General features: G+C 41.4%; 5 protein-coding genes, 2 long non-coding RNA genes, 1 other non-coding gene and 1 pseudogene across 30 annotated transcripts; 6 read left to right on the plus strand and 3 right to left on the minus strand.

Annotated features, from left to right (window-relative positions):
• Window positions 1–8196: 8196 nt before the first annotated feature.
• PEX13 (peroxisomal biogenesis factor 13) lies at window positions 8197–38192 on the minus strand. The gene is made up of 4 exons (XM_055242739.2): window positions 37863–38192; window positions 25493–26187; window positions 11616–11741; window positions 8197–8984 (listed from the first exon to the last, which is right to left on the minus strand). The coding sequence occupies exons 1-4, from the start codon at window positions 37952–37954 to the stop codon at window positions 8686–8688; spliced, it is 1212 nt and encodes a 403-aa protein (XP_055098714.1). The 5' UTR covers window positions 37955–38192; the 3' UTR covers window positions 8197–8685.
• Window positions 37152–108301, plus strand: PUS10 (pseudouridine synthase 10). Of its 19 annotated transcripts, XM_063617960.1 has the most exons (20): window positions 38500–38564; window positions 40030–40152; window positions 42224–42411; window positions 43594–43734; window positions 46484–46738; window positions 48950–49036; window positions 74503–74537; window positions 78451–78562; window positions 80606–80667; window positions 80992–81037; window positions 83202–83266; window positions 84542–84627; window positions 85565–85690; window positions 90996–91052; window positions 91920–91996; window positions 92090–92145; window positions 92980–93097; window positions 98250–98392; window positions 101328–101427; window positions 104014–108301. In XM_063617960.1, exons 4-20 carry the CDS (start codon window positions 43609–43611, stop codon window positions 104050–104052), a joined length of 1590 nt encoding a protein of 529 aa, XP_063474030.1. In that variant the 5' UTR covers window positions 38500–38564; window positions 40030–40152; window positions 42224–42411; window positions 43594–43608; the 3' UTR covers window positions 104053–108301. The 19 variants fall into 19 exon arrangements, with proteins under 19 accessions (XP_055098705.1, XP_063474025.1, XP_063474018.1 ...); XM_063617957.1 differs by lacking the exons at window positions 38500–38564; window positions 42224–42411 and adding an exon at window positions 37301–37706; XM_055242731.2 differs by lacking the exons at window positions 38500–38564; window positions 42224–42411 and adding an exon at window positions 38272–38476.
• LOC129462620 (small ribosomal subunit protein eS12-like) lies at window positions 107855–108301 on the plus strand. Its single transcript, XM_063617972.1, has one exon. It carries the CDS (start codon window positions 107855–107857, stop codon window positions 108176–108178), a length of 324 nt encoding a protein of 107 aa, XP_063474042.1. The 3' UTR covers window positions 108179–108301.
• Window positions 108225–110637, plus strand: LOC129463026 (non-POU domain-containing octamer-binding protein-like; annotated as a pseudogene).
• Window positions 110638–115641: 5004 nt separating this feature from the next.
• On the minus strand, window positions 115642–164369 carry REL (REL proto-oncogene, NF-kB subunit). 4 transcript variants are annotated; one of them, XM_055242727.2, is made up of 11 exons: window positions 163952–164350; window positions 153977–154119; window positions 151246–151394; window positions 144733–144824; window positions 128699–128839; window positions 127330–127434; window positions 127022–127234; window positions 125701–125769; window positions 125332–125427; window positions 125168–125236; window positions 115642–124050 (listed from the first exon to the last, which is right to left on the minus strand). In XM_055242727.2, the coding sequence occupies exons 1-11, from the start codon at window positions 163959–163961 to the stop codon at window positions 123278–123280; spliced, it is 1860 nt and encodes a 619-aa protein (XP_055098702.1). In that variant the 5' UTR covers window positions 163962–164350; the 3' UTR covers window positions 115642–123277. The 4 variants fall into 4 exon arrangements, with proteins under 4 accessions (XP_055098702.1, XP_063474016.1, XP_055098703.1 ...); XM_063617946.1 differs by having other exon boundaries at window positions 153977–157611; window positions 163420–164311; XM_055242728.2 differs by lacking the exon at window positions 125332–125427 and having other exon boundaries at window positions 163952–164369.
• Window positions 134134–134273, minus strand: LOC129463396 (U4 spliceosomal RNA). The gene has a single exon (XR_008651165.1). It is a non-coding gene; the product is annotated as a U4 spliceosomal RNA (small nuclear RNA).
• An 11928-nt stretch (window positions 164370–176297) lies between the features above and the next one.
• Window positions 176298–189233, plus strand: LOC134732490 (uncharacterized). Of its 2 annotated transcripts, none has more exons than XR_010115725.1 (2): window positions 176298–176827; window positions 188883–189233. It is a non-coding gene; the product is annotated as an uncharacterized lncRNA (long non-coding RNA). The 2 variants fall into 2 exon arrangements; XR_010115724.1 differs by lacking the exon at window positions 176298–176827 and adding an exon at window positions 181366–182527.
• Window positions 189234–210893: 21660 nt separating this feature from the next.
• Window positions 210894–211582, plus strand: LOC129461518 (U1 small nuclear ribonucleoprotein C-like). Its single transcript, XM_063617971.1, has one exon. The coding sequence runs from the start codon at window positions 210950–210952 to the stop codon at window positions 211430–211432; it is 483 nt and encodes a 160-aa protein (XP_063474041.1). The 5' UTR covers window positions 210894–210949; the 3' UTR covers window positions 211433–211582.
• A 22375-nt stretch (window positions 211583–233957) lies between these two features.
• On the plus strand, window positions 233958–235963 carry LOC134732494 (uncharacterized). The gene is made up of 2 exons (XR_010115730.1): window positions 233958–234419; window positions 235015–235963. It is a non-coding gene; the product is annotated as an uncharacterized lncRNA (long non-coding RNA).
• The last annotated feature ends 14942 nt before the right edge of the window (window positions 235964–250905 follow it).

Consider the following 250905-nt stretch of genomic DNA (forward strand, 5'->3'; position numbering starts at 1 on the left):
TACCCTTTTTAATATTTAATAAAATAATTTCCTTAAAAATTGTATCAAGTAAGAATACAAAGGTTTAATATCAGAAAAATCAATGTCATTTACCATATTACTAAAGGTGAGAAACTAAAAACCATCTAGATAAATGAATATTTCTTTTATATTTTATTTCCTTGAGACAGGGTCTCGTTCTGTCATCCAGGCTGAAGTGCAGTGGTGCGATCACGGTTCACTGCATCCTCAACTTCCTGGGCTCAAGCAATCCTCTCCTCAGCCTCCCAAGTAGCTGGGACTACAGGCGCGTGCCACACAGGTACGTGCCACCATGCCTGGTTAATTTTATTTTTTGTAGAGATGGGGTTTCACCACATTGCCCAGGCGGGTCTAGAACTCCTGAGCTGAAATTATCTGCTTGCCTTGGCCTCCCAAAGTTCTGGGATTACATGTGTGAGCCATTGCACCTGGCCCCGCTAATGCAGATTTAAATTAGCTATAAAAGAGAAAAGCTTTTGGCCGGGCACGGTGGCTCATGCCTGTAATCCCAGCACTTTGAGAGGCCGAGGTGGGTGGATCACAAGGTCAGGAGATTGAGACCATCCTGGCTAACACCGTGAAACTGTCTCTACTAAAAAATACAAAAAATTAGCCAGATGTAGTGGTGGGCGCCTGTAGTCCCAGCTACTCGGGAGGCTGAGGCAGGAGAATGGCATGAACCCGGGAGGCGGAGCTTGTAGTGAGCCAAGATTGCACCACTGCACTCCAGCCTGGGTGACAGTGCGAGACTCATCTCAAAAACAAAAAGGAGAGAGAGAGAGAAAAGAAAAGCTTTCGATAAAGACTGGCATAAAACTCACAGCAAACATCACGAGTTAATAGAGCAACTTTAGAATCTAAAGCAGAAATAAGATTAAAAAAAACCCTGCTACCACAGTTAGTGTTAAATATAGACTGACAACTTGGCCAAATCAACAAAAGAGAAGTATAAGGACTGTGAGGGAAGGACATGCCAGGCGCAATGGCTCACACCTGTAATCTCAGCACTTTGGGAGGCTGAGGTGGGAAGATCATTTGAGGTCAGGAGTTCGAGACCAGCCTGGCCAACATGGTGAAACCCCATCTCAACTAAAAAAATACAAAACTTAGCCAAACATGGTGGCGCTCGCCTGTAGTCCCAGCTACTTGGGAGGCTGAAGCAGGAGAATCGCTTGAAGCTGTGAGGCAGAGGTTGCAGTGAGCCAAGATCATGCCACTGCACCCCATCCTGGGAGACAGAGCGAGATTCTGTCTCAAAAAAATAAAAAAGACAATGTTGTACTGGGAAAGAAACTGACACATACCAACAAAACAGAGAGCCCCAGTTTCATGCTTATAGAACTTGGAATGTAATGAAATGAGATGATACGGATTATGTAGTAGATGGTGTTAGAAAAACTGACTGCAATCCTACTTGGCATGTTCTGCAGATATTCACTCGGAAAACCCAAAAGAATATAACTTGGCACCAAGGTCACTTAGGTTGGCAGAAAGATATAGCACACTAAACAACTGGCATGTAGAGGAGGCATCCTCCTTAGGTAAGCCTCATGTGTGATAGGGAGCACTATCTTGTAAAAAACCCTCAAGGTAGGTTCCAGGTCCCTACAACTAGGAACAAGCTTGGTTACCGGTTTCATATCCTACTTAGACGAATCAACATTTGTGTTTTGTCTTTTTACAGTTAAAACAAACAAAAAAGGCTGCCTGGTAAAGAGTTGACTTTCCATATTTATCTTAACTTTGTAGGTTACCAAGGAAACAGTGCTAAACAGAAAGTAAACCCAATATCACTTTTCCCCAGAGCAAGGGGTTTTGTTAACCTTTTCCTTTTAATGACTAGATGGAGAAAAAGTTGAATTCATACCTCATACTATATCCAAAAATTAATTTCAATTAAATTTAAGACCTAAATGTAAATGGTAAAACTATAAAACTGATAGAAGAACAAGACCTATGGCTGAGTGCGGTGGCTCACACCTGTAATCCCAGCACTTTGGGAGGCCAAGGTGGGCAGATCATCTGAGGTCAGGAGTTCAAGACCAGTCTGGCCAACATGGCGAAATCCTGTCTCTACTAAAAATACACAAAAATTTAGCTGGGTGTGGTGGCACATGCCTGTAGTTCCAGCTACTCAGGAGGCTGAGGCAGGAGAATCGCTTGAACCCGGGAGGTGGAGGTTACAGTGAGCCAAGATTGTGCCATTGCACTCCAGCCTGGGCAACGAGAGGGAAACTCCATCTCAAAAACAAAACAAAACAAAAGAAAGACATAAAAAACATAAACCATTGGGGGGATTTCTATTATATGAAAAACAACAAAGACAAGAATGAACAAATGGCAAGTTATTTCCAACATCTGAACTTGACAAGAAAATAGTATCTACATATAAAGAATTTCTTGGCTGGGAGCAGTGGCTCACACCTGTAATCCCACCACTTCGGGGGCACAGAAGCAGGCAGATCTCTTGAGCTCACGAGTTTGAGACCAGCTTAGGCAACATGGAGAAATCCCATCTCTACAAAAAAACACAAAAATTAGCCAAGTGTGGTGGTACGCGCCTTTAGTCCCAGCTACTTGGGAGGCTGAGGTGGGAGGATGGTTTGAACTCAGGAGGTACAGGTTGCAGTGAGGTGAGATCACACCACTGCACTCCAGCCTGGGTGAGAGAGCCAGACCTTGTCTCAAAAAAAAAAAAAAAAAAAATATATATATATATACACACACACACACACACATACACATATGTGTATATATATACACACATGCACACACTGTATATACTATACTGTAATCAGCAAGAAAGAAAAACTTAATAGAAAAGAGACAAATTGTAAGTACAGACCATCCACAGAATGGAAAATTGGAATGACTAAAAAGCAAATACTCACCTTCATCAGTAATCAGGTAATGCAGATTAAGAAAAAATACAATTTTATACACGTCAGATTAGCAAAAATCAGAAAATATCAAGTGCTACTGAAAATGAAGAGAAAATGAAACCCTCAGGTCTTGCTTATGGAAAGGAAAACTGGGACAACCATTACTGAGAACGATCCAGCATGAATTAAATATGCATATACTTCAAACCCCAGCCTTTCTACTCTAGGACATATATAGCAAAGAAATGAAAGGGCAGGTTTCCTGAAAGGGCAGGTTTCCTGAAAGGGCATTCTTCCTTCATAGGAAGACATGTACAAGCTTGCAGAAGTGGAAATGGCTGGGAAAAATATAAGTATTTGTGATTAGAGGAAAAGACAAGCTTTGGTATATGAATACAATAGAATAATATGCACCGGTCAAAAGCACATTATAGGCCAGGCGTGGTGGCTCACGCTTGTAATCGCAGCACTTTGGGAGGCCGAGGCAGGCGGATCACAAGGTCAGGAGATTGAGGCCATCCTGGCTAACACAGTGAAACCCAGTCTCTACTAAAAATACAAAAAATTAGCTGGGCGTGCTGGTGGGCACCTGTAGTCCCAGCTACTCGGGAGGCTGAGGCAGGAGAATGGCGTGAACCCGGGAGGCAGAGCTTGCAGTGAGTTGAGATCACGTCACTGCACTCCAGCCTGGGCGACAGAGTGAGATGCTGTCTCAAAAAAAAAAAAAAAAAAAAAAAGCACATTATATAAGTAATATGGATAGGTCTTAAAAACCTAATATTTTATGAAAGTTAGGAGAATAAAATTTATGCCACAATATCATTTATGTAAAAAATTTAAACATATGAATATTATATGGTTTTCAAGAAACTATATCCAAAACATGAGAGATGGCTTGGAAGGACAAATATTAAATAGGGAGCGTAGAGTATGAAATTGCAGGAGGGAGATGAATAAAAACTCTTAAGGTAGAACAGAACACAAGCACAGTTCTATTTTTTGAGATGGAGTTTTGCTCGTCACCCAGGCTGGAGTGCAATGGCACGATCTTGGCTCACTGCAACCTCTGCCTCCCAGGTTAAGCGATTCTCCTGTCTCAGCCTCCAGAGTAGCTGGGATTACAGGCACTCGCCACTATGCCTGGCTAATTTTTGTATTTTTAGGAGAGATGGGGTTTCACCATGTTGGCCAGGCTGGTCTTGAACTTCTGACCTCAGGTGACCCGCTCACCGCAGCCTCCCAAAGTGCTGGGATTACAGGGTGAGCCAACACACCCACCTCTCTCTCTCTCTCTCTCTATATATATATATATATATATAAATTTTTTTTTTGGAGATAGAGTCTCGCTGTGTTGCCCAAGCTGGAGTGCAGTGCTACAATCTTGGCTCCCAGGTTTAAGCAATTCTCCTGCCTCAGCCTCCCGAGTAGCTGGGACTAGAGGTGTGTGCCACCATGCCTGGCTAATTTTTTATATTTTTAGTAGAGACAGCGTTCCACCGTGTTGCCCAGGCTGGTCTCGAACTCCTGATCTCAGGTGATCCACCTGCCTCGGCCTCCCAAAGTGCTAGGATTACAGGCGTGAGCCACCGCACCCGGCCCCTGTATTTTTTAAAAAGCATTTTCAGGCCCAGCGCGGTGGTTCGTGACGGTAATCCCAGCACTTGGGGAGGCTGAGGCGGGCAGATCACCTGAGGTCAGAAGTTCAAGACCAGACTGGCCAATGTGGTGAAACCACGACTCTACTAAAAATACAAAAATTAGCTGGGCATGGTGGCAGGTGTCTGTAATCCCAGCTACTGGGTAAGCTGAAGCAGGAGAATCACTTGAACCCAGGAGTTGGGGGTTGCAGTGAGCCAAGATCTCGCCACTGCACTCCAGCCTGGGTGATAAGAGCAAAACCCTGTCTCAAAAAAAAAAAATTAAAATTAACGTAAAAAAAAAAGCACTTTCATGTGAGGCAGGTGTAGCAGCTATGTCTATTGTTATAAATTAGGAAACTGAAAAATAAATAATGGGACTTAAATCTTACAGTAAGCAGTGATGTCTAAACTAGAATCTAGATCCCCCAAAATCTAAGGATGAAGTCTTTTTATTTAACACACCTGTAGGTAATTCTATATAAATGTATTTTTTTGTTTGTTTTGTTTTTTTCTTTTTAGATGGAGTCTTGCTCTGTCGCACAGACTGGAGTGCAGTGGCGCGATCTCAGCTCACTGCAATCTCTGCCTCCCGGGTTCAAGCAATTTTCCTGCCTCAGCCTCCTGAGTAGCTGGGACTACAGGCACCCACAGCCACATCTGGCTAATTTTTGTATTTTTAGCAGAGACGGAGTTTCTTCATATTGGCCAGGCTGGTCTCGAACTCCTGACCTTGTGATCCACCCACCTTGGCCTCCCAAAGTGCTGGGATTATAGGTGTAAGCTACCACGCCTGGCCTATTTTTCTTTAAATCACAAAGAAATAGAACAGATAGGTTTGCAGTAGGTGATATATATACAATAATGTTACAGAGAGACCTCATATTAATTCTAATCCTGCAAAAGCGTTAACAATTTATCTTAAAAAAAAGTCAATCAAGTTTAACATATTTTTATTTCTCCAGTGAAAGTAACTTCACAACCTACTAAAAATAAAAATTTAACTGCACTCAGTTTCTGTTCATTTTTCTATTAAAGAAAGGACAAGATAAAGGATAGCTGTGTTCAAGTAAATGTGTAATTATGACACACAGACAGAATCAAGTACGTACATAAAATGTTAAAACATGAAAATGTATAGTTCTCTTACCATTTCCTTTCTGAACTCATAAAATATAATCAGAAAAATTAAAAGAAACATGTTTTATTATTGTAAACTTGTATTTTATTTAGTTAAAAATGTTTTGGTGTGTTAGTAATTTCTGTAAAGTAGCACTCCTTAAATAAGTTCCTAAAAATAATATTGGAGCCTTGAACATTTAATCTCAGCTAAAAAAATTATTCTAAAACTGTCATGATAAAAAAGGCCACAAAATTTCTCTTTATTCTAGTCCTGAATTCCTTCTCCAGAATTTTAATACAAAAGGAATTTTCAGGCACACAGTCACCAGATAATGCATACTGTAATTTAGCAGACTTAACCAAACAATAAACACCCTTACAAAAGTGTCACTGTTTTATCACTTTGTGCTGTACTCTTCTCCCTATACATCTTTAATAGTGGTCACTTCTACTTTACTTCTAGCATTCAATTTAGACATCTCAACCCCAAATTTAATAATTTGTTTTGAGAACAAAATTTCTATAAATTATCTGACAAATCAAAGTAGAACCTTTAATTGTAGAACACAAATGCAAAATAATATACAAGAAACCTTATCTCTTCAACTTCAAGGCTAATACCTGGGTGTTGGAAAATTGGCCAAAGATAAATAAATTTTACTATGAAGTATTTATTTTTCTGCACTGGGTCAAGATTTCTATTTTAAATGACATGTTACTTATGATACTGTCATTTCAAAAAAGGGCTTTCCAAGAAGCCTTTAGTAAAGTTCTTCTATGCTGGGTATGTACTTGGTTCCTGTATGTTTTAATCTGAACTATTCAAGAATTACTTATTTGTTGAACATAGTCTGTTAGAAAAAAATACTAAATTGCCGGGTGCAGTGGCTCACACCTGTAATCCCAACACTTTGGGAGGCCGAAGCAGGCTCATCACGAGGTCAGGAGATGGAGACCATCCTGGATAACATGGTGAAACCCCGTCTCTACTAAAAATACAAAAAAAATTAGCTGGGCCTGGTGGCGAGCACCTGTAGTCCCAGCTACTCGGGAGGCTGAGGCAGGAGAATGGCGTGAACCTTGGAGGCCGAGCTTGCAGTGAGCCGAGATCGCGCCACTGGACTCCAGCCTGGGCCACAGAGCGAGACTCTGTTTCAAAAAAAAAAAAAAAAGAAAAAATACGAAATCACAATTTTTATCAAACAGTTCAAAGTTTTCAACAATATGTATAAATGTATTCTTATACACCTGTATTACTGATAGTATTACTCTGTAGTATGTTCATAGCAAGTATATGAAGTTTCCAATTTTCTGGGGAAATATTCAGTGTACTGAAAGTTAACTGCATTTAAAATCATTATAAACCAAAAAACACGTCAAATAGCATTATCGTATTATTATTATTATTATTTTTGTTTTGAGACAGAGTCTTGCTCTGTCCCCTAGGCTGGAGTGCAGTGGCGTGATCTCAGCTCCCTGCAACCTCTGCCTCCTGGGTTCAAGTGATTCTCTTGCCTCAGCCTTCTGAGTAGCTGGGACTACTGGTGCATGCCACTGCATCCAGCTAATTTTTGTATTTTTAGTAGAGACAGGGTTTCACCGTGTTGGCCAGGCTGGTCTCAAACTTCTGACCACAGGTGATCCGCCCGCCTTGGCCTCCCAAAGTGCTGAGATTACAGGTGTGAGGATTATCATATTCTAAATGGCAATTGAGCACTAAGACTATAAATAAGTCTCAGTAGTAAAAATTAAACCTAAAAGAAAAATGTATCCAATGTGACACATTTTCAATATTTACAGAGCATCCTAAATATGGAATTTAAAAAATTACACAAGGTAGAGGCAAAAAATCTATGAAAAGATTAAAAATTACTATTATAACTGATTATATCATTAAGTGCAAACTCAAAAGAACTCAAGTATTTGTTGTAGGAAAAGAAAGTATACCTTTCATATACTTCTGATTCACCCAGTATGAAAACTAGTCATATTTTAAAGGAATAAATAATTTTTTTTTTTTGAGATGGAGTTTCGCTTTTGTTGCCCAGGCTGAAGTGCAATGGCGAGATCTCCGGGTCAGTGTAACGTCCGCCTCCCAGGTTCAAGTGATTCTCCTGCCTCAGCCTCCGAGTAGCTGGGATTACAGGCATGTGCCACCACACCTGGCTAATTTTGTATTTTTAGTAAAGATGGGCGTTCTCCATGTTGGTCAGGGTGGTCTCGAACTCCCAACCTCAGGTGATCCACCCGCCTTGGCCTCCCAAAGTGCTGGGATTACAGGCGTGAGCCACCACACCTGGCTTGAAGAGATAAATAATTAAGTGATCCTTAGAAGAAATGGAACAGTTTGTAAGAAAGATAAATTTCAGACCTTTTGCTAGGAGGGAAAACTATTAGGGCTACATACTCTATCATTCTAGAACCATTTCCTTCAGAATGCTTCTGGGTGACCTTTTCAAGATAAATTTTTAAAAATACAGTAAAAGATAGTAGTGTCAGTTGTTTGTGGGTGAAAATATAAACCCAACACTGGATATAATACAGATCAGAAAATTTTATTATTGAGATTACTTAAGGTTGTAAAAAAAAAAAAAAATTTACCTTTTGCCTGTTCTCATACTGATATGTTATCACTCTATTTCTAAGGATTCCAAGTCAATTAATGTAGAACTTTTAAAAATATTAATGATCCCTACTGTACCAAACTGTCCATGCTATAGTTCATCAATCTTACTCTTCCAATAAACCTAGAGATTTACATAAGATGAAAATGACAGTAGTCTCCATAATCTTAAAATCTAGGTGAAACAAATGTCCTTATGGTCCAATAATGTGTATAATAAAATGTAACCAGGTCACCAGATCAACATACTAGTGTGTAACTTTAATAATTTCTAGCAGCAAAACACCTGGAATAGCCAGTAACAAATGTTTTCATTGGATTGTACATTCATTTCTTTGTGAGAAATAATTTTAAAAAGTACTCTAAAGTATTGTTCAACTGCAGGCAAACATGAAAGATATCAAAGATCTTGCTTTTCTCCATCTTTCCCAGTGGAATCAGGTGCAACTGGAACCTTATTAGTTTCAACAAAAACAGATTCAAAGGCAGCTTCCTGTTCATCCAAAGAATCAGCAACCGTGGCTCCTTTAGTTAGTGTTGGGTTGGTAAAAGAGTGTTGCTGCTTGGAAATTTTACTTGATTCCACCGTTTTCCTACCTTTTCTTTTACCAAGAATTTTGACATAATTCGCAGGTATGAGTCCTGTTGTTTGGCCATCAAGGCTAGCCAGAAGCCAACCACGCACTTTGGGTTGTTGTTCTGATGGAAAAAAAAAGAGTCTTGTAATTACAATATACTTTGGAGGTCCAACAGAATATTAATGGTAAAATATCATATTCAGGAAAATCTGTTATGCTTACATAGTAAATAACAAATAGTACATGCATATATATTTAAAATCAAATGCTGAGTAGGCTTAACAGCTCTAGGATCCATTCTTCTATTTTTATTTTATACTTACTAAATATTTCCTTCCACCTTGAAGAACATAAAGTTTATCATCAGTTGGTCCATTCATAGAGTAAGGAGATTTAGTTCTCTCAAAACTGAAAACTAACATCAATGTCTTTCGTATTTTAAATTGGAGTCTAAAAAATGAGTATCTCATTCCTTCTCAACTGGCTAAGTTAGGAATAAGTATAGAAAAGATATACCTTTATGCACTCAGCTTTCTTAGCCTACTTTTGGCAAAAATATAAAATTCGTTTCATGCGATTGTGATAAACAATCCTGAAGATAGTAAATATTAATTTTAATCCAAGATGGGCAAAAAATTGAAGACCTCTGTTATTTCTAGCCATATGATAAATAAAGGCAATACTCTAAGCTTAAAGAAAGATTATTTAATGTACTCAATTTTCTATGGTATTTTCCTATTTTATCTATATCTTTAAAAAGCTGCTTAACTGTTACAATTTTAGTTCAACATTATAATTTAGACACAATATAAGACTTTTTAATGTTTAATGCTCTAAATAACAGGAAAAAACAAATTTACCACGTCTATGACCGATTTTGTTCCAAATGCCCAAACATGCTTTCCTTGAGCAACGGAGGAAAGCCAAGAAGCAAGCTAGTGTTAAGAGGCACTATTCATTGAAGAATAATGAAATATAAAATTTTTCTGAAGTGTTATGTAACTGAAAGAAACCACATGACCTCTAATTAAAATTATCTGTGTTGTTCCTGTCTCTAACAACAAATCTTTAAAAAATCATTCATTTGAAATCCAAAATAGTAAATTGCTATTTTCCCTATAAGAAAAATACGAATAGGCCCAGTGTGGTGGTACACATCTGTAATTCCAGCACTTTGGGAGGCTGAGTCGGGCAGATCACAAGGTCATGAGTTCGAGCCCAGCCTGACCAACATGGTGAAAGCCTGTCTCTACTAAAAATACAAAAACTAGCTGGGTGTGGAGGCAAGTGCCTGTAGTCCCAGCTACTCAGGAGGCTGAGGCAGGAGAATCACTTGAACCCGGGAGGCGGAGGTTGCAGTGAGCAGAGATCGTGCCACTGCACTCCAGCCTGAGCAACAGAGCGAGACTCTGTCTCAAAAAAAAAAAAAGAAAGAAAGAAAGAAAAATACGAATAGAATACCTAAAAGTCTGGAGGTTTGTTTTTTATTTTTTTCTTGAGACAAGGTTACACTACGTTGCCCAGGCTGGAGTGCAGTGGTGCTATTCCACAGGTGTGATTACAGTGTACTACAGCCTCAAACTCCTGGCCTCAAGTGATCCTCCTGCCTCAGCCCCTTGAGTAGGTGGGACTACAGGTGCACACCACTGCACCTCGCTTAAGTCTAGGTTTTTTGTAAAAGGGATGAGGCAAAGATTTAGTAATCTCATCCAAAATTTTCAATTATTTACATAGTAATGATTTGAACATTGAAGGTATTTCTTCCCTGCATAGAATGACTAAAACCAAAAAAAAAAGGGTGAAGTTTCCATTAACAGATCCTTCCATGAAAAAACATCCAGAGTTGTTAAAAGCACAAGGTCTCAAGTTAGACAAACCTAGATTCATAGTCCAGTTCTATTGCACCTTTGCTTTGTGATACTGGACAATTTACTTATTCTGAGTCTCAGTTTCTTCAAGTGTAAAACAAGGACAGGGTAATAATAGTACCACCTCACAGTATTATTCTAAGGCTTAAATGAAATATGTAAAATATAGTACCTTGTACATAGTAAGTACTCAATAAATAACGTTATTGTTATTAGTACCTTTATCAACAAAACATCACTTTTTGCAATAAACTTGAATCCCCATAAATACACATATTTAAAAAAATCCACAAAAATCCTGATAATCATTACTCAGGAAGGGTGGAGGAAAAGGCCATTTTGCCTAGAGTCATTAAAAAGTATCAGTGACTTGGTCCAAAAATAAACCTGAGATGCGTATAAATTTCTTGCTGGGGTTCTATAATACTTCACGACAATATTTCCTAAACTACTCATGATGAAATTTCTGAGGTAAACACTACTGAATAAAGAAGCAACACCAGTCCCAGTAATCAAGGACTAACAGCAATGCTTAGATGATGTTAGATAATTCCTTTGCTTTATTAGATTTGTTATGTTTAGTTACTGACATCACATTTTTGTGTGGGGATTAACAGTTTGAAATTCAAGTATTTTGAGTTTAGAAAAGCCTATATAAACAAAGCCTTTCCTTATCTCAGTGAAATACTATTAGAATAACTCTGCTGGGGCATTTCTTCCTGACTCCTCCAGATTTGGAAGCTCTAAATTGACATGAAAAAGAAGTTCTAGTAACTATCTCTAAGTTAACTAACAACGAACAAGATCCTTTGTTGTAATTTTTAATACTGCATTTATGAATATCAAAATTTACAGATAATTCCAACTTATTCATAATTTATTACCTTTGAGAGCTAAGTTCAGCATATCACCAGCCCGGAAAGAAATTTCTTCTTCAGATACGGCAGCAAAATCATATTCTGCTCTGGCAACTACATGGTCATCCTCACCACTTGCCCAGTTGATGCTGTCTATAAGCCAAATTAAAATTAGGTTAATAAAATTTACAAAAGAAAAATGCAGGTATTTCAATGGCTATGGTTTGCAAACTGCATAAATTTGCCAAGAGAAAAGTCCTCCCCTCCCAAGTAAAATCTATAATGAATACTATGTTAAATCAACAGTAGATCCACTAAAGATACCTATTATGAACTTCTTCCTTTCTTTAAGCTCCAACTTCCCGCTCCCTTACCATAAGCCAGGGGTTGGCAAATTTTTTCTGAAAAGGGTCAGATAGTTAGTATTTTAGACTTTGAAAGCCAAGAGGCAAAACAGGATATTGGGCAATTACTTTTATAAAAAGAGGAAACAAAATTTCCATAAATTTATTGACAAGATTAAAAATATAATAACCATGTTTCTTTTTTGTAATACAGGTCTATTTGGAAGTTACTTAGAAGAATGAAATATTTTGGGGGAAGGATATTTCACTTAATTGGAAATCAATTATAAATATTCATTTGCTAATTCTAATTTGTAATAAAATTTGAGGTACTGCATTTTTGAAAATGCCTTTTCACACAGATAGGTAACGTCAAATCCTAATATGAGTCTATGAGTATGTGGTTTTAATTGAGCATAGTTATTAGCTGGGAGAGTAGTAGGCCAGAATATAATTCTGTTAAATTCTTCTCTTGATATTTGCCTTTTACCATGTTATTATGTTGCAGATTAATCACTTCCAAATGAAGATTAAGTGGAAGTTCCTCAACTGCATAGTTAAATGGATGTTGAAATATGGAAATTTCCTTTGTGCTTGCATGGAGGTCCAAAAAACGCTCTAGCATTGTATTAATGACTTAAGCTTGGAAAATGTATCTGCTGCCAACTTGCGTGGGAATGGAGATACTGCTTGTGTTAACTTCTGACAGTCTGAGAGATACAAAGCAGTGTGACATTACCTGTGAGTCAAACTATATTAGGCGTTGTCAAAACTTTACTCCAGCATGTTTTGCATATAAGCACTGTTCTGCTTTGTGGTTTCAGTTTGAATTACTTAAGAATATAGGCCAGGCACTGTGGTTCACACCTGTAATCTCAGCACTTTGAGAGGCCAAGGCGGGTGGATCACCTGAGGTCGGGAGTTTGAGATCAGCCTGACCGACATGGAGAAACCCCATCACTACTAAAAATACAAAATTAGCCGGGCATGGTGGCGCATGCCTGTAATCTCAGTACTTTGAGAGGCTGAGACAGGGGAAATTGCATGAGTCCAGGAGTTCAAGACCAACCTGGGCAGCATAGGGAAACCTTGTTTCTACAAAAAAATAAACAAAATTAGGCAGATGTGGTGGCACGAACCTGTAGCCTCAGCTTGAATCGCTTGAACCTGGGAGGCAGAGGTTGCAGTGAGCCAAGACTGCAGTACTGCACTCCAGCCTGGGCAACTGAGAGAGGCCTTGTCTCAAAAAGAAAACAACAACAAAGAATATAACTAAGTCTGGGCTGGACATGGTGGTTCATGCCTATAATCTCACTCAGCACTTTGGGAGGCTGAGGCAGGATTGCTTGAGGCCAGGAGTTCAAGACCAGACTGAGCAACACAGTGGGATCTCGTCTCCACAATAAATAAATAAATTGGCCAGGTGTGGTGATGTGTACTTCTAGTACTAGCTACTTGGGAAGCTGAGGTGGGAGAATCATGTGAGCCCAAGAGTGAGGTTGCAGTGACCTATGATCATGCTACTGCACTCCGGCCTGGCTGACAAAGCAAGACCCTGTCTCCAAAAAGAACTCAGAATTTAACTAAGTCTGCAGTAAAAGGTGATTTCCAAAGCTGAATGGGTTTAATAACAATAGCTGAAAAGGAGTTCTGTTCAGAAAAATTTCATTCTTGGCCTCAATCTCAAAAAAAATAAAATAAAACTTAAGCCTTGTTCTGCCATTGAATTGCCATGCGGTAGGGCAAGTCGGGATCTTCAGCTTCTGTATCTGACAAAAATTCACAAAACTGACAATGATTATGTCACAAGAGTGAATAAACTTTACCTTGACACTACTAGTTCAATAACACATGATAAATTCAAATATTTTCTGCAGTGTGGCTGCTGATGAATAATACAATGAATAACCATAAACAAAAAAACTATTTTCAAAAGCTTTGTAACTTTTGTCCAACTAGGCCTTTTCCTGCTCCACCTATAATTTTCACCATTATCAGGTGCAACACATCTTAGCAGATTCAGGTTGTACAGAATCAGTGTTTTCACCTTCTTTGAAAATGTTCTTGTCTGTAGTTGAACCATGACTATTCACAGAGGCTAATTCTTCAGTCATTTCCAATTCATCATTGACTTCTCAAACAACTAAGCAGTACTGTCTTTTTTTTTTTTTTTTTTCAGTAGAGACGGGGTTTCACCACGTTAGCCAGGATGGTCTTGATCTCCTGACCTCATGATCCGCCCGCCTCGGCCTCCCAAAGTGCTAGGATTACAGACATGAGCCACCAAGCCTGGCCTATCTTTGTTTTATGCTACTTTAACAGAATACTATAGACTGGGTAATTTGTAAACAATGAAAGTTTATTTGCTCACAGTTCTGGGGGCTAGGAAATCCGAGATCAAGGGGCATTTGGTAAGGGCCTTCTTGTTGTGTCATAACATGGCAGGAGGCATCACATGGCAAAAGAGTGCACATGAGAGAGTAAGAGGGCCGAACTAGCTTGTATAACAAACTCATTCTCAAGATAATGAACTCACTCCCATGATGACAACATTTGGCCAACGGATTTAGCAAGTATTAATATCCATTGGGTCATGATGAGCCAAGGAAAAGCATTCAAATCATTTGTCTTATTTTAAGTTGGCCATGTTGTTCAAAATGCCGTCAACTCTTCAAGAAACTGTTCTCACTGAGAAGCTAATAATCTTAAACAAGTTTACTTTCTCTGGACATATTTTTTTTGGTTGTTGCAATTACCACGAGTAAACAGGTTTCCTTGCTTGGGTAACATATGAACCTCTCAGTAACTTATTTTGGTTGCAGCCTCATTTTATTTTATTTTTCTTTTGATGAGGAAATTCTGCTGTGATGAGAATTCCATTTTAAATTTTCTAATTTTTTTGACTGTTGATTTTCTGTGATGAGTGCTCAATCTGGTAAACGTTGATGTGTAGTATAGCCATTTAACATAGCTATAGTGTCACTGTATAATAGTTTTTTTACCATCTAATTCAATAACAAAATAATTCATACTATACTGTGTCTTGAAAATATGACACTCAAAGTACACTTTTTTCTTGTGTGCCATGTATGCATTCATAATTTAAAAAAACCCACTGTAGTATAACAATGTATGTATTACTCATCATGCTATCAAGTTATAACTAAGTTACTGAAATTTGTAGTGGGCAGAGCAAAAGTGAAGCCATCGGAATTTCACACATAGTCTCTGTGCAAACTATTCAATTCCACTGTTACAGTGGAAAAGCAGCCATAACAATATGTATGGAAATAAGTGTGGCTGTGCTCCAATACAACTTTATTAATGAAATTTGAATTCTATATAATTTTCACATCACAAATTATTTCAATTTTTAAAACATTCTTTTAATTTTCCAACAACTGAAAAGTATAAAAACCATTTTTAGCTTGTGAGCTGTACAAAAATAGGAGCAGGCCAGATCTTGCCCACAGGCCATGGTTTGCCAACCCCTGCTCTAAGAGCTAAAGTAATAGGACCTCAATTTTGCTTCTCCTCAAAAATCTCTTTGTATCATTACCGATTTCCTCTCCTTTTGACTCAGATAAAAAACTGTCCTTCCTTTTCACCTGCCAGGTTCCGTAAGATCACACCCTCTCTTACTTCCTATAGTAGCTTCTTCATCATTTAACTCCTATCTTTCCCTTATTTATAACTGCTCCTTCTCTACTGACTCCTTTCTTTTAGCCTAAAAACATTCTCAGATCTCCTCACTTCTGAAAAGACAAAGCAAAACAAAAAACTGACAATCTCCCACCACAACAACTTGATCACTCAATTTGGCCATTCTTTTCCTCCCTCCTTCCATTCACTGCTAATCTTTTCTTTTTTCACATCTTCTGACTTTATTTACCCTTCATCCTCTGCTACAGTTTCTGTCTTCTCCACTGTACCAAAACTACTTGCTGGAGCTTGATGACTTCCAGTTGCCAGATCTAATAATCTTTTCTCAGTTCTTGATCTTATTGTAGAACCTTACATCATTCATCATCCTTCCACTCTTCCTCCATAATGCAGCAATATGGTTCTACTTCTGTTCTTCCTGATTTCCATCTTACTCTGTCTTCTTTTCTGTCTTTCTATGATAGTAGTATCATTCACTTGTATTAGTTCTTCCATTTATTTATTTTGAGACGGGGTCTTACTGTGTCACCCAAACTGGAGTACAGTGGTACAATCTCAGCTCACTTCAGGCTCAACCTCCAAGGCTCAAGCCACCCTCCCATCTCAGCCTCCCAAGTAACTAGGACTATAAGCACGCACCACCACACCCGGATAATTTTTGTAATTGTTGTAGAGACAGGTTTTCCCTATGCTGCACAGGCTGGCCTTAAACTTCTGGGCTCAAGTGATTTGCGAGGCTTAAGCGATCTGCAGGCCTCATCCTCCCAGTGTTGGGATCACAGGGGTGAGTAATCCCAATCTGACTCTATCTCAGGACCCATGTCACTGCCATGCTGAGCCAAGCCACCATCATTTCTCACTTGAATTAAGGTAATGGCCGCTTGACTCTCCTGATTGGTTTCTTCTGCCCTAGCTCTACCTACAAACCATTCTTAGCAAAAAGGTATATATACATATATATATATGTATATATTTATATTTATATTTAATACTTTAAGTTCTAGGGTACATGTGCACAATGTGCCGGTTACAGAGGTATACATGTATCATGTTGGTTTGCTGCACCCATCAACTCGTCATTTACATTAGGTATTTCTCCTAATGCTATCCCTCTCCAAGCCCCTCCACCCCCTGACAGGCCCCGGTGTGTGATACTCCCTGCCCTGTGTCCATGTGTTCTCATTGTTCCACTCCCACCTATGAGTGAGAACATGTGGTGTTTGGTTTTCTGTCCTTGTGACAGTTTGCTGAGAATGATGGTTTCCAGCTTCATCCACGTCCCTGCAAAGGACATGAACTCATCTTTTTTTATGCCTGCATAGTATTCCATGGTGTATATGTGCCACATTTTCTTAATCCAGTCTATCATTGATGGACATGTGGGCTGGTTCCAAGTCTTTGCTATTGTGAACAGTGCCACAATAAACATATGTGTGCATGTGTCTTTATAGTAGCACGATTTATAATCCTTTGGATATATACCCAGTAATGGGATCACTGGGTCAAACGGTATTTCTAGTTCTAGATCCTTGAGGAATCGCCACACTGTCTTCCACAATGGTTGAACTAATTTACACTCCCACCAACAGTGTAAAAGCATTCCTATTTCTCCACATCTTCTCCAGCATCTGTTGTTTCCTGACTTCTTAATGATCATTCTAACTGGCATGAGATGGTATCTCATTGTGGTTTTGATTTGCATTTCTCTGATGACCAGTGATGATGAGCATTTTTTCATGTCTGTTGGCTGCATAAATGTCTTCTTTTGAGAATTATCTGTTCATATCTTTTGCCTACTTTTTGATGGGTTTTTTCTTGTAAATTTGTTTAAGTTCTTTGTAGGTTCTGGACGTTAGCCCTTTGTCAGATGGGTACATTGCAAACATTTTCTCCCATTCTGTAGGTTGCCTGTTCACTCTGATGATAGTTTCTTTTGCTGTGCAGAAGCTCTTTAGTTTAATTAGATCCCATTTGTCTATTCTGGCTTTTGTTGTCATTGTTTTTGGTGTTTTAGTCATGAAGTCTTTGCCCATTCCTATGTCCTGAAGGTGTTGCTTAGGTTTTCTTCTTGGGTTTTTATGGTGTTAAGTCTTACATTTAAGTTTTTAATCCATCTTGAGTTAATTTTTGTATACAGTGTAAGGAAGGAATCCAGTTTCAGCTTTCTACATATGGCTAGCCAGTTTTCCCAACACCATTTATTAAACAGGGAATCCTTTCCCCATTTCTTGTTTTTGTCAGGTTTGTCAAAGATCAGATGGTTGTAGATGTGGTGTTATTTCTGAAGCCTCTGTTCTGTTCCATTGGTCTACATATCTGTGTTGGTACAAGTACCATGCTGTTTTGGTTACTGTAGCCTTGTAGTATAGTTTGAAGTCAGGTAGCATGATGCCTCCAGCTTTGTTCTTTTTGCTTAGGATTGTCTTGGTTATGTGGGCTCTTTCTTGGTTCCATATGAACTTTAAAGTAGTTTTTTCCAATTCTGTGAAGAAAGTCAGTGGTAGCTTGATGGGGATAGCATTGAATCTATATATTACCTTGGGCAGTATTGCCATTTTCACGATATTGATTCTTCCTATCCATGAGCATGGAATGTTCTTCCATTTGTTTGTGTCCTTTTTTATTTCATTGAGCAGTGGTTTGTAGTTCTCCTTGAAGAGGTCCTTCACATCCCTTGTAAGTTCAATTCCTAGGTATTTTATTCTCTTTGTACTAATTGTGAATGGGAGTTCACTCATGATTTAGCTATTACTGGTGTATAGGAATGCTTGTGATTTTTGCACATTGATTTTGTATTCTGACACTTTGCTGAAGTTGCTTATCAGCTTAAGGAGATTTGGGGCTGACACGATGGGGTTTTCTAAATATACAACCATGTCATCTGCAAACAGAGACAATTTGAGTTCCTCTTTTCCTAATTTAATACTCTTTATTTCTTTCTCTTGCCTGACTGCCCTAGCCAGAACTTCTAACACCATGTTGAATAGGAGTGGTGACAGAGGGCATCCTTGTCTTGTGCCAGTTTTCAAAGGGAATGCTTCCACTGTTTGCCCATTCAGTATGATATTGGCTGTGGGTTTGTCATAAATATCTCTTATTATTTTGAGATACGTTCCATCAATACCTAGTTTATTGAGAGTTTGTAGCATGAAAGACTGTTCAATTTTGTTGAAGGCCTTTTCTGCATCTATTGAGATAATCATTTGGTTTTTGTCTTTGGTTCTGTTTATGTGATGGATTACGTTTATTGATTTGCGTATGTTGAACCAGCCTTGCATCTCAGGGATGAAGCCAACTTGATCATGGTGGATAAGCTTTTTGACGTGCTGCTGGATTCAGTTGGGCAATATTTTATTGAGGATTTTTGCATCGATGTTCATCAGGGATACTGGCCTACAATTCTTTGGTGTGTGTGTTTCTCTGCCAGGCTTTGGTATCAGGATGATGCTGGCCTCATAAAATGAGTTAGGGAGGATTCCCTCTTTTTCTATTGATTGGAATAGTTTCAGAACGAATGGTACCAGCTCCTCTTTCTACCTCTGGCGGAATTTGGCTGTGAATCTGTCTGGTCCTGGACTTTTTTTGGTTGGTAGGTTATTAATTATTGCTTCAATTTCAGAACCTGTTATTGGTCTATTCAGAGATTCAACTTCTTCCTGGTTTAGTCTTGGGAGGGTGTATGTGTCCAGGAATTTATCCATTTCTTCTAGATTTTCTAGTTTACTTACGTAGAGGTGTTTATAGTATTCTCTGATGGTAGTTTGTATTTCTGTGGGATCGGTGGTGATACCCCTTTTATCATTTTTTATTGCATCTATTTGATTCTTCTCTCTTTTCTTCATTAGTCTTGCTAGCAGTCTATTTTGTTGATCTTTTCAAAAAACCAGCTCCTGGATTCATTGATTTTTTGAAGGGTTTTTTGTGTCTCTATCTCCTTCAGTTTTGCTCTGATCTTAGTTATTTCTTGCCTTCTGCTAGCTTTTGAATTTGTTTGCTCTTGCTTCTCTAGTTCTTTTAATTGTGATGTTAGGGTGTTGATTTTAGATCTTTCCTGCTTCTTGTGGGCATTTAGTGCTATAAATTTTCCTTTACACACTGCTTTAAATGTGTCCCAGAGATTCTGGTATGTTGTGTCTTTGTTTTCCTTGGTTTGAAAAAACATATTTCTGCCTTCATTTTGTTATTTACCCAATAGTCATTCAGTAACAGGTTGTTCAGTCTCTATGTAGTTGTGTGGTTTTGAGTGAGTTTATTAATCCTGAGTTCTAGTTTGATCGCACTGTGGTCTGAGAGGCAGTTTGTTGTGATTTCTGTTCTTTTACATTTGCTGAGGAGTGTTTTACTTCCAATTATGTGGTCAATTTTAGAATATGTGAGATGTGGTGCTGAGAAGAATGTATACTCTGTTGATTTGGGGTGTAGAGTTCTGTAGATGTCTATTAGGTCTGCTTGGTCCAGAGGTGAGTTCAAGTCCTGGATATCCTTGTTAAACTTCTGTCTCATTGATCTAATATTGACAGTGGGGTGTTAAAGTCTCCCATTATGATTGTGTGGGAGTCTAAGTCTCTTTGTAAGTCTCTAAGGACTTACTTTATGAATCTGGGTGTTCCTGTATTGGATGCATATATATTTAGGACAGTTAGCTCTCCTTGTTGAATTGATCCCTTTACCATTACGTAATGGCCTTGTCTCTTTTGATTTTTGTTTAGTCTGTTTTATCAGAGACTAGGATTGCAACTCCTGCTTTTTTTTGCTTTGCATTTGCTTGGTAGATCTTCCTCCATCCCTTTATTTTGAGCCTATGTGTGTCTTTGAACAAGAGATGGGTCTCCTGAATACAGCATACCCATGGGTCTTGACTCTTTATCCAATTTGCCAGTCTGTGTCTTTTAATTGGGGCATTTAGCCCATTTACATTTAAGGTTAACATTGTTATGTGTGAATCTGATCCTGTCATTATGATGTTAACTGGTTATTTTGCCCGTTAATTGATGCAGTTTCTTCATAGTGTTGATGGTCTTTACAATTTGGCATGTTTTTGCAGTGGCTGGTACCAGTTGTTCCTTTCCATGTTTAGTGCTTCCTTCAGGAGCTTTTGTAAGGCAGGCCTGGTGGTGACAAAATCTCTAAGCATTTGCTTGTCTGTAAAGGACTTTATTTCTCCTTCACTTATGAAGCTTAGTTTGGCTGGATATGAGATTCTGGGTTGAAAATTATTTTAAGAATGTTGAATATTGGCCCCCATTGTCTTCTGGCTTGTAGGGTTTCTGCTGAGAGCTGCTGTTAGTCTGATGGGCTTCCCTTTTTGGGCAATCTGGCCTTTCTCCCCGGCTGCCCTTAACATTTTTTCCCTCATTTCAGCCTTGGTGAATCGGACAATTAACGTGTCTTGGGGTTGCTCTTCTCGAGGAGTATCTTCGTGGTGTTCTCTGTATTTCCTGAATTTGAATGTTGGCCTGCCTTGCTAGTTAGGGAAGTTCTCCTGGATAATATCCTGAAGAGTGTTTTCTAACTTGGTTTCATTCTCCCCATCACTTTCCGGTACATCAATCAAACATAGATTTGGTCTTTTCACATAGTCCCATATTTCTTGGAGGCTTTGTTCATTTCTTCTCACTCTTTTTTCTCTAATCTTGTATTCTCGTTTTATTTCATTAATTTGATCTTCAATCACTGATATCCTTTCTTCCACTTGATCGAATAGGCTTTTTTTTTTTTTTTTTTAAGATGGAGTTTCGCTCTTGTTGCCCAGGCTGGAGTACGATGGCGCGATCTTGGCTCATTGCAACCTCCGCTTACCGGGTTCAAGCGATTCTCCTGCCTCAGCCTCCCTAGTAGCTGGGATTACAGGCATGTGCCAACACGCCTGGCTAATTTTGTATTTTTAGTAGAGATGGGGTTTCTCCATGTTGGTCAGGCTGGTCTCAAACTCTCAACCTCAGGCGATCTGCCCACCTTGGCCCCATGAAGTGCTGGGATTACACGCGTGAGCCACTGTGCCTGGCCACTGAATCAGCTATTGAAGCTTGTGTGTGCATCACGAAGTTCTTGTGCTGTGGCTTTTAGCTCCATCAGGTCATTTAAGGTCTTCTCTACACTGTTTATTCTGGTTAGCCATTCATCTAACCTTTTTTCAAGGTTTTTAGCTTCTTTGCGATGGGTTAGAACATGCTCCTTTAGCTCGGAGACATTTGTTATTACCGATCGTTGGAAGCCTACTTCTGTCAACTTGTCAAACTCATTCTCCATCCAGTTTTGTCCCCTTGCTGGCGAGGAGCTGCGATTCTTTGGAGAAGAGGCACTCTGGTTTTTGGAATTTTCAGCTTTTCTGCTCTGGTTTCTCCCCATCTTTGTAGTTTTATCTATCTTTGGTCTTTGATGTTGGCGACCTACAAATGGGGTTTTGGTATGGATGTCCTTTTTGTTGATGTTGATGCTATTCCTTTCTGTTGTTAGTTTTCCTTCTAACAGTCAGGCCCCTCAGCTGCAGGTCTGTTGGAGTTTGCTGGAGGTCCACTCTAGACCCTGTTTGCCTGGGTACCACCAGCAGAGGCTGTAGAACAGCAAATATTGCTGCCTGATCCTTCCTCTGGAAGCTTTGTCCCAGAAGGGCACCCACCTGTTTGAGGTGTCTGTTGGCCCCTACTGGGAGGTGTCTCCCAGTCAGGATACACAGGGTCAGGGACCTGCTTGAGGAAGCAGTCTGTGTTCTCGGAGCTCGAACACCGTGCTTGGAGAACCACTGCTCTCTTCAGAGCTGTCAGACAGGGACGTTTAAGTCTGCAGAAGCTGTCTGCTGCCTTTTGTTCAGCTATGCCCCGCCCACAGAGATGGAATCTAGAGAGGCAACAGTTCTTGCTGAGCTGCAGTGGGCTTTGCCCAGTTCGAGCTTCCCGGCTGCTTTGTTTACACTGTGAGCTACTCAAGCCTCAGCAATGGCAGACGCTGCCCCCGCCCCATCAAGCTGCAGTGTTGCTGGTTGATCTCAGACTGCTGCGCTAGCAGTGAGCAAGGCTCCGTGGGTGTGGGACCTGCTGAGCCAGGCATAGGAGGGAATCTCCTGGTCTGCCAGTTGCGAAGACCATGGGAAAAGCGTGGTATTTGGGCAGGAGTGTACCGTTCCTCCAGGTACAGTCACTCATGGCTTTCCTTGGCTAGGAAAGGGAAATCCCCTGACCCCTTGCACTTCCTGGGTGAAGCGATGCCCTGCCCTGCTTCAGCTCGTCCTCTGTGGGCTGTACCCACTATCCAACCAGTCCCAATGAGATGAACTAGGTACCTCAGTTGGAGATGCAGATATCACCAACCTTCTGCGTCGATCTCGCTGGGAGCTGCAGACCAGAGCTGTTCCTATTTGGCTATCTTGGAAACGACTGCCCGCAAAAAGGTATTCTTTTTAAAACCTAAGTCGGCTGGGTGCAGTGGCTCATGCCTGTAATCCTAACACTTTGGGAGGCTGAGGTGGGCAGACTGTCTGAGCTCAGGAGTTTGAGACCAGCCTGGGCAACACAGTGAAAACCCGTCTCTACTAAAATACAAAAAAGTAGCCGGATGTGGTGGCCTACACCTGTAGTCCCAGCTACTCGGGAAGCTGAGGCAGGAGAATTGCTTTAACCCAGGAGGTGGGTGGAGGTTGCAGTGAGCTGAGATCCCACCACTGCACTCCAGCCTGGGTGATAGAGCAAGACTCTGTCTCCTGAAAAAACCAAAACCAAAACCAAAACCAAAACCAAAAAAAAACCTAAGTCCGGACATATTACTCCTTTGCTCACAAATCTCCAATGGCTTCCCATTTTGGAATAAAGGCCAATGTTCTTACACATGTCTACAACTTATACCATCTACTCCCTTCATCTCCTGCCACTAACACTTTGCTCCAATCACACTGGCCTCCTTCCTGTTCCCATGATATGCCACTTACATACCTCTGCATTTTTGCTGTTCCCTATGCCTCAAAACACTCTTCCTTCAAAGAGCTGTAGGACTTATTCCCTTAACTCCTTCAGGGAGGCGTTCCCTGACTATATGTAGCACTGCAACCCCTGTTCCTCCTCCTGACACTCCTAATATTCTTCCCAGTTTTTTTCCCCTATAGCACTTACCAGTACCTTCTGGCTTACTATGTATTTTACTTATTTATTTACTATTTCTCCCTATTTGGTTGCCACAAAGGCAGAGAATTTTTTTTTTTTTTTGAGACGGAGTCTCGTTCTGTTGCCCAGGCTGGAGTGCAGTGGCGCAATCTCGGCTCACTGCAAGCTTCGCCTCCCAGGTTCACGCCATTCTCCTGCCTCAGCCTCTCCAAGTAGCTGGGACTACAGGTGCCTGCCACCACGCCTGGCTAATTTTTTGTATTTTTAGTAGAGACGGGGTTTCACCATGGTCTCGATCTCCTGACCTTGTGATCCGCCCGCCTCGGCCTCCCAAAGTGCTGGGATTACAAGCGTGAGGCACCGCACCTGGCCGAGATTTTTAGAATATATTTTATTCATTGCTATATCCCTAGCTCTGAGAATTCTCTGGTATGTAGTTGGCACCCAACAAATATTTATTGAGTTAATGAATAAAACATTATCCTTCTAATAACCCAAATTTAAAGGTCTAGGGCATTTTGATTTCTACTTTGCCTTTATATACCTCATTTAGTCAGTAACTACATCCACTGAATCTATTATATGAATCCTGCTTCTCACACACTCTATTTTGGGTCTTCATTATCTCTCAGTCTAATGCAAAAGTATCATAACTGATGCCCCCAAATTAATAAATATCTATTAAGTACCTTCTATGTGTCAAGCAGGTTAGACAGTAGGAATACAAAGGTGAACACAACCCAAATCCTTTATGAACTTTACCATCTAATTACAACATGCTTTGACTTCTACTGATTTATCTTAAACCCTTCAGACTGACTTTTGTTTACATGTATATCACAGTCTGCTTAAAAACAAAAACAAACATAAACTACCGAAAAACCCTCCATTCCTTATGTAAAGATTAAGTCTCATAATGCCAATTAAGAGCTTCTACTACTAGCTTTCAACCTAATTTCTCAGCATTATTTCTTACTATCCAATGCAATACTATAGGACAACCACCAAACAAATCTCATATTTTCTGCCTATATACTTTTGTTCAAGCTGGTCTATCAGCTTGACAGTTTTTGTTTCTTTATCTAACTTTTGAAAGGTTGCCTAGCTTTCAAAAATCTAACTTAGATGCCATTTCTTCCTGGATACCACAGTAAAAAATGCTAGCTTCTCTTTTCTAAAGTGAGCTAATACTCTCTACTAGTTGAGAGAATATAGCTTAACATTCAACTAGTCCTGGTTTTGTTTATAGTTCTGCCTTATTAAAGATGTGACCCTGGGTAAGTGAGTGCTCTGGATCTCAGTTTTATCACTTGCAAAATGAGGATAATTCCTATTTCTTTGGGTTGTTGAAATAATTAAATGAGATAAAACACACAAAATACCTAGCACAGTGTCTTGCATATTAAAAAAGGGTTCAAGAAACCTTATGTCTCTCCTCCAATTGTCATATTTATCACACTTTCTGCCTCATTACAATTACCTGTATATGTGTCTTAAACCACCTCCCTTCCAATAAATTTTAGAAAGATAGGAATTATGCCCTATGTATCTTTGTATCCTCCACAGCACCAATTTCAGTACCTTGTAAACAGTAAGGTAATGTGCACTGTTAAATTGAACTAATAATAAACTAATCAGCAAACCTATTTTTGCTATATATTCCTCTGCTAGTTTTGAAGCTCTTAACTGAAAATATAACTGGAAACAGTAAATACAAATCAATATAAAGAAAACTAACCAATCTATTCTTGAAATTTGAGATTGTTATATGGTATCTGAACATGTTCCCTTACAGTTCTCTTACCTGTTACTTCATCACTGTGAGTAGACAATAGTTTCCAAATGAGGTAAGGACCACCAAGGATAACAGCAAAGAACAAGAATATTGGCCAAGATTTTGCTGAGGTAGCTGCTCGGTCCTCAGCACCAAGGCATGCCACAGTTCCTTCACTCTCCGCCCAGAGGTCTTCATTCTCAGAGCCTCTTCTTAAACCTAACATCCGCTGTAACCGTCTGTAAAGATACCGTATAGTCCTAACTAATGCAAAAGCTGAAAACACTTTTGTAAAGTGTATTTTCAATCGGGAAAAGTGATTTGCTACATCCAATACAGCCCTGAAACTGTTATAGACAGCTGAAAAGGTAGCATCCATCATCATACTGACAGAGGCAAAAGCATGCACAATACTTTCAATGGACTGAAATGCACCCCTGCTGCTTTCTTCAGCTTGCTGAACAAATCTACTGGGTGGAAGATCATCTACACGGAGGCGGTTGTAGCCCAGCCCATTATATCCATAAGTATAAGGACTATAGCCTCCATAAAATGAATTTCCATAGGCACCATATCCAGAAGAAAATGAACTGTAAGCAGGTCTAAAAGTGTTCACACTGCTACTTCCTGTCTGCTGTGATGGCCTTGGAAGAATAGGTGGGGGCACTCTGGTAAGTGCTGGTTGTCCAGGTCTTGTCATTAAAGTAGGACCCAAATCAGCAGATCTAAAACCAAAAAAGATTCAAAACATTTATTTAAGCATACAATAAATTCAATTCAAAGTAAGTATTAAACACCTCCTATATACCTGGTGCTATGACAAATTCTACTGAAGATTGATTAATTGATTTAGAGACAGGGTCTCACTCTGTTGCCCAGGCTGGAGTGTAGTAGCACAATCAAAAGCTCACTGTAGCCTCAACCTCCCAGGCTCAAGTGATCCTCCCACCGCAGCCTCCTGAGCAGCTGGGACTACAGGTGCATGCCACCACACCTGGCTAATTTTTTATATTTTTTGTAGAGATAGGGTTTCGCCATGTTGCCCAGGCTGGTCTCAAACTCCTGGGCTCAAACGATCCACCTGCCTTGGTTTCCTAAAGTGCTGGGATTACAGGTGTGAGCCACTGTACCCAGGCATCACTTTAAAGTTTAAAAGTTAATAGTTTTTAGTATACTCACAGAGGTGTTTAACTATCACCATGTCTAATTCAGAAGATTTTCATCACCTCAAAAAAGAAACCCCATATTCATTAGCAGCTATTCCCCATTTCCTGCCCACCCCTCCACCCATCTTTGGCAACCACGAATCTACTTTCTGTCCCTAGGTTTGTCTATTCTAGACATTTCATATATAGTTAATTCTTGTTATTTAAGACAGTTATATTCTGTAAAGTTGCTGTGAACTCTCAACCAGCAGATACCAAATTACTGCTTCTTTCATCAACCAATCAATACATATACTTATTTTATATGTGTTTCTGTTTAAAGTCACTTTATTCCAGGTATATTGTTAACTCATTAACAACTCATGGCCAACAGCACAACAGCTCATGCCTGAATGAAGCTTATCTAACACCTGTATTTTCTCTGTAAGGCACACTACAGCCTTCCTGTGCTTAGGAACACTAGAGATCACTTCAGCACTATGCTTGGGGGCCATTTTAGACAGCAAAATCACCATTAAAAAATCTGAAAAAACCTGGCACTAAACAGACTTTGATAAGGACAACTATTTACAGCATGACAGCTGAAATAAGAAACCAGAGTGTTGCTCTTTTGTCTGTCAGTTGTCCCTCAGTTGTCAGCTGAGGGACAACTCAGATTTTTACTTGATCTACGTTTGTCCTCAAATGACTGTGAAAGTGCCAGGAATATTGATTTTGAGATTACAAATAAATTTTAGTGAGCAGACCATTTTGAAAATACAGAATCCACAAATAGTGAGGATCTATGGTAAATGGACTCATACAATATGTAGTATTTTGTGACTGGCTTCTTTCACTTAGCATAATGTTTCCAGGGTTTATCCATTTTATAGCATGTATCAGCACAGGCAGCCCTTGGTATCTGTGGGGGAGTGGTTTCAAAATCTCCTTCAGATACCAAAATCCATGAATGCTCAAGTTCCTAATATAAAATAGTATAGTATTTGCATATAACCTATGCACATCCTCCTGTATGCTTAAAATCATCTCTAGATTATAGTATCTAATACACTGTAAATGTTATGTAATTAGTTATACTGTAGTGTTTAGGAAATAATGACAAGGAAAAAAGTGGTACATGTTCAGTACAGATGCATTTTTTTTTTCTGAATACTTTTTTTTTTTTTTTTAAGAGACAGGGTCTCACTCTATTGTCCAGGCTAGAGTGTTGTGGCACAATCATGCTCACTGAAGCCTCCAACTCCTGGCCTCAAGTGATCCTCCCACCTCGGCTTCCCAAAATGTCAGGATTACAGGTGTTAGCCAACACATCTGGCCTATTTTCTGAATATTTTTGATCCACAGTTGGTTGATCAGGTGTGGAAGGCCAACTGTATTTCATTCATTTTTATTGCCAAATTATATTTATTCACACATCAGTTGATGTATATTGGGGCTGTTTTTACTTCTTGGCTATTACAAATAATGCTGCAATGACCATTTATGTACAAGTTTTTGTATGGACATGTTTGCTGGGTTATATGGAAACTCTACAGTTAGCCTTTTGAGGAAGTGCCAGATTGTGTTCCAAAGCAACTGCACCATTTTACATTCTCGCCAACGTATGAGGGTTTCCAGTTTCTCCACATCCTTGGCCACGTCTGCTCTTATATTTTTCATTAAAGCTATCCTAGTGGGCGTGAGGTAGTATTTCACTGTGGTTTTAATTTGCATTTTCTTGACGGCCAACGATGTTGAGCATATTTTCATGTGCTTATTGGTTGCTTTACAATCTTATTTGGAAAAATATCTATTCAGATACTTTGCCCACTTTTAAGTTCGCCTTCTTTTTTTTTTGGAGACAGGGTCTCCCTCTGTCATTGAGGTTGGAGTGCAGTGGCGCAAACACGGCTCAAGTGATCCTTCTGCCTCAGCTTCCTATGTAGGTGAGACCACCACTCCCGGCTAACTTTTTGGTGGAGATGAGGGTCCCACTTTGTTGCCCAGGCTGGTCTCAAATACCTGGGTTCAAGCAATCCTTCCACTTCTGCCTCTCAAAGTGCTGGGATTACAGGCATGAGCCACTGCACTTGGCTTAGCCTTTTTATCACTGCTTTTTAAATTATTGTGCTACATGAGTCAAAAATACCTTTAAAAATTTTTTTTTGAACAAAAATTCAATTAAGGCTCACACACTGCATTTGGTTGTTTTGTTTCCTTTCTTTTCTAAACTAGAACAATCCCATTTTTTCAAATATCCCTGACCTTCTAAAGAGTCAACCCAGTTTTTTTCTAGAAATGTCCTACTCCCAGCCCAGGCATGGTGGCTCATGCCTGCAATCCCAGCACTTTGGCAGGTTGAGGCAGGCGGATCCCCTGAGGTTAGGAGTTCGAGACCAGCCTGGCCAACATGGTGAAATCCCATCTCTACTAAAAATATAAAAATTAGCCGGACGTGGTGGTGGGCGCCTGTAGTCCCAGCTACTCCGGAGGCTGAGGGAGGAGAATCGCTTGAACCCCGGAGGTGGAGCTTGCAGTGAGCTGAGATTATGCCACTGCCCTCCAGTCTGGGTGACAGAGTGAGACTCTGTCCCAAAAAAAAAAAAAAAAAAAAAAAAAAAGAAAGAAATGTCCTACCCCAGATTTGTGTTTCCTCAAAGTGTTGTTTAACTTGGACTCTTATTTCGCCTCCTATTAAATTAAGATTGCATTTAACGGTTTGATTGGAATCAGGTTCAATATTTTTTAGCAAGAATAATTCATAAGTGATATTGTTTACTTCACACAGTATTACTTTAGGAGGCATATTTGTGAAGCTAAGTTTGATTAGTTGGTTAAGGAGGTGACTATTAGATCTTTCCATTAAAATGTATCTTTCCCTTTGTAATTAGTATATAATCTATGGGATGACAGTTTGGTACCACAAATATTCTATTCCTCAGCAACTGTTCATTTGACAGTTTAGCATCCATTCATCATCCTTGCCTGAAACAAATATTAGATGTGGAACTGCAAAATGGTAATTTTCTAATCCAGGCTAAAGTTTTAATTTAGACTTGTATCATAATATTATAAACAAGCTACTAGAACTTTGTTTTTCTTTCTTTTACTGGATCTGATATTTAAAAATGGAACAAAACTTAAAAGGAGCCAGTGAACGACCAGATAGTGCAGTGCATTCAGGCTTTGATGAAACAGTTCTGCTCCAAAGTATAAGCAATAATAGAGCAAACAGAGAGACAAACAAACAGACGTTATCTAGATTTAACACAAGACAGACTTAAGGAAGAGAAACTAAACAGAAATGTAAAATGGTAAGGAAGGCTGAAGCTACGGGCCTACTCAATTCTGGTTCTGTAATCAGGCAGCGACAGCCAAGAGGCAGGCTTCCATGAACTAACAAAAACAAAAAGTGCTCCATTAAAATGGAACCAGTTCATTGCTTGAGGCCGGGAGTGAGGATGTGCCACCTTGGCTCCTACAAAGAGATTATAAAATTTGCTGATGATAGTTTAATATTTTGAGAAAGTTACAGAACTAAGAGAGGGAGAGGACTGTGATAAGGCCTCCAGCCCAGGAAATGAAACAACTGACCGACTTGATCTGTGATATCCTTAATCTAACTCACTGTTTTTGTGTTTGTTTTTTTTTTTTTTTGAGACAGGGTCTCGCTCTGTCACCCAAGCTGGAGTTCAGTGGTGCAATCATGGCTCACTGCAACCTCAAACTCCTAGGCTCAAGCGATCCCTCCCATCTCAGCTTCCCAAGTAGCTGGGACTACAGGTGTGCACCACCATGCCTACCAATTTTTTTTTTTTTTGGTATTTTTTGTAGAAATGTGTTCTCGCTACATCTTGAGAGGCTGGTTTCCAACCCCTGGGCTCAAGCAATCCTCCTGCCTTGGCCTCCCAAAGAGCTAAGATTACAGGTGTGAGCCACCATGCCCAGTCTGACCCACTGTTTTTATACCTGATTCTTACCTAAGTTGTAGGTAGAGGGAACAGGTAGATGCAACAGGAAACCTATTAGATAGAGGGGAACATGGAAGAGGCAAAGGAGAGAAGACAGAACTCCAAAATTACTACTCAAAATGACCATCTCAAAAATGCCACACACGTGAAGAAATAAAAACACTAAGAAGCCAATAAAAATCAGCAAGTATAAAACCCAATTAAAAAAACTAATTTATATAACAGCTCAGCAATGATTTTAGATATGTTAAAAATTATCAGAGAGAGAAATGAAATAATATCTGTGAAATAAAAATTGAAATTAAATAAAAACATTTAAATATTTTAAAAATTCCATTAGAAATCTTAGAAAAGGTGTGGTGGCTCACGATCTCGGCTCACTGCAAGCTCCACCTCCCGGGTTCACACCATTCTCCGGCCTCAGCCTCCTGAGTAGTTGGGACTACAGGTGCCCACCACCACGCCCGGCTAATTTTTTGTATTTTCAGTAGAGATGGGGTTTCACCATGTTAGCCAGGATGGTCTCGATCTCCTGACCTCGTGATCCGCCCGCCTCAGCCTCCCAAAGTGCTGGGATTACAGGCGTGAGCCACTGCACCCGGCCTCAATGACTGGTTTAATACCAGATTAGACACAGTGAAAGAAAAATATCAGTGAACTAGGAAAGAGATGGGAAGAAAATACCCAGAATGAAGCATAAGAAACAGAAGGATAAATACAGAAAAGAGAGTAAGATACAGGGAGTATAGTAACATATGGGGTATATATGCAAGTTGAGTTAAAGGAGTAAAGTGCCAATAGATAGAAACCATATTTAAAGAAATAACGGCTTAAAGTTTTCGGGAATTAATGAGAGGCATCAAAATCAGATTCAAGTATCCCTATGAATTCCACCCAGGATAATACAAAGAAGACCACACTGAGGCCTAACAAAGCAAATTGCTGAAAACTAAAACAGAGAAAAAATATTGAAAGCAGCCAGATGGAGAGTGGGGTAAGATTCTTTTTAAAGGAGCAAAGAATAAGACAGAGATGGGGAGGGAGTGGTGGCTCATGCCTGTAATCCCAGCACTTTGGCAGACCTAGGTGGGAAGATCACTTGAGCCCTGGAGTTCAAGATCAGCCCTGGCAACATGGCAAAAACCCATCCCTACAAAAAATACAAAAATTAGCTGGGCGTTGTGGCATGTACCTGTGGTCCCAGCCACTCGGGAGGCTGAGGTGGGAGGACTGATTGAGCCCTGGGAGGCGGAAGCTGCAGTGAGGTGTGATTGAGCCCTCTCAGGGCTCAAGCACTCCAGCCTGGTGGCAGAGTGAAACTTCTTTCAAAACAAACAAACAAACCAAACAAAAGACAGAGATGGCCAAAAAGTCAGAGAGCTGACCAAAAAAAAAAAAAAAAAAAGGAAGTCAGGAAAAACTTAGGTCCCTTGACGACAATGTTGAGAAGGCAGATCTCTAGACTTCTTGCTAACTAAACAATAAATGTCTTAATAGTCCAAATCACAGTAAGTCAGATACTGTTACTTATAGCAGACACTATTCCCGATATAATGCTTAACAGAAGAAGAGATAGTAAAGACTAGTGTTCAAACAAAACTTAAAATAATATTTAAAGGTATAATTGGTGAGAATTTTCCTGAATTAAAAAAAGAAATGAATCCTCAGACTGAATACTATGGGTACTAAGCAGGAAGAAAAAAAGTGTGTGTGTGTGTGTGTGTGTGTGTGTGTGTGTGTGTCTGTATATTCCTACCTGGACACAATATAATAAAGCTAGAGGACCAAACATATCAAGGCTACTAAGGACAAGGCAGTCTGCCTATAAAGAAATGAATTAGGCCAGGTGAGGTGGCTCACGCCTGTAATCCCAGCATTTTGGGAGGCTGAGGTGAGAGGATTGCTTGAGCCCAGGAGTTCGAGACCAGCCTGGGCAACAAGGCAAAACCCCATCTCTACTAAAAGTATAAAAATTAGTTGGGCATGGTGGCATGCACCTGTAGTCCCAGCTACTCAGGAGGCTGAGGCAGGAGGACCACTTAATCCCAGGATGTAGAAGCTGCAGTGAGCCATGACTGCACCACTGCACTCCAGCCTGGGTGGCAGAGTGAGACACTGTCTAAAAAAAAAAAAAAACATTAGACTCAACAGAAAAATTTATCTAGCTATAAAACTTTGATACAAAACCAGAATAGTACAAAGAAAGAAAATTTCAATTTCACCTGGGAACATGTATGCAACAATCTTACAATATTAGAATAGAATTCTTTTTCTTTTTGGAGACAAGGACTTGCTATGTCACCCAGGCTGGAGTGCAGTGGTATGATGACAGCTCACTGCAGCCTTGAACTCCTGGACTCAAAGGGATTCTCCCACCTCAGCCTCCCTAGTAGCTAAGACTACAGGCACACACCACTATACCTGGCCAATCTTAAAATTTTTTATAGAGACAGAGTCTTGCTATGTTGCTCAGGGTAGTCTTGAACTTCCGGCCTCAAGCAATCCTCCTGCCCTGGCCTTCCAAAATGCTGGGATTACAAATGTGAACCACTCCAACTGGCCTAGAATAGAATTTGGAACTATGTATCAGAAAAAAATCATGACTAATCCGAGCTCAGTGAGAAACGCGAGGATGGTTCAACAATAGAAGGTTAATTGATACAATAAACAACATTTTCTCTAATCTTGTCTGCTCACTTTATTTCATCAATTTGATCTTCAATTACTGATATCCTTTCTTTCACTTGATCGATCGGCTATTGAAGCATGTGCGTGCATCACGAAGTTCTTGTGCCATGGTTTTCAGCTCCATCAGGTCATTTAAGGTCTTCTCTACACTGTTTATTCTAGTTAGCCATTCATCTAACCTTTTTTCAAGGTTTTTAGCTTTTTTGCGATGGGTTAGAACATGCTCCTTTAGCTCGGAGAAGTTTGTTATTGCCAACCTTCTGAAGCCTACTTCTGTCAACTCGTCAAAGTCATTCTCTGTCCAGCTTTGTTCCGTTGCTGGCAAGGAGCTGCGATCCTTTGGAGGAGATGAGGTGCTCTGATTTTTAGAATTTTCAGCTTTTCTGCTCTGGTTTCTCCCCATCTTTGTGGTTTTATCTACCTTTGGTCTTTAATGTTGGTAACCTACAAATGGGGTTTTGGTGTGGATGTCCTTTTGTTGATGTTGAAGCTATTCCTTTCTGTTTATTAGTTTTCCTTCTAACAGTCACGTCCCTCAGCTGCAGGTCTGCTGGAGTTTGCTGGAGGTCCACTACAGACCCTGTTTGCCTGGTATCACCAGCAGAGGCTACAGAACAGCAAATATTGCTGCCTGATCCTTCCTCTGGAAGCTTTGTCCCAGAGGGACACCTGCCTGTTTCAGTTGTCTGTCGGCCTCTACTGGGAGGTGTTTCCCAGTCAGGTTACACGGGGGTCAGGGACCCACTTGAGGAGGCTGTCTGTACTCAGAGCTCAAATACAGTGCTGGGAGAACACTGCTCTCTTCAGAGCTGTCAGACAGGGACGTTTAAGTCCACAGAAGTTTCTGCTGCCTTTTGTTCAGCTATGCCCTGCCCACAGAGGTGAAGTCTATAGAGGCAGTAGGCCTTGCTGAGCTGCAGTGGGCTCCTCCCAGTTCCAGCTTCCCAGCTGCTCTGTTTACCTACTTAAGCCTCAGCAATGGCAGACGCCCCTCCCCCTGCCAGGCTGCTACCTTGCAGGTTGATCTCAGACTGCTGTGCTAGCAGTGAGCAAGGCTCCGTTGGCATGGGACTCGCCAACCCAGGCATGGGAGAGAATCTCCTGGTCTGCTGGTTGCTAAGAACATGGGAAAAGCCCAGTATTTGGGTGGAAGTGTCCTGTTTTTCCAGGTATAGTTTGTCACGGCATCCCTTGGTTAGGAAAGGGAAATCCCCCGATCCCTTGTGCTTCCCAGGTGAGGTGATGCCCCGCCTTGCTTCGGCTCACCCTCCATGGGGTGCTCCCAGTGTCCAACCAGTCCCAATGAGATGAACCAGGTACCTCAGTTGGAAATGCAGAAATCACCCAGGGAGATGCATCAATCACGCTGGGAGCTGCAGACCAGAGCTGTTCCTATTCCCACATTTTCATATTGAAGCAAAAATACATACAATGGTCTCAAGAGATGCAGAAAAGGCATTCATAAAATTTAATATTTCTTCATGATAAAAATCTGAGCAAGGTAAGGGCTGGGTGTAGTGGCTCACACCTGTAATCCCAGCACTTTGGGAGGCCTAGGCAGGTAGATCACCTGAGGTCAGGAGTTCGAGACCAGCCTGGCCAACACAGTGAAACCCCATCTCTACTAAAAATACAAAAATTAGCTGGGCGGAGTGGCACGCGCCTGTAGTCTCAACTGTCTGGGAGACTGAGGCAGGAGAATCACTTGAACCCAGGAGGTAGAGGTTGCCATGAGCCGAGATTGCGTCTCTGCACTCCAGCCTGGGAGACACAGTGAGACTCCATCTCAAACAAAAATAATAATAAAATAAAAATAAAATAAAATAAATCTGAGCAAGGTAGAGAGAGAGAATTTTGACAAGATATCTATCAAAAACAAAAAGCAAACTTCACATTTAACAGTAAAACTTCAGAAGCACTCCAATGGAAGTCAGGACCAATACAAGGATGCTAGCTTATCGGTAAATGACAGAACTGGCTACACAGAACTAAAGAGAATTTCAACCAAACCATCAGAACTAATTAAGAGTTTGAGATTATGCTGTACATAATATTTACATTAAAAAAATCAATAGCATTCTGCCATACCAGTTAATAACCAACTGGAAAATGTAAAAGGAAAAAAGAAAGCCCATTTGCAACTACTACAGCAAAAATAATCTAGGAATAAAAAATAAAATATGGACAAAAATTTCATGGAGATAATTATAAGTTTTTTGCTGTTGTTGTTTGAGATGGAGTCTCCCTCAGTTGCCCAGGCTGCAGTGCAGTGGCGTGATCTTGGCTCACTGCAAGCTCTGCCTCGTGGGTTCACGCCATTCTCCTGCCTCAGCCTCCTGATTAGCTGGGACTACAGGCGCCCGCCACCACACCCAGCTAATTTTTTTTTGTATTTTTAGTAGAGACGGGGTTTCACCGAGTTAGCCAGGATGATTTCGATCTCCTGACCTCGTGATCTGCCCGCCTCAGCCTCCCAAAGTGGATAATTATAAGATATTTAAGGCAAAAAGATAAAATTCTCACCAATTGTAGCTTATACAATATTCATGGAATAAAAACTTACTTGATCCATAAATTCAGCTCAGTTCCAATAAAAATCCCAGTAAGTCTTCTTATAAAGGACTAAGTGTAACGAGGGTAATTACAAAGAACAGCAATGTGTGGAAACTCTTGATATACTACATATCAAGACTTACAAAATTCTGTAATTAAGATAGTGTGGTGCTAGTAGAAAGTCACAAAGTGCCCAAAACAGAAGTACATATTTAGGAAACCTTGATATGACATAGATAGGATTATAAACTAAGAACAGACTACTCAATAAATGGTGCTGGGACAATCAGTTACCTATATGGAAAAAAAATTAGATTTTTATACAAAGTCAGTTCCATGTCGATTAAATATGTAAATGAGAAAACCACAAGATTTAAAAGAAAACATACAGAAAAACTGTCCTGATCTAGGTAGACAGGATTTCTTAACCAAGACAAAAAGCATAAACAATAAAATATGACAATTTTGGCTATATTAAAATCAAAAACATCTGTATAAAAAATTGAACATAAATATAAAGAAGAAAAGCCACACAGTGAAAGACATCAGCAAAATGTAGTAGCAAAAAAGGATTAGTTTAACAATACTCTTACAAATTGGTAAGCAAAGATAAAGCCAATAGAAAATTGGGCAACAGAAAAAACAAAAACATACAAAAAATAATACATAAATAGAAACATGTAATTAGATATAAAATGTATATTATTGTTACATTGTTAAGTTTTAGATATAAAATACATATAATAGCACAAACCTAAGTACTAAAATATAAAAACATTACTGGGTGTGCGAAACACCAAATAAGGACAATAGTCACCACTACAAAGAAGAATGGGAGAGTTTGTCTTCTATTTTGAAAAACTCGACATAAATCTGGCAAATGTTAACATTGTTTAAAGTTGGGTAGTGAATACACAGGTATTATCTTACTCCCTACTGGTCTCTGTGTTTAAAATATTTCATGATAAAGTGGGAAAACGGTTAATTTTACATAAAAAGAACTTTAACAGATGCAAAAAATAAAACCTCTCTCATTCGACAAGCAGTCTAAATGGGGAAAAAAGAACCCACTCACAAAAAAGGTAGCAGATAATGTCACCGTGGCTTACCAACCTAATTAAACTCATTACTTGTTATGTATATATCCTTATTAAACTAAGTAGTTACTGTGTTAAAGCATTTTAGTGTTTAAATAAAAGATTTCAGAACACAGCAGAAATACATTCCAATACGTTGGGGTTTTTACGCTTAGGAAAACCTACAACAGTAGGTGATTTGACATTTGAATCACACCTATCTGAATTAAGATGTCTAGCACTACCAAACAAAAGCCACACGAGGCCACGAAACACTCCCAACTCTGCATGTTTTAGCCTTTTTAAAGTCCTAGAAACCAACTGATACTGATTAAAAACCAAACAAAAAAACTACAGGCCTCAGAAAAAATACACTATTTTGCACACAAAGGCCATCCATAGGCCTCAGATCTAGAACTCTTGCTTTAAAGTTGCTTCTCCAATCTCGATCCAAAACATTGGCTGAGTTATGCTGGAAAAGAATGCGAAGGGTACGGGGCTTGAGTTCCAGTTGCGTAAAACCGTTCGGGCTTTCAGCAACTTCTCGAGAGGTTAACACCTTTAAGGAGAGACTTTGCTCCCTGTCGATGCCGTGGCTGAACAAATGCCTCTCTCAACTGCTACAGACCAAAGTCTACGCTTTAAAGATAGAGAAGCCGTTCTGTCAAAGTGAAAACAGAAGCGGTAGGAAGCCGCCCCCCTTTCTTTCAAGCACAGAGATCCAGAAAGACGCCCAGGAGCTCCCGAAAAAAACGTTGCTGATTAGAGCTGCCGGGTCAGAAACAGCTGTGAGACACTGAAGTCTGCACTGGTAAGCGCCCCAGCTCCACCTCGGCCCCTACCCCCAAGGTTGGGGATTGGTTAAAGGGGGGAAGGGAATACCTCCCCTAACAACCTCTTCAACTGCCTCCTGCCAAGTCCCCGCTCGGGCCCACCAAACTCACAGCCTGAAGAATCCCACACTCACTGGAAAGTGGGGCCCGGTCCTGGTCCCGGTCCGGCTCCCAGAATTCGGCGGGTCTCCCAGGGTTTTGGGGGAGGTGGCGGCTGGGACGCCATCTCCTCCGCCTCCGCTCGGCTCCCGCTCTTAGCCCGGACTGTCCAGGCCGGCGTAGACCAGCACCTCGAGCGCAAGGCACAACGGGCAGAACACCGAGCCGTCCACCCCGCCCACCCCTGCAGTCAGGACAAGGCTTGAGTTACTTTGCCAGCTGAATCCATACAGCGGGAGGATGCCACTAATTTGTAGGAAGAAACGCGGTCTTTGTATTTGCCCCAGAAAGAGCTCCCGTTCTAAACCCCAGGGTAAAGGCTCATCGATATTTCTGGTAGCGGCTACGACTCCCTAGACATCGGAGTCCCACCGAGGCTTTTCTGGGAGTGGACCAGTGGGGCTGGGAGTAAAGCCCCACGCACTCCTTCGCTCGCGGGGGAGGTGGGGTGAGGTGGCAAACCAGGCAGTTTTTCGGATTTCTCTACAAACAAGAAGGAAGAAGCTCACTTAGTCCTAGCGAGAGTGGGCTGGTACTTTCGTTCTAAAGCCCACGTTTCCTCGGGGAACAGAATTGCTAGACGCAATAGGTGCGTTGTGTTTAGTCTTCCCTGTTCTCTTCGAGGGCCGGAAGGGGTTAAATCTCAGGCTCCGGCGTCTGGGGAGAAGGTGAGGCGGGTAGGTAAGAGGTGAAGGAGTGCAGACTGGGTGCAAAAGAGGTGTGGCAGGAGAGAGGTCGTTTTTCTCCTGCTGGAGCGGCTTTGTTAGCAAAGGAAGAGTGAGTGGGAAGTTTGTTGCACCTGACCGAATGGGGAAGGGCTAGCTTGGCCAAAACTGAGGCTTGAGGCTAGATCTCGGCATGAACTTTTCGAGTTCACAGTAGATTCCATAGCTTAATGTTTCAGAAGCCCAGTGAAGTGTGATCACCTCTTTCTCCGTAAATCCACACCCCCAGCCCCACGCCGCGTTACGAATGACACCCTTCGGTAGGGAAATGAGTTTTAAAAGATCTTAGGATACGAGACTCAGTCTGGTCATTTCGGTAGTTTTTCTTACACCCTGCCCCTTTCCTCATTTTCGATGACTGGCTTTTGTAATCGTCCAAGAGGCGAAAATAAAGTCCTTCCTCTCATCCAGTAAGCCAGAGACTGGGTTAGTTGTCCTTGGTTTGGGGAGGACGGATTCAGTCCTCCTAGGGAGCCTGACACATGAAAGGCGGCTTTGTAGCAACTTGTTACAGAGTTATTTCTATAAAACAAACACATAAACGAAAAGCAAACATCTTGAGGGTAACCAACACTGGAAAACTTAACATTGTGGAATGCCTTTCTCAGGGCTTGCTTTCAAACATAATAAATCTAATATGGACAACTGATTTCTGATCTCTTATGAAATCCTGGCATTTCATTACCTCACGATGAAAAAACCAAATTTAAGGCGTAACATATTTTCTCCTTTTAATGTTAACATTCTTGAGAAGTTGATAGACTGTTGGTAGGTAAAAATGATGTTGAGAGGTTTGTAAATTCATAGCTCGTTTATTAACACACATTCAGAAGAGGTCTTTTTGGAGTCTATTTTTAGACTTCTGCAAATTACTCAGGGCTGGAAGTTTTGTAATTCTCATCAATCAGGTTTGGGAACTTCTCAGAGCCAGGAGATTGTAATATGTCATTTATTCACTTTGCATGATACCTTTGTTCTTGTGAACTTACTGGAAAAATAAACATTGTCTTATAGCCATGGAAAATAAAATAAATTTTAATATAGCTATTTAAGTATCGAGGGAAATCTTCATTAAGTGTCCTTTTAAGTTGCTTATTGATTTATTGGAAGAGGGTGTATTTGTGACTCTTTGTGAGTTAAATGTTACTTCTGAATTAACTAAAATTCTTGACCTTAACTGATGGAGAAAAAATAACTTAGAATAACAGGTGAAACAGAAACAGTTTCTCTGTGTATGTAGTCAGAGATGCACTGTAAATGCTTATATTCAGCCCTTCATAGCATCCAATCTCTTCTCTGCATCGAAGTAGATTAAATGGACTGGGAAAAGGGATACAGATCACTAGTAAATAGTAATGACTTGACCTTGACCACACAGATCTTATTTATTTATTTATTTATTTATTTATTTATTGAGATGGAGTCTCGCTCTGTTGCCCAGACTGGAGTACAGTGGCGTGATCTTGGCTCTCTGCAACCTCTGCCTCCTGGGTTCGGGTGATTCTCCTGCCTCAGCCTCCCTCAGTAGCTGGGACTACAGGTGCGTGCCACCACGCCTGGCTGATTTTTTGTATTTTTAGTAGAGATGGGATTTCATCGTGTTAGCCAGGATGGTCTCGATCTCCTGACCTCATTATCCTCCTGCCTCAGCCTCCCAAAGTGCTGGGCTTACTGCAACCTCTGCCTACTGGGTTCAAGTGATTCTCCTGCCTCAGCCTCCCGAGTAGCAGGGATTACAGGTGTGCACCTCCACACCTGGCTAATTTTTGTATTTTAGTAGAGATGGAGTTTTACCATGTTGGCCAGGCTGATCTTGAACTCCAGACCTCAAGTGATACGCCTGCCTCGGCCTCCCAAAGTGCTGGGATTACAGGCGTGAGCCACTGGGCCTGGCCAGATCTTCATTATTTAGAAGCTGTTTTCCACATATTCTGTTTTCTTTCTTGAAAATACCCTGGAGCCCAAATTTACTTAGGCAACCCTAACTATGCGTTTCTCAATTCTGGTGTTTCAAAGTTGTCACCTTGTCAGCTTGTATGGTGTGTACATACAAGCCTGATTTTCTTCCCCCTGCTGACTCACATATTCCCCTGAATTAGAATTCAGCCAGAAGCAATCTGTTTTTAGTGGTCTTGGCTGCTGAACTGACTTTTATGGTGAAGAGTTCTATGTAACTATATACCTATCTTCCTCATTATTTTGTGCAAGAATCTTGGTAAGTGGCCCCAAACATTTAGCAACTTGCAAGTAAGTAGGAAGTTTTAGAGGTTTGGAAAATGCAGACTAGAAGAATCACATCTTTATACTAAGCTGTTGGGAAGAGCTTCACCCTTCCACAAATTTTAAGCAAGTTCATTTGAATTATGAAACTGCACAAATTAAAAGATGCCACTGTCTTTCATCTGTATGACCACAGTTATAGCATGCCATAAGATTGCCATGCAATGATTATTTTCTAAAATATGGGCACTTGATCATTTTGAGGTAATATGAACTGTTTCACTAATTAGAAGATCTAGTTTTGCGAACAAATTAAGTTGTTTGAATTTTTAGTACCCCCTCCTTCCTGGTAACAGGAGACAGATTTGCCTTCATTCTCTATATAGTATTTTTTTGTGAGTTTATTTAAATTGCAAAAATTGGCAATTTAAGCAAACAGTTGCTCTCAAATATTTTGTACTTAATTTGTTTTTGTTGGAGGTTTTTTTGTTTGTTTGTTTGTTTTTTTGAGACAGAGTTTCACTCTTATTGCCCAGGCTGGAGTGAAGTGGCACGATCTCAGCTCACTGCAACATCCGCCTCCCGGGGTTCAAGTGATTCTCTTGTTTCAGCCTCCTGAGTGGCTGGGATTACAGGTGCATGCCAACACGCCTGGCTAATAGTTTTTTGTATTTTTAGTAGAGATGGGGTTTTACCACGTTGGCCAGGTTGGTCTCAAACTCCTGACGTCAGGTGATCCGCCTGCCTCGGCTTCCCAAAGTGCTGGGATTACAGGTGTGAGCCACTGTGCCTGGCCTTTTGTTGGAGGTTTTACTCCTGAAGGGGGCAGAGTTTTATTTTGTTAACAGGTGGTTGCCATTTAGTCATAAAATCAAAGTAAAGTTGATATCTTTGGACCTGCTGATCAACTTTGTTGTTGTTGTTTGTTTGTATTTTTGAGAGAGCGTCTCACTCTGTTCTCCAGGCTGGAGTGCAGACACCAGCCACCACACCCAACTAATTTTTGTGTTTTTAGTAGAGACAAGGTTTCACCATGTTGGTCAGGCTGGTCTCGAACTCCTGACCTCAAGTGGTCTGCCCACCTCAGCCTCCCAAAGTTCTGGGATTACAGATGTGAGCCACTGCACCTGGCCTCAATTTGTTTTAAATAGTTGGCTGCTAAACTATCATTAAGGGTAGTCAAGTATTATATAAGGTAGACTGATAAGATTTTTTTGTCTAGTCTGAATGCCAAGGCCCTTAGCCACCTAGAGGTTCTCTGAAAATCACTGACATGAGGCAAATTGATTAATGGGAGAAAAGGCATACACGTTTATGTAATGTGTATACACAGGAGCCTTCAGAATGAAGACATAATGATAACAGGGGAAATTGTCCATTTTTATGCTTAGGTTCATCAAAGTATGGACAGCACGTAGAAATATGATGGAACAAAAAGGGTAATCAACGGAGTGGGGAAACCCAGCAAGCCTGTCTAGGTTCTTCTTGGCCTCTCAGAGCATGCATTCCTTCCTTCTGGGTGTGGGGCAGGACCTGCCGTGGAATGGGGAGTCTTATGACCTACAGTCAGACAAGAGAGGTTAGATAATTTCTTCGTCTCTTTTTTTTTTTCGCTATTTCTTTTTAGAGACAAGGTCTTGCTCTGTCACCCAGGTTGGAGTACGGTGGCATGATCTTGATTCACTACAACCTCTACCTCTTGGGCTCAAGTGATCCTCCCACCTCAGTCTTCTGAGTAGCTGGGAATACAAGTATGTACCACCATGCCCAGCTAATTTTTCAATTTTTTTGTAGAGACAGGGTCTTGTGGGTTGTTGCCCAGGCTGGTCTCAAACTCCTGGCCTCAAGCGATCCTCCTACCTCAGCTCCACAACCACGAAGTGGTGGGAGTATAGATGTGAGGCACTGCACCTTGCCTTGTTTTTCATGGTCAGTTTTTACTCAGAAAGGTAGAGGGAAAATTTGAGTAATAGGCATATATATATATATATATTTTTTTTTTTTTTTTGTATTTTTAGTAGAGACAGGTTTTCACCATGTTAGCTAGGCTGGTCTCAAACTCCTGACCCCAGGTGATCCACCCACCTCGGCCTCCCAAAATGCTGGGATTACAGGCATGAGTCACTGTGCCTGACCAAATTTGAGTAATATTTTTAGATTTTATGGCTGGCTTTGGGGAAAGGGGGTTCTGGTTTCTATGACTCACCTTGAGGAAGAGAGACTGTAGTTTTTTTATGGCTAGTCTGGGGAAGAATGAGCCAGGAGGGCAGAAGGTCAGAGAAAAACTTTTGCTTCCGAGGCTGCTGCTGAGGCCTTCGTTTTGGGGTATGGCTTTCTGAGCCCCACTACCAGCAAACTCATTTTTAATTTCTTACGGGAAAAGTTTAATCAATTAACTTTGACAATACTGAATGGTACCGGTACAGGGTGACCTGTACCTCTGTTTTCATTACCCTCCTCAGAAGCAACCATTCTTGATTATTTTTATTTCTTTTGATCAACTTAGTTATACTGATGTATTTTATCATAATCCAGAATGCTACACTAAATTCCTTAGCAATTAGAAACCTTTACTGGATCCATCTTATGAACTTCCTTAAAGTTTGTATTTTATAATATGTGTGTAATGAAAGGGGCTTGGTTAGAGAGTACACAATAGTGTTTTTCAAATGAAAGCTAGTTTTTATCCCTAAACATGATGACTTGTCTGTGACAGTAAAATGCAGAAGCTGCTCATTAGTTTTACTTTTTTTCTTTCTAGTTGTAATTATTCAGTATGTTCCCACTGACTGAGGAAAACAAGCATGTGGCCCGGTTGTTGCTCAATACTGGTACTTGTCCAAGATGTATCTTCAGATTCTGTGGTGTGGATTTTCATGCACCTTACAAACTTCCATACAAGGTATTTTCTCTTTTTTTTTTTTTCAAGTTAAGAGAAGTTTCTCTGTATTTTACAATGAATGCCTGTACTTTTGAGGGCAGGTATCTATTCATAACTCTTTTTTAAATTAAAAAACTATAATAAAATGAGTGATATTCATAATTTTGGAATAGTCTCAGAAATGTAAGTTCCTTCTTAAGTGATTATATCTAGCTATCTAACATTTAGTGTAATGGGATCTTTGTGGAGGAACTCCCTGGTGCGTTTTAACATTTGTATAGATGTTTCCTAAAGGATATCTAAACAGAATATCACAAAATATTGCTTCCTCCCAGGAGGGGCTAATATTCCTTACATGTCCTACTAAGTGGAAGCATTGTGGGTATGGTTGCCTTTTTCTGTTTTTCCCATTTTCTATATTACCAGTTGTATTTATAAATAGGTATTTGGAATCCTCTAGAAATAAATGCTTATCATCATTATTACTGTTATTAATGACAAAAGTAATATACAGAGATCTTTGACATTTATGGTAATATACAGAGAGCTTTGACGTTTAATATAACACTTTTTTGCATAAGATATGTAACATTTATGAAATGTTTGATTCTAAAAGTGATATTCTTTTTAGAGGCAGATAGTAAGAACACATATGTAAATATATACATTATAAACAGTATGTATACAACATATACACACACAGTTTCTTGCAATTTAAAAAATTGTCCAGGAGTTAGTAGTATCAGTTATTTTTAAAGTGTTATTAGTTGTTTCTATTATTTTGGCAATAATAATACACAATATACAATTATCATTACTATATGTCAAGCTCTCATATAATTCTCATAATAACTGATTAGGTAAGTACATACTGTGATTGTCTCTATTTTCAGATGAAGAAACTGAGATACAGAGAGGTTAAGCAACCTGCCCAAAGTTACACAGCTATTAAGTGAGCAATCTAGGATTTGAACAATCTGACTGAATTCAAAACCTAGGATTTGGAACTAGAAGACATGGATTTGAATCCCAGTTCCACCACTTTCCAGCTTCAGTTTACTCCTCTGTAAATGGGAATGATCATAATACCCACTTCACAGGACTTTAAGGGACAATACCTAATAAAGTACGTGGAAACACTTTGAAAACCAGAAATTGGCTGGGCGCGGTGGCTCACGCCTGTAATCCCAGCACTTTGGGAGGCCGAGGCGGGTGGATCATGAGGTCAGGGGTTCAAGACCAGCCTGGCCAAGAATGATGAAACCCTGTCTCTACTAAAGATACAAAAATTAGCTGGGTGCCATGGCAGATGCCTGTGATCCCAGCTACTTGGGAGGCTGAGGCAGGAGAATTGCTTGAACCCAGGGGTGGGGAGTGCGGATGTTGCAGTGAGCCAAGATCGTGTCACTGCACTCTAGCCTGGGCGACAGTGTGAGACTCCGTCTGAAAATTAAAAAAACAAAAACAAAAAACCAGAAATGGTACTTGTGCTGTGATGATTTAAATATGTGTATATTCATTTATACACAATATGACTATAAAGTAATAAGACTGGTTTTGTGTAACCCTGCTTTCACATTTTTTTCAGACACACTGTAACCTATTATCTATTATATGTTATTAGATTTTTAATTTATATTATATTAAGAGACTGAGTGTTATCAACTTTTGTTTGTTCATTTTATGTAAAGAAATATACAAGAATATTTGGACAGCTTTTTGGAAATGTTCTTAAATTTTGATCTGTTCTATTCATGTAATTATGTATGTACATGCACATCTGTATATGCACTATGTTATACCTATATTATAGATCTTAGGTAACAACAAACATATTTGTGTGAGTCAAAATGTACCTGTATATGTATGTATGTATATTTCTCTGTTAAAGCAGGAGAGCTAATTTCTCAATAAAATGGATTTAAATTTGTTTGAGTGAAAGATTTTTTCCCTTTAGAGTCAGTAAATTGTCATCTGAATGAATTTGAAAAATATACTTTTTCAACAATGGCATAATAAAACATGTCTAAATAAAACAGAGGAAAATCCTCTGAGTATTTAGATGAGAGGAATATCTGAATGAGAGAAATATGAGAATGGTTTCAAAGAAATGCAGGTTTTTAAATTCTAATACAAGACAAATTAGGCAAACTAGAATATAGTAGAGCATGTCTTTCAATTAGTATATGGAAATGTTTTGTAATCATGTGCTAACTTTCAGCATTGTCAGCATTTGTGTACCTTTCTTAGTAAATTTTCTCCAAATTATTTTTACTTATTAGACTACCCTAATGATCAGATTTCATATTAAATAAATATTGTACTTGTGAGCTTTTAGTGATTGTGAGGTTATTAAATAACCTAGCAAGGATGGAAATTCAGTTTGTATTTTTATATGTTAATCATTAGAACTGAAGTTTGTTTTTACTTGAAATTAGCAATGAATGACTCTCACAACAGAACTACAAATTAATAAATTTGTATTGGAGCCTTTCTCCCTCAGATTTATGACTTTTGCTTCACTGATACATGGAACTCTTTTGAAAAAGTATTCACACATATATAATAGAGATAGGTAATTCTCTTTTAAATTCCACAAAAGCCAATGCTGGCTAATAAAATAACTGGATTGCTTCAGAACTGATATGTCAACATTGTAAAATTTGTGATATGTCCTAATTTTCACTGGTATTTTCTTGTTTCATCTTACCTAGAAAGTCTTAAGGACATTGTCAGTGGGTCATTACTTTTTCTTTCATTAACTTTCCAGGAGTTGCTCAATGAACTACAGAAATTTCTGGAAACTGAAAAAGATGAATTAATTTTGGAAGTTATGAATCCACCTCCCAAGAAAATTCGACTGCAAGAACTGGAAGATAGTATTGATAATCTAAGTCAAAATGGAGAGGGAAGGATCTCTGTTAGTCAAGATGGAAGCATTGCTTCCAAGAACTCAAATTTAAATGTATGTAATGTATGCCTAGGAATTCTTCAAGAATTCTGTGAGAGAGATTTCATTAAAAAGGTAAATAACCTGTTTTTCATTATAGGTGCAGTTATGTAGAGATTTTCAGTCTTAAAACCAATAATTCTTTTCTTTCCTTTTTTCGAGACAAGGCAATTCTTTTTTGGGTCTCATTCTATTGCCTAGGCTGAAGTGCAGTGGTACAATCACAGCTGACTGCAGCCTCCAACTCCTGGGGCTCAAGCAATCCTCCTACATCAGCCTTCTGAGTAGCTAGGACTACAGGCATGCACCACCATGCCCACCTAATTTTTTTTCTTTTTTTTGAGATGGAGTTTTGCTCTTGTTGTCCAGGCTGTAGTGCAATGGCGCGATCTCGGCTCATCGCAGCCTCCGCTTCCCAGGTTCAAGCAATTGTCCTGCCTTAGCCTCCGGAGTAGCTGGGATTACAGGCATGCGCCACCACGCCTGGCTAATTTTGTATTTTTAGTAGAGACAGGTTTTCTCCATATTGGTCAGGTTGGTCTCGAACTCCTGACCTCAGATGATTCACCTGCCTTGGCCTCCCAAAGTGCTGGGATTACAGACATGAGCCACTGTGCCTGGCCCTAATTTTTTAATCTTTTCTTAGAGGCAGGATCTCCCTATGTTACTGTGCTGGTCTTGAACTCCTGGCCTCAAATCATCCTCCTGCCTTGGCCTCCAAAGTACTGGGATTACAGGTGTGAGTCACTTTACCCGGCCAAGGCCAAGAATTCTTTTTTTTTTTTTTTTTTTTTTGGAGACGGAGTCTTGCTCTGTTGCCCAGGCTGGAGCACAGTGGCGCAATCTCAGCTCACTGTAAGCTCCACCTCCTGGGTTCATGCCGTTCTCCTACCTCAGCCTCCTGAGTAGCTGAGACTACAGGCCCCCGCCACCATGCCCAGCTAATTTTCTGTATTTTCAATAGAGACGGCGTTTCACCGTGTTAGCCAGAATGGTCTTGATCTCTTGACCTCGTGATCCGCCCGCCTTGGCCCAAAGTGATGGGATTACAGGCATGAGCCACTGTGCCCAGCCAAATTCTCTTTTTTTTCTGTTTTTTTTTTTTTTTTTTTTTTTTTTTTTGAGACAGAGTTTCGCTATTGTCACCCAGGCTGGAGTGCAGTGGTGTGATCTCAGCTCACTACAACCTCCACCTCCCAGGTTCAAATGATTCTCTTGCCTCAGCCTCCTGAGTAGCTGGGATTACAGGCATGTGCCACCACGCCCAGCTAATTTTTGTGTTTTTAGTAGAGACGGGGGTTTCACCATGTTGGCCAGTCTGGTTTCGAACTCCTGACCTCAGGTGATCTGCCTGACTTGGCCTCCTTTGAACTCCTGACCTCAGGTGATCCACCTGACTTGGCCTCCCAAAGTGTTGGGATTATAGGCATGAGCCACCACGCCCGACCTGGTTTTTGTTTTTGTTTTTTTGAGACAGGGTCCCACTCTGTCACCCAGGCTGGAGTGCAGTGGCATGATATCGGCTCATTGCAACCTCCACCTCTGGGCTCAAGTGATCCTCATGCCTTAGCCTCCCAAGTAGCTGGGACTACAGGCGCATGCCACCATGCCCAGGTCCAAGAATTTTTATATTGAAAGGAACACTGCCATTCATTTCAACTTGTTTCACACAATTGGATCATTAAAATATTTTCATTTTTTTTAAAAAAAAACCAAAAGCCTACTCTTCTCAAATTACTTTTTAATTGACATATCTGAAAATTAATAAAATGTGTATTCATGTATTTCAGTCATAAGTGCTATTTAATTGAAGAAAAATACAGCAGTTTGTTTTCATTTTGCTGTTTAACATAACTAAGTTACAGAAAAGTTCATTTCTAGTCGTACTTATTATTGTCCTGAAAAGACTAGTGGTACAGCCTTGTAGAAGGTAAATGATTGAATGTGGGATTGCCTTTTGTTTGTTTTTTCTGTCAGGAGTGCTATATTTGGGTTTATTTTGTTTGAAAGTTAGGGGGTGACCTCATAGAAAGCTATTTTGACACTTAACAGTTTATTCTGAAGATGTTACTCCTGGCTGTTTTGGTTCCTTGTGGTATTAGTCTTCAGGGTCATAGTTAGGCAATATTTAATCTCAAGATATTTGTGAGTGTTCCACTGTCAAATGTGAAAGTTTGGAAGTTTTGCCATGTCATCTCCTGGACCAGAAATTCATGTTATTAAGATTAGAGTAAGTAATATTTTCAGCAATTCCTGGGAATTTACATAATTGTAATGCTTTTTTAGGTGTGCCAAAAGGTTGAGGCCTCTGGGTTTGAATTCACCAGCTTGGTATTTTCAGTCTCCTTCCCACCACAGCTATCTGTAAGAGAGGTAAGGTCATTTGATGCATAAAACTATATGTGAAGTGCATGCTAGGAATTTCTCAAAAAATGGGAATGTAGAAATATTCCTTACTCTATTATATTTTTTACATTTTGTGTACTTATTGAATGATTGAAGCAATTTATAGCTGCTTAATAAATACTTGTTGAGTGACTGAATGACAAAAGGAATTAGTTTTGTCCTAACAAAGCAAGTTAGTTTGTCCTAGGACTGCCATCTTCTTTAAAGTCCCTCAATCAGTTGCAGACATTCATTATTAGCTCCATGTGAGGCACGATGGTCAGAGAAAGAGATTTGACTAGGTTTCCAGAGATCTTTTGAGGTGGATATGTGCATTTTAGAATAGTCCTAGAATAGGGTCATTTCAATTATGATGAGCCTTCTTCCCTCTGGAGTAAAATATAAAAAGATGGCGTATCTTCCAGTCAATGATAAAAGGGAGAGAAATGGCCTCATTTTTTAAAACTGTTTTCTTTTCTTTTCTTTTTTTTTTTTTGAGGCGAGGTCTCGCTCTTTCTCCCAGCCCGGAGTGCAGTGGCGCAATCTCGGCTCACTGCAAGCTCCGCCTCCCGGGTTCACGCCATTCTCTTGCCTCAGCCCCCCGAGTAGCCGGGACTACAGGCGTCCGCCAGTGCGCCCGGCTAATTTTTTGTATTTTTAGTAGAGACGGGGTTTCACCGTGTTAACCAGGATGGTCTTGATCTCCTGACCTCGTGATCTGCCCGCCTCGGTCTCCCAAAGTTCTGGGATTACAGGCGTGAGCCACTGCGCCCAACCAAAACTGTTTTCTTTGTTAAGTGAAAAAAAAAGTCATTGCTGTAATATTCTTATGTGTCAAAACTGACATGAAAACATAAAGCTTTGCTAATACTGTTAAATGAAGTATAGTGAGAAATGAGAAACTTCTGTAATCTCAAATTCCAACCATGGGTTCTAAGCATATTTGTTTATATTTATGAGATGTCTTTCCCCTAAGAAGCCTGCAGTATCAACAGAACATTACATCGTAAACCCTCACTTTCTTTGGGTGAGCCTGTTTATTAGCCCCAAATAAGCTGAAGATTGTTGAAGCTGGATAGAATGATATAGAAGAGCCAGGAAATGAAAAAGGGTAGAATGATTTTATATAGTATCTGTGTTGCTGACAAGATAACTGAGCAAATGGAAGAATAAAGGGGATGATGATGATGATATAACTGGGCTTATAAACACTTAGAGTAATTTTCTAGTCAATCATCAAAGCATTTCTCCCTGATGTGTCATCTTCTGGTCCAATTTTGGTAGAGAGAAACAGACTTCCAAAAGCTGAGTGACTGTCACTTTAGTGAGAGTTTTGAGAAACAAATAGGAATAAGAAGTATATTTTCTGAATGTGGTTATATATCTTACCACCAAACCCTTCCTCTCAAAGCTTATGTTTATATATTTCCCTAACCCTCAGAACCTGTGAATCAAAGTTTATATTTTTACATTAAGATTCATATTATCCATTTTATCACTTATTTGATGATTTTAACAATATTAGCTTAATGTTACTATTTATAAGGTATTTATGTTCCATATTAGAAAGAGAAGATACTGTTTTTTTTGTTTGTTTGTTTTGAGAGGGAGTTTCGTTCTTGTTGCCCAGGCTGGAATACAATGGCACCATCTCGGCTCACTGCAACCTCTGCCTCCCGGGTTCAAGCGATTCTTCTGCCTTAGCCTCTCAAGTAGCTGGGCTTACAGGCATGCGTCACCAAGCCCAGCTAATTTTTTTTTGTATTTTTAGTAGAGACGGGGTTTCTCCACGTTGGTCAGGCTGGTCTCGGACACCCGACCTCAGGTGATTCGCCCACCTCGGCCTCCCAAAGTGCTGGGATTACAGGCATGAGCCACCGTGCCCTGCCAGAAGATAACTGTTTTTAAAAATAGAATTATTCTGCTTAAACTCTACTTTTTATAACTAATTTTAGCCAGACAACTATTTAGCAGAAATATGTGACTGTTCTGATTATTGAAGAATTAATATGTTTCCATAGTTTAGTGTGCTATGTTTTATTGTTTTATTTGTAGTAATAACTAATATATTTTAATCTATTCATTTCCTAAGAATAAAAATTCAAGAAATTACAGTTTTATATGCAGTATACTCTTTTCACATCCCAGGTTTCTTCAGAAAATTATGTTTATGGTTCACTTCGTGATTTTCTGTTATTATGTTACTTTTTCTCTTTTTTTTTTTTTTTTTTTTGAGACAGAGTCTCTCTCTGTCACCCAGGCTGGAGTGCAGTGGCACGATCTCAGCTCACTGCAAGCTCCGCCTCCCGGGTTCATGCCATTCTCCTGCCTCAGCATCGCGAGTAGCAGGGACTACAGGTGCCCGCCACCATGCCCGGCTAATTTTTTGTAGTTTTTATTAGAGATGGGGTTTCACCGTGTTAGCCAGGATGGTCTTGATCTTCTGACCTCATGATCTGCCTGCCTTGGCCTCCCAAAGTGCTGGAATTACAGGCGTGAGCCACCACGCTTGGCCATATGTTACTTTCTTTTATTGCCATCTTTTATTACTTCTTTGGAGTTGAGATATGCTGTGCAAGCCAGGTTGGATAGAAATTGCTTTTTAAACCACTTATTTGTTACACATCTCAATTTAAGCTAGTTACACATAACTTCAGAATATTCTGCATTTTGAATATAAATTCTGTGATTTCTCTAGTGCCATGTTCTACATTGTGGCTTTCAACTTAGACCTTATCTCTACCTTAGAACTTCTTTGTCTGTTTGTAGAACAAACGTCAATATACTATCCATAAAATTGATTGATGTCAATTATCTCATAATTCACACCAGAATATACAATTGAGTCCATTGGAATGATTTGATTTTTTCCACTTCTAAGAAGTAGATTATCACAGATCTATTTAAAGCAAACAATACTTTATCAATATGGTGGTATTTATTATATTCCTGCTTACAAAATAAACAAAGGGTGGCCTCAAGTAAAGTTTTTTTAAAAATTAAATGGCCAGTCGCAGTAACTCATGCCTGTAATCCCAGCACTTTGGGAGGCTGAGGTGGGAGGATCTCTTGAGTCAGTTCAAGACCAGCCTGGGCAACACAGTGAGACTCTGTCTCTACAAAAAAATTAAAAAATTAGCTGGGTGTGGTGATGCATATCTGTAGTCCCAGCTACCCTGGAGGCCAAGGAGGGAGGATTGCTTGGGCCTGGGGAGTTGAAGCTGCAGTGAGCCATGATCACACCACTGTACTCTAGCCTGGGTGACAGAGCGAGGCCCTGTCTCAAAAAAAAAAAAAAAAAATTAAGCAATAAAATTTGCATTAACGCATCTATGTTCCTGGTTCTACCAATCCCTTTCTGATGATAGCAATTTTTTTTTCTGTTTTTTTTTTTGTTTTTTTTTTTTTGAGATGGAGTCTCGCTCTGTCGCCCAGGCTAGAGTGCAGTGGCGCAATCTCGGCTCACTGCAGCCTCCGTCTACCAAGTTCAAGCAATTTTCCTGCCGCGGCCTCATGAGTAGCTGGGATTACAGGCATATGCCACCACACCCAGCTAATTTTTGTATTTTTAGTAGAGACGCGGTTTCACCATGTTGGTCAGGCTGGTCTCGAACTCCTGATTGCAAGTGATCTGCCTGCCTCGGCCTCCCAAAGTTCTGGGATCACAGGTGTGAGCCACCACTCCCGGCCCCAATAGTTTTTATTTATCATCATTATAAAAGCATTAATTTAAAAGCTTAGAAAGAAAAGTCTATATTTTTGTTCACAGTTAGTATAATAATCATTTTCCACTGAGTTCGGGAGAATATGGAAGCAGGATGGAGTATATCCCCTAAATGTGTTTTCTTAGAAGGAACTAGCTAATCAATCAGAACAGCTTTAAACTTAATACTGCTAAAGAGGAGAAGCATAAGCAGATTAACTGGTGAAACAGTGTTACAGTAAGACGTTGTAAGTAGAATAAATAAAGGCAGTATTCAGGGATTCACAAGAGAACAATATGGAAAGTTGTGGGACATAATGCTTAGAGTCTCCAAAGTCTATATTGGCATACAACATTTTAATAATAAATTTGAGATCATAAGAGAGTAATAAATACCTTACGACTGTCATGGTGACTTTCTGGGTTTGGTCTTACCATTTGAATGTAATAATGGAAGGATAATTCCTTCTTATAAGGCTCAGATTTGTTAAGAGGAAAGATGTAATAGTGTGATATGGCAAGAAATTATGTACCTGCACTGAGATTTGAGATCCTGAGAGTGATCTCACGATGGTACCTGTGGTCCCAGCTCCTGTGGAGACTGAGGTGGGAGGATCACTGTAGCCCAGGAGGCGGAGGTTGCAGTGAGCTGAGATTGCACCACTGCGCTCCCACTCCAGCCTGGAACAAAGTAAGATCCTGTCACAAAAAACAAAACAAAACAAAATAGGATAGATAGAGTAGTAGAAGTATACTGTATAATATCTGGCCAAGGGGAGGGTTGATTAATTACAGATACAAAATAGTCACAAAGGCTAATGAATACAGTAGTGTGAGGGACTCCCAGTGTCTCGGCACATGATGGAAATCACGTTTAACTAAAAGTGTGTTATCTGACAACTTTTGGATTGGAACTATTTCTTTTCCTAAAGTAGTGGTTATCTAACATGCATGAGACCCACTTGGAGAGTTTCCCAGGTCCCATTCCCAGAGATGCTAATAAGTAGGTCAGGTGAGACTCATGAATTTGCATTTCTAACAAGCTCATAGGTAATGCTGATGCTATTACAACGACAACACTTTAAGAACCATTTTCCTAAAGGATGGTGGGGGAACGAATCTAGTCCTAAATGAAAAATTGATAGCCTTTTAAATTTGTATTCCTGAAGGATGGGAGGAAGAGGCATAAGTAGAATATATCCTAAACTTTTGATAAGTGGATTTCAAACACTACAAAGAAAAGGCAAAGAAAAATGGCATAGGATTCTGTGCTGGAAGATAAATTAAAAGGATTGAAAACATCAGAGAAAGTGCAATTCACATTTTAATTCAAACCAAACTATCTCAATGAATTAAAAAAAAAAGGTAGGGGTAAAATACACCTGAATAAAGAAGTAGGGATCTCTTTCTATCTCTGCCTCTGTTTTTACACAAAGGCTTGTATTTAGATATATTTATTTGACTGTTTAGTTTGGCCTATGAGCTCCTGTGTACCTATCATCCAACTTCAACAGTTAAATTTTTTGCAAACCTGGGATCAGTTTCAAAAGAAATACAGGAAAGATGAAGTCAAATTAATGCAAATGAAAGAGGATGGCTTGACTGGGTGTTGGCTCATGCCTATAATCCCAGTACTTTGGGAGGCTGAGGTGGGTGGATCACCTGAGGTCAGGAGTTCGAGACCAGCCTAGCCAACATAGTAAAATCCCGTCTCTACTAAAAATACAAAAATTAGACGAGTGTGGTGGTGTGCACCTGTAGTCCCAGCTATTCGGGAGGCTGAGGCAGGAAAATCATTTGAACCCGGGAGGCGGAGGCTGCAGTGAGCCAAGATTGTGCCACTGCACTCCAGCCTGGGGAGAGTACATCTGAAAAAAAAAGAGGTGGCTTATGGCTTATGTCTATAAGAACAGCAACCAGAAAGCTAAAGCTAATGAATAGAAGCTTTCAAGAATTGATAAGGAAGATTTGTATACTTAAAGTTATGTTTAGAGCAAGAAAAAGATGAAAAGGATGGATAGATCTGCTATTTGGAACTGATAGTATACTGCTGATGCATGATATAGAGAAAGCAGGGCTCTGAAAAATCCTGTTTTGCTTCTGTCCTTTATGTCAAGGAAAATGATCTTCCTGCCGAAAAGAGGTAGACTGGTCATTGGTAAGGGAGAATGAATGCTCCACATGGTGAAGCTTTTCAAAATGGATTCAGGTGTTTAGACCTGGGTGCATTACATTCCAGTATAGCTTCAGAAAGAACTTGCAGCTATTCTTGATTTTTGAGGGCTTTTAACCCATTTATGCTGGAGGTTGCAAATTTTTTTGGTGAAAAATCAGACCTTGGCGATGACCCAGAGCAGTAGGATATAAATATCTCCCACAAGCTTAGCGTTCTAATAATGGAACACTAGAAAAATGGGTTAAAAATAGCAGATTTTACAAATGACTGAAGACAGATAAAGGCAGTTGCAATTTTCCAAAGGGGAAGAAAGTTGGCCACAGAGGTCAGGGTAAGAGGGAGATGTGATTATAACATAATGGTAAGAGAGATGTAACGTTTATTCTGAAGATGGAGGAAGGGAGCCATGAGCCAAGGAATGCAGATGTTCTTTTGAAGCTAGAAAAGGCAAGGAAACAGATTTACTACTAACAGCCTCCAGAAGGGAACACAGCCCTGCTGGCACCTTGATTTTAACCCAGTGAGACCTGTGTCAGACCTGGGACCTAAAGATAAATTGGTGTTTTAAACCACTAAATTTGTGATAATTTGTTATAGGAGCAATAGAAAATGAATACACATTTAGAGGATTTAGTGCATTCAGAATGGTGGAACCATCTGAAACCTGGTCACAGAAGCCACTGCTGAAGGAGCTTGGGTTATTTAATTTTGAGAATAGATGATTCAGTGGGATGAGTTTGCTTTCCTTAAATATTTGAGGGGCTTCCTTATAAAAGAGGAATTAGATTGCTGCAAGGATAGAATCAAGAGCTATTAAGAATTGAGAATTATCCAGAACAGGATAGATTGTTTCCAGAGATTTCCCATCACTAGAATGTTTAAGCCAAGGCTGGAAAATACAGTTGTCCCTTGATATCTGTGGGGGTTGGTTCCAGCACCCCCGAGCCCCTCGCAGGTACCAAAATCCGCAGATGCTTAAGTTTCTCATATAAAATGGTATACTATTTGCATATAACTTACACACATCCTCTTGTATACTTTAAATCATCTCAAGATTACTTATATAATGCAATGTGGGTGCTATGTAAATAGTCGTTATGCTACATTATTTGGGGAATAATCACAGGAAAAAATCTGTACCTGTTCAGTACAGATCCTTTTTTTCCCCCTAAATGTTTTCTATCCAGGGTTGATTGAATCCATAGATGTAGGATCCACAGATACAGAGTGCCAATGTACTTGGCCAAGATACATAGAAAGTGTGCACTATATAGTTGGTTAGACTAGAGATCTTAAGCCTTTTCAACTCTAAGATTCTATATAGTTTTAAGAAAAATACTTATTACAGTGTTTATTTATTTGAGACGGGGTCTCACTCTGTCACCTAGGCCAGAGTGTGGTGGTGTGATCACAGCTCACTGCAGCCTTGATCTCTTAGGCTCAAGTGATCCTCCCACTTCACCTTCCTGAGTAACTGGGACAACAGGTGCATGCCACTATGCCCAGATAACTTATTTCTTATTTTTTTGTAGCGATGAGGGCTCCCTATGTTGCCAAGGCTGGTCTCGAACTCCTGGGCTCAAGTGATCCTCCTGGTGTGGCCTCCCAAAGTGCTAGTATTACAGGCTACTGCACCCGGCCCTATAGTGGTTATTTTATATTCATGATTGATTCCTCTAAACTTCTACATCATAATGCCACACAAAAACTATAGAATGAATGTCCCAGACATATGCTAATATTAGGCTAAATTTGTATTTATGGGAAAAGAGTATTCCATTAAGTCCTTTTAAAAGCTAAATGCTTTCAGTTTTAGTTTTTAGTTTCATCTTTACTAGTTGAGTCCAGTAGAGGGCAATATTGTACTATCAGTTTGGTTTATTGGTCTCTTCATGGGTAGGGTATGGGGAACAGTTTGCTTAGTCCATTGACTTTAAATGTATATATTGTCTTTTAAGTGTTACTTTGGATGAAACACCTGCTTATCAATATGCAACTTGATATGGTTGGAATTTTGTCAAATCAAAACTTTTTTCCTATCATTTATTATACTTTATATCTGCATACTTTGCAGTAAGTACTACAAATTATACATGACCCTAGAAAATTAGCTAAGAATAAAAGCAGTACCATTTCTATCCATCCAAGTGCTAACCAGGCCCGACCCTGCTTAGCTCTTGAGATCATGTGAGATCAGGCACATTCAGGGTGGTATGGCCACAGACAGCAGTACAATTTCTGTAGCAGCATTTTTTATTTAGGAAATTGTCTTCTTTCTTTTCTTTTTTTTTTTTAAGATGAAGTCTCACTCTGTCACCCAGACTGGAGTGCAGTGGCATGATCTGGGCTCATTGCAACCTCCGCCTCCCAGGTTCAAGCGATTCTCCTGCTTCAGCCTCCCTGAGTAGCTGGGACTACAGGTGCATGCCACCACGCCCAGCTAATTTTGTATTTTTAGTAGAGATGGGGTTTTGCCATGTTGGCCAGGCTGGTCTTGAACTCCTGACAGGTGATGTGTCCGCCTCGGCCTCGTAAAATGCTGGGATTACAAGCATGAGCCACTGCATCCGGCCTGTAATTGTCTTTTTAAATTCTGAAAAATGGATATTCAAATGGCTTTGGATTTTTACTTAAATCTGTGGATTCATAACTAATTTAGGATTATTGATCTCATTCAGAATCTGAAGAAAGCAGTGAATTCCTTTGTCCTAAAAATGCACATACTAAAAATTTTGTATGTATTTACAGAGGCCTCTTAAACTCTCAGGCCATTAGTCCTAGAATCTTTTTTAATTGGTAATTTCCCTTCTGTTATTGATTGATGTTTTTTTTCTAAAGGACTATATTTTTTCTAATTATGTTTAGCTCATAAATAGAATGTGTCAAAATTCTCAACTTTAAGTATAGAGAGCTATATATATATTGTGGGTGCAGGCATGAGCTGGCTGTCTTTGTTCCTTAACTCAGCTTTCTGATTTAGCATGTATATTTTCTGCTTTTTGTCCATTTGTGCATGGCTTCTCGATTTTTATTTTGTATGACAGGCATTCTTCCTAAATCTGTGTGTGTTCTCTGTCACCCACCATGTAAGACCAACCCAAGGTCCACTTCATTCGATAAGCCTTTTCTGAGCTTACTAAGGAGTTTTCAGAATTTGTAGCCCTATTTTTGGTTAGATTAGTTTAGAACTCCCTTCAGTTCCTATATGGTCCACTTATCCATGCAAAGCAAGTTTGATTCCTGTAAACTTCTACAGCGTAATGCCACACAAAACTATTATAGAATGAATGTCCCAGACATATGCTAATATTAGGCTAAACTTGCATTTATGGGAAAAGAGAGAGCATTCCACTAAGTCCTTTTTTTTTTTTTTTTGAGATGGAGTCTCGCTCTGTCGCCCAGGCTGGAGTGCAGTGGCGCGATCTCAGTGTATTGCAACCCCGCCTCCTGGGTTCACGCCATTCTCCTGCCTCAGCCTCCAGAGTAGCTGGGACTACAGGCGCCTGCCACCCTGCCCGGCTAACTTTTTGTATTTTTAGTAGAAACGGGGTTTCACCGTGTTAGCCAGGATGGTCTCGATCTCCTGACCTAGTGATCGGCCCACCTCGGCCTCTCAAAGTGCTGGGAGTACAGGCGTGAGCCACCGCGCCCGGCCCCGCTAAGTCCTTTTAAAAGTTAAATGCTTTTGAGTCTTAGTTCTTTTAGGGACTGCCCGTTAAGGATCTTTCAATAGACTTTTCATGAGTGGGTTGGGGAGTGTATAGTAACCTTGCTAGTTTTAGGTACACGTGTGCATTTCACAGTTTACAAAGCATTCATTCTATATCATAATACCTCTAAAGTTTAACTGTTGCATTTATGGGGAATGAGGTTTACCTTCAAATAAATGGGTAACTGTTCTCTTTGAAATGAAAATAAAATATAGAAAATTTTAAAACAGGTAGTTGTATTACATTCAAATGCATGTGGTAACTTAAACTAGGTCAACATAGTCCATTCATTAAATTTCAGCTTGAAAGAATCCTTGGAGTTATCTTTTAATGAATAGATAAAACCAAATTTGTAATTAGCATGTCAATTATATGGTCTTTAAAAATGTATATGAGAGCCCTTTAAAACTGTTTTTTTAAAACATTTAAAGCATTGCCCCTGAAAATCTGGTTTGTGTTATTGATCTGTCAATGAAGGAAGTACTTGCTAAAGAAAGGTAAATCCTCCCCACCCCATTCAAAAACATCACACATTCTGAATTAGTAGGTACTTTTAATGCATTTTCCTTTGATTTCCCTGATGCAAAAGTAGAAGTAACTTTTTTTTTTTTTTTTTGGTAAAGTCTGGTTTCTCCGATAACAAGTGTTCTAATCTATGAGCATATTTCTGAAGGATTGCAGACCCAACCTGGAGTAAACCCATTAGATACGGCCCCATCCAAGTAAGACACTGAGGAATAAAAAAGAGAAAAGGCCAGGTGCAGTGGCTTATACCTCTGTAGTCCCAGAACTTTAGGAGGCTAGGCGGGTGGATTGCTTGAGGCCAGGAGTTCAAGACTAACCTGGCCACCGTGGAGAAACCCTATCTCTACTAAAAATACAAAAATTAGCTGGCTGTGGTGGCACATGCCTGTAATTCCAGCTACTCGGGAGGGTGAGGTGTGAGAATCGCTTGAACCCAGGAATCAGAGGTTGTAGTGGGCCGAGATTATGCCACTGTACTCCAGCTTGAGCAACACAGTGAGATCCTGTTTCAAAAAAAAAAAAAAAGAGAAAAAAATATTTCATCTTTAGCACAAAGTCCTCGTAGAAATAATAAATTTCAAAAAACCTATAAATTTTTCAAAAGTAAAAATTTATTCTCAGCCCAAAGATAGAAACTGTTTTGTACTGTTCCTCTGTTTTTCATTGCTGAGAGGTAATAGTGAAGCAGCAAGGATCCTAAAAATATAGTGCATTTTAAAATAAAATAGACCTCAACCTCTTAGATAATGTTTAAATGAGGATTTCTCAAACTAATAGTACCCAAGCAAATATACTATGTAACACTTTAAAATTTTGTGATCTAATATTACTTTTAATTTCTTTTTAGTAAATTGATTTGATAATACATTGAGATATAATTCATTTTAGCAAACTTACTGTTATGCAAAAGATAACTTAGATAATTGCTTGTGAGTTTATAAAATAACCTTTAAATTTCTGAAAAGGGTTCACAAGTATTACATTTAATTTTTTTCTTTTTTAAATTATAAAAACAGCACATGCTTACTGAAAGTGCCAAACAACTCAGAAGTATGTAAAGTTAACATTAGTCTCTCTCTTTCTCTTCCTCTTTTCTACTTCCCATTTTCTGGAGTAACATTTTGGTAATCTCTTTCTAAGACCTTTTGCTATATACATATAAACGTATACCTACATGTACTGCACATAGTTTGGGTTTGTTTGCTTTAGTGAAACATACATGTTCTGAAAACTTTTTATCCTGCAACAACCATTGACAACCTTCAACTGTGTTAGAACTTACAGAGCTCACATATGCATATATGAGCTTTCCCGTACAGATGGTTAAATCAGAATTTCTTAAATTAATTCATTTATCCAGTTGAAGAATATTCAGATCAACTTCAGTTTTCAGTTTTTATTATTATAAATGAAATTTGCAATGAACATACTTGTATATGGAGTCTAGTATTTCTATATTTTTGTCTGATAAATTCTTAGAATTGGAACTGCTGAATTGATGGGAATACACATTTAGAATTGTGATAGGTATTTCCAAATTGCCCTCCTAAAAGGTGGTACCAGTTTACAGCAGTGTATTACAACCCCATGTCTTTTTCAAACCTGAAGTTATACTCTTCAATATTTTCTAACCTATATGCAAAAGTTTTCTTGTTTTAGTTCGCACTTGTAGTATTTGATTTTCAAGTGAACTTTTACATCTTTTTATATGTTTACTAGCCGTCTGGGTTTCTATTATCTGGTTATTTGGCTTTTTAAAATTGATTAGTAAGTGCTCTTTGGACATAGTGACTATTAATCTTTCATCAATTCTGTTTCTCCCAGCCTGACATTTGTCATTTACCTTTGTTTGTGGTCATTTAACAAACATAAATTTCTAATTTTATGGAACTTTTCATCTAGGAACAAATTTATCTGTACTTTTTCAATATTTGTTTTGATCTTTCAAGTATATTATAGTTTTTCCTCACACATTTATTTATTCCTATGTGTTTTTAAATGTTTTTTATTTTTGATTTTAGTTGAAATTTGAGTGGAATCTCTTTTTCCCATAAATTTTTTCCTTTGGCTATTAGGAAAGTAATGTATGCATGTTTGTAGGTGTGTGTGTTTAATGTTTGTCTTGGAACTGACTAACTTACAGGTCTCTATTATTAATCCTAGTGGTTTTTCAGTTATTATCTAGGTATGTAGTTACCTTATTTGCAAATAATGATACTTTTGTCATTTCTTTTTTACTATTTTAAAAATATATACAGTATATTTAGGTGTATCATATGTGTATATTTTAATCCTAAGTATATTGTTAGCTCTATTCTGATAGGTATGCTTTATCTAATTTTTTTTTTTTTTTTTTTTTTTGAGATGCAGTTTTGCTCTTGTTGCCAAGGCTGAAGTGCAATGACGCGATCTCGGCTGACTGCAACCTCCGCCTCCCAGGTTCAAGCGATTCTCCTGCCTCAGTTTCCTGAGTAGCTGGGATTACATGCGCTACCATGCTCAGCTAATTTTTTTGTATTTTTTAGTAGAGATGGGTTTCACCATGTTGGTCAGGCTGGTCTCAAATTCCTGACCTCAGGTGATCCACCTGCCTCAGCCTCCCAAAGTACTGGGATTACAGGCATGAGCCACCGTGCCCGGCCTATCCTTTATTTAATGAAATTTGCTTCTATTCCAAGTATAGTATGTTTTGTTAAAAATAATAAATGTGGCCGGGCGCGGTGGCTCACGCTTGTAATCCCAGCACTTTGGGAGGCCGAGGCGGGCGGATCACGAGGTCAGGAGATCGAGAACACGGTGAAACCCCGTCTCTACTAAAAATACAAAAAAATTAGCCGGGCGTGGTGGCGGGTGCCTGTGGTCCCAGCTACTCGGAGAGGCTGAGGCAGGAGAATGGCGTGAACCCGGGAGGCGGAGCTTGCAGTGAGCCGAGATTGCGCCACTGCACTCCAGCCTGGGCGACAGAGCGAGGCTCCGTCTCAAAAAAAAAAAAAAATAATAATAATAATAATAAATGGATATTTGCAATAATTATATTTTTCTCCTTTTATCTATTTTGTAGTCAAGTAAATTAATAATTTCTTTGTGTTGAATTTGTGTTGTTTTCTTGAAATAAGCATTTTTCATTCTGATTATAATAATAATTAAACTTAAGGGCTGGGTGTGGTGGCTTATGCCTGTAATCCCAGCACTTTGGGAGGCCAAGGCAGGAGGATTGCTTAAGGCCAGGAGTTTGAAACCAGCATGGTCAACATAGCGAGACCTCCATCTCTACCAAGAAAAAAGTTAGCTAGGTATGGTGGTGCATGCCTGTAGTCCTAGCTACTCGAGACTATATTTTTGTCTGATAAATTCTTAGAATTGGAAATGCTGAATTGAAGGGAATACAATTCAGCTGGCCAAGGTGGAGGATCACTTGAGCCTAGGAGTTAGAGGCTGCAGTGAGTCATGATTGCGCCACTGAGCTCCAGCCTGGGCATCAGAAAGAGACCTGTCTCAAAAAAATACATATTCGACTTAATATTTTATTTAGCATATTTACATATATAGATATTTGGTTTAGGTATTAAATCATGCAATTAGATTTTATATTAGATTATGTAAACCTTTTGAAATGAACCGTGAGGCTTTCTTATGCTTCAAAAATTTTAACAACAAAGAAATTATCTGTTTTTGTTTCTTGAAATGTTGTTAAATTCACTTATAAAATGATATTAGATGGTTATAAAGGTAGGTCTTTATTACTTTTTCAATTTATTCTATTAAAAGTTATTGTTCTATCTGGCCAGGCATGGTGGCTCACGCCTGTAATCCCAGCACTTTGGGAGGCTGAGGCAGATGGACCATTTGAGGTCAGGAGTTTGAGACCAGCCTGGCCAACATTGCAAAACCCTGCCTCTACTAAAAATACAAAAATTAGCTGGGTGTGGTGGTGTGCACCTATAATCGCAGCTGCTTGGGAGGCTGAGACACAAGAATTGCATGAACCCAGGAGGTGGAAGTTTCAGTGAGCCAAGATCGTGCCACTCCACTCCAGCTTGGGTGACAGAGCAAGACTCTGTCTCCAAAAAATAATAATAATAATAATAAAATAAATAAGTAAATCCAGGGATGGATCAAGATAAAGACAGATTTTCTGGAGAGAGGAGAGAAGTAAGTATAAGGAGTTCCTGCTGGAGTCAGGCAGTCCTGTAGTCCTGGGACCAAATGCCTGCATTGTGACTAGGAGGAAGTTAGAGGCCTCTTTATTTTTTATTATTTTTATTTTTTTAATTGAGATGGAAAAAGAAAAGTTGCTGGGCTATCTGTTTTTTCCCTCTTCTTGAGTCAAGTTTTGATTAATTAAATATTAGCTATTTAATTACCAAATAATTAATTTGTTACTTTACTTTCCTTCAAAATTGTTTGTTTCAAAGTGTGGTCTAGCAACCCCTAGAAGTCCTTGCAAGGGGTTCATGAGGTCAAAAGTATTTTTATAATTTATAATAATTTGCTTTTTTCACTCTCATTCTTTTAAGAGTATACAGTGGAGTTTTCCAGAGGCTATGTGATTACAGCAAATTGAATGTAGAGGCAGATATGAAAATCCAGGTATCTCCTAATAAGATGTATATTAAAGAGATTTGCAAAAATGTCCCACAGCATCAGTTTTCTCACTAAATTATTTTGCTTGAAAAATATATTTTTCAAGAAAAGTTATTTATGTTAACACATAATGGATTTATTACTTTGTCATTAATTTTTAATGAATTAATAAATATTTTTTAGGCCGGGCACGGTGGCTCACGCCAATAATCCCAGCACTTTGGGAGGCCAAGGCAGGCAGATCACCTGAGGTCAGGAGTTCAAGACCAGCCTGGCCAACATGGTGAAACCCCATCTCTACTAAAATACAAAAATTAGCCCGATGTGGTGGCGGGCACCTGTAATCCCAGCTACTTGGGAGGCTGAGGCAGGAGAATTGCTTGAACCTGGGAGGCAAAGGTTGCAGTGAGCCGAGATCTTGCCATTGCACTCCAGCCTGTGTGACAGAGTGAGACTCAGTCTCAAAAAAAAATAATTTAATTCATGGTTTTAATTGCTAATATGGTAAATATTGATAGCTATAACCAACATAAAAGCTACTTGAGGTTCTCGAAAACTTAAGAATGTAGGCTGGGCGTGGTGGCGCACACCTGTAATCCCAGCACTTTGCGAGGCCAAGGCAGGTGGATCACCTGAGGTCAGGAGTTTGAGACTAGCCTGGCCAACATGGCGAAACCCCATCTCTACTAAAAAAATACAAAAATTAGCCAGGCATGGTGGCGCGTGCCTGTAGTCCCAGCTACTCGGGAGGCTGAGGCAGGAGAATTGCTTGAGCCCAGGAGGCGGAGGTTGCAGTGAGACGAGATCGTGTTATTGCACTCCAGCCTGGGCAACAGAGTGAGACTCTGTCTCATAAAAAAAAGAATGTAATGGGTCCTTTAACCAAACTGTTAGAGAACCACTGATCTACATGTAACAGTTTAATTTTTTTGAAGGTGCCTGTACTAATCTTCTATAATTCTTTAAATCTTCTTTGAATAGAATAGTCTACTGTACATGTGTATATATCTGCATCTATATCTATAATTACATTTTACATGCATTTTTGGTTTTACACATTTATTGTGTGTTCATGTGTGTTTGTCAGCAGAACTGCAACTTGAATGGAAGCACTGACCTACTTGGTGTTTTGGTTCTTTCTTGTGGCTGATTTTGTCCACAGGCCAAATTTCTAGAAGTGATTTAGGTATGTGAGCTAGTGGATTTCTGATGATAGTCTTGGATGAAAGGCACAGAGTTCTGTAGCCACAGGCAGGAAGAGTTGGTGGGAGATGGGTGGTCCTCCAGGGAAGCTGCCATCACAGGTCAGCCTTATCCTCTGATGGTTGTGCTGGACTTCTTGCAACCTGTATTGTGCTCAAGGCAGGAACTCGGAGGTATCCTTAGAATGGGGCTTCACTGTACAAAGTCCTGGCCACTATGAATGTTTCAGAGAAGATGCTGGCTCTCTAAAACCAAATTCAAAGAGGGAGTACATTTGCACTTCTAAGCCACACCCGGCTGCCAACAGATGTTTGAGATCCTTGCTTCACTGAGGTTATTAACTCTAGAGTTACCTGAAATTCAGTTGCTATGTGTGTGCTCTCTCATTTTCATATGACACTAAAGAACAGTACTGAGCCATGTCTGTCTTCATTTATCTATCCCAGAGCCTTTCATTTATTGTAACTGTCCTGTCTTTTCTGATCCCCCTCCCTGCCTCTACTCCTACCCCACCCCACTTGCAGAATTTCCTCTTGTTATTTCCAATCAAATCCTTCATTGCTAAACAAACATCAGCACCTACAGTGTTGGAAGATGCGATGCAATTTCCTTAAAACTCACAACATAAAAATAGCAATTCCAGCCGGGCGCGGTGGCTCACGCTTGTAATCCCAGCACTTTGGGAGGCCGAGGCGGGCGGATCACGAGGTCAGGAGATCGAGACCATGGTGAAACCCTGTCTCTACTAAATGTATAAAAAAAAAAAAAATAAGCCGGGCGCGGTGGCGGGCGCCTGTAGTCCCAGCTACTCGGAGAGGCTGAGGCAGGAGAATGGCGTGAACCCGGGAGGCGGAGCTTGCAGTGAGCCGAGACTGCGCCACTGCACTCCAGCCTGGGCGACAGAGCAAGACTCCGTCTCAAAAAAAAAAAAAAAAAAAAAATAGCAATTCCAGGAACTAGAGTAATACAATTGTAAAACCTAATTTGGCCCCACAGATTCATTCTATCTTTGCTGATCTGTCCTTGCTTTCCCCCTCTTGACTTGTCCGAAAAGAAGATCTTCAACCTTTTCAATGCTATCTAAAAGTTCTATTGCCAAAGTAGAGAGAAAACCTAGAGTTAAATGGTCTCTTCTTATGTCTCACTTCATTTTCTTTTTTCTCAACCGTGTAGGGAAAGAAAAGAGGATTTTGATGGTTTTTAAACATGGCCGACATAAGTTTTATTTATCAGAGGAGACACCCAGATTCAGTCTGTTACATTCATTTAATCACAGGTCTGACATCCAAGGCTTTGGAGAAAAGAAGAAAGTTTTGAGATGGGGAGGTGGTGGGGGTGAGGAGATGGTGGTGGTGCAAGAGTCAACTAAGTGGTAGATCAAACAGTGGTTATAGGAAAATACTCCCCCTTCCTCTCTTACCTTCCTCTTTCTGCCACCACGCCTGAGACACAAGGTGAGGGGCAGGCCCTGGAGAGGCAGATGTTCAAGGTTATAGCATGCTGCCACAACCCTGACACATGGTGAGGCACAGGCCCTGATGGAGCAGAAGTTTAAGGCACTAGCATGCTGGGGATGGGGAGGAGGAGAAGGAGGAAATCTTAGGCAGTGGTCTGGATAGAGAGAAGGAAGAAGAATTTCTCTTGTCACTAACCTCCTTATTGAGCCCAGTTTCCAAATGGCTATTAGAGTACAAGAAAAAATTACATAAATGTTTGTATGTATGTATGCATATGTGTATGTGTGTGTGTTGGGAGAAGAGTTTGGAGCAGGGGGTACTGCTAAATGCCTCCAGCTGCCCACACAACTATTGTCATTTTTCTATTGTCATTATTCTCAGTCTATATTTATATTATCTTTGTTATTATAAATGAGTCCAAGAGAGGTATAAGATTCAAAAGAATATAGTTTGAAGGGCGTTGGTGGTGATTTAGAAACCTCAACATCACTGCCAACCAGCAAGTCCTGCTAATCTGTGTTCTCAATACTTCTTAAAGTTGCCTATACTTTATTATCACTAGCATTGCTGTGATGTATTATTTCTTGCTTGAATTACTGCTTTAGTTTACGACAAATCTTCCTTTTCTTTAATTCCCCTCTTTTTCTTCTAATTCACAATGCAACCAGAGTGGGCATTCCTGAAGACAAATATGATCATGCTACTTCATTCCTTAAAATCCTTCTGTGGGACCATATTGCCTTAAGGGGAATATCTAAACCCCTTAGTATGGGTCCAGTAGTTCTGTAATCTAAGTCCTGCTTCCTCCTTTGCATTTCCCAGCCACACATCCTCAGTTCTTTAGGGACCACTGACATAGTCCCCAGAACCTTCCCAGTGCTCTCTGGCATTTGCACCTTTGGGTTTCCTCTGTTTGGAACATACTTTCCACATTTTTTACGCTGTGAATTCTTTTTTTTTTTTTTAAGATGGAGTCTCACTCTGTTGCCCAGGCTGGAGTACAGCGGTGCAATCTCAGCTCACTGCAACTTCCACCTCCCAGGTTCAAGTGATTCTCCCGCCTCAGTCTCCCTAGTAGCTGGGATTACAGGTGCGCACCACCACACCCAGCTAATTTTTGTATTTTTAGTAGAGATGGAGTTTCACCATGTTGGCCAGGGTGGTCTCGAACTCCTGGCCTCAGGTGATCCACCCTCCTCAGCCTCCCAAAGTGCTGGGATTATAGGCTTGAGCCACCAAGCCGGCCTGCCCTGTGAATTCTAAGTAGCTGATCCTTCGAAGCTTAGATTAGGTGTCACTTCTCCTGCAAGACTGAGCCGAGGATCCTTTACATGCCCTTCCTAAGTGTATCTCTGTCTCAGTCCCCACCACTCTGTATTTTAATTATTTTCATTACTGTTACTATTAATAGCTTAATGTTTATTATCATTTTATCTTAGTTCATGGGTTTGCTCATGGGCAGAGACTGGTTTTTTATCTCTGCATTCTCAATTGCAATCTCACCACATAGGCAGCCTACCCCCTAAATAAATTGAATACCTTCCTCTTATGGTTTGAGAAACCTAGAGAGAGAAGCCACCTTGCTAGTGATCACATAAGAGAAGCAGAGCCTGCCTTTTGATCTAGTGTTTGTTTCCCTCCATCAGGAATTACAGACTCAGATGTCTATAAGAGCCAGATAGACAACAAAAATGAGAAAAGTGGGCTGGACACATTCTCTCATTTTTCTGGAAAATATGACTTTCTCACACTATACTTTCCCATGTATGATAAAGAAATATTTTAGCACAAGACATATTTTCCTCTTAAACTACCACACAAGAAAAACAATAGTATGAAAATGATGGTTATACTGCAACTTGATGAATTATAGAAGATTCAAAGATCAAATGTTTCTTTGTGCTGCTGCAAGTCTTCGCATATACATGAATGAATCACATCTCATGTTATGGTTTCAGTCTTTGGGTTCATGACCTAGCTTGGCAATCAAAACCTTCTGACCTTTCCAGTTTCATCTTTAATCGCTGAACCCCTAACCTCACTTATGAACACACATAACATACCCCAAAGTGTCCAACTTTACCGAATTGTAGTTTTGCAACACACCATTTTTAACACCTCTCTCTGTCTCTATCCTTTCTCCGTCACGTCTGCTTGAATCAACTTCAATCCCTGTTCCTACTGTCACCCACTCTCATTATTTAGTACTAGATGAACCTCTAACTCAGAAAGCTCAAACACCATTCCTGGGCGTAGACCTTCTGGTCTATGGCGTGTGTGTTAGTGTTAGCAGAGTACACAAGCACTTTAGCAAGCACTTATTCAACTGCCCCAGTTAGGACTTGCCTAACATTCTCTAATAAAGTTAAACACAGTCCAGGATTAAATTGTGTGTTTTCTGAATTTTCCAGAGGTGACATACTGCTTCTGGTATCAAATTTGATTAAACCTGATAACTTTAATGCCATTTGGTTCTGTTGGGGAGGAAAAATTTACTGGTTTACTCTAGAGAATAGATTTTTTTCCATTGACTAAGGGACAGAACATTTATCAAAATTATCTTGGTGATTTGAAAGGGAGAAATATACTTCTTTTTCCTTGCCAGAAGCAGATCCAGGGCATTATTAGCTTGTGGTAACAACTGAATAATCAAGCAATACTGACTTATTTGAGATTCAGCCTTTAAGCCCCTGCTGTGTGGTTAGTTCTGTCCAATCTGCTGGCATGCTGGAGCAGGGAGCCTGCAGAGGCTTAGGAAGGAAAAACCCTTTAACAAGTCTCAGATACTAAAGACATTTGATTTAATTTCATGTGTTACACATGGTTACCTGGTTTCCCTTGGCAACCTCCGGTTCTGCCCTACTTTATAATTAGAGGATGGCAGGATACATTGCAGACTTGATGACATCACCTGGAAGTGACTTGTAGAGAACAGAGTTTGCTTCAAAAGAAGAGACACAAAGGTCACTAAGAAAAGACAGAAGAGTCTGAGGTCCCTTAAAGAAGAGACAGATAGTTCTCTATAGCTCAGATTTCATTGAAGAGGGAGGTTTCAGAACTAGCTATAGCAAAGCAGTTTGGAAATATGATGGAATGAGATCAAGTCCTGTAAATCTTTTAAGGTATAAATCTGAATTTTATTATTTGTAAAGTACAGGTAAGGTTTCAGTTCAACAACAGTATTAATTACCATTTATTTTTATAATTTCAAGACAGAGTCTCGCTGTCGCCCAGACTGGAGTGCAGTGGCGCGATCTCGGCTCACTGCAGGCTCCGCCCCCTGGGGTTCAGGCCATTCTCCTGCCTCAGCCTCCCGAGTAGCTGGGACTACAGGCGCCCACCATCTCGCCCGGCTAATTTTTTGTATTTTTAGTAGAGACGGGGTTTCACTGTGTTAGACAGGATGGTCTCAATCTCCTGACCTCGTGATCCACCCGCCTCGGCCTCCCAAAGTGCTGGGATTACAGGCGTGAGCCACTGCGCCCGGCCTTTAATTACCATTTATTCAGTATTTGCCAGGAATATGACTTGGGTCTTTACAAACACATTAAATCCTCACAATATTCCTGCAAGGAAAGTATTAATATTTTTGTATATATAAGGACATGTGTTTATTGATCTCTTAAAGAAGGAGGCTGGGCCAGGAGAGGTGGCTCATGCCTGTCATCCCAGCACTTTGAGAGGCCAAGGTAGGTGGATCACTTAAGGTCAGGAGTTTGAGACCAGCCTGGCCAACATGGTGAAACCCTGTCTCTACTAAAAATATAAAAATTAGCTGGATGTGGTGGCGGGTGCCTGTACTCCCAGGTACTCAGGAGGCTGAGGCAGGAAAATCATTTGAAACAGGGAGGAGGAGGGTGCAGTGAGCCGAGATCGTGCCACAGGACTCCAGCCTGGGTGACAGAGTGGGACTCTGTCTCAAAAAAAAAAAAGAAAAAAAAAAAATAAAGAAAAAGAATGAGGCTGAAGGAAGGGCGGGACCAAATTAACTACAAGGTTTCAGTTTTAGGAGACCATTATTCTTTTTTTTTTTTTTGAATGCTCCCTAAGTCCCATAGGTCTCAATCATCTATTACAAAACAGTTTAATAACAATGCCTATAAATGATTACCTTTAGCCATCCATTACTCATAGTAATTTGTGTGTTATAATACTATTATACTATAATACTATACTATTATAATACTATAATACTATGATACTGTCTGGGTGCAGTGGCTCATGCCTGTAATCCCAGCACTTTGGGAGGCCAAGGCGGGTGGATCACGAGGTCAAGATACTGAGACCATCCTGGCCAACATGGTGAAACCCTGTCTCTACTAAAAATACAAAAAAAAAAATTAGCTGGGCATGGTGGCATGCACCTGTAGTCCCAGCTACTCGGGAGGCTGAGGCAGGAGGATTGCTTGAACCCAGGAGGTGGAGGTTGCAGTGAGCCAAGATCACGCCACAGCACTCCAGCCTGGGCGACAGAGTGAGACTCCGTCTCAAAAACAAACAAACAAACAAACAAAAAACAAAACAAAAACCGTGATACTATGCCCATACATTTTGAAATAAGTCTCGAATAAATGAAAGGAAAAAAGGAAGGGGTCTTGTAATACTACTACTATAAATGGTATTAGGTTGAGCTAGCAGAGTAAACTAACAAATCAGAAGGTACTGGTGAGACATTCAGGCACTGGTGTTACGGGATCCTTGGAGTATTGCTTTGCCAGCTGGAAACCTCTGTGGACAGTGGCGTCTTTGCCCGAGTTTTTCTCTGGCCCACTAGGCTCGTTCTGTCCACTCTGCCTGGCAGGCTACGCCTGGGTCCGATGCCTGCCAAGGGCAAGCCAGGCGTGGAGCAGCGATAGGTGTGTGAGTGAGCATGGGGTCCAGCCATCGCACACAGCAGGCACGCTGGCTGCAGTGGGGCAGGCAGCTCCACGCGCAGGCATGGCTCCCTGTGAAGCTGAGGCTGGACCAGACATACCATAAACAGCTTCCACAGCTGACCTCGGGGAATATGGTGGCACCTGGAAATTTGGAGACGCTAGAAACCGCAGAGCCCTAAAGAGGGTGTCACAGCCCTGGCTCAGGGAGCTCCTAGGTCTGGGTTCCCGGCCACAGCTCTTCTCTTCCTCTCTCTTCTCTCCTTCTCGTCCCCCGTGGTGAGCAAGGGGCATGTTTCAGCCCTGTTTGTTTTACAGCTCTTTTAGCCCCACCATTTGTCAGGTCCCAAGTTCCTGTCTTGCGTCCGGGAAGAATGAAGTATGCAAACAAGTAGAGGATGAGCAAGATGAAGAGGAGCTTTATGGGCGTGGTGGCACGCGCCTGTAGTCCCAGCTACTCGAGAGGCTGAGGCAGGAGAAACACTTGAACTCGGGAGGCGGAGGTTGCAGTGAGCTGATATCGCACCACTGCACTCCAGCCTGGTGACAGAGCGAGACTCCATCTCCAAAAAAAAAGGAGCTTTATCAAGTGGTAGAACAGTTCAGAGAAGACCCACGGTGGGTAGGGTAGCTCCTCTGCATAGCCAGGGTGTCCTGATAAGTGTTCAGCTCTCAGCAGAGTAGCTCCTCTCTGCAGGGAGGTCGTCCTGTCATTTCTTCAGCTCTCAGCAGAGAGGGTAGCTTTTCTCTGCAGGCAGGTCGTCTGTCATTTCTTCAGCTCTGAGCAGAGAGGAAAGCTCCTCTCTGCAGGCGGGTCGTCCTGTCATTTCTTCAGCTTTCAGCAGAGAGACCCTGCGGTGGGTAGCTCCTCTCTGCTGCTGGTTGTCCCCTCATCTCTTTGGGTCTGGCTGAGTCCAGGGCTTTACATGGGCCTCGGAAGGGAGGAAGCGTGTGCCAATTGGTCCATGGGCAGCCATGGGTAGGCCTGGAAAAAGGACCACAAGTTCCTACTTCTGTCCCGGGGACTGGCAGCCCAGCCCCCAGGCTTCAGGCCCTCCCCGGTTTGAAGGTGGGGCTTCACTGTGGACCTGCCGCTTTCTGCCCAGGAACCTGTCTGCCTCCTGCTGCTGTTCATGGCGCCCTGGCTGTTCTTGCCAAAGGGTGCCTGCAGGCCAGCACCAAACTGCCCTCAGCCCCTCCTTGGCCTCCCTCCCGTGCTTGTTGGTGCCCAAAGTCCACAGGGGGCTGAGGCAGCATGGGGCTGGAGTGTCAGCACTGCCCTGAGTGTGCACACACCTGGCTGGGCTGCGACAGTGCCCAGGCTCGGCTCCAACCTTGCTCCGAGATTGGTGCAGGCACTGGGAGCAGGGAGAGGTCAGGCAGCGGGAGCAGACACCTCCAAGCCTGTGGGGGCAACGGGGGGCCTTCCCGGGTCCCTGAAAGTGCAGAGATGCCTAGGTCCGCAGCCGCAAGTTGAGTGGGACTCCAGGGACTGCCTGCCTCTTTGCGTTTTCCCCACAGCAGAGGCCGCCCCAGCCAACCCCGTGCAAATTAACCCGACGCTGTCAGGGCTGGACCCACGAGTCCTGGCTGCGCCTTTGGCCGGGTGCTCGTGGGTTCCTGAGATGGTGACGGGGAGCGAGGCTGAGGCCGGAACGGAGTCTTTGGGCCTGAGAACAGGTCCTGGCCGGCCATGCGAGAGCAGAGGTGGCACAGTTGGCTCCCTCGGGGATGTGGAGCACAGGGGTCCCACCGCCGCCACTGCTGCTCCCACAACCCCTCCTGCCGCCACCGCCCACACCTCCCCGCTGCAGCAGGCATGATGGCAGCGGCCACTCCGGACGGTCCACACTGCCATCACTGGGAATAGGTAGTGCCCAGTTAGCGATTAATTTATTCTACTTGGCTCACGTCTGAAAGAATTAATGCAGCTAATCTTTCCAAGTGAACATCAGTCTTTAGGAGTCTATAGAGTACCCTACTGGTCATTTGAAGGAAGTCCTGTTAGTTTAGGACAGGTCTACATATGAACCACAGCATATCCATAAATTAAGCCGTGTCTTGAAGTGGATGTGAATGATAATCGTTGGCCTTTTTTTGTGACACGTAGAAGCAGACTACATATGGCATTTTATTGACTTATACAATGTTTCCGTCATGTTTACAAAATGCTGTGTGCTGTGGGGGACATATCGTTATCTTTCTTTAAGGTGAAAGCTGTGGGAGTCTAACAGGAAACAGAAATCTCAGTGTCAGTCACTTACTATGCAAAGCATTTGGCATAAATTTCTTTTCTTTTTTTTCTTTTTTTTTCTTGAAACAGAGTCTCGCTCTGTCTCCCAGGCTGGAGTGCAGTGGCGCGATCTCGGCTCACTGCAAGCTCCGCCTCCCAGGTTCACGCCATTATCCTGCCTCAGCCTCTCAACTAGCTGGGAATACAGGCGCCCGCCACCACGCCCGGCCAATTTTTTTGTATTTTTTTTTGTTTTTTAGTAGAGACGGGGTTTCACCGTGTTAGCCAGGATGGTCTCGATTTCCTGACGTCATGATCCGCCCACCTCGGCCTCCCAAAGTGCTGGGATTACAGGCGTGAGCCAGCGCGCCCGGCCGAGATTAAATGCGGGTTGGGCACGATGGCTCACGCCTGTAATCCCAGCACTTTGGGAGGCCGAAGCGGGTGGATCACTTGAGGTCAGGAGTTCGAGACCAGCCTGGCCAACACGGCGAAAACCTGTCTCTACTAAAAATACAAGTTAGCCGAGTGTGGTGGCGGGCACTTGTAATCCCAGCTGCTCAGAAGACTGAGGCAGAAGAATATCTTCAACCTGGGAAGCAGAGGTTGCAGTGAGCTGAGATCCTGCCACTACACTCCAGCTTGGGTGACAGTGAGACCCGTCTTAAAAAAAAAAAAAAAAAAAGAAAGAAAGAAAGAAAAAGAAACACTCATACCTCATTAATGAGAAATAGAAATCTGTAAGGAGGAGGGGGATATCCCGGCTGAATTCCTAGGCCACAGTAAACTAGCATTGCAAAATAAAATCTTACCTCATTTCTGATTTTAAATGAGACTGAGGTCACTGGTAAATTTTTGAATACTAACTCATCACCTAAAAAGGGGAGTTTGATTAAATAGTTAAGCACTTCAGTAATGATATTGAGACTTAATTTCACTGAACACGTTTCCCCCTTTTCTCTTTCTGGGTGTGACTAAATTGCCTACAGCATGCTGCATGGTTGCTGGTAAAACAGGAAATGGGGTAAGTAATTTAGGTAGGGAATTTTTACTGCCATTCAAATACAAGCTACCTGGTTCTTAAAGCACTTTTACTACTACAATCTCTATTTTTATAGTGCATTCACTAGCTACTAGAGAAATTAGCACAAAGAACCAATTTTTATTGTATACATTTAGGGTATCAATCTTGTTTCATTAGTTTATTTGCATAGCATATTAGTAGTTTATTAAAGCAGATTCATTTTTGGTATGTTTTAATATGAATGTAAATACATGTTTTATATGCATTAGGCACTTATGTAATATAGTTTGGGCAGTTATTTTTTAAAAATAAATTTTATTTATTATTATTATTATTTTTTTTTGAGATGGAGTCTTGCTCTGTCACCCAGGCTGGAGTGCAGTGGTGTGATCTCAGCTCACTGCAACCTCCACCTCGCTGGTTCAAGCGATTCTCCTGCCTCAGCCTCCCTAGTAACTGGGATTAGAGGAGCCTGCCACCATGCCTGGCTAATTTTTGTATTTTTAGTAGAGATGGGGTTTCACCATGTTGTCCAGGCTGGTCTCGAACTCCTGACCTCAGGTGATTCACCCGCCTCGGCCTCCCAAAGTGCTGGGATTACAGGCATGAGCCATGGCGTGCAGCCTAAAAATAAATTTTATATTGGTCTTAGAAACTAAACTATAAAACTATGTCATAAAAGATAAAAAGCAAATAACTGGTGGAACAACAGTGAGTTTACACATAGGTAAGACATAGAAAACATAGATTCACAATCCTTTATCTGAAACCCTTGGAGGCCAAAAATGTTTTGAAATATAAAATTTTTGGATTTTTAAAATGTGATATGATGTTAGAGATCATGTATATAATTTCCTTCCCCCCCAGGGTCTGGGGTGGTACTACATAATCAGACATACTAATATTTCTGCAACAAAACATATGAATATTCATAGTAAGTTTGATAAAGTCTCTAAATCACCTGCTTCAAATCAGGATTTGATTCCCAACTGAGTTTAAAAATTGTTTTTAATTCTCCAGAATATTTTGGCATTTGAAACTAAAACATACCAGTATAAAAAAGGGCCATGTGACTGTTGGCAGTACCTATGTACTCTGGAGAGAAAAATCCAGGAAGAAGCATAAATTTCTATTTTAGAATCTCATACTTGGTAAAGTGACTTATAGAAAAATAATTAATTCGGCTCTTTTGTTTGTTTTGTGTTATATATCTGCATTTTCAAAAGGGTAATAACTACATAAGGTTTGGAGATTTCGTTAGATTTTATTAAATTAGTCTCAAATGGTTTAGATTCTGGTCTAATAAAACTTGATCCTATGTTTTTAGAAATTTGCTAGCATAGTCAGAAAGCATGCTTTTTTCTAAATGTTTTCAATTTATATCCATGTTGCTAATGAGTTACTGTTTTTTTTCTTTCTTTTCTTTTTTTTTTAGATGTAGTTTCGCCCCTGTTGTCCAGGCTGGAGTGCAGTGGTGCAATCTCAGCTAATCGCAACCTCTGCCTCCCGGGTTCAAGCGATTCTCCTGCCTCAGCCTCCCAACTAGCTTGGGATTACAGGCGTGCACCACCATGCCTGGTTAATTTTTTTTGTATTTTTAGTAGACACAGGGTTTCACCATGTTGGCCAGGCTGGTCTCTTAACTCCTGACCTCAGGTGATCCACATGCCTCGGCCTCCCAAAGTGCTGGGATTACAGGCGTGAGCCACCGCTCCCAGCTTTTTATTTCTTATCAAAGGATTTTAAACTAAGTGTAGTTCTTCCAAAAGATTCTGATTGATATAGGGATAATGGAACAGAAAAAAACACAGGTCATTGGTTTTTTTCCCTCAGTGTCCCTAGTTCATTCAGGGTTGAAAAGATTGTGGAGGAATTGCTGTTAAAGAATTGATTTAGGGAATTTACAAAAAAAATTAATTGCCTTGCCTATTCTGGTTCATCTTTTCTTTAGAATGGCTGTTGTGTTGTATCTACAGCAAAAGTGATTGCAACTGACACCCTCATAAGCACTTATTTGACAGAGAAGAGAAAGAGAAGTGTAGTTACTAAGTATGAAATGGGGACTGAATTTACTTTAATGAGTACTAGTCCCTCTAAAGGACAATCAGATATATGCTAGGGACCTCTGTGAAGATATTTAGCCCAAATTGTTTTAGGAAAGTTATTAGCTGCATTTAACTTTCAGGATTGGAAATCTGGCATTTTGAGTATTATATTTGCTTTATATATAAGGATGAGGTTTCCAAGCTGTCTGTTAACCTTTTCCTCTGGCTCTATAATCTGGAGGGAAAAAATACCTGTAGTTGAAGTTTTTAAACTGGACTCAGGTGCACTAAATATATGTCAAAGACTGTGAAGGATTTAAAACACTGGTTTTCTTAAATAATGTTTTAACTCATTTTTGGGATTCGCTGTTGTAACAACACTTTGGACTTTCCAGAATCTAAACAATTTTAAAAATTGTTTCCATTCTTGTGTTTTCTGTTTCAACGTTTATTCTTTAAAATGTATTTTCATATATTATTTACTTTCAACTGTGATGCTATTTTGTGCAATATTAAATAGTTGAACTGTTAACACAATATCAGGATAGTCTTTTAAAATACCTAAAATCTTTCTGATATTCAGAGAATTAGGAACAGTTTATGAAGCTCACACAGTTAGTATTTGAATAAGTTCTTGAATGTAGAGAAATAATTTGATTATTTGTCAGATGTAGAGTTTATATGGGTATTTCATTGTTAAATCACAATCCCAAAGCATATGAAAGCTCTCTCTGTAACAAGTTGTATTCTCAGCTGGATAGAGAATGGGTAGATCAACTACTTCTTTCTTTTTTTTTTTGGATAAACTATTTCTTATTTTGCATTTTTAGAGGAATAGTGATCTGCATACTCTTTTTTTTTTTTTTTTTTGATCAACTAAATTCAGCCATTAGCTTAATTACTTTTTGTTTTTAACCTGTGGTTAGTAGTGTCTTTTGGTCTTAAATTACAATGGATGTTGCCTATAAGGAGTAATTTCTATCAGTGAAAATTGGGCATTAAAAGGGATGATGCATAAGTTGGCCCTTACATCTCTTTCATTAAAAGCAGCCCTATAAATAGCCATAAGGCTGGTTTGAAGTTTTAATTATTTGAATGACGTGGACTTGTTAGTTTGTTAGTAATATCCCAGTGTTCTCAGCAGAGTAGAGGAGTTTTAATAATACCACACCATGTTTTTCATCCCTTTTATCTCAAGTTCTTTTCTATCACAATTTTAGATTACAAACTAAAGCTATAATTTATAAAAGGGACTTCCCAAAACCTATTTATTGTCTCATGAGTATATTTTGGGGGAATGTCAAATATTTTTCAGCTATTTATCTGATAATACATTGATGAACATTTCAGAACATTGATACTTTAGGATTTAATATTTCTTCTTCAGCAGTAAAGTTTTTAAAAAAGTACAACTTTTACGTTGATTTCCCAGAAGTAAGCCCCATTTTCAACAAGAGGGGAAAAGCAAGCATTAAAATGTAGATGTGATTATTGTAATACACAGTTTTATAGTTTGTGAGCAGTAAACAATCATCTCTATCCCATCTTTCTGTCTTCTGATGTATAAATCCTGGAATCTGGCAACTCTAGCTCAGAAAAACCCATTAGTGTGCTTTTGACTTTGAAGCTTTAAAAATTGTGTTATATGCCATTAAAAAAAGTAATTCCATGATTCTACTAGAGTATAAGGTCCATGAGGTAAGGAATTTTTGTCTGCTTTGTTCTCTGCTTTCTATTTAATGTGTAGAATATTGCCTGGTACATACTAGGCACTCAATCAATATTTTAAAAATAATTGCATAAATTCTTGCCTTTAATAGAAAAAGTAAAGTTTTTCATGTCAGTGAATTAATTTTTATGTTATTCAGAAAGCAGAGTCTGTCGCTGGGAAGAGATGACATAGTTCAGCTAAAAGAAGCCTACAAATGGATAACTCACCCCCTGTTTTCAGAGGAACTGGGTGTTCCCATTGATGGAAAGGTATCGGGTCAACAGCATTGTTCATTTTATTCTCTGATTTTACTAGTTTTACTTAATTATATGGCAGGATTTTGGTTAGCCAAAAAAACTTCTTTTTAAATAATCCAGTGAAGGATTTTTAAGCTTTTAAAATGTTAAATTCTGATAGTCTTAAATTGAAGTCAAAGCATTTCTTTTTTTTTTTTTTCTCTAAGACTTCTTTATGACCGAAGACACTTATGAGGGTACCAGGTGCCCTAACTGACCTTAAAAGGTTAGAAATGAATCTTTGCCTTTAATGTATTTATAGTTCAATTGGAGGAACAGACTTGATGCAAAGCAACATATAAATAACTGCAAGCAAATATAGAGTCAACTCTGGACTATTTAATTTTGGTTTATCTGTGGCTAATCTTGTTTTCAAATGCATGGACAGAACCTATTCAACTACAATGAGTATGGGCTCAATCCTACCTTGTTGGTATCTCAAATCCCCCTGTTTACTTTTAGGCAGTAACTGCCTTTGAAAACAGAACATTTCCCTTTTCCAGAGCAGACCTTACCTCAGTCTCTGAAATGGGTTGACTTTCAGGGAAGACTCAACAGACTTCCAGGTGTGAAAACAGGAAGGTCATCTTAAATCAGATTTTAATATTATGGCCTCATTGCTTCATCATTTTGCTAGAAGGAAATTCCCTGAATATCAGATACACCCCTATTCAAATAAAATCACAAAACCATCTACTAAAGCTAAACAGTTTTTCAAGACCATTCTGAATTATGCAGTAATATTTCCTTCTGCAAGAATATGCTCTGTTCTGTAAACTGAATATTGAGAGAATAGAGAATAAAACCACTTCACAGATATCATGAAGAGGAAATGAGGTAATGAAAGTATTTTGGAAGTTAGAGAAGTCATTAATGCAAAATATTTTTACCTCAAATTTCAGTTTTGAAGCACAAATAATTTTACATGTCATATCAGTGAGAACAGAAAATAGAAAACAAAAGATGTGGGTTGAGTGAAGTTTCCCTGAATAAAAGGAATGCATTGTTCATTTTAATTATTGTATAGATTAGAATAAGGAGCAAAAAAAAAAAAGCTATTCATTATTGTGATTCTAGAGTAGCTAATTGGTCTACTAACTATCCAATGAACTCAGTAAATATAAAGACAAAATTGCAACATAGTATGGCATTTTTAGCTATTCCTCCCCCTGACCCCTCCCCCATAGGGAATTTTGTATATTCTCCATGGAGGTAAAAGTATAAAATCATGCTTTTTTGGTGTACAAGGATGTTCTTGTAGCGTTTTTTTTTTGTTACAGAAAAATTTTCTACAGCTTAAATGTCTGACAGTCCCTAGAGTTGAAAAGATTTCCATGATATAATATTAAAGCAATTTTCCAAAAGCATGTCTTAAAAAATAATACATATACATTTATATTCACAAAAATGCCTAGAAAGAAACATCAAATTGTTAATGGTTCTGCTTCAGTGGCATGGGATTGAAAAAGTATCTCGTATTTGATCATTTTATAATTTATGTGTATAATTTTTGTAATAAAACAAAAAAAATTAAGATCTGCTTTTAAAACTCAAATCCATTAAGACATTTGAGCACGTTAAAAAGAAGCTTCATATGGTTTTTAGGGATCTGAATAGTATGTTTTTTGCCTTGCTAATAATTCAAATCATAGTATTGGCAGAATAATTCTTCATTTCTCTCCGTTATTATTTATTTTCAATTCTGTAAATTCTCATTCATCTTTACACCTAATTTACACATTTGTCCAAAAAGTATACACATTTATTTTAAAACTTTTTTGGTAGGATCACTAATGACTGAGTTTTAGAAGTTAAAAAACAAAAAACAACAACAAAAAAAACTATTTCCTTTACAGCTGCCCTGATAACAAGTTGATTTGAGAGCAGTAGTATTTCCAGTTTTTCTGGTCATTCTTTTCTGAGCCAATCTCTGAGAATTAATTTCTATTTCCATTCATAAGTTGTTAGATGTTAGTTTCCTTTTGCTCATTTTTAAACTGTCTTTATAATTTTTAGAGCTTGTTTGAAGTGAGTGTGGTCTTTGCTCACCCAGAAACAGTTGAGGATTGCCACTTCCTGTAAGTTGCCATATAAACAACGTCAATGGTGTAAAATTGTTAATGCTGTTTGGTTTTCATGAAAATAGTATTGCTTCTCTTCCTAATAAGGAAGAGGAGAACTTGTTATGTCTTAGTAGGTTTAAAATGTGCCCTCAAAAAAATAAAATAAAATGTGTCCTTGAACATAGTTCCTGGGCAAACCGATATAGCTCATACAGGGACTCATTTTGTCTGCTCCTGATGTCCTGAGTTTAGCAGCCATTTTGTATGAAATATATTTGAATTATATCTACCCCAAAATAAACTCATTAACCTTCTATATTCACTTGAATTTTATTTTAGAGCTGCGATATGCCCAGATTGTTTTAAGCCAGCCAAAAACAAACAGGTAAGGAAAGGTTCCCGCTTCTTACTCTTGAGTGAGTTTTGTCTGAGCTGAATATTCAAATTTCCAACATAAAGGATATGCATCAGAAACATGGCAACTCTATTATACTAAGAATCAGTCTTTAAATGTTTCCATTTGCTACATTAATTTTTTTTTTCAACTTTTTCAACCTTCACCTCTGGCTAGGAAGTTGTAGCACACAAACATCCTCATGTTTGTGTAGTGTCTAGATTGTTCCCCTGACGATGTTAAATTTAGAATCAGTGATTCAGTGATGTTACTATTACTCATTAAATTCGTTTAGATTTTAATCCCCCAAATTACATCATCTGGGAAAATCAATGGTAAGTATCAGTAGCATTCCAAACTTTCAGCTAATATCCATTTTCCAGAAATTGATGTTTAGAATATATAATTCAAAGTAAGTTGTTTTATTTAGGACAGTCCTGAATTAACATGGCCTCTTTCTGGCTACATTTGCAAAAAGGGCATTTTTATTCAAACTCTTCTTTATCATCTTAATGTTAGCTAATCTTCATGTTAACGAACAAGTTAGTTAACATACACTCTTAGCTCGTATCATGTCAGGATAGAATTATGTGGTGTGATATTGGTCATCTTTCACGCATCAGTTTCGTAGGTGGTTTGGTACATAGACTTAGGCATTCCTACAGTTTTACTGACATTCATTTTGTTGTTGTGATTGTTAAAAAAAACATAAGCTCATTGTCAAATGTACATCTGTTGGTTGTGCCTCTTGCTTTGACTAATTGCTGGGCCTTTTAGAGCTGGGAGAAAGAAGTTTGTAACATTTGCCTAATGCCCTGTGCAGAAATAATTAGAAATGCAGACCAAGCCGAAAGCAGCACCTCCCTACTTTTCTCATATCATGGCACATCTAAAACATGCCATGTTTGTTCAGCACCCTGAGCTTAACAGGATGGAGTTGCTTCAGATTGGCAGCAACAGGCCTGGGGTTTCCACTGTCTGAGGCCCTGCCCAGCAGCCCTTCTGAACTAAAGAGATCAACATCTTGGCACAACCATAGTCCACTGCTTTGCCACGCCAGTTGGGAAGCTCTGCCCAAATAACCTGTAAGATGTATCTATATTGAAGACCTGGTTTTATTTTATTTACCCTTAAGGAAATATAATAATAGGCATCAAGTAATAGGATAAGGAGATTTTTGTTAAAGCATCATAGACACTACACCATTTGGCCAGTGGGAGTTGTAGAGTCTCAAGTATAGTTTTCTTGCCTCATGGCTGGGAGCAAATTGAATGACCTTTTGAGATTTTTTTCAAGCCTAAGATTTCATATCTTATCAAACAGGCACTTAATTTTCAGTTGTAACCCTATTGTATCTTATAGAATGCCATAGTGTTCCCTAGAATATGGTTTTGAAAAAATTATTCCTTTGGTGATAAACTGTTGAACTGCCTACACTGTAATCCTTTTCAGTCAAATGTGATTTCTCCTAACAGAAGAACTAATTGTGATTTATCGTGGTAAGCCATGTATATATGCACTAATTAGTTCTAGTATGTCTACCTTGCAGTTTGGCTTTTCTTATCTTAAAAAATCCAAGTGGAACATTTGTTGTAGATGCCCTTCTGTTCAGTACAGTGGATTTACTTACTCTGTGGCTGGCGAGTGAGACTGAGTTGCTAGATGCCAGGGCAGGCAGGCTGGCTCTGCTTTACCCCTTACCCTGGCAGCCAACTCCTAAATTACATACTGTGGCCTCTGAAGGGATATAGGAAAGAAAAGGTAGCTGAATCAATCTAAGTTCTGGTTGAAGTCAAGGGAAAAAAAATTAAATCACACTTCCTACAGTGTCATCATGTTTTGTATTTGAATTATACCATAATTTGAGAGAAGTGGGACAGTGTGGTGAAGAAGACCTGTTCTGCTAGATCTGCCTGTTATTATAGACAAAGACCAGATTGAAGAGAAGGGTTACAGAGGTGTGCCAGTTGCAGAACTGACATGAATGCTTAAGTTTTATTTATTTTCTTGAAATGCTTAAGTATTTCTCCATGTTAAGTATATGAAATGATATAATGAAATGATACAATTTCTCCAGCCATGTTCTGTGTTTCACGTCTGATGTTTTCTTGTCTGGATAATAAAATGTCTTTTCTTCTCATTTTACCCTATATAGTCTGTATTCACTAGAATGGCAGTTATGAAAGCCTTGAATAAGATAAAAGAAGAGGATTTCCTTAAGTAAGTAGAAGTTTAGAAACAAAGAAGCATCGTGAAATTTTAGAATAAAGGGAATGTTAGAGATAAGCTGGATTATCTCTGAAACAAGATGATGTATTTCAGGGGCCAGGATTGTGTCTTAGTCATTGTTATCTCTCCAACCCCTGGTGCAGTACCTGGCATATGTGGTGTTCAGTAAATGTTTGTCAAATTAGTATCAAGTCTAACGTCTTTTTTAAAAAAATACTTATTTATTTATTTATTTTTTTGAGGTGGAGTTTCACTTTTGTTGCCCAGGCTGGAGTTCAGTGGAGCAGTCTCGGCTCACTGCAACCTCTGCCTCTCAGGTTCTAGTGATTCTCCTGCCTCAGCCTCCCAAGTAGCTGGGATTATAGGCATGCACCACCACTGCCCGGCTAATTTTTTGTATTTTTAGTAGAGACAGGGTTTCGCCATGTTGGCCAGGCTGGTCTTGAACTCCTGACCTCAGGTGATCCACTCGCCTCGGCCTCCCAAAGTGCTGGGATTACAGGCGTGAGCCACCGTGCCCGGCCCAATCAAGTCTAACTTCTTGATCTTTTAGAAGAGGGTAGTGTGTCCAAAGAGGGAGTTGACTTGCCTAAGCTAGTAATAGAGTAGACCTGGAGCCAGATGTCCTGACATTCTAGCCCAGTGCTACGCCCATTACATCCTTAGTCCTGTATTTCCTAGTATCGTTCATCTCCAGAAAAGGGAGAGGAAGGCTGATGAGTTTCCTCACTTGTTAAAATATGCTAAAATAAAATAAATGCAATAAACCTTACATTTTAATTCTTGGTACTTTCATTTTATTAAATAAAATATTACTGTAAGTTTTCTTTCCAGAAGATCCTTCAATACATTTCAAACGATGATGTGATAAGGGGGGTAGAGTCAGCAGTAAACTGCACGTGACCATGGACAGCAAAATGGTTAAAAAGCCTGAAGGGGCTTCCACTTCCTATGTATGGAATTTTCCCTCAAATCTTGAGGCTATTGGAAAGTATTAGGTTGGTGCAAAAGTAATTGCAAGTTTTTCCCTAGGAAGATAAGTCCTCCCGAAGGTGAAAGGTAGCAGCAGAGCCCTTATTTACTTACTGCCACTCTCGTATGTTAAAATTGTTACTCCACAGGCCTGCAAGACCTGTATTGTTCTGAAACTAAAAGTTAGCGAGAGACTCGGGCTCTGTGTATGTCTCAGACGATGCTGATTCATCTAAGTTTTGTGATTCAATATTGTGTCTGGAAAATAGCTATAAAATTTATTTTGTTTTGCAGGCAGTTTCCTTGTCCTCCAAACTCACCAAAGGCTGTATGCGCTGTTCTTGAAATTGAATGTGCTCATGGTGCTGTTTTTGTGGCTGGTAAAATATTTGGTCTAGAATACACATACACTGTGAACGTACTCTCCTTTCTAAAAACTCAGCTGACTCCTGTTCTATTTTATTCTTATTGCTGTTATTAGATTCTAATAAGTTTACTCTCTTGAGAAGTAGAATCAATAGCCAAACTTATTTTAGGTTTTGTGGGCATTCTAAAGGATCACTTAGGAGATCAGTTATTTTAAATGCCATGCCAAAGGGAAATGACACTTCCTAGGTTTTAATAGTTTTCATCAGAGATGGCCAAGTAGAAATATGGGTAGATGCAGAGACCCAAAACTGGTTTGGAGAAAAACAGCAGGACAGAGGCTATTTTATAACATAAAAACAAACTTGAAAAAATAATTTATTATCTCCAAAATGACTAAACACTTGGCTTCCACTGGAAAGAAATTGTTCATCGACTTTCCCAAAAGGTAATCTGGCAGACAAATTTTTGTTTGAAAGTTACAACTGTTTTATAGTAATAGCTGAAGTGAAATTGCTCTTCAGCCTTGACTATAATATCCTATCCTAGGGCAATGAAAGCTACCTGCCTTACTGTAGCTTTACTCATCAGGTGTAAAAGCAAGTTTGGTTGTGTGTTTTTTTTTTTTTTATCCTTGGTACATTCATAATATTATATAACTTGTTTAGTCAGCCAATCAAATTAAGTATATTGAGCATTCCTTTCAAACTCATTTGATGTACCATTCATATATTTACCCATCTATTTTATTGTTACTTTAAACCTTTTTATTTAATTATCTACATGTCTATGTCCCAGGTCTCCAAATTGGATTGTTAGTTAGGTAAAGGATAGGCCTTGTTTTATATCGTAGCACTTAGGATATTGGCCCTTATAGTTGTTGCTTCTCTTTTTATCCTATTATGTTAATTACTCCATTCCACCCAGGCTATCTGATTATTTCTTTCTCAGGGAGATATAATAAATACTCCAGGAATCTACCACAAACTCCTTGGATAATTGATGGAGAAAGGAAGCTGGAATCTTCAGTGGAAGAATTAATTTCAGATCATCTGTTGGCAGTATTCAAAGCAGAGAGTAAGTGTTACAATCTTCATACTTTATTTATTTATTTTGAGATAGGGCCTTGCTTTGTCAACTAGGCTAGATTGCAGTAGCACGATCACAGCTCACGGCAGCTTTGACCTCCTGGGCTCAAACAATCTGCCCACCTTGGCCTCCCAAAGTCCTGGGATTATAGGCATGAGCCACCCCACCTGACCTAATCTTCATATTTTATTCTTTTTTTTTTTTTTTTTTTGAGAGAGAGGGTCTCACCCTGTCACCCAGGCTGGAGTGCAGCCTCAACCTCCCAGGCTCAAGCAACCCTCCCATTTCAGTCTCCTGAGTAGCTGGGACCACAGGTATACACCACCATGGTCGGTTATTTTTTAACATATTTTTAGAGATTGGGGGTCTCACTATGTTGCCCAGGCTGGTCTCGAACTCCTGGGCTCAAGTGATCCTCTTGCCTGGGCTTCCCAAAGTGCTGGGATTACAGGCATGAGCCACTGCACTTGGCCATATATTTAATACACTGACATTCATGAATAGATTTCTTGGGGGTGGCAGGAAAGATTTCTGTATTTTATTAATCACTACCAAGTCTGGGCCTCTTGGCCATAGGCTTCCTGTGAACAGGGATCATCGTGTTTTGGGTGCCACTGGCCTGGGCTGGATTTCAGCCAAGGCACTCGAGAATATCTGCCTGTCCTCTCTCAAGATGACTGCTCTGCCGGGTGCAGTGGTGTGTACCTGCAATCCCAGCACTCTGGGAGGCTGAGGCGGGCGAATCACTTGCAGCCAGGAATTCAAGACCAGCCTGGGCAACATGGTGAGACCCTGTATCTACTAAAAATACAAAAATTAGCTGGGCATGGTGGTGCGCACCTATAGTCCCAGCTACTTGGAAGGCTGAGGCATGAATTGCTTGAACCCAGAAGGCGGAGGTTGCAGTGAGCTGAGATCACACTATTGCACTCCAGCCTGGGCAAAAGAGTGAGACTCTGCCTAAAAAAATAAAAAATAAATTTATAAAATGACTGTTCTCTCCTACGGAAATTCAAAACAACTGATGACTACTTTAAATGAATGCATCTAAGCCCTGACCTTGGTACACTTCAGCCTTGGCCTCTTTGGGGGAATATGAGGAAATTAAAACACATCTTCCACATCCAGTGCTTCTTCGAGAGTAATCACTGACAAGTGTTTGGCTTCTCTCTTAACCTATAAAGTGTCCTGGAATAAAGTTCAGGCCTAGAGAAAGTAAATCAACAGCAGCCATTTTACAAAGACTGAATGGCAGCTGTAATGTTTTTGAATTTAGGTATTAACGAGCCCAGGTTCGTGGGATGAGTCAGTTTCCATCAGGTTTATGTTTTCCTTGTCTCAACAGGCCTGTCAGGTCGAAGGCAGCATAAAGTCTTGTGATTTCAATTGCAGGAAATTGTGTTATACGTCAGGAAAAACTGCAGGGCATGAATGATATTACTCTTTGGAATGAGGCTCCTAGCATAATTAGAAAACCTTTCTTTTTTTGAGACAGAGTCTTACTTTGTCGCCCAGGCTCTAGTGTAGTAGTGTGATCATGGCTCACTGCAGCCTTTAGCTCCTGGGCTTAAGCAATCCTCCTGCCTCAGCCTCCCAAGTAGCTGGGACTACAGGCATGTGCCACCATGCCTGGCTAATTTTTTTGTATTTTTTGTGGAGATGGAGTTTTGCCATGTTGCCAAGGCTAGTCTCAAACTCCCGAGCTCAAGCAATCCATCTGTCTTGGCCTCCCAAAGTGCTGAGATTACAGGCGTGAACCACCACGCTCAGCCAGAAAACCTTTTTTTGACAGACCAGCTAGAAATCCATCCTTCTCTCTGAAAGACCTTAAGATAAGCATGCTTTGATAATGACAAACACATGGTCTAGATGAGACATGGCTGACCCTTCCAGCTCCCTGACTTGCAAGGAGGAAAGAGAAACACTTCAAACCACATCCCTCTTATAATTTGTTGCCTATCACGTAGGTGGCCCTTCTTTAAGGGTCTTTAAGAATTGTTTACTGAATGGAAAAAAGAGTATCCCAGCACCCTAATATTTTCCAAAATCTTAGCAGTAAAGACCCTGGGCTTTGCCATGAGCTTTTGCCTACTTAATTTGGTATTTACAAAGGGATTATCACATAAGACTTATGCAAGTTATGAAGGGATGAAAATAAAGCGTTAGCACAAAAAGTTTCATTTGGATTCTTTTTGGGGCTACCTGTCACGCCAAGTGTCAGATTCCAGCCCAAGCTGAAGACCGAGAGGAGTGGGCGGATGAGTGGCGGGCAGCTGAAAGAACACTCAAGGAATCTTAGGGAGTTTTGGACATGGCTTTATTCTCTCTCTCTGGGCGAAAGCCCAGGCACGAGACATATGTACAGCATCAGCAGGGTAGTTATACCTTTTACAGACAATAGTGGCTCCGAGCCAAGCGCAAGTTCATGTGAGTGATCACCTAATGTGCCTCACGTGACGTGGTTACATAATGTGTGGGGTTGTGCACCTGTGCACCAAACCTACTGAGTCATGCTGTGCTGGAAGGCTGCCTCAGTCTACTCCTGACTAAAGCGTGGCCATTTCCCTTATACTCCACCCCCTATGCTGAGGGTGTCCTCTGGGCAGGGACACATGGCCATAGGGCAGAGCCCTGAATCCATAACTCACAACAACAATACAGAGAGCAACAGATCACCACTAGGATCCCAGCTATGTTACTTATGTCTGTTAGGGCCCAGCGTAGGCTAGAGCCTAGGGATGCCCACCATCTCTGCAGGGGGTCATCAGTAAAGCTCTTGACTATCTTAATCTCCCATGAGACCGCTTGCAGGGCTGCTATTTATGTTCTGCCGATTATCAGGGATAAAGGTACAGCACTGTGTTATGTTTACACAGGCCGTGACAGGTAGCCATCCCACAGTGGTGTTACCCCAGTGTTGCTCTGTGCACCACAGTGCCTGGGCTGGGGGTACTACATGTTCCCCCCATAGCCAGCTCTACCCATCATAAATGCTACAGGTCAGCCAGGGGGCAAGTGTGCCATGGGTCTTGCAGCATCCTTTGTCCAAGGCTTGTGCATTGTGTTCCAGGCATCAGCACACAAGGATCACTGCAGATTAGCTGAACCCCTTATAGTTCCTGATCATTCTTGCCCTTGATACTGTTTTTTAGGGAGATGAGACAAGGCATAATGTGAGTTTAAAAAACTCAACCAAGTTTTAAGCATGTATTTTCTAATACTTAAGGGAGTGGCTTCTTTACCTTTTTTGTCAGCTGCTATTTATAATCGCACACTAATAAGTTTTCAGGTTTACCCCCCAAGTTTCTCTCACTCTGCAGTCCAAGGATGTTTCCTTAATTTCAGGTTTGAAACATTTTTCTTTTTTTTTCCTTTTTTTTCTTTCTTTTTTTTTTTTTTTGAGACGGAGTCTCGCTCTGTCGCCCAGGCTGGAGTGCAATGGTGTGATCTCGGCTCACTGCAAGCTCAGCCTCCCAGGTTCATGCCATTCTCCTGCCTCAGCCTCCCAAGTAGCTGGGACTACAGGCACGCGCCACCACACCCAGCTAATTTTTTTGTATTTTTAGTAGAGACAGGTTTCACCAAGTTAGCCAGGATGGTCTCAATCTCCTGACTTCGTGATCCACCCGCCTCAGCCTCCCAAAGTGCTGGGATTACAGGTGTGAGCCACCGCGCCCAGCCTGGTTTGAAACATTTTTCTAAAAGATCAGTAAATATGCCTTCTCCTTTAGTCTGGATCAAATGCTTTTGTGGCCTTCTCAAGGGCCTAGCTTTCTACACCTCTTTCTTACTGATGGGCTGCAATTTGTGGGAAGTTTTATGGCTGACTTATGAATTTAAGATTTCTGCTCCTTCAGTAACTAGTAGACTTATTTCTTTGAGGCCTGTTCATTCCCTTCACCCCTGCCAGTCACAGGTTCTTGTTCAGTCACTGTGGACACCCTGTTTTCCTGACAGGGCTGACTGGGAGACAGGGGTGGGCAGGTGTAAGACAAATCCTACCCCCAAGGAGTCTGCATCTTCAGCTTCCCAGATGCCCTTTTTGAATTCACCATTGAACTATGGCCATCCATCTGTTGTTAGCACTACAGGTTGAGTCTGTTGACTCTTATTAGAAGATACCGATATTGCTATGGATTTATTAGTAACTTCACACTGGAGTGTAAACACAGAATGTAGAGTTTTTTGGGACTTAGTGGTTCACAGACTCCTACTTCCTGCCTGGCCTAGTTCTATATCTAAAAAAGTTGTTGTGTAAGCCCCTTGCCCTTTTTTTTTTTTTAAACCATTTTCTCCTTCCAATATTTGCAGCTTTTAGTCTGTGATGATCAACTTATCGTAGAGCATACACTGGTTTTATCATGGTTCCAGCTTTGGTTTGATGACATATATAATGAATTTGCTTTTTAGAGTCAAACCTTTTTTTCCTCCTTTTCCTTTCATGGAGTTTAATTCTTAAATAATGAATGTTTTTGCTTTGTTCTAAGGAAAGAAAGAAAGATTATCGAGTTTTCACCATAGGCTTATGGCCAGAGGGGTGGTGGGCTCTTCTTCCAAACAGGACTCTGCCTTGGCTTTCCCATGGGATGGTAGTTAAGGTTGGATTTTAACATCAGAAACACCTAGCTCTGCCATTTACTTGTGTGACCTTGGGAACATTACCTAACTTTTCTGAAGCTTGGTGTTCTTTTATTTTATACCTACTTTATAAGGTTACAATAAGGATTAAATAGTACATGGTCCAGGTGCAGTGGCTCACACCTATAATCCCGGTGCTTTGGTAGGCCAAAGCAGGAGAATAGCTTGAATTCAGGAGTTAAAGACCAGTCTGGGCAACAAAGCAAGACCTCATCTCTACAAAAATTAAAAAATTAGCCGGGTGTGCTGGTATGCACTTGTGATCCCAGCTACTTGGGAGGCTGAGACAAGAGGATTGATTGGGCCCAGGAGTTTGAGGCTGCAGTGGGCCATGATCACGCTGCTGCACTCCAGCCTGGGTGACAGAGTAAGATCTCATTTCTAAGAATAAATAAATAAATAAATAAAATTTAAATTATATATATAAAATTTTTAGTCCAATGCCTGGCATATAATAAGTTCTCAATAAATGGTGTTTACTATTAGCATTACTATTTTTAGTAGAGATTGACATTAGAGGTGGGATGATGACTCTCCCTGGGGATTCTCCTGTAGATTGTTCAAGACCTTCAATTGGGTTTCTAGCAAAGGTTGGGAATGAATATCTTAGGGCTATGATGTCTCTAATTTTTTTTTCTTTATCTGCTTTTCAAAGGTTTTAATTTTTCATCCTCTGGAAGAGAAGATGTAGATGTGAGAACATTAGGAAATGGTAAGACTGCAACAGCATCACCTGATTAGAACTAACTTTCTGATTATCATCCTTTCTAGACAGCAAGCTTAGCATAGTCACTCAGTGAAAAACAAAGTGAGCAAGGCCCAGAGCTTCTCCAAGGGAGGAAGCTTTGTGGATTATGGAGGCCCCTTTATGAATTATATGAAATACACCTTAACAGGAATCATTTCTTCAGAGGCCATCCTGATTGCATACCTATAGGTTATAAGGGACTTGTATGTGCATTAACAAAGAGGTGCTTGATTTTTTTCCAGAAGTTTGATTATTAATTTTTTCATTTAATAGCATTTCAGAAGGACCAGTACACTTTTCAGAATGTACATCTTCATTTAAAAAGTGATTCTGCTGTCTTAACCTTCATGTCTCTCATTTTACCCTATTGCATTACCAGAAAGATGATGACATTTAATCCTGAACTGTTTGAGGCTTACAGTTCCTTCCTCTCATGGAACCAAAGCTTTTCCATTTCACTAGTGGATCAGGCTAGGAGGATGGATTTCAACAGGGCATTGCTGCATGTGACAACTTTACATCAGTGTGACTAAGTTAATTAGCGGTTATTTAAACTGTGTTTTGTAATTAACACAGGCTTGTTCATGGGCCTTTGGGGAAGCAGTTATTTTCACATATTGCCTGTGCTGGGGTTTAGCAGCCCTTCTGCCCCTGCAAAAAGCCCCTTGATTCTTCTCACACATTCTTCCCTCCCTCAGATGTAGTCATGTCACTAAACTTTCAGTCCTCTAGAGCTCAACCCATTTTTCACACCTCCTAACCCTCTTGCATTAGCCCAAATGTTAACTCCATCAACACGTTTCTGTTTCATGACGGGGTGTGTGCTGCCAGGAAGGCCCTTTGCAATTGAGCTGGTGAATCCTCATAGAGTACATTTCACTTCACAAGAAATTAAGGAACTTCAGCAGGTAAACCACTTCATGACATGGAAATCGTCATGTTTCTGCAATTCTGTAACTGAGCTAGACTTGCTAATTGCTTTTCTTTTTCTGCTACTACAGAAAATTAATAACTCATCTAACAAAATCCAAGTACGTGACTTGCAGCTTGTCACAAGGTAAGAGTAGGCTCACTGGAGATGATTTCAAAAGGGACGTTTTAGTTGCAGGTCACATATCTTGATAAGGGAATTGCATCCAGAATATATAAAGAACTCTTAACAACACAACTAAAAATGGGGAAATGATTAAGTAGACATTTCTCCAAGGAGGATATAGGAATAGCCAATTAACATATGAAAAAATGCCCAACATAATTAGTCATTGGGGAAGTGCAAATCTTAACCACTTCTAGAGATTATATATGCAAGAGAAATGAAAACAAACATCCACACAAAGACTTGTACGTGAATATTCATAGTAGCATTATTCACAATAGCAAAGAAGTAGAAAACTACCCAAGTGTCTATGAATAAACAAAATGTGATATATCCATACAATGGAATATTATTTGGTAATAAAAAGGAATGAAGTACTGACACATGCTACAACCTGAGTGAGCCTTGAAAACATTATGAAATGAAAGGAACCAGTCACCAAGCACCACGTACTGTATGATTTCATTATATGAAATGTTCATAATAGGCAAATCTATAGAGATAGAAAGTCAGTTAATGGTTGTCTAGGGCTGGGGGAGAATAATAATGGGAAGTGACACTAATGGGTACAAAGTTTCTTTTTCAGGGTGATGAAAGTATTCCAAAACTAGATTGTGGTAATAGCTGTGCAACCCTGAAAACATACTAAAAATCATTGAATTGTACAGTTAAAACTGGGAAATTATATGTAAATTATATCTCATCGGAACTGTTTTTAAAGAAAGGCTAATTTGGGGCAAGGTTTGTTTGTATTTTATTTATTCAGACAAACTTTTAAAAATTGTTTTTGTTTAGAGAGGCAATAGGACATATGAAAGAAGGTGAAGAAGAAAAGACAAAGACCTACAGTGCCTTAATTTGGACAAATAAAGCAATACAGAAGAAAGACATTGAATTCCTAAATGACATAAAGGTAGTTTAAGTGTTCTTATTCTTTTTATTTCATTTTTTGTTGCCTATCAAAGATCCCATTGTCTTCTAATTTATTACTAGCAAGTCACACGGCGTGGCCAGTGGGGAAGAGCCCCACTCTGAAGACAGTTTGCCTGGGTGCAAATCCTGGATCTGCATTTCTGAGCTGTGTGACTTTGGACAAGTTACTTAACCTCTTTCTGCTTCAATTTATTCATCTATAAAATTAGTTAAAATAATTAAATGAGTTTAATTAGATAAAGCACTTAGAACAGTACCTGGCACATAGGAAACCCTTGGCAATGCCATTATTATCTTTGGTCATTTGTGAAAAATAAATATAAAATAGCACTTATCTAATAGAACTGATGCAGAGGTTAAGTACATGAATAAAACATATGACAATGTATGTAAAGCACATGCATTTTGCCACATGTGACGTTTTCCTATACCTGAGCATGTCATGGTAGAGTGCCTGTTCACGTGCATACTTCTTCCCACCTGCCCCCACCTCTTCTTATAAAAAGTTTACTTTCTTTTTTCTTTTTTTTTCTTTTTGAGACAGAGTCTTGCTCTTGTCGCCCAGGCTGGAGTGCAATGGCACAATCTCAGCTAACTGCAACCTCCGCCTCCTGGGTTCAAGCGATTCTCCTGCCTCAGCCTCCTGAGTAGCTGGGATTATAGGCACCCACCACCACACCTGGTTAATTTTTGTATTTTTAGTGGAGATGGGGTTTCGCCATGTTGGCCTGGCTGGTCTCGAGCTCCTGACCTTGTCATCCGCCTGCCCCAGCCTCCCAAAGTGCTGGGACTACAGGCATGAGCCACCGTGCCCGGCCAAAAATAGTTTACTTTCAAATGCAAGGAATGAGCATACATGGGCACAGAGATGCATATAGTTACCACATTGTTTAAATAGGCAATATTTTGCAACAACCTAGATGACCTACTAGAAGGAGCTGGTTTAATATTAATGGCTTATGTGTATAATGGACTACTACTATTCAGCCATTGAAAATTATGTGGTAGATAAATATTTATTGACACAGGAAAAGGTTTCTGGTAAGTGCTAAGGAAAAAAATAAAAGTATAGACTCTATAGAGGATGATATGTTTTGATTTAAGCCAGGGGTTCCCAACCCCCTGGTGGTACCAGCTGGTGACCTGTTAGGAATCTAGCCACACAGCAGAAAATGAGCAGCGGATGAGAGAGCAAAGCTCCATCTATATTTACAGCTGCTCCCCATCACTCACATTACCACCTGAGCTCTGTCTTCCGTTCCATCAGCGGTGGCATTAGAGTCTTATAAAAGCGTGAACCCTATTGGAAATGACACATGCGAGGGATCTAGGTTGCATGCTCCTTATGAAAATCTAATGCCTGATGATCCGTCACTGGATCTCCCATCATCCCCAGATTGGACCCTCTAGTTGCAGGAAAACAAGCTCAGGGCTCCCACTGAATCTACATTATGGTGAGCTGTAAAATTATTTCATTGTGTATTACAATGTAATAATGATAGAAATAAAGTGCACAATAAATGTAATGAGCTTGAATCATCCCAAAACCATCCCCTCCTTCCTCGGTTCATGGAAAAATTGTCTTCCCAGAAACTGGTCCCTCATGCCAAAAAGGTTGGGGACTGCTGATTTAAGCACACACAAACGCATATATATGTATATGTATACACATATAGAGGATTATGTAGAAAACAAATTGTATGGCAAAAGATTCTACAAATAGGATTTATAGTTATCATGAAAAATGTGAACACACAACAAATAAAAATAGACAAAGGATATGAACCAGTTAGCTGCAAAAAGAACAGTGGCCAAGAATCATTTGAAAAGGTTGATGTAACGATAAGACATCACTTTATTCCCCTTAGACTAATAATACCTATCAGTGGGTTGGAGTGGAGGAGAGTTCTCAGTAGAAATGTAGTGTTTCAGCCTTTTTCAAAAACAACGTGGTAATGACTGCAAAAATTTAAAATATACTGAACTGTCCTGTAGAAATAAAACTCCGGTGCATAAGAATATGTACACGGTGTTTAAGGGCTTTAAGTGGCAAAATCAACAACAAAAAGACTGGGAACAAAATCAGCGTCCCTCAATAAGGAAATGGTAGAGTAAATTGGGATGTTATACAGCTATTAAAAAAAATGAAATCAGGCCGGGCATGGTGGCTTACACCTGTAATCCCAGCACTTTAGGAGGCTGAGGTGGGTGGATCACTTGAGGCCAAGAGTTTGAGACCAGCCTGGCCTACATGGCGAAACCCCATCTCTACTGAAAATACAAAAAATTAGCCAGGTGTGGTGGCGCATGCCTGTAGTCCCAGCTACTTGGGAGGATGAGGCATGAGAATAGCTTGAACCCAGAGGTCAGAGGTTGCAGTGAGCTGAGATCGCGCCACAGCACACCAGCCTGGGGGACAGAGTGAGACTCTGTCTCAAAACAAAAGCAAAAACAAAACCCAGCATATGACCCTGTTTAATTTACATATTAGTATGTACATATGTACCTAAAAATGCTAGGAAAAAAGATGGAGGTATGTCTATATCCATGACTCATAGGAGCACTTATGACATGAGAAAAAAAGCAAAGTGCAGAATAATGTTTATAGTATGAATATTTTGGTAAAAACACACAAATCATTCACCTGCTTAAAGAAAGTCATTTATAAAATGAGGAGATGGACTAGATCTCCAGTGGCCTCTCCAGTTCTTAGATCTGTGATTCTATAGCTAAGACCCTTTGGTTTTTGGCCATACTATATAAGGTTCTTTGGATGGTGGTTATAATATAGACAGATATCTTTAAGATTGCAAAATGAATTTTTAAATTTCTTTATGCCTTTCACATGGGTTGTACAAGTCATTGAGAATGCCGTGGGAAAAATAAACTCATTAAAAAAATAGGTTCATAGTTTGAGGGTAGCCATAGAGATAATTCAGAAATAATGCTGAGGCCAGGTGCAGTGGCTCACGCCTGTAATCCCAACACTTTGGGAAGCCAAGGCAGGAGGATTGCTTGAGCCCAGGAGGTCGAGGCCACAGTGAGCCATCATTGCACCACTGCACTCCAGCCTGGGCTGAAAGATGATTTTCATAGGTACAGACTAAGTGGTGAAAGAGTCTTTTTTAATGGTCCATAGCCTAAGTAGACTGATGCAACTAGTCGATTTCAAATAATGTTTTTAGTTTTCAAATATTCCAGTTGGCATAAAAATTATAAAAACTGACTAAATTCCCCATTCTGAGAAAAAGTCATTTCAAATTTACTACTTATCCCCTCTTCAGGAGCAACTTATTTCTAAAAAACAAAAAAAAAAACAAGCATATGTGTGTGTTTGTGTGTTTCTGAAAGCTCAGCAGTATGGGAGCAGTAGAGTGCAATGTTAGAATAAATGAAGTGGTTTCCTTTTGTCAACTAAAAACAAACAAACCAAAAAAGACATGTGGCTCGTGGTATTTCCACTGACCAACTGTCTTATGGTCAAAGTACTGGGAATAACTCTAAAGGTAAAGGAAGCAGGGGAGAGGACTTGATAGATAGCTGTTAATTTAAAGGCCCGCTGTTTCTCTAAAGTGGAAGCCATGTCTTTATAGATTCCTTCACAGTTCAGCCTTGTCTTTTATTTATGTATTTTTTTTTTGTCTCTTTGACCAGAGAAAAATCAGATCTTATGGAGACAGCTTATCTCATCAGGACAAAGTGTTTCTATAATAAAATCAAAGAGTCATAAAAACCACAGAGTTAGGAGGAGCCGTTGACTCACCACTTTGGTAAAGGCAGTCACACCCTTTCAAATGTGGTCTTTGTCAGAACTTGCTCTTTTTTTCTTGGTGGAGAACTTGATAGAGGAGAGACCAGACAGAAACCTTTCTTTCTTAGCAGGCCTTCTGGCACTCAAGAACCGTGGAAATTAGGAAGAGCTGTTCCGACAAGAAAATGCAGAGGATTCAGTTCTTATGAATCTCAATTTCTGATTATGCCCAATTTTTAAAACCTGGAATTAGTTGACCTTTTACAGCATTAACCTCTATTTCTTAATTTTTATCTTGTGACATAAAAGAAAATCTCTGACTTGAACGAATTGTGAGAAAAACAAGCCTGTGTCCCTAAAAAATCTGAAATGTAAAAAGACATGCGGTATTATTAGTTGCAAGCTGGGCTAACAAACATTGAAAAGTCCCGGTTTATTATGCACATCGATTTGTAATTATTATATTGAAATGTCACCCTAAACAACATGTATTAATAACTTTTCCAGACGTATCCTTTTGTATAACCCTTTTCCTTCACCAAAAAACCCCAAAACAACTTACCCCTGACAGTAGGTATGTGGTTCTCCCTAAAACACGCAAACTCGGTGGGGTGCGGTGGCGCACACCTGTAATTCCAGCACTTTGGAGGCTGAGGAGGGCAGATCATCTGAGGTCAGGAGTTGGAGATTAGCCTGGCCGATATGGTGAAACTGCATCTCTATCAAAAAAATACAAAAATTAGCCGGGCATGGCGGCGTGTGCCTGTAATTCCGGCTACTCTGGAGGCTGAGGCAGGAGAATCGCTTGAACCCAGGATTCGGAGGTTGCAAGTGAGCCGAGATGGCGTCCCTGCACTCAAGCCCGGGCAACAGAGCGAGACTTTGTCTCAAACAAACAAACGCAAACTGCCATACACCCAAGCAATGCTGATGTCCCACCTTCTGCAACCAGCCATTGCTCACCCCAGCCTGAAATCCCCACTCTTAGGTCGCTCTGTTGGGTTAGAAAACAAAGGTAAAGAAAGGCCTTGTCCTTTAGGGCAACCCGATTAACCTAAAGGGCAGGCCAGAACTCCAGGGCCTTCACCAATTTGTTAAATATGAGAGTAAAAGAGACCTATTTACTTCAAAGCCCTCTTTAAATGGCAAGGTTACTGGGGCCCAGAAAATGAGTAATGATAGACTGGGTTATGAGAAGTCCCACAGAGTTTGAACCTAAGGGGACACAATTCATTTTACCATTAGTGTCCACCCCATGATAGGTGGAGTTCTCCAAAGGAAACATCTGTGGTGAGCTATGGATGGTGAGGGAAGGGCTAAGACAGGCTTCACTGGGTGGCAAAGCTCTGACTCCGGGACTGTGTGTCATATTCTCCCCTAGGACTTAAAGATCGACCAGAAAACACCTTTGCGCGTCCTTCACCGAAGGCCCCTGGCTGTGCGAGCTCGTGTCATTCACTCCATGGAGACACAGTATGTGGATGAGCATCACTTCCGCCTCCACTTGAAAACTCAGGCCGGCACGTATCCTTCCACCTGCTGCACTGCTGCCATCGAACCAGAACCCTGTTGGAAAAGTTCATGGTCTCCTAGAAAACTGGGTCAGCTTGGTCTGGGAGGGATTTGGGAAAGGATTATGCTAAAGAAGAATATTTTTGTTTGTTTGTTTGTTGGATGTGGTTTTTTCCCACTAAATTTTTTTTTTTTTTTTTTTTGAGGCAGAGTCTCGCTCTGTCGCCCAGGCTGGAGTGCAGTGGCGCGATCTCGGCGCACTGCAAGCTCCGCCTCCTGGGTTCACGCCATTCTCCTGCCTCAGCCTCCCAAGTAGCTGGGACTACAGGCGCCTGCCACCACGCCTGGCTAATTTTTTGTATTTTTAGTAAAGACGGGGTTTCACCGTGTTAGCCAGGATGGTCTCTATCTCCTGACCTCATGATCTGCCCACTTCGGCCTCCCAAAGTGCTGTGATTACAGGCGTGAGCCACCGCGCCTGGCCTAAATTTGTTTTTCAAAATGATTCTAAACCCTGAGGTAGCAGTCAGTTCAATGTCAGCTTTAAAGTTATGTGTGTGTATATATATATATATATATATATTATTGCAGTGTCTTACACAATGCTGAGCACATAGTACTCAGAAAATACTTTTGATGGATTCATTTGCTGTCTTGACATTTTTTGCAAGTCACGTATTTATGACCATATTTGGGTCTTTTCAACATTTCGAGTATTTGCCTCAGATGATTAAACACAGTTAGTAGATGGGAACAGCACTACTTTACATCATGATCTTTACTCGGCCACTGGCCTAGTACAGCAGAGAATATCTTTCTCTACGTGCCTTGTGAAAAACAACAAAGACAAAACGATTCAGATGACATATCATTAGTTAGCACCATTTTCAGACTGCAAAGAGCTTTGACTGTGTTACAGAAAGGTTGAGATTCAGAGTTAAAATATCTATAGTCCAAGGCTGATAATTTGTTCATAATCTAACCTGACTTGTATAATTTTTGTATCAGAACTAAGTCGCTGATTAAAATATATCAGGGAGCTCCAATAGGCTTAGCTTTAGTTTACTTTTTGAAGGTCTTCCTAGTTTTTGTTTGTTTCTTGGTTTTATATTATTCTGTGATCCAATAGCATGAAGTGACAAACTACCTTCTAACTGGTATAGAACTAATGATGTACTATTGTATGTGTGTGTGTGTATATATATATATATATATTACACACACACACTAGATATATATATGGAAAAAAAGCAAGTTTTAATCACCAAATAGCATTCTTACTATATTGCTGTAACTAGTCTGCCTGTCCTTCCCCACCAGCCTGCATTCACTTCTTCCCCTGCCCCACCCCAGGACCTGGATTTACTCAGCTAAGCCAAGTATAGGTTATCTACTCTTAAAATCTTCTAAATTTTGTAATTTGGATCAAAGGATGATCAGTTTAGACTCCAGTGGGCAGATCTTTGTATCTTTGTTGTTTGGAGCATATTTGCCTATCATGGATGGAATTTCAAATCATGTATATATTTTTAAAAGTCTTCTTACCTAATCCTGGCCTTTAGTTCTGGTGGGCCAAGGAGAAATGTCTTTTGTAAAATTTGATGTCTTTTCAATCCTATTAAAACATTTTTAGAACCAGCCATGTACATGTACTTAAGGTATTAGCCAAGAAAGACTATGTGATAAAGCTTTAGATACCACATGGTTATACACAGAAGTATATGAATTTTTCACTTAATAAATTTAATTTACATATACCTTATATATTTACCTTGATCAGTGCAGTGAGCTAGCTCATTTGACTTAAACCTTGTCCCTCTGGTTAGGAATAAGAACCTCTCTGTACGTTTTAACTGGTCATTCTGGGGCTATTTGGTTTTCTCTCCTCATCATTGCTATGCAGAAGGGGATTCTTTAAAGAAAATGAGAGAAAATGGATAACAATTGTTGGGTAGTTGTGAGTTTATCAAAAAACACAGTTACTAGATAATTATATGTCTTATGCTTTAGTCAAAACATTTGGCAAAGGTAGAGTGAGTAAAACGTTCAGAAAGTGAGGACATAATATCAGCGTATTATAATATAGATTTTTCATCATCTGGAAACAAATTTATTTCTCTATTCAAGTTCCATTAAATATTTTCTACTAAATGCTGGTTTGTAGAACAAAACATAATGCTGCATTTTTACTGAATTCTGGCAAAAACAAATCTTTTAGATAAATGTTGTCAAAGCTGCAGTACAGTCCTATGTAAGGAATGTTAATCTTAAAAACAACTTCTAGGATTAGTTATTGATTTCAAAATTTGAAATACAATTTTGAGGGAAATACAAAGTTGCCCCTTTAAAAAAGGGAGAGAGAATTAACTTAGTTCTTTTGCTAACCATGTTAGCAAACTAGACGGTAGGTCTTTGGTAATTCTTCCGAAGAGCCATCATTAAGACTAAACTAATAGTCTCATTATTCCTCCCATCCTATTGCCTCTGGGTCATGTTACAAGGAATTGCCATCATTAAGATCACTCTGTGTGTGGCTCTGTGGAAACCTACCATCTGGCAGGTGACAGTTGCCATTATTAAAAAATGGGACTAACAAGATGATAACATAGAAATTGTGGCAAAGTTGTTTTTTAATAAAAGCATTGAGCTATATAGCTAATTTTAAAAATCCACATCCAAACCTTGGCACTTGGAGATGAGCTATAAAGAAAAAAGAAAGTAATGATTTTTGGTAAGTTTGATGTAAACACATTTCCCAGGCTCTGATGTTGGCTGCCAGGCTACTAGGGACCACCTTGCCAAAGCTTATTTTTTAATACATACAAGTCAGGGTGCAGAAATAACCTTTATTTTGTAACATTTCTGCTCTTATTATTTTTGCCTGTCAAATCTTACCAAATAGTTGGTACAGCATGCTGTCTTCATTCTTTCCTTAAACAAACCCCAGCTACATTAAAGAGTTTGTACATGGAGACTTCGGGAGAACCAAGCCAAACATTGGGTCCCTGATGAATGTGACTGCAGACATTCTTGAGCTGGATGTTGAGGTAAACCATTTTATTGTGGAATGCACATTGGCAAATTGAATTCAACCAAAGTTATGCTCTTTGGCATTAAGCCATTTTAGTACCACCCACCTCCATAGGTATTTGAGAATGGTGAAAATCTCACAGTAACATTTTATTGAAGGGAGGGACTGTCTTCGGATATTTTTTTTTTTTAATATGAGGTCTCATTTATGTTCCTTGCAAATATATAGCTAATTTATTAACTATGCTTTACATGTAGTATCAAATCTAAACCCTTAAACCAAGCAAGGAAATACTCATTTCCATACCTGTTGCGTTTTATAAAGACTTTAAAGCAGCGTATTCAGAAACATGGATTCACAAGGGTAGAAAGTGAGGTGAGCCAATGGTTCTTCATAAAAGCAGTTCTATAAGGACCCCTGTGATGTGGTCCAAGTTCTCTGCTCTTACAGTCTGAATTGAAACAAGGTTAAATTCTAAAGTAATTGTAAGAATGGTTCTGTCGGGCAAGTCTCCATAAATTTTTCATTTGAGTATCAATAGGTGTTGAGTCACAAGTGGTGTTTCTTCATGACAATCTGACTAGGAATAGAGTACCTCCTCCCCTACTCTCCCCAGAATCTTAGGACTTGGGGATTTGTACTTGGGAATAATATCAAAGTTATAGAAAGAAGTGGGCATAGTTGCCCAATGTGAAAACATCTATGGTAATCAAATGATCACTGGAGTATTATTTCCTTACCAGCAATTCTCTCAAGTGCTCTGGGATTAGATTAGCTCCTGCAGTACAGCCAGTGATCATGCCCTCAAGGTTGCAGGGAGCCTCTTTAGTGAAACTATCATTTGGAGGAAGACAACTTTCTGTTAAAGAAAATCTCTACTCCATTTATCTTTTTTTTTTTTTTTTTTTTTGAGACAGGGTCTTGCACTGTCACCCAGGCTGGAATGCAGTGGTGCGATCACGGCTCACTGCAACCCTGACCTCCCGGGCTCAAGTGATCCTCCTGCCTCAGTCTCCCGAGTAGCTGGGACCACAGGCATGAACCACTATGCCTGGCTTTTTTTGTTGTTGTTGTTGTTGTTGTTGAGATGGGGTCTCACCGTGTTGCCCAGGCTTGCATTAATCTTTTTTTACCTTAATTCTCAGAACAGTTAGGAGTATCAAAGACTCACAGGCCAGTGTTTCTCAATACTGAATGCCCACTGGAATCACTTGTGGAGCTTTTTAAGCACTACAACCTGCCTCCCCTCCACACACACACACACACACACACACACACACACACACGATTGTGATCAGTCATGTTTTATTTTCAGCTTGAGAAAACACTCATTAATTTACATTTGGGTGTTTGGTATATGGCTATATTCTGAAACAGAACCAAAATACCTTCTTGAGATTTGTAAAAGACACACACACACATAGCTATTTAGGCTTTTCTAATAAATTTTTTTGAAGCCAGTACGTGAAGTGACTTGTGGATTAATGAAAAAATTTTCAGTAAATAATTTTACGTTTTAAACTTTAAATGTCAATAAAAGCCACAGATACAGTGGGTATTTTTTTTTTTTTTAACTTTCTCTTAAAGTAGATCCCCTAGCCTTTGATAGACCTGGTATGTATTTATGTGGAGACAAATAGTCTGTTTACTGTAATTTCATTCTGACTCAAAGATCAAGGTTTTGTCCTAGAAGAACAAAATAAAGGTAAGTAGAGATAGATGAACTGGATTTTAAAGAAACAGAAATTCTACAGAACTGAAGCACAAAGATCCTTAATCCTTTTCTAGTTCCAGGTCATCTTTCATAATCATTTATTTCACATTTTGTTGCTGTGTTACAACAAGACTATAGGCTTATAGACTACTTGAATATTTGTTAAATGCAAGATGAGAGAATAAAAATGATCAGAAGAATAAAAATTTCTGTGACTTCTGAAGGAAAATTGGTGGTCACTTGAATTTGTTTGTTACTTTTACCCATAAATACCCCTTTTTTTTTTTTTTTAAGATAGAGTCTCATTCTGTCGCCCAGGCTGGAGTGCTGTGGCGTGATTTCGGCTCACTGCAACCTCTGCCTCCTGGGCTCAAGCCGTTCTCCTGCCTCAGCTTCCCGAGTAGCTAGGACTACAGGCATGTGCCACCATGCTCGGCTAAATTTTGTATTTTTAGTGGAGATGGGGTTTTGCCATGTTGGCTAGGCTGGTCTTGAACTCTTGACCTTGAGTGATCTGCCCACCTTGATCATGTTGATCTATATAATTGATCGGCCTCCCAAAGTGCTGGGATTAAAGGTGTGAGCCACCATACCTGGCCCCATAAATACCATTTAAAAAATTTAAATGTATTCTCTTATCAGTCAAAAAGCACAGTTAATAACCAACTGAGTAGCCAAATACTGCTACTCAATTAATTCAGAAGACCTCGGGCCCAAGAATCCCTAGAACAGACTTGAGGGTTAATTTATGGTATTCAATAGTTCTTTTCTTCAAATGCAATTTCTTCTGTTGCATTATATTAAAACTATTAAATTTATACAGCATTACCAGCAAATGCTTACCACAACAGTAATATCTGTTTTAATGACTTCTTTTCTCCCTTCTAGTCTGTAGATGTTGACTGGCCACCTGCTCTGGATGACTAGCTTTCAAATTTGGAGACAAAGAGTATGGTTTTCCTGGCATGATGTGGACATCCATGGAGCACATGCCGTAAAATGGCTGTTTACCCACCATAGCGGTGTCTTGGAAACCATTTGGATCATGTTGATCTATATAATTGTTAATTTGTTGTAACATCTCAGGATCTATATTTGTGTATATTTTGTGTTAAATTGTTCCAAGGATGTCTTAGGATTTTTCTCATTCCCTCTTTCACCCCCACAAACCAAACTATGAATAATGAAATAATTCTCCTTAATTCTTTCATTTAGAGAGGTGCACAAACAGGACACATTCTCTGTTAACCTAAGAAGCTGTAATTTCAGCAAGATTTCCCTCCACAAGAGATATACCACCTTTAAAATCATGTTCTAATTTTTTTAAATTATCTATATAAAAGTTATATCTAGATTTATGCAGCATAATATCCTATAATATTCTAAGATTGCAAATGCAAATCTGACATTATTATTTTTCCCAGGAAGCCTCAAACAAGCTATTACCAATGAAGTACTTTTGGCTGTGATTTGTCATAAATCTTAACCGAACTATGAATAATGAAATAATTCTCATTAATACTTTCATTAAGAATTTTGACAATCTAAAATTGTCAATATATTTTTCCTGTGGAGGGAAAGTAAAACTGTAGGAACCAAGGCATGCCATGGTAGGAGCCTTTCATAAATCTTTTAAATAAGGAGAAACAAGTGCCTTTAATAACTTCAATCCCAGGGTTAAGAATTTGAAAAATTGAGATTGCTAAACAAAGATGAACTGATATTATTTCAGAATGCTTCAATGTATTATCCAATTATAAACATTTTAATAATATCTTATTAAAGTAGATAGGATATTGTCTCCATTTTATAAATGTGGAAACCAAAGACTAGAAGTTAAATGACTTATCCAAAATTGTTAGCTCCTTCTATATTGAGGACTAGAACTGAAGTGTCTTGGTCTCTAGGGTCTTTCTAATAAGCCCTATTACTGAGCACCAGTTTGTGTGAAGGGGCAGCTATGGATGCCATTTAAACTCATGTAACTGATAATTAACTTTTGGAATGTAGTTACCAAATCAAAGAGCTTACCAAAAAATAACCCAAGACTATTTAATACAATCTTATATAGTTACCATTTGTTAGTAAGTTAAACCTCAGTTGGTATTATGCAGAGGAAAAACATTAAGCTAAACCTAAAAAAAATGAATGGGTCATTAAGTTTCAGAAAGGAGCCTCATTACAATTTCAGATTTGAGTATAATTTCCATCACCCTAATTCAACTATTTGAGCTTTTTTTAAGAATACATGTGACTTGACTAGTATTAGATTACTCACCGTTTCCCATCTCTATATTAAACATAAATCACAGATACCAAGATTCACTTTAGATATGAGGAAAATGGTTTTAATGGACACAAAGGAGTCAGCCACGTTGGAACCAACATAGTTTCATACCACGTTGAAACCATGTGTTTGATATGCGAATAACAGCAAATAATTTTTTCACTATTGTCAATGCCAATGCACTGAAAGGCCCAGAAAATGAGAAAAGGATAACAAACTTTTGATAAAAAGGTAAGAATTTCTGTGTGGATGTTCCTCAGTTCCTGGGAAAATTTTGCTACAAAAGAGATTTAAATAATTTAGGAGGCAGTCTTTTGCATGGTATTTTTGGCTTAGCTTTGAATCCAGTGGACCTGTAATATGTAAGAATGAAGAATGTGCTTAGCAAACTGAAATGAGAAGACTTGTATTTCTTAAATTTCTATTCCTGAGATTATACAAAATTTCAAGCAAAGAGTAAGCATTAGCTTTAAATACTTCTTCCAAATGTTCCTAGAATTTTGAGACAAAGATTGTTAAAAATTAATGTATGTCTTTGTTTCAGGCAGAACTGGGAATACTAAGTAGTGAGAGTACTGTAGTTTCCCTTTTGCCTACATAAAAGCATTTTAAAATTAGTTTTATGATTTCTTTGTAAGCTTTATTTAAATTCAAAGTCTTTTTCATAACACTTAGAGAAAGAGCCCTTTGTACTTCTTAGTATCTCTTTGTCCCAAATATAGTCTGTGGTTTATTTTAGGAAAAACATCAACTCTGAATACCTGGAAAAGTCAAGAGAAAATAAAGTTGGTAAAATGAAAAATGTCCAAGTAAGATAACCGGTTACATTTGCAAGTTATGTGAAGTAAATTTAGAAGTTAAATTTCCATTTTGTAAGAGAAAAACATCTTACTTGGCAAATCTTTTCTTTTGGAGCTAATTATTCTTTGATTTTTAAGTCCACATAAGAGAATGAACTTTGATATCAGCTTTTCTGATTTTTTAACAAAGGCTACCCTTGTTTATTACGAAAAATATTACTTTTATGATTCTATTTTGAATTTTTAAATTTTGAAATAATTCTAAACTTACAGGAAAAGTTGCAAGAAAAGCACAAAGAACCTTTTTCCCTGAACCATGGAGCCAGTGATGCCTCATGATCTTAAAGGCTTCAGTGTGTAATTTCTACAAACAAGGACATTCTTTTACTTAACCACAACACAGTGATCAAAACCAGGAAATTAACACTGATATGTTACCATCTAACCCACGGACCCCGTTCAAGTTGCCAGTTGTCCCATCAATGTCCTTCATAGTCAAGTGCTCACATTGCATTCCGTTATGTCTCTTTAGTCTCTATCACTCTTAAAAGTTTGTCTTTCTTGACTTTAATTACTTTAACATTTTTGAATACTTCAGGTCAGTTATTTTGTAGACTGTTCCTCAAAGAACAGGGTTCTTTGGGTTTGCCTGATGTTTCATTTTTATTAGATTCAGATTGTACCTTTTTGGCAAGAACACCACAAAAAAGAGATTGTCTTCTTGCATCTTATCAGGTGTCACACAGTTTTGATTTGTCCAGTTGCTGGTTGGGGCTTTGGTCAATTGATTAGGTATTATCACTAGGCTTCTCCACTTTTATGGTTATTCTTTTTTCCCCTTTTAATTAATAAGTATCTTGTAGAGAGATCATCCAACTTTCACTCACTAGTTTTAGCATCCATTGAAGATTTTCACCTGAATCAATCAGTACCACAATGATTGCCAAATGCAGATTTTCTAATTCCATCGTTCCATTTACATTAGTTGGTTGGCATTACCCTAAAAGGTAGAGCTTTCCCTTCTCTCCAATTTATTCATTGATTTATATCGTGGACTTGTGGCTTATTTTATTTGAGAAGTTGTAAGTTGTTCATTTGGCCAGTGGCGGCCCCTTCAAGCTGGCTTCTGTGTCCTTTGGTATGTCCCCATCATTCTTGGAGCATGTTCTTACTTTCTAATACAAAAAGACATTCCATGCTCATCTTTGTATTTCCTCCGCACTAACTCTGCAAGGGGCTTTTTCTCTAAGATCTGGTCTCTTTTAGCAGAAAATCGTATTTAGAAACCAAGATCTGAGCAGTAGGTATGCTCATTGTTTGGTGCCATTGCTGTTCCCAAGCCCTCTCATGGAGGAACAAAGCTAGGGAACAGACATGAATGCATGTGCATGCACACACACACACACCCCACTCATACACACACACCTGTACATCTCTGTATCTACACATACTGAAAGCTGTAAGAGTTTATACCAGTACTTCCAATTCCAACCTTATTCTAGTTTTCACCCTTTCCAAATTTGTAATTCTCTTCTCTGACTATAAGAAATTTGGCTCCTGCTCTTTCCCTGCTGCCACCGAGTTGTATAGAGGTGGAGTCTTGGGTGCATTCAAGATTCGGCTTCACTTGTAACCCACTGCCATGGCCAAGGAAGGCAGTGCTGCTGGAGGTGTAATGGACATTAATACTGTTTTACAGGAGGTGCTGAAGACTGCCCTCATCCATGATGGCCTAGCATGTGAAATTTGCAAAGCTGCCAAAGCCTCTGACAAGTGCCAAGCCCATCTTTGTGTGCTGTGTGTGCTTGCATCCAACTGTGATGAGCCTATGTATGTCAAGTTGGTGGAGGCCCTTTGTGCTGAACACCAAATCAACCTAATTAAGGTTGATGACAAGAAACTAGAGGAATGGGTAGGCCTCTGTAAAATTGACAGAGAGGGGAAACCCCGTAAAGCGGTTGGTTGAAGTTGTGTAGTAGTTAAGAACTATGGCAAGGAGTCTCAGGCCAAGGATGTCATTGAAGAGTACTTCAAATGCAAGAAATGAACAAATAAATCTTTGGCACACACACACACACACACACACACACACACACACAAAAGAAAAAAGAAATTTGGCTCAGTCCTCCTCAAAAATAAACAATATCTATTGCTGCCTCAATTCACAGTCCCCTCCCTGCTGCCCTCAGACGTTCTCCTCAGGCTCCACACTGCAGCCCTACACTAGGCCACTACCACTGCCCCCTGTGGTAACATCTTCCTGCACTTTGTACAGAACAAGCAAATGGCTTTTGTCCTGAATTATTCAGGAAGGGAGGGAGACAGGTGGGAAAGAAGTCAGGAAGGCAGAAAATAAAAATCTTTTGATACCACAGAAATACAAAGGATCAAAAGAGACTATTAGGAACAATTATATGCCAACAAATCGGATTACCCTAGAAGTGGACAGATTTCCAGATGCATACAACCTACCAAGAATGAATCATAAACAGAAAATCTAAGCAGACCAATAAAAGCAAATAAGGGTCACCGTTACTCTGAGGAGAGGCCAGTAGGTAGAGAAGCAGTAAAACTTATAACTTGGAGCAAAACCACACTCTAGGGAAACATTATTAGCATCACCAGCAACAGCAGCAGCCATGGCTGCTGCCAATACCTGCAAATGGGAAAAAGGCCAGCAGCCAAAATGAAGGCTTGACTATTGACGATGCATTTTAAGGAAACCAGGAAAGAAGCCCTTCACCAAACGAAGCCAAATATTTGTGGGCAGTGTTCCTTCTGACATCACTGAGGAGGAAATGAGGAAACTATGAGAAATATGGGAAGGCAATTTCACAGAAAGAGAATTTAAATAAATTAACAAAAAGGAAAAATGAAAAAATGAAAAACAACGACAAAAAAGAAATATGGGAAGGCAGGTGAGGTCTTCATAAGAATAAAGGCTTTGGCTTTATGCACTTGGAAGCACGAATCCTAGTGGAGATTGCCAAAGTGGGTCTGGACAGTATGCAGCTGTGCGCACTCTGCCTGCCATAGTGCATCCCTTACAGTCTGAAACCTAACAAACTTTTGGAAGAAGCCTTTTCTTTGGCCAGGCGGAGAGGGCTTTAGTCATTGTGGATGATCAAGGAAGGCCTTCAGGGAAAGGCATGGTTGAGTTCTCAGGACAGCCAGTTGCTCAGAAAGCTCAGGACAGATGCAGTGAAGGCTTCTTCCTGTTAACCAAGTTTCCTCATCCTGTTACTGTGTAGCCCACAGGCTAATTAGGTGACAAAGAAGGATTTCCAGAGAAGCTGGTTGTAAAGAACCAGCAATTTCACAAGGAGTGAGAACAGCCACCCCAGTGTGCACAGCATGGCTTTTGAATATAAGTATGCCATGCAGTGGAGGGTACTCATTGAGATGGAGAAGCAGCAGCAGGACGAAGTGGACTGCAGTATCAAGGAGGCTCATGAGAAGCTGGAGATGGAGATGGAGGTTGCTCGCCTTCATCAATGCAAGGTCATGCTAATGAGGCAAGATTTGATGAGGTGCCAAGAAGAGCTGTGGCGGATGGAAGAGCTGAACAACCAAGAGATGCAAAAACGACAGCAACTGGAGCCCATGCGAGAGGAGTGCAGGCACTAGGAGGAAGTGATGCACTGGTAATGGCAGGAAAGATTCACTGGAACCTTCTCTGATATGAGACAGCAGGAGATACAGATGGGCCAGATGGCTGTGGGAGGTGCAATAGGCATAACGGAGGCACCATGCCCCCCGCTTCTGTGCCAGCTGGCAGCCCAGCTCCTCCAGAACCTGAACCTATGATGCTAGATTGACCCCATCAAAAACGGAATGCTTTGGCCAAGCTGCTGCAGTGGAAGGGATTGGGGCAATTGGCGGAACTCCTCCTGCATTGAACTGTGCAACTCTTGGAGCTGAATTTACTCCAAACACACGTTGCTGATACTAATAAAGTTGCAGTGTGTAGTTTCTCAAAACCTTTAAAAGGACCCTTTTTGGACTAGCCAGAATTCTACCCTAGAAAAATGTTAAGAGATTCCTCCCAATAGTTAGGTCTACCCTACCTGTACCACTCTAAGGGAGTATTTTGGAGGAAGAGGGCAAGGGAGGAGTGGTATTTAACAAATCAGTTCTGTGTGGTATATTGTTTAACTGATCAGTTCTCTGTGGTGCATTACTGAGGTCTCAAATGTGACTCTTGAAGACCTGGGGGAACCACAGTGAAATGAATCCAGTTAGAGACCCATTAATCTTAATTTTTTTTTTTTCTCCATCCTGTTTCATTTGCTTTCTTATCCATACAATCCCCAACCCCAGAGACACTGCCACATACACCACAAAACACAACCTCCTCCAATGACCTTCGCCCCACTGCTCCATTCATTCCCAGGTGAGAATTCAGGCAAATGTCCACAGAGATCACAAACAATGTACGTATAGTTCTATCTGATATATTATCCCTTCATGTCCTAAGGAAGACATTTTCTCTTAGAGACTTTCATTTCAGTATATCTTTTTTAAAAATCTTGTGTTAACTTGCCTCAATCTTTTTCTTGGATAAGGACAACCAGGAATGGCCCTTTTGTGTCTATGATGTTGCTGTTCACAACTTTCCTTGATAGGCCTAGTACAATCTTGGAAACAGGGTTGCTGTATGCTGAAGGTCTGAGAGCAGCTCTTAGCCTTGCCTATCTTAGGCAGTAGTTATGCTGTGCATATTTAATTAATGTACTATGTTTGATTTGTTGCTGATACTTTAAATTTGAAGTTTTTCTGAGAAATGGAGCAGCAATGCAGCATCAACTTGTTAAAATACATGTTAAGCCTTGAAAAAAAAAGGAGATTGAATCAGTAATCCCAGCACATTGGGAGGCCGAGGCAGGCAGATCACGAAGTCAAGAGATCGAAACCATCCTGACCAATATGTTGAAACCCCCTCTCTACTAAAAATACAAAAATTAGCTGGGCATTGTGGCATGTGCCTGTAGTCCCAGCTACTCGGGAGGCTGAGGCAAGAGAATCACTTGAACCTGGAAGACAGAGGTTGCTGTGAGCCGAGATTGCGTGACTGCACTCTAGCCTGGTGAGAGACTGAGACTCAGTCTCAAAAAAAAAAAAAAAAAAAAAAAAAAATTCCCTCATCAAAGAAAAGACCAGAACCAGACGGCTTCACTGCTGAATGCTATCGAACATTTAAAGAACTACGGCCAGACACGGTGGCTCACATCTGTAATACCAGCACTTTGGGAGGTTTAGGTGGGAGGATTGCTTAAGTGCAGGAGTTCGAGACCAGCCTGGGCAACATAGGGATAACCTGTCTCTACAAAAAATAAAAAATTAGCTGGGTGTGGTGATGCATGTCGGCGGTCCAAACTACTTGGGAGGCTAAGGTGGCAGAATTAATTCAGCCCAGGCGGTGAAGGCTGCAGTGAGCTGTGATAGTGCCATTGCACTCCAGCCTGGGCAACAGGGCAAGACCCCCATCTCAAAAAAAAGAAGAAGAACTAATACCAGCCCTTCTCAAACACTTCCAAAAAATTGAAGAGGAAGGAATGCTTCCAAACTCATTTTACAAGGCCAGCATTACCCTGACACCAAAGCCAGACAAAGACACTATTAAAGAAGAAAACTTGTCAATTAGACTGTGGCAGATATGGAAAAAAAAAAAAAAAAAAAAAGAAAAGAAAAAGCAAAAAGAAAGCTACAGGCCAATATTTCTGATGACCATAGATGCAAAAATTCTTTTTTCTTTTTTGAGACAGGGTCTCCCTCTGTTACCCAGGATGGAGTGCAGTGGTACAATCATGGCTCACTGCACCTTGACTTTTCAGACTCAGGTGATCCTTCCACCCCTGGAACTTCAGGTGCACACCATCATGCCCAGCTAATTAAAAAAAAAATAATAATAATATATATATATATATATATATTTGTAAAGGCAGGGTCCCATTATGTTGCCCAGGCTGGTCTCGAACTCCTGGGTCAAACCATCCTCAGGCCTTGACCTCCTGAAGTGCTGGGATTACAAGCGTGAGCCACGGTGCCTGGTCAAGATGCAAAAATTTTCAACGAAATACTAATAAACCAATTCAACAGCACATTGAAAACTTGATCATGGCCGGGCGCGGTGGCTCACGCTTGTAATCCCAGCACTTTGGGAGGCCAAGGCGGGCGGATCACGAGGTCAGGAGATCAAGACCACGGTGAAACCCCATCTCTACTAAAAATACAAAAAAATTAGCCAGGCGTGGTGGCGGGCGCCTGTAGTCCCAGCTACTCGGAGAGGCTGAGGCAGGAGAATGGCATGAACCCGGGAGGCGGAGCTTGCAGTGAGCCAAGATTGCGCCACTGCACTCCAGCCTGGGTGACAGGACCAAGTGAGATTTATGTCAGGGATTCACAGATGGTTCAACATATGCCAATCTATAAATATAATACACCACATTAACAGAATGAAGGACAAAAACCATATGATCAAGCATTTGACAAAATTTAACATCCTTTCATGATAAAAGCTCTCAACAAATTAGGAGTAGAAGGAGTGTACTTCAAAAGTAAAGGCCATATGTGACAAACACACAGCTAACACCATACTCAACACTGAAAAACTGAAAGCTTTTCCTCTAAGATCAGGAACAATCCAAGGACTTCCACTCTCATTTCTGTTTAACATAGTACTGGAACTGGAAGTCCTAGCCAGAGCTATTAGGCAAGAGAAAGAAGTAAAAGGCATCCAAATTGGAAAGGAAGGAGATTGTCCCTGTTTGCAGATGATGATCTTATATATAGAAAAGCTGAAAGAATCCACCAAAAAGACTGTTAGAGCTAGTAAACAAATTCAGTAAAGTTGCAGGCATATCAATATACAACAAGCAGTAGTGTTACAAAAAATAAAATACTTAGGAATAAATTTAGCCAAGAAGGTAAAAGATCTCTACACTGAAAAGTGTAAAACATTGATACAAGAAATTAAAGATACAAATAAATGGAAAGATATCCCACATTCATAGATTCGAAGACTTAATATTGCTAAAATGTCCATACTAACCAAAGTGATCTAAAGATTCAGTACAATCCCTATCAAAATTCCAATGACATTTTCCACAGAAATCGAAAAAAAATCCTAAAATTCATATGGAACTACCAAAGACCCTGAATAGCCAAAGCAATCTTGAGCAAAAAGAACAAAGCTAGAGATATCACAATACCTGATTTCAAAATTACTACAAAGCCATAGTAATCAAAACATTTTTGTACTGGCATAAAAACAGACACTTAAACCAAAAGAATAGGAAAGAGAGCCCAGGAATAAATCCATATATTTACAGCCAGCTGATTTTTTACAAACGTGTGAAGAAACATAATGGGAAAAGACAGTCCCTTTAATAAATTGTGCTGGGAAAACTGGATATCCACATGCAGAAGAATGAAGTTAGACCCTATCTCACACCATATTGAAAACTCAACTCAAAGTGACCTAAATCTAAGAACCAAAACTGTAAACTATTAGAAGAAAATGTAGAAAAAACGCTCCATGACACTGGTCTGGGCAATTATTTGAATATGACCCTAAAAGCACAGGTAACAAAAAAAAAATAAACAGACAAATGGGACTATATCAAACAAAAGCTTCTGCACTGCAAAGGAAACTATCAACAGAGTGAAGAGACAACTTATGGAATGGAATAAAATATTTATAAGCCATACATCTAATGAGGGGTTAATATCCAAAATATACAAGGAACTCCAACAACTCAATACCAAGAAAACAAACAGCCTGATTAAAAGATGGGGAAAGGACCTGAGTAGACATTTCTCGAAAGAAGACATACAATGCCCAACAGGTTTAAGACATACAAATGCTCAACATCACTTACCAGGAAAATGCAAATTTAAAACCACAGTGAGGCACCGCCTCAAAACTATTAGAATGGCTATTACCAAAAAAGATGAAAGATAACAAGTGTTGGCAAGGATACGGAGTAAAGAGAACCTTTGGCACACTGTTGGTGGGAATATAAACAGAAAACAAAATTTAAAATAGAACTACGACATGATCCAGCAATCCTACTATTTAAGTATATGTATCCCAAGGAAATAAAATCAGTATGTTGAAGAGATATCTGACTCCCATGGTCTCTGCAGCATTATTCATAATAGCCAAGATATGGCATCAACCCATGCATCTATCAATCAATAGATAAATGAAGAAAATGTGGTGTATATGTACAATGAAATATTATTGACCCATAAGAAAGGAAATTCTGTAATTTGAAACAATGTGGATGAACCTGAAGAACATTATGTTAAGTGAAATAAGTCAGGCACAGAAAGACAACTACTGCGTGATCTCACCTATATGTGGAATCTAAAATAGTTGAACTCATAGAACTAGAGTAGAATGGTTGTTACTAGAACTGGGGAGGTGAGATTGGGATAGGGGTTGCGGAGTTGGGGAGATGTTGGTCAAAGGATTTAAAATTTCAGCTTGACAGGAATAAGTTTAAGAGATCTACTGTACAACATGGTGACTATAGTTAATAACAAATATATTCTTGAAAGTTGCTAAGAGTAGATCTTAAGTGTTCTTACTACAAAATAACTATGTGAAGCAATACATGTTCATTAGCTCAGTTTAGCCATTCCACAACGTATGCATATTTCAAAACATGTTGTACAAGATAAATATTAATATATAGTTTTGCCAATTAAAGAAAAAAAGGATTTAAGAAAAGAGGAGGCCAGGCCAGCTATGGTGACTCATGCTTGTAATCCCAGCACTTTGGGAGGCCAAGGCGGGTGGATCACTTGAGCCCAGGAGTTTGAGACCAGCCTGGGTAACATGATGAAACTCTGTCTCTACAAAAAATACAAAAATTGGCCAGGCATGGTGGCATGCGCCTGTAGTCCCAGCTACTTGGGAGGCTGAGGCGGGAGGATCTCTTGAGCCCAGGAGGCAGAAGTTGCAGTGAGTTGTGATTGTGCCACTGCACTCCAGCCTTGATGACAGAGTGAGACTCTGTCTCAAAAAAGAGAAGAGACACCCTAGATCTCCATCCTTCTCTCTCTCTACCATGTGAGGATGGTGGGAAGGCAGCCATCTGCAAACCAGGAGGAGAGCCTCAGCAGAAACCGTCCTAGTACCCCTGATCTCGGACTTTCAGCCTCCAGGACTCTGAAAACAGGTTTTTGTTGGTTAAGCCAAAAAAGGAAAAAGGAAAAAAATCTTGAAAAAAGGCACTTCAGTACTCTACAAAATTATTTCAAAGGACAGTTACAAATGCAACCATATTCAGCAACAGCATTCCATAAAAAATGTCTAATGTTTCTAAGCAACTAAAACTACCTTTTCCTGTTAGGAAGATGCTATAAATATGAAGAAAATCTGATATTTTAAAAGTTAAATAGCAACAAAATTTCAGCAAGTGTTTTAGAATTTTTCCATTTATTATCAAGAAAAAAATCACTGTATACAAAGGTATTACAAATGTAATAAAATATTCTGTATAATAAACGGCATTTTGGCATTTTAAAAACAATTCCATCTTGATACTAAACTTAACATTAAATAATTGAACAGTACCTGAGAACTTTAAAAAATCACTGTCATCAGTGCCTCCAAATTCATTTCAGTCATTAAGCATATACAAATACTCAGTCAAAAAAAATAGGATTTTGGTATTCTGCTGGGATCTAGACTCATCACAGCCAAAGGTATTTTAAGTAGATACTTTCAAAACAGAAATCACTTCTAAAGGGTTCACCTGGTCAAAAACCATACATGTAAGAATGCTGGTTACCCAAAAGCTTTGTGTTTTCCTTGCCACGTCATCTTAAAGCTACCTGAACTGTGAGACAGTGACCAACATTATCAGCTAATTACCCAGTAAAAATCGAGTGTATCACCAATGAAGTCTCATTAAATTCAATTCCACAAATGGATGCTCAAATATTCCAACCTTATCTATATTTTATTACATCTTATGGAAAACTATGTTTGATTAGATAATAAAGTTTAAGAGGAAAAATGGGCAAGATGAATGTTTGATACTTTTACCAAAAATTTATATTTCGTTTACTTGCTGATTTCCCTGAAAACTCAATTTGTTGAAGAAGCAACATTCTGTACTAATTAGTGTGTATTACTATTCACACACAGGTGTTTAATGAATTTTACTTGTAATTCTTTAAATTTTTGAAAGTCCAATAGTAAACTAAAGTTGTGGAAACAAGTGATAAGAATATTAGAGGATAATAAATTCTACATATTTAAATAGATAAGTACTAGCTGGTGGTATTTTCCTAAAGCCACAGACATTTAGAATAAATAGAGTGATTACTTTTTAAAACTTTGATCTGTATTTTGTTTATTAATAGGGCATAAGTGGTTTTGTCTGTGCTTTTTGCATGCATGAAAAACATTACAGACATGATTACTTTTGAGATTCAATCTTACCCACTGTTCACTTTGTGCTTAACTAAACTCTGCTAAGATGTATTAGTTAAAATATTAATTTGACTATGTCTTAGGAAAAAAAAGGCATAAAACTAGATACAGACAACCCATACGTTTATCTCTGATTAGTCACCTATTTCTGGGCTTATAATAAATGATAAATGGCATGACATTTTCTGTTACATATGATACAAAAAGCATTCCAATTTTTCCCCTTTTATAGTCAACATCTGAAAACAAAACAGATGAGAAACTTTTCAGTGGCAACTTCATTAGCTATGAGATTCATTTTTAGGAAAAGTCAAACCACTCCCAATTCATAATCAACTTTTACAAATAAATTAAGAGTCACAAAATTTCAGAATTGAAGTCATTAAAGTTGGCCTTACCTTCATTAATCAATAGGAAATGTTTCTGGAAAAACAAGGCCAAAAGAAGGCTTTCCAAAGCTGGGCAATAACTAATTAATGCTAATGAGAAGTCCATCTCAGGTTTCTTACTAAAGAACCTAATCCATAATGATTTTTCTCACTCTGCTGTGTATTAGATAACTAGAAGGAGTATCTAAATTAAAGATTAATTAGGGACATAGGATATACAGATATTGGTTCATTAACAATATTTGATTCACACTATATAATTTACAGTGTTTCTTCTTATGTACCATTTTATTTAGTACAACACAACCTGTTAGGTAGCAGGCTGGGTATTACCTGAGTAAAAAGTCCCTATTCTTTCCATTTCTCCATGCTATTTAAAAGCATGTGGTGATCCTTTAATAAATCAATTAAAGATATAACAAATTATTTGATGCCATTAGGCAGCCTGGATCACCAATTCCAAGTCTTTTTTTTTTTGGGACAGGGTCTTGCCCAGGCTGGAGTGCAGTGGCGTAATCACTGCTCACTACAGACTCAACCTCCTGGGCTCAAGGGATCCTCCCACCTCAGCCTCCCTAATAGCTGGGGCCACAGGCACATGTCACCATGCCTGGCTTTTTTTTTTTTTTTTTTTTTGCAGAGACAGGTTTTCCTTATATTACTCAGGCTGGTCTTGAACTCCTAGGCTCAAGCAATCCCCCTACCTCGGCCTCCCAAAGTGCTGGACAGGCGTGATCTATCCACCAATGCCCTGCTCCATGTCTCTCTTAACATGGAAACCATCACGAGTTTTCTTGAAGTATTAGGTTAGACGCTGACAACCCAGCTGTTTCTGTTCACTATGGTTGTGAGAGGCCCAGTTATTTAAAAGGCCATTAAGATTGAAAATAGATTTAGAGGTGTAGGTACAGATTGGGAAGGGGCATGAAAGAAATTTCTGGGGTGTTGGAAATATCCTAAACATGGTGGTGACATGGGTGTTAACATACATAAAAATTAATTAAGCTGTACATTTAAAATTAGTCCCCTTTATGCATTTTACTCTACATGTGTTATCCTTGCAAAGAAAAAGACTGACATCTTTGAGAGCAAGAGTTTTTGTCTTATTCATCTCTGTATCATTTCCAACATGGTGCTTTGCACATTGGACATTCAAAAAATGTTATACAAGATTGACTGCATCAATACTGGAGTGTTGTGTAAGGGTTAGGCGCTGAGGCTGAGAAGTGTATGAGGGAGACCTGAGATTAAACCTGCCACATAAAGTGGAGAGAAGTAGCAAGGTCAGGGCTATGAAATAATCCCAAAAACTTTAGAATTTCTACATAATACAGTTGACACTACTATTCTCAATAGAGCTGCTTTCAGTCTCAAAGGGCTGTGGTATGTGTGCGTGTGTGTGGTAAAAAAGGGAAGCAGCAGGTCAAGGAAGAGAAGTGTATTTCACAAGACTTAAGTAATCTTGTCATTGCTGCTTTTCCTGCCAGAAAATCACCTTTCCCTTTAAAAATCATTTCCATATACATTTTAGTAATTCCTATGTCAATTTCACCCTTCCTTTTCTAATAATAGCTACTACTTATTCGGCACCAACTAGTATACTAGGGACTATGCTGGGTGCTGGAGTCCCAATGACGAAAGAGACAAACACTTAAATAAGAGGATGTCCGTAATACAGGCATGTACGAAGCTTCACCTCAACTAAGGAGGCAGGACCAACCTTCATAGAGAAGCCCAGTCTTCAAGGATGAGTGTTCTAGTTCCAGAAGAGCAGAGGCAGAGTGGGTAACATGTTAAAGGTATGGAGGCTTGAGAGAATTGTTTTTTTTTCAAGGAATGCTAACTATGTAATAAGGAATAGGGAGAACGTGGTATTTTAACTGGAACATATGGAAAAGATTATTACTGGGGAAAAAGAATGAAGGTCTTTACTAAAAAGGCAGCAGGAATGAAGAAGGGACATATGCAAGAGGAGATAAGCTCAAAAGGACTTGATGATTAAGTATGAGTGTGATGGAGAAAAAGAATACAATACTTTGAGGTTCCTAGTAAGTATCTTGGGTGGCGTGGTAAATGGTAATGCCATTATGGAAGGTAAAGAAGAGAGAGAGCCAGTTTATCAGGACATTCAGGTAGCATGAAAGAAAACTGAACCTGTGGGCTCTGATACGATCATCCAGGGGAAAAAATAGCACCAACTGAGGGGAGGGGTCAAGACTCATGGGAAATAAATCTCAGGGAGGAATCTTGTCTACCACAGAAAACCCAGAGGAGTATCCAAAGAGGGAAGTATAGGAGGTTATAAATAGGTCAAGCAGCGTGAGGACTGATAAAAAGACACTAGATTTGACAAGGCGGGCAGTCTCCGCTCATCTTTCCCAGAATATCCTAAGAAAATTGTAGGAGCTAAAGATAGAGATCGCTGGGCTAAGGAGTAACTGGGAAGGGAGAAAATGGAGGCTGGAGGCATTTCAGAAGTCAGGATGCAAACGCATCCAAGTGGTAGGAAAGGTTTTATCTGGTCTTTCCTTTTAGGCTAATGAAGACATTTATCATGTTTATACAAAGAAAGGAAGCACTAAGTGGTGATGAAAGGATAAAGTAAACACAGCCTGGCAGAGAAAGGAGGAGGGATCCAGTGCACAAGCAGAGTTCAGAAAAGTGCCTCAGAAACTAAAGCAGATGTTAAAAGAGCAGGTGAAAAGCATAAATATATGTAGAGATAGAGGAGAAACGTTACCAAATTCATTTTAAATTAAAGTCTATGGTCAAAAAATAGCACCTGAAAAATGAAAAATCCATTGGGAACATTCTAAACACAGAGGTAGCAGAACCTTAATTCTGCTTACACCGCAAAACTAGCCAACACTTATTTAGTTGTAAAAAAATATTCTAAACACAGATGTAGCAGAACCTTAATTCTACTTATACTTACTTATACTAAGTAGCCAACGCTTATTTAGTTTAAAGAAAAAAACCTATTTAGCTATTCTAACAGTCAGTGTTTAAACTGATTGGTGCTAATTAATCCAAAACTATGAGATTCTGTATTAAAAAAAAAAATCTCCCCACCTGTCCATCATTATCTAGAGACATCCTGGGTTCCTATTTTGAACAGAAAAGCAATTGTGCCTTCAGGTTTTTCTTTCTTCCTGGTAAGTTCTATTTATGTGCTTATGATTTTAAAAATGTATTTTAATTTATATTTTTAAATAAAAAATAAAAAATTACTTTTTACTTTTTTATTGAATTCTATGATTCTTGTGAGATTTCATAATGGCTGCTCATGAAAAATTTATAATACAGAAATATTTCCTTTTGAAATAATAATTTCTGAGGAATATTAATAGTACTCAGGGGTCTTTAATTCTTTTTTTTTTTTCTTCCTGAACCATCCTGAGCCCAAGTCTTATCTTGCTCTCTTCCCTATTTCCCAGTATAATTTAACCAAGAATTTTTGTTTTTATGGCATTCACACATTTCTCAATTTGACCGAAACGACTAGTTTATGTAAAGTTATGGTTTGGTTAGACATTGTGTAAGTAAAATGACAGACTGTTTCTTGCTAGGAAGATATTCAACATTTAGGGCAGGTTCTAGTTGTAAAACAAACTAGGTCTTTAATAAGTTAATTACTTAGCATAATGATAATTCCATCACAATTAAGATTACTGCCCAACTTTAATCTGTAATAATAAAATATAATGATCTAATTAACCCTTACAATGTCTTTGGGAAATAAAAGGGCAAAATAAATAATTATATATCAAATGAAAACTCCTAAAATATAACTACGTTTTGAAGCAAAGTGAAAGGTTTCTAAATGCCAGAATTACCAAAAGTCACGAAACACAAACAGCGAATAAAGTGTAATGTTACAGCTATAACAACTCAGATAAAGTATGTAGAAACAACTAGGAAACACTGAGAATTTTAAATCTGATTAAGGAGCTAGTAGAGATTACCCAGCATTCAGCTCACCATTTGAGACCAGCCAAATGAATATGTGACAAGTCTCTTTTAAAAATCTTGCACTTTGAAAACGAAATGTGTTATAATTGTTACTCAATCTGGAAGTTGCAATGAGCTTGACAATGTCAAAACATGGATTTAGAGATTCTCAATGAACCTCTAATGTTTTACCTTCAATAAAATCTCTTTTCATAAAAGGAAAAAAAAGATTACCCAAATTCTACCATCATTTTGCCACTGGGATTATTTTCCTTTCAAACAATTTGGGTGACCATTATTATTCCTGGACTTGAATGTACATGATTCTCATAAACCCAATGTCACACTAAGTAAAACTGCAAAAATCATATACATCTTAAAATTAAAGTTATTATTTCTTTCAAAAACCAAAGTTCTATTAGTAATACTTTTAATGTTCAATAAACATTTACTGATGTTTAATATAAGGTAGGCATTTTTCTACAAACTGGAGATTCAACAATAAAGCACAAAAATTTCTGTCCTTAGAAAGTTTATATTTCGGTATGGGAAAACAAACAGTAAATGAATAAATACTTAGCAAAGTCAGATCATGGTGAGTGCTATGGACATACATAAAGCACGGGGGACAGGGAATGCTGATGTATATATTCAAGGAAGACCTGCTCAGGTAACAGTGGAGTGACACCTGAAGGATGTAAAAGAGTGAACTATGCATTTTTCTGGGAGAACATTCAAGGCAAAGGGAATACCAAGTACAAAGAGTCCAAGGCAGGTGCATACTTGATGCTTTAGGAGCACTGAGGCCAAGGTGCCTGGAGCTGCATGAGGAGGTGGGATATGGTGGTACCTGAGGTAGGACAGGGAGTCTAGGCCTCCAACTTTTAAGGACTGTGACTGCTCTGAGTGAGATGAGAAGCCATTGAATGTTTTTGAGCAGGATGAATGGTATGAGTTGACTTGTTTTAAAAATAATCATTCTGGCTACTTTATGGGGAACAGACTATAGGGACACAAGGATATAAGAAGAATTTTTGTAGATGATAGCTTCAATCCAGGGAAGAGATGATGGTGGCTTGGAATAGGGCATTAATAGTAGAGGTCAAAAGAGGTGGTCAGCTTTGGATATATTGTGAAGGTAGGGTCTACTAGATTTGCTAATGGATTGGATATGGGAGCTAAAAGAAGAATCAAGGATGACTTCAGGGTTTTTGGCCTGAGCAACTAGAAGTATGGCATTGCCATTTACTGAGTTGGAGAAGACTGAAGGAGAAGCAAGTTTGGGAGGGAAGACCAAGAATTCAGTTTTGGATATGCTGAGTGTGAGCTTTAATTAGATTTCTAGATAGAGATGTCAAATAGGCAGTTTTATGAGATCACAGGGAGTGAGGACATCTAAGAAAGACGAATCGTCCAAGGAAACTTCTTCCCCTTAAAAAATATGAGTGTAAAGCTAAAATCATAAGCAACTTTAAAGGAATAGATTGAAATAGTATAAAATGTAGAAAACCTCCCATACCTTGAAAGCTCACTTCAACTGCCTTCTGCCCAACTTAACATTTTAAAGACATTTTGATATACATACAAATCTAAGCTCCAAGAAGCCTAAGAAAACCCCTTAGGGGTTACCTTGGCCCATGGGCCTCAAAAATAAGAAATTAAGTTTTTCAATGGCATAGCCATTACAAGTTTTATCTTAAATTCGCTTGAAATTTAAGAATACATTAAAACATTATAAAAAGAAATATAAAAAAGCGTGTTTTTTTTTTGAGACAGAGTCTTACTCTGTCACCCAGGCTGGAGTGCGGTGGTGTGATCTCAGCTCACTGCAACCTCCGCTTCCTGGGTTCAAGCAATTATTGTGTCTCAGCCTCCCAAGTAGCTGACAGTACAGGCACGTACCACCATGCTCAGCTAATTTTTGTATTTTTAGTAGAGATGGGGTTTCACCATGTTGGCCAGGCTGGTCTCGAATTCCTGGTCTCAAGTGATCCACCCGCCTCGGCCTCCCAAAGTGCTAGGATTACAGGTGTGAGGCCCTGCGCCTGGCCTCTGAGTTGTCTTTTTATGACAGCTTCCAATTTTGTATTCACTATGTCCAAAGTTGTATGCTTCTTCCCTGAAAAGTTTTTTGTATTCTCAAATACAGTATTATATTCTCAGTCAGTATTATATATACAGTATAAATACAGTATTATATTCCCAGTTAGACAAATACAAAATGCTGCATCTGTGTAGGTGGTATCAAGATTTAAAAGGATTTAAATCTTGTAAGTTATACTTGAAAAAATTCATATGGAAAGGAGTCACTCAATTGCTCATTTTGCATACTGCCAATACCTGAATACTGACTACCTTGAACAAAACCATGACTGTTTGGATTAGTACTGTTTGATGGTCCCGACTCATTTATCATGCTGTTATCTGCACAACTGAAGTCAGATCCCTCAAATGCATCTGATTGTGAAACAAAAACAGTAGTATTGGAATTGGTGCCTGCTGACATACTGGAAGAGGACATCTGATGGAGTTGTCTCAAGTCTCTTGGGTCTAACACTGAATTACATGAGGGGTTTTCAAGATTCATGCTCAGAAGTCTTGGATTATCGGTCTCTCCCATGCTGTCATTGCTGGTTGTCATCATATTCACAGAACAATTAGACAGCATGTTGGGATCAGAAATACCATATAAGTCTTCTGGTGGCATGGATGACGCTTCCATTCCGACTATGTCATCGGCATTGTTATAAATGCAAGTGTTAGAAGCATTTAAATCATTCCCAACAGGTATTCTCAGGAATGGTGGGATACCTTGTGAATTAGAAGGAAGTGTCCCTGTTGAAAAACTACTCAGTGGGTTTGTATTGCCTGAGCGTGGGGTGGGGTGGGCCACTGATGACCAGCTTGAAGAAGGCAGAGGTGCCATTGAGGCATGATGTGACAATCCACTTGAGATGGGCCCAGGTGAGGGATAGTAGGATTCTGCTTGACTTGAAACCCCTGTAGGCATTTCTCTCACAACTGCATCATGAGAAAACAAGCTTGGTTCTGTGGGAGGAAAAATTTATTTTACAAAATTAAAATGAACAAAATTATAAAAAGTATTTCTAAATTAAAATTGCATAAGCACACAAATATATATAAAGAAAAATGTCAAGGAAACCAATGTAACATTTCAAATAAAAAAATGTAAAAAGCACTAAAATTATTACACGAATCCAAAATGAAATTCTGTAACATATATACCATTTTACAAATACAGGTAAAATGATTTTGTCAAGTTACTTTGGCATATGTAATTTCACTCCAACTAAATATGAAAATCTAGTTTCTGAGGCTCTATAAAGGTATTTTTGAAAACTAAAAGATAAATATTAGAATTACAATTAATGGGATTCCAAATAGCCAAAATCATCTCTTACTCTTCACTTTTAGGAGAAAATGGAAGGATGGAGAAAACACTCATTAGCGATAAGAAAATACACATAACTTTTAAGATATATTACGACAGAACCCTAAGAGACTATAAAATTCACAGTCAGAAAAAATTACAGAAAAAATTAATTCTGTATTTATTTACATATTACACAAATGCTTTACAAACCAAACCAGGAAAAAGCAATGATTTAAGAATGTACGTGGGAGAAAAAAGACTTCTAATTAGCCCTTGGTTGAATTACCTAAACTAGCGATTGGCAATTTTTTTTTCTGTAAAAAGATTGTAAATATTTTAGGCTTTGTGAGCTATATACAGCCTCTGTTGGAACTATTCAACCCTGTTGCCATAGTGTTAAAAAAAAAAAAAAAGCAGTTTAGAGATAATATTTAATCAAATATTCATGGCCGTGTTCCAGTAAAATTTTATTTATAAGAACAGGTAACTAACCAAATCAGTAACATTTTTTTCATAACGCAATGTAATTAATAAAATTGCTACCATATGAACAACGTGTAATTTCTTGAACAATAAATCCCAAAAACACAATCGGTTTCTAACACAACCTTCAGAAGCCATGCTTAATTCATTCTATACTGAAAGCATGAAAAATCTGGAGAGGAAATTTTCAAAGAAGCAGTTATTCATTCCTAAAAATAGAATTCCAATATACTGTGCAAAGTACTGGTCTTTCTGATCACAAGAAATATGCTATAGGAAATAAAATACCTTTTTTGAAGTATCTTCCTTCTCCAATTGAACCGAGGAGACCAAGTCTTGGTCTCTCAGGAAAATTAACTGTTAGGATAAAGTTTTTCCATTATTAAATGTCATTTGAAAAATAACATTATCAATTAAAATCTGAAAAATTGGCCAGGCATGGTGGCTCCCACCTGTAATCCCAGCATTTTGGGAGGCCAAGGTGGGTGGATCACCTGAGGTCAGGAGTTCAAGACCATCCTGGTCAACATGGCGAAACCCTGTTTCTACTAAAAATACAAAAATTAGCCGGGTTTGGTGGCACATGCCTGTAATCTCAGCTACCCGGGAGGCTGAGGCAGAATTGTTGAACCTGGGGGGCAGAGGTTGCAGTGAGTTGAGATTGCCCTACTGCACTCCAGCCTGGGTGACAGAGAGAGAGATGCTGTCTCAAAAAAACAAACAAAAAACAAAACAAAACAAAAATAATAAAATTTGAAAAACTGAATAAAGTAAATAAAACAAAACCTATTTAAATATGAATCGATCCAAAATATTCTTACCGTGATCCTGGCACAGTTTCTGGAAAAGCAAAGTCGTCTTTTGTTTCTTTGCTTTATTGCCGTAAGTATCTGATTAGAAAGAAACCAGGAAAGCAGATAAAAAATTATAGGATTGTATCCTCTCCTTTAATAAACAAATATTTTATTCACATATAGAAAATGTTTTCAATAAATATGTATATAAGTTGGATTTAATAAGTATTGTAGAATACGTCCCAAATCAGTAGTATCAGTAGAAAAAGATATTTTTCTCTTAGTAAAAAATTGTTTAAAGTAATCCCAGCACTTTGGGAGGCTGAGGTGGGTGAATCACCTGAGGTCAGGAGTTTGAGACCAGCCTGGCCAACATGGTGAAACCCCATCTCTACTAAAAATACAAAATTAGTCGGATGTGGTGGCGCATGCCTGTAGTCTCAGCTACTTGGGAGGCTGAGACAGGAGAATTGCTTGAACCCAGGAGGCAGAAGTTGCAGTGAGCCAGGATTGCGCCACTGTACTCCAGCCTGGGCAAGACAGAGCGAGACTCCATCTCAAAAAAAAAAAACAAACAAAAAAACCCCACAAAAATTAGCCAAGCATGGTGGTGCGCACCTATAGTCCCAGGTACTCATGAGGCTGACGTGGGATGATCACCTGAGCCCAGGAGGCTGAGGCTCTGGTGAGCCACGATCATGCCACTGTACTCCAGCTTAAGTGACAAGAGACCCTGTCTCAAAAAAAACCCAAAACAGTTTAAAATATTCATCTTGTTTTCTTATCACACAAGTCAATAATGTCAACTAATACAATAAGGTTTGATAAGAAACCAATATAGAGACTACTCTCTGAGTAGTAAGTGCACAAAGACTAAAATAGACCTTCAAAAATAGAAATTTTAGTAAGCAGTTTAGATACTTTGAAATTATTCCATACTAATCAAACCTCTTCTTGAAGAAAGAGATGCAGAGACCAGCCTAGCCAACATGGTGAAACCCTGTCTCTACTAAAAATGCAAAAGTAGCCCAAGCGTGGTGGCACGTGCCTATAGTCCCAGCTACTTAGGAGGCTGAGGCAGAGGTTACAGTGAGCTAAGATTGCGCCACTGCACTCTAGCCTGGGTGACAGTGAGACTGTCTCAAAAACAAAACAAAACAAAACAAAAAACAACCCAACAAATAAAGAGATGCAAAGAGCATAAAGAAAAAAACCAACAGAAAGCTTCCAGGAAAAGAAACATAAATTATGAATATACATAACTGTACTCAAATGAATCTTACACGAAGATGTTATTAGCAGTACCACTTCAAGAAATATATAAATTATTACCAGCAAAATGTCATACCTTTTTCATCTGGCAGATATCTAAAATCCATAGATTCACTAACTTCCTGGTCAGAAGGTCTCCGCAACTGCATTTTTACTGTTACGGGTTCTGTGATAGCTTTGCAATATGGTGGAGTTTTGAAAACAATGGCTACTTGACGGTGTACATCAGCTTGTGAAAAGATGCCTTTTGCTTCCCAATCGTTCAACACAAAACGAACTTCTATGTCATCTAGTCAATAAGAAACCAAAAAAAAAAAGGGAAAACAAAGTAACTGCAACTATTAATCTAAAATTTATTCTAAATTCAATGAAATAAATAAATACCTTTCTGAACTTTGTCACAAAGTAGAAATATTTCATCTCCTCCTCTGACACTTCCACAATTCTTGTTTACACGACAAATCCTTAATTCTGCAGTATTTGGAGCACCTAAATATTTTCAAAAAAATGAGGATTTTCTATGAGGATTTTCAAAAAAATGAGTTGCTACCTTAGTAATATTTTACTTCTTTTTGCAGGGAAGAATTTGAGGAAAAACATTCACAGAATAAAAGTTTTAGTGTATAGATAAAGGACACTAAATACATTAATCACCTATATATCTGTCCACTTCCTAACTGCTTTACTTTAGACTTCGTGGCTTCATTTCTAGGTAATGATATATTCTCTAATTACATCTCCCTGCTTCTAAATTCTGATTCCGCCAATCAATCCTACGCACTGTCACCAGATTAATCTTCATAAATCATGACCACATCCCCATGGCAATACAATTTTCCCTATGGCAATACATCTCCCTATGGCAATACAACTTTCATGCTTCCTATTATCTGGCCATAAGATTATTATAATTATCCATGGCATTTAAAGCTCTACATGATAAGGATACTCTAATCTACCTTTATAGCCCTGTGTCTCTCTATCCTTCTACACATAAAACAGGTATATCATACAACATTGGTGGATGTATATATAAGTTTATGTACACACACACACACACACACACACACACACACACACACACATACACACAGTATTTTGGGGTAAAGTTTCATAATCTTTCAAAATGAGATATATCCATGTCCTTTGATCCAGCATTTGCCATGCAGTGAGCCATGACTACACCACTGCACTCCAGCCTGGGTGACAGAGTGAGACCCTGTCTCCAAAAAAAAAAAAAAACCAATAAAAATAAAAACATATACAAGAATATGTATTGCAGTAGTTTGCTAGGCCAAAAAGAAAAAATGAGAAAAGAAACAAACCAAATGTCTTGTAAGAGGGTAATTAATAAAATTATGATATAACTACATAATAAAATATGCTGCTACTGAAAAGAATAAGGTGATTGAAAGGAAAATGTCCAAGATATATGGTAAGAAGAAAGTTTTTAAAACAATCATCACTTATGATTTTAAGTTGCCAAAATTGTACTGTGTCAAAAATGATGATGATGACAATGTATTTGTGTATATATAGGAAGAAGAAACTGGTAAAATATGCACCTAAGGACAGTGATTATCTCTGGAGGATGAGATTAGAGAAGATTTCCTTTCTGTTATATATTTCTGTAATGTCTGGAAGTTTTCCTATCATGAATATATTGTTTTTCTAATTACCAAAATACTTTTAAGAATTAAACTATTGCAAAAAACAAGTTAAGACTACAAATATAAGAAAATGAAGTACTTACGGTTGTCATAAATTGGGTTCGAGACAACAGGAGGAAGAGCAGTCGTCAAATTACCATGTTCATCAGGGAGGAAAACTTGAAAACATAGTCTCACCACATTGAGGTCACAATCTTCAATATCATTCAGCTGTTTTTCAGGGACTGAATAGAAAAAAAAAAAAATTAAGAATGTAATAGTCACATAGACCTAAAGACTTGCTAGGTCCTCCTCCCTGCCCATTATAGCCAATAACCTTGAATAGCATCCAAATCTGTATGAATAAAAATAGAACAGTATACAATCTCAAGAATGCCTTTTATCATTCTTATCAAGTAGTCACTATCTAACAGTATTTGATAAATTATAGCCATGTTCAGGAAGTAACTATCCCCTCACCTGGGATTTAAAGCAAAATCCCAAGTTGACATTAATAACAAATCAAAGTTTTAAAAAATAGTTGCAGGTTTGTACACAACAAAGAATGGCATTTACCCATTCATTCAACAAATATGTATTTGGTCCAGTTGTTGTGTTAAGGACTCTGTAAATTATCTCCTAAATCTGTACAAGAATTACTTTCATCCCCATTTTACAAATGAGGAACTGAGTTTAATTCGTTTTTTTGACATGGGGGTCTCACTCTGTTGCCCAGGCTGGAGTGCAGTGATGTGATTTTGGCTCACCTCAACCTTCGCCTCCCAGGCTCAAGTGATCTTCCCATCTCAGCATCCTGAGTAGCTGGGACTACAGGCACATGCCACCACGCCCAGCTAATTTTTCTATTTTTTTGTAGAGATGGGGTTTCACTATGTCGCCCAGGGTGGTCTCAAACTCCCAGGCTCAAGTGATCCACCCACCTTGGCCTCCCAAAGTGTTGGGATTATGGGCATGAGCTACTGAGCCTGGCCTGGAACTGATTTTAAAGAGATGAATTACTTGCCCAAAGTTTCACAGTGACAGGGTGGAAATGTGAACTCAAGTCATTAAATTTAGAACCTATGCTTTTAAAAATTGAAATCTATTAGAAAACTGTACATATGTTATACATAAAAATGACATACACAAGAATATCTACTAAATGTGGATCAACATTTTAAGGATGGAATACCAAGAAACAAAAAAATGTTAAGATAGCTAGTTTCCATAAGAAATTTTATGTGCAAACTTAAAAAATTTTTTAATTAAAAATTTTATAGTTCTATAAAACTAGACAAGCTCATCACAGAATATAGTGTAATAGTTTGTTAAATTAGTATTTGAACCAGAAACCCAGTTCCAAAAGAAAATATTGCCTTTCGAATGCCATAAGCTATAGCAATAACAGTCATATTTTTAAAAAGCATGACATGCACATTATTTACAAAACAATTTTACTTTGCAAAGTATTAAATTTTGAAACACTAAATTTAGAAACATAGTTAAGCCCAAATTCCTTATTTTACAGGCAATAACTAATAAAATTGATAATGTATTTTGTACTGTTTTTATTTAATGACACTGACAGTCTACGTAGCTATCACAACTTTTGTAAGTATCCCAGTACTAGCATTCTTATGCCTAATCTTTGAAACAGTGCATAAAAACACATCTGTACTCTGTACAACTGAAAGGTCAAAATGTTATGATACCAACACTTGTGTTACAGCAGCATACTCTACTGGCACTATTGTGTAGGCAATATGAGAGCTACCTCTTCAAAATCCATTTTTACAGCATTATAAATGTAGCATTCAAGATATTAGTGTCTCTCAATTGCAAAGATGAGTAATCAATATGCAAAAAAGATAAATTTGTAGCTAGATATTCCTGGTAAGTTTAAAAATAAACCTATGTGAACTCTGTGAATGGATAAACAAAGTGTGGTATAGTCCTACAATGGAATAAACTCAGCAATAAAAGAGAACAAACTGGCCAGGCGTCGTGGCTCACACCTGTAATCCCAGCACTTTGGGAGGCCAAGGTGGGCAGATCATGAGGTTGGGAGATCGAGACCATCCTGGCTAACACGGTGAAACCCCGCCTCTACTAAAAACACAAAAAATTAGCCAGGCGTGGTGGTGGGCACCTATAATCCCAGCTACTTGGGAGGCTGAGGCAGGAGAATGGTGAACCCGAGAGGCGGAGCTTGCAGTGAGCCGAAATCGTACCACTGCACTCCAGCCTGGGCGACAGAGCGACTCCGTCTCAAAAAAGAAAAAAAGAACAAACTATGGGTATACACTCCCAAATGAATGTATCTCAAAGCCATGTTGAGCAAAAGAAACCAGATACAAAAGTATACTGTATGCTTCCATTCATATGCAGTTTTAGAAAAGATTAATCTCCAGTGACAGAAGGCAGATTAGTAATTGCCTGAGGCAGAGGCAGGGTAGGGAACTGAGCGAGAAGGGGACCAGGGAAATTTTAGGTGATGGAAATGTTCCATAGCTTGAATGTGGTTATGTGGCAGGATATATTCGGGTAGATTTTATTGTATCTCAATAAAAGTTTACTTTAAATATTTTTAAATGGTACATAAAAGAAAAATAAACAAACTGGTCAATAAGCCAAAGTTCAAAAATATTTAGTCACATAATAGTTTTACTACAGGGAAGAAATTCTACCTACTTCTCAAAAAAAAATCACTGTTTATGAGATTTTGCTTTGAATCTTCTCAGTGTGTGGAAATACAATTACTATTGCATCAGAATTACTTTCATCTCTGCACAACATGGTTAAAAACTACTGACAGGCAAGAATCATGACAGATACCCGTTTTTACCCAATGCAAGATTCAGTGTAAGGCTGAAACCCCAGCTCAAAGCTTCTTTTCTATAAAGCCTAACTTCATCCTCTGCAATGGAAGGAATATTTCTCCTCTCTAAATCAGTGCAAGACTTGACCTATACCTTTCTTACGCCCTTAAAAGTTTTAAAATCTTACATGATAATCATTTATGTATGCCTCTTCTATCCTATTAGACAAAGTTTCAAATGAAGTCAGAAGGGATGCCTGATGTGTCTCCACTAGGCATCGAACATAGTGGTATTTATTATACATTTCCTCAATTAACACAAATGACTGAAGAATTACTTAAAGGCCTAATGAACAACCAAACATTTAGATACTTTTACAAGTTACTGAAGAAAGCATAAAGCAAACGTTAATAAAAAGAAGTTCTACTTTTGGTAATGGCAGATGATAATCTGTAAACTGGGACCAATTCAACCATAAGAATAAAGTGGACAAAATATGAAACAAAATTTCTCTAATGACATTAGAGAGCTAACAAGGTCATGAAAAATCATGTGACCAAGATATGAGAGAAGAAAACCCACAGTTCAGAATGAGAGGCCACTTTTATCTGAATATAGCCTGACAGTTTTCTAAGGGATGGTTAAGAAGATTGAGATGAACTCTAAATAAACTATAGGGAAAAAATAACGGAGTTGAGAGTTTGCCAAGGATGTGGGATCTGATAAATACCCAAGGCTTTGGGGGATTTGAGGAAACGTATCAGATTTCAGGGATGAAAGCCCAATTTCAAATAACCTAAATCATTCACTGATTTTAGGTGACCTGGGATTGCTAGTGTACCCGGCCACTAGCCAGAAGAAAATTTTCTGCAGGGAGATAATATTGTAGGCCTAAAATCTTTACACTTTTTCACAGAAAATGATTGGTATTTTATCTTAAATAACCGGACATATGAGGAGGCAAAATAAATTTTTTTTTTTTTAAAAAAGAAAGCAACAGGCAATAAAAACATACCACAAAGGATCCGAATAATGAAGTTTTCAGACATATAATTTAAAGTAACTATACTTAATATATTCAAGGAATTAAGATTGAGTTTACTGGAGAACTTGAAACTGAAAAAAGGAATCAAATTCTAGAACTGAAAAATATAATAAACTGAAATTAAGAATATAATCAAATTTATCAAAAGTTTTATAGAAAACACTTTGTGTCTTGTCTTTTTACACCTCAAGGATTAAAATGTTTACCAACAGAGTCTACCAAAAGTTTTTAAAGTGTTGATTCATTTTAAAGCCTTTAATCCATCTTCAGCTGATATTTTTATATCATGTGAGGTAGGGAATCCAACTTAATTAAATAACTATTTTTTTTCAAGCTTTATTTCTCAAACATTTCCTCCTTTCCTCTTGATATGACATGCCACCTCTGTCATACACTAAAGTCGCATATTTCCTTAGCTCTGTTTCTGGGCTCTCAATTCTTTTTTCTTTTTTCAATAATTATACATTTTTATTTTATCTTATAAAAATTGAGTGAATATGTAGATTTAAATTGACAAAAATGTGTATTGAACAGTTTTGTCTTTTATAGCTTAAAAGAAAGATTTTGGGCAAAAATGAAATCTCTCTTTTGGAAATGATTTATTTCTATTTTATAATACTTTTGAACACTGTTGCAACTTCAGAAGATCTTTTATATTTTTAATTTCAAATCTGCTTATATACACAGTAAGTCTTCACTTAATGTTCTTCTAGGATGATGTCTATAGGTTCTTGGAAATTGCAACTTCAAGTGAAACACCACCATAATAAAACCAATTTTACCATAGGCTAATCAATATAAATAAAAGTTTCTACAGCAGACTTTGGTCACAAAAACATCACTAAATTTATAAGTAAAGACCAAAACACTTGTAATATTAAATATTGAAATAAATCTGAGCTATACATACATTTAAGAAAGATTAATAAAAACAAGTTAAGATAATGATTTACCCAATTATTCCAGTTCAGGGTCACAGGTGATTGGAGTCTCTTCAGGGCTCTCAATTCTACTCCAATGTGTCAATCTGTCTATTCTTATCCCAATATGACACTGCCTTAATTAGTATTAACACTTCTGTCTGATGAGGTCAATTTCTCCTCATTGTTCCTTTTCTATATTCTGTTCCTGTTTAGAATTATCACATTTAATATGGAGTTGCATTGAATCTATTTATCAATTGGGAGAAAATGACTTTTTTTTTTTTTTTTTTTGAGACAGTCTTGCTCTTTGCCCAGGCTGAAGTGCAGTGGCACGATCTCAGCTCACTGCAACCTCTGCCTCCCGGGTTCAAGTGATTCTCCTGCCTCAGCCTCCCGAGTAGCTGGGACTACAGGCCCGTGCCACCATGCCCAGCTAATTTTGTATTTTAAGTAGAGACGGGGTTTCATCATCTTCGCAGGATGGTCTCAACCTCTTGACCTCGTGATCCGCCTGCCTTGGCCTCCCAAAGTGCTGGGATTACAGGTGTGAACTACCACGCCCGGCCCAGGAAAATGACATATTTACAATATTACTATTAGAGAGCACGGAATACCTACATACTTCATATTTCCTGACAATATTTGTTTAATGATGTTTTCTAGTTATTTGCTGCTGAGATATGGAAATATGACTGACTTTTATATATTAATTTTACATCCACTAACCCTTTTAAACTTTATTTTTTATTCAGTCTCCAAAAAGACTGTCAAAAATTGCCAATGCTGACTATACTGCAAGTCATGACAGCAGGATATTAGGAAAAAGTTTTCAATTAACAATAACCACTCCTGAGATAAACCTCACTTGGCTATACTGCCAATGCACAAAGCTCACTCCTTCAAACTTATTTAAATAATCCATTTATATATCTTTTGGGTTATCACTATAGTAATTTCAAATAATTACAGTTTTATTTCCTCATTTTTCAATCCTATGCCTCTACTTTTTGGGGGGTCTCACTGTACACTGGCTACAATGCTCACTGCTCTGGCTATGACCTTCACTACAATGTTGAATAGAAGTGGTAAAAGTGTGCCTTGGTTTCTCATTCTTAACTTCAAAGTGAATGCTTCTGATATTTCTCTTATTTAGGATAATGCTTGCTGTAGGCTTTTTAATAGATACATATCATTCTATAATACAAAATGCAGTGTTTTATTCTGTAATGTCAAAATTGATACTCAGTTTTGTTTGTTTTGTTTTGTTTGAGGCGGAGTCTCACTCTGTTGCCCAGGTTAGAGTGCAGTGTTGTGATCTTGGCTCACTGCAGCCTCTGCCTCTGGGTTCAAGAGATTCTCATGCCTCAGCCTCCCAAGTAGCTGGGATTACAGGTGTGCACCACCATGCCTGGCTAATTTTTGTATTTTTAGTAGAGACGGGGTTTCACCATGTTGGCCACGGTGGTCTGGAACTCCTGACCTCAAGTGATCCGCCCACCTTGGGCCCCCATAGTGCTGGGATTACACGTGTGAGCAGCCGTGCCTGGCCTGATACTCAGTTCTAACATTTGCAAAAACTAACGGAAGGAAGCATGAGACCAATCAAATTCTCTCAAATTCCTCTTAGTTTAAAATTTCACTTTGTAGTTAGTCAAAATATAAGGTAATAACTGTTCTCCTTCCTTTTTATGTTTTTTTTTTTTTTTTTTTTTTTTTTTTGAGATGGAGTCTCACTCTGTCACCCAGGCTGGAGTGCAGTTGCAGTGATGTGAGCTTGGCTCACTGCAAGCTCTGCCTCCCGGGTTCACGCCATTCTCCTGCCTCAGCCTCCTGAGTAGCTGGGACTACAGGCGCCTGCCACCATGCCCAGCTAATTTTTTGTATTTTTAGTAGAGACAGAGTTTCACCCTGTTAGCCAGGATGGTCTTGATCTCCTGACCTCGTGATCCGCGCACCTCAGCCTCCCAAAGTGCTGGGATTACAGGCGTGAGCCACCGTGCCCAGCCCCTTCCTTTTTATGTTAAATGTTTAATCTACCTTTAGAAAGAAATATCACTCCTTTAACCCTAAAATCAGTCAGTGTGTAATGAGAATTTCATTCTTAACCAAGAAGATATTATCATGCTATATTTCTTTCATAAGCAGGAATTAAATTTTTAAAGTCAATTATGACGTCTACTAGCTCTAGAAGTGTAACATTTCTAAAATTCTAATACTGTCAAATACTACTGAAATAAAAATAAATAACGAGGCAAAAATACACAGCATATGGAATAATAATTTTTTTTTTTTTTTTGAGATGGAGTCTTGCTCTGTCGCCAGGCTGGAATGCAGTGGTGCCATCTCGGCTGACTGCAACCTCCGCTTCCTGGTTCAAATGATTCTCCTCCTGCCTCAGCCTTCCAAGTAGCTAGTACTACAGGTGCACGCCACCATGCCCAGCTAATTTTTGTATTTTTGGTGGAGATAGGTTTTCATTATGTTGGCCAGAATGGTCTGTAACTCTTGACCTCGTGATCCGCCTATCTCGGCCTCCCAAAGTGCTGGGATTACAGGCATGAGCCACTGCGCCCGGCCTGGAATAACAATTTTAAGAACCACGTCTTAGGAGTGGTGGCTCATGCCTGTAATCTCAGCACTTTTGGAAACCGAGGCAGGAGGATCACTTGAGCCCAGGAGTTCAAGACCAGCCTGGGAAACATACGGAGACCCTGTCTCTACAAATAATAGAAAAAAAAAAAATGAGCCGGGTGCGGTGGCTCAAGCCTGTAATCCCAGCACTTTGGGAGGCCGAGGCGGGCGGATCACGAGGTCAGGAGATCAAGACCACGGTGAAACCCCGTCTCTACTAAAAATACAAAAAATTAGCCGGGTGCAGTGGCGGGCGCCTGTAGTCCGAGCTACTCAGGAGGCTGAGGCAGGAGAATGGCGTGAACCCCGGAGGCGGAGCTTGCAGTGAGCTGAGATTGCGCCACTGCACTCCAGCCTGGGCGACAGAGCAAGACTCCATCTCAAAAAAAAAAAAAGAAAAAAAGAAAAAAATGAACTAAGTCTCACTTAAGGAAAAATATATAAAATTTAGTTATAATTAATTTACATTTTTGTTACTTAAAAAGTATATAAAGTATCCCATATGTATAATAATAAAAGTTGACATTTAAGTGTTCATGTGCCAGGCAAACAGTAAAGGTGCTAGAAGTATACTAGAAGTATATCATTAATTTACTCAACCTTTCAACATACTTATTGGGTATCTATCATGTGCTACCATAGTAAAGTGTTAGATACAAATATGAAAAGACAATGCCTGACCTTAGTGAGATGAGTATCTGGATGAGAAATAGATACATAAACTAAAATTATATAATACAACATGAAAAATGTTATAATGGAAGTATGCTCAAGGAATACTGAAAGCAAGAAAGTACACAAGTTCCGCCTAGAGTAATGAAAAAAAGGCTTCGAAAACTCTGACTGCAATAAAGAAAGGACAATGAAGTACATATGAGCCATTTTTTTCAAGCTTTAAGTTTTCAGTTGTAAGGAAAGGCTTTTCCTTGTATTAGACCAGACTTTAGAGATAAGAATCTATATTAGACTACTTGTCTTATTAAACTGTATTCCCTTTCAGACTACTAAGTAGTTTTCCCAAACTCAACTGTATAGCAGCCTTTTACTCTCATAACAACTCAAGATTCTCTACATGGGAAAATAGTAAAATACCTAATAAAACTTAATTGCAAATTCTTTATTGTCAAAATCAATTTTATTGCACAAAATTTAATATACAGTTTAGATATTCTATGGAGTTTGCCACATACTGGAAATCCTAATATTTCATTACCAAAATACACAACTAGAAAATGATATATAATTAAAAATTTTTTTCAGCTTTTGCAGTTAAGAGTCCTCTACAAAGTCTAACTGCCACTCTTGCTCTAGCTAAGTATACACTGTTAAAATCTGATATTGGAATCCTTAATTAAATTCCTCACCCAATTTAGACTTTGGCATATATTAGACAATTTGAATAATCCTTTACTTGAAGCCTCAAATTTGACAGTATTAAACTGCTTTATGCCCCGTTTGCTAGAGACTGTTCCTTAGTTTTAAAGAACAAATGGCAAGAAAGATAAAGATTGGCCTTAAAACACACTAGTTGGGGAATCTATTGTGTGCAGGTAGGAAACTCAATAGCTCAAGGCACTTAGCTGAGAAGATAGAGATAACAGTAAAACAAATACATTGTTTAGGTGCCAAAGTGAAATGGAAACAAGATTCCATCACAGACCCTGTCCACAACGAGCATGAAATTAATATTTGAAGAAAATTCCTGAAGAATCAAATGATCTAACAGATAACACAAAACTTTCAATGATTAATTGCTGAGTATACCGTATAATTAGGAAGATGTTATCTTAGACTTAAGAGAACTGAGAAGGCTTTCAGGGCATCTCAGGTAAGGAAAACAACTGTGATATTTTTGGTAGAAAAGTACAAATAAGGCGGGGCGCGGTGGCTCACGCCTGTAATCCCAGCACTTTGGGAGGCCGAGGCAGACGGAACATGAGGTCAGGAGACTGAGGCCATCCTGGCTAACACGGTGAAACCCTGTCTCTACTAAAAAATACAAAAAAATTAGCTGGGCATGGTAGCGGGCACCTGTAGTCCCAGCTACTCAGGAGGCTGAGGCAGGAGAATGGTGTGAACCTGGGAGACAGAGCTTGCAGTGAGCCGAGATCACGCCACTGCACTCCAGCCTGGGCGACAGAGTGAGACTCCGTAAAAAAAAAAAAAAAAAAGAAAAGTACAAATAAGACATGTTCGTCCATTTATTCTGTCAACCATTTTAGTTTGTTTTTTTGAGACGGGGTCTCACTGTCACCCAGGCTGAAGTGCAGTGGCACAATCTGGGCTCACTGCAACCCAGCCTGATGGGCTCAAGTGATCCTCCCACCTCAGCCTCTGGAGCAGGCTGGGACTTGCAGCACGCACCCATGCCCAGCCAACTTTTTGTAGAGATGGGGTTTCACCACATTGCCCAGGCTGGTCTCGAACTAGACTCAAGTGATCCGCCCACCTTGGCCTCCCCAAGTGCTGGGATTACAGGCATGAGCCACCGTGCCTGGCCCTTTCAACACATTTTAATTAAGCTTCTTTCATGTGCCAGAGATACGTGGAAGATAGTCCTCATCCTCCACAATTTCACGATTTAGTGAAGGAAAAACATGTAAACAAAGTTACAGCAAACCATATTAGAAATATGTACAGGTACTGGCCGGGTGCGGTGGCTCACGCCTGTAATCCCAACACTCTGGGAGGCCAAGGTGGGCGGATCACCTGAGGTCAGGAGTTCAAGACCAGCCTGGCCATGGTGAAACCCCATCTCTACTAAAAATACAAAAAAAATTAGCCAGGTGTGGTGGTGCGCGCCTGTAGTCCCAGCTACTCAGGAGGCTGAGGCAGAAGAATTGCTTGAACCTGGGAGGCGGAGGTTGTGGTGAGCCAAGATTGCACCATTGCACTCCAGCCTGGGCAACGAGAGCGAAACTCTAATTCAAAAAAAAATATATACACACATATATACACACACACAGGTACTTTGGGAAAACAGAGAAGGTCAGGGAAGGCTTTAAAGACGATATGATCCTTAAACTTGGAGAATGAGTAAGAAAAATTCACCAGGCAGATAAGGGTGTTTCATGCAAAGGAACTGCATGTATAAAAGCACAGAGGTAAGAAAGAACATGGCTCTTCTAACAGTGCAGATAGTTCAGAATGGCAAAAAACAAGTAAGTGCATGTGTGCACTCAGTGGTAGACGAAGGAGGGGTAGGAAGCTGAGGTACAGAATGAAAGCTAGAATGGAAAGCAAGGCTTCCAGATTATGAAGGGCTTTAAAGGCCATACTTGAGAAGCTGAACTCAGCATGTAGATCAGATCAAAGTTTCTCAAAGCATACTCTATGGATCACTTGCATCAGAATCATCTCAGATAGAGATTTTCAAATTGTAGCTTGGGAACCCTGATTGTAAAATTAATTTAGTGGGCTGAGTAAGCACTAACAATGCAAGAGAGAAAGAAAAAGAAGGGAAAGGAAAGGTACAGAAGAGAATAGAGTACACCACATGTAGCAGGGTGATATGGTTTGGCTCTGTGTCTCCACCCAAATCTCATCTTGAATTGTACTCCCATAATTCTCATGTGTTGTGGGAGGGACCCAGTGGGAGATAATTTGAATCATGGCAGTGGTTTCCCCCATACTGCTCTCGTGGTAGTGAATAAATCTCACAAGATATGATGGTTTTATCAGGGGTTTCTGCTTTTGCATTTTCCTCATTTTCTCTTGCTGCCACCATCTAAGAAGTGCCTTTCACCTCTGCCATGATTCTGAGGCCTCCCCAGCCATGTGGAATTGTAAGTCCAATTCAACTTCTTTTTCTTCCCAGTCTCAGGTGTGTCTTTATCAGCAGAGTGAAAACGGACTAATACATAGGGTATCATCCTAAGGGTGTGGTGTATGTATATATATTGAGCTGAAAAACAAAATCTATTTCTTACTGTGGGTCACGGTCAAAGAGTTAAGAAATACTGATCTAGATGTTTGTTAAAATGCAGATTCCCAGCACACCTGTCTTTCAAGTCACCTGCTTGGCCCTCTTCCAAGTGTACTTTTCTTCCTTTCCTTCCTGCTCTAAAGCTTTTTAATAAACTTTCACTCCTGCTCTAAAACTTGTCTCGGTCTCTCCTTCTGTCTCCTGAGGAGGCAAGAATTGGGGCTGCTGCAGACCCGAACAGATACTTTTGGCTGCTAACACACTTTGGTGCCATGTGACTTAGATAAGTTATTATTTTAAAAATATTTTTTAAAATGTAGATTCCCAGGACCCATACCAGCCCTATCAAATTAGCGGAAGTGTGACCTGAAATCTACATTTTTAACAAGTACTAAGATATTCCTATGCACATTCAAATTGAGAACCACTGCTGAAGGGCTCGGGAAGGAATGAATGTTTAAAAAACAAGCAAACAGGCTGGGCGTGGTGGCTCACGCCTGTAATCCCACCACTTTGAGAGGCCGAGGTGGGCGGATCACGAGGTCAGGAGATTGAGACCATCCTGGCTAACACGATGAAACCCCATCTCTACTAAAAATACAAAAAATTAGCCAGGTGTGGTGGCAGGCGCCTGTAGTCCCAGCTACTCAGGAGGCTGAGGCAGGAGAATGGCGTGAACCCGGGAGGCGGAGCTTGCAGTGAGCCGAAATCGTGCCACTGCACTCCAGCCTGGGTGACAGAGTGAGACTCCGTCTCAAAAAAAAAAAAAAAAACAAAAAACAAAAACAAGTAAACAACAACAGGAAACATAAATAGTGGGAAGGATTAACTGGCAGGATTGTTCCTTCCCCAAATCAATATTCATCCAGGCAGCATGGTAGAGTTGTTAAAACCATGACCTTAGAGTCAGGGGCTCCCTATGTTCAAATCTTAGCTCTACTACTCATCAGCTATATAACCTTGAACAAATTCCTTTTCTTTTCTTAGAGACGGAGTCTCATTCTGTCGCTCAGGCTGAAGTGCAATAGTGAGAACACCGTTCACTGCAGCCTTGACCTCCTAGGCTGAAGCAATTTTCCTACCTCGGCCTCCTGAGTAGCGAAGACCACAGTTGTGTGCCCCTGCATCTGGTTAATTAAAAAAAATTTTTTGTAGAGATGGGGTTTTACCATGTTGCCCAGGCTGATCTCAAACTCCTGGGCTCAAGCAATCCTCTCCACCTTGGCCTCCCAAAGTGCTGGGATTACAGGCGTAAGCCACCATGCTTGGCCTACTTGATTTTTTTTTTTAAATAATTAATTTATTTTTTTTGAGATGGAGTTTCACTCTTGTTGCCCAGGCTGGAGTCAAATGGCGCGATTTCGGCTCACCACAACCTCCGCCTCCTGGGTTCAAGCGATTCTCCTGCCTTAGCCTCCTGAGTAGCTGGGATCACAGGTGTGCGCCACCACGCCCGGCTAATTTTTTTTTTTTTTTAATCGAGACAGAGTCTCGTTCTGTTGCCCAGGCTGGAGTGCAGTGGCGCAATCTCGGCTCACTGCAACCTCCACCTCCTGGGTTCAAGCGCTTCTCCTGCTTCAGCCTCCCAAGTAGCTGGGACTACAGGCGCGTGCCACCACGTCCGGCCAATTTTTTGTATTTTTAGTAGAGACAAGGTTTCACCATGTTGGTCAGGCTGGTCTCGAACTCCTGATCTCATGATCCCCCCGCCTCAGCCTCCCAAAGTGCTGGGATTACAGGCCTGAGTTAATTTTCTATGCTTCCATTTTCTTATTTTTAAAATTGAGTTATTAATAGTACCTATTTCGTAGGCTGTTACAAGGATTAAATGAAATAAAATATATAAAGCACTTACTATCTACCAAGAACTATTTTAAGTGCCATTATTGAGAATTCACTATTAATATCATGCCCGAGTTGGGCCCAGTGGCTCACACCTGTAATCCCAGCACTTTGGGAGGCCAAGGCAGGCGGATCACTGGAGCCCAGGAGTTTGAAACCAGCCTGGGGAATATGACAAAACCCATCTCTACAAAAAAGTACAAAAACTCTGGCCAAGCGTGGTGGCTAACACCTGTAATCCCAACACTTTGGGAGGCCGAGGCAGGAGGATCACTTGAGGTTGGGAGTTCAAGACCAGGCTGGCCGACATGGTGAAACCCTGTGTCTACCAAAAATACAAAAATTAGCCAGGCATAGTATATGTCTATAATTCCAGCTACTCAAGAGGCTGAGGCACGAGAATCACTTGAACCCAGGAGGTGGGGGTTGCAGCGAGCCGAGATTGTGACACTGCACTCCAGCCTGGGTGACAGAGTGAGATTCTGTCTCAAAAAAAAAATTAGCTGGGCATGGTGATGCACACCTGTAATCCCAGCTACTTAGGAGGCTGAGGTGGGAGAATCACCTGAGCCTGGGAGGTCAAGGCTGCAGTGAGCTGTGATCACATCACTGCACTCCAGCCCGGGCATCTCAAAAAACATGCCTGATTCTGAACTGCCAAAACTAAGAAAAAGAAATTCCACAGACAGCATTTTCCTTTTTAATGCCTTTAGCACTGGAGTCAAGGAACCTGCATATGAATTCCAGGTCTGCCACTTACATTTGCAGCATGATTTGGGACAGTTAAATAACAAAAGCCTTGGTATTCTCTTCCATAAAGCGGAATTGTTCCAACGATTAAATAAAGTAGTGTGCATAAAGCACTAATGTTTACTCCCTGACATACAAGAAGTGCTTAATAAATGATAGCTATCACTTATAATTTCCTTGTTTTATATTGCATCTAGACTTACCTGCCTCTTTAAAAGTCTGGCCTATTAATTTGGCAATGAATCACAATTTTAAATGAGCATACTCTTGACCTAGAAATTTTCCACTTCCAAAAATTTATCCTAGGGAAATAATCACACAAGAGCTCAAAGTGTATATTCAGTGGAGCTTTTAAAACAAAATGAAAACAACATACATGTTCATTAATAGAAGACTAAACAGACCGGGTGCAGTGGCTCATGCCTGTAATCCCAGCACCTTAGAAGACTGAGGCAAGTGGATTGCTGAGCTCAGGAGTTTTGAGACCAGCCTGGGCAACATGGCGAGACCCTGTCTCTACAAAAAATACAAAAACTAGCTGGGCATGGGCATGGTGGTGCATCAACAACTTGGGAGGCTGAGGTGGGATGACCACTTGAGCCCAGGATGTCAATGCTGCAGTGATCTGTGATCACATCACTGCACTCCATCCTGGGCAACAGAGCAAGACTACCTCAAAAAAAAGAAAAAAAAAAAAAGATGACTAAATAAACAAATTATGTTCTACCCAAACAATAAAATATTCTGTTAAAAAAAATAAAAACAGATTTGTAAGTATTGACATGGAAAGTTTAAGGTATATTCCTGAGTGGAAAAAAATGAAGGAGCAGAATAGGATATATAGCATGATTCCTTTTTTATAAAATATACATGTCTACATATAACTACACATGTATAAAGAAAATTCTAGAAAAATATACATCAAACTTAATAGCAGTCTCCCCTGGTAAGACTGGAAGAGAAGAAGGGGACTGGTAAGACTGGAAGGGAAGAAGTATGAAAAATAAAACCTAGAGAAAAGAGATGCAGATTTTAGGGCTCATAAAACAGTAATTATCTGTGAATATATTCCTTAAATTATCAACGTATCTCTTAAATTATTTTTATACATCCAGGAAAAATACAAACCAACAGTATAAGGATGTCTCAAATATGACCAAGAAATATATTCTTTGAAAATATTATAGTCATTTAATTCCTGACTTCTGCATATTTAAGTAGCTGCAAAGACTTCAGAATGGAGGCTATTCTAAGTATAGGATGCCAGCAACTAGTGTGGTAGTACTTATCTATTCAAATACAGAGTGCTTACAAGTAACAGTTAGCCAGGGAGTATTAAGCATTTATACTTACAGCATGAGACAGATAGTACCGTAAGTATAAATACTTAATAAATGCTATCCCCAATAAAATTCACTGAACAGTAGATATCTAGTCATATACACAAATACGCTATGAAAATACTTTGTGTAATTTCTATTATTTCTAAGCTTCTTCTTCCACATTGGGATTAAGTGTTACTGGTGAATATACCCTTGAGCTAAATGCACTCCAGTACCTTATAAACACAGTGCCTATTTAACATTCAAAAGGGGGAGTGTATGTTGTCTGCTGGAAGTGGCATAAGGAAGGTCATGTTCAAAATGGATCACAACATTTTGAAGTTTTATTATATAAAATGGTGACACTCTCCAACAATACCAGAAACCTCTCTGTGCATAAGATTTTTTTCAACAACTGTGAAGAAACTATTTTAAACAGTATACTTCATTCCTCAGATACAGGTACATGTCAACAAGTAGAAAAGTAAACACAGAACTTAAAACACAGGTTCAAGATATAAATAGCTGGGCACAATGGCTCACGCCTGTAATCCCAGCACTTTGGGATGCCAAGGCGGGTAGATCACCTGATGTCAGGAGTTCAAGACCAGCCTGGCTAACATGGTGAAACCCCGTCTCTACTTAAAATACAAAAATTAGCTGGGTGTGATGGTGGGCGCCTATAATCCCAGCTACTCTGGAGGCTGAGGCAGGAGAATCGCTTGAACCTGGGAGGTGGAGGTTGCAGTGAGCTGAGATCGTGCCATTGCACTCCAGCCTGGTGACAAGAGCGAAACTCCGTCTCAAAAAAAAAGGGAAAGAAAAAAGAAATAGAAATCAACACTCAAATAAATAGAAATTATTTTATCAAACATACTTACCATTGAATGGATTGATTCCTGCCTTTATTCTTGTAATAATAGCTTCTTTTACTTCTTTTTTCTTCACACATCGAATACCCAAATTTTGGAAACTAGCAGGAAAAAAACAATATTCAAAACTGCATTATAAACACAAGGAATATTGCAAAAATCAAACATACAGCAACACTGAAGTTATCATGCTGTCAGTTGGACATACCAAAGCATGAATGTGCTTCCAATTGCTCTGATAAAGATGAGAGTAAGAAGTGGGGTTATATGGCTGGGCGTGTGGCTCGTGCCTGTAATCCCAGCACTTTGGGAGGCCAAGGCGGGTGGATCACCTGAGGTCAGGAGTTCGAGACCAGCCTGATCAACATGGAGAAACCCCGTCTCTACTAAAAATACAAAATTAGCCAGGCATAGTGGCGCATGCTTGTAATCTCAGCTACTCGGGAGGCTGAGGCAGGAGAATCGCTTGAGCCCGGGAGGCAGAGGTTGCGGTAAGCCGAGATCACGCCATTGCGCTCCAGCCTGGGCAACAAGAGTGAAACTCTGTCTCAAAAAAAAAAAAAAAGAAGTAGGGTTGTACTTCTAAGAACTGTTAAAAGAAAAATAATATATACTATATCATTCTAACATACAGTGTTTTACAATTACATCTTACTAATATGCCTATGTCAAACATACCAAAATATAGATTAACAGTAAAGCAACACCAAATGGTAAAATTTACCTCCCAAACAAATTCAGAATCAAATCAATAAAGTTGTATGTTTGACAATGTAAAGCAAAAGCTGTAAAGAGATGTTCACAGGTTGAAACCCACAGGTATGTTTTGCTAGGCTCAAAAAGTGTTGCCTATATTTTTAAAAATCTGCACAGGTTATCTACATTTAGAAATCAGGTAATTGCATATGAACATCTGGATTTCCGGCTACATTTTAAAGACCTGGCAATACTAGGTTGGCACAGAAACAACAGGCTAGGGACTGAGCCCCATTTATGCAGGGCTCTTTAGTTTGCTACAGTGCCTGTTAGTCCTCCTACACTTGATCCACATCACTCATTTACGCTGCTTGCCTAGCTCCACAGAGATTTGCTTTTTGAGCCCTGAATTCACTGTTACTAGCAGTAGAATATGTTTTGTGCCCTATTATATAAAGTTATAGCCATGCATCATAAAAAATTACTAAAACGTTTTTGTATTAGAAAGAAGTTTAATGCTAACAATATTTAACAAGTTTCAAAATGTAATTTATGAAAAACTTCCCAATAGCTACAAATACTACTAATTTGCATATGTGTAGCATAGATGATGGTGGGGGGAACTCCCCCACCACCACCAGTCATACTTGTTCCCACATGGAAAAACCATGACATCAGTAAAATTGGGTGGGTGTGAATAAGGAAGCAAAACTCAATTATAATAACATTACTATTGTTCAAACTTCACATGGCACTTGCAACCGGAGGCTACTTTGTCTGCCTGTCTCCATACTCATGCTGTCTTATGCTCATGCTCTTCACATTCAACACACTTACAATTTTGCTAGCATCTAAAATATCTTTCACATTTCCTTCCTCTGCCTTCAATAACTACAAAAATAAATCTTAAAAAACATTTTTTTTTGAGATGATCTCACCCTGCCACCCAGGCTGGAGTGCAGTGGCACCATATCGGCTCACTGCAACCTCTGCCTCCCAGGCTCGGGTGATCCTCCCACCTCAGCCTCCTGAGTAGCTGGACTACAGGTACATGATACCCTACCCAGCTAATTTTTGTATTTTTGTAGAGCCAGGGTTTCACCAGTTGCCCAGGCTGGTCTCAAGCTCCTGGACTCAAGCAATCTGCCTGCCTCAGCCTCCCAAAGTGCTTGGATTGTAGGCATGAGCCACTATGCTTGGTCAGCTAAATCTTGAATTCTTAATCCTTTCTTGAAATCTTGCAACTATAATCCTCTTCCTCAAAAGCATTCTACTTCTTTGAAAGATTCTTGGTTTGATTCTTTTTCTTTGGTAAAAGATTTTATAGAATTCTTCATATTAATACATTTATATTACTTTATTTTGTTTCATCTGAATAATCTCATATTTGACTGCTATTCACAGAATATTAGGGGTGGTGGTAATTTTTGAAATTCTGAAATGAAGGATCAAAAGATTGTTTGAATCAATTATTCATTCATTCATTCACAGACATTCAACAAGCTTTGGGGTTCGTACTATATACCAAAAACTCTGCAAAGTAATGGGGATATACAATCCCTTTCCTCAAGAAGCTTTCTAGTGGAAAGATTGGCAAACTGTAACTCATGGACCAAATCCAACATCTTGTCTGTCTTTGCAAATAAAGTTTTATTGGAACACAGCCAAACTGATGTTTACATATTATCTATGGCTGCTTTCATGCTACAACAGCAGAGCTGAGCAACAGAGGCCATACAGCTTGCAAAACTCCAAACATTTACTATCTAGTACTTCACAGAAAAAGTGTGGTAGTCTCTGGTCAAGCAGATGTACATTAAATAATCACACATACACAAATGCTAAACTGCAATCATAACAAGTTTTATGAAGGAGGTATACATGATGTTATGGGAGCTTATGCTGGAACAGAAGAAAAGACACTTCCAGGCAAAAGGAACAGGCCACACAAAGACCCCTAGAAAAGAGCACTGGAAACAGAGGAAACTAAAGGAAGGCTTTGTGAGTGGAGTATAAAAATTAAGGAAAGCAGAGTTTAATAAAAGGCTAGAAATAAAGGTGGGTCATGTGGGCCTTATAGGCTATAGAAGGAATGCTGTCTTTATTCCAAGAGCCAAATAAACCCATTAAAATGTTTTAAGCAAGGGAAAGACAATTCCGTTTGTATTTTAAAAGATCACACTGGCTAAAGTGAGGAAAGATAGAGGGTTTGGAAAAGGTACAAAATGGTTGATGCAAGACCAGTCAGGAGGTTATTCCAGCAGCCCCAGTTTAGGCTATAGTGGTAGTATGATGGTGATGAATTTCACTGAGTGAAGTGGATAGATTCAAAACCACTTGAGAAGGTAACTGTTAGTAGATTCAACATGTACACCTGGATGAGGAATGCCAGAGATGACACCTATAGGTCTTTTATAGCAATCACTAACATATGGCACATTAGGAGACCAATTATGAGGGGAAAGAGATATGATCACCGTAAAATCATGTTTGGGGAATATTCTATTTGAAGTGCTTTTTTTTTTTTTTTTTTTTAAAGAGACAGGATCTCGCTATGTTGCCCAGGCTGGACTCAACTCCTGGGCTCAAGCAATCCTCCTGTTTCGGCCTCCTGAGTAGCTGTAACTACACGCATGGGCCACTGTGCCTGGCTACTTAAGGTACTTTTGAGACATTTAAGGGAATATGTTGAGAAGGCAATCAGACTTACTACCATTTCCTACCAGAAGGAACCAAGAATCTCTGGAAAAAGCTGATGACTTCAGGGCTGGGGCAAACAAAGCACAAGTTGGTCAGGCACAGTGGCTCATGCCTGTAATCCCAGCATTTTGGGAGGCTGAGGCAGGAGGATCACTTGAGGTCACGAGTTTGAGACAAGCCTGGCCAACACGATGAAACCCCGTATCTACTAAAAATACAAAAATTACCTGGGTGTGGTGGTGCACGCCTGTAATTCTAGCTACTTGGGAGGCCAAGGCACAAAAATTGCATGAACTCGGGATGGGCAGGTTGCAGTGAGGTGAGATCGCACCACTGCACTCCAGCCTGGGCAACAGAGGGAGGCTCTGTCTCAAAAAAAAAAAAAAAAAAAAAAAAAAAGGAAAAAAAAAAGAAAAAAGAAAAGCACAAGTCTTGAACATTTTGTTCTGTCAAAAAGTAAAAAAGTGCTCAAAGAAAGATGAGGGCATATCAAAAAAACACAGGAGACAGTTTGAAGAGGCTTGCATTAGTCAAATCTGGGTCAATTTGAAAATCAAAAGAATAACAGAATAACCATAATACATTAAATACAAGAATGCATGAATTTACAGTGATACTTTTTAAATGGAGAAACAGAGGAAGGGAAAGTTCTTCTTTATAATAGAATGCCAAGATAATATTGCCAATAATGTGAAAAACTGAAGGGATATTTTGAGAGTTATACTGTATCGCTTCTATAGATTTCTTGCCCAAAATGTTTTATGTTAACATGAAAATAGTATTCATGTTAAATATAATGCTACCTATAGTGTGTAATCCTTAATGGGATCCTGAATTGGGGAGAGAGTTGGAACAGCCATAAAGAGCATTATTAGGACAATAAGTGAGGTGATCCAAAAATTTAACTGCCTGTAACTAAGAAAGAACAGCCAGAAAAGCAGGAAGTAAAATGGAAGTTTGTTTTCACAGAAAGCAAGGAATAAAAATGTTTCAAATAAGGAGTGATCACGTGTAAAATGTTGTTGGGAGGTCAAGTAATACAGACAAATATTTGCCAAGTGTGTATAATACTAGATATTTTGTTTTGTGTTATTATTGTAAGAGGAGCATTTAAAGTATTTTTTTCTAAACGGTTATTACTAATATATTTGGAGACTATTAATCTCTTTTCTGTTGCAATTAGTTCATTTTTCCCCAAAAGCCAATACATGTTCATTACAAAAATGAATTATAAAATATAAGTTAAAAGAAAAACATAAAACCCTACAATCTTACCCACCCGACTACTATTAATACCTTAGTATTAACATATACATATCATGTATATGTATAAATTTATCTTAGACAAAAATAAAATTATTCTTTACGTGTTGTTTTAAAACCTATTTATCTGGCCAGGTGCCGTGGCTCACACTTGTAATCCCAGCACTTTGGGAGGCTGAGGCACGTGGATCACCTGAGGTCAGGAATTCGAGACCAGCCCAGCCAACATGGTGAAACCCTGTCTCTAATGGTTTAAATACCAAAAAATTAGCTGGGCATGGTGGCACATGCCTGTAATATCAGCTAACATGGGAGGCTGAGGCAGGAGAATCGCTTGAACCAGGGAGGTGGAGGTTGCAGTAAGCCGAAATCATACCACTTCACTGCAACCTGGGCAACAAAGCAAGACTGTCTCAAAAAGAAAAAAAAAAACACAAAAAACAGAAAACCTATTTATCTAATATATTGTCACTATCTTTACATACCAATAGACATATTGGCAATATGATTTTTAAGGCTGTACAGGAGTACGTTGCCTGAATGTATCAGTTTATTTAATTAATCCCCTTTGCTAACTATTTGGATTGCTTCTAGCTTTTTGCATTAGAGCATAATGTCTGAATACACTTAATTATTTTCTGAGGCTAAACTCCTAGAAGTGGAACGGCTGGCTCAAGAGGCATTAATATTTTTCGGGCTTTTGCTATGTAGTTAAATTGCCCACCAGACGTCTTTATTAATTTACATTCTAACATGATGAATGGGCCCATCTTCTGGTAGCCTCACTATCATGAAGTATTACATGATTACTTTTATCTTAGAACTATTGTTGTATGTTAATTCCATAACTTGCCACTTTCTAAATAATAACTCCATAGAGTTTTCCAGTTGATTTTTCTCACATCCAGGCATTTTTACGTTAACTGTAAATGGGCGTGGCACAGCAACTCACACCTGTAATCCCAAGCACTTTGGGAGGCCAAGGTGGACAGACTGCTTGAGTCCAGGAGTTCATGACCACCCTGGGCAACAGGCAAAACCTCATCTCTACAAAAAATACAAAAATTAGCCAGGCATGGTGGTGCATGCCTGTAGTCCCAGCTACTCAGGAGGCTGAGGCTGAAGATCGCTTGAGTCTGGAGGTGAAGGTTGCAATGGGCCGAGATCATGCCACTGCACTCCAGCCTGGGTAACAGAGTGAGACCTTGTCTCAAAATAATAACAATAAGTTAACTATAAATGAAAAGACAGAGGCCGGGCACGGTGTCTCACACCTGTAATCCCAGCACTTTGGGAGGCCGAGGCAGGCAGATCACCTGAGGTTGGGAGTTCCAGACCAGCCTGACCAACATGGAGAAACCTCATCTCTACTAAAAATACAAAAAAATTAGCCAGGCGTGGTGGTGGATGCCTGTAATCCCAGCTACTCGGGAGGCTGAGGCAGTAAGAATCGCTTGAACCCAGGAGGTGGAGGTTGCAGTGAGCCGAGATTGCGCCATTGCACTCTAGCCTAGGCAAAAAGGGCAAAACTCCATCTCAAAAAAAAAAAAAAAAAAGGACAGAGTGAAAAATTATTTCAAAAACTGTCCACCCCAAGAAAGGAAATCACAGTATACAATAAGTTTACGTTTACTTTTAATAACAATAAAAATGTCTTCCTGCTGACCATCATAAGATGTGTCTACTAACGAAGAATGAAAGGGTAGTTCTAATGCAAATAGTAAAAATGTAAGTGTAAAATATAGTAAATAGAAGTAAAATGAGAAAATTATTCTGCTAAAAAGTAACAGATTGTCATGGAGAAGAAACAGAACATCCTATATCTTATCTTATTTCTGAAGATGTCTGTAACTGTGTACTTACAACAGAGGTCTGCGTTCTTGTCCAAATTCCGCTTCATAGTAGCCGTCTCTGCAGTCTTTTCCAACTAAATCATGAGGATGAGGTTTATATGGGTCATTCTTTGTTACTAATGTAATTCTCACTTTTCCTTTTCCATAATAGTTCATAATCTGAAAAAACGGGGAAATTAAATATATGATCCAAATAGATTGCATTATAAACTGATCTACTAAATGAGAATTCAATTTACATTAATTATAATGTAAATTGAACTTGCACTAGATAGATAAAATCCAACTGACGAACAACTGCAGTTTAGATGAAACTTTCCAGAGAATACCAGTACAGAAGAACTTACCTCTCAGTTTCTTGACATGTTTTCTGCCCTAATTTCAATTGGTCATATCATTTGCCTGGGCTTATTTTCCTTTCAAAACAAGTAAAACTCTACCCAAATTTTACCCATAGAACATGAGAAAACAGATGTTAAGTCACTAAATGCCCAGCTCTTTAAAGTACTGTCATACCATAAACATTCCTTGAAAATATATTTAAGCCATATTGGAAAGGATAGCACATAAATATAATCATTTTACTTAATATGTGACATTTCACTTCACAAAAATATTTGTTCAGTAAGCTTACCCCAAGTGTTTACTCTAGAATAGGCAATAAATCAAATTAAGTTTAACAACAACAAATTTCACATAGAAAGTATAGCTAGAACGCAGAGTAAAAAGGAGAGTTTAACATGGAAGAGGAAGGACAGGAATTAATGCTTAGTTTGAAAGCTAGTAAATTTGCAAGAACAAAGCAGGGAATATAAAAACCAGCATACCACAAAGGAGCAAGGTAAAGTAAGAATGGGTAGCTTACGAGGTAGAGGGCACTAAAATCCACAATTTTGAATTTAAATAGAATTTGAAAGTAACCAGGAAGTATTACATTTCTTTCTGTATGAAAGAGAAGATAATTGCTCAAGACTATAAGTAGGCAAATACAAAACTCAAGCTGTAAAGTGTTTAGGACCTACTGGAATGGTAAAAATACGTATCTTAGAAATAGAGATGCATAGGAAAAGATGAATTATGAAAAAAAGTTTAAAAATGACTCAAAAAACTGGAAAAATAGTATTTCCTTATTTCCTTTTTATTAGCATCTCATCCATCTTAACATTTAAAAGACTTAGCCCAAATCCGTATTACTGCCAAAAATGTGATAAAAATAGAAATCTGGAATTCAATATATAATTTTGCCATTGGTTTATTCTATAATTCAGCAATTCCCTTTAAGTTCATCAACAGAATAGATTTTGTAAATAATCTAGTTATAAAACAGAGAATTAAGATCTGTTGATAAAAGTAACACTTTTCAAAAAAAAAACAAAAAAAGCAACACTTTTCAAAATCTACTTTGCCATTAAAGTTTTTTAATTGGCATTTAAAGGATAAACCCTTCACTGAAAGTCAAAGAAAAATAGTTTACAAATAGAAAATATAAATTTAGTACATTGGGCTGGGCATGTTGGCTCACACCTGTAATTGCAGCATTTTGGGAGACCAAGGCAGGTGGATCACGAGGTCAGGAGATCGAGACCATCCTGGCTATCATGGTGAAACCCTGTCTCTACTAAAAATACAAAAATTAGCTGGGCGTGGTGGCGGGCACCTGTAGTCCCAGCTACTCGGGAGGCTGAGACAGGAGAATTGCTTGAACCTGGGAGGCGGAGCTTGCAGTGAGCCGAGATCACGCCACTGCCCTCCAGCCTGGGCAACAGTGAGACTCCGTCTCAAAAAAATAAAAAATAAAAAAATAAATAAATTTAGTACATCTTGGCTGGGCGCAGTGGCTCACGCCTATAATCCCAGCGCTTTGGGAGGCTGAGACGGGTGGATCACCTGAGGTCAAGAGTTCGAGACCAGCCTGGCCAACATGGTGAAACCCCGTCTCTACTAAAAAATACAAAAATCAGCTGGGGGTGGTGGTGGGCATCTGTAATCCCAGCTACTTGGCAGGCTGAGGCAGGAGAATCACATGAACCCAGGAGGTGGAGGTTGCAGTGAGCCGAGATCGTGACATTGCACTCTAGCCTGGGCGACAAGTGTGAAACTCTGTCTCAAAAATAAATAAATAAATAAATTTAGTACATCTTATAACTATTAGTATGTTTACCAAAGTCATTTTTGGTCAAAAGCTTTTTAAAGTTTATGCTAATGTGAAAAAACTGTATTTATAATATGGTATTTCAAATCAGTCAATGACCCAGAGAATCAGAGACAAGCAATAAAGTTAAGAAAAAGGAGAAAAAAATGTTCTAGCCCTAAGACTAGCCAAGAAGAATTATGATCGAGTTCTCAAATCCATGTTTAATCTACAGAATAATACCACTCACCTCTGTAGAGAATGGATTTTCCTTATCATCTTTGTGTTCCATGAAAAAGAACATGATCCAAAAGCTGCCAGTGTACTCTCAACATTGAGTCACTCTACTTAGGTTAATACACAAGCACCATAGAACTATCTGCAGTGGGAAAGACTCCATTTTATATTTAAGAAATGTCCTTAGACATCTTTTTAATGTCTTTTTAACAGATGTCTTTTTAACAGATCCGTTTAAAAAAAAAAAAAAGGAAAAAAGAAAAAGATAAACCTGTGGAGATGACTGTGAAGAAACTGGCCCTTTAAAATAATTGCTATAGCTAATATATGAAGCAACTAATAGCGAGATAGACACAGAAGACGGCTCTATTACCTGGATAGAAGGGTATGTTCGATTGTTGTCTGTGCTGTGCTCCCCTGGAATGCTGCCTGCTGATCGCCCTTCACATTTGTATCTAAAACGCATTCCCCTCTGCCTAGGTTGTTCAATTATCTCTATATATGGGTTATACACACCTGAAAAAGTTTTTAAAAAGGAGGAGGTCAGTGAGATTAATATAGCAATTAATAATGGATTTTAACACTTCTGTTTTTTCATAACAGCAGACTAAAACAAAGATTTTTTTCCTCCTAACATTAAATAACAAGGCTGAAATGTTATCTTGGAGATTGGCTGGGAGAGGCACCTTTTTTTTTCCATTCAAATTGAGTCCCTATGTAGTGTCAAAACAAGTCATTCAAACCATATTGATTGGTTAGCACTTTATAGCTTAATATCTATAGCTAACGTCAATATGAAGTTCTGAGATAACCACTTCAGAGATATCCGCCTCCCACGTGAGACCTAGCAGAAGGGTTTCCCCCAAGATTCCCCAAGAAGTGTAAAGAAGATAGTATTCAGAAGTAAAATATTACACTCCTAAAGTGAGTTTAATATATTTAACTGCTTGATTTTACATCATATTCATAACAATGAATGAAAAGACCATTCACTGAAAATGAAAATGCATTTAAATCCTTGCAGAAGCATATGTAAGTTTTTTATATCTCCATTGAAATATTAAAGGACTTACACATAGTATATCAAAACAAGCCCCAGGAGGGACTTTAGGCTCAAAGAATGTGCAATCAGTCCCATGTAAACCTTTTCTAAAGACACAACAGAGAAAAAAAAGTATTTACTTTCTATAATAACTAAAATTCAAAATATGCATCTGCAGAATGAACTGCTGATACACATAACATGGACGACTCTCAAAATCATTATGCTGAGTGAAAGAAGTTAGACCAGAAGAGCACATACTGCATGATTCCATTTATATGAAACTCTAGGATATGTAAAGTAATATACAATGAATGATAGCAGATCACTGGTTGCCTAAGAACAGGGATAATATGGTGGATAGGAAAGGCAGGGGGGACAATGGACATGTTAATTATCTTGTGATGATGATTCCAAGGTGGTATACATATGTCAAAACTTATCAAATTGCATACTTTAAAAGTACAGTTTGTTGTACCTGAATTATATGTCCGTAAAGCTATTTAAAATATATGCAACTTTACTATCTTTTATTATCCAAATTGTGGGGGAAAAGGTAAATAGACACTCAACTGTACTTGCAAGTAGGGGAGTTAATAGGGGTGTGAAGATGTTTTCCATTAAAATATAATAAGTGTTCCTTAATCAGTTTAGTGCTGACTAAGGCTTATCCTGTTAGAATGCAAGCAATCCTGAGAAATGGTAACACAGTGGGCCTTATCAGAACAGTATGGAGAAGAGGCCTTTAGAATCCTACCCCAGCTACTTCTTAACAGTAAGACCACGGAAATGTTATTAAAATTAAAAATCTCTTAGTTTCCTCCTCTGTAGAATAGGAATAATCATAATAGCACCTACCTCACTGGGTTGTTGTGAAGATGACAGATTATATGTGCTAAATTCTTACCAAGTGTCATATATACATATACATTCAATCAATGGTGTCTACATGAAAAAATGCTCATCATCACTGGCCAGCAGATAGATGCAAATCAAAACCACAATGAGATACCATCTTATACCAGTTAGAATGGCAATCATTAAAAAGTCAGGAAACAACAGGTGCTGGAGAGGATGTGGAGAAACAGGAACACTTTTACACAGTTGGTGGGACTGTAAGCTAGTTCAACCACTGTGGAAGTCAGTGTGGCGATTCCTCAGGGATCTAGAACTAGAAATACCATTTGACCCAGCCATCCTATTACTGGGTATATACCCAAAAGATTATAAATCATGCTGCTATAAAGACACATGCACACGTATGTTTACTGCAGCACTCTTCACAATAGCAAAGACTTGGAACGAACCCAAATGTCCAACAATGATAGACTGGATTAAGAAAATGTGGCATATACACACCATGGAATACTATGCAGCCATAAAAAATGATGAGTTCATGTCCTTTGTAGGGACATAGATGAAACTGGAAACCATCATTCTCAGCAAACTATCGCAAGGACAAAAAACCAAACACCGCATGTTCTCACTCATAGGTGGGAATTGAACAATGAGAACACATGGACACAGGAAGGGGAACATCACACACTGGGGCCTGTTGTGGGGTGGGGGAAGGGGGGGAGGGAAAGCATTAGGAGATATACCTAATGTTAAATGACAAGTTAATGGGTGCAGCACACCAACACGGCACATGTATACATATGTAACAAACCTGCATGTTGTGCACGTGTACCCTAAAACTTAAAGTATAAAAAAAAAATGGTGTCTATTATTTCAGATGCTTTCTTGATAAAAATGATTTAGTGATACCATGGTGGTATCCCAACTATCACTCTAAAGGACCTTACAGAAGAGCAGGGCAAACAACATATATTATTAGACTACAGAAGGAAGGAAAGCACTAATAAAATTCTGCGGAAATAAGGGCGAAAGAGTCAGGAATGCCCAACTGTGTCAGTGGAAAAAGAGCGGTTAATGAAGCAAAAGAGCAGAGGAAATGAAGAGGAAAAAGGTAGGTATTCCAGGGAAAAGGGAACAGTGTGTCCACAGAGGAGGGTTTATTTAAGAATCACCAACGTAAATGGAATACACTTTCTCTCTTAAAAAGAGAACTAAAAGTCAGAGCACACTTGGCAATGTGGATTTCATTTTATGTGTGATGAAATCAATGAATATTTTGATGCAGGCAAATCACATGATCAGATTTGCATTTTAGAGTAAAACTTTTAGTTACAGCAGACAGAGAGAAAAAAGAAAGCAACGTGATCAGTTTAGAGACCACTATAATAACATGGGCAATGATGAGGGTATGTCCGATATATGGCAGTCATAAAAGGAATGAAGGATTATTTAAAAGATAAAATTGACAGCACCTGGTGCCTGAACATTAGGGTTAAAAGAAATTAAAGAATCACTGATAGCTCAGAAATTAAAGAATCATTGATGATTCCATGGCTTCTACTTTGGGTTACTGAATAAAGTATTACTGTAACTTTCAATTTTATTCTGTATGGTGCAAACTCCCTGTGTTTGAATCTACTACCTATTTGTTTATTCAAAAGATGAAGAGCCAGAGAAAACTGACTTTAACCTAAACAAGTTCATAATCCTTATTTCAGTTTTGCTCAAAAACATAAGATATGCAGATGAGTATTTCACAATTTTATCCTTGCATATTTTAAATATTTTAAATTCACATTGCAAATTTCAAATATTTCATACCCTTATATATCCTTGTAGGAGTATTTAAGAAAGTATATTTTCCTCTTAAAAACTGTTAAAATCAACATTATTTTTAAGTCACATTTTAAATAATTTATGTGGCTGAAGTAAAGGCCAAATAAATCCCTGCCCACTACTTATTTAAAGGTGTCTTGGTGCGAAACTAATATAAAACGACATCGTTAATGATAAGTGTTTAACTTTGGGAGGACAGAGTGTGAATAAAACTGCTAGGTTCACAGTGAACATTCAAATATTTCACTGAGGCTGGGCATGGTGGCTCATACCTGTAATCCCAGCACTTTGGGAGGCCAAGGTGGGTGGATCACTTGAGGTCAGGAGTTCCAGAGCAGCCTGGACAACATGGTGAAACCCCATCTCTACCAAAAATACAAAAAATTAGCTGGATGTGGTGGCAGGCACCTGTAATCCCAGCTACTTGGGAGATTGAGGCAAGAGAATTGCTTGAACCCAGGAGGCGGAGGCTGCAGTGAGCCAAGATTGTACCACTGCACTCTAGCCTGGGTGACAGAGCGAGACTCCGTCTCAAAAAAAGAAAAAAAAAACAAAACACAAAAACAAAAACAAAAAAACCCAAAACTTCATTGGTTACATGACACTTCTTTAGATTGTTTATAAAAAGAACAGAAAAGTAGTTGTTGAAAAGATTAAATAAAATATTTTTAAGGAGTAAAAATTAATAAATATCAGTTATCGTGTAATATTAAGTAGTTAAAGTCCTTGGAATTTATTTTTCCTATTGCAGAAGCTCTTAATTGGTAAAAATTAACAAGCTGGGGGAATGTAGAGTATTACAACCAAGTAACACAGTATACTGTAATACTCTACATTCCCCCAACTGGAAATAATCTCCCCTCCTTTAAACTACCATAGTATTCTGTGTATAGCAATTATTCCAAGTAACTGTAATTTACGGAAAACTTACCGTCTTATTTCTTCTTGATAAAGGTACTTGTTTCATTTCTTCAAGCTACTTGAAGGCAGAAATTGTGTTTAACTCATCACTGCCTTGTACAGAGATATTCATTAAACATCTATTGAATGAATGACTAAAAAATCTTAAGGTCTTTTGTTTATACAAGTTATTCAAACGTTACATAATCATGTAAGTGATTAGTCAGATTTTTAAATTAGATTCCACTACTAAGGAAAAAAAATAGTGCTTTGTAGGTACCAGGATTGCTACACCTCAGTATTTCCTCATACTCATTCCTATTTTATCTGTGTTTATGATTTTTAAAAAACTTCCCAGCTATAAATCATTTATATAATGCATCAGTACAATACACTAGTTATCTCCTTCCTCAGTACTGTGCTTTGCGCAGTGCCATTCTTCCTGAATATAAAATGTGTTGAAATGTAGTCATCTATGGAGTGGAAGAGGGTAAAATATAAATCAGGAAATTGTAGGGAAAATAAGTACTCAGTTAAGATAACCTCAAATCGCCACAGTTTTGAAAAGCACCAAAACGTCTCCAAAATTGGCTCTAAACAAATTGATTACTGTATTTTTCTTTAAGCATACTATGCAAAGCTGGGACTGACCCCTATATTCTGAATAGTATTTTAAAACGCTAATATACATCAGAATAACATCTAAAATACAGCCAAAATGTTCGTAAGATATATTTATGTTTTTATTTGCACTTAGGCAAGAAAGAGTGCTATTTTAAAACATAGTGTCTATCTAATAAAGTATGTTTTTAAAATAAAAAATTACATTGAAATAAATGTTTAAATGGATCATAAATTATCAGAAATAGACACATTATAACAAACACCTTATTGCTAGAATTAGCAACCAGCATCAAGTATACAGAAAAAAAAGTTAATTATTGTAATTAAAACATTAAGGCCCCTTTATATACATTTCTCATTTGATCCTCTTAACTTTAATCTCCATTTGAAAAACAATAGAAATTATTATCCCATCTTACAGATGATAAAACTAAAGTTGAAAATTATATGAAGTTATAATAAAAATGAATTATGAATGGTATGCTAATATGGCAGTGCCAAATTTAAAAAACAAGCATAAAAGCAACTGGAGGTAATAACTGATACAGCACATAATCTGCAATCTAAAATAAATGCAACTTAATTTAAGAAGATAATGCATCCTGGTATAGCCAAATGAGTATTTAGATCCAAAGAAATCCCTAGAATAGAGTTCATACTGGGGACGTACATCACAATCACCTAGGTAGTTTTTTCAAAACACACACGTCCTTACCCCACTTGAGATGTTTAAAAGAGAAAGAAATCTTCATAGTTTTTAAAGCCCAAATACGTGTTTCTGAAAAAGCCTTCCAAGAAATTCTAACACACTCCTGATTAAGAATAATTGTCTTAAAACATGAAGTGGAAGCAACAATGCACATATTGAGAGAAGCAATCTAAAAATTCAGGTACAAATATGGACTGGGACATGAGTAAATAAGGCAAAGCAATTCTGGCTACTTGTAACTTCAACTTGTTTTTATCTCCCACTCAAGAAAGAACCTTACTCAAATGCAAGCAAGAAAAATGACAATATAGAGATAGCCTTCAAATGCTCTCATTTATTTAAAAAGTAAATAATTTACAACACAAATATTTTAACTCTTGCAACACATCACACAAATGATTGTCACACCAGTGTGTCAATACCACAGTTGAGAACAGCTGACTAGGCTGCATGTCTCTCATAAAGGTCCTGGGTGACAGACTTTGCCTGAGACCTAAAGGAGCCAATGGAGCTAACAATATATATTTTTCCAAATATCACCTCTACTCAATTTGGAGAAAAAGAAAATAAGATTATTTTTTTCCTCAAACCAGGTCTCTCATCAAAGGCTATGCCAATATATCAGGCTGACTTTATTACTCCAATACATCAGGCTGACTTTCAACTGGGCCTTAAGAATCAAAGAAAGGAAATTTTCAGATGAGTATTCAGCTGATTTATGCACTACAAGGTAAAAACTGTAAAAGATTTTGGCAATAGGGATTCTGTTACCACGGGGGGGCGGGGAAGGTAAGTCTTAAAAAAACTCTTGCACATGCCAGGGTAAAATAAAGAAATTTTAAAAGCTGTCCTAGATTATACATGTATTAAAGTTAAAAACAAATGGCAAGACCAAATCACCTCTGTTTTAAAAATAAAAACAGAGGAGGCCCAGATAAATATGAATTTCAGAAAAACAATTTTATCCCAGGCAATATTTGGGTCATGTGCCTACAAACAAAATCATTTTCAGAGAACCCATATGAGAGAAAGCTGGAACAAAATGAAATTCTGAGTCCCTTAAATTGTATTTGAGAAAGATACTATGCATAACCTAGATGTTCCTAATTATGATTCATTGTCTGGCTCCTCCCTAGTCATTACATTAACTCATTCCCTTTATCTGTGCCTATCATACATCACCTTAATTATTTAACTCCACTGTTATTTCTATTTTTTCATGTGTTGCATTTCTGAAACATTCATGCTCATGTGTGGCATTTTACTTAAAAAAGGAAGTCATTTGCTGTAGCTATCCATTCCTAACTTCCAGCTCTGTCATTAAAGATTAAGTTGCATCACACTTACTTCCATTTCTCCCCTTTAATCGAGAAAAATAACGGTTCTCTTGAAATTCACACTACAAATAGTTGGTAAGAAGTGAGGTTTACAAAAACAATTCATTTCTGTACTTCCTATTGTGTGACACAGAAGAACCATACTAAAGAAAAATGTGAAGAAAAATAAATTATCTAAATTTTAAAACATTTTACCAAAGACAGCACTAATTATTAGTTAACAGAGCTATATGCCACACAAAGACATTCTGCTCTTTTTACTGGAACAATGAGAAGGTTTAAATTCAGACATAAAATATCTAATTTTACTTATATTAAATAAAATAGAATAAACATACAAAAGCAACGACTGCCTACTATGCATACCTTAGATGGGTTTGGGAACATTTTTCTTCACTATGTCTATTATTAATTATGTCAAAAGCCTGTAATCAAGGTGTAATTTTTTCAAAAAGCAACGAAAAGCAGCTTAATACAAACTGTGAAATCCTAATTAACCTGCTAACTTATCTAAACAAAATTTAGAATATTTATATACATGATTTTAAACTACATTCTAAATTACATAATTTTGCTTATAAGATTATGATTTATGTTACTTTTACATTATAGTTATCACATATTCAACTACATATACCTATTTACATATGACATCTGGTAAGAAATGAAGAAATGCTCTTAAATGCTTCGTAATGAATAAAAGTACTTTCTGAGATTTTAATACTACCTTACTACAAACAGAATCTAAACTAGACAATGAAAAACTAAGCAAGTTCTTTCTGTTTTTTTTTTTGGTCACTCTTCCGGTTAAATTACTGTTTCAAAACAGAATAGGAATTTAGAATTTGATTAGTGAATCTTTTTCTGTCTCTAAGGTCTTTATAACAGATTAAGGAAAAGTACACAGATTCCTCTAAACTTTTTTTTTTATTCCAGGCCTGGCAGTTTTCTAACAACTGAATTACAATTTAAATAACTTGTTACATTTTAAATAGTCCCATTTTAATGCAACTCTTAGAAAAGACCAAAAAAACAAAAAACAAAAAGTTAATCACACTTCAATTTGTAAACCTTTAAAACTTTCCATTTCTTTAAACATTTCCTCCTTACTTTTAGGGAATCCTTCCTCCTCACAACAGCACAAAATACGATGTCAAAAATTTAAATTGTATCACATTTTAAAATCCTGTGGGTCTTACAATACTCTATATAGAAATGGTTGTTTCCTCTCTCAACTGAAAAAATTAGAAGTATTACATTCATGCAATATATCAATAAAGTTTGATTAAATCGCCAAGAGGCTGAACTTACTTATAATGCTAGGCATTCTCCATTACTTCCAAACAAAATCTTTCTGATAACCAATACATTAACAAAATATTTGAAGTCATCTTAGCACTTCTAATCTACACATGCTTTGAATTCATAAATTTACAGGATTATCTGAAAGTTTGGTGTCACTTAAGTGGGAAAAGGGAAAGTTGAAACATTTTAAACTACACTTAGTATTCTCACAACCACAGACAAACTGAAATCAAATGTCATGTGAAACACCCCAATTTCCTTTTCTGCCTACAGCAATAGCTATGGCATTGTTCTGCTCAACCTTTTAAAAAGGTTCTTTAAGCTTCCTACTTCCTCATCTCTAGTAGACATCAGCCTACTTCTGAGGGTCACTGGACCAGGCAGTTTGGGGATGAGAGTCAAGTTCACAAACGGGGCCCCCTCTTCATTCTCTTAGTACAGCATTTAATATATGCGTTTAGCTCTCCCTGCCCTTGCTCACGCTGCTTCCTCTGTCTGGAAAGTGCCCCCCACTCGCCTTGCCAAAATCCTAGTAAAAGACCAACTCGACCCCAGGCTACTTGATTTATCCCCCCGCCCCGGCTCTCCCGTCCCAACCTTAAGCTCCAGGCAGCCCCAAACCACATCTGTGTATATAGGAGACTTTCTTGCTCTGCAGTGTTTCTTATAAACTTATTTCCCCCCAAAGGGATAGATCGAGCATTTATTAAGGGAAAATATATAGTCACATAAGTGATAAAGTTGTATTCATTCCTACCCATTATTTTAAAGCACGGATATTATAAAACTCCTCTTTCCCCTTATTTCCAGCAAGGAGAAAGGGGGATTCAACGTCTCTATTCGTCAGATTAGGAACCTTGAGCTTTATCTCACAGTAAAAACTACACACTCTTTTTTTTTTTTTTTTTTTTTAACATAGAGGCAGGGTCTCCCTCTGTCGCCCAGGCTAGAGTGCAGGGGCGCGATCTCGGCTCACTGCAACCTCCACCTCCCAAGTTCAAGCGATTCTCCTGCCTCAGCCTCCCGAGTAGCTGGGATTACAGGCGCGCGCCACCACGCCCAGCTGATTTTTGTATTTTTAGTAGAGACGGGGTTTCACCATGTTTGCCAGGCTGGTCTCGAACTCCCGACCTCTCGTGATCCACCTGCCTCGGCCTCCCAAAGTGCTGGGATTACAGGCATGAGCCACCGCGCCCGGCCTACACTTGGTCAAAGCAACATTAACACTTAAAATACCACGGATTTTGTAATTCGTGTTAAAATACCACGGCTGATTTTTAAAGCCGTGCCACATTTTGTACAACTGTCAGTACAAGGGGGATCACCTCTTTGCATTTGATGAAATTAAAAAGGGGGAGAGAGCTTGCCCGAGGTCTGAAGGTTCCTCATTCCTGTTCTAAAACATAAAACCACCATCTTCAATACATATACATTTTTAATGAGAACTCTTCGTCGTCCTTTAGTTCGCTTATGACTTCCCTAATCCTAAAATCAAGTCGTTGGGAATTTCTAAGGTTCCTGCTATGACAACAGAATCAAATTACAGAGCATGGCTTGGATTTTGCACGCAAACCCTGAAGCAGGTAACTTTTTTAAAAGCTGACAATTTTACCATATGAGATTTTAAAGACAGAACGCGCCCCAGCAAAAACTGAGCTTCTTAAACTCACAGCGGCAGGACCCCCTCCAGAAGAGCTCCTTTTCCCCGGCCCAGGCCCGCGCCCCGTGAACACTCACCGGAGGCCATGGCTCCGATCCCCGCACCTTCCCGCAGGCAGCTCCCAGCGTCCTGGCCGGAGGCGGCCGCAGTCAGTCAGTCAGGAGGCCGAGGGACCTCTGCCGGCGGGGCCCCCAGTCCCTCGACCACCCTAGAGGCCTCCTCCTTCTTCCCGCCCTCCGCTGGGTTTGCGGCTCACACCTTCCTACCCCCTTAATTCTTGCGCTCCGGGTCACCCAGCGTCGCCGTCTACCGTGCGGGAGCCAGGGGCAGGGGGCGGAGCGGGGAGAGCCGAGTGCTGGCCCGGCCGAGAGGCGAGCAGCCTGGCGGGAGGGGAATTTCCCGCGGCTGACGTAGGCGCGACGCAGCAACCTTCACCCGGAGGCGTGGGCGGGGCGACCTCGCGGCCGCCGCGCGCGCGACCGCCCCCAGCGCCCCGCCCCTGCCTGCCCCCGCGCACGCTCCCCGTCCGCCCCCGCGCATACGCCCCCGGCACTGCTGTGGCTGCTGGCTTGGGAGGGGGTCGAGGGAGCGGGAGCTTGGGGTGGGCTTCGGGAGCGCAGGGAACGGCGGGAGCCGGGAGGTGACGGCTCGCAGCGTGAGAAGGCCGCTGGCTCCTGAGAAATCCCCCTCCTCCAGGTTGTTCTTCCGAGTGTGGTTTAAAGTTCAGGAGCGGGCGGGAGGGTGCGGATGACGTAGAGAGGGCCGGCCGCTGGGGAGCTTTTGGGGGCGCGCCGGGCGGCCGAGCGGCCGAGCGGGGCCGACTCTCCCGGCCGGGGAGGGCGACGGCCGGGGTTTTCGAGAGGTGGTTCCCCCTCTTCCCGACTTCGCACATGCAAATCTCCACCCCCGCGCTAGCGGCGGGACGTTGGGCCCTGTAGGGGGAAGTGCGGCTGCGGCGGGGGGTCTGTCTTCTGTAATTCTTGTATTTGCATACGGGGACCCCCCCCCGACTGATTTTTTTTCCTCTATCTAAATTGCGAGGGTACTGTGAACTTTACGTATTTTACCTACTGAAACCCGTTTAAACTCAAAAGGTCCGCACTTCGAGTTCGTTGTCTCATTAGGCAGTGCACTGAAGTTTAGTGGACACTATATATTGAGATTTCACACAGATATCAAGAAAGGGGGAAATGGAGCAAACATTTAGTGCATGAAAGGACCTAGGATAACTTCGTTTCCTTCATTTGAATAGTACCTGCTATGCATCAGATAATGTCCATACTTAATCTGTGATGTATTTATTATTCTTAATTTTATAGATGAAGTATTCGGGGTTCAGAGAAGTTGCTTCAACATACAGTACTTCAGAATGCTGATAAAAGGCACAATTTAAAGCCAGGGTTGTCTGACTCCAAAGCTCCATGCCCTTGCCCCTGTCCCTTTCTACTTAAAATAAGTACGGAGAGGTAATGGGGAATATCAGCCTGCCATACAAGTGCCCAAAACTGGGGGACCCAGGTGGGCAAATAATTTAAAATATCCTGCCAACCCCAAACTGTTCTTTCCACGAAATGCGCAATGTACAACAAAAGAATGAAACAGTTTTGTTATTGGATATGTACTAAAACGTACCATGATGCACATCACAGGCAATCCACTGAAGAGAGTGCAAAGACCAAAAAAAAGAAATCTCACCCTTTCATATGGTCAGGCACGTACAATCCATTACGTACCTATTAATTGTCTTTATCCAAAGGAAAATAATGGAAAGTTATCTTGAACCAAGAGCCAACGCTTAAACCCCCCTAGAGACAGAGACATGGAGCACCATCCTTGATGTTCACATTTCCAAGAGATGGCTCCAAGGCCCGCAAGAAGGACCTTCTGAGGACGCAAAACTAGCAAGAGGCTTATTTAGCTTTTTAAAATATGTACGTACATTTCAAAGAGACGGAAAACATTTTCAATTCTCTGAAGGAATTTCAAAATGAAAAGTGACTGGGGGAGAGGAATGTTCTGAGGAGGTGACATTTGAGCTGAGTCGTCAGTATAAGAAAGAGCCGGCCAGGCGCGGTGGCTCATGCCTGTAATCCCAGCACTTTGGGAGGCTGAGGCAAGTGGATCACGAGGTCGGGAGTTCAAGACCAGACTGGCCAAGATGGTGAAACCCCGTCTCTACTAAAAATACAAAAATTAGCCAGGCGTGGTGGCGGGTGCCTGTAACCCCAGCTACTCGGGAGGCTGAGGCAGAGAATTGCTTGAACCTGGGAGGCAGAGGTTGCAGTGAGCCGAGATCATGCCACTTGCACTCCAGCCTGGGTGACAGAGCGAGACTCCGTCTCAAAAAAAAAAAAAGAAAAGAAAAAAAAAGCCATTCACAGGGAGATTCAGGGAAAGAACATTCCAGCTTGGGTAACAGCAGGCAGCAGGTCCTTGAGATAGGAAAGAGCACAGTCAAGAATTGTCCCGCATCCTCATGACCTTCAAACGTCTCATCAAACATTCACATTCATGTAGTTGAAATGCCTATTTTAATAATATATGGTTAGAACACAACTCCCTTTCATATATAGATATAAAATATTTTTGTATGATTTTTAATATGTGCTGAATTTCCCAGGAATGCAAATATTGTGTAAATTGAGGGCAGACTTTTATTAAAAAATGTTTTAAAAGTTGGAAAATTGTAACCCTGACCACTCATCAATACAACACAGTATGCCAGCTGTGGTGGCTTACACCTGTAATCCCAGCACTTTGGGAGACCGAGGCGAGTGGATTACCTGAGGTCAGGAGTTCAAGACCAGCCTGGGCTACATGGTGAAACCCTGTCGCTACTAAAAATACAAAAATTAGCTGGGCGTGGTGGTGTGCTCCTGTAATCCCAGCTACTTGAGAGGCTGAGGCACGAGAATCTCTAGAACTTGGGAGGCGGAGGTTGCAGTGAGACGAGATCACGCCATTGCATTCTAGCCTGGACGACAGAGCAACACTGTGTCTCGGAAAACAAACAAACAAAAAACCACAGTAGTATCAGGCTGCATTTGCAGCACTTGCATTCACACTGATTCTAGGTACAAGTACAAACATCTGGCAACTTCATTATGTCTTTTTTTTTTTTTTTTGGAGACAGGGTCTTGCTCTGTCACCAAGGCTGGAATGCACTGGCATGAACACAGCTCACTGAAGCCTCCACCTCCTGGGCTCAAGCTATCCTCCTACCTCATCCTCCCAAATAGCTGGGACTACATGCGTGTGCTACCACACCCAGCCCATTATGTCTCTTTTTTTTAAGAGACGGGGTCTTGCTATGTTGCCCAGGCTGGTCTCGAACTCCTGGGCTCAAATGATCCTCCTGCCTCAGCCTCCCAAAGTGCCGGGATTATAGGCATGAGCCACTGCATCTGGCCCCATTATGTCTTTTAATGTAGTTATGCCCAAGCATTTACATACTGAAGTTGATATTATTTTCCTATAAATTCCTTTTTATTTCTTAATATTGCTGTTAGAACATAATTTTTATTTATTTGAAAATATTCATGTAAGGTAGATTATGAATTTCACTTCAAGCTACTAAAGGGGATGTTACAAATATATGTTATAAAACAGTGGGCACTGATCTGAAAGGGCAGAGAACCTTTAGAACTGTTGATGCTAAAGAACTTACCTTAAACATATGAAAAAAATTTTTTTAATGATGCAGCAGTCAAAAAGTCACAATCCTCCAGGAAACAAACAAATCTGATTAGCAAATGGATGTGTTCTGAGTCTGTGATCGCAGAATATGAAAAAGTAAGAGTGAGGGGTCAAAAGTGAAATTGCTCCATAAGATATTTTTTTGTTATTGAAAGAACAAGACACCCATCATTAAACTGAAAGGATACAGTTACAACAGTTTCAGAATAAAATCAAACGTCGTGGTCACCATAGGTTCATAGAACTGGAACAAACATATATTATTTTGGCAGTCTTGAGCTTTCCCAGGCAGTAGCTAAAGGTGACCGAAGTCATCATCCTAAGGGCATGCTAGTATTTGTTTAGGTCTCTTAGTGTGGGGCATGGATAAAATAATGTGTGCTCAGAATCTGCAGTAGTTACAGGCCAAGGCTGAAGCCTAGTGGAGAACAGGGCTCAGAGAAGCCTCTTCAGAGTGTCATCAAGGACAGTCTTTGTAACCCACTACCCGGATTAAGATACAGAACGCTTCCAGCCAGCCACTCAGAAGGCTGCCTCAGAGCTGCTTCTAGTCAATATCCACACTCAAAACGTACCCATTATTCTGACCTCCTTGACAATAATTAGTTGTATCTGTTTTTGAACTTGATATGAATGGATTCATACAGTGTATACTCTTTTAAGTATGACTTTCTCACTTAACACTATGTTTATGTGTCATGTCTATACTGTGTGACAGTAGTACATTCTTTTTCATTATTGGGGAGAAATCCATTGTATGAATATAGCACATTTTATTTATCCAGTCTACTGTTGATAAATATTTGAGTTGTGTCCACATTGTTGTCCATTTTTTGGTGTATTTAAGCACTTATTTCTGTTGATATACACCCAAGAGTAGTACTGCTGGATCATATGGTAAATACATGTTAGTTTTAGTAGACACTGCCAGTTTTCCAAGGTTGTTGTACCAAATTATACTCCCACAAGAAAACTTAAGAGGCCAGACGGACACGGTGGCTCATGCCTGTAATCCCAGCACTTTGGGAGGCCGAGGCAGGTGGATCACCTGTGGTCGGGAGTTCGAGACCAGCCTGACCAACATGGAGAAATCCTGTCTCTACTAAAAATACAAAATTAGCCCGGCATGGTGGTGCATGCCTGTAATCCCAGCTACTCGGGAGGGTGAGGCAGGAGAATCGCTTGAACCCGGGAGGCGGAGGTTCCAGTGAGCTGAGATTGCGCCACTGCACTCCACTCCAGCCTGGGCAACAAGAGTGAAACTAAACTCCGCCTAAAAAAAAAAAACTTAAGATAATTCCATTTGTTTCACCAACACTTAGTATTTGTCCTTTTAATTTTAGCCATTCTGATGGAGGTGTAGCAGTACCTTCTTGTGGTTTTTATATACATTTCCCCAATAACTAGAGATGCTGAACTCCTTTTCTTTCCTTCTTTTATTTATTTATTTTTTTTTTGAGATGGAGTCTCGCTTTGTCGCCCAGGCTGGAGTACAGTGGCGCAATCTCGGCTCACTGGAACCTTCACCTCCCAGGTTCAAGTGATTCTTCTGCCTCAGCCTCCCAAGTAATTAGGACTACAGGCACGCCCACTGCGCACGGCTAATTTGTGTATTTTTGTTTTGTTTTAGTTTTTTTTTTTTTGTATTGTTAGTAGAGATGGGGTTTCTCCATGTTGGTCAGACTAGTCTCAAACTCCCGACCTCAGGTGATCCGCCTGCCTTGGCCTCCCAAAGTGCTGGGCTTACAGGCATGAGCCACAGCGCCTGGTTGTGTTTTTTTTTTTTTTTTAGAAGGGACGGAGTTTCACCATATTGGCCAGGCTGGTCTCCAACTCCTGACCTCATGATCCGCCCCCCTCTGCTTAACAAAGTGCTGGGATTACAGGCGTGAGCCACTGTGCCTGGCCAAGATGCTGAACGCCTTTTTACAGATGTACTAGTCATTTGGCTATCCTCCTTTGCAGAGTACCTGTTTGAGTCTTTTGAGCATTAAAAAAAAAATTGGGGCCAGACGCGGTGGCTCACGCCTGTAATCCCAGTACTTTGGGAGGCCGAGGCGGGCGAATCATGAGGTCAGCAGTTCGAGACCAGCCTGACCAACATGGTGAAACCCCGTCTATACTAAAAATGCAAAAATCAGCCGGGCGTGATGGCGTGCACATGTAATCCCAGCTGCTCAGGAGGCTGAGGCAGGAGAATCGCTTGAACCTGGGAGGCAGAGATTGCAGTGAGCCGAGATCACACCACTACACTCCAGCCTGGGGACAGAGCAAGACAACATCTCAAAAAAAAGAAAAATCAGATCATCTATCTTTTTCTTATTGATTTGTAGACATTCTTCATATATTCTGGATATGAGTATACCAGTTGGGTCCTTTGGGAAGCAAATACTAATATGAAATTAACAGTGCAAGAGATTTATTGGGGGTAACATCTATGAAAGATAAAGGGGAAAGAAAAAAGTTACAGGCAGGGAAAATCTTAAGATGCAGGTCTGACACTGGTGAAAAGAAAGAGGGAAGGAAGGTAAATTTGGTAGAGAGAAAATGAGATGGGAGTGCATCTTTGAGGAAGTCTCAGTAAATCCAATGGGGAGCTCTAACACAAACACTGTGCACAGAGATAGTTAGCCTTTGTACTACCTCTGTGCTTATAATTGGCTAGGTGGCTCCAAGGAAATTTGTGGCCTTGGCTTGAAAGCTGAGGCAGATCCTCTCTAGAATGGAGATCTGAGCAGAGCACCTCTATGGATGCCACAGAGTTGTTATATGCATTGCAAGTATCCTCTCCTAGTCTGTGGCTTGCCTTTTCATTATCTTAGTGAAGCTTTTTAACTTAATGTTAATTAAGTCTGATTTATTTTCTTTGATAGTGTTTTTTGTGAATGTTAGAGAACTCTTCTTGGACTGAGGTTATGAAAATATTTTCCTATGTTTTCTTCTAGAAGTTTTATAATACTCAGTAATATTTAATGGAGGCTCTGAAAAACATCTGCTGAATTCTCTGTGTTCCACAGCTAAAGGCCCTGGCTTTGCAGACACACGGGCCTGGATTTGAATCTTAGCTTGTCCTAGATTGTTAGCTGTGAGACTCAGGGCAAGTCCCTTAGCCTCTCTGTGCCTGTTTGCTTATCTGTAAAAAAGGGGTAGTAATATGGTACCTACCTCACAGGCTTCTTGTGAGGGCTGATTGAGATCACTAATACAAAGTGCCTGACACAGGGAAAGCACTCAAAAATGTTGGCAGGTTTTTTCCTGTTTTATCATAAAAATTTTTGGGGCCAGGCATGGTGGCTCATGCCTGTAATCCTAGCACTTTGGGATGCCAAGGTGGGAGGATCACTTGATCCAGGAGTTCAAGACCAGCCTGGACAACAAAGTGAGACACCATCTCTACAAAAGAATTTTTTTTTTTTAATTAGCCAGGTGTGGTGGCACATACCTGTGGTTCCAGCTAAGCCCAGAAGGTCAAGGCTACAGTGAGCCATGATCCTGGCACTGCATTCCAGCCTGGGCAACAGAGAAAGTCCCGTCTCCAAAAAAAAAAGCAAAACTCAAATATATAGCCAAACTGAAAGATTTTTTTTCTGGGAACATATGTATACCCACTAACTAGATTCCACCATTAACATTTTGCTGCACTTGCCTTATCACCTATCTGTTTTTCCATCCCTCTGTCTATCCATTCATCTGTCTGGTTTTTAAAAATGTATTTCAAAATAAGTTGCAGACACTGGTACTCTTCCCTCTGAATAAGTCAGCATGTATAACTGTGATTCTTACACTTCTCTAATAACCAGAATGATTGTATCTGTTGGATTCAATGGGGTTCTCCCTCAGATAATTCTAGATAAATGGCCAGATTTCATCTTTGATACCCCCATTATCTGAGTTACCTGTCTTCCGTTATGTAGTTTATGTAGCTACTTTACATCAATTTAAGCCACATGGTTCTCTTACAAAAAATTAAACCTTATCGAGAGTACGCCCTAGTCCCAATTAGCATACTACAAGTCACCGCCCAACTCTCTGTAGTGAGGAGGTGTCCTTCCACTATTAAGGACAAATAGCTGCAACAGCTGGGTTCAACCACTATGAGTGAATTTTACCAGTACTGTTGGCCAAACCCCACTCCTGTTCTCCTGTTTACTTACTGCATTAGTATTGTTTGAGATCTCTGAAACTCAATTATGTGATTTATAAGATTGTAAAAGACAAAACTAAGGGCAAAAAAAAAAAAAAAAAACCATAAAGAATGAGAGCCAAGTGTGGTGGCTCACCCATGTAATTCCAGCACTTTGAGACTGAGACTTGAGACCAGGAGTTGGAGACCAACCTGGGCAGCATAGTGAGACCCCCATCTGTACAAAAAAAACCAAAAAACATTAGCCAGGTGTGGGGGCGTGCACCTGTAATATTAGCTACTTGAGAGACTGAGGTGGGAGGATCACTTGAACCCAGGAGTTTGAGGCTGCAGTGAGCTATGAACACAGCACTGCACTCCAGTCTGGGTGACAGAGACCCTGTCTCTTAAAAAAATTTCATAAATAGTTTGGCGTGTGGCAGCAGACCCAGATCCTGTCATCAGTTTTGCCTGCTTTATCCCTCCTATCTAAGACAAGTTCATGTGCCGCCATCTTTAAAGCACACTTCAGGAGAAAGGGATAGTCCCTAAAGTAAAAACTATACCTCTGAGGAAACCTGCCCCACTCACCTATTTTCATTTAAGGAACTGAAACATAAGATTAATGAACACCCAGAGAAATGAAATCTTAGTACATAAAAACTCCAAAAAGCATTTGTAAAATATCCATTGTTAAAAATTTTCTTGGCTGGGCACAGTGGCTCACACCTGTAACCTCGACACTTTGGGAGGCTGAGGCGGGAGGATTGCTTGAGCCCAGGATTTTGAAACCAGCCTGGGCAACATAGCAAGACCCTGTCTCTATTTAAAAAAAAATAAATCGGCGGGGCACGGTGGCTCACGCCTGTAATCCTAGCACTTTGGGAGGCCGAGGCGGGCATATCACTTGAGGTCAGGAGTTTGAAACCAGCTTGGCCATCATGGTGAAACCCCATCTCTACTAAAAATACAAAAAATTAGCTGGGCTTGGTGATGCACGCCTGTAATCCCAGCTACTCAGGAGGCTGAGGCAGGAGAATTGCTTGAACCTGGGAGGTGGAGGTTGCAGTGAGCCAATCTCGTGCCACCGCACTCCAGCCTGGGCGACAAAGCGAGACTACATCTCAAAAAAAAAGAAAAATCTCTTTTTAATCTTTTGTTTATATTGTGTAGGCCCTATACTGTGGTATGCTAGTTTTGCGTGTATAGCACTGCTTAGAAGTATGACACAGTGTGCTAACTTGGGTTTCTCTAACTGTAGTAATGTCTGATGTGTCACAACCATGAGATCCAGTGATTACTTGTTCCGATTTAGAATTAACATTTTTCAGAACGAGTAATGAAGTCATCATCACCTTCAAGTCATATGGTGCCTCTTTTATGTCTCAACAGGAGACAGTTAGTTCAATTTTAAGGTTGGAAGGAACCCTATAGATCATTTAGTTCATCTCCCTCGTTTTACACATGAGGAAAATGAGGCACAGAAAGTTTAAGTACCTTCCCGTGTTCATTAGGTAGTTAATTGCTGAGTTGAAACTTGAAACCAGACCTCCAGACTGTTTCTTTTTCACTATGTCACATCACATTTCAAAATATGACCTAAGATATAAAGCAATATAACTGGCAGCAATAATCTTACTAATAAAAATGCAAATATATGAAGGTTTAGCGTTCACAGGTTCCATATCTTTTAAGACTCTTCATGTTCTTTTCCCAAAAATTCTCAATTCAATACCTGTGTAGGAAAAGTAAAAATCAGTGCGTTTACTTCTTTAATTAAAGGCGTTGACTGTGTCTTTTTCATCTTTTATTCCCTAGAGTGGCTAGAACAGTGCTTTTAGCATTGTAGATGCTCATTAAATGTCGAATAAAATATAAATTATTACACATCGAATCACTCCAGTATTGATATGTGTGACAATGTATCACCACTGGGTGTTAGATACCATCAAGAAAAAAAAAAAAGGCACAAGGCTCAACTCCTGCCCAAAGTGATAACTATGCCTGCAGAGAGGTATGATAGTGATTATTAGTGATTATATTAAGACAGGTATCAAAATCATGGATTAATGTCATGAAAGCAAGCAAGCTGGGCCAAGCAGTTACTAAGTTCATATGTATATTTTACTTATTTGTTTTTAGATTGAGATGGGATCTCACTATTGTTGCCCAGGGCTGGTCTCAAACTCCTGGGCTCAAGCAGCCCTCCCACCTCAGCCTGCCAAAGTGCTGGGATTATAGGCGTAAACCACTGCTCCCGGACCTAAATTCTTTAATAACATTCAAAGTCTTTAATTTTTTGCGAAAATATGTTTATTTTTAAATTACAACCTAAAAAAATACACATATAAAACATGAAAGAAAGGCTGGGCATGGTGGCTCACACCTGTAATCCCAGCACTTTGGGAGACCATGCTGGCAAGATCAGTTGAGGCTAGGAGTTCAAGACCAACCTGGGCAGCATGGTGAGACCCTGTCTATAAAACAAAACAAATAAACAAAATTAAATAAAGATTGGAGAAAAGAAGAAAACTCACTTATAATTCTGCCCACTAATATAGACATCACCTATGTGCATGTGTGAGTATGTGTGTATGTGATGTCTTCTAGAGCTTTTTCATATGCGGGCTTTGGTTTATTCTGCTATTATTTGATCATGGTAAAAAAATTAAAGCAGAGAAAATGAAAGTCAAGTAAAATGACCAACCCCTATGCAAAAAATAACCAAGAGTAGTGATTTGGAGTATATCCTCGTGTAACTTTTATTATATATTTTATATCACTATATATCATATATACATAAACTTTGGTAGCCTGGATTTTTTTTTTCGCTTGACATTATATTACATTTGCCGTAGATTTTTTTTTTTCTTTTAGAGACCAGCTGTCACCCTGCAGTGGCACAGTCACGGCTCACTGTGGCTTCAAATTCCTGGGCTCAAGTGATTCTCCTGCTTCAGCATCATGAGTAGCTGGGATTACAGGGACAAGCCACCACACCTGGCTAATTTTAAAATTAGTTTTGTAGAGATGGGGTCTCCCTATGTTGCCCAGGCTGGTCTCAAACTCCTGGGCTCAAGCAATCCTGCCTAGACCTCCCACCATGCTGAGATTATAGGTGTGAGCCATCGGGCCCAACCTGGATTTTATACTGAGCACTATAAGGAAGGAAATTGTCTAGAGAATAGATATCCTAGGAAACTGGGAATGGTTCCAAGCCTTGTAGGTCCTAATCAGCTTAAAGAACAGATCTTATGTAACCAGGGAGTTGAAAAATTGGAAAAGTAGGAAATTATGAGCAGGAGGTTGGGCTTTCTAAGTTATTGCATAAAAAAAAACAGGCTTGGGCTGGGCGTGGTGGCTCACACCTGTAATCCCAGCACTTTGGGAGGCCAAGGCGGGTGGATCACGAGGTCAGGAGATCAAGACCATCCTGGCTAACACGGTGAAACCCTGTCTCTACTAAAAATACAAATTGTTAGCCAGGTGTGGTGGCGGGCACCTGTAGTCCCAGCTACTTGGGAGGCTGAGGCAGGAGAATGGCATGGACCCGGGAGGCGGAGCTTGCAGTGAACCGAGATCGTGCCTCTGCACTCCAGCCTGGTGACAGAGCAAGACTCTGTCTCAAAAAAAAAAAAAACAGGCTTGTATTTAGATATCTTACACCACTGAAATTGAAGACAAGCATAACTTTCATGTAATAATATTTACAGCAAACTATCAAAAAGTCTAATGAGATTTAAAATATATTAAACCTAGTTTTGGATATTCCAGATGAAATGTTTTCATTTTCTTTTCCTTTCTTTTTTTTTTTAAGACAAAATCTCACTCTGTCACCAGGCTGGAGTGCTGTGGCATAATCTCAGCTCGCTGCAACCTCTGACTCCCTGGTTCAAGCGATTCTCCTGCCTCAGCCTCCCAAGTAGCTGGGATTACAGGCACGTGCCACCATGCCCAGCTAATTTTATTTTTTTTGTATTTTTAGTAGAAACAAGGTTTCACTGTGTTGGACAGGATGGTCTCAATCTCCTGACCTCGTGATCCACCCGCCTCTGCTTCCCAAAGTGCTGGGATTACAGGCTTTGGGAGCCACCACGCCCAGCTGAAATGTTTTCATTTTCATAGTAAATGTATACATCTTTATTTTTACTTAGTGCTTAATTAAAAGTGATAGATCAGGTCAGGTGTGGTGGCTAATGCCTGTAATCCCAGCACTTTGGGAGGCTGAGGTGGGGAGATCACTTGAGGTCAGGAGTTTGAGACCAGCCCGGCCAGCCTGGTAAAACCCTGTCTCTACCAAAAATATAAAAAATTAGCCAGGAGTGGTGGTGCACACCTGTAATCCTAGCTACTTGGGAGGCTGAGGCAGGATAATTGCTTGAACCCGGGAGGTGGAGGTTGAAGTGAGCCAAGATCGTACCACTGCCCTCCAGCCTGGGCAACAGAGCGAGACTCCATCTCAAAAAAAAAAAGTGATAGATCAATATTATAAATAATAAACTTATACTTTCCTATTATTGGGTATATTTTGAATACTTTTTTTGCCTTAGACTTTTGAAATAATCTTGGTCCCATTACTTTTTTTTTTTTTGAGACAGAGCCTCACTCTGTCATCCAGGCTTGAGTGCAGTGGCACAATCTCGGCTCACTGCAACCTCCACCTCCCAGGTTTAAGTGATTCTCAATACCTCAGCCTCCTGAGTAGCTGGGACTACAGGCATGTGCAATGACGCCTGGCTAATTTTTGTATTTTTAGTAGAGACGGGGTTTTACCATGTTGGCCAGGCTGGTCTCAAACTCCTGACCTCAGGTGATGTACCTGCCTTGGCCTCCCAAAGTTCTGGGATTCCGTGTACAGCCTGGAATAGGCTTTTGCTGTGGTTTTAATGTGTCCCTCAAAATTCATGTGTTGGAAGCCTAATTCCCAATGTGATAATATTAAGAGGTGGGGCCTTTAAATGATTAAGTCATAAGGGTGGTGCCTTCATGGATGGGATTAGGGCCCTTATAAAAGGACTCAAGGTTGAAGGGGGAGCTCTCTTGCGCTTTTACCCTTCTGCCATGTGATAACACACCAAGAAGGTCTTTGCAAGATGTCGGCACCTTGATCTTGGACTTCCCACCCTCCAGAACTGTGAGAAAATTAATTTCTGTTCTTTATAAATTACTCAGTCTCCAATACTCTGTTATGGCAGCTCAAACAAACTGAAATAGTTTTTTGGGGTTTTTTTCCCACTCATAAAAAGGGACACCCAGGAATTCACTAGACTTTGCTGTGTCTGCATGTGATAAGTAAACCATAGAAGCCATTTTAAGACCATGAGTTAAAAATAAAGCCACCATGGGCTGGGCACAGTGGCTCATGCCTGTAATCTCAGCACTTTGGGAGGCCAAGGCAGGCAGATCACTTCAGGCCAGGAGTTCAAGACCAGCCTGGTCAACATGGCCAAACCCCGTTTCTACTAAAAATACAAAAATTAGCCAGGCATGGTGGTGCATGCCTGCAATCCCACCTACTTGGGAGGCTGAGGCACGAGAATTGCTTGAACCTGGGAGGTGCAGGTTGCAGTGAGCCAAGATTATGCCACTGCATTCCAGCCTGGTGACAGAGTGAGACCCTTTCTCAAAAAATAAAAATAAAGCCACTATGCTGAAGATGTTAGAGCAGAAAGAGCTGGAAGGAATCTGAGTTTTTGGTGACATGATTAGCTGCTGAATTGGAACCATCCTACCTCAGACTCCTTGTTATATGAGATAATAAATATTCCATTATGATGTAAGCCAGTTGAGTTTCCTGTTATTTGCAGCCGAAAATAAGAGAGATCCAACTATCCCTAAAAGAGAGACTCAGTCTGGCTGAGGTCTGAGCTCCTGAAAAATGGTCTCAACCATGTATTTCCTTAAACTGAGCATTTAATTCTATCAATCTTAAGACATAGTACTTTAATTTTCACTTCCTGTATTATACTTAACAGTTACCGTATGTGTGCTGTTGCTCAAGACCACTGGCGGAGTCAGAAATAGAACACAGTGCCTAGGTCAAAATGGAAGTTTATAACTTTAATGTATCCCTTTGACAGAGGACAGGAAATCAAAGTCAACCAAACAGGAAGTAGGCAGAGCAGAACAGAGCAGCCGGAAATATTTGGGCCTGGCACAAGAATTGGTCTATATACAGAACACGTATAAAACAAACAAAATATTTAGAGCCGAAATCTTCAAATTTGTAAACACTTAAACGGGATCATTTACAGAAGAAAGAGAAGAAAAACAAGGAAGTAAACGGAAGACAGAAATGTCTCTTGCCAGAGTAATTATTGCGTAAACCAAAGAATGTTTCTGCACAGCTTGTAGCAGTTTTAAAACATTATTTAATTAAATTAATTTATTTTCAAGGCAGGGTATTGCTCTATCTCCAGGCAGGAGAGCAGTGGTGCAATCACCGTTCACTGCAGCCTCCACCTTCCGGGCTCAAGCAGTCCTCCCACCTTAGCCCACCAAGTAGCTGGGACCACATTAGGTGCATGCCACCAGGCCCAGCTAATTTTAGTTTTAAAACATACCTGCAAATTCCTTGATCTTCCCCACCATGACGAGGTGAACTTTGTGGCCCTCCCTGTGAATTTGGGCCAGACATTAATGACTAGTTGACCAGTAGGGTATGGCAGAAATGATTCTGTGTGACCTTCCAAACTCAGTCAAAAAAGGTGGTGCAGATTCTCCCTGGTTCTCTGGACCCTGCATTAGAGCCTTGAGCCACTGTCTAAGAAGCATTACTACCCTGAGACCACCATGCTGTGAGGAAGCACAAACTAATTCATGTAAACAGATCACATGGAGAGGCCCTGACATCCCAAGCTCTCCCAATGCCTGCTCTTCCATCTCCTGCCACTGCATGTGAGACATTAAGCCAGAACCACTCAGTGGAGCTATTCCTGAATTCCTGACGCACAGAAACCATGAGATAATAAAATGATTGTTGTTGTTTTAAGCCAGTAAGCTTTGGGGTGGATTGTTATGCAGCAGTAGATAACCGGAACAGTAGATGAGGTGATTTAAATGCTATGGCTCTTTAAGGAAAGAACTCAAGGACTCGTTAAAAGTCATTATAACTAATTACTATAACCATCAAGATGAAGTGGTAGTTTCCAGTCGGAGGACCTGTTAGCAATAATAAAAGCAAATAATTATTGGTGAGGCCAAGCATGGTTTAAAAAAAAAATCTCGATTCTGAAAGAATACTTTAGTTAAAATGAAATATTTAAACACTATGCCATATTTCTCAAGAGCAATTTGTGCAAGCAATTCTCTTTTTACCACTTTTTCTTCCCATCTCAGAGATTCATATTATCTATAAGCTATGACAGATATTTGGGCTGATTCCTGACATCATAACTTAGCAACTCAAAAAGCTACAAGCTGGGAGATTGAGGACTCCTATGCACTGGGTACCACTTTCTTGGCCTTTGGATATTCAATCATTTAACATTTCTGTAAGGGAAATGTAGCCAATGGGACCCTATCTGTGGGATAAATTTCATGATGGAAAAGATAGGATGTTAGAGGTGTCAAAGACTCCTAAGACTCACACTTACAGTATTGATTCTTGTTTTAAAGTATTAAAAGGACATAAATAAAAATTAAGGTCAGTCAAAGCAAATACAGAAAAGTGATATGGAAAATGTATATGAAATGTCCAGAGTAGGCAAATCCATAGACAGAAAATAGATGAGTGATTGCCTGGGGCTGGGGGTACATGGGGTCTGACTACTAAGGGATTTCTTTATGGGGTGCTGAAAATGTTCTAAAATTAATTGTAATGATGGTTGTAAAACTGAATTTACTAATATCCATTAAATTGTATACTTTAAATGGATGAACTGCAAGATGAATTGCATGGTGTGTGAATTATATCTCAAAGCTGTTATAAAAAAAGTAACTGGAAAATTATATAAGATGAAAACATTAAAAATAGATCCTTTTTATCATAATAAAAATGTTTCTACTTATGCTTAGAAATTCCCTGGCTAAATGTGTAGGTGACACTGAGATTCCTCTAGAGAAGAGTTCAGCAAACTTTTTCTCTAGTAGGCCACATAGAAAATATTTTGCAGCCTGGGCAACATAGCAAGACCCCATCTCTACAAAAAATTTTTTAAAAATTAGCTGGGTATGGTAACCTGTGCCTGTAATTCTAGCTACTTGGGAGGCTGAAGTGGGAGGATTCCTTGAACCCAGGAATTGGAGGTTATAGTAAGCTATAATCAGCACCACTGCACTCCAGCCTGGGCAACAGAGACTCTGTCTCTATTTTTTAAAAAAGAAACTTCTTTAGGATTTGTGGGTGTGTTAGTCCATTCTCATAATGCTTCTAAAGACCTAACTGAGACTGGGTAATTTATAAAGGAAGGAGGCTTACTTGACTCAGTTCAGCACAGCTGGCGAGGCCTCAGGAAACTTACAATCATGGCAGAAGGGGAAGTAAACACATCCTTCTTCACATGGCTTCTGGAAGGAGAAGTGCTGAGCAAAGGGGGAAAAGCCCCTTATAAAACCATCAGATCTGTGAGAACTCACTCACTCTCATGAGAACATCCTGGGGCTAACTGCCCCCATGATTCAATTACCTCCCACTGGGTCCCTCCACAACAGGTGGGGATTATGGGAAGTACAATTCAAGAAGAGATTTGGGTAGGGACACAGAAAAACTGTATCAGTGGGCCAAGAGGCAAAATTATGGATATTATGTAGGTCCTCATATAACAAGAGAAAACAAACTTCTGCACATTTTAAATTGATGAAATTAAAAATTTAGCAATAATTTAGTACAATTTTTTTGTAATAGAAGTCTACTAATGAGAAGACAGATTCCTTTTCGGGGGATAATATTTTGTTTAAGTGATGTTTAAAGTTAAGTGTTTCCTATCATCAGATTGACTGCAAATGTTAATTCTGAAAAAAATAATTCCTAGTTCATGGGTCATACAAAATCAGGCAGTGGGCTGGATTTGGCCCATGGGCTATAGTTTGCCACCCTGTGCTCTAGAGGAATAAATTCCTAAAGGTTGATACATCACTTTTGTAACAAAGTATCACAAACTAGGTGGCTTAAAATAACAGAAATGTGTTGTCTCACAGTTCTAGAGGCCAAAAGCCTGAAAGCAAAGTGTTGGCAAGGCCATGCCCCCTCCAAGGCTCTAGAGGAGGATGCTTCCTTTCCTCTTCCAGCTTTTAGTAGCCTCAGGTGTTCCTTGGCTTGTAGCAGCACAGCTCAAATCTCTGCCTCTGTGTTTATGTGGTCTTTTTCCCTCTGTGTCTGTGTCTGTGTCTGTGTTTTGTCTCTTCTTGTAAGGACACCAGTCATACACTAATTCAGTATGATCTCATCTTTTTTTTTTTTTTTTCTTGAGACGGAGTCTTGCTCTGTCTCCCAGGCTGGAGTGCAATGGTGCAATCTCGGCTCACTGCAGCCTCCACCTCCTGGGTTCAAGCAATTCTCCTGCCTCAGCCTCCCGAGTAGCTGGGATTACAGCCGCCTGCCACCGCGCCCAGCTAATTTTTGTATTTTTTGTTAGAGATGGGGTTTTGCCGTGTTGGCCAGGCTGGTCTCAAACTCCTGACCTCAGGTGATCCCCCTACCTCGGCCTCCCAAAGTGCTGGGATTACAGGTGTGAGCCACCACTCCCAGCCTGATATCATCTTAACTAACTACATCTGAGATTCTAGAGAGGGCTACTTTTTGTTTCTTTAGTTTGTTTCCACTTAAAAACTTTTTAAAACAATATAATGTGTAAAGATTCTAGTAACACCCACCACCCCCAAAAGAAGAAAATGATAAAGCTCACAAATTTGAAATCCATCCCTGTTTGTGCCATCAGAATCTGGGATGTCTCAGTAAGGGAGGGGGCATGGCCTTGCCAACACTTTGCTTTCAGGCTTTTGGCCTCTAGAACTGTGAGACAATACATTTCTGTTATTTTAAGTTTGGAGGTTTTATGGATTGTCTCATGTGCACCAGAAGGGTAGCTAGAAACATCAGGCCACATCTGTAACTTAACTTTCTTGAGAGAGAGGGGATAAACTCTTGGAAGCAGAGGTGCCTTTTGACCTGTGAGACTGTTGTGTATGTTGTATTTCCCAGTAGACCATGGACAGGTGGGAGCAGCAGAGTTGTCTCAAGGATTTCCTCTTTATGACTGAGACTTCAATGGTTAAAATTTGAAAAAAAAAAAAAAAAAAGAATTTCCTCTTTAACCATGTTATCTTCAACTGAGCAATTTTGGTGTTCAAAGAAGTGCTTTGCAGTCATAAAATCACGAAATGTTCACACTGGAAGAAACCTCACTTCCTCTAGCTTAACAGATGAAGAAACTGAGGCTCAAAGTGAAAAAACTATGGGCTCAACATCATTCATTCATTCAACAGATGTGTATTAAACAACCACCACAAGGCAGGCTGTGTGCTAGGCCCTGAGACCTAGAAGTGAACAAAGTAGACACAGTTCCAATTCGGAAGGAGCTTCAGGTCTAGAGGACTTGACCACATAGAAAGTGACCACATATCGATAATGATGACAAGTGTTACACAGGACAAGTGCAGGAGCTGGAGCCCAGGCAAGGAATGAAAGGGCCGGGCTGGGGATATGGGAGCTGATGGGTGGAGTTTTCTCGGCAGATGGAACTGGAATGGAATGTTTGATGTTCTGAGGTGGGGAGGAGCAAGGCGTTTAAAGGAATAGAGAAGGCCAGTGTGTCTGGAGTGCTGTGTGTGAAGATGAATTAGTTCTTCATGAGGCAAGCCAGGGGCAAGATCTTGAAGGGCCTTTTAAGCTATGGTGAGCCAGCCCTTGGACTTGATCCTTAAAAAAAGCTTTTTTTTCCCTTTTACTCTCATTCCCAATGGACTTTATCATATGACCAGTTGGGAGCCCTAAAAGCTTCTAAGCAGGAGAATATCTTGCTCAGATTTGATTTTAAAACATGTGAAAGGCCTTGGATACTGATTGAAGAATGGTTGAGAGATCAGGGAAGAAGAGAGCTGAGCTCATAGAACTGTAAGTTAATGCTATGTCCAGGCAAGAGTTGATGATGGCTTGTACTGGGGTATAGCTATGATGGTGGAGAGAAGTGGATGGATTGGATAAATGATCTGTTCATAGGATCTACCATATCTGAAAATTCATATATACAAGGATGAAGAAGAAGGTGTCAAGAATGACTTTCAGGTTTTGGGCATGAGCAACAGTATGGAGCGTGGTAACATAGAATGAAACAGGAAACACTGGAGGAGCCCCACGTTTGAGGGTAGAAAGAGGAAGATTATGAGTTTGCTGTGAGTATGTTCAATGAGGAGCCTGTGGAACAACAAGACAGCTGTCTATATGAGTCTGAAACTGGAGATATACATTTGGGAGTGGTTGTTGGGATTTAAGGGAACCAATGAATGATGTCCCATACATTCCGAGTGCAGAAGCAGCTGAGAACTAGATATTGATCTTAGGAATCAAAAGTATCAATTTTTTAATTGGTTAAACTGGATTATAGAATGGATCTTTTATCCGTAGACAAAATTAGGCTTTTTAATATCTCCCCCTGAATTTCACCTATTGGCCCTGATATAGTTTGGATGTCCCCTTCAAATCTCATGTTGAGATGTAATCCCTAGTGTTGAAGGGGGGCCTGGTGGGAGGTATTTGGGTCATGGGGGTGGATCCCTCAAGGCTTGGTGCTGTCCTCATAGTGAGTTCATTCTCAGGAGATATGGTCTGAAAGTGTGTGGCACCATCACTCCCCCCCACTCCACCCCCATTCACTCCTGTTTCCTCCATGTAACGTGCCTGCTCCTGCTTCCCCTTCCACGGTGAGTAAAAGCTTCCTGAGGCCTCCCTAGAAGCAGATGCTAGCACTGTACAGCCTGCAGAACTATGAGCCAATGAAACCTCATTTCTTATACATTACCTAGTCTCCAGTATTTCTTTATAGGAACGCAGGAATGGCCTAATACAGCCCCCAACTGCGGACCTCCCTATTGCAGAACAGAGCCTGGCCCAGTAAGATTGCATTACGTAGGAGAGAGGACTGGGTGCCTGGTACAGGGGCACCAACCCAGAGAGGAAGGGAGAGGAGAGGAGAGAGAGGCACTCAGCTGTCTGTGAGTCACCCACTTCGGGAAGGACTGAGTGTTCCAACAGGAAACAGATGGTACATTCAAAGTGGAACCTGAAGAGAGTTTAGCAAAGGGACACCACCTTTAACCATGTCCACACCTTGCGGAGGTGTGGGCAAGGTTAAAAGTACCAACAGGGGATGCAGATGCATCCAGGAACTAGATACTAGGAAGTTCTAGTAGGTACAAGGGGTGGGAGCTGTTACTGTAACTCAGTGGGAGCTGTTGCCAAGGCAGGCAGAGATGCTGCTCAACAGGAATGTGGAAGAGGAAAGAAGCCAGAGCCAAAACTGACTGGCCAGGTGTGAGTGTGGGCTGTGGGGACAGGTAAATATCATCCTGTCTACTCGCTCTTCCCCACTTATAACTCCCTCCTATCGATGAAACCCACCAGAAGCCAGAGGACTGTCATGAGTAGGGAATGTAGTCTGCAGCAGTCAGCCTGCCCGGGCACACAGCAGGGCAGACAAGAGTGGAGAGTGGGCCATTCAGAAATTACCAGCACAGCTAATGAGGGCTGGAGAGAGGACAAGAGGCATTATTCTGCTGTCCTACCAGTGAACTTCCCTGAGGTGAGCCTTGGAGACCTGCTACCCTGCTCCCATTTTATAAGGCTCACCTCCACCTCTCTCTCCATAAAATCCATTGCTCTTTTGAATTTTTTCTTCAACCACTCATGGGTAGTTAGCCTTTGTTCCAAAAAGGCTGTGAAGTGGGAGCAGAACCATTCTTTAATTAAATTATCAATGCCTACTGCACCATGGGGTGAAAACTCATCACTGTCCTATTTCTTAATCTCGTATGTCCTCAGCTGTAGCATCCAATTGGCTCACCAGAAGATATGAAGTAGATCAAATGATAATAGAAATGTATGACAATATGCTGTCTGACAGTGATACAATGCCAATAAAATGGAAATGTCCTAAATAACCTACTTTTATTACAGTGTTTATTGATTCTAAGATGTCCTTGTTCATTTTCTTCCCCCACATTTTTTTTTTAAGAGACTACGTCTTGCTATGTTGCCCAGGCTGGTCTTGAACTCCTGGGCTCAAGATATTATCCCACCTAAGCCTCCCGAGCAGCTGGGATTGCAGGCACCCACCACCATGCCTGGCAATTTTTCGTATTTTAACCTCTCTGAAATTGGTATTCATATTACAGTCTCATCATCCAGGCTGCAGTTACGATGGAGTTGTCATTGTCTGCACATGTGTGTTAAAACTTTAAGAACAGATACCAGCAACTTGGAAGAAAATCCTGCAGACAGAACGAAGCACTCTGCTATAAAATGCTCTATCATCAGTGCTCTTGGTGACACAGAGAGTGACACTGAGATGCACACAGGCCATTCTGAATTAAAAAGTGATTCAGTCAGAAAGAAAGATGAGTGGTTGCAGGGGCTGGGGGAGCAGGAGGAGTGGAACGGGGAGTGACTGCTAATAGATACAGGGTTTCTTTGGGGAGTGATAGAAATGTTCTGGAATATTCCCTTGAAGGATTTTAATTTAAAAAGGAATCAAGAGAAATGTTCTAGAATAGATAGTGGTGATAGTTGTACAACTTTGTGAATGCACTAAAAACACTGAATTGTACACTTCAAAGCGATGTATTTTATGGTGTGTGAATTATATCTTAGTTTTCAAAAAGTGATTCAGAACATGGGGAAAAGCTGAGCACATGAGAACTCTATACTCATTATGCATCCAAAATTATTTCAAAATAAAAAACTTAAACCTTTTGGAATATCATCCAAAATTGAGGTCCTATATAGAAAAATCTGTATTCGGAGTATGTTACAGGCTTGTGTGAACTATGTCTTAGGGGGGAAAAAAGATATTCAATAAAAACTTATCCAACTTTCAGCTGGGCATGGTGGCTCATGCCTGTAATCCCAGCACTTTGGGAGGCTGAGGCATGTGGATCACCTGAGGTCAGGAGTTCGAGACCAGCCTGACCAACATGGTGAAACCCTGTCTCTACTAAAAATACAAAAATTAGCCAGGTGTGGTGGCGGGCTCCTGTAATCTCAGCTACTCGAGAGGCCGAGGCAGGAGAATCGCTTGAACCCAGGAGGTGGAGGATGCAGTGAGCTGAGATTGGGCCATTGCACTGTAGCCTGGGTGACAACAATGAAACTCTGTCTAAAAATAAAAACAAACAAAAAAAACTTGTTCAACTTTGAAAGCAAAGATGATTCAGAATATTTGGATTCCTAATATAAAGAGCTTCTAAGAGTACTTTACGTTATTTTGCTTCTATTTTCCTTTTTGTGCATGCACAAGAGCAATCTATGATACAAATCTATGTCCAAGTAAGTCTGAAAGAGGTTGTTAATGAAGTATAAACATTTTAAGTGACAAAAGAGCATTTTGTCAAAGTTTAGCTGGCATTTTTCCCCTTCTTAATAGTATGTTATTAAATACATTCCCAAGGAGGTATGCCCCCTGAATCAAATTTCCTTTCTCTTATAAGGTAAAGACTAAGGATATTAAAGTCCACGAAGATCTCCTGCACTCGCATACCGTTCAGCCTCAGCCCAGGGCCTTCACTCAGTGACTGCAGCCAATGTCTCTTGTGTGTTGCACTTTTAGAGTCCATAGGGTTAAAAGGACAGAGAAGATTATCCCAGCACCAGCCCCACGCCCGACTTAGAAAACATGAACTAATCTGCTGGCCCCTACAGCAGTTAGACCAGTTATATCAGTCCTGATTCTAGGTTATGAGCCACAGAAACCAACATTGCCTGATTTAAGCAAAGAAGGAATTTATCCATAGTCCATTGGGTAGTTGGGGGAATTACAGGGAAGACAGGAAAACCTGGCTTTGCATAGTATGACCTGTGAACTAGTCTGCAGAAGGCATTGTTGGCAACTGAGCGGTGTCCCCATCATCATGGGGAATTCTCTGTTGGGCCTCATCTGTGCATTGCTGATTCCTGGTTCAAAGTCCAGAGTGGGTCCATCTCGCTGGCTGAGCCTTGGTCACATGGCTGCATCTTGGCCACATGACTGCAAGGGAAACTGGGAAAGTAAGTGACATTTTATGCTTCTATAAAAGGGGATAGGCTCTGCCTCCCACCAAGACTTTTAAGGAGGGGAAAGAGGTTCAGTTGATGAACAGACAAAAATCATATGAACATCTACTTCACCAATCAAAATAAAGTCCCCAGAATCCCAGAATACACACATAGTATTGGCACCAGCTAACAAGCCTAGCAGAGGCCCAGTAGTATCTGTGGGAAGTAGAGAAAACAGAAAAGAAAAGAAAAAACTTTTAGGTATCAGCCTTGTCTTAATACCTCTCAATCTATGTCGGTTTTCTGTAGTTCTTGACTGGTGAACTTTACACTGTGTTAGGAGAAGTCTTTCATCAAGAAGTTAATTATGGCCTAGGGCATGTCTGGAAATCGAAACCTTCCTGGCCTCTTGCAAAATTTAGAAATTTTCAGTGATGCTTTAGAAGTTACTGGAGAATCCTGGGGCCAGGCATGGTGGCTCACTCCTGTAATCCCAGCACTTTGGGAGGCTGAGGCGGGTGGATCACGAGGTCAGGAGATTGAGACTATCCTGGTTAACACGGTGAAGCCCTGTCTCTACTAAAAGTACAAAAAATTAGCCAGGCATGGTGGCGGGTGCCTGTAGTCCCACCTACTCGGGAGGCTGAGGCAGGAGAATGGCGTGAACCCAGGAGGCGGAGCTTGCAGTGAGCCGAGATCCAGCCACTGCACTCCAGCCTGGGTGACAGAGCGAGACTTCATCTCAAAAAAAAAAAAAAAAAAAAAGTTACTGGAGAATCCTTTCTTCCCCATTCTGTAGATTTAAAGCCCCTTAATTTCCATTTCCCCTATGTCCCTGTCAAGCCAGGAACACAGCCCCATGTCCCCTCGTAAGCAGCCATTGGAATGGTGTGCTTGTAAACTGGCTCTCTCAAATAAATAAATGAATAAGCCCTGATTGGCAATGTTTTCTCATTTCTTTGGTGTAAATACTCTTACTGTGGAAGATTTTAAGCTGTTAAGGTTGTGCCATGCAAAATTCCTAAATATTTATCACCCCTTTTGAATGCCTAGGAGCGATTGCCCTCGCCCTGTCACCCAGGCTGGAGTGCAGTAGCGCAATCTCGGCTCACTGGAATTTCCACCTCCCTGGTTCATGCGATTCTCCTGCCTCAGCCTCCCAAGTAGTTGGGATTACAGGTGCACGCCACCACGCCAGGCTGATTTTTGTATTTTTAGTAGAGACGGTTTTGCTTTGCCACGTTGGCCAGGCTGGTCTTGAACTCCTGCCCTCAAATGATCTGCCCGCCTTGGCCTCCCAAAGTACTGGGATTACAGGTGTGAGCTACTATGCCCGGCCGTTGCCTGGATTTTCATAAGGCTATGATACCTGCCTCTTGGGGCAGTTTTCTCACTTGTTTAATCTGGAGAATCACTAGTAGTGGATTCCTCAAATGAAGCTGCTATGGAATGTATGTTCCCAGGGGCAGAGGTCTTCATTTTGTTCACTGCTGTACTCCCAGTGCCTAGAACAGTACCTGGCACATAGAAGGTTCTTAGTACATGTTTGTCTGTGCCTCTGAGGCTTTTCACTAAGATCTGGTGAGGACAAATATCTCTGCCATGTGCTGGTCCACAGAGCACTGCCTTTCTCTGCCTTGAGGATTAAAGCTGTGTCAAAGGCAGCAGCAGATTACCTTATGTTCTGTCTTTTACTGAGAAGTATGCCTCTGTTGTTCCACTTCTCTTTTCAGGACAGGGTAGTCGAGTCTTTCACATTTTACCTTGCTTCTTTGGTTGACCATTTCCTCCTTTATCGCATGTCAGCCAGCACTGTTTGCTGTACTGATTGGTGTTTTCATCTTTATTTCCCTTTGTTTTTGAGTCAGGACATTTGTTTTTCTTATATACTCCTTAAGTTCTGCTTCATGGGGTACACCATAGTGAGCAGTATGAAATTATGAAGTTTTGAATCTGCCAACAACATGACTGTTGAAACATATCTTGTCCTTCTTCCTTCTTGCAGGTGGTTTTGTCCTTTTGGACCAATTATCTAACCTGGGCCTGGACTCCATCTACCACCGTCCTGCCTGGTTCACTGCAGCTCACTTCATCTTCCTGTGCCTTCTCTGAAAGGGCCCCTCCAAAAGTTTCCTGGGTATGTCCGCTCAAGGTACATACCATGCCTACATTCCTACCTGTAGTATTCTAATTGAACCACCTTGAAACTCACTGGTAATGCCGGACACATTCTGTGCCCATCTTCCCAGACCTCCCTCCCCAAATCCAGCCACAGTTGCACGACTACCTGGTATAACTGTCGTAGTCTTTAAAGAGTGATTTCCCCAATTAAACTTACTGTTGACTCCTTATCTGACCTTTTAAGAGAGGACCTCTCAAGAGCTTCCTGGAACTATGCTCCCTGGTTGAGGGTGGGGTAGGTGTGTAGATTATTCCATTCTCTTCTCTGAAATCTCTCCTTTTTTATTGGAGTTCTTTGGACCCGAGTCACCCTTTCTGGCCTAATAGTAGCCAAAGGAAAAAAGTCTCTATTAATAATACCTTATTTCAGAGCGGTTGGGTCCAAGCATATCTCCCTTTGCCTTTTAGATTGGACTAGTCTTGCCTTCATGTTCAAAACATTTCTCTTAAGGAAATCCTTCCCTCTACATGGCAGTGGTGGTAAGGCTCAGCTTTAGCCAGTCAGAATGGACACTGGCTGCAAACAACCCAGGTGTGTCTCTGGCTGAACCCCAGGCTTCTTCCCCTGCTGTCCTCCCTTCCCCCATTATCAGCCTAGCTGCATTACTTCGCTTTCTCTCCAACTGCCCTCTTTCTGACTTCAAGGTCAACATGTCTCAACCAGTTCAGCTCCTCGTTGATTCTTGGAGACAGTATGCTCTTGCCACAGGTCTTTTTACTATTCATTTTTGGTTTTTTGGTTTCTTTTTTTTTTTTGAGATGGAGTCTTGCTCTGTTGCCCAGGCTGGAGTGTAGGGGCGTGATCTTGGCTCACTGCAACCTCCATCTCCCGGGTTCAAGTGACTATCCTACCTCAGTTTCCCTAGTAGCTGGGATTACAGGCACGTGCCACCACACCTGGCTAATTTTTGTATTTTTAGTAGAGACAGGGTTTCGCCATGTTGGCCAGGCTGGTCTCAAACTCCTGACCTCAAGTGATCTGCCTGCCTCAGCCTTCCAAAGTGCTGGGATTACAGGCATGAGCCACCACGCCTGGCCAGTTTTTTCCTTTTTTTTTTTTTTAGACAGGGTCTTGCTCTGTGCCCAGGCTAAGTGCAGTGGTGCAATCATGGCTTACTGCAGCCTTGATATCCCGGGCTCAAGCAATCCTCCCATCTCAGCCTCCTGTGTAGCTGAGACTATAAGCATTCATAAACAGCCACTCCTGGTTAATTATTTATTTATTTTTTTAGAGATGAGGTCTCATTATGTTGCCCAGGCTGGTCTCAAACTCCTGGAGGCATGCAGTCTCCCCTCCTTGTTCTCCCAAAGTACTGGGATTATAGGTGTGAGCCACCCCATCCAGCCTATTCCTCTTAATCTTTGGTTTTACTAACATTTTCATTAATGCCCCAAAAGATGGCCAGCCACCTATAAAATAAGGGCCCCAGTTTCTCTATCTGTTCATTGATAAAAAGCCACTACCGTCTGTGGCTGAACCTCCAAATCTGGGTCTCTGATCAAAACCATGGCCGGGGTTAAGTAACAAATCTACAGAGGACTTTAAACTATGCCATGGGTTTTGACGGTGATTCTAGGAGTCTGGAGGTAAGTGTACAGAATCAGGATATTAATTCTACCACAGTTCTTTTCTTGGCCCTAAAATTGGATTCAGGTCAACCTAACATAAATAGGAAGAGAATTTGGAGCAGTTGATTGAATGCGTGGAAGGCTAGAACCACACAGGCTAGTGTACTCTAACCCAGTGGTCCTCAGACCAGTAGCATCACCTAGGAACTTGTTAGAAATGCAAATTCCTAGGTTTTACCCCAGACCTACTCAATCATGGAGTGGAAGCCCGGGAAACTGTATTTTAATAAGCTTACTCAGTGACTCTTATGCATATGAGAGTTTGAGAACTGAAGCTGTAGTCCACATGGAGCTTAGCTTCCTTTGGCCTATCCTTGCCTGAGAAGCATGGTAGGCACGACAAAAAAGTATCCCAACTACTGATATCTAAAGAATGTATTCACTGAAGCTCTGCAAGTTTTAAGTGACTGAACGATTCTTCTAATGTTGGCTGCACCTGCTTGGATCTATCAGTTACAAAAGTCTGCACAGCCTGTGTATACTGAGATAGCAAAGGCCTGAGTTTGCTGAGGTCCTGCAACACCAGTCTCATTAAACTGCTGTATCCTAAATAAGTCAAGGACCTAGAATCTCCTCCTGTCCAAAGCATCCTTCTTACTGGGTGTATCTTAAGTCTCCATCCCTGTGCCCGTTCCTTAAGCTTTCCTGGGCTTTGGGCCCTGTGTGGGTTTTGAGGGTGGTGGTAGAGGTACACATCATCTACCCTCCATGAGTTGGAACCAACTGAGAAGTAGAATGAGTCCACAGCTAGGGATCAATATCAACTTTATTACTGATACAGTTGGATTGGAAAATGCAGCTGGGACTCTGCAGACACCACTAATCTTCCTAATACCTTTCCCCGCACTGAATCTTCCCACTCAGCTATGGGCCTCCCCTCAGCAGAGGCAGAGGCCCCTTGGTGAAATTGCCAGACCACCTGTATCGTCCAGTTTGGCTCACTAGAGCTTATGCAGCCTTTCCCCAAACCCCACCTCCAACCCCCCGTCGGTTCATTTACCTGGTCTTTGGAAAAGAGTGGTAAATGGTGGAGAGACAGCCAGGGGAGGTGATCCAGTACTGTCCCCTCCGGGGTGGATGTGAAGATAGAGAAATAAGGCTTTCTCTGGCTGTGGGAATGATATCTGAGGTCATGGAAAGAGTCTAGAATAGGAAGAGAGGAAGGTCAGGACTGAGGCTTGAGTGAAGCTTACATGTAAACATGGTTGCAAGGAGGAAGCCCAAACTAAGAGGAAAAACGAGAGTAGGAGGAGAAACCCAAGGAGCGTGTGGCGTCACAGAGGCAGAGGGAAGAGCATTTTAAGGAGAGAGTGATCCACAGGGTCAGAGTTTCCTAAGTGGGCAGTAATATGAGGAACAAAACCAGTTCCTTGGATTTAGCCACATGGAATTACTGGTGACTTTACAGAAGGGTGGAAAGGGGAACTGAGCTTTAAGATAGTCACTGGAAGGAGACGGGGTGTCCAGGGGGAGGCTAGAACTTGTTTGAACACTGACACAGAAGGACAGCCACATGTACTGTGGAGGCTATGGTGGGGGCTATAGCCCAGGCCCCACGCTCCTGGCCAGGCACCTTGGGTGCAGGCTCTGTCAGTCTATCTGGAGGACCTTCCCTAATTTGCACAAAAATCCTTCGTGAGATAACAGCTGCCCTGGATAGGAAAGATCTCGCAGCTTGAGTCCTGAGATACCTCCAAACCCCAATTAGGGCAGCAGCAACAAAGGCACTTCTTCATTTAGAGTTTGCCTGCGATTTTGTTAGGACCTAATTATGTTAGCACCCATTGATCAAGTATTTAAATTCTAATCTGATAAAACATCTAAACTCTCCCTTAGACAGTGACAACCCCTTAGTTTCCTAGGAACCACACTTTAGATTAACATGGAGGGGACTGCAAAGGCAACAGGGCATCTCTGACTCTCAGGATGGGAGAGCATCTTCCTGGACCAATTGCTGTCCTCTCTCCTGTCCTGATCCTCAGAGCCCATATTCCTTAAGAGCTGGTCTTCAGGCATGGTTTTTAGAACCATAGATTTAACTCTTATTTACAATATCTTACCTTTTTCAATGAAATAACTTCCAACTATGATATCATAGAAATATTACTACCACCAGAGACATCTTAATAATAAGCTGCCCCTGCTAATACCACACGCATACAACTTCCCACACAACTTATCATATGTTCACATTTCTAGAAAACCAAAATAAATGGGATTGGAAAAAATTGTTTAGCAATTTTGGCCATGGTGCATTTATTTATTTATTTGTTGTTGTTTTCTTTTTCTTTTTTATTTCCTTTTTTTTTTTTTTAACAGTCCAGAGGTCTTTTAATTTTTTTTACACCAATTATACCATGAATTCATCATAGGGAAGAGAGCCAGCAGCTCAGGCTGTTTCCCGTTGGCTCTCACACAGTGCACTTCTCCGGGTAAAGCAGGCTGGCGCCTCAGTTGAACCCAAATGCCTTCCTCATTGGCTTCCTTCTTTTTGTGATCATTTTCCGTCACGTTTCAGGAAGCTATGGCAGCTGCGCTTAATAATGCTATGGTGGCTGTGCTCAGTAAATACCCACATTAATTCTCTTGGCAAGAATCTTGCCCTCAACTTGTTTGTTTACCACAATGCCAACAGCATGCTGTGGAACACTATAGACTCTTCCAGTCTCGCCGTGATAACATTTGTGGGACCTTCCTTTTTGAACTGTATGCATTCCCTTATGTCTACAATATCACCTTTCTCATAGATTGGCATATATGTGGCCAAAGGAACAACTCCATGTTTTCTAAAAGGCCTAGAGAACACGGGTTGCGTGCCTCGCCTCTTTCTCTTTGTGTTTGTCATTTTGGGAAATTACTGGAAGATGCCAGTTCTGGCTGAAAGGGTCATTTAGTTCATATTAAGATTTAAATCTGGCTGGGTGCGGTGGCTCACACCTGTAACTCCAGCACTTTGGCAAGTTGAGGCAGGAGGATCCCTTGAGCTCAGGGTTCAGGACTAACCTGGGCAACAAAGTGAGACCTTGTCTCTAAATACAAAAAGAAGAAAAAGATATAAATGTCTTATTAAAGGGGAAAATTAGGATTGATGCTAAAAGTTTATTTTAAATTGGCCTCAGGATAATTTAGATATATAAATTATTTTTTAACACACACACACAAACGCACACATGCACACACACGCACACGCACACACACTCCTATGAAACAACCAGATTTCCTTTATTTTATTTTTTAGTGTTTTTTTGCCTTAGATCCAGGGACAGACTGGATGACAGCCAGATTTGAAACGTCTGCACTTTGGATGCTATAATTAGGAGTCAATCAACTATTTTATGTTAATAAAAATCTACCCATGTTTCTGGTATCCCAAGGTAATAGAAATGACAAAACAAAATGATTTATTATCAGGAAATGACTAAAGGAGATAACTGCAATATAAAAGATAAAGAATGATAATTACTATTATACATGTGGTAGCCAGAGACTTAGACCGTTTTCTGGGAAAAAAAAATTAGTACAGGCACATTATGCACTGTAGGACATTTATGACAAACTCTTTTTTAGGAGATTAAAATATGATACTGGAATGTAATAGGCTTCAAAATAACATAATAATAAAACATGTCAGGGACTTATTTACAGATGAAAATGACTTCTAATGGGATTTCGGCACTTCCTTTCTACAGGGTCCAAGGTGGGGTGATCTATGCAAAAGTCCATTCTAGGCTTAACAAGCCCCTCTAGAAGTTTTAACGTATTCTAGTCTTCCTGCAAGGCCTAGGAGGGAGCCAGCTATATCCTGTCCTGGACGTGGAGGATGCATGACCACTTTGAAGAGACATAACAGATCTATGTAGAGGAATGGTTCCTGGGTTCAGACAGGGCTATTGCATGCAGGAGTGAAGAGAGAGGGGTCAGGATGGCCCCCTGTGTGTACAAAATTGTTGCCAGTGGGGATGTGGGGTGGGCATTGGGGAATGAAAATGAAAGGAAATAAATACATAAATAAAACAAAAGTGACCTTTTACCACCCAAATATATAACAAGGATGATAATGATATGCCATGAACTAGGGAGGAGGATTAATGGTTCAATTAAAAATGCATACATCGGCTGGGCATGGTGGCTCATGCCTGTAATCCCAGCACTTTGGAGGCTGAGGCAGGCAGATCACCTGAAGTTAGGAGTTCAAGACCAGTCTAGCCAACATGGTGAAACCCTGTCTCCACTAAAAATACAAAAATTAGCCGGGTGTGGTGGCAGGCACCTGTAATCCCAGCTACTCGGGAGGCTGAGGCATGAGAATCACTTGAACCTAAGGAGGCAGAAGTTTCCGTGAGCCGAGATCGCACCACTGCATTTGTTTTCAGTGCCTTTTTACTTTCCACTCACCTCCTTTCACATTCCTGCTTTCCTAGCTTTTCTTTCCTCAGTCTTGGGATGGCCCCCTGGCTGCCCAGGGACTCCTCACTGTGAGCTCCTCCCCAGACAGCATCCCATGCTGTCCACACATTCTCCTTTCTCTCTTCCTTGGTATTTCTCTGTCCTCTGCTTCACTCATTAGAACTGGCAAGAGGGCCCTTGCCCTGAGTCCTGCACTTTAGAGGCGCCTGCTCCTGCCATGCCCCTCTCCATGGGGTGAAGAGTCCTTAGGACCAAGGGGACTCCTCCCCAGCCCGGAGCCCATGCTCTCTCCTTCAAGATCACAGTCTGGGAACCTGAGAACTCAAAGAGCCCCAGCTCTCCTGCAGGCCTGTTCCCAGTGTCGGTGCTCTTGAGGGCAGACTACGTTCATGGTGTGTGCATCCCAAAGCCCAGAGTACCCAAGGGGCAGCTGGACAGAGCTTGAAAGTGCAGGCAGGGGTGCCCACATACCTATATGGGAGGCCCCTGTGGTGTGGGAGGGATCCAGGGTGGGAGGAGAAGGGAGGCTGGACATGAGCTGGAGCTAGAGGCTGGCTGGCCCTTCATGTGCCACCACTTCTGGCAGAGAAGTCTAAGCAGAGTCTGAGAACTGTGAAGTTGAACCCAGCCTTCCAAATTGCCATCAGGGTAGGAAGATGGAACATATTTCATCAGTTTGTTGGCTTGATTATAACTTTTAAATATTTAGACACATATGGTGTAGACCTCCTTTGGAACTGACAGGTGTAAAGGATTGTCTTGGATTAAACCCTCTGCCTTCCACAAGGACATCTGGGGCTTTGAAAGGTGGCCCTGGAAACATGGGGTCTTTACCCAAGGAAGGGGTATCCTGATCAGAGCACGGTAAAGACCGTCGCAAGGGGTTGGTGCAACAGAGTCTTTGGTCTCCCTCCGATCACACTAGGTAAGCGGCTGCCTCATCTGTCTTTGATGGCTGTTCCCAGCTGGAGGATGGGTTGTCCATTCAGTGATCACTATTGTATATAAATGAGCAAAGGAAACTGCCTCCTCTCTACCAGGCAGTGGGGCTGTCAGCATCTCCTCCACCCACTCCCACCTTTAATTTACACAGGCTGAAAATAGCTTTTTAATTTTTTTCTTAAGACATGCCAGATAGTGTTTTTTTGTTTTTTTTTTTGAGATAGAGTCTTGCTTATCACCCAGGCTGGAGTGCAGTGTTGCAGTCTCAGCTAACTGCAGCCTCTGCCTCCTGGGTTCAAGTAATTCTCCTGCCTCAGCCTCCTGAGTAGCTGGGATTACAGGTGTGAGCCACCACACCCTGCTAATTTTTTTTTTTTTTTTTTTTTTTTGTATTTTTTGGTAGAGACGGGGTTTCACCATGTTTCCCAGGCTGGTCTTAAACTCCTGACCTCAAGTGATCCGCCCACCTCGGGCTCCCGAAGTGCTGGGATTATAGGCGTGGAGCCACCGTACCTGGCCAGGATGATGGGAATTTTTAATGGGGAGGCTGTGACACAACCTAAAAGAGGCACCATTAGTGAGGCAAGCAGGCAGAAGGAGTCTTTGGATAGGAGGAGCAATGAACCTGGGAGAGACCATCGAGCAGGGGCACATGTGGAGAACCTGCTTCGGAACCTATTAGAGGCAGAAAAGACCCTGCCTGGGCAAGTCCAGTTCCCGTGGATCAGGCATTCCTTGGAGTGTCTGCCCTGCATTTGTCTTCTCCTCTCCTTCCCTTTTCCTTGCGGTACCCCCAGGTTCCCACTCCTGTTCCCGGAACCAAGCCAGGTCCGGCTGCATTTTCTGGAGGCCCAATAACGAGAAGCAGACAAACTAGGAAAGAAGGGAATTGACTACTATAGATGGATACAGGGAGAAGGCCGGAGATAATTCCACCAGACCAACTCAAAAGTGTTAAAATTTTCTTAGTGCAGTCTAGCATTCGCCTAAGTCTATTGGTAACTAATTTTGTTTCAACTAGAAGATCAGAGGCAAAAAAAAAAAAATGCTAAGTCCGATTAAAAGGGTCCCAGTACCTTCAAAGCCTGTCTATGGTGGTACGGAGTGATTATTTCTATCTTATCTCTTTTACAGCTTGGTCTGGAGAGCTGCCTTAGACTTTCCAATGAATTTATTAAAACAGCTGCCTCTGTAACCTTGACTTGTCTCAGATTTTGTCGACCTGAGACGGGTCCTGGCACTAGGAATGTAAAACTGTCTCTATTATTTTGGTTTGCTCCAGCAAGGGAGAAGCCCATGCAAGGCTCCTACTGACTGTATGTTTCCTTTCTAGCTTGGATGTCTGAGCACCGATTTCTCTAGGTTTAACTATTTGCTCAATGTTCAGGCAGCGCTGTGGAAATCTGTCTGTGTAACTTGGGGTGCTACGCAGGCCTGTCTGTGCGACTGTCATGCAGGCCTGTCTGTGCGATTGTCAGGGAGAATTGGCCTGCCACATTCCCACTCATTTCTGCATTCTTATTAAGGCATATTAAGGATTAGAAAGGGATTGCTAGGCCAGGCCTGGCTCGTCTTCCTTAAATGGAACTTTCAGAAAGAAAGGGGAAAACCAAAACAATTTTCCCCTTCAACTTTTTAACTGTGTTTCTCTCAGGCCAAAGACCTCTTAGGGATTTCCCGCAGGAGCTCTTTTCACGAAGGATGTTTTGTTTTTCCTTTGTGAATAGGGACTAATTCATTCATTAAAGCAACATCTACTGAGCTTGTATTACAGGTAAGCACTGCTCCAGGTGCTGGGGAAAACGGAGTGAACTGAAATCACAAAAACCCTGCAGCGCTCATGCCATGTACATTCTATTGAGGAAAACAAGCAATAAACAAGATTAATAATAATAGCAAGTGTGTTTGCACATGTGTGTGCGAGTGTGTTCGGTGGCGAGAAGTGCTAGGGAAAAATAAAGGAGAGTGGCCAGGGAAAGCCGCACTGAGAAGGTGACAGTTAAAGACCTGGGCCAGGCACAGTGGCTCACGCCTGTAATCCCACCACTTTGGGAGGCCGAGGTGGGCAGATCACCTGAGGTCAGGAGTTCAAGACCAGCCTGGCCAACATGGCGAAACCCCGTCTCTACTAAAAATACCAAAATTAGCCGGGCGTGGTAGCAGGAGCCTGTAATCCCAGCTACTTGGGAGGCTGAGGCAGGAGAATCCGTGGTAGCAGGAGCTTGTAATCCCAGTTACTCCGGAGGCTGAGGCAGGAGAATCACTTGAACCCGAGAGGCAGAGGTTGCAGTGGGCAGAGATCGCGCTGCTCAGCCTAGATGACAAAGCAAGACTCTGTCTCAAAAACAAACAAACAAACGAAAAAATGGGAGGAGGAGGGAAGAGACACTAGAACATCAGGAGGTGAAGCATTCCCAGAACAAAGAACAAGTGCAAAGGCCAGAGGCAGGAGCAAGCCTGGCAAGGTTAGGGGTCCATCCGCAGGCCAGCGCGGCCGAATTGAGAACAGGGTGAGCATGGGAAAGAGTAGAAGGTGATGTCAGAAAGGTGTAGGTGGGTGAGTGGGGGTCATGGAGGGCTTTTGTTAGGACTTGCATCTACTCTGAACAAGATGGGAAGCCACTGTATAATCTAAGCAGTGCAGGGACGTGATCTGAGTTACATTTTAACAGGACCACTCTGGCTGCTGGGTTGAGAATAAACTGTGAAGGACAAGGGTGAGACCAGTTAGGAGACTATGGCAGTAATCCAGGGAAGAGAAGAAAGTATCTTAGACCAGGGCAGTAGTAATTGAGACAGTGAGAAGTTGTGAGATTCTGGAAGTATTTTGAAAATAGAGTTACTCGGGAGACTGAGGCAGGAGAATCGCTTGAACCTGGGAGGCGGAGAATAAACTGTGAAGGACAAGGGTGAGACCAGTTAGGAGTCTATTGCGGTAATCCAGGGAATTTGACGTGAGCAACTAAAAAAAGGGAATTGCCATGAACTGAAAGAGACGACTTAATGGGTCCAGGTTTGGGGAAGATCAGGTATTCAGTTACGGGAATTGACATCCCTGTGAGAGGTCCTAGCGAAAAGGCCAAGTAACTAGTCAGTTTGGAATTCAGGGGAGAGGTCAGGGCCTGGAGATAAATTTTGGGAGTCTGGAATTAAATGGCATTTAAAGCCAAAAGATGATGGCTGGGTGCCGTGGCTCACACCTGTAATCCCAACACTTTGGGAGGCTGAGGCGAGTGGATCATTTGAGGCCAGGAGTTTGAGACTAACCTGGCCCACATGGCAAAACCCTGTCGCTACTACAAATACAAAAATTAGCCAGGCATGGTGGCGCACACCTGTGGTCCCAGCTACTTGGGAGGCTGAGGCATTAGAATCACTTGAACCAGGAAGGCGGAGGTTGCAGTGAGCCAAGAACATATCACTGCACTCCAGCCTGGGCAACAGTATGACTCTGTCTCAAAAATAAAGTAAAATAAAGCCAAAAGATGATGAGATTTTTGAGAAAATGATGGTAGATGGGAAAGAGAAGTCCAAGGCACGAACCCTGAAACAGTCTAGTGTTTATGATTACGAAGAAGAGGAAAATAAGCAAAAAAGACAGGAGGGCCAGCCAGTGAGACAGGAGGAAAATAAGGAGAGTGTGTTGTGTGTCCTGGAAGCCAAGCAAAGATGAATCAAAAAGGGAGCAATTGACCATGCCCAGTGCTGCTGATGGAGCAAGTAAGATGAGGACTGGGGAATCCACTGTTGCATTTAGGAAAGTCAAAGTCATTGGTGACCTTGAGAAGAGCTGTGCCAATGGAGTGGAGAGGGTGAAAGTCTCATAGAAAAGGTTAAAAAATGAATAAACATTGGGATGCTGAGGCAGGCAGATCACCTGAGGTCGGGGGTTCAAGACCAGCCTGACTAACATGGAGAAACCCCGTCTCTACTCAAAATACGAAATTAGCCAGGTGTGCTGGCAGATACCTGTAATACCAGCCGCTCAGGAAGCTGAGGCAGGAAAATCGCTTGAACCCGGGAGGCGGAGGTTGCAGTGAGCCAGGATGGCACCATTGCACTCCAGCCTGGCCAACAGAGTGAAACTCTGTCTCCGTAAACAAACAAACAAAGAATTGGAGTCAGTGACCACAGACAATTCTTTGAAGGACATTAGTTGTAAATGGAAGAGAGAAATGGAAGTAGAGGAGGAAGAAGGGTTGGGAGAGTTTTTTTAAAGATAGGAGAAGTTGGGTGCGGTGGCTCACTCCTATAATCCCAGCACTTTAGGAGGCTGAGGTGGGCAGATCCCTTGAGACCAGGAGTCTGAGACGAGCTTGGGAAACACGATGAAACCCCATCTCTACAAAAAATACAAAAATTAGCCAGGTGTGGTGGTGCATGTCTGTGGTCCCAGCTCTTCAGGAGGCTGAGGTGGGAGGATCGCCTGAGCTTGGGAGGTCGAGGTGGCAGTGAGCCATGATTGCATCGCTGCATTCCAGCCTGGGTGACAGAGCAAGACCCTGTCTCAAAAAAAAAATAAAAATAGGAGAAATAATTGCCTTTTATATTTATGGAAAAGATCCAATAGAGAGGAAAAAACAGGATTCAGTAGAGAGGGAAAAATTGAAGATGTAGGACTCATGGGCTGTTTCTGGTAATATTAAGAATATCAGGCTGGGCGCAGTGGTGCACATCTGTAACCCCAGCACTTTGAGAAGCTAGGGTGGGAGGATGGCCTTAGCCCAGGACTTTAGACCAGTCCGGGCAACACAGTGAGACCCCATCTCTACATAAATAAGTAAATAAAATTTAAAAATTATCTGGGCTTGGTGGTACATACCTGTAATCCCAGCAACTCAGGAGGCTGAAACAGTAGGATTGCTTGAGCCCAGGAGTTTGAGGTTACAGTAAGCTATGATAGCACAACTGCACTCCAGCCTAGGTAAGAGAGCAAGACACTGTCTAAAAATAAAAATTAAAAAATCTACATTGTATTAAATGCTTACTATATATTTGTTTTTATAGATAATATTCATTTCTTAGAACCTAAAGTATGTATATTATTGTTCCTGTTTTACTAATGAGGAAATCAAGACTTGAAGAAATTGAACCCTTTGTCTAAGGTCACCTGGTGAGGACAGGGAAGAGCTGGGGGTCAGAGCCTAGCTGGTCTGAGGGACACTCAGGCCAAATTTCTCCTGAAGGCACCCTTCACTCTTCTGGTTGTGTAGAGTCCCAGGCACAGAAGGGACACATTTCCTGTTCTTCATTCCTGTCTGAAGGGAGGGTCTCTGTGTTTCTTACAACCAAGGCCTGAGACTTTGGTGTCAGGGAAAGTCTGAGTCATTTATTCTGCTTTCTTTTTTTTTTTAAACTCTAGTACAGAAACTCTCAAACAACTGAGAAGGTGCCTCGACATCTGATTTGCCCAAAACCTCTATACACTGGACATCTTCTGAATAAGGTTGTGTTGTATGTTGGGACAAGCAAAAGGATGGAAATCAAGAATTCTGGGTTTTACTTCCTTCCTTCCTTCCTTCCTTCCTTCCTTCCTTCCTTCCTTCCTTCCTTCCTTCCTTCCCTCCCTCCCTCCCTCCTTCTTTCTCTCTCTCTCCCTCTTTCTCTTTCTCTTCTTTTCTTTCTTTCTTTCTTTCTTTCTTTCTTTCTTTCTTTCTTTCTTTCTTCTTTCTTTCTTCTTTCTCTCTCTCTCTCTCTCTCTCTCTCTCTCTCTCTCTCTCTCTTTCTCTCTTTCTCTCTTTCTCTCTTTTTTTCTTTCTTTCTTTCCTTCTTTTCTTTTCTTCCCTCTGTGGCCCAGGCTGGAGTACACTCGCTGCAGACTCCCTGCGTCCGGCTCCCGTGATTCTCCTGCCCTGGCCTGCGGGCTGCCTGGGATTGCCGGCGCGCGCCACCACCCCTCCCCGGTTTTTCTCCTTTGGCTGGAGGCGCGGTTTCGCCATGTTGGCCAGGCTGGTCTCCAGCTCCTGACCTCGACTGGTCTGCCCACCTCGGCCTCCCGAGGTGCTGGGACTGCAGACGGAGTCTCGCTCACTCGGTGCTCGGTGTTGCCCGGGCTGGAGTGTGGTGGCGTGGTCTTGGCTCGCTGCAGCCTCCGCCTCCCAGCCGCCTGCCTTGGCCTCCCAGGGTGCTGGGATTGCAGCCTCTGCCCGGCCGCCGCCCCGTCTAGGAGGTGGGTAGCGTCTCTGCCTGGCCGCGCATCGTCTGAGTTGTGAGGAGCTCCTCTGCCCGGCCGCCCCGTCTGGGATGTGAGGAGCGCCTCTGCCCGGCCGCCCCGTCTGGGAAGTGAGGAGCGCCTCTGTCCGGCCGCCCCGTCTGGGAAGTGAGGAGCGCCTCTGTCCGGCCGCCCCGTCTGGGAAGTGAGGAGCGCCTCTGTCCGGCCGCCCCGTCTGGGAAGTGAGGAGCGCCTCTGTCCGGCCGCCCCGTCTGGGAAGTGAGGAGCGCCTCTGTCCGGCCGCCCCGTCTGGGAAGTGAGGAGCGCCTCTGTCCGGCCGCCCCGTCTGGGAAGTGAGGAGCGCCTCTGTCCGGCCGCCCCGTCTGGGAAGTGAGGAGCGCCTCTGTCCGGCCGCCCCGTCTGGGATGTGAGGAGCGCCTCTGCTCGCTGCCCACCATCTGGGAAGTGAGGAGCGCCTCTGCCCGGCCGCCCCGTCTGGGAAGTGAGGAGCGCCTCTGCCCGGCCGCCCCGTCTGGGAAGTGAGGAGCGCCTCTGTGCGGCCACCCCCTCTGGGAAGTGAGGAGCGCCTCTGCCCGGCCGCCCCTTCTGGGATGTGAGGAGCCCCTCTGCCCGGCCGCCACCCCGTCTAGGAAGTGAGGAGCGTCTCTGCCCGGCCGCCCCGTCTGGGAAGTGAGGAGCACCTCTGCCTGGCCGCCCCGTCTGGGAGGTCTACCACAGAGGCCAGAAGCAATGTGGGGGCTGGACGTGGTGGCTCACGCCTGTAGTCCCAGTACTCTGGGAGGCTGAGGCGGGTTGATCACTTGAGGCTAGGAGTTTGAGACCAGCCTGGCCAACATGGCAAAACATATGAAAAATACAACAGACAAACCAACCAACCAACCAAGCGACAACAAAACAGGTCTACCCTGGAGTCATACTCTAATTTTTTCTATTTTCCTCCCTTTCTGATTCTTTATCCCACTTTCTTTTTCTTCCTCTTCCTTCTCCTTCTTCTTTGTCAAATAGAGGATTGAGTTATTATCATTGATCCATACAAAGTCCCTCTCTCATTTATTTTCTTTAATTCCCACCCCCCATTTCTATTCCCTGTCTTCCCATGTGCAACCTTCCTAATATGTTTGATATACATCTTTTTGTTTGTATGTACTTTTAGAAAATGTTTATTGTTTTGTGTGCAAAAAAAATATTATTTTAAAATGAGTTTAAAATATGATTTTAAAATAAATGTTGCAAAAACTGAAAGAACAGCAAGCAGAAATGAACAAATCTATAGTTGTAGGTAGGAAGGGATATTTAACATATATCTCTGAGAAATTGAAAGACAAAAGAGGTTAAAAAATTATTGTGTCTTGGCTGGGTGTGGTGGCTCATGCCTATAATCCCAGCATTTTGGGAGGTCGAGGTGGGAGGATCACTTGAGCTTGGAGTTCGAGACCAGCCTGGGCAACATGGTAAAACCCTGCCTCTATAAAAGAAATACAAAAATTAGCCAGGTACAGTGGCCCATGTCTGTAGTCCCAGTGACTCGAGAGGCTGAGATGAGAGGATGGCTTGAGCCCAAGGGGGTGGAGGTTGCAGTAAGCCAAAATCATGCCACTGCACTCCAGCCTGGGTAACACAGTGAGTCCCTGACTCAAAAAAAAAAAAAATTGTGTCTATAGACTATTTGAATAAAACAGTGAATGAGCTTGGCCTAATACATATTCTTTTAGGTTGAGTTCCCTAGAAGCAGACCCTGAGACAGGGATTTGGAGAAATGTGACTTATTGAAGGAATGATCTTCAGGGAAACAAGAGCCTCTAAGGGAGTAAAAAAAGCAGAAAAGAGAAGGGGAAAGTACCCAGCAAGATCTCAGCTAAATTCTATTTTTGGCCTTATCTGGAGTGGGGAAGGAGGCTTGGAATGTTCCAACCGTATTATAGAGTTGTCATGCCTTGAAGCAAGTAAGGAAAACACAAAGGCTGAGGAACTGTTCCATATGAGAGAGACTAAAGATAAGTGAACACTAAATTCAGTACATAATTCTGGTTTGGCAAAAAACAATTAATTAAAAAAAATTAAAAAAAATAATAATTCTGGTTTGGATCCTGAAGAATGAAAAAATATAGTAATAAAAGACATTATTAGAACAATTGCCAAATTTTGAATAAAGATTGGAGATTAGATAACAAAAAAAAAAAAAAAAGAATTCTGGGTTTTAGTCCTGACTGTCACTACATGGCTGTGTTACTTCTGGTAAGTCAATTAACTTTGAGTTGTGTCCTCATTAGCAAAAAGGGAACACAAATATCTGTACTGTTTTCTTCCTGGATAGTTGTGAAGACATCATAGTCTATGCCCTGTATCCCTAGCACTCCAGAACACGTGAGACCATATGCCATTTGCAAAGCATGTGATATATGATGGCATTGGTGGTTCTTTCCTCATGCACAGCAGAATCACCCAGGGAACTTTTACAAATACTGCTTTCTTGCTAGAATGTGGAGCAACTAGAATTCACAAACATTGCTAATGGGAGTATAAATTGGTAGAATCACTTTGAAAAGCAGTTTGACAGCATCTACTAAAATTGAACCAAAACCTACCCTGCAATCCAGCAATTCCGCTCCTCAGTTTATACCCAAAGTGTGCACACGTGCACTGGAAGGCATGTGCAAAGATGTTTGCAGCAGCATTATTTGTAATTGCTCAAACTAGAAACAACTCAAATGCCCAGCAGAATAGACAAATTGTGATATACCCAGTTATGCAAATATAAAAAAAGTATGTTTTGTGATAATTCACTGAGTTGCACACATGACTTGTGCACTTTTTTGGCTATTTATATATTACTTCAACTAGAAAACGAAACGATGGCTCATGCCTGTAATCCCAGCACTTTAGGAGGCTGAGGCACAAGGATTGCTTGAGCCTAGGAGTTTAAGGCTGCAGTAAGCCATGACTGAACCACTGCACCCCAACCCTGGGCAATGGAGCAAGACCCTGTCTCAAAAACAAAACGCATACACAAAAAAACAAAAAGCAAAACTGCTACTTAGTTTCCTACCTCAGACCAATTAAATTAGAAGCCCCCGGGTGGGGCCTGAGACAGGTGTTTTCAGGAGTGCAGCCAGGGGTGAGAACACTGCCCTCTCCTTTGTTGGTGCCGTTCCGTCCCAGGGGGAAGATAGAGGACTGTGTCCGGGTGCTGCTGAAAGTGCCTCTAGGTGGTGGGGGGACAAGGCTGTCTTCGGGAGGGAAGGAAGGCAGCAGGAATGGCCCACACCTCCACACCTCTGAAAGTGAGGACAGGCTTCTCCCCTGAGGCAGTGAATGAAGACTACCACCAGCCTTCAGGGGCTGCCCCTGGCTGTCCTCCCTTAAGCAATTCCTGAATTTAATTTCAGGCTTACTATTGAGAACATTTGCAGCTTTTCGGTATTTTTATTTGCCTGGTCCTTTGTGGAGGTTTTGTCTCTTCATTTGTATTTTTGTGTTTTACTGTAGTGGCCTAGTTTAAATTCTTTTCTGTCTTCCTTTTAATAATCTTTTAGTCTGCAAATTAAACAACCACATCCAATTGTGCCATCATCTGCCAGGTGGTGTGGGCTGGTTTTCTAACTCTTGTCCTACATGTGAGGGACAAATTCTGAATGCATGCCACTCTTAGTCTTCACTATTCGAGACTATTCTCAATTAAGAAAAGGGTTATAAACATGGAGACCTTTAGTATCTCCTGACTTTATTCTGATTTCTTTTTTCTATGGATCTCCTCTGTGGAGATATTCTGGTTTCAAAAATGAAAAACATTTATGGGTCAAGCTATGTAGCTTGATAAAAGATCCTACTACAATTTTAACGTATCAGGGGTTTTACCAAAATAATACCACTAGACCTCAACTTAAATAGCATTTTACCAAGACTGTAGCCTCTTTAACATTTGTTAAAATAGCTATAGATTTTTAAAGTTATTTTTATTACATAATATTGAAGGTATTATCAAAAGAAATAAACTTTGTTATAATTCTAAACTCATAGCAAAAATTATATAGATTTTGTGTATTATATAGATTTTGTGTATTATATAGATTATATAAGGAACTTGAAATAATGCATAAATATCTTTCTAGATGCAAACACATTCTTCATATGACCATTATAATTTCTGAAAGAAAATCTGTATACATACATATCTACTATGCGGAAAAAAAAGCCGTCTACTGTGGCTATCATTGGATTATGAATGATTTCACGTTTTCACTTTTTTTCTTTTTTTTGAGGTGGAATCTCACTCTGTCGTCCAGGCTGGAGTTCAGTGGTGCCATCTCGGCTCACTGCAACCTCTGCCTCCTGGGTCCAATCAATTCTCCTGCCTCAGCCTCCCGAGTAGCTGGGATTACAGGCACATGCCACCATGTCCGTCTACTTTTTGTATTTTTAGTAGAGGTAGAGTTTCACCATGTTGGCCAGGCTGGTCTCAAGCTCCCAAAGTGCTGGGATTACAGGCGTGAGCCATCGCGCCTGGCCTGTTTTCACTTTTGTTTGTATTTTTTTGCTTCAATAAAAAAGAGTTGAGAAGAAGTAGAAAATAAGAAATATAGGCATCCTTCTGTACGTCACAATTAAGGTCTTAATAGCAAAGAAACTGACTTCTGGGACCAGCAGTATCAGCATCACCTGGGAACTTGTTAGAAATGCAAATTCTTGAGCCCACCCCAGACCTGCTAAATTGGAAACTCTGGGGGTAGGTCCAGCAATCTGCTTTAAGGAGACCTCAAGGTGACTGATGCATACTAAATTTGAAGACCACTGTTCTAAAGAATAGCACAAAACCAATTTGGCAAATGCTTAAGAGAGATCCAGGCTGGGAGTAGATGTTTTGTTTTGTTCAGTTTGGTCTCTGCCCCTTCCCTTCCCCAGCCGCCCCGATTCATCTTGCTCCAATCAAACCTGTACCAGTGTTTCTCAGCCCTGGCTGGGGAGCTCTTAAAAATGCCTGTGCCCAGGTGTCTCCCCAGGCCAATCTAATCACACTCTCTGTGGATGGGTCCTGGGCATCCAGGTGCTCCTGCTGTGTGCCAGGCTTGACAAATTCTGTTCTATATTCAGGTACTTTTGTGGTTGAAACAGATGATTGTTAGCACCTGCCCTCAACTTCTTTCATTTATTTCCTGCAGACTCTGTGAAGCAGAACTCAGGCCTCTAGCGTCTGCTAGTCTAGATCTAAAGGGGTTTCCTGAGGGACAGTTTGGCCTAGCATGCAGGTACCTCTGCAGACCACAACAGTGCGCAGAAAACACTCCCTCCCAGCACGCACACAAGGCTGGCTCCTCAGCCAAACATCAAACACCAACACTGCTGCCCATGCCAGATGCCAATTGAGATAATGTGTGTTATACCCTTACTGTGTTACAAAGAGAAAAGATTAATAAATGTTAGCTATCCTTGTCTTCATTATCTAAATAAGGCAGGTGGATGTCTTTTCATTTAAACTCACAAAATACCTGCTCAGAAGGCCTATCATGGTTGTTTCATCTTGAATTTTGTAACCACCAACTTTCATGTAAAGCCAGTGAGGGACCACTCACAGTCGTGAGGGATGTTCTAAGCCAGCAGTTCTTAAAATGTGTATCACTCAGGATCTTGTTAGAAATGTAAACTCTGGGCCCAGCACGGTGGCTCACGCCTGTAATCCCAGCACTTTGGGAGGCCAAGGTGGGCGGATCACGAGGTCAGGAGATCGAGACCATCCTGGCTAACACAGTGAAACCCCGTCTCTACTAAAAATACAAAATATCAGCCGGGCATGGTGGCGGGTGCCTGTAGTCCCAGCTACTCGGGAGGCTGAGGCAGGAGAATGGCGTGAACCTGGGAGGCGGAGCTTGCAGTGAGCCAAGATCGCGCCACTGCACTCCAGCCTGGGTGACAGAGCAAGACTCCGTCTCAAAAAAAAAAAAAAAAAAAAGGAAAGAAAAAGAAATGCAAACTCCGCTGGGCCTGGCGGCTTGTGCCTGTAATCCCAGTGCTTTAGGAGGCTAAGGTGGGAGAATTCTTGAGCTCAGGAGTTCAAGACCACCCTGGGGAACATAGTGAGACCACCCCGCCGCCCCCACTCCACCACTTCCCTTCTCATAAATGAATGAGTAAAAAGAAATGCAAATTCTTTATTTTATTTATTGTTTATGAGACAGGGTCTCACTCTGTTGCCCAGGCTGGAGTGCAGTAGCTCCATCTCGGCTCACTGCAGCCTCCATCTCCTGGGTTCAAGTGATTCTCCTGCCTCAGCCTCCTGAGTAGCTGGGATTACAGGCACCTGCCACCATGCCCAGCTGATTTTTGTATTTTTAGTAGAGGTGGGGTTTCACCATGTTGGCCAGGCTGATCTGGAACTCATGGCCTCAAGCCATCCACCCGCCTCAGCCTCCCAAAGTGCTGGGACTACAGGTATGAGCCACCATGCCCAGCCAAGAAATGCAAATTCTTGAGGCCTACCTCAGTACTACTCTATCAAAAACCCTGGAGGTGGTGCCCAGCCACCCGTTTTCACAAGGCCCCCTGTGTTTCTGATGCATGCTTAGGTTTGAGAACTGCTGCTCTAAGCCTTCAGCCTCTCAAGCTTGTTGGAAATGCGTGACCTCAGGCCCCACCCCAGATGACTGATTGAGAATCCCCAGGTTATTCAGATGCACATTAGAGCTTGAAAAGCACTGCTCTCGACTGTCTCCCATGGTCAGATTAGAGTTAGAGCACCAGAAAGGGGTACTCTTAGATCGAAGCTTCTCAGCACCCCACAGAAATGCCATCACAAGACAACAATTTAAGTGTAAGAAATCAACACATGAAAGACATTTCTGTATCTGTGAAAAAGAATTTTACTGCCATTCACCATCCCTGGATAAAGATTCTCTCTGTCAGCTTTCTTAGAGTTTAGAGCAAGCACGTGTGTCCTTTTTTAAAAAAGAAGGTGAAGTTATGAAACTCATGATACCTAAATTGCCAGGACACTTTCATTTTAGCTCAATTCTTTTTTTATTTTTTGAGATGGAGTCTCACTCTGTCGCCCAGGCTGGAGTGTAGTGGTGTGATCTCGGCTCACTGCAACCTCCGCCTGCTGGGTTCAAGTGATTCTCCCGCCTCAGCTTCCCGAGTAGCTGGGATTATAGGCGCCCACCACCATGCCTGGCTAATTTTTGTATTTTTAGTAGAGACAGGGTTTCACCATGTTGGCCAGGCTGGTTTTGAACTCCTGACCTAAAGTGATCCGCCTGCCTCGGCCTCCCAAAGTGCTAGGATTACAGACATGAGCCACGGCGCCCGGCATTTTAGCTCAATTCTAAGAAATATTCTTAGTCTAGGTTTTCTCACATAGCTCTCTCTTCTCTTCCTTAAAGTGATCTTTGCTTTCCATTCTTGTTTTAACAATCTATTATGGCTGCATTTTTTAAATAAGTAGCTTCAAATATTGTGTGAGAACATAAGGAGAAATACCTTTTCCTCACCCATCGCTAGGTTTACAGTGGAGAAAGCTCTGTAACAAAAGACAGATTAACAAGAGAAAAGCATGCAAATTTATTTGGTATGTTTTACGTGACACAGGGGCCTTTTAAGCAAATGAATACCCAAAGAAACAGACTTGTGTATTATTGCTAGCTTTGATGAAGAGTGGACGGTCATGGAGAAATATAGCAGGACAAAGGAGATATGATCTAATGATAATAAAACTGCAGGGAGCTTAGCAACATACATTTGTTCAAATTCTTCTCTGTGTTCCTATGTCTTCAGAGATAAGAATGTTCCTTTCTTCTGACCGGGCACGGTGGCTCACTCTTGTAATCCCAGAACTTTGGGAGGCTGAGGTGGGCAAATCGCTTGAGCCCAGGAGTTCGAGACCAGCCTGGTCAACATGGTGAAACCCTGTCTCTACTAAAAATACAAAAATTAGCCGGGCGTGGTGGCACATGCCTGTAATCCTAGCTACTCGAGAGGCTGAGGCAGGAAAATCGCTTGAACCCAGGAAGCGGAGGTTGCAGTGAGCCTAGATCGCACCACTGCACTCCAGCCTGGGTGACAGAGTGAGACTCTGTCTCAAAAAAAAAAAAAAAAAAAAAGAAAAAAACTGTTCCTTTCTTCTGGATATAGGCAGGTCACCTCTTGAATAAAAGTCTTATGACCTGCTTCAGGGCAGAAGGGCAGGGAAAGGTCAGAGAGACCTTCCAGTAAATGCTGTTTCTCAAATTCCTTCAGCTTGAAATACTCAGTGTGCCAAGGTGCTGTATTTTGGGGATACCATGTCCTGAACCACATCAGGGCTACTAAGAAATAAATGTCTGTGCTATGTCTTGAAGCATCTCTGCCTGGATAGAGCACAGTGACCCCAAGAGCTCCATTCAGATTCCCTTTGCTCCATGAAGCATTCCTGCTGTTCCCTGGACAGCTGTAATTAATATGGCCCCAGATAACACAGTTTGTGATTTGTCATTATACATCACACTCTGCCTTATATTTTGAGGTAATGTTTGTAAAGTGCTTAGAGTAGTGTAGGAACATAGTACACACTCAAATGATGATGATGGCCATTATTATTGCTGTTGTTTATGTATATATATGTGTCATTCCTACTCAACTGTAAGCCTTGTTGGGGTGAGGGGAGGACCTTATTTGCTGATGGATTCCCAAGCGAGCCTGGTTTATGCTGCACTCACAACAGGTTCTTACATATAACATTAATGAGGAACGGAGTGGCCAACGGCCTGTAGAGCAACATGCCCAAGTTTTATTGTGACTACTGTGATACATACCTCACCCATGACTCTCCATCTGTGAGAAAGACACATTGCAGTGGAAGGAAACACAAAGAGAATGTGAAAGACTATTATCAGAAATGGATGGAAGAGCAGGCTCAGAGCCTGATTGACAAAAGAACGGCTGCATTTCAACAAGGAAAAATACCTCCTACTCCATTCTCTGCTGCTCCTCCTCCTGCAGGGGCGATGATACCACCTCCCCCCAGCCTTCTGGGTCCTCCTTGCCCTGGTATGATGCCAGCACCCCATATGGGGGTTCCTCCCATGATGCCAATGATGGGCCCTCCTCCTCCTGGGATGATGCCAGTGGGACCTGCTCCTGGAATGAGGCCGCCCATGGGAGGCCACATGCCAATGATGCCTGGGCCCCCAATGATGAGACCTCCTGCCCGTCCCATGATGGTGCCCACTCGGCCCGGAATGACTCGACCAGACAGATAAGGATAGAGGGGAGGCTTCATTGTATCAGTTTTGTATTACCTGTTCTGCTTCACCAGGAGATCATGCTGCTGTGATACTGAGTTTTCTAAACAGCATAAGGAAGACTTGCTCCCCTGTCCTATCAAAGAGAATAGTTTTGGAGGGGAGAAGTGGGACAAAAAAGATGCAGTTTTCATTTGTATTGGGAAATGTGAAAATAAAATTGTCAACTCTTTCAAAAAAAAAACAAAAAAACATTAATGGGAATAAATATTAGAGTACTTTGAAAAGGAAGACATGATTTATTACCATGAATTGGAGCATTGGGTCTCAGCCGATCCTATCCAAAAGGAGAAGCTGTTTGACTAACAAGAGCACCACATCCCCTAGCCTCAGCCCCAGAGGGCAGCAGAAAAAAAAAAGGAAGTGAAGGATAAATGTCACCGAAATTCTCAGTGAAACAGAAGAAACTCTGACCAAAACCAAAATGGAATCGACTGAAAATGTTAATGGTCATTTTTAGTAAGTCACAAGAAGGTTAAGAAATGCTATTTTAATAAGTAGAACAATTTCATTTTCCATATAGCCTGGGAAATTGAGATCTAGATGGTTTCTTTTACATAGTCTCAGATCAACTTTGCACCTCTTTAGCCGAAAGCAGTATGGTTTCGCCTTCAGTAACTTGTGGAAAAAAAGAAGCAAAAGGGATAATATCTTAAGTAATGTTTACAAGAGAAAAGCACATTGGAAGTGAATGTTATATGTAGGATTATCCAACATAGTATTCTGGGAGGAAAAAGTTCAGACAGGAGAAGAAAATAGAGCAAAGAATCAAGTCTGCATGATGTATAGAAGCAGGTTCATGGAGAAACCAATAAAGACTGGGCCCCAGCTTCTTCCAACACCCCAAGAGGGGCCCTAGCGATTTTGTGTTTACAATTATGCATTAGCGTTCATGAAAAGGGCTTCCCAAGGTGCATACGTTTCAGGCTCTATAAAACTTGAACCACTCCTGATGAAATGCCTGTAAATTTATGTAGCTCTTGTTTCTCAGCTTTACTTTTTTGCAACCATTTAGCTCTGCCTTGCTAAATGAAGTGATGCAACAACTGGGGACTTGGCCATAAGGAAGAAGGTCCTTGGAGAACTGCTAGTTGGGGAGATCATCACAGCTGAGTTCAAAGTAATAAAATGTGGACACTAGTATGGTTTTCATCAAGGATTATCATTGTACTTCTAGGGTAGTGATTCCCAACCAGGGGCAAATTCTACCCCCAGCGGGGAGGGCTGCTACTGGCATCTAGTGGGTATAGGCCAAGGATACTGCTAAACATCTTATAATCCACAGGACAACCTCCACAGCAAAGAATTATCTGGCACCATATCTAGTTAGTGCTGAGGTTGAGAAACTGTTCTAGGGTGCTCCTTTTACTACAAGTCAATTGACAATCCAAGTTGTCAAAATGAATGACCAGCAGCGTAAGGTAACATCTCAAAGGCATTCTGTCTCAAAGGCATTTGTTGGGTCTGTCATAAACCATTGTTCATCACATATTTGGCTCTTCCTTCTGTACACACACAGGAAGGTTCTTAGGGCAGTGACTTGAACGAAAACTGGTGGAAACCTGTCTGATGCTAATGGCTGTGAAACAGGGAGTCCTAGAATTACAGGCACCGGAGTGGTGCTTTGTTGTGCAAACCCTGATCAAAAGACCAGCTTCCCTAAAACTAGAGTTTAGACACTTCCTTCATGGATGTGAATGTCCACACAATGTTAATGGAAATGTCGATCCCTCTCCCCGGCTGCTGAGATCCCACTCCCAGGCTGCTGAACCTTACCAGTTAAAGTCCCAGAGTTACGAATGGACTGCCCCAAATTCCTGCCCTTGGACCTTTGCTGGTCCTTTACCACCTCATGGCCTTCCTTCTAGTAGCCTTCTGACTGTCTCTGTAATAGTCCCATGGCGGCTCACTTCCCCAAAACCCCTAAACCATCCTCTCCCTGTTACCCTTCTGTGGATGCCTACACCTCCTGCTTCCCTGAGATGAGTAACAGTAGTAATCACAGCTGCTACCATGTAGGCAGCAGCCACAAGCACTAGGCTGGTGCCATAACTACACTTCATCTGCGAGGCGAGTATCGATAACCTTGTCTTGCAGATGATGAATCCCGGGTTTAAAGAGGCAACTTCCTCCAAGTCACAATGCAGGCATTTGGTCCCAGGACTGCCTGGCTCCAGTAGGAACTCCCTATGCTTACTTCTCTCCTCTCCCCAGAAAAATCTGTTTTTATATTGATCCCCGGATTTATTTTTTCTTTCTTTCTTTCTTTTTTCTTCCTCTTTTTGAGATGCAGTCTTGCTTTCTGGCCCAGCTGGAGTGCAGTGGAGCAATCTCAGCTCACTGCAACCTCTGCCTCCCGGGTTTAAGTGATTCTCCTGCCTCAGCCTCCTGAGTAGCTGGGATTACAGGCACGCACCGCCACACCTGGTTCATTTTTTTTGTATTTTTAGTACAGATGGAGTTTCGCCATGTGGGCCAGGCTGGTCTCGAACTCCTGACCTCAGGTGATCCGCTCACCTCGGCCTCCCAAAGTGCTGGGATTACAGGCGTGAGCAACCGTGCCCAGCCAATCCCTGGATTTTAGATGAGGAAAAGTTCTTTCAAACCAAAGTTGACTCCTCCATCTTGATCTTGTTGTGCTGTCTCCCACTGTCCTTCACTCTGTCTTTTATCTATCACAGCCTCTCCTCTCTAGCGGCTCCTTCCTCTACGAATGCACCCCCTGACCCTGCTTCACGAGCACAGTCCTGCCTCATCTGCATCCTTTGCTTCACTGTCAACTTGTCGAAGGCAAGAGGGTCTCAGTTTGGCCACTCGTCTGCTCCTTCATTCATTTCCTGGCCTGTCCATGAACAAAGTCTTGCTCTCTTCCCTGGCTCCGTGCCTCAGGATGGTGATTTGTCTGTGTACCCTTGGGACCCTCTGCTCTCTCTGGATGGAGACCATGTCTACCTCCCACCCTTGTGTTTCTCAGTGCCTGGGACAGTGCCCTGAAGAGTGTGTGTGATTGGGATGACCTCAGATTCAGACGAAGGCAAAAACCAGATAAACCTCTCCCTCCCAGGGGGCCAGGGAGATGGCTGAAGCAGGGCTCCTAGGGAAATTCCTTCGGGCTGGAGCTCTATTCAACAGAATGACAACACACTATTGACATATTTAGAGCAGTGATTACCTCATGGAAATACCCTATTTTCACCAGGGACTGAGATCCGAGCTTCATATCTAAATGTCATGTATCTCTTCACTGTAACTGAGGCTCTGAGAAAACAGAAGCACATGACTACATACTAGGGGATTCAATTCCTGTTTTTCCTTCCTGTTTGTCCTCTTCTAAAATAAAAAAGAAACTTCTTGGTATTGTTATCCTGAGGGTATATTACTACTACATATGTGGAGATAAAGTTAAATGAAACAAGTGGTTTCTGAGCTGTTGGCAGTAAAGGCCATCCATTTTTAAAAGGAAATTAAGTATCATCTAAATCTATATTTGATGGCAAAGATCCCTTCTCTGGATAATTCCATTCTCATACACTCTCCACTGAAATGTCTGTAGGAATTTCCATAAGTTGGTATTAGGCTTCTGTCTAACCTTCATCCATCTATCTACTGGTTCATTCCTTAATTCAACAAATCTTTATCCAACCTGTATGCTCAGTCATTGGACAAGAAAGACACTGTGCTTGTTCTCAAAGAGCAAAGTCTAACGTGGCACCTACAACTCAGGGTGACGGGTGCTGGATAACAGAAATGTAGGGTGTGATAGGAACGTTCACATAGACGCTGACCCCAGACTTGGGGGCAGCCAGTCAGGGACAGTTTCTAGGAGAAAGTAACATCTAAGGTAGGTGAAGGTGGAAGGGGTCAGGTTGCGGGGAGAGGCTGACCAAACGAGAGAATAACGTTTAGAAGGCCCAGGTCAAGGGAGAGAGAAACAGAGACAGAAAGACAGGAGAGAGTTTTAAGGGACCAACAAGTTCATGCTTACTGGATCAGAGAAGAGGAGATGAATGGAGAAAGATTCAGGCACATGAAGTGGGTGCTATTATCATCCCCACATCGCAGATGTGGAACTGAGGCACTGAGAGGTTAAGTAACTTGCCCAAGGTCATCCAGCTAGTATGCAGCAGATCCTGACTCAACCTAGTATCTGTGACCTTCGCTGCTGCCTTTGAGATTATTTTCTTTTCTTTTTTTTGGAGACCGGGTCTCGCTCTGTTGCCTAGGCTGGATTGCAGTGGTGTGATCGCAGTTCACTGCAGCCTTGATGAGATCATTTTCAAAATTCCCTCCCAGCTATGGTTTGGAGGCTCCAGGAGAAAAGAGTAGATTAAGGCAGTAATTTTATATTCAGTGGGAAGTCTGAGTGGGAATGTCAGCCCCAGAAAACCTGTCCTCCTCTGCCTGCTGCCCTCCATAAGTCAGATTAAGGCAAAAGTACTGCTATTCTGGGGGGATTTTCATTTAAATGGGGTAGGGCCCAGCACGTTTTCAGCACCCTAACTAGCAGGGGAGATTGAGGGAGACATTTTGGGGTAGGGGTCCAGCCTGTGTCCCTTCAAGGGGATAAATATGAGGGACCACATCATCATATAATCAGAGGCATCTTTTTGCCTAGAAAGGTTGGTATGAATCACTAAGCTCTTAATTTTCTGTCAGAGAATGACTTAGGCTCTTGAAAGTTATACATTAGAAGGTTTTTTTCCCCCCTTATAATTACGAATGGCATAAGTGAGAATTACTCAAGTTGACTCAAGGATTAAATTGTTTTATTCAAAGGAGCCGAGTTTTGTTTCATTCAGTGACTGATTTCAAGCTTCATAGCCCTTAAGGGGGAAGACAAAAAGGCTTTAATGCCATACATTTTGCAAGGGAAGACTTCAAAGTGGTGATGTGTGTGACCAGTTCACCCAAGCATGGGATGTGGAGAGCAGACTTCTCAGGACCAGATAATTTCTCATCGCCAATTACCCACCAGTGAGATTAACCCTTTAGCCAATGAGAAATCGAACATTTGTTCACAACTAATTCTCCCTAGAATAAAAATACTTCAGTTTGAGAAGTGTCACCCCCAAATGCTCACTTTTCTTGTTTCATTCCAGTTGCCTAGCTCCTTCTCAAGGGATAGACTAATCCCTTAGCTGCTGAGACCAGCTTGAGTTGAAAGGCCCATCTCCAAGACCGCCTATGGTGATATGGATGAGGACTTTTCCATATTTATTTTCAACACTGGTGGAGTTGACGGTCTGGAGAGTATGTGTGCATATACATATAATATAAAATATTATACATATTATATATACACAAACATATATTATGTGTGTGTATATATATAAATATATATGAAACTGGATATATATCATGAGTTGGATTGGAAAAGGAGCTTTGGAAAAGCTGATGACCAATGACTATGAGCATGAACATGTTGGTCTGGTTAAGGCAGAAAGACTGTGTGTGTTTTGTATCCTTGTTTATACCACTACCTAGGGAACTCAAAGTCACATTGAAATTGGATATGGTTTATCAGTTAGCTCTGTCTACTCAAACAATTTCTCCCACCAAAAAATGGACAGTAGTTTGATCAGCCCTTTTACTACTACTTAAAACTCTTTCTTCCACTTGGCCAGATCTGATTTTGTAATTCCTTTCAGGCAAGTGGATAGAAAGCTTTGTTAACAACTTCTGCTTATTGAGTTATCGTATAAATCATTAGTTGATTCATCACTATGAAAATTCAGGAATGCCGGCTATAATGTGCTATGCTGATCAGGTGTCTGCTCTGCTCTGATTTTGGCATCAATGTGGTGACCTCCCAGGAGCAGGGGACCACTTGGTTGCCTAAGGAGGGGTAAACCAGCCCAGGTCGGAAATGGAGCAGGTCAAAACTCCCGTGCTGATCAGTAGCAGCATCGCACCTGTGAATAGTCACTGCCCTCCAGCATGGGCAACATAGTAAGACCCTGTCTCTAAAAGACAAAAAAGAAGAAAGAAAGAAAGAAAGAAAGAAAGAAAGAAAGAAAGAAAGAAAGAAAGAAAGAAAGAAGAAAGAAAGAAAGAAAGGAAGGAAGGAAAAATCAGGAATGTCATTTATATAGTGATTAACCTGTTTTTTCATTGGGACATATGCTGACATATGTGCCCTTTAGATCCATATTGTGGTCAGAAAATTAGCAGTTAGCAATAAGCCTTTATCCTGCTTATTTCTCTGTTGCCATTGAGTTTTCTTGTCACAGTAGTGAGAAAATAGATGGCATGGCACTTCTGGCTTGGAAGTCATTGAGAGAGTGAGTGAATGGAAGAGGAGAAGGGAAGTGAACGACTAACAAACCCAACTCTACCAAACCAGTGTCTTCATGAGTGCTGGAACAATAAGCACGCCATGGTGGTTCTCATTCCACAACCATTTATTCATTCAGACAAATAGAGCCTACTATGAGCACACACTAGGAAGACACAAGGTCTGACCTCGAGAGCTCACACTAGGACTTGCCCAAAAGTGGGCCCATCAAAGGTGCTGAAAAGAACAGGTGTGCATTTGCAATCAGCAGGCTGCCTCCCCTTTTCACAAGGCACAATGGATTGAGTTATCTTCCACATTCCTCAGTCCTGAACTTACCTGTTATTAGTAAAGTTGAGAGGGACAGGCTCAGAATGATTTAGACAAAAGAGGAGATTGATTGGAAGGCATATAACAGAAAGTTCAACAACCAAATCACAGGAAGGGCACGGCATCAGGGATGAGGGAACCAGCAAATCCCTCCCTCCCTCACCCCTGCTCTCCATTCCACACTCCTCTCTGGCCAACTCACTTCCTTCTCTCTCTGTGGAGAGGGGCTCTCCCCACAATGGTGGTGCCCCAGCGTCACATCTTCCAGACTCTATCCTTCTCCTTCTCTGTCTCCTTAGTAGGCTCAGCCCCCTACCTGCTCATCAAATGCTGGAGTTCCTCCAGGCTGCATCCTAGGCCCTCTTACTCCCTCCCTGAGATCTCACTCATGTGAGGTCAGTCACCACCTCTACCTAAAGGATTCTCAAATGTATTCTCCAACACAGACCTTTCTCCAGGCTCTAGGCCTATGTATCCAAATGCCTTCCTGATATCTGCTCTTGGGTATCTCAAAGGCATCTGAAACTTTCCCCTTCTTTCTTGGTAACAGAATCCCCATGTTGTTGGAAGTGGCAATGAACTCAGTGAAAAGACGACATTTCCCAGCATCCCTTGCAGCCAGAGGTAGACAATGAGATATAAATGGAAGTAGATTGAATTCCTGCAAAAGTCCTTCACAAAAGCCTGATTCAGCTGGATGTTTTGCCATTTTCATTGTTATGGCTTCCTCCTTCTTCTGCCTGGCATGTGAACATAATAGCTAGTGCTACAGTGGTCATCTTGAGACTGTGAGAACTTGAAGATGGAAACTAGCACTCAAAATGGCAGAGAGAGTGGTAGAAGGATCTTGGGATAAAGGTACCTATTTCCTAGCTTTAGACAACTTTTAGGTGAGAAATTATAAATTTCTATCTTATTGAAGTCCCCTCTATTTATAACTAGAAGCCAAACACAGTTCCTAACAGATATAAGAGCCTCCTCCTACCCTTCCAGCCTTATAGGGAACCTGGCCCCCCTGCACCCTTCCCCCTCTCTCGTCACACTGCCCTCTTGCTCTCCCTGCGCTTGCCATGCCCTCTCCTGCCACTCAGTCTTCTCACATGCCATTTCCATTACCTAGATCTCAGCTCTGCCATTGTTTCCTCGGGGAAATCATCCTTGACCTACTTCCCCAGGTAGTTCCCCCACCACAGGTTCTCAAAGTGCCACCAGCCTCTCCTTTTTTGCATCCGTCTTCAGTGTAATTTTATATTTATTTGCATCAGCTTTGGACTCACACATATCCCTGTCACTACATTGTAAGCTCTGGGGAGGCAGGGACTTTGACCTTTCCTTTTCTTACTACTGTATTTTTATACCTAAGCACAGTATTATAATGAGTGTTCACCCCAAAAGAGAAAAATGTTGAATACATTAATGCACCACAAAAGAATTACTCAGACCTCTCTGGTCTATGTTTTTTAAATCCTGGGGAAGAATTCTGAACGGCCTAGCTAGGACCGAGTTTCTACCTCAGGACTGTGGCCAAGAGCAGGCTCTATAAGAACGTGGCTGGCTGGGTGCGGTGGCTCACACCTGTAATCCCAGCACTTGGGAGGCCAAAGCAGGATTATCCCCTGAGCCTGGGAGTTCGAGACCAGCCTGGACACCAAGCCAGACCCAGCCTCTAAATAAAAATAAAAAATAAAATTAGCCCGGTGTGGTGGCATGTGCCTGTTTTCCTAGCTACTTGGGAGGCTGAGATGGAAGGATGGCTTGAACCCAGGAGTTTGAGACTGCATTGAGACAATGATTGCACCACTGTACTCCAGCCTAGGTGACAGAGCAGATCGTGTCAAAAAAAAAAAAAAAAAAAAGAAAGAAAGAAAGAACATGGCAGCCCCCATTCAAATCACATGTCCAGAATAGGGAAAACAATAATCCCAAAAGAAACGAAAGGAGATGGGCAGAACAATAAACATCCACACTCTTAAGGCCATCCTTGATGCATATTTTAATATGATTTTACCTGGAGGAGAGCCTGTGGAAGGAGAGTACACAATATAACTTGGCTCAGGTCCTCCATGCCCTAGGAAAGGATGTGGTCCCCAAACTCCTCTACATAAGGCTGGGACAACCTTGTCATATTCCCCCGTGGTCTATTATGCATTCATTGTCAATAGATTAAAAAATGAGAAACCCTGTTTTATCTGAATTTATGATTCCCATTCAGCTCAACAGACACCTAGAATAAAATATAAGCTCTTCGCTTAGCCCAAAGCCCTTACCCCCTCATACCTTCACTCCTTCCTGCCCCCATTGAGTTCCATCCACTCAGGCCTCCTCTGATTTCTCAAAGCCTGAGCTCACTCCTGCCTGGGGAACTTTACACTGCTGTCCCCCTCTGCCTGAAACTGTCTGCCCCTAGATCTGGGCAAGGCTGGCTCCTGTGGAGGCCGAGCCAGCAGAGCTGCCAGTTTGGGCACTGCACAAAGATGCTGGACTGTGGGGGTGGTGATAATCTGAAATTCAGTCCCAGTGCTGTCTGCTAAGTCTTGTGCTCTGAGAAGAGGTGCAGTTTTCTTACCCAAATACAGCATCCTATAGCAAAGTCAAGGGTCCTTGGGGCTACATTTGGCTAAAGGGGAGATCTTTGTCTAATTTATATACACCACATAAGGCTAGTAGTGGTGGCTGGGCTAGAGGGCCTCCTCATCAGAGCTGGAGAATTTGCTCCCCTACTGGATGATGACCATGTGGCTAAGTTGACACTAGAGCCAGAATTTTGAAACTTAGGACAAAGGCCACCTGGTCACCAGTTGACCCCTCTAACTGAAGATGAGGGAGAGGGAGTTTCAGAGGGTGATCCTGAAAGCTGGTTCTGGGCTCTGCCTGTCTCCGTACTCTTTCAGTTCAGTTACTTCTTCACCTATGCATTCCGTGTCCCACTATCTGAACTCCCAGCTGTGTGAACCAGGGATTACAGACCCTACTTTCAGGGATTTTGCAGTCCACAGGGAGATACAAATAAAATAATCACACCAACAACCTGGACATTAAACTGTGATGAGTGCCAGGTGCAGTGGCACACGCCTGTAACCCCAGCTACTTGGGAGCCTGAGGCAGGAGAATCGCTTGAACCTGGGAGGCAGAGGTTGCAGTGAGCTGAGATTGCGCCACTGCTTCCAGCGTGGGCCACAGAGCTGGACTCCGTCTCAAACAAACAAACAAAAACTGTGATGAGGGCCAGAAAGGAGGAGTGGGTAGGCTTTGAGAGCACGAGGTGGAGGGACTTGACCTAAGGTGGAGGGGTGGGGGTGAGAAGACGTCCATGAAGAAGTGATTCCAGTTGAGAATAGAAGGACAATGGCCGGGCGCGATGACTCATGCTTGTAGTCTCAGCACTTTAGGAGGCTGAGGTGGGCAGATCTCTTGAGCCCAGGAGTTCAAGACCAGCCAGGGCAACATAGGGAGTGCCGGTCTCTACAAAAAATAAATAACTAGCTGGGTGCAGTGGCATGTGCCTATAGTTCCAGCTACTGGGAGGCTGAGGTGCAAGGATCTGCTTGAGCCTGGAAGGTCGAGGCTGCAGTGAACCATGAGTGTGCCACTGCACTCCAGCCTGGATGACAGAGTGAGGCTTCGTCTCAAAAAAACAAAAAAAGAGACTAGAGGGATGGGTAGGAGGTGACCAGGCAGAGAAAGGATGGGACATGTGGAAAGCAGTAGCCTGGTCCAAAGAAGTTCTTAGAGGAAAAACTTCAGCCGAATTAAATTTAAGAGTTTGAGCATAAAAGGATTAGCAAATCAGGCAGCCCGCTGAGCCAGAGTAGGCTCAGAGACTCCAGTGCAGTCACATAGTGGAAGAAGATTTATGGACAGAAAAAGGAAAGTGATGTACAGAAAGTGAGGTACAGAAACAGCTGGACTGAGGCCAGGTGCAGTGGCTCACACCTGTAATCCCAGCACTTTGGGAGGCTGAGGCAGACAGATCACCTGAGGTCGGGAGTTCGAGACCAGCCTAGCCAACATGGTGAAACCCTGTCTCTACTAAAAATGCAAAAATTAGCTGGGTGTGGGGTCATGCACCTGTAATCCCAGCTACTCGGGAGGCTGAGGTGGGAGAATGGCTTGAACCTGGGAAGCAGAGGTTGCAGTGAGCTGAGATCACTCCACGGCACTCCAGCCTGGGCCACAGAGCAAGACTCCATCTCAAAAAAAAAAAAAAAAAAAGAAGAAAAGAAAAGAAAAGAAACAGCTGGATTGGTTATAGCTCAGCATTTGCCTTATTTGAATGCAGTTTGAACAGTTGGCTACATTTGATTGGCCAAAACTCAGTGATTGGCACAAGAGTAGGCTACAGTCTGTTTACAATTCCATTTACGTTATAGTTCATGATGTACAGAAAAACATTTAGGCTGAACTTAAAATATGTAAAGAGGTAGCTTCAGGCTAAACTTGATTTAACAAAATACAGAGGCCTGGACCCAGCTCAGGGTGCAGGTCATGTTAGTGCCCAGAAGTGTTTCAAACAAGGCTTGTTGTCTTTTAAGCATCTGCTATTATTCATCACTGAGGTGACATCTGCATATCATTCTGGCAAGTTTTCCCTCAGGTCCAAGTAGAGCATGACTCAGTGGCATGTTGGAGAAGGTTTCCTTCAGCTCACAAGGGCTGACTGCGCATATCCCTTCCCAACTGCACATTCAGTGATGTCACATTGGTCTAGTGGCACTGTTGCTTATGGTGGCAGTATTTGCACCAGGGAAATCAGCACACACTGCAAAGCAGGGCATTTTGTTTTTCTTAGAGAGCTGATGATAAATATTTACTGGCATGCCATGGCATGAGCCACCTTTCACAGTCCCAGAGAAGATGCCCAATTTCTCAGAGCATCACAAATTTTCTTGAAAAGGTTGGATTTATGACAAAGTGACATGACAGCCTTTGGATCCTACCTCAGACAGCTGGAAAAAGACAGGTGCTGCCAACCTACTAAAGATCTAGCATGATTTCTGTCACTCATGGAATGTTTCCTGCAATCGGCTTTCAAGAAACAGAACTTCCTAACTGCTGTCATTTGAGGGGGATTGAGGGGGTTGGACTTGGCCAGTCAGCGCTGCTTGCTAATTCCCTCCATGGCCAGAGACTGTTACCACGTCCTGGGACAAATAGCAAAGGCACCTAGTACCTCATCTCTCTCCTCTGAGGACTAGCAGTTGATTAGCAACATAGGACAGTTAGAAATTATGGGTGTAGGCCAGGCACGGTGGCTCATGCCTGTAATCCCAGCACTTTGGGAGGCCGAGGTGGGCAGATCACCCGAGGTCAGGAGTTTGAGACCAGCCTGACCAACATGGCTAAACCCCATCTCTACTAAAAATACAAAAAAAATTTAGCCAGGCCTGATGGCAGGTGCCTGTAATCCCAGCTACTCATGAGGCTGAGGCAGGAGGATGGCTTGAGCCCGGGAGGCAGAGGTTGCCGTGAGCCGAGATTGCACCATTGCACTCCAGCCTGGGGCAACAGAGAGAGACTCTGTCTCAAAAAAAAATACAAAACAAAACAAAACAAAAAAAACCCCAAAAGCAAAGCAAAACATAAAAACAAACAAAAAGACCTCACAAATTATGTGTGTAATTCTGTAATTCTGATCCCAGTTTTCTACCACCCTAGTGCTTTTGGGAGGGCCTGATTCAGATGAAGAGTCTCCTGAGAGCATGAACTGTCTCAGGTATCCGTGTGTTCCTCAGTGTCTGGCCTGGTGACTGGCACACAATCTTGCACTAGATGCTGGCTTTTGAATTAATGCACGCTATGAAAGAGAACCCAGAAAGTTTGCACAGCTAGAGCTTCTCCTCACCCTGGGTCTTTGTGATTTGACTTGCTGGTGATTTCTATTTATCCTGCTAAACTCAACTCAGGAGAGGCTTGGAAGCCCTTCCTAGTACGCTGAGACTGGGGAGATATGATACTCCTTATCACAAGGTATCACCAGTATCTGTCCCCCCCGGTGGTTCTCCCCACTGTGAGTGTCTACATCTCATTCATTCCTCCAGTCCCAGTCCTTGGCACAGTGCTTGGTACAGAATAGGTGCCAGTGAATATTTAATGTGTGAATGAGGGGCTGAGGCTAGTGCAAACAGGAGCTTAAAGCTCAGGAAAGATTGGAGAAAGCCACACTTAACAAGCTCCTTCTGTATGCCAGGTATTTGAAGGACAGCGCAGAACATGCCACTCCAAAATATGCTACTTTGGCATAGGATTATTTTGAGCTGACAACCACTGAGAAGAAGCAGATACATGAAAGGCTCTCTGCTTGCCCTCTATTTGCCCAAAAGCAAGACACAAATTTTTTTTTTTTTTTTTTTTGAGATGGAGTTTCACTCTTGTTGCCCACTCTTTTTACTCTCAGGCTGGAGTGCAATGGCTCACTGCAACCTCTGCCTCCCAGGTTCAAACACTTCTCCTGCCTCAGCCTCCTGAGTATCTGGGACTACAGGCATGCGCCACCACGCCCGGCTAATTTTTGTATTTTTAGTAGAGACAAAGTTTCACCATGTTGGCCAGGCTGGTCTCGAACTCCTGACCTCAGGTGATCCGCATGCGTTGGCCTCCCAAAGTGTTGGGATTATAGGCATGAGCCGCGGCGCCTGGCCCAGGACACCAATTTGTAAAGGTTTCTCATCCTCTCCTCTCTACTAGGAAGGACAGAAGTTAATCACTGGCGAGAAGTCTAGACCCTTATAAACCCAGAGAGGGCACCAGAGGAATATGCATAGCACACCTTACTCACTAGCCCTTATCTTCCATTGGTTTCCCACAAGCCCAAGTTCTAACCACCCTTTTAAGTTATTCAGCACAGGGTACTCCCATACTTACGTGTGATGCACATGTTAATCTATTTTTCGTCAGTTGAATTTACAGGGCCCCAGCTGGAAAATTTAGTTGAGTAGAGGGAAAAAGATTTTCCTCCCCTACGTATTGTACAAAGTCCTTGCATACTTTCTCTCTTTCAATTTTTACAACAACCCCTTGAGGTAAATTCTACTATTCCCATTTTACAGAGGAGGAACTGAAGATCAGAGCTGTTAAGTAACTTACTCAAAGTCGCACAGCTCATCACAGGAGGGGCTCCTATTAGGGTCCAAATATAACGTTGTGCCTTCTACTGTACAGTGATGTAGGGTGGGTTGGAGTCAGAACACTCAATTGCAGCCCATGAGACACTGCTGGGTGGGTATAAGGACCCCTTTCTTTGCCTGTTCCTTGCCTGCAACATCACCACCTTCACCCCTTGAAGCCAGTTTGTCTGCATATTGATTTGATTTAGGCTTACAGGACTTCAGGGTCTATTTCCGTTGTGCTTCTCAAGGAACATTTTGCAATATTTGTTTCATTCACTTCAAGTTCGGAAGACTTATGTTTTCCCGTTTATGGGAACAGGGACCAAGAAGCTGATGGAATCAGTAAGTGTATTCTGCTGAAACTCTTGACCAGTGTGTCTTACAGTGAAAACTAAAACTAAAATCCTAAGCCCACAGTCAACTGCATGGACCCCCTCTTGGTCAAGGAGAACCCCCGAGACAGCCGAAAAACAGACTACCTGGCCATAATGGGAAGGAGGGTGTCAGACCTGCCTCATTATACCCAGTCCCTTTTGGAGTTTAGGCACAACTGGCCAGCCTTAATGTTAAAATAGAGATCACAAGACTGACAAAACAGATTCTTTGTGGTACTAAGATTCCAGATTTTAAACCATGCAAGGCCAGGGTGAAGTCATGCCTGCAGGCCATCAATTTTGCTATGTAGCATCCTTATCTTAATTTAAAACATTCTTTTCTGCTGACGCCAAATTTTAGACAGAGCCTTACTCCTTTAACCAACTGTAAATTAAAGAATATCTGAATCCACTTATAACCTGTAAGCCCTCCACTTCAAGATAACCCGCCTTTTTGGGTCAAACCAATATATACCTTCCATGTATTGATTTATGTGTTTGCCTGTAACTCTTGCCTCTCTAAAACGTATAAAACCAAACTAATCTGACTACCTTTGGCACACTTTTTTTTTTTTTTTTTTGAGACAGAGTCTCGCTCTGTTGCCCAGGCTGGAGTGCAGTGGCGTGATCTCGGCTCACTGCAACCTCTACCTCCCAGGTTCACGCCATTCTCCTGCCTCAGCCTCCTGAGTAGCTGAGATTACAGATGCCTGCCACCACGCCTGGCTAATTTTTTGTATTTTTAGTAGAGACGGGGTTTCACCATGTTGGCCAGGCTGGTCTGAAACTCCTGACCTCAGGTGATCTGCCTGCCTCGGCCTCTCAAAGTGCTGGGATTACAGGCGTGAGTGACCTCGCCCGGCCACCTTTGGCATACTTTCTTGGGACCTCTTGAGGCTGTGTTTCCCCAGGCCATGGTCACTCACACTGGCTCAGAATAAAACTCTTTAAAATATTGTACACAGTTTGTTTTTTTCCATTAACAGAATGTAGCTCCAGGATAACCTGCATCAGAATCCCTGGGGCCATGGGTAAGATTTAGCGTCTCAGCCCATAGAGCAGGTCTTTGGATGTGACCCTGAAATATGCATCTTACCCAGGAACCCCTGTCTGAATGTTTTGAAGGAACTTTCAAGGACCTGTTTAAAATGTTAAGGTACAATTTACATAGAGCTAAGTACACAAATCTTAAGTGTATTATAGCTAGAATTTTTATATAAGGATACACATTTTAACCTAATTACACATTTGCGGAATAACCATTCAAATCAAGATAGGGAAGAAAAATTTCCCTCTAAGTCTTCCCAGAGGTGCATACTATTCTGACTGTCACCATGGGCTAGTTTTGGTTGTTCTTGAACTTCATAGATCATACAGGGCATACTCTTTTGCATCTGTTTCCTTTTAGTTATACTATGCTTTTGCAATTTGTCCATGTTGTATGTGTAGCAGTAGTTAGTTCCTTTTTACTGCTGGTAAAATTGCATTGTATGAATATATCCCCATTTACTTATATATTGATTGTCTTGTTGAAGTTCATTTCGATTGTTTCCAGTTTGTGGTTATTATGAATAAAGCTGCTGTGAGCATTCTTGTAATAGTCTTTTGGCTGTCTTGGGCACTTGAGGATTTCTTGGGCAACTACCTAGGAGTGAAACTGCATCAGGCTTAAGGTTTGACAGAGAGGTAGGTGAGGGCTTATATATAACCATGAACAAACAGTGCATGTTGGGCAGGAACATCAACAGTTCCCACCCCAAAGGAAGAGAAGGCCTGGGTGGGGCACTTAGTGGCTGAGCCTAGCTCATGGACTTCGAAAAGGTGATATTGAGGCTGGGCATGGTGGCTCACGCCTGTAATCTCAGCACTTTGGGAGGCTGAGATGGGAGGATCATGAGGTCAGGAGTTTGAGACCAGCCTGGCCAACATGGCAAAACCCTGTCTCTACCAAAAATACAAAAATTAGCCGGGTACGATGGTGTGTGCCTGTAGTCCCAGCTACTTGGGAGGCTGAAGCAGGAGCATCGCTTGAACCTGGGAGGTGGAGGTTGCAGTGAGCCAAGATTGTGCCACTGCACTCCATCCTGGGCGAAGAGCGAGACTCCATCTCAAAAACCCAAAAAATCAAAAGGTGATATTGCCCCCAAGGGGCTGAAAATTGTTTACTGAGAGGGATGTGTATGTGGAAAAAAATCTTAGACATTACAATGATTTGTGGCCTTTAGATATGCTGACATACAGTAATGTCATGGGGAGAGGAGCGATAAGAAAAAAAATATCTTCCAAGGCTCCTGAGGGGGTGAAAATGAAAAAAGCTCGAGAAACATCAGTCTAAATAAGTCTGAACTTTCTCATATCTCCAAACCAGAACCTGCAAGGGTGATCTCACTCTTTGGTCAAGTAGAGTAAATTGGGAATAATAAGCCTCACAATGCAGAGATGCCCAGGGAAAACCAAACAGCTAGGCCAGGTGTAGTAGCTGCCATCTGTCATCCCTGCACTTTGGGAGGCCAAGGCAGGTGGATAGCTTGAGTCCGGGAGTTCAAGACCAGCCTGGGCAACACGGGGAAACCCCATCTCTATAAAAAATTCAAAAATTAGTCAGGAGTGGTGGTACATACCTGTAGCCCTAGCTACTAGGGAAGCTGAGGTGGGAGGATCACTTGAGCCTGGGAGGTTGAGGCTGCAGAGAGCCAGGATCGTGATGTGGACAGGAGACAGGGAAGTACTGGGTAGAAGAGGGTGGTTTCCCGGCAAAGACCTCACCCTCAAGCCTGAAGACCTGTGGCCCTAAACGAGGACAGGCATTCCTGTTTTCACGCCCCAAAAGTTGCCTTTTGGCCTGCCATGGCCCCTCTCCGGTACCATCCTGTACCCATATAAACACCAAACCCCAGGCTCCAGAAGCAGACAAGCGGGTGAAAAGACGAGAAGTCAAGCAGATGCAGGGCGGAATGGAGGGTGCGGCAGAGAAAGAGAGAAGAGGAGAAACATCTGAATGCTGAGAGGAGTTGGGCTGTTGGTGGTGGGAGAGGAGTTCAGCGCTGGACGGCCCGGCTCCAGGGGAAGACTGTCTTCCCACTCCATCCCCTGCTTCCATCTCTCTATCCATCCCGCTGAGAGCCACCTCCACTACTCAGTGAAATTCTCACATTTATCCTTCAAGTCCGTGTGTGACTGGTTTTTCTGGGATGCTGGACAAGAGCTTAGGATACAGAAAGCTGTCACATTGGCCCTCTGCCCTTGTAGAAAGGCAGAGGGTCCACGGAGCTGGTTAACACTCGAGCCGTCCATGGACCGCAAGGCTGAAGGGGCACACTGTAACACACGCCCACTTGGGCCCCTGCACCTGTGCATCTACGTGCTCCGCCTCCCTTGAGGGCTTTGAGCAACGGTGGCGGTGGCGACCCAACAGGTGAGCCACACCCCTGTCATGCATCCTGCGAGGGGGATCAGGGAACTCTATCATTTCGGTCATGCCACTGCACTCCAGCCTGGGAGACAGAAAAACACCCTGTCTCCAAAATAAATAAATAAAACAAAAACTAAAACTAAAACTCCCAAATCGCTAAATTCTTGTGTGCATGTCGGGTAGGGCAGGGGCTTGTAGGCACAAGGACACAATAGCGCCCTGAAAGGACAGGTAAGTAACCACAGTCTAGATAGATCCTGCTCCAGTCGGCACAGGGACCACCTGGCCTGGAAGAGGCAAAGTTTCTTGGGTTCACACCTTTCGTTGGGGGAGGAAGTGATGAATGTCTCCGTAGGCCCTGCTGGGCGTCACTGAAGATCAGATCTGGCGTGGAGGAAGCTCAGGAACCACAACACAGCCGCCACAGTCGAGGCTTACTCGGCACCTCTCACCCATTGTTCTCCTTTAACTCATGCGTGCTGTTTCCGCCCTCAGCAGGTCTTCCCTTGTGAGCGAATGGAAAGAAAGTAAAAAAATCTGGAAAGAATGAATGCGCCAAAGAGAGAGCAAAAACCATGAATCAAGCCAGAGGGAGACACACTCAGCCCACAGACACCAGAAAGGAAGAAGGGAGGCTTTGAGAGAAGGCTTGCAGCTCTCCTTCACCCCTGTTCTCTGTAAGCCAGGTGTCTGGTGGGCCGCTCACTGCATCTGAGGGATATGTGGCCAGCTGTGAGAAGGACCACAGGGGCAGTGCACCCCACCAGGCCAGGCACTGCCTTCAGCCCTGGATGACACATACCGGCAGTGTAGGACGGTGGTGGAACCCACTCATAACCAGTGTGGCCTGAGCAGGTTTCAGACCCATCCATTCTTTAGCTTTCTGTGCTTTGGTCTCCTCATCTGCAGAACAGGGCTGGGAATAATGGTCTCTTCCTCACTGTGGTGTTACGAGGATTCAATTGGTGAATATATGTTAAGTACTCAGAACAGATCTTGGGACATAGTCTCGCTATGTGGGCACTGGCTTTTTTTTTTTTTTTTTTTTTGTGAGACAGGGTCTCGCTCTGTTGCTCAGGCTGGAGTACAGTGGCAAGATCATGGCTCACTGCAGCCTTGAACTCCTGGGCTCAAGGGATCCTCCCCCCTCAGCTTCCTAAATTGCTAGGACTACGGGTGTGCTGCTGTCCCTGGCTAATTTTAAATATATATTTTGTAGAGATGGCGTCTTGCTACGTCACCCAGCCTGGTCTTGAATTCCTGGCCTCAAGTGATTCTCCCACCTTGGCCTCCCAAAGCATTGGAATTACAGATGTGAGCCACCACGCCCCACCAAGGACTGGCTTTTATTATTACAAAAAAACAAGTGATACCGGCCCTCAAGTTGCTCCCACACTAGGGAGGGTACCACCTTTCTATTTCTTATTCAACTGAAAAGGCTGACAGGAAAGAATGACTTTAATAATACTTTTGCCTGTTCTTCTCTAGACTTCAGGCAGGGATACTGCTGCCCCCTTGGGGTTGTCATTTCTTGACTGACTCACTTTTCCCTTTTTTCCCCCTCAGCAGCCAGGCTCCCAAAGGGGATGATCACTGACTTTGGGGTGGGGGTGGGATATGTAGCCAAGAGGAAATGTTGATCGAGCCCCTGATGACTCATGAGTCACTGTACGTTGGACTCCACAGGGTGAGGTCACAGTACAGACAGGGAGCCCAAGCTCAGGGTCTGAAATGGAGCTCGGCCAAGAAATGGAGCTGTTTTCACATGAGGGATGCTTCAGAGCCGTGGCGGTAACTGTGGACCCTGCACATCACATTCTTTTCCTTCCCATGTTAGTTTGTTACGAGGGATATGATGAGGTGGGGTCACGAAAACACAGGTACGATTGATTCCTCTGCTTGTTGGTGTGGCTTTCAGGGGCCCAGCTTATTTGTTCTGTGTCCACCTACCCATAGATCCCTCAACCTCATTGGGAAGCCATGGAATGAATTATTCTAGCATCACAGGTTGCATTCTCCAGGAAACAGTTTCCACGATGGCAATTTGTGCACAGAAAGTTTACTGGGGAATGCTGTCAAGATCAACACCTGTGCGGAGAGAGGAGGAAGCCAGATGAATAGAGGAAGAAGCTGAACTTTAATGCTGTGGAAACAATGGCTTCCGCCAATGCTACAAGGAGCTCCGGAGCAAGGACGGCCCTTTGAAATTGGAGCATAGGGCAGGTTGCTACCCTTGCACTGACCATGGGATACGGGCTGCCCTAGAAAGTAGTAATGGCCTTGAGTAAGGCAGCTTCTCCTCAGCCCAGGGCAAACCCTGGAAAAGATGTAGCTGCAAGCTCTAGCTGCCAACACTCCTGGGAGCTGGCATTATGAACATCTCTACTGCAGCCCAGCATCCACCACACTGGGCATAGGCTTTAGACCTTCCTTACTTTTACCAAGTGTGTGTGTTTGTTTGTTTGTTTGTTTTGACAGTCTCACTCTGTTGCCCAGGCTGGAGTGCAGTGGTGTGATCTTGGCTCACTGCAACCTCTGCCTCCAGGTTCAAGTGATTCTCCTGCCGCAGCCTCCAGAGTAGCTGGGATTACAGACATGCACCACCACGCCTGGCTAATTTTTTGCATTTTTAGTCAAGACGGGTTTCACCATGTTGGCCAGACTGGTCTCAAACTCCTGACCTCAGGTGACCTGCCCATCTCGGCCTCCCAAAGTGCTGGGATTACAGGCATGAACCACCGCACCCAGCCACTGCCACAAGTTTAAATCCTTTGCATTCTCTACCATCTTTAAGTATAATAGTTACGGACAGAGGTTTTGAAGTCTGACGCTTGTGTTCACATCCCATTCCTACCATTCATTTGACAATATTTATGGAGTATCTCTCTATTTCAGGTGCTGTTCAAGGCACTGAGGGTACAGCAGGGGATAAAAGAGATAAAAGCCCTGCCTCTGGGGCTGATGTTCCATAAGCGACAGGAGGAAATAGATGATTAAAAGAGAAACGTAGAATACACGGTGATTAGTGCCATGTGATAAAATATACTTATTACACTTAAAAAACTAAGTGGGGCATGTGGGGGCCGGACGGGGGGGAGGAGGGAACTCAGGAAAGGCTTCCCTGAGAGGTGTGGCCATGGAGAGATCAGGCAAGCTGGATTTGGGGTTGGGGGAAACTGTGCAAAGGCCCTGAGAAGAAGGTGTGCTGGGGGTGTACATGGCACGCAACGAGGAAGAGAGAATGGGTAGAGAACAGGGTTTCAGAAGTAGGAGATAAAATCAGAGAGGTTTATATGAAATATCCAGAACGGGCAAATCTATAGGCACAGAAAGCAAGTTGCTTAGGGCTACAGCAGTAGGCACAATGGGAAGAGGTGACTTTGGGGTGCAAGTTTCTTCTTGAAATAATGAAAATAACCTGAAAGGCACTGAGATGACAACAGCTGCACAGCTCTGTGAATATATGGAAAGTTATACAATGGTTTTTTCAATGTACGCTTTAAATGACTGAACTGTGTGGTGTGTGAATTGTATCTTAATAAAGCTATTTACTGTGTGTGGGTTTTTTTTTTTTTTTTTTTTTTTGGTGGAGTCTCGCTCTGTCGCCCAGGCTAGAGTGCAATGGTGCGATCTCAGCTCACTGCAACCTTCACCTCCCAGGTTTAAGAGATTTTCCTGCCTCAGCCTCCTGAGTAGCTGTGATTACAGGCACCTGCCACCATGCCCGGCTAATTTTTTTTTGTATTTTTAGTAGAGACGGGGTTTCACCATGTTGGCCAGGCTGCTTTTGAATTCCTGACTTCAAGTGGTCTGCCTGCCTCGGCCTCCTAAAGTGTGAGCCACTGTGCCCAGCGAATAAAGATATTTAAAGAATCAGAGTAGTGACTGACACGGGACTATACCATGCAGAGCCTGGTGGTCCACGGTCAGGATTTGCACTTTGACTCTGAGATGGGACACTACCAGTTGGTTTTAACCAGAAGAGTGAAATGATAAGATTTACATTAAAAAAGAATCCCAGGCTGGCACAGTGGCTCACGCCTGTAATCCCAGCACTTTGGGAGGCCAAGGCAGGTGGATCATGAGGTCGAGAGATCGAGACCATCCTGGCCAACATGGTGAAACCCCGTCTCTACTAAAAACACAAAAATTAGCTGGGCGTGGTGGCGCACCCCTGTAGTCCCAGCTACTAGAGAGGCTGAGGCAGGAGAATTGCTTGAAGCCTGGAGGTGGATGTTGCAGTGAGCCGAGATTGTGCCACTACACTCTACTCTGGCAACAGAGCGAGATTCCTTCTCAAAAACAAACAAACAAACAGAAAAAGAATCCCAGCTGAGACATGGTGGCTCACATCTGTAATCCCAGCACTTCAGAAGGCTGAGGGGGAGGATTGCTTGAGCCCGGGAGTTTGAGACCAGCCCAGGCAACTATTGCAAGACTCCATCTCTGTTTCAAAAATTAAAATAAATAACAAAAAAAGAAAAAGACTCTGTCTGCTGCTGTGTTGAGAATTGGCTGAAGGGGGACACTCGTGGATGCAGGGAGAGGAGCAAGGAGCTTAATGCAAGAATCCAGGTAAGAGGTGATGGTGGCTTCCAAGCAGGTGCTGGAAGCAGGGGCGCAAGTGGTTGAAGGTAGACATGCTTCGATATCAGAGCTGGCAGCAAGTGCCCCGAGTATGGCTGGCTGTGGGTGTGTGAGAGAGAGGAGCTGAGGCTTCTTGGTTCTAGCTGGTTCTGGCGTGGAGCTGCCATTTACTAGGATGGAGACAGCTGTGGAAGCAACACATTTGGGGTTGGAATCAGGAGTTTCTGTATGATGTGTGAAGTCTGAGAGGCCTGTGAGAGAGACCTCCTAGGCAATTGGGAATTGTGTCCAGAATTCAACATGGGAGCAGTCTGCGCAGGAGACTGTGCAGGAATCTAGGAGCCATCAGCATATCATGGAATTTATTCTTGAGACTGGATCAGACCCTCGGGAGGAGCAGAGACACACGAGCCACGGACAAGTGTCCGACCCTTTGAGGCTTATTGTCCAAGCTATAGGATATGTACCTTGCATGGTTGTTGTGAGTGAACAGCTGATGCAGAATGGACCCAGTGCTCAGTGGGTAGCTCTCTCCCACTGAATTTTTTTTTTTTCTTTTTTTGGTCTCAGAATAGCACTAAAGTCGGCTCAGCTCCCTTTGGATCTTAGTGTCTTCAGTCTTCTTTCTTTTTTTTTCTGTACCCTCATTAGAAGTGAAGGCTAATCCTCAGCCTTATTATTTAACTACTTGATCCAGTTCAGCACTGAGCACCAACTGAGAAAAAGCTGCTCTGCTAGAACATCAGCTACCTAAGGATCCCGGCCCACACTTTCCACTCCCCAGGGATGCACCTTCTAGTGGAGAAAACAGAAAACCCCATCGCCTTCCTGAGAATGTATGGCCAACAGCAAGTCTGTGCAGGTGCAACACTGGACTGGGGCTGGGGAGACATTAATTCAGACTGGGGACATTTGTGGGACTCATCAAGGAAGCAGAACATGAGCTTGAGCTTGAGAGTTGAAAAGGAATGTGTTGGGGAAAGATGAAGGGCAGATGGGGTGGGAGAGGAAGGGAGGGCAGCACAGGCAGATGTGACAAGAACAGACCAGAGAAATCCTTTATGGCTAAAGCAGGGTGTTTGTGGTGATAGGGGAGAGAGGACTCAGACTGGCTTGAGCTAGACTGGAGGAGTTGACAGGGGGCCACTCCATGTTAGCAAGCATCACCCATGGGTACACCCCGAGTTGTCTAGTTACCCAGAATTCCTCCCCTAAAATATTTTGGCTGCTCTCACTCTTAAGCCCACCACATCAACTAATTAGTTTCAATGAGACTGCCATTTTCTGCCCAGCCATCCAGGAGCTAACCTCCTCTGTTCCCGTCCTGTGGTTCTATCGCTGTGGCCCATCTCTTGCCAGCATCCTCAACTGTTTGCCTCTTTGGCTTTTGACCCATCATCTTATAAACTTTGAGTCCCGGATCATTTCAATAGCTTCTCTCTCTTCTTTTATTTCAGGATGTCAAGGTGGTTGGACAACAATCCTTCAACTGCATATGGCAGTAGCTTTGACTTTGTTGCCACTAGTCTCAACTGGGTCCTTAGGAGTACTGTTCCATTCTTTTATGCATTCTTACCCAGCTTAATTTTCCATTTTCCATGGTGGCCATGCCAAACCTTTGTTCCTCCTCTTAACTTGTTCTCAGCAAAGAAAATGGAAGGCTTTCGGGCTCATGCTCCTTCAACTGTTTGCCTTCCCTGCATGCAAACTTGTGTACTTTATTTTATTTTATCTTTGAGACGGGGTCTCGCTCTGTCACCCAGGCTGGAGTGCAGTACACGAACATGGCTCACTGGAATCAGGTGCTTCTTTATGCCACCACTCACAACAACCATGCAAGGTAGATCTCCTATAGCTTTGTTGTCAGACACTTGGCCATGACTTGTGTGTCTCTGCTCCTCCTGAGGGTCTGATCCAGTCTCAAGACTAAATTCCATGAATACACTGATGGCTCCTAGATTCTATCTCCTGCGCAGATGACTCCCATGTTGAATTCTGGACACAATTCCCAAATGCGTATGGCCTGTCTCATAAGCCTCTCAGGACTTCACATATCACAGAGAAACTCCTGATTCCACCCCAAAATGTGTTGCTCCTGCAGCTCTCTCCATCCTAGAGATAGCTTCCACCTCCTGGGCTCAATTGATCCTCCCACCTCAGCCTCCTGAGTAGCTGGGACTACAGGTGCACATCACCATGCCTGGCTAATTTTTATATTTATTTTTTATAGAGACAAGGCTTCACCATGTTGCCCAGGCTGGTCTGGAACTCGGGTGCCCAAGTAATCCACCTGCCAGGCGTGAGCCACTGTGCCTGGCACTTGTCTACTTATTAGCTGTCTATTGCTGTGTAATAAATTACTCCAAAACTGAATGTCTTAGAACAATAAACATTTATTATCTTATAGTCTGTAGACTCCGGTTTTGGTTTAGTTGGGTATCTCTCCTTCAGGGTCTCTCATAAGATTGCAATCAAGCTATTGGCTGGAGTTGCAGTAACCTCAAGGCTTGACTGGGGCTGAAGGCTCCTAAAGTCGTTCATGCAGCTTTACATAGGGTTGCCTTAAAACAATATGACAGCTGACTTCCCCCAGAGCGAGCAATCCAAGAGAGAACAAGACAGAGTGCCTGTGATATCATGATATATATAATATATTATATATATGTGTGTGTTTTTGTCCACAGTTCCTGGCTGATAACTCCTATAGTCCTTCTTAGGAGTTATGTGACTCCTAAGTGACTAAAACAATAAGCATATCTTTTGTTAAAGTATTTGTCCCTTTGTCCTTGGTTCCTAAAGTAGCTTCAGAATGATAAAGGTAAAAGACAGTGTTTTGTTATAATGTTGGGGCACTTTAGGCCTCAGGAAGCAGAATCTCTTTCTCTGACCTTCTCCTGCGCCCCTTTCACCTGATCTTTTTTTCTCCCCAAGGCAGTCCATAGGAACTAAAAGTATAATCTTCCCCCACCTTTCTGCCTTGGTACTGGTCATAAATAAATTCTCTGGCCTACCTTGTCTGATTGTAGGTTATAAGACCCCAATTTCAGAAGGGGTTCTGCTCCATACCCAGGAGAAAGGAATGCTGCACAGAGGGTCAAGAAGAATCTGAACTGATGGGCCTAGTTGAATTTCCCCACTCAGCCTATTCGTATTAGATTATACCCTTTTTGTCCAATCACATTTCTACATGGTTGTCCAGGCTTCAGTCATGCCTATCCAATGAAGTCTCCAGGCCCAGGAAGACGGGGCATGGGAATCTTCTGAACAGCTGAACCCATGGAGGCTTCCAGGAAGGTGAATAAAAACTCATTAAAGAGGCCAGGCGTGGTGGCTCATGCCTGTAATCCCAGCACTGGGGAGTCTGAGGCAGGTGGATCACTTGAGGCCAGGAATTTGAGATCAGCCTGGCGAAACTCTGTCTCTACTAAAAATACAAAAATTAGCTGGGTGTGGTGAATCGCTTGAACCCTGGAGGCAGAGGTTGCAGTGAGCCAAGACAGCACCACTGCACTCCAGCCTCAGCAAGTCTTAAAATAAATAAATAAATTTTAAAATAAATAAATAAATAAAATAATAAATCAGTAAATGTAAGTGTTTCCCAGAGTTTCATGAGCCACTCCAGCAATGAATCATGCCTAAAGAGGGCATCATGGGAACCCCAACTTGAAGCTGGTCAGTCTGAAGTTATGGAGGCCTAGACTTGTGACTGGTGTCTGAATCGGGGGCAGTCATGTGGGAATGAGCCCTCAACTTATGGGATCTGATGCTATCTCCAGGTAGATGGTGTCAGTGTCAGAACAAAACTGAATTAGAAGACACCCAGCTGTGTCCACTGCAGAACTGACTGCTCGCTTGCTGGTGGGGAGAAATCTCCACACATTTGCTCACAGAAGTCTTCTGTGCTGATTACTGCGATATGACAGCAGAGGAAAAAGTTTGTTTTTCAATACAATGCCTAAGATGAAAGCCACATGCTTTTTATAACCTAATATATCAGAAGTGACATCCCATCACTTGTACAGTATTCTTTTTTTTTGAGGCAGAGTCTCTCTGTCGCCCAGGCTGGAGTGCAGTCGCACGATCTCAGCTCACTGCAACCTCTGCCTCCCGGGTTCAAGGGATTCTCATGCCTCAGCCTCTCGAATAGCTGGGACTACAGGCATGCACCACCACGCCTGGCTAATTTTTGTATTTTTAGTAGAGACAGAGTTTCTTTTTTCCTTTTTTTTTTTTTTGAGACGGAGTTTCGTTTTGTTGCCCTGGTTGGAGTGCAATGGCACGATTTCGGCTCACCGCAACCTCTGCCTCCCAGGTTCAAGTGATTCTCCTTGAATCTGGACCTGTGATTCTCCTGGATCAAGTGATTCTCCTGCTTCAGCCCTCCGAATAGCTGGGATTACAGGCATGTGCCACCATGCCTGGCTAATTTTGTATTTTCAGTAGAGACGGGGTTTCTCCATATTGGTCAGGCTGGTCTCGAACTCCCAACCTCAGATGATCCGCCTGCCTCTGCCTCCCCAAGTGCTGGGATTACAAGCATGAGCCACCATGCCCAGCCAAGACAGGGTTTCACTATGTTGGCCAGGGTGGTCTCGAACTCCTGACCTAAAGTGATCTGCCTGCCTCGGCCTCCCAAAATGCTGGGATTAAAGGTGTACACCACCACACCCAGCTATGTGAGTAGTATTTTATGTGCTAGAGGTGGGTCCATAAGTGTAGTGCCCACTCAAGGGGAGGGGTTACACCAGAGCATGAACACCAGGAGGCAGAGATCGTTGGGGGCCATCTTAGAAGCTGCCTACCACAACTTCTCTTCTTTCTATGTTTCTACTTGCCTCCAGGGCCAGTTCCTCAATATGTGCAAATGTCCCTGTCTTCTGGATGTGGCTCTATAGAGTATCTACCATTGTTCCATTGCCTCCTTCCCCTCAATCTTAAGCCATGTCCAGAAATCTCCCAAGTTAAAAATAAACCTTCCCTCCACCTTGATCTATGACCAGTAGTCTCTCCTTCTTTCCCCTGCAACTCTTCTTGAGAATGTGACCTTTCTTCTCTGCATTCACTTCCACCTCCACAGCACTGCTCTGCTAAGGTCATCAGTGACCTCCAAATGCCAAATCACATACGTACCTTTTAATCCTAGTCTTAGTTGTCCTCTGCAGCATTGAATGCCACTAACCCTCCTCTTCAGCTTCTCTTGTCTTGCTGACTTCACCTTTTTGGCCTCCTCTATCTTCACTTACCCCTAAATCTGAGATTGTCCAGGCTCTGCCCACACTCCTCGGCTTCACTCCCTCTGAATCCCCACCTCCCGTACTTCCAGCACCTCTATGTTCTGATTACTATTGCCGCTGTGAATTTTAGTCTTCCAACTCACATGTGAAAGAAATAACACAGGTTTTTTTGTTTTGTTTTTTTGTTTTTTTAGACAGAGTCTTGCTCAGTCACCCAGGCTGGAGTGCAGTGGCACCATCTCGGCTCACTGCAACCTCCACCTCCCAGGTTCAAGTGATTCTCCTGTCTCAGCCTCCTGAGTAGCTGGGATTACAGGCACCCATACCACGCTAGGCTAATTTTTGTATTTTTAGTAGAGACGGAGTTTCACCATGTTGGCCAGGCTGATCTCGAACTCCTGACCTCAGGTGATCCACTCACCTCAGCCTCCCAAAGTGCTGCGATTACAGGCATGAGCCACTGCACCCGGCCATGACACACTTCCTGACTTTGTTTAAATCAACTTCAATCTGATATTGAGCCGCCTTCTACTGAGCTGACAGGAAATTAATCTCAGTAATTGCTGAATGTCCCACATTCTACCCAGGGGTGTACCAAAGTCAGCTCCTCCTGGGAGGTCTTGCTAGGCAAAGGCACTGGTCTTCGGCTCATGCTAATCACTGCTGAGGTGCTCCCTGGTCTGACTGCATTGTCGCTTGAGGTTTAATAGCCTTGCTGCTTAGAGCAAAGGAATCTTTGGCAAAGTGAATGCTCCCAGGCCTGGGGTCCAGCCTTCCTGACTACACAGATCAAACCACCCCCTTGAGGACTTGTCACCTCCACCAGTGACCTGACATGGAGCAGCACCCAGACCCCAGTCTGCTGTAACCTGTTATTTCCTCTCTCCCAATCCCAGGGTGACTCTCTTCTCTCTCCTCTTGCAGCTCTCAAAGTCCTCACCCCACGAACACCAAACAAAGACAACCAGTATCTGTTCTTTATCTTGCAAAAACATCTCAGGAAAGGAACTAGGCCTGGCCACCAGCTTGGAATGCAGAGGAGGGAAAAACAGCAAACAAAACACAAATTAGCCTGGCACGGTGGCTCACAACTGTGATCCCAACACTTAGGGAGGCTGAGGCGGGAGGATTACTTGAGGCCAGGAGTTTGAGACCAGCCTGGGCAACACAGGGAGACGACTACGCTCCAAAAAAAAAATTTTTTTTAAGCTGGGCATAGTCTCAGCTACTTGGGAGGCTGAGGCAGAAGGATCGCTTGAGCCCAGGAGGTCAACACTGCAGTGAGCTGGGATCACACCACTGCACTCCAGTCTGAGCAAGAGAGTGAGACTCTGTTCCAAAAACAAACCAACCCACACAAATTAATACTGTCGGGAGCCTGGCAGTGGGGTTCAATACATGACACTCTTTTCTCCCTTGTGAGTTTAGGACACAGACTGAGTCCAAAACATTTGCCTTATTACTAATAGAGCTCATTGAAGACAGCGGCTTCGAGTGTGCTCCAAGCACGGGCTCTTCACAGTCAAGGCCACCCGCAAGTACAGCAGAGCCACTGCGAAGGGCAGGAAAAATGTAAAAGGGAGGAGCCACGGGGTGTGGCCGCACATGCTCAGTTCCTTCGCCAAGCTGACCAATCAGGTAAGCCACCCCTCTTGCTTGACAGGGCGAAGCCCAGAGCGGCCCGGAGTTCCTGCAGCAGGTCTGGGGAGATAGGAACCGAGATTCCCCCTTAACAAATATCCATAAAAATGACTCTGTCACGCTGTGAAGCCTGGACATCTAGCCAAGGCCTCTCTCCTGGGCTCCAGACCAGTATTTCCCATGGTCTACCGTACATCTCCACGTGGATGGCCATGAGGCAGCTCCAGTTCAACACCCCCAAATCTAAATTCAGGTCCCCTCTCCCCCAGCCCTCCCCTGGTATCTCAGAGTTGAGTAATGACAATACAGTCAGCCTTCCAATCCAAGGAAAGTGGGCACCCTCCTCCACTCTTCCCTGAATACAGTTTGTCAGCGACCCCATCCTTTCTACCTCCAAAGTTTGGAACGTATTCCTTTATGTTACTTTAGTTTCTTCTCCCCATCTCTTAGCCCACAGCAGGAGCCTCCTTATCCTTACCATCTCCATGCCTCTGTCTTTTCCTCTCCCTCTCGTGTCCATGGGAAGCAGGACTCCGTCTACATTCCAGCCTCATACCTTTTCCCCAAATGCAACTAATGCTCCTTTCACACAGCCCTACTACAACATCCAATTTCCAGAACCTTTCCAGCCTTCCACCTCCCCCAGCTTTCACCTGGAAAACTAATTGGCCTACAACATTCAGCTCTGGGGTTGTTCTTCCCCAACACCATCCCTGACCAAGGCAGAATTAAGGGGTCCCTCTGCAGTGCTCCCAACAGTGCAGCATAACCTAGATGTTTGTCAGCTTTCTACCAGTCTGAGAGGTCCTTCAGTGTAGGGACAGGTTTAAATCTTGTTTATGCTCTGGGTGCCTAGCTAGCTCAATGCCAGGTGGATGCTAGGCGCTCGATAAACATTTATGGAAGGAATAGCCATGTCCCACGGGCCCCATCAATTTAACCTTGTCAAACCCATAGCATCTTTTCTTCTCTCCTTCCCCATGCCCTTCACCTGGTGACCTTGGTGCAGCTAATTGGTTGAAGAGCTCACAGGGAATTTAATGGTGCTTTCCCTCTGGTGTGCTCAGCTGGAGGCAGGCAAAGCAGGCTTCTCAGCAGGCAGTGAGTGGGCCATGCTAGAGGAGCGACTGCTTTGTGCAACCTCGGGGCCTCCTGCAAATCAGACTCAATCGCCTTCACTTCCTGTGCTTAGGGAGATTAGATACTGCCTAATCAACGCCAATTTTTTTTCTTTTCTTAATATTTGAAACTACCAAGTACCAGTTGCCATCCTAGTGGGTGGCTTTCAGAAATCCCCTCTTTTCTGGTGTTTGACTTCTTGTGAGTTTCAAGAAACCAATCTATTTGGAAAGAACCTGCACATAGAAGTTCTTTGAACTGCTGAGAAGCCCTGGCAGGAAGTGACTTGGGATCTGGGTTAGAGAGTTTTGTCTCACTCCCGGGAGAGGTGGGAGTAATGAGATACAGTTGCATCTGGGTGTGGGTGTGGCTTTAGATCATTCCTGTGGCCATCTCTCCATGTGTGGCCCATTTTCTAAGTCAGAGCTGAAATTAGGATGGCTGTTTCTGCTATAGAACATCTATTACACATTGGTGGTGCACTCTGCCAGGCATTCTGGGAGTCCTGGGCTGGCAGAGATGAGCTTGATAAGCTTTTTCATCTCAGTTTAATGTGAAAATCTTTTGTTGTTGTTGTTTGTTTTTTTGAGACAAGGTCTCACTGTCACCCAGGATGGAATGCAGTGGTGTGATCACGGCTCACTGCAGCCTCAACCTCCCAGGCTCAGATGATTCTCCTCCCTCAGCCTCCCGAGAAGCTGGGACCACAGGCATGTGACACCATGGGCGGCTAACTTTTTAATTATTTATTGAGACAGGGTCTTCCTATGTTGCGTCGGTTGGCCTTGAACTCCTGGGATCAAGTGATCCATCTGCCTTGGCCTCCTGAAGTGCTAGGATTACAGGTATGAGCCACCATGCCTGGCCCTATTATAATCTGTAAGTGAACTAAAGTACTCAGTGAAACTTTTTCTTTTCTTTTCTTGCCAGAGACAGGATCTCACTTAGTTGCCTAGGCTGGAATGTGGTGGCACAATCATAGCTCACTGTAAACCTTCAACTCTTGGGCTCAAGCAAACCTTCCTCAACCTCCCAAGTAGCTGGGACTACAGGCACATACCACCATGCTTGGCTGATGTTTTCTTTTGTAGAGACAGGGGTCTCACTGTGTTGCCCAGGCTGGTCTTGAACTCCTGGCTTCAAGTGATCATCTCGCTTTAGCCTCCCAAAGTGTTGAGAATACAGGCATGAGCCACTGAGCCAGGCCTTCAGGGAAACTTTGTAAGAATTCAATGAGTTCTACACATTTCTCCAAATAAAACTGTTTTGAGAGGTATACTTGGAGAAGGGCTTGGTGACAGGGCAAAGGCCATGTATTTTCACACTATTGACAGGACGTGGAGATCTATTCCTCAGTCTGGCTGGAGAGACAGACACTGGCCTTCTTCCCCAATTCTTGTGATGTATTTTTAGAAGAAGGGATGCTCACTGTGGGTTAAGCACCATGCATAGTGTATGACATATGCTATTTCACGTAACTCATCACGCCACAGAACAATCTCTTGAACCCCACTTTATACTAGGAGCTTTTGGATTGCCTCTTTTAGTCCATTTAGCAACTCTTTGGGTGTAGACTCTGTTATGATTGTCACCACTTTTTCAGAAGAGAAAACTGAGGGACTGAGGCATTAACTTCCACCATTTCTTATAGTCAGTAAGTAAGTGCTAGAGCTGGCAACTGAGGCTAGGCCATTGAACTACAGAGCCTCTTAAACCCTTCACTGTTTGTCATATGAAATAAGTGTTGAGATGCCCACTTTACAGATTAGTAAACTTGAACCCAAAGTTTAAGCAATTTGTCCAAGGTCTCACAAGTGGTAAGAGATGTAGCTGAGGTATCTATGTAGGTCTGTCGGCTTCAAAGTCTACAACATTCTCCTACCCCCTACTGGTTAGACAGTGGATATATTAGTTTAAAAGTCAAAAAGTTCAGCCGGGCGTGGCAGCTCACGCCTGTAATCCTGGCACTTTGGGAGGCCGAGGCGGGCAGATCTCCTGAGGTCAGGAGTTCGAGACCAGCCTGGCCAATATGGCGAAACTCCATCTCTATTAAAAGTACAAAAATTAGCTGGGCATGTTGGCACATGCCTGTAATCCCAGCTACTCAGGAAGCTGAGACAGGAGAATCACCTGAACCTAGGAAACAGAGGTTATAGTGAGCTGTGATTGTGCCAGTGCACTCCAGCCTGGGCAACAGACCGAGACTCTGTCTCAAAAAAAAAAAAAAAAAAAAATCTCCTACTTTCCTATTTCTCATTCTTGATATCTGCTCCCTAGAGGCAAATATTTTCATCATTTTAAGACTTTTCTCCTACTTATTACTTACAAATTTCTAAATAACTTGCATATATTATTCTAGATTTTTGTCTTAGATATTTTCTACTCACTGCCACTGAAGATGAGGATTTCACACTCACACCCTGTCCTACCTCCCTCCCCGATTCTTCCGAATATAGTTACAATTTTTGGCTAGTTCAATATTCTCTATTCTCTACTTGTAAAGACTACGTGAACATTCACAGCCAAGCCATTGATGGCAGCAGCGGCCCATCTGGAGCGGTCGCTGCAAAGATGCTGGCTGCAGCAGGGAAGGTGCGTCCAGGGCTGCGTGTTCCATGGAGCCAGTAGGAGCCTGGAACAGGCGGGACCCCTGCCCACTTCTGAGTCGGCAGGGCAGGAGCCTGATGCTCCTGGGTGCAGCTGCAGCTACCCAGCCACGACTGCGGACCCAGGCATCCCTACGTCTTGGGGACCTGGGAAGCCCCTCTTCCCCCACAGGCTCGGAAGTGCCTGCTCCCGCTGCTTGGCCTTTCCCTGCTCCCGGCTCCCACTCCAGGGCAGAGCAAAGTTGTAGCCGAGCCTGGGTGCTGTCACGACCCGGCCAGGTGTGTGTGCGCTCAGAGTGGCACTGACACACCAGCCCCCTGCTGCCTAAGCCCTTCTGGACTTTGGGCACCGAGGAGCACAGGACGGGGGCCAAGGGGGTACTGAGGGTGGCTCCACGCGGGCCTGCAGGTGCCCCTTGGTAGGAACATCCTGGGCACCATGGATGATATGATTGATGGAGGCAGGAGGCAGACAGGCTCCTGAGTGCAAAGGGGCAGGTCCCTGGTGAAGCCCCAGCTTCAGGCCAGGGAAAGGGGCTGGGGTGCCAGTTCCAGGTGTAGTCTGTGGCCCAGAGTGGGAACTTACGGTGCTTTTTCTGGAGCCGCCCATGGCCACCCATGGACCAATCAGCATGCACTTCCTCCTTCTGAGCCCATAAAAACCTTGGGCTCAGAGAGACTCACGCAGATGTTGGGACTACCAGCTGCGGGAAGGAGCTCGCCACTTCGGGTCTTGGTTCGTCAGGATGAGCTGCCTGCAGAAAGGAGCTGTCCACTCCAAGTCTCCTCTCTATTGAGAGCTGGACACCTGTGGGGGTGACCTGCCTGCAGAAAGGAGCTACCAGCTTCAGGTCTTCTGAGAGCTGTTCAGCTGCTCAATAAAGCTCCTCTCCACCTTGCTCACCCTCCAGTTGTCCATGTACCTCATTCTTCCTAGACAGGGGAAAAGAACTTGAGACCCGCCGAATGGCTGGACTAAAAGAGCTGTAACACAAACAGGGCTAAAACACACTCCCCCACACTTGCCATGTTGTGGGTGACAAGAAAGAGCTGCGGCCCTTTGGGGAGCCCAGACCTAGATGCTCCCTGAGCCAGGACTGTGACCATGCTGTTTGGGGCTCTGCAGTTTGTGGCATCTCCAAGCTTCTGGGCACCACTGCATTCCCCTCATCCAGACACAGGTGCCCACAGTGGAAGCCATTTGTGGTGCAGCTGATCCAGTCACAGGCTTGCATGGAGCTGGTGCCTGGAGCTGCCTGCCCTGCCACAGCAGCCAGTGTGCTTTGTTGTGTGCAGTGGCCAGACCCCTGTGCTCACTTGCCCACACACCCCTCACCGCTTCATGCCTGGCATACATGCAGGTGTGCGATCCAGGCTGGTAGTGCAAACAGTGCAGCCTGCCAAGCTGAGAGGGCAGAATGAACCCAGTGGGCCCAAGCAAGACTTGGGCAAAGGCGCCACTGGCCACAGAGTTTTCCTGTAGGAAAAGCAACACCTGAAGGATCCTGTGACACCAGGTGAATGCTGCAGTTACATTTTTTTTTATTTAGCTTTTGGATTTCTCTGGAATATATATCATTTTAAAAAATTTTACTTGGTTATTTTTGGGCCAGGCGCGGTGGCTCACGCCTGTAATCCCAACACTTTGGGAGGCCAAGGCGGATGGATCACGAGGTCAGGAGTTCTAGACCAGCCTGACCAGCATGGTGAAACCCCGTTTCTACTAAAAATACAAAAAATTAGCCAGGCATGGTGGTGCATGACTGTAGTCCCAGTTACTCAGGAGGCTGAGGCAGGAGAATTGCTTGAACCCAGCAGGCAGAGGTTGCAGTGAGCTGAGATCACGCCACTGCACTCCAGCGTGGGCGACAGAGTGAGACTCCATCTCAAAAAAAAAAAAAAAAATTAGCCTGGCATGGTGGCACGTGCCTGTAATCCCATCTGCTCGCGAGGCTGAAGCAGGAGCGTCCCTTGAGCCCAGGAGGTGGAGGTTGCAGTGAGCTGAGATTGTGCCACTGCACTCCAGCCTGGGTGACAGAGCAAGACCCTGTCTCAAAAAAAAAAAAAAAAAAAAAATTAACTTGGTTATTTTCAAGCTCTTTGACAGAATCGTTAATATCTTCTCACAATGTTCAAGCATATCAGATAAGCTTTCATTTTCTTTTCTTTCTTTTTTTTTCTTCTTGAAGATATTCCTCCTGGATCCCTTTGTCTTTCTGCTCCAAGCTGGCCTGATGGGTAAGGAATGCTACGTAGCCATTATATTGGGAGATTAACTGTCCTCCCTATTTGAAAACCCCTGCTGATCTTTTGGAATATTTTCATGTTATAGCTACCCTGTGAGGTTTGAAGTGTAAGTGTTTCAGATGGGAGAAAACAAAGCATAGGGAGTTAAGTGTCAGTTAAATTTACACAGGTGCAAGCGGCAGAGCCTGGCTAGAACTGTGCTCTCTCCAGGAGGCACAGTGCCTCCTGCAGCCTGACACAAATGACCATCGTTGCCATTGGCCAGGCTACTCTCAAAAGTTCCGGATCTCATGGAACGACAGAGGATGGTGGGAATTTGATGCACACATCTCCATCTAACTTCTTTCGTAAGTAGAAGATGGGGTTGAGCACTTGGACTTTGAGTCTGCCACTTAATAGTTATGCAATTTGAAGCCGGTCATGTAATCCCTCTCAGCCTCAGTTTCCTCATCTGTAAAATAAGGATAATAGCGCTATTAAAAATAGTGCTAAGATTAAGTACCATAATATTTTAAAAGACACATTGTAAATACTTAGTAAACATTAAGTACTTTTTATAATTATGGTATAGAACTTCCCGGGAGGTAGTAATGCTTTTACTATCGGACCTCTGCAGTCCAGTATCCTTGAGTGTCTGGGCCATGTTGGGATATTATATAAGAGAGTGGTGTACACAATCAGATTATCTAAAGGAGTAGTTTGTGCATCTCATTTGTGCAAATCTTTGTTAGTAAGATATCCTTGTCATTCTTGAGTTTATCCCAGTCCACTCTCTGAGCATCTTGCCATCTCTTGGCCCACTGAGGTTAACTAATATTAAGATGAATACCTTCCAAATGTCTGAATTTATGCTTTTGGCATTTATTTTATGTATTTATTTTTTTATTTATTTAGCCAGAGTCTTGCTCTGTCGCCCAGGCTGGAGTGCAGTGGCATGATCTTGGCTCACTGCAACCTCTGCCTCCCGGGTTCAAGCAATTCTCCTGCCTTAGCCTCCCGAGTAGCTGGGATTACAGGCGCCTGCCACCACGCCTGGCTAATTTTTTTGTTTTTTTAGTAGAAACAGGGTTTCGCCATGTTGGCCAGGCTAGTCTCGAACTCCTGACTTCAGGTGATCCGCCTGCCTCATCTTCCCAAAGTGCTGAGATTACAGGTGTGAGCCACCACGCCTGGCTGCTTTTGGCTTTTACATTTTTTTCTTTATTGTTGATTGATGCAAAGATGTTCTTTAGGTAAGAATTCTTCCTTGGGGGCCGAGCATGGTGGCTCACATCTGCAATCCCAGCATTTTGGGAGGCTGAGGTGGGTGGATGGCCTGAGGTCAGGAGTTCAAGACCAGCCTGACCAAAACAGTGAAACCCCATCTACTAAAAATACAAAAATTAGCCGGGTGTGGTGGCGGGCACCCATAGTCCCATCTACTTGGGAGGCTGAGGCAGGAGAATTGCTTGAACCCAGGAGGCAAAGGTTGCAGTGAGCTGAGATCATGCCGTGGCACTCCAGCCTGGGTGACAGAGTGACGGTCCATCTCAAAAAAACAAAAACAAAAACAATTTTTCCTTGGGACAAAGGATTATCTATTCTTCATCTACTTTTCCCACTTCCTCCATAATACCATGCTTTATAGAAGTGTTTGCTTTAACAGTCTGAATTATAGAACAGACAGAAAAAAGAAAGATGACTAAGTTTGAGATGAACTTTTGGGAATTTCTAATGCAGTGTATTTCAAACTGTAGGTCATGACTCAAGACAGGTTGTAAAATCACCTTAGTGAAATCACAGCACTTAAAAAAAGGAAATAAAATAATTCTTATCACATACAGTAAGGAAAAAATTGTTTTGTGGTTTTATGTGTGTATATACATTTATTTACACACATATTCATGTATATATGGATACATGTCCTGGCTTGCAATGTAAAATGTATTTCTTATTAAGGGTTACAGTCTAAATTTGGAAAACATATCTTTTTTTTTTTTTTTTGAGACAGAGTCTTGCTCTGTTGCCCAGGCTGGAGTGTAGTGGTGCTATCTCAGCTCACTGCAACCTCCGCCTCCTGGGTTCAAGCAATTCTCTTGCTGCAGCCTCCCAAGTAGCTGGGATTACAGGCATGCCCCACCATGCCAGGCTAATTTTTGTATTTTCAGTAGAGACGAGGTTTTGCTTCGCCATGTTGGCCAGGCTGGTCTTGAACTCCTGACCTCAAGTGCTCTGCCTGCCTCGGCCTCCCACAGTGCTGGGATTACAGGTGCGAGCCACTGTGCCCGGCATAGACAACATGTCTTAATGGCCTCAGGAAGTTTTGTTTGCCTTGTTGCATCTGAGTTCCTTCATTGGGCTTCTCTTTAAGATAATCCTATTTAAATTTAAAAACAAAACAACCCCACCCCTCAAACCAAACAAGGACTCATGTGTTTTCCTCTTAAATATTTTCTGGGTATTCACTACATAAAGATTTTTGGATAAAGGTCACTTTTTTTTTTTTTAAGACATGGAGTCTCACTCTATCACCCAGGGTGGAGTGGAGTGGCATGATCATAGCTCACTGCAGCCTTGACCTGCTGGGCTCCAGCAGTCTGCCCACCTCAGCCTCTTGAGTAGCTGGGACTACAGGTGAGCACCACCACACTGGGCTAATTTTATTTGTAGAGACACTATGTTGGCCAGGCTGGTCTTCAGCTCTTGGCTTCAAGCGGTCTTCCTTCCTTGGTCTCCCAAAGTGCTGGGGTTACCGGCATGAGCCACTGTGCTTGGCCGGAGGTCACTATTCTCAAACCTACAATCTTGTCAGGGGAAACAAACAGGTAAACTGAGCATTACACAAGTCAGAATAGTTTAAACGTTCAAACGTACAAGTAACATACTGAAAGGTAGAGTCTGGTTAGGGTATCATGGAAGTCTCTATGCAGCAGTAAGCCAAAAATGTCAATAATCAAAGATTGGCAAGGAAGGCCCTGAAGTATATATTTTTAAACACTATCCATTAGAACAGTTTGGCTGGATCATATGGCTTGAAAGATGGTTTTTAGGATAGGGGATTAAAAAGCAATATATTTTTATTTTTATTTATTTTTTGAGATGGAGTCTCGCTCTGTCTCCCCCAGGCTGGAGTGTGTTGTGCAATCTTGGCTCACTGCAGCCTCTGCCTCCCGGGTTCAAGTGATTCTCCTGTCTCAGCCTCTCAAGTAGCTGGGATTACAGGTGCATGTCACTACCACCTGGCTAATTTTTGTATTTTTAGTAGAGACGGAGTTTCACCATGTTGGCCAGGCTGATCTTGAACTCCTGACCTCAGGCCATCCATTCGCCTCAGCTTCCCAAAGTGCTGGGATTACACGGGTGAGCCACCATGCCTGGCCCAATATATTTTATTATTTTTTATTTTTGAGACAGGGTCTCACTCTGTTGCCCAGGCCGGAGTGTAGTGGCACGATCTCGGCTCACAGCAACTCTGCCTCACAGGCTCAAGCGATTCTGCCTCAGCCTTCTGAGTAGCTGGGATTACAGGTGCATGCCACTACCACCTGGCTAATTTTTGTACTTTTAGTAGAGACGGGGCTTCACCATTTTGGCCAGGCTGGTTTTGAACTCCTGACCTCAAATGATCCACCTGCCTCGGCCTCCCATCGTGCTAGGATTACAGGTGTGAGCCACTGCGTCCGGCCCCAATACATTTTATTTTTGCCCTTAGTACTGTAACACATTTGGATCCACAAAGAACCTGTTATGATGTTAATTGACTTTAGAAAACATTTTATCACAGCATGGTAATTGTGTTAGTATGTTATGTCCTAGGAGCAGTGAGTTGCCCCAATCAGAAATTGACACTCCAGAGATGGCCACCTAGCAATCCAATCTAGAAGCCCACACTTCAAAAGTGACTACTAGAAGCCCTTGTTATCCATAGCTCAATCAATGCACTTTGCCAATTAGCTTAATAAATGTCAAATGTGTTACCGTTGGTGACATGAACAGCTTGCTAGTAATATTAACGAGGCAGACACAAGCTCTTATTTGTGAATTCAGCACTAGTACATGGATTGGCTAAAAACCAGTCACTGTCCATTCTTCCAAGAGGTTTAAGAATGTAACGAGCCCTGTAACCTGTACTTGTATGCATAGTACCCATAGCTTGATCCTGTGTCCAGCCATTATTAGTACAGAGGACTGATTGCCTGATCCTGATCAGAAGGGTGACAGAATTTTGCCCCCAGTGCTTGACATAGACACCTCAAGTGGCCATTTCACGAAAGGGTGGTCAGACCACCAAAAGGGACCGAAAGCTGGGACACTCCATTAAGCTTATAGAGCAGATTGTATAAACTGTTGTGCCACCGCTTGCTGATAAACGTTTAATAAATGATTCTGTGTGATGCAAATTAGGTCTGAGCTTTGCATTCATACTAAGTGGGTAGTAGATAACATTATCTACCAAAAAGAGTCTGAGTGGTAAATGACAAAATTGGTTGTCACTGAAAAGTTAAGACTTCTGGTACTTTTG

Source organism: Symphalangus syndactylus, chromosome 14, assembly GCF_028878055.3.
Source record: "Symphalangus syndactylus isolate Jambi chromosome 14, NHGRI_mSymSyn1-v2.1_pri, whole genome shotgun sequence".
Classification (NCBI taxonomy): domain Eukaryota; kingdom Metazoa; phylum Chordata; class Mammalia; order Primates; family Hylobatidae; genus Symphalangus; species Symphalangus syndactylus.

Excerpts from the sequence above, each read along its gene's own strand:
- PEX13 (XM_055242739.2), bottom strand. The coding sequence starts at position 37,954 with ATGGCGTCCCAGCCGCCACCTCCCCCAAAACCCTGGGAGACCCGCCGA. Across the intron at positions 11,742-25,492 it reads TCACAGTGATGAAGTAACAG|ACAGCATCAACTGGGCAAGT; the intron begins GTAAGAGAACTG and ends TTTGGCTTATAG. Across the intron at positions 8,985-11,615 it reads GCTGAACTTAGCTCTCAAAG|AACAACAACCCAAAGTGCGT; the intron begins GTAATAAATTAT and ends TTTTTCCATCAG.
- PUS10 (XM_063617955.1), top strand. The coding sequence starts at position 43,609 with ATGTTCCCACTGACTGAGGAAAACAAGCATGTGGCCCGGTTGTTGCTC. Across the intron at positions 91,053-91,919 it reads TGTGAGAACATTAGGAAATG|GAAGGCCCTTTGCAATTGAG; the intron begins GTAAGACTGCAA and ends GTGTGCTGCCAG. Across the intron at positions 91,997-92,089 it reads AAATTAAGGAACTTCAGCAG|AAAATTAATAACTCATCTAA; the intron begins GTAAACCACTTC and ends CTGCTACTACAG.
- LOC129462620 (XM_063617972.1), top strand. The coding sequence starts at position 107,855 with ATGGCCAAGGAAGGCAGTGCTGCTGGAGGTGTAATGGACATTAATACT.
- REL (XM_055242727.2), bottom strand. Across the intron at positions 127,235-127,329 it reads TTGTGACAAAGTTCAGAAAG|ATGACATAGAAGTTCGTTTT; the intron begins GTATTTATTTAT and ends CTTATTGACTAG. Across the intron at positions 125,770-127,021 it reads ATATCTGCCAGATGAAAAAG|ATACTTACGGCAATAAAGCA; the intron begins GTATGACATTTT and ends CTTTCTAATCAG.
- LOC129461518 (XM_063617971.1), top strand. The coding sequence starts at position 210,950 with ATGCCCAAGTTTTATTGTGACTACTGTGATACATACCTCACCCATGAC.